At 47.1% G+C, this 288,358-nt stretch overlaps 3 protein-coding genes across 4 annotated transcripts in view; 2 read left to right on the top strand and 1 right to left on the bottom strand.

Moving 5' to 3' along the window:
* ABHD12 (abhydrolase domain containing 12, lysophospholipase) overlaps positions 1–39,625 on the top strand; it is a 110,628-nt gene extending 71,003 nt beyond the window's left edge. For both annotated transcript variants that reach the window (XM_075339422.1, XM_075339421.1), the window contains exons 2-13: positions 10,657–10,781; positions 14,999–15,104; positions 16,778–16,897; positions 19,884–19,914; positions 23,801–23,846; positions 30,008–30,137; positions 30,370–30,407; positions 31,587–31,666; positions 31,773–31,855; positions 33,147–33,225; positions 33,919–34,046; positions 37,380–39,625. In XM_075339422.1, coding sequence (XP_075195537.1) covers positions 10,657–10,781; positions 14,999–15,104; positions 16,778–16,897; positions 19,884–19,914; positions 23,801–23,846; positions 30,008–30,137; positions 30,370–30,407; positions 31,587–31,666; positions 31,773–31,855; positions 33,147–33,225; positions 33,919–34,046; positions 37,380–37,410 — 997 coding nt within the window. In that variant the 3' untranslated portion in view covers positions 37,411–39,625. The remainder of the gene's footprint in view (positions 1–10,656; positions 10,782–14,998; positions 15,105–16,777; positions 16,898–19,883; positions 19,915–23,800; positions 23,847–30,007; positions 30,138–30,369; positions 30,408–31,586; positions 31,667–31,772; positions 31,856–33,146; positions 33,226–33,918; positions 34,047–37,379) is intronic.
* A 30,862-nt stretch (positions 39,626–70,487) lies between these two features.
* On the bottom strand, positions 70,488–223,749 carry PYGB (glycogen phosphorylase B). Its single transcript, XM_075339420.1, has 20 exons — positions 223,409–223,749; positions 182,553–182,654; positions 157,388–157,466; positions 154,425–154,528; positions 149,167–149,298; positions 147,617–147,728; positions 134,895–134,977; positions 129,725–129,868; positions 128,177–128,269; positions 125,223–125,369; positions 123,608–123,771; positions 117,699–117,813; positions 117,142–117,243; positions 113,994–114,141; positions 110,310–110,368; positions 108,908–109,049; positions 85,001–85,208; positions 77,078–77,212; positions 71,742–71,808; positions 70,488–71,656 (listed from the first exon to the last, which is right to left on the bottom strand). The coding sequence occupies exons 1-20, from the start codon at positions 223,649–223,651 to the stop codon at positions 71,504–71,506; spliced, it is 2,532 nt and encodes an 843-aa protein (XP_075195535.1). The 5' UTR covers positions 223,652–223,749; the 3' UTR covers positions 70,488–71,503.
* A 40,570-nt stretch (positions 223,750–264,319) lies between these two features.
* On the top strand, positions 264,320–274,778 carry LOC142295047 (barrier-to-autointegration factor-like protein). Its single transcript, XM_075338115.1, has 3 exons — positions 264,320–264,436; positions 270,785–270,915; positions 274,431–274,778. Exons 2-3 carry the CDS (start codon positions 270,790–270,792, stop codon positions 274,578–274,580), a joined length of 276 nt encoding a protein of 91 aa, XP_075194230.1. The 5' UTR covers positions 264,320–264,436; positions 270,785–270,789; the 3' UTR covers positions 274,581–274,778.
* Positions 274,779–288,358: the final 13,580 nt, after the last annotated feature.

Below are 288,358 nucleotides of genomic sequence, written 5' to 3'. Positions count from 1 at the left end.
TCTGTTTTTTGGGGGTTAATAAAGGGTTGACAGAGGGTTTTTTTTCTTTGTCTTTTATTGTGAGCTGACATTAGCCCCTTATTACTTCTATTGCCACCGCATCAAGGCAATTAAGAAGAACCAGGTTAAGTTCTGGGATTGTCGCATCTATTGAATGCAACAATCCTGGGTGGCTGCAGGTTGCTGTTTTTAGGCTGGGGGGGGCAATAAGCAATGGGTCTTCCCGGTCTGAGAATACCAGCCCCCAGCTGTTGGGCTTTATCATAGCTGGGTATCACAATTAGGGGGGGACTGCACTCATATATATATTTTTGTATTATTATTTATTTTTATACCACGATATAGACGCACACAGTACCTCTGACTGTAAGCAGTCAGTCGCTGCCACTCAGGGTGGCGACTCTGACTGCAGCCAATCACAGATGCCGGTGGGTGGGGGAAGCAGTTCATATGCATGATGCTAGTAAGTGGCCCCAGAAGTAGAATGAACAGTTACAGCCACGCCGGAGTCTCGGTAAGTATAGCGCACTTGCTGTATTTTTATTTTTTTTTTCTTTATTACCAGGCCCAACACGCTGGTACTTTTGAACCCATGCGGGGACCGCCCTTCACTACCTATAAGTCATTGAGGAAGTGCAAAAAACCGCAGTAAACACCATAAAAACCACACCAAAAATGCAGAAAACTACCATCAGATTTCCTGCCACAAGATACGGTTTTGCTGCAGAAAAAAACGCAGCAAAATTGCCCAGTGTGAACATACCCTTACATTGTAGTAAGCGTGTTCAATACTTTTTCCCCTTTGTCTTTTCTCATTATTACACATCAATACATTTCTCTATAGCTTGATTTCTCTGTCTGCATGCATTGGATGGGTTGTTGCCAACATCTAGTGAAAAATTCATGTCAATAGCACATTTAGGCATTTATTTACTTTGAAATATTTTCACCCACTTCTTGTTCTTTTCTTGGGAGGATGTTGTGAACAAGTTTTCTTCGCCATGGAAAGGATTGTGCTGTCATCCACTCTTGTTATTGCTGAGTATTTATTGATTTTTCAACAAAAGCTTAGAGTTGGAGCACAGCAAAAATAGAATGCATAGAAACATTCAATGCAATCCATGTAACAAATGTAAGGAAAACGTGACATTGACAAGACAATGAAACGTGGAAGGGAAGAGTGGAAAGAACCTAGGGGATATATGGTACAGATTGCTGAGTAAATACCTGTATTAAACCTTCTGAGCCCAGATACATCCCACATATCTCATGTTACTGCAAAACGTTCAGACGTATTATTTATTAAAGCTGTGAGATGCTCCATAAGGCTGTGTGCCCACATAGCGTATTTTCATGCAGTTACGCTGCGATCTGCACCGCAGCGTAACTGCATCCGTCCTGCGTCCCCAGCACAGTCTATGAAGATTGTGCCTAACCCATGCCCACGTGGTGTATTAGAACGCAGCGATTCGGCTGCTGCCAAATCGCTGCGTTCTAAGAAGTGACATGTCACTTCTTTCGTGCGTTCTGCATGCTGTCTATAGGGAGAGGCAGCATTCAGAGCGCACGAATTCTGCAGGCACCAGGCGCTTCAGAACGGAGCTTTTCAGCTGCGGTCTGAAGCGGACCTTGTACGCTGCGGTGCAGAGCGCACACGTGGGCACATAGCCTTACTCAAATGTCCTGCACCTGAGGATCATTGAACTCCTTTGACCGCATGTTGTGGGTTTAAAGCAACTTCCAAATGTGATTGCCACACCTGAAATCAGCTCCAGAACTTTTACCTGCTTAGTTGATGGTGGATTGTTGATGGAATAGCCCATGCAGCCCATTAAAGGGCTTTTAAGATAATTGTCCACTTACTTTTGATCCCTTGAAAAAAGGCAGCTACAAATTAAAGAACTGTACTTCCTAAACCCTTACCATACTTCAATTCGGATGTGAATACTCTCAAATTAAAGGTGATAGTCTCCATTTTAAGCCCATATTGATTATATAACTGCATCTTGAATATGTCTTGGGAAACAGCTAATGCCAAAAATTTTCGCTGTCCAAATATTTCTTTATCTACCGTATTTTTCGGTTTATAAGACGCACCCCGAATTTAGAGGAAAAGAAAGGTAAAAAAGGGGTAAAAAGGTTCCGTCTTACAATCCGGTGGTGTTAGCGGTGGTGGAGTGGGGTCACAGGAGGCAGGGGCTGTGGTGGGATAGGGCAATCTGCGGGGGCTGTGCTGGGGCTGTGAGCGATGTGCTGGGGCTGTGAGCGATGTGCTGGGGCTGCGAGCGATGTGTTGGGGCTGCGAGCGATGTGTTGGGGCTGCGAGCGATGTGCTGGGGCTGCGAGCGATGTGCTGGGGCTGCGAGCGATGTGCTGGGGCTGCGAGCGATGTGCTGGGGCTGCAGGCCAGGGTGCTGTGCTGTGCTGGAGCTGCAGGCCAGGGTGTTGTGCTGGGGCTGCAGGTGCCATCCTGAAAATGTTGGCGGTGCGGACTTCAAAATAATGACGCCCGGAGATGGCTGAAGCTCTCATCTGTACACGCGCTGCCTTCGGCCCATTGCTCTACCAGCAGTGGATTTAAGGAAAATGGTGCCCGGAGGTGGTGCGTGTGCAAATGAGATCTTGAACAGAGAGCTCCATCTGCACACGCACCGACTTCAGGTGCCATTATTTTGAAGTCTGCACTGCTGACATTTTTAGGCTATGTGTCCACGGGAGAATGTAGCTGCGGATTTTTCTGCATCAAAATCCGCAGCTTTCCCGCAAAATCCGCACCTTTTCAAAGGTGCGGATTTGTGTGGATTTTTTTTTTTTTTTCCCCAATTTTAAAGCCAAAATCCGGATGAAAATCCGCAACAATAATTGACATGTTGCAGATTTTTCCGGACCAAAATCCGCACGAAATCCGCTGCAGAAAAATCCGCAGCGTGGGCACAGCATTTCCAAAATGCCATAGAAATGGCTGGGAAGTACCTGTGCTGCAGATTTTCGGGAAATCCGCGGCTTTTCCGCGAGAAATCCGCCGCAAAATCCGCGCATTTTCGCAGCGTGGGCACATAGCCTTAGGATGGTGCTCCCAGCCCCAGCACAGCGCCCTCGGCCTGCAACCCCAGCACAACACAGCTGCAGCACTGAGCCCGCAGCCACATCAAAGCGCCCTTGTCTCACAGCACAGCACCCTTGGCATTGCTCCTGCGACCCCTATCCACCAGCAACATTCGGGTTATAAAACACATCCCTCAGTTTCAGGAAAGTGCGTGTTATAATCCGAAAATTACGGTAACGGTCTTTCATTGTACTGTAAGGCCATGGCACCCATGATCAGATTGTGTCACCTCGGTCATATGTGTCCATGTACAGGCGACACGGGAACATCTGTCCTGGACGGCCATCGCTTCTAGCTGATCCTCTTACTGTGTTCAGCCTTCTCCGGCCTCTGCCAGCCGCGAATATTCTAGGATTTGATTATTGCAGTAAATTACAGACTTTCTGCAGAATTGCTGACTAATCACTTCTCATATCTTGTGCTCTCTCCTTTTTGCTTTAAAGGACTGTTTCAGTTCAGGATTTTGTTCTAGGCCACTGCTCATTAGATCTAGTAAGAAGAGTGGATTTTAGCTTATTATAGGGAGACTAAATATAGCAAAATACCAAACCTGTTTTAATGGCTGTGGCCACCGTTTCACCACCACTTCATACAACCTTATTACATATTGCATGTTTTAGATACTGGATGGTCGGTGTTTACTTCTGGTGATGAAATTAAGCAATGAATGATTCGGATATGGGTCTCCTTCCTGTGTCCTCTGGGGTCGGCTTGTGGCTACTATCACTCAGTATAAATGTCTCCTAAGATTGTTGCTCTTGGGTTAGAATTCGGATTAGCGAGTCCTTGTGGCAGAATTGCCTATGAAGAGAGCACTTATGTTTTGTACGTACTGTACTTAACATGTTTTCATGGCAAGTATTAATGAATTGTGTATTTATGGAGCAGTAATAGGTATCCAGAGCTGTAAGAATAAGGTCATTGCAGTTATACAATGTACTCGCAGCTACAGTAATTGTTATACAATACACAAGAACAACATCTCTGCCAAGTGGATTTGTCTCGTATCCAGCAGGCTCTAAAGCAGGGATGTCAAATTCAAATACAGAAGGCCAAAGTTAAGACCTTGAACAAAGTTGTGACCCAACCTGATTGCAGGCAACCACATAGTACTCCATACAGAATAATGGGCCCCACATAGCCCTCCATATAGAATGGGCCCCACATAGTCCTCCATATAGAATAATGGGCCCTACATAGTCCTCCATATAGAATAATGGGCGCCACATAGACCTCCATACAGAATAATGGGCCCCACGTAGCCCTCCATATAGAATAATGGGCCCCACATAGCCCTCTATACAGCATAATGGGCCACACATAATCCACCATAAGGAATAATGGGCCTCACATAGTTCTTCATACCGAATGTGCCCCACATAGTCCTCCATACAGAATAATGGGCCCCACATAGCCCTCCATATAGAATAATGGGCCCCACATAGCCCTCCATACACAATAATGAGCCCTATATAGTCCTCCATACAGAATAATGGGCCCCACACAGCCCTCCATACAGAATAATGGGCCCCACACAGCCCTCCATACAGAATAATGGGCCCCACATAGCCCTCCATACAGAATAATGGGCCCCACATAGCCCTCCATGCAGAATAATGGGCCCCACATAGCCCTCCATACAGAATAATGGGCCCCACATAGTCCTCCATACAGAATAATGGGCCCCACATAGCCCTCCATACAGAATAATGGGCCCCACATAGCCCTCCATACAGAAAAATGGGCCCCGCCTAGTCCTCCATACAGAATAATGGGCCCCACATAGCCCTCCATGCAGAATAATGGGCGCCACATAGCCCTCCATATAGAATAATGGGCCCCACATAGCCCTCCATACAGAATAATGGGCCCCACATAGCCCTCCATACAGAATAATGGGCCCCACATAGCCCTCCATACAGAAAACTGGGCCCCACCTAGTCCTCCATACAGAATAATGGGCCCCACATAGCCCTCCATACAGAATAATGGGCCCCACATAGCCCTCCATACAGAATAATGGGCCCCACATAGCCCTCCATACAGAAAAATGGGCCCCGCCTAGTCCTCCATACAGAATAATGGGCCCCACATAGCCCTCCATACAGAATAATGGGCCCCACATAGTCCTCCATACAGAATAATGGGCCCCACATAGCCCTCCATACAGAATAATGGGCCCCACATAGCCCTCCATGCAGAATAATGGGCGCCTGGCATCAAGGGCCAAATAAAATCAGCCTCCGGGCCAGAGTTTGACATGTGCTCTAAAATGTAAAGCTTGCTTGTGCCGCACACTCCTTGCTTAGCCAACTGGTTAGGCTGGAGCTGCAGGGCGCCCGGTAATCTAGGCAATGAGCTGTAAACTATAAAATTAAAAATCTCTCCATTCTTGAGACGAAAGAGGAGTTTTACTAACAAATCTTTAGATTAAATTGAATATCATGTTGAATTGTAATGAATCGCACAAGGCAACAAAATGTAACCTGCAAAAAAACAAACCCTGAACAGAAGTGAATTTTACATGAAGTAATACATATAAAGTATGGCCCAATATATAATGCAGCCCAAGCAGAGGTGGAACTGGAGAGTGCTGGTCCCCATACTACCATCCCTTCATCCAGACTAGTGTTACAATGACTCTTGAGATAGCAGGGAACGGGGGCTGTTAAACTGTCCCTCAAGCTAGGGGGCGCTATGCTATCCCTATTCTTAGAGATACCCCTAATGGTGGGGATGCTTGAGTCCCCTTGAGTCCTGGCTTTGCTCCTGACCAATCCTGATCCCTTTCCCCAGGGAGGGAATGGACAGGAGTGTAATAAAAGTCACAGATATAGACAGAATAGGTAAAGACAATAAGAGATTCAGGAGGAAACACAAGAGACTGAAGGAAGTTACAAAATAACAGGGGTAAACTCAATAACTGCACCAAGCAAATAGCACAATTATCACCAGAGAATCTGGCACACCTCACAGACCAACATAGAATCTATAGTTGGCATGGGTAGAAGATTTCATCCAGCCTACATAGAAGGGGAGCAGATGTGATTGTCCTCCCACAAATGTGATCAAAAGAACCTAACAAGCAGAGTAGCAAAGATTAACTCTTGCTAGCCTGCCTCTGAATCAGCACACAGCAGGTCGACAGCCGAGTCTACCTGTGTTGATCCCAGACACCAGAGGAACCATCGGGCAAAGTGTCAGACTCTGCAATGTGAACAGAGGCCGACGACGCTATGACAGTCGGCGAAGATTGTGCATAACTCCATGTGACAACCATACCCCAGACTCCCAAATTGAGATCAAACCCAATAACCAAAAAAACTACAGGCACTGTCCTCTCTGGTCTTTTAAAGCCTAACAATGCCAGCGAGTGCCAAAATATACATAGACTGAAGGCGATCACATACAATGTTGATATACTTTTTTCCTTCAATACTCCATGGCACAGTACCGTCTGCTGTACTCTTCTATACACAGCCTTTCAGAAAAGGCAAAAAAGTGTCTTGGAAGCCTTTGTATCAGTGACACCACCATGTGCCTACACAGTGGCCTAAAAGTACATCAGGGAAACCACCCGATTTGTACCTCAGACTATTTGGCCCCATCCTAACATTCCCAGATACATACAGCAGCTATAGCCTGAATGTACAGGTAGGTGGACTGATGGCCATTTCTCACTCCTTTGTTTGCTCACTTCCACATGGATAGGTGAGTGGAGCCGATAATGTCCGCCTGTGATCCACTTGGAACTCATTCACATTTGGTGGGTATCATGCACTTGTCCTATTCATTCCCAGTTTGGATGCGAGACATCCCCTTTTTAGCCCTGCAGAGAAAGCAAGTTATCCCCCATGGAAACAAAAGCTCAGGCATGTTAAAAAACAAATTACCTATATGCCCTTAGGCTGTGTGCACACGTTGCGTTTTTTACCGCGGAAACGCTGCGTTTAGAACCGCAGGGTTTCAGTGGCAAATTGCATGCGTTCAGCTTTCCCAGCAAAGTGTATGAGAAAGCCGAAAAATCAGTGCACACGCTGCGTTTCTAAACGCAGCGTTTTGGATGCCAAAAATAGGTGCGGAAAGAAAAGCAGCATGTCACTTCTTTTGTGCGGTGTGGCTGCGTTCTCTCCCCCATTGAATCAATGATGTGGGTCAGAACGCAGCTACACCGCAGTGAGCTGCTTTTTTGTTGCGGTCCGCGGGCTTTGTCGGCATGCCAGAACGCAGGCATTTTACCTGGAAGTGAGGTGAAGAGGTTTCCTGTTGACCTCACTTCCTGGCAAAGTCCTGGAAAGCCCCCGGTGTCGCCAAAGTGCCCGCCCCGAACCCCCTCCCGAAAATCCAAAATGGCCGCGCGCACAGTAGCGCGCCGGCCGCAACCTACTCCTATGATATCTGTCACATGTGCCTTGAGACATGCGACAGAAAAATGCCCCCCAGGCCCTGCCAGGTCACCCCCTATTCCCCCTGGTATTCCCCCTTACCTGTCCAGTCGCAGCGCTGATCCCCCGCGGCCCCCTCCTCCTTCACAGCAGACGCCGGTCAGTGCGGTCACATGAGCAGAGCAGCTGACAGCCAGCACTGTGTTCAGAGAGCTGTGCTGGCTGCTCGCACTCTGCAGCTGTGACCCGGGGAGAGTGGGTGCAGATTTTTGGCACCCACTCTCCTCAAATGGAGGGTCTGCCCTCTTAGAAAATGGGGGATACGTTCCCTGAATGTGCCCCCATATTCTAGAAGGTCCAGAGGCGACGTGGGACGTCCAAATGGATTTCTGCTGACCCATTTTTTTCAAATTTTTTGATTAAATTGGTGAACGAGGATATGATTTGGGGAGTGTTTTTTCTAATAAAAAATTTTTTGTCTTTTTTTTTGCTTTTGTTTACTGTCAATTAGTTATGTCTGGTATCTGATAGACGCTGTGACATCACTAATTGCTGGGCTTGATGCCAGGTGACATTACACATCTGGTATCAACCCCATTTATTACCCCGTTTGCCAACGCACCAGGGCGCGGGATGAGTTGGGGCGAAGCGCCAGGATTGGCGCATCTAATGGATGCACCACTTCTGGGGCGGCTGCGGCCTGCTATTTTTAGGTTTGGAAGAGTCCAATAACCATGGCTCTTCCCACCCTGAGAATACCAGACCCCAGCTTTCAGCTTCACCTTGGCTGGTGATCTAATTTGGGGGGACCCCACGTTATTTTTTTTTCAATTCTTTATTTATAAATTAAAAAAAAAAAAGCCTGGGGAGCCCTCCAAATTGATCACCAGACAAGATGAAGCTGCCAGCTGTGGTTTGCAGGCTACAGCTGTCTGCTTTACCCTGACTGGCTATCAAAAATAGGGGGGACCCCACGCCATTTTTTTCATTTTTTTTTTTTTTGGATAAATACTAAGCTAGGCACCCTTTAGTGCCACATGAAAGGTACTAAAGGTGCCAGCTTAGAATATGCAGGCGGGGGTGGGACGTTATATATATATTTGACATCCATTCATCCATTGACGCTTTTTTGGCTGTGTGCCCACAATCAGGTTTTGCAGTGGTTTGGGCGCTGAGTGTTTTCCCTGCGTCCATAACGCTGCGTTGTGCAGTAGAAGCACAGTGGAAGGATTTTTGGAGATCCCGTGCCCACTGTGCTTCTTTTCTCCGCAGCATAAACTGACCGGTGGCGTGGCTTCCCGAGCCTCAGCATGTCAATTTATGCTGTGGAGACGAGCGTGTTCTCTGCAGGTAGAATAGAGCTAATGTCCACAGCAGCCCGAACCCAAATCGTGGGCATGGGCAGCTGCGTTTTCCCGTGGACAACACTCACATCTCTGCAGGAAGGCTGACACTGTGTACTAGACGCCGTGTCGCTGGATCACGGCCACATAGCCTAGAAGTGAGAATATTGTTGCTACAGCAACATTTTGGGTGAAGTAGCTGTGGATTCAAAATGCTTAATATACTCCTGAATAAAATCCTTGCGGGGTGCAGATTCCAAAATGGGGTCACTTGTGGGGGTTTTCTGACGTATAGGTACCCAAGGGGCCCTGCTAATGTGACATGGTGCGCGAAGTTTATTTCAACTTTTCCAAAATTCAAATGGTGCTCCTTCCATTCCAAGCCCTCCCATTTATCCAAACAGAATGTGGAGAAGAAGGAAATTACATCACAGGTTTTTTTTTGGAAAGGTCTGTGTTCAACCAACTTTATTAACACTGACAAGTCTTAAAAAACGCACCTAAAAAAACGCATGTAAAACGCATGCGTTTTCGATGCGTTTTTCTCAAAAAGCATTGTTTACAATTCTCCCCTCTGCCAGAGGGTGCGTTTTTTTCTGCGCTGAAAAAAAATCAACGTGTGCACATAGCCTAAAGACGATCAAACCGGTCAATTTCCGCCTACGATCTTGTGTGTCTACTATGTATGATTGCCGTTATTATGCTCTGATTTGCTGCAAGGTGCATTTTGGATGGCTGATTTCCAAAGAGTGCCAATCAGCTATATATTGTGATTAACGCTGTTTTACTAACCTGTTTACACACTGCAAAGAGTACAGATGGCAGGACAGCAACTGTTAAAGGGGTTGTCCGGTGTTTTTCTAAGTCTGTACACTGCTCGCTGTTAAGATTGGGAGGTCATGTGCCCGCAAATATATGATCTGCATACTTCTGGTCAGATTGTGGCTAGAAGTGAATGCCTCAATCAATGTAAATTGAGCGAGGCCGAGCAGATCTAGTAAGCACGTGATCGCATATATGCAAATCACATACTTGTGGTGAGGTGACCATCTGGTCTTAGCAGGGAATCCTGACAGTGTGCGGTGCTGTGAGGATTCAAAAGTCTGCAGGTCCATAAGAGTGACTGTAATCATTTAGCAAAGCCCTGACAAGGCCGTCGCGTCGTTCCCTCTGTCCCCATACAGCATCATGTTGTCGGTAGCCCATGCCCTGTAAACCTCAGGCAATGCTCCACCAAGGGCAATGATCTTTTCACTTGCCATGTTTATACAGACCGATTTATCGGAAAGTGGCATTTTTACGAATACTCGTACAGATTCTTGTTCCTTGGACTCTTATGTTCTCCTCCTAATGAGGGTCTTGAGAACCTGGGAAGCGTGTACCCTATTAAGATGTTTGTGAGGGGAAACCGCTGAACGCCTTCTCCAGGATTTTTCTTCTTAATGATTTGTCCTATTTTTCTGCAGAGGATTAAGAGCGACAATTGTTTCTACATTAGCAAAAAAAAAGGTCAGGATCCAATTCAGCCGATTCAGCGATGTCCTTTAGATGTACCGCTGTTACTTATTCATCAGTGGCAGCATTTAAAACGGAATTAAAAATAGCAACAATAAGTAGCCGTCGCTCTTTCCAAGCGTCTGTGCTGCCATATTGGCTGCTTAAAGGGAAAATCCTCCTTGAGCTATTTATGTAAGTAGTGCCAAAGGCCTCTGTATAAAGGTTATTTAAGATTTCTGGAGGGAAAAGTGAGGGAGTTCTTTTTTTGTCCGTATTTGAATGGCTGTAATTGGATTAATTGGGTTTTTTTCTCTCTTCCTTCTAGGCGTTATGGCTTGTGGTCCAGAATACGAATGTTCATATTTGCACTAGTCGGTCTCTATATAGCCATTCCATTCCTTGTGAAGTTATGTCCTGCAATACAAGCTCAGCTGGTCTTTTTAAATTTAGGTAAGTATGGCGAAATGTCCATTACTTTACAGGCTGTTTAGTATCTGTAGGTGTAGGAGCTGATCTCGGAGACTTTAGTCAAATGGGTTTACTCTCATGGCTGTCAGTATAAATGCTTCTAGTGATGAGTTATGTGTATTGTAAAGAAGCACTAATGTAAAGTGGTGAAGCTTAGAGTCCCCTAGAATGCATGCAGACAATGTGATATGTAGTAACAGAACCAAGCTTACTACACAGAGTTAAAAAAAAAAAAAAAAGACCCACACATGCAGGAGTAAATCCAATAGTAGATATAGTAACAGAACTCCACTTACTATATCTAGTAACAAAATTAAGCTTACTACGTAGATACGGCAATAGAACTAAGCTTTCTACATAGATACCGTAACAGAGCCAAGCTTAATACATAGATATGGTAACAGAACCAATCTTAGTACATGGATACGGTAACAGAACCAAGCTTAGTACATACAGTATATATGGTAGCAGAGCAAAGCTTACTATATAGATACGGTAACAGAACCAAGCTTAATAAATAGATAGGTAACAGAACCAAGCTTAGTACATAGGTACGGTAACAGAACCAAACTTAGTACATACAGGAAATATGGTAGCAGAATAAAGCTTACTATATAGCTATAGTAACAGAACAAAACTTAATATAGAGACACGGTAACAGATTGAAAGTTACTACATTGAAACAGTAATATAAGTAAACTTGCTTCACATAAATGGTAACAGAACCAAGAATATGGCATCTAAAGGGAAATTTTCTCCTTTTGGAGAGTGACATGCCTGGATACAAGCCTCTCATCTAGCCAATCAAATTTCATGCTTTGCACTGAAGAGGAGACACTTTACAAAACATGTGTCTACAAATAGAGATTCTGCTTTGGCTTTTTACCCTAAGTCATGTGGCAGGCTTGATATTGGCTCTTAGGATACTTACATCCTATCGATGGTCCCAGAGATCAAATACTTTTCCTTTTGAAGAGGCAATTTGCATATGTAACTACTGTAAAGCTGGTGTCACACTAAGCGACAGCGACAACGACGTCGCTGTTACGTCACCATTTTCGGTGACGTAACAGCGACCTTGTAAGTCGCTGTTATGATCGCTGCTTAGCTGTCAAACACAGCAGAAGCAGCGATCATAACGTCGCTGTGCTACATGTGCAGAGAGCAGGGAGCCGCGCTTAGCGCTGGCTCCTTGCTCTCCTAGGTACAGTACACATCGGGTTAATTAACCCGATGTGTGCTGCAGCTACATGTCACAGTGCAGAGAACAGGGAGCCGCGCACACTGCTTAGCGCTGGCTCCTTGCTCTCCTTGCTACAGTATACATCGGGTTAATTACCCGATGCATACTGCAGCCACATGTCACAGTGCAGGAGCCGGCACTGGCAGCAAGGGCGGAGGCTGGTAACCAGCGTAAACATCGGGTAACCAGGGAAAGGTCTTCCCTTGGTTACCCGATGTTTACGCTGGTTACAGCTTACCGCAGCTGCCAGTGCCGGCTCCTGATCGCTTCATTTCGTCGCTCTCTCGCTGTCACACACAGCGATGTGTGTGTCACAGCGGGAGAGTGACGACCAAAAAATGAAGCTGGACATTCAGCAACGACCGGCGACCTCACAGCAGGGGCCAGGTCGTTGCTGGATGTCACACACAGCGACAGCGACGGGACGTCGCTGCAACGTCACAGAAAATGGTGACGTAGCAGCGACGTCGTCGTCGTCGTTATGTGTGACACCAGCTTAATGCAACCAAGCTTGCATACAAACAGTAACAGAACTAAGATTACTATGTAAAAATGGTAACAGCATCAACCTGTCTATCTAGATACGGTACAGAACAAATGGGTGTGGTCATCAGCAAGATTCCCAGAGATGACCTTAATAACCACACCCACTTGGCTAAAAACATACATATTCAAACAGCGGCTGGATCGACATGTGTCTCAGATGGTTTAGTGAATCCTCCTTGGAGCCGAGGGTTGAACACGATGCCCCTGGAGGTCCCTTCCAACTCGAACATTCTGATTCTATAATCTCCATAAAGGAAAGGGGGGGCCGGTCCGTGTTGGTGTAACACTGTTTCTGTGTGGCTCCTTTTTTCCCATTTTCTTTAGTCGTTACTCCTGCTGCTGCCGTTGCAGTGATGTATTGCTCCTGGTTACTCATAGTAACCCCCACATGGCCTCGCTAATAATGTGTGGTTTGCCGCAGCCTGCAGACCACTTCCAGGTGACATGGTGGATAATTTTGGCAGCCATAGAGCCTGAGGCAGACTTGGCACCTAACAGGCGTCCGGTTCTAATCAACCATTCATTCAGGGCCCCAAAAGTTAGTGGGGCCAAAATCCCTCCTGCTCCCCGGTCCAGTCTGTCCCTGGATGTTTGTGACTCTGTGTATTGTAGATTGGGTGAGCAGTGATTATAATCAATATGTCGATGTTGTAGCACATTTGAGATGATAATCTGCTGGTTTACTATGGGTTTTTGGGCAATCTGGGTGTTTTAAGTTTTAGGTTTATAGATGGATAGGTAAAGTTCTTACCTGAGATCAGGACACGGGGAAGCTGCACGGTAATGAGCCACTCTCCTCTGCACTGAGCCATGTGGACATGATGCCTTCAGCATAAAATAGAGCTGGAGGCTCGCATCTTTACTCCCATGTCCAGGCATGGAGCCCTAACGCTATGCACAGACAGTCTGGAGTCGATTACACACTCCTGGGCTGCGTGCCCATGTGGCACCATTACATATTGCATTTACATTTAGTAATATACAGGAGTCTGAGCTGTGATGGCAGTCACTGCCCATGTACTGTATAGATCAGTTATAGGGCTGTCCAGGACTTGTCATGTGTCAGATTTACCACTTGTTAATACCTTGGATTCTTGCTCCTAGTCCTGTTGATCCCGTCATTACAGACGCCACACTCCCAATGTTTGCTGTGCAGGAACTTTGCTATGGAAGTGTTTGTAAAGGTGAAGAGTGTTCATCACATAATCTTCCCGCTGTTGACTATTAGGGATGATTTAGAAATAATCTCCCATCAGCAAACACTGTTCATTCTTTACACAGTACTGTGACTACTCATCCGCCATGTGTTCAGCTGGTATCCTCTCTTTGTGAGAATGGAGTTGGAGCAGAGATCAGCTTAATAGCATTCTCCCCCAGATCACGGCTCTGCCTTTAGGCTATGTGCCCACGGAACAATGTAGCTGCGGATATTTCCACAGGTTTACCGCAGCTGCTCCCTGGAATCCGCAGTTATCCATTGCCGCGGGTTCCGAGCACTTTTGTTGCGGTAAACCTGCGGGACAAGTGCGGAAATACCTGCGGACGTCCGGCCCTGTATCTCCGTAGTGGAGGAGCGGAAATTCCACAGATATTTCCGCATGAATAATTGACATGCAGTTACGTGCGGCTGCGGGAGATCCGCATCATGTTCCGCAACCGCACATACTGCAGCATTGATACAGCACTCCCCAAATCCCATAGGATAACATGGTGAGTGCCTGTACTTGTGCAAACCTGCGGATTTATCTGGAAAATCCAGATAAATCCGCAGGTTTTCCGTGGCAAAATCCACTGGTATGTTGTCCCGTGGGCACATAGCAGTTTGTTCCATAGGAAGTGTCCTCACCATTTTCTCTCTTATAACCTAAGAAAAAGACTGATGGCACATCCTACATTTCTAATGTTCAGTTGCAAACTGAACATGAAACATAGTAGCAAAAAGGAAACAGTTGCCCTCTGTGGTGCTAAGATATGTGGAATAATGAATATGGGAATATAGACTTGCATTACTGCTATGAAAAACATGTAACAATTGAGATTCTTAGCACACACAAATGGCCAGTTTTATGTGAGCCCAACAGCAAGGTGACCTCTTGTTGTTGGGTCCACGCCTACTTTGTCATTTTCTCTCTTGGGGATGGACCGGAGGAACATTAAGAACCTCCCTACCAAATCGAAAATTTGTAGCTACGTGTCGTGTATTGTATGCGTTTTGTGGGCATACCTGGTGCCCTTCTTATGAGCAATGCAGCTGCTGTTTCTTTTGGAGCCACATATTTATCTTCCCAAAAATGTCGTCTGCAGTCTGACTTTATGAAGAGTGTGCCTAGTTCTAGACGCCTCTGTCTTCAGGTAGGACCAGCGCCCGGCTTTCCTTTAGTAATCATGCTGTACTTTTTTGCCTTTTCAGTGAGATTTCCATATTTTATTGATCTGAAGAAGCCTCAGGATCAAGGTTTAAATCACACATGTAATTTGTACTTGCAGCCGGAGGAGGATGTATCAATTGGTGTCTGGTAAGTGGAGTCTCCACTTCTGGTATATGGATTGCACCCTCATTATATCACACTGTGACCCTATGATTAATGTGTGCTCTTGGAAAAAGGTGCCAATGTAGACAAACATAACAATGTTGGCTCTATGTGCCTGATAGAAGCCAAAAGAATGACTTATTGGGCTCCCGCAGCCTAGCATACGGAAGTGTAATGCAAACAAAAAGAAAAGTATGGAATAACAGTGGACTATACTATTTAATTGACTGTGTTGCAATAAAAGAAATGTATATACTATATGGTTTATATTATGAGTCCTACACTAGGACCCTATGGGCGATCTATCCCACTGCATAGGCAGCTTTTTAACTTACCTGTTATCTATTTAACGCTTTTTAATGGCTAATTATGTCTCTAATCAACCAAGGTTAACACGTTAGGCTAGTTTCACACTTGCGTTGAACGGCATCCATTGCATTGCGTTGTGTGACGGATGCAACAGATGCGTTGTATATAATGGTGCAATGGATCGTACAAAACAACGGAAAGGTTGTGTTTTTTTTGTTTTTTTTTTTTCTTTTTTACAGTTTTACCGGCAGCAGACTATTGTGAACAATCAGCTGATCACCCGGTGGCCGGGCGCTCAGCTGATCGCTCTCAAAAGTCGGCTGCCGGGCGCTCAGCTGAGCGCTCTCACATGCCGGCGGCCGGGCGCTCAGCTGAGCGCTCTCACATGCCGGCGGCCGGTCGCTCAGCTGATCGCTCTCAAAAGCCGGCTGCCAGGCGCTCAGCTGAGCGCTCTCACATGCCGGCGGCCGGGCGCTCTCTCACATGCCGGCAGCCGGGCGCTCAGCTGATCGCTCTCAAAAGCCGGGTGCCGGGCGCTCAGCTGAGCAGCTCTCACATGCCGGCGGCCGGGCGCTCTCTCACATGCCGGCAGCCGGGCGCTCAGCTGAAGAACGTTCGGCCACCGAGAGACAAAATAAAGTTTGTGATTTTAAAAAAAGAGCATGCGCAGTGAAATCCTACGGATTGTGCTGCTCAAAAAAACGTTACATGCTGCGTTCCTTCCGCCCGACGCAGTGTCAAAATAACAACGCTGCGTCGTCCAGCAGATGCAACGCTGACACTTGCGTTACAGTGCGTCGTCCATATAAGTCTATGGAGAATAGCGCAGTGCGTTAACGGACTGCACTATTCTCCATAGTGACGGACTGTGCTGAATGCAAGTGTGAAAGTACCCTTATGTCAGTGTATAGTTCCTGCTGGTGTACCCCCCCCCCCCCTTGCACTTGTTATTGAGTGTCTTTGTCCCATTGTATATCTTTGCTGCAGGCAGACAATAGACTTGTCTAAGACCTTTCTTTGCATTATCATTATAAGCTATAAAATGCAATGAGACAACGAGCACATAATCCAAGGTTACATCATTGCCGCACTCAAACATCCCATTTTGCAGGAAGCTGAGCGTGCCCGGAGATATTCTGCGTGTATAGTACTGGTGCTCGCAGGAAAGAACTAATCGGTTTGGCAGTTTTTCGACTAAACCAGTCTATTATTGAAATTATGCATAATGTTTCTCACCCTTTTTGTTTTTCATCATTGATGTCTGTCTGTGATTAATCAGCAATCATACAATAATTGTATTATTTTTTGCATATATATGATTTGTGAGTAACAAGCTGTTGTGTTTCTAGGCACACCATTCCTGCAGTCCTATGGAAAGATGCTCAGGGAAAAGACCCGGCATGGTATGAAGAAGTGATGTCTACCAGCTATCCTGTCATCCTTTACTTACATGGGAACGCAGGCACAAGGTAAGCACTGCCATTTCCACTTGGGTAGAAAAGGAACTGGAAAGACAAATGGCTCAAATAGGGTCTTCTCCCAATTTATTGGATAAGGAAAAAATGGAATTGCTCAGCTGGAGGGGTTGTGAAATGGTCACAACAACTATAACAGAATGTAGGTAACAGCTGCCGCAGTGTACCCATAGTAGGATATTGTAACGTGGAAGTGAAAGGGTTAAAAACCACGCTGCCTGGAATGTGAGTTGTTCTGCGCGTTTCGGAGAAAAAAATCTTTTTCAGTACCATATCAGAAGTCTATCTGTAATCTGTTCCTGGAAAAAAGGAGATTTTTCTCCAAAACGCATAGAATAATAAATCCCGGTCCAGGCATCCTCAACTGTTCCATCTCTTTATGGCAGCGCGGCTTTTTAATCTTTTTACGTCAACATATCCTTTTTCACTTTGAACATTTATTCTGTTCTTATTTTCCTTTATGTAAAAAAAAAAAAAAGACAATCTCGTGTACTTACGTACAGTATTGGCAAAGCGTGGTTTCACACTCGGCAGAGTTGGAGAATTTTCTGTGACTGCCCCATTCATCTGTTGCAGAAATGTCATCAACAAATCTGCCTAGTGGAGAAATATTAATAGGGAAGACAAGCAAAAGGGTCTAAAATTCCCTGCAGGTTCATGTATAAAGCAACGTAGATGACTCACATGTCAGAAAGCGATATAGTGCTTGCCTGTTGGATTCTTTGTACAGTAGGTGCAGATTCATTACCTTGATCTGCCTTGTCGTTAGCAGACCGGCGCAAACCATTTTCTCAAACATTGTACCAAGTACCTCAGTTGTAGTTGAAAACCATTTTAATAGTGTATAGGGCTAAACTGACAATTCATTCACTATCAGAGACCCCAGTAAAAACCAGTAGATTTACATTAACAATCAATTATATTCACAATAGGTCCAAGCATAAAAAGTCAGAGAAAAACTTCAAAGCCACTTCAAGCAGAGATAACTGTAGGCGGTTATGGGTGTGACTATAGTAATCATCTCTGAGTGATCTTTACTAGATACAGACTATTAAGTGACATTCAGGACAAGTATAAAGGTGGCTTTACACACTGCAACATCGCAAACGACATCGCTGGAACGTCACCGGTTTTGTGACGTAATAGCGACCTCCCCAGCGACATTGCAGTTTGTGAAACACATCAGCGACCTGGCCCCTGCTGTGTAGTTGCTGATCGCTACAAATCGTTCAGGACCATTCTTTGGTCCTTTGTTTCCCGCTGTGCAGCATGATCGCTAGAAAGTCTCAGTGTGTAAAGGGGACTTAAATGTGCAGGCAGCAGGAGCCGGCTTCTGCGGACACTGGTAACCACGGTAAACATCGGGTAACCAAGAAGCCCTGTCCTTGGTTACCCGATATTTACCTTCGTTACCAGCCTCCGCCGCTCACTGTCCGTGCCGGCTCCTGCTCCTTGCACGTGTAGCAGAGTACACATCGGGTAATTAACCCGATGTGTGCTGTAACTAGGAGAGCAGGTAGCCAGCGCTAAGCAGTGTGCGCTGCTCCCTGCTCTCTGCACGTGTAGCTGCGTGCGCTGGTAACCAAGGTAAATATCGGGTTGGTTACCCGATATTTACCTTAGTTACCAAGCGCAGCATCGCTTCAGTGCGTCGCTGCTGGCTGGGGGCTGGTCACTGGTTGCTGGTGACAGCTCACCAGCAACCCGTGTTGCGATGCTCCAGCGATCCCTGCCAGGTCAGGTTGCTGGTGGGATCGCTGGAGCGTCTGACTGTGTGACCTCTAACCAGCAACCTCCTAGCAACTTACCAGCGATCCCTATGAGGTTGTATCGTTGTTGGGATCGCTGGTAAGTTGTTTAGTGTGACGGTACCTTAAGGGCTCGCAATAGCCTCGCCAGTAGATACAAAGTGTGGAGTAAACCAAGTATACTAGCTCCAAATATTTTATATACATTGATATACAGCATGTGCCAGATAGAAAAATGGCATGATAACGTAGCAACACTCAGAACCTATCCATGTCACGCCTATAAGAATGTGCAGATGAATGTCATTTTGTAGAGACTTAGAATAGGTCAATCATTGAAATATGCAATTTGATCTCATTTGTGGCCTGGTGATTTTTACTTTCTTATAGGCCCCTTTCACATGCCAATGAAAAACGTTCATGTTTTGCATGGCCATATTGAAGGTGCGTATGGCCCATCTGTGTGCCGTGATTTTGGCACACTAGTGTTCACTGTGGGCTTTCTGTCATAGCACATAGAGAGCAGAAACTTTTTACTCACCTGTCCCCAGCCCTGCTGTCCCCTATGCTGATGTCTCCGGTGCTGCTACTTCCGGGTCCGCAGTGCAGTGAATATTCATGAGGATAATGAGCGGACCTGGAAGCAAGTGACAACACGGATGGAGACCGGTGAATATAGAAAATCATTTTATTTCAAAGTCACGTGTTTTCTCCGGTACGTGTCACATGGATCGCATCAGTGTGTGGTCCGTGTGACATCAGTGCTGCCTGAAAAAAAACGGGCTTGTCACCGTGCAAAACACACAGACATGCGTGTTCTCCTTACGGACACACGGTTCTTGTGAAAACACTGATGTGTGTGCAGACCCCTTGATTATAATGGGTCTGTGTATATCCGTGTCTCTGGTACGTATGAAAACTGCGTCATACATACCGGAATCACTCACGTGTGAAGGAGTATTCGGGTGACATCGATAATGTCCCACTTTGTCGTCTGATCCCTATATATGTTAGGGTGCCAGTACCCGAGGACAGGAAGTACATTGTGGTTATAATAACTTAGATTGCATATCTAACAAGAACAAATGGTTTTTGTGTGGTTTTACAGTGTTTCACATTTTTCCTATGTAGACTATCCTTATAAAACGGAGGTACTTGGCACACAGTTTGATCATATTGAGAAGTTTTGCTGTGTATAATTGTTTTTTTTTACTTTTTTTTTCTCCCCACAGAGGCGGTGATCACAGAGTACAGTTATATAAGGTATTGTGGTATTTTTTTTTTTTCCTTCTGAGAATTTGCCTTAACATTTCTACAAGTCTGTGATCTAGAAAAAACCTCCGTATTGAAGATGCTGAATAATGAAATGGCTGAAGGAAGGAAGCAGCGGTGCACCTTTCTCCTACATGAAACGAGAAGCGAGGTCGGTCTGTGGAATATGACTCGCGAGTGCAGGGTGCAAGCCAAAAGTTAGGTCACTGTCGTGATCGAGTTACTCAAACTGTGTCAGAGGTCTTCTAGCAGGGTTCATTAATTAGCTGAGACCTTAGTTAATTTCTGCGTGTGGTGAGTGATTGAGAATAGTGTGGATAGATAGGTTTGCGGTTCTAATTTGAGCCGTTCTCACCTAGGTCAAAAACATGCAAAATGTTATTGTGTGTATACTATATAGTTATATTATGTCTGTGTGAGATCTAGCATGGAGGACTGAAACAAGGGCCTTACTGGCACGGCCTGTGTGGCGTGGAGGCTGGTAGAAAATGGCTGGTTATAGGACTGTATCTCATGAGGAAAACACGGATTCACAAGATGTTGTCTGAATAGTGGACAACCACTTTAGTGTGACCACCCTTAGGCTATGTGCGCACGTTGCGTAAATACATGCAGTTACGCTGCGCTTTGTAGCGCAGCGTAACTGCATGTGTCCTGCGTCCCCTGCACAGTCTATGGAGATTGTGCAGGGGCCGTGCGCACGTGGCGTCCTAGAGCGCAGCGCTTCGGCTGCTGCCCGAAGCGCTGCGTTCTAAGAAGTGACATGTCACTTCTTCCGTGCGCTTTGCCGGCAGCTCCTGCTCTGTCTATGGCAGGAGCTGCAGGCAGAGCGCATGGAATCAGCTTTTTTTTTTTTCTGTACGGACATTTTCTGCAGCGATTTGAAGCGCACGTGTGCTCTTCAGATCGCTGCAGAAATTTCTGCAGGGCTAGAACGCAACATGCGCACATAGCCTTAGCTTTCAATCAGTTCTTCCAGGTACACTTACACATAGTTTCTGAAGGAACTCAAGAAAGAGGTTGTTCCAAACATCTTCAAGAACTAACCACAGATCTTCTGTGGATGTAAGCTTTTACAAATATGTCTATTTATGTAATTCTATATTATCTGTTCCAAGGCACCTTCTTCTTTACTCTGCAGATAGTTCTCAATGACATTGGCTCTGTGTTTAGGGCCTTTGTCCTGCTGCAGAATTTGGAAGCAATCTGATGCCCCCCTGATGGTATTGCATGATGTATCTTCCTGTATTTCTTTGCATGGAGAACATCATTTATCCTGACCAAATCCCCAACTTCATATGTTAAACTGCAGACCCAAACGTGCAAGGAACGTTCACTATTCTTCACAGTTGTCTACAGACACTCAAGATTGTGCCGCTCTCCTGCCCTTTGCTAACAATCCGCCTTATGTTACAGCCAAATATTTCAAATGTTAAAGCGAATCTGTCTTCTACAACCTCACCTTTTGTATCAGAGGTTGGCTGTCCCTCACCTAGGGAGCTATAATTAGAAAATTGCCCTTGTTTATTTATTTATTTATTTTTTTTTTTTTCGTTTTTACACTGGCCACTAGGGATTTTTAAATTCCTACTTGTCATTTCCTGAAGAGTTTACAGGAGTTTTCTTATCAGTAGAGGCAGTATTACAATGACAGATAACACCACTATACACAGCTGATAACAAAGGGTCCACCAATCCATAAGCGATGTCACAGCTGACCCTGCTACCCAAACGTCTCAAAGTAACCTTTGCACACCCTCATTGGGCACTTCCAAACAAAAGAGGGTGAGAATTTGAGATCCTGAAACTTTAGAATCAAGTCTAAAAAGCTCTAATGGCCAGTGTGAAAGTTGCAAGGGGTCTACATGTACATATTATATTATATTATTTTTTTCATAATATGCAAAAAAATGAAAAAAGTAAATAAAAAAATAATAAAATATATATATATATATATATATATATTTATATATATATATTTATATATATATATATATAATATGTGTGTGTATACGTGTATATATATATATAAATACATACATATACAACATATATACACACAAAAACCTGTGTTAATCAATAGGTACATTTCTGATCATAGCTTCCGTTTAAGCCGCCTGCACAACTGTTTCAGTTGATGACTATAACCCCTATTCATGGCTTTTCTCGCTGGCCTTGGTGAGGGCCCAGAATGGGGCACAGCGCCTCCTAATGAATCAGGTGCGCCTCGCCACAAATCTTACTGCTGTCAGGGACTGGAGTAAGAAACGTCAACGCTCATCATGTGTTTTACGAGCCGGGGTCACCACACTGTCAACCACCTTGTTGGAGCTGTGTGAGGAAAAAGCCAAAGGTTCCAGAATTTTTGTTTGGTTAATTGGTTACTGATACACCTGACAATAATCCTAAAAAATCCCTGACTGTGTACAAGTACCTAGAAGAAGTGATGTTGTTTTAAAGGCAACGGCTGGTCACATCCGATAATAATTAAATTTAAATGTCTTACTTTTCATTTTGTTAATTGATAAAAATAAACAAACACTTTTTTTGCAGCATTTTTCCCACTCCAGCCTAAAACCTTTGCACAGTACTGTGTATACATAATATGTACATTTAAAGGAAATCTGTCACTGGGTTTATGCTACGGTATATGATAGCACCATGATGTGGGGCAGAGACCCAGATTCCTGTGATGTATCACTTACTGGGTTGGTTGCTTTAGTTTTGAGAAATTCACAGCTTCATCTGCTGCTCATCACTCTTTCTCTGATTGCTGAGCATTGTATAACCCCTCCGATACTACTGATTGGCAGATTATTGTGCAGAAAGCTGCCAGTGATGGGGACGGAGTTATACAGAGCTCATTGATATGGAGGACTACAGGGCAGCAGGTTTACTACTCCTCTGGTGATAACCTCCTGCTGAGTAAAACAGTGGTTTTATAAAAACTGAAGCAAGCAGTCCTGTAAACGATAAATTGCTGGAATTAGGGTCTCTTTCTCTACATTATGCTACTCTTAGGTTAGGTGACAAAAACCTAGTGACATTCCTTTAAAGGGAATCTCTCAGCAGGTTTTTGCCACTTTATCTGAGAGCAGCATGTTGTAGGCAAAGAGATTCTGAATCGAACGATGTGTCACTTAGATTACTGTGTGCAGTCTTTCTGACTTTATCTCAGAATTGAGTGTAGCAGAGCTGGGAGCTGTCCTCGCCCACACCAGACTTTCAGTAGAGGTGGGCACTGACTGTGAGGTATCAATCACAGCAGGGGGCATGTCAGTCTGCAGTGCAGAGGAGTCACACCAATGTTAACCATAGAGCAATAAACCCTTTGGTTTAGGTAAATAATAGCAATAGCTGGCACAAAGATAGGCGAGACACAGATTTTTATTTTTTTTTTCACCCTTGCAGCATGTTCTCCTCAGCTGACATTGCAAAATCTTGCTGACCGATTCCCTTTAAAGGCAATCTGCTGATACCTGCAGCCGCCACTAGTGGGTGCGTAGGGCCAGCTGCACCCTCATTACATACGGAACTGAATTGAAAACCTGAATGCTTTAGGCTTGTGAGCGCCCTCTAGTGACGGCTGCAGGTAGTCAGTAAATTCTTTTTTTAAATCTACAGTATTCAAGGGATTTAGTGATTGGTGTGTGAAGATCAGAACCTTGACCTCTTTACCCCCCCCCCCAAAAAAAGCAAGTATATTGAGAACTTGACCAGCACAGAAGTGTGGACTCCAGATGGTCAACATGTATTGTAATTGAGTGTTTGCAAGCAATGAAATTAGAAGTGGCATAAAATAGCAGCTATTAGAGAATTGTGTAATAATAACTTGTAGTTTCATATCTCCTTTTTCTGTGCTTGTTTCCCGGTTTAGGTGCTCAGCACTTTGGGCTACCATGTAATCTCCTTTGACTACAGAGGTGAGTGACTGCTCTTGTAGGTGTTAATGCTTCACCATCACTAGAAGCCCCAGAGCCTGAATTGGCTTTTTTTAGCCTTCGTGGTTGAGTTTTGACATGTGCCCTTCCGCAGTGCAGATGTAAATCACACGCTTCCTCTTCTGTATGGGACAGGGTGCAGCAACTGATTCTGATTACCAGGGCGGAAAAACTCCTGTCATGTGCTCACACAGTGCTTTTTGGAAATGACAAGTTTACCAGTGAAGCCTGTGTAATGGCTGGAGGTCGTAGAGCACACGTAAGAGTGATTTTGCCAGTGCTGTGGAGTCAAATGCAGATGAACCTGGGAGTGGGAGTGTCTGTGTAATCGGTACAGGCACCAGTGCAATTCATGGCGAAAGACTGGGGTCCAGGCTTTATTAAGCAACAAGCACTCCCCCCCCCCCCCCCCCTTCCCCAAACACTACCATTGAATAAAAGAGGGCCCGACTTTCTAATTACATACAGTTCGATTTATATCCAAGAAAAATGAGCAGAAAATTGGTGGTGACATGGAAATTTGTTGTTCCTTATTGGTCTTGTCATTTTCATTATCTATATATTATGAAACATGCTACTGAACTCAGCACAGGCATGCAACATTAATCTACCTCCATAATTGTAATACCTTGGCTATGGCTCTACATTCTGATTGATTGTTAGATGGTCATTTTAACCCCGGTCTTCCCTATGGCATACTAATATATTATGGTAAGTGGGCGATCACAACAAGCTGACTTAATAACTCATCACAGTGGTGGCACCGGAGCTGTGGCCATGCCATATATGCCACCTGTAGAATGTAAATGTGACGCCCTGGCAAAACCAGGTAGTCACACATAGACCCCCGCATAACACCTTCCCTCACTTAGGAAACACACAGCTGACCTGAAACCCTAGTCAACCCCCCCCCCCAACCTTAGGGAAAGATAGACACACCAGTGGGTGGGACCAGGCAGTTGGACACGCCCACCCAGGGGTTTAGACAGCCCAGTGTGGGAAAACAAGCAGATAGAGTTTGTAGTTCAAGTGGAGAGGAGTGTGGGCTGGAGCTAGGTGTAGTCCCAGCAGAGGAAGTTCAAGTTGAACAGTGTCAGGGTTGGAGCCCTGGTGCCTTTGGCTAGGTGGCAGATGGTGGTCTCTGTCAGCAGGAGACTGAAGACGGCTCGGCAGAACCGAGGTGGACCGGGACAGGGTTGTAGCCCGCCACTACTGACACGGAGAACTGACCCGGAAACTGTAGCACAGAGGGGGTACTCGGACCCTGAAGCCAGGACCGAGACCAGCGGCCTAGCTAATTAACCGATTGAGGCCAGGATTATAGGTCCTGTCCCACCCAAAGTCCCTAATAGAAGACAACAGCCCACCGATAGGGATAGATGGCCACCGCTAGGGCCCATAGATCCCACGGGCCAGCGTCTGCGAGCACGGCTCTTTAGGCCACATCCGGCCGGGAGCGGACTCCTGAGTTCCAGACCAGGCAGTCCACATTTCACAAAACTAGTGCAGAGGAAAAGGACAGTGACCACCAGCCTGGGTGGGGGACCTGAATGCAACCGGCCGCGGCAGCCGGCCACCAGCACCTTGGTTTACCAAAAGACTCGTGTGATTCATTTACTGTGAGTAACCAAACCTCCCCCTGCCTGCTCAGGCGCGCCGGTCCTTGCCATCGCTATACCCTGCACAAAGACACTGGGCCCCGGGGCAACCATCCCTACCCACGGAGGGGTTAACATCCAGCTGAAATGACTTTAGTGCCAGTTGTTTACCCTTCAAGATGCTGGTGCTTCCCACAGCACCTAAGTAGTTAGAGGAAGGGGAATCTCTGTCACCACATTCTTTTTGTGGTTTCTCTGACACCGTGTAAGAATGCACCCCAATGTCACCTGTGCAAAGAGAATGAGACATTATGACTATGAAGTATTGGCATCTTTAAACATAACTGGGCAGCACAGCAGATAAACACTTGGACCTTAAAGCGTCCAGTCTTATGCTAATATTCTGCAGTCACTTATGGTCATGTCACACACAACGACAGCGACGACGACGTCGCTGCTAAGTCACCATTTTCTGTGACGTAGCAGCGACCTTGCTAGTGATGTTGCTGTGTGTGACATCCAGCAACGACCTGGCCCCTGCTGTGAGGTCGCCGGTTGTTTCTAAATGTCCTGGACCATTTTTTGGTCGTTGCTCTCCCGCTGTGAAGCACACATCGCTGTGTGTGACAGCGAGAGCAACAACTCAATGTGCAGGGAGCCGGCTTCTGCGGACACTGGTAACAAAGGTAAATATCGGGTAACCAAGCAAAGGCTTGGTTACCCGATATTTACCTTCGTTACCAGCGTCCGCAGCTTCTTGAAGCCGGCTGTCTGCTCCCTGCACACGTAGCCAAGGTACGCATCGGGTAACTATAAGCAAAGTGGTTTGCTTATTAACCCGATGTGTACTCTGGCTATGAGTGAAGGGAGCCAGCGCTAAGCGGTGTGCGCTGGTAACCAAGGTAAATATCTGGTAACCAAGCAAAGCACTTTGCTTGGTTACCCGATATTTACCTTAGTTACCAAGCGCAGCATCGCTCCCACGCGTCGCTGTTGGCTGGGGGCTGGTCACTGGTCGCTGGTGAGATCTGCCTGTTTGACAGCTCACCAGCGACCATGTAACGACGCAGCAGCGATCCTGATAAGGTCAGATCGTCGTCGTGATCGCTGCTGCGTCGCTACGTGTGACCTAGGCTCTAGTGTCTGCAGATTTCTGAATCCTTACAGCATGTGCACCACACACACTGTCATAATATTACAGTGTGGCTGCTGATAGCGGGCAGTCACAGAACAAAACCTATGTGATTAGCATACATGTGATCACATGTACTCAGCCTCGCTCAATACAAGTGAATTAAGTGAGGCCGAACTCAGCTGGTCAGAATGTGGGCAGAAATATGCATGCTCCTGGCAGCAATATTCGAGAATCATGACAGTGTGCTGGGTGCGAGCTACAAGGATTCAGAAAAGAAAATGGACAAACCCTATAAGTTAGTTTTCCATTTTAATAGACCATGTGTCCAAACAAGATGGTTATAGACTGTTGTGGGATGAAACTATACCTCTATATGCGTCTGATGTTTTATGAAGGCACACAGATTTTTCTCCTGCAATCCTATAAACCTGGGAGGAAAAACCGGAGTATGTTCCATTGTATTCCTAATTATGTTATAAGGGGTAATACATTTCCCATCATTGACACCTCTATGTTGGCAGGATTGCCTCTTTGTACTATGGGCCTGTGGGTCTCCATGTGCTGCCTCTGCCCTTACCAATATAACATTGCCCAGTATAAAGAGTGCCCTCTCCTGGATTTTTGAAGAGATGCTTCTCATTAAAATGTGTTTATAGCTGTATTAAATGTATTGGCTGCATCAAAGATGGCTTAGGATAGGAAAGCAGTATCCAGCACAGCGCCCTCCATATAAGTGTGGCAGTGCCTGGTACTGCAGCGTGACCATTTGAACGGGCTGATCTGCAGCACCAGGCACTGATACAGCAGTAATGGGGTCTGTGCACTCTTTTCATTCTGCTTTGATCATTCATTCTTGGCTAATTCTAAGTATGGTCTGTAAACATTATTCCCCAAAAACCTGCAAATAAATTATGGAATCCACCCCTGTAGTTATGTAGACTGTTAGATAATGAATTAGTATTCTTGCAGTTGTCAGGACAAAAGCTGTGAAAAATTGTATGTGTATGTATGTATATATATATATATATATATATATATATATATGTATATATAACATTTTACAGAATTTTGGAGGAGATTTCGCTAATGTCCTCAGTCTGGGTACAAAGCCTTGAGAGAAGGTGAGCGGAGAAATAAGACGCCAGCAACAGAGATCCTTCACCTTGCGTTGCTATTTCTAGTCCTGAAGCCTGATCTGCAGTGACTGCGGTGCTGATGGTGCAAATTGTCATTCCCTACAGAGAATGGGATTTCTGAATAAGAGAGTGACCTCCTCTATAGACCGGGTGGAAGCTGATCAGTCGGGTCACATGGAAAATCAGAGGGAAATAAAGACGCTCCAGCATAGACATGATCCCTATTGACATTGCAGAATCCCGATACGTCTCTGCTTTTATAAAGCGTCTGTCTGGATAACACAACTTCTTTAATCTACAACTATTGAAGTCTTGACACTTGACATTTTCTACTAGTAAGGAAACTAGTGACTGATGCAAGAGGGAAAAGTCTTATTCTAATCCGGAAATTTTCACTTTATACTTTCATCTCAGAACATCATTACTAGTATAGAGCAGGAGAATACATGGAGCCAAGTAATTCACAATGGCCGTCTGTAAGAAGAGAACTGGTGTGGGCGCAGATCAGCACCACAATAACCAGGCTGGGTGCCAAAATCTGGAGAGCCATTAATCCCGCAGTGCTGCTGTTCCTGCTCCCGGCCTGGTGCACGCTGTGTACCGGGGAGACTGGATTTATACAATACTGACAGGTTACAGCACAATACTCCTCTTTTTTATTTATTAAGTCATTGACTGTTGTTGTAATAGAAAATGACATGGTAGTTTCCATGTTTGTTTGCGCAGCGTCATGGCGTGGCTGTCCGTCTCTTTTCTTGTGTATATCCATTATCACTGGTATTAATAATAGTCGATGCTTTCCAAATTATTTTACAATGAGTTACAAAATTCTGGTTGTGGATTAATTCTCCCTTCATTGTTGGTAAGCCACGGCCTCGGGAGCAGAGAATTGGTCAGACATACTAGATTCTACACCTCTGAAGTAAGGAGAGACCTCGCTCACATAACACGGTGCACTAGACCCATTCAGCAAATGTGCGATAGTCGCGTGCTTCCCCGCATGTCAAAAGGTATTACGTGCATGTATGAAGCATAAAGAGGGTCTGCTGTCTGCCAAAGAATTGGAAATATTTTTTGGGGTTCTTACACCTCTTCATTCCTGAGAAATGGCGCACCTCTTCTGTATATAAATCTTGTCTCTTTAGCCAAATGGGTGTGGTAATAAAGTATTTAATAATGGAGTCTTTTTAAAGACCATGGCAACTTGGGAGAAAAAAAAAAAGTCTAAATTTGCATCCAGAGAAGAGGAGGTCATATCTCAGGACGGTAGAGGCAGAGGAACAAAAATATAATGCCAGATTCAGGAGAACAGCGGCATTTACATTAGGTACAAAAAGTGTGTGTGTTTAATAAATAAATATATAATATGTTAATTTAAAAGGAATCTGTAAGCAGGTATTTGCTACTTAAGCTGAGAGCAGCATGATGTAGGCAAAGAGATCCTGAATCCAACGATTTATCCCTTACATTACTGGTTGCGGCTGCTCTGCGGAAATCAAAGATTTTAGTTTTAACATATAGCAGAGGTAGAAAAGCTGCCCCCCGCCCACCCCAGGCTATCGCTGTTCTATAGACAGAAGCTGCTAATCATAGAGGAGGGCAGAGTCTAACACCTCTTGAGTTCACTAATAATAAAGCTACTGAAGCTTAAAGTGAATCTGTCACCAGGTTTCTACCACCTTATGTGAAAGCAGCATAACATAGGGGCAAAGATCCTGATTCCAGTGGTGTGTCACGTACTGGGCTGCTTAGTGTACTTTTGATAAAATCAGTGTTTAATCAGCAGTAGATCATCATTAGAGGACTACTTGGCGTGCTGCCAGGTAGTCCAGCATTCTCATGAGCTCTGTATAACGGCTAGATCTGCAGCAGAGAAAACATTGATTTTACCAAAATGACAACAAACAACTCAGTAAGTTACACATCGCTGGAATCAGGATCTCTGCCTCTACATTATGCTGCTCTCAGACCTGGTGACAGATTCCCTTTAAACTGACATTGCAGGTAAACAAAATCATACTTTATAATAAGAGATTCCTGGCTGTAATCTGTATGGTAACCCTTGCAGCATGCTGTCTTCAGATTGCATATCAAAAACCTGCTGACAGATGCACTTTTTAAATGTAAAGGGGGATTCCCATCTTGCCCATTTAGTCACTTATTGCAGTCCATGGGATTTAGCATAGGCTACTTGACTGGCAGATGACTTCATAAAACTAGTAAATAAATGTATGACCTGAATGTCCTTATAGAATGCCTGTATGTTTCTTTTAGGATGGGGAGACTCTGTTGGCTCTCCTTCAGAAACTGGAATGACCTATGATGCCCTCCATGTTTTTGATTGGATAAAGGCCAGAAGTGGTGACAACCGTGTATATATTTGGGGACACTCATTAGGCACGGGGTAAGCTGAAAACCATTTGTTTTAAACAGTAGTCAAGAATGTTCCTTGTAGTAAAAGCCGCACATTGTCCTGGCAGTGGGGAGCGTTCACTGCTTGTATTGGGGGACACTGCTGCTCTATCCTAATAGGAACCTTTACTGTGTCACCAATTGTATAGAAATCTGACACTGTTATAAATCCGGCATTATATGATTTTTAGCACTAATGACTGTATTTTTTTTTTTAATTTTAGGGTTGCTACAAATTTAGTGAGGAGGCTGTGTGAGCGAGGTATGTGATGTGTACCTGTTACTGCTCTGTGCATTATACTGATGCTCTGTTGTTTTATTTTCTGTGCTTTATTTTTTTTTTTTTTTTAATTTATGGAGACTTTTAGTAATAAGTCTATAGGATTCAGTTTGTTCATCAAATAGGCCAGGAACTGATGAGTGGACCCGTGTATGTTCGGGTTCTGCCAGACTTTAGTTAAAAGTTTGGATCGAGACTTGACCTGAACTTGTTCCCGGATCCTGAATCCCATATACTATAATAGGTATCCGAACTAACGGGCTCCAGTTGAGTAACGAGTATAATGGAAGTCAATGATTGGGCAGTTTGGCTCTTCGCCCACATACAGTTAGCCATATAGAGAGCATTCCCAGCATCCGAAAGCATTATTTTTACCCCCAGTTTGAGCCATTCAAAGACTGCACGCTGCTCTCACTGGGCCGAGTACCAAGTGTACCCAAGCACAGTGATACTCAATGGAGTGGATAGCATACAAGCAGCACCTGAACTCGGACACACTTTTTTTTTTTTTTTTTTTTAAATCGGTGTTTGAGTCAGAGACCCGGGTACCCGGTGTGTGGTACGACCCCCGAGCTTTACAGGTCGTTTTCACTCATCTCTATCCAGGTCGTCTGGTAATGCAGCATTTCTAAACCAAATGTAGCCATATACTGGGCTCATGGCTATCTTCCCCAACATTGCCATAATCAGTCTGGTTATTTTTCGGGTTAGGGCTGCTGGTGTTTGGAAACTGATCCATCAGGTCAGTTATTATTTCCCATAAAAAGCAAATGTTAGGGACCGTCTCCTATAACCTGTGTGTGTCTTGGCCTTTGAATCATGGACATCTGGTTTAATGAGATCTAATTAATACGCAAAATCTGACCCTAGAATTGACACATCCTGAACTTTTTTTTTTTTTTTTAATAAGGCCTCGTGTTCTGCTGGGATCAGATTATGCAGTTTTTACATTCTGGTATTCTTTGATACAAACATCCATGTAGGCCTCTATAATTGTAAGGTGCTGAGTAGTATTTATACAAAATGTATCTTTTCTGTGGGTAATAAAATGATTTTTTGTTTGTTTTATGGCATTTTAAAAATGTAAAATTTGGCCTGAAAATGCATAACGTGTAGAAGGGTGAAGATCCTGCATACATTGACTTGTGTGGTTATTTGCAGAAACGCCTCCCGATGCTCTAATATTAGAATCCCCATTTACAAACATCCGAGAAGAAGCGAAGAGTCATCCGTTTTCAGTGGTCAGTATATTACATTATTACAAGGGATGCTTTTAGTAGCTGCTCACATGAGAATTCCTCTGTCTCCGGTTGATTCACATGTTCTCTTGCCTTGTTACTTATCCAGATATACAGGTATTTCCCCGGCTTTGACTGGTTCTTCCTGGATCCCATCACAGCAAGTGGCATCAAATTTGCAAATGATGATAAGTAAGTGTGTGGTAATAGTCGTAATTGTCAAAATGTCCTGTATGTAATTCCAACAATATGAGACACCAAGACAGATAAGGACTCCAGTAAAGACAATTGGGTCCTTCGGTGCGTTTGGTTTCCATCAAGTGATGACCAGGCACTGCCTTCCCAGGAATGTTCAGTGCATGATTTATAGACTCATATTCCCAGGACCCCCACCGCTCTGTACAACAAAAGGCCTTCCCATTACCACCTAAAGGGAGATTCCTTCTTATTAAGTAATGTCACCTTCATACCACCAATTCAGGCAGTTCTTTCCAAGCAGCACGTGAAACTGACGAAGGTCTGATATTAGACCGAAACGTCTTTTTTTTTTTTTTTTTACTTGTTCACTGAATATTGCTGCACAAATAAAATCTCTTTTCATCCATTTGGGAGTGCCCGGCTTTATTTCCTAGTTTTTGGATTTGAACCCTTCCAGTGCACCCCGACTTATACCAGGAGTGCCACGGTTTTTCACATTGATGTAGTGATCTATTCCTGAGAATGATGAGGTTGCATGCCTGTTTGTCCTGAGCACTGCTATGCAGATGGCTATTATCAGAAGAATTGGGGGTTCAAGAAGTCACCCCAATCATAAAGTGAAGTTATTTCCTAATACATTAGATAGTGGTTGTCAAGGATTGGCTACTTTTTTTTCCTCTTTTCTTAAATGTATGTATTTTGGGTTAAAGCCCTTTTGAAATTGGCTTTCATAAACCGTTGCACCATTTGCCTTTTACAGGCCCTTTTGTACATTCAACTTTGATGTGGCCATAAGGCTATCTTCACACACTGCATTATTGACCACAAAGATGCAGCGTTTTTGGCCAAAAACGCATCCAAAAAACACATGCATTTTTTATACGTTTTTACCGCATTTTGCCTAATGCATTTTTTAAGTCAAATTTATTGACTAGAAGGGCTCAAAAACAATGGAAAAGCGCAAAAATAATTGACATTCTGCATCTTCAAAAACGCAGCCTAAAAGAGATGCCCAGTGTGGACAGCAAAATAGAAGTCGCATACACTTTGCTGGGGGAAGGAAATGCATGCATCTAGGTGCAGCTCTGTGACCTCAAAAATGCACCAAAAACGCAGCAAAAGATGCCCTGTGTGATATATGAATGTTTCTTCAAGTAAATGGATACTGTCTGCACTTCTGAAGATCAGATGATCGACAATTTGAGAACCAATAATAGTTTACTTTGCACATAATAACAGTTGTAAAGATGGAGAGTGAAACCTTTTGTATTGTTTCTTGCTCTAGTGTGAAGTACATTTCATGCCCTCTGCTCATTTTACATGCGGAGGATGACCCGGTGATCCCATTCCATCTAGGAAGAAAGGTATTTATTTTATCTGCGCTCCCACGTTTGTTTCTGTTCCAGAATTAATAATCAGTAAAGCCAGGCGAGATCATCAAAACCTTCTGAGAAGTGAAGGGGCTGCAGGGTGCAGAACGGTCAAGATTGCCTGTGTATTGCTTGGCCGAGTACCATTAACACTAGACGTCCCAGAAATTTCGAGCTCCCCCTGAAGTCCCGAAAGAGGGTCAAATGACCCCTTAGTCCAAACTGAATAGAACTAACTAGAAACTAAATGGCTAAACTCAATGGAAAACAACAACCTTCTGTGGTGTGACAGTAATGGCCTTAATTACAGCACAAAAGACGGTGATTATAGGATGTAGCTAAAATCCTTCAGGTCATTCGAACCGTCTCTGGGTTCCAAAGGTAGAAATGTTAAATGACCCTTCTCTGGGACTTCTAGTGTTAATATAGGAATACACTGATTTTACACTGGTTACTCTCTGAATTGGTGATGATCCCTGTATATGCACTGGTGTGTGTGCATTGATATAGAGAGAGCGAACGAGATATCTACATGTTTGTGTATAAAGCTGACTATGCTGAAGACAAATGTAATAGTAATCTTTGGCTTAGCTCTATTATTACTTGTGATCACATTTAATCTCACTTAATCTAAATTTGCTTCCCAATAAAACTTTGTCACTCTGTATTGTTGTCTGATCTCTGTAGCTTTACACCATTGCTGCTCCAGCGCGAAGTTTACGAGACTTCAAGGTACAGTTTGTTCCTTTTAATAAAGATCTGGGATATAGACACAAGTACATATACAGGAGTCCGGAGCTAAAACAGATCCTGAGGTTAGTGTGTTGTTCAAAAGCGCTATAATTTGTCTAAAATTGTATTTTTTATTTTTTTAATTATAGTTTTAATTGTTGATTGAGTCTGTCAGCAGGTTTTTCAGGTAGGGACAGAGACCCTGATTGCAGCAACGTAACACTTACTTTGCTGGGTGCACCTGTTATGATAATTCCGTGTTCTCTGCTGCAGATTGAGCAGAGCTGTGTATAGCCCGTTCACACCACAGCTTTCTTCTTGCATTGTATAATGATGGCTGCTAATCAGTGCTGTCCTGGTTGGATTACGCGTTACAAGACCAGTTGTCCTGTAATGATGATCTTCTGTTGATAAACTGATTGTATTGAACCAGGAAAACACAGCCCTGTAAGTGACACATCCTCGTAATTGGGGTCTCTGCTCTTAATTATGGTGCTCATAGATAACATAGGAAAAACCAGATATTTAAAGAAATTATAGATTTGTGGGTGATCTGAAACATCCTGGGTCTCAGTACGGTAATGTTCCCGAGTGGGAGTGCCCCAGGACGTAATGTGCTCTTAGCATTCAGCCTAACTGGGACTTTGCTCACTTTAATATATACATGCAATGTTCAGAACCATGTTTGCTTGGGCTGCCGCATTCTAACATCTCTATTCTGCTGTAGTGAGAAAAGAAACCTAACATCTGCTCTTGGCATTTATCATGCTATACATGTACCATATTTTTCAAATTATAAGACACACTTTTCCTCCCAAAAATTTGGGAGCAAAATGAGGGGTAAGTCTTAAAATTTGAATGTAGCTTACCAAGGGTCACAGGAGGCAATGCTGTGCTGCTGCTCTGTGCGGTTCTGTAAGGTGGCCGGCGGCTGCCCTGTGTGGCTTTATGCGGTGGCCAGCTGCTGCTCTGTGCAGCTCTGAACGGTGGCTGCTCTGTGCAGTGGCCGGTGGCATTGCTCTCTGCGGCAGGCAGTGAGGTACGGGCCATTCTGACGATGTCTGTGGTGAGGACTTCAAATAATGGCGCCCAGAGTCCGCACATGCGCAGATGGAGCTCTTGGCTCAAAATATCATCTGCGCATGCGCCGCCTCCGTGTGCCATTTCTTTGAAGCCCTCATCGCCAACGTCTTCAGAATAGCCCATGCCTCACCATCCTGCCACACAGAGCAGAGCCAGCACAAGAGCCGAGCCAGACACCACCAGATTATAAAACAGATCCCATATTTATTTATTTTTTTACCTTTTCATTTTATTTATTTTATTTATTTATTTTTTTTCCCCTCGAAATTTGGGGTGCTACTTATAAAATGAAAAATACGGTATATACATGCACAGCTCTACCATACACACTTACTTGTACATACACATAGCTCTGCTATACATGTATGTATACCCACAGCCCTGCTATACACGTACACACACAGCTCTGCTACACACGTGCAACTGCTGGCACGCAGGATGAGGAGGGTATGCTCTGCTGCAGAGTGCTCTCACTTATTCGGATGGATGCAATGTCAGAGTTCTCCTTAATCATAGGAAGCTGTTTCCCGATTATAGGGTGTACATACAGTCAGGGCCAGAAATATTTGGACAGTGACACAAGTTTTGATATTTTAGCTGTTTACAAAAACATGTTCAGAAATACAATTATATATATAATATGGGCTGAAAGTGCACACTCCCAGCTGCAATATGAGAGTTTTCACATCCAAATCGGAGAAAGGGTTTATGAATCATAGCTCTGTAATGCATAGCCTCCTCTTTTTCAAGGGACCAAAAGTAATTGGACAAGGGACTCTAAGGGCTGCAATTAACTCTGAAGGCGTCTCCCTCGTTAACCTGTAATCAATGAAGTAGTTAAAAGGTCTGGGGTTGATTACAGGTGTGTGGTTTTGCATTTGGAAGCTGTTGCTGTGACCAGACAACATGCGGTCTAAGGAACTCTCAATTGAGGTGAAGCAGAACATCCTGAGGCTGAAAAAAAAAGAAAAAATCCATCAGAGAGATAGCAGACATGCTTGGAGTAGCAAAATCAACAGTCGGGTACATTCTGAGAAAAAAGGAATTGACTGGTGAGCTTGGGAACTCAAAAAGGCCTGGGCGTCCACGGATGACAACAGTGGTGGATGATCGCCGCATACTTTCTTTGGTGAAGAAGAACCCGTTCACAACATCAACTGAAGTCCAGAACACTCTCAGTGAAGTAGGTGTATCTGTCTCTAAGTCAACAGTAAAGAGAAGACTCCATGAAAGTAAATACAAAGGGTTCACATCTAGATGCAAACCATTCATCAATTCCAAAAATAGACAGGCCAGAGTTAAATTTGCTGAAAAACACCTCATGAAGCCAGCTCAGTTCTGGAAAAGTATTCTATGGACAGATGAGACAAAGATCAACCTGTACCAGAATGATGGGAAGAAAAAAGTTTGGAGAAGAAAGGGAACGGCACATGATCCAAGGCACACCACATCCTCTGTAAAACATGGTGGAGGCGACGTGATGGCATGGGCATGCATGGCTTTCAATGGCACTGGGTCACTTGTGTTTATTGATGACATAACAGCAGACAAGAGTAGCCGGATGAATTCTGAAGTGTACTGGGATATACTTTCAGCCCAGATTCAGCCAAATGCCGCAAAGTTGATCGGACGGCGCTTCATAGTACAGATGGACAATGACCCCAAGCATACAGCCAAAGCTACCCAGGAGTTCATGAGTGCAAAAAAGTGGAACGTTCTGCAATGGCCAAGTCAATCACCAGATCTTAACCCAATTGAGCATGCATTTCACTTGCTCAAATCCAGACTTAAGCCGGAAAGACCCACAAACAAGCAAGACCTGAAGGCTGCGGCTGTAAAGGCCTGGCAAAGCATTAAGAAGGAGGAAACCCAGCGTTTGGTGATGTCCATGGGTTCCAGACTTAAGGCAGTGATTGCCTCCAAAGGATTCGCAACAAAATATTGAAAATAAAAATATTTTGTTTGGGTTTGGTTTATTTGTCCAATTACTTTTGACCTCCTAAAATGTGGAGTGTTTGTAAAGAAATGTGTACACTTCCTACAATTTCTATCAGATATTTTTGTTAAAACCTTCAAATTAAACGTTACAATCTGCACTTGAATTCTGTTGTAGAGGTTTCATTTCAAATCCAATGTGGTGGCATGCAGAGCCCAACTCGCGAAAATTGTGTCACTGTCCAAATATTTCTGGACCTAACTGTATATATACTTTTTAGATTTTTTTTTTTCTTGCTAAAAATAGTGTCCTATACTCCAAAAATAATGTATACAGATGTATCTTCTTCATTTTTTTTATTTGAGGCCATAATGTTCCCCACTTTCTCTTCCTCCAGAGATTTCCTTGGCGGCACGGAGCAGCAGTAAAAGGCCTGAAGACGGCAGCCCAGATGCTTGTGTGTGATTTGGGGACCAGCAGTGCGACCACCCCTGTGTGACGTTGGCACTTAGTGTCAGTGCTTGCCTATACTTCCACATGGGATATAGTCCATTCCAGTGTATTTGGGGTACAACTACTGGATAAGAGTGTGACTTTTTGATTTCTCATTGTAATTATTTTATTCTTTTTGCCTGCGATGGAATTTTCCTTGTATGTTACCTTATCATAAAAGCAAAAGCAGGAAGAGCCCCCAGGAGAAGACGGTTATCTGTTACTTGGAAACTTGGCACTGCTGTGACTTTGAGAGATGCTGCCGATGACGAAGATTGTTGTCTTATATCGGTTATTAAGAAGGCTGCTTTATTTTTCCAGGGGGAGCTGTGTCCCATAGGCACTATCAACGCAATAACTTTAGAGGTTGTGCATGCTACTGTGATTTCCAGTGCTCCGATTTCCTATATTCTGTACTTCCTCTCTGATAGCACATAGGTGTCAGGTTATTGGTTCTACCTAACTGTATGATCTTAGATATGATCTTAGAAATGTAGAGTGTCTGCAGATTGCACAGAACCCGCTGCCCGGCCCGAGAATAATAGAAGTTTCTTTATTCTTTAACCCTTTAACCATAACAAAATTAGAAACCGAGACGTGACGGGGACAGGATCTCAGGTGGGGAAATGTGCAGGAAGGGTGACCTGTCTGACGTGCTTTCACTACCATAGGCTTGGTTATTAAAACCTTGGACAACATAGTAAAGCACGGTCATCCAAAGGGACTGTAGAATACAATAGGAAAAGCCCAGAGAAGGAGGTAAGGGGGTGTAAGACAGGTTTCGATTTAACTATTAAAATGTGACTGGTTCATTAATTTCACTGCATATTTTCAAAATAGGATTCATTAAATGGGGAATATCTGATTCTTTAGAAGAAGAAAAAAGAAACACATATAAAACTGCAGCTGATGGTGCAAAATACCAAAAAAACTATGTTAATCCTCTAGTATCCATTGCACAAACAAAAGCAAAGCCTAGGGAGCTGCCAGAGTAAGTATCTGGCACATGACCAAACCTACGGGCACCATTGCTCAGATGTGAGTGCTGCAGCCAAAGACTGGCGGGTTAGTGGGAGCTGTTCTGTCCTGTATCTGCGGTGGGGAGTGTGCAGAGGTTTTTAATAATTTTTGCTGCAGTTTTTTCTTAAAGGGGTTATTTGACTTTTTTTTTTTTTTTTTTTAAGACTTTTCTCAGCTCAAATCTCTCACACATGCTCCACAGCTTATGGTTTTCAGCTGTTGGGAAATCCTAACCTGCCTCCGATGGCGATGGCAAAACACAGAGGCTATGTGCACACGGCATCTTTTCAGCCGGATTCCACCTGGAACCACCTGAAAAAGGTGCTCAACAAACGTTAAAATTAGTTATGTTCACTGCAATGTCAAAACGGCTTACTTTATTTCTCGTTTTTTTTTTTTGTTTTTTTTTTTTTTTAATTTCTTTTAGCCGCTTCACAGCTTTTGAAGCCCTAAGCGGTAAAAAGAAGTGACCCATCTATTCTTCCGGCGCTGTCTGCTTAGAAACCGCCACTAATTTATATATGAATCTCAAGAAAAATGACGAAGAAGACGCTTCGTGAAAAACACCGCCGGCGGTTTCCTGAAGCGTCTTCTGCTCCAAAAACTTTGTGTGCATATATCCTAAACACATATTACATTCTACAGCTGGTCTGTTTAATATGTCCATGACACACTCCACATTACAACATCCTATAGAGGTAGAAGTCGCTTACACAGGAGCTTCAATCTCTATATCAGGCGCTCCAGTCGTCTTTGGATCCTGTACTGTGCATTGGCCATTTTTTCCCCCATAAGTGGCTGACTGATGATTTTCTATCGAGACAGTAGAAATGATTTGGTCCCCTGACATGGAGTTATATGTTGTATATTTCTTTTAAGGCTTACTTGAAATCCTTAATTTTGCGCCATTGGAACAAATGTCTGGATTTTAAAGTTGATTTTATTATTTGGTCCTTTGAGTTGGCATAATTGTACTAGAAACTAAATAATTTAATGTAAATCTGCAGAATGGAAAAACAAACTTGCTGCCTGTATCATTTCCAAACTACTGATCTGTTTCTTCCATGATGTGTTTTGCTAATATTATCTGCATTTTAAATGTTCTAAAAAAAAAAAAATTTGAAACAAGAATTCTCCAGATTTTTGTACAGACTGTAATATATAAGCAGTACTCTTATATCTGCTCAGAATATTCCTTCATTGCACAATAGGAGGGACCAGTAGCCCAAAAGGAAAACACTTTTCTCATTTGCTTCATTGGGGGACACAAAACCATAGGGATAGTCTTCTGCTAACATAGTATTACATAGAATTAAAAATTGCTTCCTTGCCTGCTTGCCACCGACTTCCCCAGTTTTTCCAGCGTCAATTGGAGGTTAGCTCTGTTTCAGATGCCTTATATTAGGATTGTAACTATACATTGTTTCATCCATGCAGCGATGGAATGCATTGTTCAGGTTGTATCCTCTCGCATCGGTTTGGCCCGACTGAAGTACCTGATGCCAGGATAGTCCGTTACAGGGTGGAGGTCCATATGTCAGGTGGCTTCTGCCCGCGCCAGTCAGCGTTACCACAGTTGTCTGCTTTTCTCTCGCCGGCTTCATAGCAATGATCGCTGGAGACATGGATTCTGGCCATCGGTCATCTGGGCACTTCTGCACAATCGTAGCGCTGGGTCGTGTCGCTGGGCGTTTCGGGGCCCCTATCACGGCTGTGCCCATTGTTCCGCCCCTTACTCTTCCACCAGCAGCATCAATTTTTGGGCAGGGAAGGGGCAGTTGGGAACACTGGCTACATGTGAAGATGTTCATCTTGTTTGCATGAAACCTCACGATGGATTCAGAGGCGGTCTCCTTCACTTCACTAACGTGCTCTTACATTGTACCTTGAACCAGGTAGGCTATGCCCATCTAGGAGCTGACTTTTTTGAGTTCCCTGCGACATTTGTGTCTGCTCACCGGTCTTTTTTTTTTTTGTTTTTCCCTCTATCTGGCTCTTCTGTCTTCCGAATGTCAGAGTTAAGGGAGGACCATATATGCTCTCCGGCCCTACTCACACTGGTTACCTATTATGCGTGTGATATGTATAGTAGCAAGTTTGCTATTGGCCAATCTATACCTTATTGTACTGCCTGTACTCCTCCCCCTCCTTTGCAGGTGTTGACTCAGGGGCCCTCTATGGTTGCTGAAGAGCTTGTCATCTAGCTCAGGAGGTGGTGGAGTTAAGTATTCTTCTCTGGTGGGATGTTGCCTCCTCCTTTTTCAGGAGGTGTGGTTGGGGCAGACTGTAATCTTTGGGACAGAGGCTACAGAACAGAGTTCTCCATTCCACAAGATCGACTTTTCAGGTAATACCCCCCCCCCCCTTGCTTCTCTTAGCATAATATCTGGCTTTAATTAAGCCATATCATCTTTGCTGTGGGCAGGAGTGATTGCAAGGGTCCGCCCTTTAGAGTTTTTCAGGGTTTTTACTTATATCTCTTCGTTATCCCCAAAAAGGAAGATCTGTGCTGCCTATTCCAGATCTGAAGTGTCTCAACAAGTTGCTGCAGCTCTAGTCATGTTATTGGAAACAGGAACATTTCTATTGGGCATAGATATTCAGGATGCTTACCTGCACTGCTATTTTTTCGACTCTGCCCTTCGAGTTAGCCACAGTGCCCAGGGTGTTTACAAAGGTCTTGAGCTTGGTTATGGCCCTTCTCCGCTACAGCCTCCAGAGGAATAGTAGTAATCCCCTACTTGGATGACATCCTTGTTAAGGCTCCTAACCGTTCTTCTCAGAATTGGGAGATTTTGCAGGTTGTATTAAACACCCTGAACTGCTTTGGGTGGGTTGTTAACCTGACAGAGGCCACATTGGTTCCGACTCAGCACCTATACGTTTTGGGGATGATTCTTGACACTACTCGTGGGTCGATATTTATTTATTTTCTCGAAGGAGAAGAGGCTAGCTCTTCATTCCTCCATACGAATTTTGAGCCGTCTGGGAAAACACTTTTCTGTTTTGCATGAAGGTCTTGGGTCAAATGGTAGGGGATTTCAAGTCTGTCCTGTTTGACTCAAAACGGTTGCAAAATACTCTTCTGGCTTTTTAGGATAAGTCATTACGGTCCCTGGATTGGCTGATGTGCCTTCAACTTCATTGCCATCAGTTCGTCAGGTGGTGATTAACCTCGACACTTCTCACATGGGATTGCTCCTCACAACCCATTAAGTGGCAGGTTCTGAATACAGATGCCGGCCTCAGAGGATGTGGGGCAGTCTTTCATCTTTTTTTCAGCCCAGGAGACATGGGACAGTCAGGAGCGTCTTCTCCCAAGCAATTTTCTGTAGCTTCGAGCGATTTTTCAGGCTCTTCTCTATTGGCAGCACCTACTTCTTGGATTGCCAATCCGTATTCAGTGTTCAGTCAAACAACACCACAGTGGTTGCCTATATCATCTGTCAGGGGGGAACAAGGGGTCAATCTGCCATGATTGAGGTAGTAAGGATCTTACATTGGGGAGAAGACAAGGTGCCTCTGGTGTTGGTGGTTCACGTTTCCCAGAGTAGACAATTGGGTGGCAGACTTTCTAAGTCGCCAGCGAGTAGATCCAGGAGAATGGGCTCTTAATCTGGAGGTGTTCGGTCAAATCTGTTAGCATTGGAGCACCCATGGTTTGCAGGCTAATCCGCAAGGTGCAAAAATTTGTTGCAAAATGTCGGGACCCTCAGGCTGTCAGGGCCGATGCTTTAGATCAAAACAGAGAGGATTCCTGTAATTGTAGTGGCCCCAGTGACCATTTATTGCCCAATCCAAGATGTCGGCTCTGTTCCTGTCCCAAAAAGGTAGATTTCCTTAGTCATTACTTCCATCAAAAAGGTTAAGAACTTGCGCCCTTTTCTTGCCATGTTCTGTACCTCGTTCTTCACCAGGTTAAAGAATTGACGAGACCAGGTCCAACTTTCCTTAGAATGTTGTTTTGGTTTTTCCATTTTAATGTGAGCATTGTTTTGCCTTCCTTTTTGCCCTGCTCTGTCTCACCCAATGGAAAAAAGACTGCAGAGTATGAGTATGGTGAGAGCAGTACTGTTCTACTTATTGACCACCGCCCCGTTTAGGTGATCTGATCCTTTATTTGTTCTGCCGAATGGGTATCTTAGAGGTCAAGCAGCTTTAAATGAGTGTTGCTTGCTAAATTAGAATGGTGATTGTTCAGGCTTATAAGTAAAAAAAAAAAAATATAGGGTGCCTCCGTTCTCCAACAGGGTGCTCTCTATGCAGGTGCTGAGGGCTTTCTGGGCGGTCTGTCACCGGGCTTCAGTATTGTGACTCTGCATACAGCTTCCTGGGCATCAGTTCATATGTCCACATCTTTGCTTTAGCAGATGAAAGTTTTGAACGGGAAGATTTTACAGGCAGTTATGGCTCAGGCCAGAACTTGAACCTCTCTGGGATGTTAACTGTTGCTAACCAAATATTTACTTCTCTTTTTCCCCACACTAGGGACATTTTTAGGATGTCGTATGGGTCTGTGTCCCCCAATAAAGCAACTGAGAAATGTAGATTTTTGGTACTCAACGTAAAGTCTGTTTCTCATAGTCTTCATTGGGGTGGACACAGCTCCCCCTTGGTTGGCAATTAGGCATGTATTTATAATTCTTTTTTAATTTTTTTTCTCCTCTTATGGTTTTTTCACAAAACTGAGGAGACCGGTATAGTCTGCTGGAAAGGAGCCAATTTTTTTTATTCTGTGTAGACTATCCCATGGTTGTGTTCTAAATGAAGACTAATGAGAAACAGATTTTAAGGTGAGTACCAAAAATCTACATTTCAGTTCTCTTAACTGACCAAAACCAAGCCACATACCTATACATTTCCTAACAATAACAAGTTAGAGATGTGCAGAGTTGATAAATATGCCTCTGTTCCAGTCTACTGGTAAATAAGTGATAAGTTCTCATCATCAAATCTGATATGATCGAACAGATCTGCAATCAAGATGCCAGGAAACATCTGAGTAACAAAAATGTCCAGTATTGGCCAAATGAGTGATTTAAATTCTAAATTGCTCATCTGCGCACTGAGGAAAAACTACCAAGTTTTAGCACTTCACATGTCCGATTTTACCCTTGCACAAGAAAAATTAACTGCTTATTCTGATCATAGTTTGACCAGAGTAGGGTACAAATGTCATCAGGTTTTCTCCTGAGTGGAGAAATATTTTTTTTTTCTCCAACTTCTCCATTCTGACAGTCTGTGAAAATCTGACTACACTCCATGTCATCGGAGTGCGGTTTGATTTACTTTTTTTTTTTCACAGACCTAGTGACACATTGTTGATTTTGATCTGACCCCTTGATCAAAACCGGTTGTGGCTACAATTTTCTCCGTGGACCATTTGGTCCGAGAAAATGGACTGTTATGTCCAGAATGGCCACGGTTCTTCTGACCAAAACGTAACAGACTCAGACCTATATGACGCTAAGAAGTTTAGATTTATAGTCACGCAAGTCAATCTGGGCATTGTGGTCCGAATATGGATACGAATATGGATACACAGATGTCTGAATTCGTAAGCAACAGACCGCTGTATCTCATCTTTTTAGACTTGCTTGTAACAGGGTTGGTGCCTCAGGATTGGAGGATTGCTGATGTGGTACCGATATTTAAGAAAGGTAAGAGGGTGGATCCAGGTAACTACCGTCCATTAAGTCTGACAGCAGTAGTATGCAAAGTTTTTGAGGGGATTTTAAGGGATGACATCCAAAAATATGTTGCAAAAAATAATATAATAACTGACAGACAGCATGGATTCATGAAAGATAAGTCATACCTAACCAACCTGTTGGGGTTCTATGAGGAGGTAAGTGCAAACCTGGATATTGGTAATGCAGCTGATGTGATTTATTTGGACTCTGCAAAGGCATTTGATACTGTACCACATAATAGCCTTATACTAAAGCTCCAGAAGCAAGGACTAGGGGAAACTATATGCAACTGGGTAAGGAATTGGCTAAAAGATAGGAAACAAAGAGGAGTCATAAATGGTACATTCTCTAAATGGGCTATAGTCAGCAGTGGGGTGCCGCAGGGATCTGTGCTAGGACCGATTCTTTTTAATCTCTTTATTAATGACCTTGTGGATGGGACTGATAGTAAAGTGTCAGTCTTTGCTGATGACACCAAACTATGTAGGATATTAAAAACTGACCTTGATGGTACAATATTACAAAAAGATCTGGATAAGATGTCAGAATGGGCAGATAAGATTTAATGTTGATAAATGTAAAGTAATGCACCTAGGACGGAGTAATCCTATAACTGCATATACATTAAATGGAAGTAAACTCGAGACTACAGAACAGGAGAAGGACTTGGGTATTCTCATTACAAATAAGCTGAGCAGCAGCACTCAATGTCAGGAAGCAGCTGCTAAAGCAAACAAGATTTTAGGGTGTATAAAAAGAGAGATTAGATCCTGTGATCCCAACGTATTGTTACCCCTCTATAAATCACTTGTAAGACCACATCTGGAATACGGGATCCAGTTTTGGGCTCCGCATTTTAAGAAGGACATTCAGAAGTTAGAATCAGTTCAAAGGTGGCCAATTAGACTACTACAAGGAATGGAGGCCTCCCATATGATGACAGGTTGAAAAAGGTAGATATGTTTAGCTTAGAAAAAAGACGTCTCAGAGGAGATGTCCTTTATATGTATAAATACATGTGTGGTCAATATAAAGGACTGGCACGTGACTTATTTCTTACAAAGACAATACTAAGGACCAGGGGGCACTCACTGCGAGTGGAAGAAAAGCGATTCCGACAGCTAAATAGGAAAGGGTTCTTTACAGTTAGAGCAGTCAGACTGTGGAATGCCCTACCACAAGAGGTAGTAATGGCAGATACTATAACGGCTTGTAAAAAAGAGCTGGATGATTTCCTCAGTACACAACATTATTGGTTATAAGTGACATGGGGACAAAATGTATAATTGGTGGAGGAAGGTTGAACTAGATGGACCTAGGGCTTTTTTCAACCTATGTAACTATGTATGAATACTACAGGCTCAAGGTCTCCATACTCAAACGCCATGAGAAGGAGCATTGTAACATGTCTGAATTGGATTGTGCAGAACAAAAGAAGAGGTAGATTTTAAAGCAACTCAATGTTTCTGCCTTTTTGTTTCATGTTGGGTGGGATGACTTCTTGACTTGAGGAATTTGGCTAGCCCCAGCATAGCGCGTACAGCCCAGCCTTTCTCTGTTCTGATTTAAGCCTGATGCACTGGTTATATAACTGCAGCATATTTAGTAATTTGTTATAAATGGATCCTGACTATAATACAAGCAAAAAAATGTCAAGTCACTTGTTAGGAAGCTGTGGATTTGGTACATGTGGAAATAAGGAACCCTGTGGCTGGACTAGAACAAAAAAAACAACAAGAAAACATAACCTATTACCCCACACACTCATATTTTGGAAACTAAAGGTGCACAATGCATGTTGCATCAAATTTTGCTTAAAGGGAATCTGTTATCAGGTTTTACCCTATAAACATTATGCAGCTTTAAAAATGTACTAATATCCTTACATGGTCAGTCTGTTCGTCCATTGCTGAGAAATCAGCATTTGAATTAATATGTAATTGAAGCTGAAGGACTATAGTAGATCAGAAGTAAGTACACCAGCACCACTGGATCAAATAGCTATGGTATTTAACCATTTATGCAGTACGTATTATTGGTGGAAAGAAGGCTCCAGTAACGTCAAAAATGTATGGCCCAGAGAAGGAGGATACTAATTGATCTGATGCTGTTTCTTTAGGGGGTTGCCAAGTCTGTCACGAAAGTTTGCAGTCACTCTTTGTGTCACTCTTTGTTACTGCAGACTTGTGAACTCTCACATCAAGTGCAGAGCACACTTTGAATATTCTTTGGTGTCGGCAGCGAGACCAAATCGGCATGTGACTACAAGTATGTGATATACGTTCTCCTGGCTACATTGTAACTAGACTTGCATGGCTTTGCTAAATACAAGTAAATTGAGCAAGGCTGCTAACGCCTGCTCGGAATATGGCCCAGCGTATCCATATTGTATAGCTGCGTTCCGCTTGGTCTCCTAGCCAGCACGAGAAAAATTCTCAGTGTGCTGCACCCAGTCTGACTGCAGACTTTCGTGATAATCTGGCCAACCCATTTAATTTCATCCCAGCCAATCTGCACCTTTATATATTAGTAAAACAGGTCAGTTGTTTAAAGGGAACCAATCACCAGAATTTTTGTATATAACCTAAAGTCAGTCCTGTACTGGCACTATCAGGCTGATTCTATACAATTAGAGTTGGCATAAGTATTATACAATCGACCTTGCAGGACCTGTGGTGAGGTCATACCCATGTGACCAGATGGGGCAGGGCCTCAGTCAACAGAAAAATGTTGCTTCCTGTTATCAGCTTTGTTGGCTGAGACCCCGCCCCTTCTGGTCACATGGGTATGACCTCACTACAGGTCCTGCTAGGTCGATTGTATAATACTTATGCTAATTGTAACAGAGGGAGGGGATAACTATGAATACCCTCCAGATATTATCTGCTACTGATTTTATAAACTTTACTTTCTTTTGTTTCAAAACCTAAACATCCGAGCTGATATCTAAAGGTATGTAAGGTATATATAGAATCAACCTGGTAGTGCCAGTATAGCATTGGTTTTAGGTTATATACAAAAATCATGGTGATTGATTACCTTTAATGATGAGATGCTTTAATCTGCCGCTGTATATAGTGCTTCAATACCATGGATGGCAAAAATAAATCAGTTTTGGAACAAATCAAGCCAGACATGTCACTCGATGGAAGTATCACCAACCTATGACTTGCCTACTTTGCTTTCGTTCGTATGATGTACCCAATCACTGAAGAAAGACATCATGGTTGGAAGAATGGAATGAACAAGGCGAAGAGGAAGACTAGCAACATAATGACTTGATACTATCAAGACAATGGTGAAGAACACCCTGGTGGACCTATCTAGGTTGCACAAGCTTGATCCTCCTTCAGAGCATTCATCCATCACGTCACCATGGCTCGAGATCGAGCTGAAAGTTGTTAAAAAAAAGAATATATAGTGCTTCATGGGCAGCATGTTATAGAACAGGAAGAGCTGAGCAGATAGCGGTTTAGTGGGGATATATTCAGTATAACTTATATTTTATTCATTGAGGTTTTTACCTCAATATTTGTAGCCAAAATCAGGAGTGGAACAATCGGAGGGAAAGTATAATCGAAACATGGGCACCACTACTGCATGTTTTACCCACTCCTGGTTGTGACTTACAAATACTAAGGTAAAAAAACCTAAACGTGTGCAGAAGGCCTTACAGTCCAGGGGGTGGTGCCACTGAGTGTTTGACAGCTACAGTGCCTACAAAACAACATTTGAGGAACAAAAATTGTCCACAAAAAAACAGTGATTTCAATAAGTTTTATTTCTAAAGTAATTAGTAAAAATATGCATATCTATGTTAAAATCAATAATAATAATAGTAATGATGCTTCAACACACACACGCTCCCTGAGGAAGAATACTGGAAACGTACGTCGGGGTAGAGGGACGATATAGCACATGCAGTTTTGGTAATTACTATTGCTTTTAAGCACTTTAGCACCTTATTTCCTTCAGCCAATTAATTTGTTATATACTGCTGAATAGCTGAACACGCTGCCGTATTTTGCTGTTTGTCTTTATTGGAGACCCTGTAGCTAATAGCTGGTATATGTATATATACTTGTAAGCATGTTAGCACTTTATTCCCTTCAGCCAATTAATTTGCTATATACAGCTGAATAGCTGAACACTCTGCCGTATTTTCCTGTTTGTCTTTATTGGAGACCCTGTAGCTAATAGCTTGTATATGTTTAAAGGATTCTTGGCTGATTGGTTTCTTCCTTTTCTTATAGTTTTCATGCGACTCAGTATAAAAGTTTGCATATTGCACTTTGTGTATTGAGACTCCCTGGTCATTACCGTGTCTCTATTTATAGATCCTCTTTGAATTAGGTTTTTGCCTTTCACTTTTTCATGTGACTTTATTTATAAGTAAGCACATTGCACTTTGCATTTTATTTTGGTTTATTTAGTGATTATTTCACTCCTAATTTTATATATTTTTTTTTGAGCATATAACTTAATGCACTTTGTTTATTCGTAATTTTTACACGATTCATGCACTTTTTTTTACCTTGAATATAAGTGTCATTACTTTTAAAGTCACACATATATATTTGTATGTATCCTGTCCACTGGTTTATAAAATTAAAAAAGTAGCAATTTATATTTTTTCACTTTTATATGAAATATTTTTATGTGTATACAATTTAAAACAAATTTTTTTTTTCTTTTTCCAACACATGAAAACTCTAAGAAAAATATTTACCTTTTACATGAAGTTTTGGAATATACTGTTTTATGTGATTTAAACTTAATTTTGATAAACAGTTCGGCTTTGTATATATTCTGGTGCACTTTTTATTGTTATTTTACTGCTTATATATCGTCCCTCATGTTGAAGCATCATTACTATTATTATTATTGATTTTAACATAGATATGCATATTTTTACTAATTACTTTAGAAATAAAACTTATTGAAATCACTGTTTTTTTGTGGACAATTTTTGTTCCTCAAATGTTGTTTTGAATTTTATGAACAGTGAATATTGAATTCAGACCTTTGTTGTTAATTACAGTGCCTACAAGTAGTATTCAACCCCCTGCAGATTTAGCTGGTTTGATAAGATGCAAATAAGTTAGAGCCTGCAAACTTCAAACAAGAGCAGGATTTATTAACAGATGCATAAATCTTACAAACCAACAAGTTATGTTGCTCCGTTAAATTTTAATAAATTTTCAACATAAAAGTGTGGGTCAATTATTATTCAACCCCTAGGTTTAATATTTTGTGGAATAACCCTTGTTTGCAATTACAGCTAATAATCGTCTTTTATAAGACCTGATCAGGCCGGCACAGGTCTCTGGAGTTATCTTGGCCCACTCCTCCATGCAGATCTTCTCCAAGTTATCTAGGTTCTTTGGGTGTCTCATGTGGACTTTAATCTTGAGCTCCTTCCACAAGTTTTCAATTGGGTTAAGATCAGGAGACTGACTAGGCCACTGCAACACCTTGATTTTTTTCCCTCTTGAACCATGCCTTGGTTTGCTTGGCTGTGTGCTTTGGGTCGTTGTCTTGTTGGAAGATGAAATGACGACCCATCTTAAGATCCTTGATGGAGGAGCGGAGGTTCTTGGCCAAAATCTCCAGGTAGGCCGTGCTATCCATCTTACCATGGATGCGGACCAGATGGCCAGGCCCCTTGGCTGAGAAACAGCCCCACAGCATGATGCTGCCACCACCATGCTTGACTGTAGGGATGGTATTCTTGGGGTCGTATGCAGTGCCATCCAGTCTCCAAACGTCACGTGTGTGGTTGGCACCAAAGATCTCGATCTTGGTCTCATCAGACCAGAGAACCTTGAACCAGTCTGTCTCAAAGTCCTCCAAGTGATCATGAGCAAACTGTAGACGAGCCTTGACATGACGCTTTGAAAGTAAAGGTACCTTACAGGATCGTCTGGAACGGAGACCATTGCGGTGGAGTACATTACTTATGGTATTGACTGAAACAAATGTCCCCACTGCCATGAGATCTTCCCGGAGCTCCTTCCTTGTTGTCCTTGGGTTAGCCTTGACTCTTCGGACAAGCCTGGCCTCGGCACGGGTGGAAACTTTCAAAGGCTGTCCAGGCCGTGGAAGGCTAACAGTAGTTCCATAAGCCTTCCACTTCCGGATGATGCTCCCAACAGTGGCGACAGGTAGGCCCAACTCCTTGGAAAGGGTTTTGTACCCCTTGCCAGCCTTGTGACCCTCCACGATCTTGTCTCTGATGGCCTTGGAATGCTCCTTTGTCTTTCCCATGTTGACCAAGTATGAGTGCTGTTCACAAGTTTGGGGAGGGTCTTAATTAGTCAGAAAAGGCTGGAAAAAGAGATAATTAATCCAAACATGTGAAGCTCATTGTTCTTTGTGCCTGAAATACTTCTTAATACTTTAGGGGAACCAAACAGAATTCTTGTGGATTGAGGGGTTGAATAATAAATGACCCTCTGAATAAACTTTTCACAATTTAAAAAAAAAATAAAAAAAGAAATAACATTCTTTTTTGCTGCAGTGCATTTCACACTTCCAGGCTGATCTACAGTCCAAATGTCACAATGCCAAGTTAATTCCGAATGTGTAAACCTGCTAAATCTGCAGGGGGTTGAATACTACTTGTAGGCACTGTATCTCTGTATGCACAATCGTACACTGACAGCTGTCAATCACTGCACCACATACAGAACTAAGTCTACAAAAAGCAGGATTTTATATAAATAAAACTATGTTTCCATAAAACTATATTGAACTCTATCACCTGACCCTGCAGAGAACACGTTATCAAACACCAATGTGAAACACAATGAGGCAGACAAGTAATTACATTTATATTTCTAATCTACTGGTGATCTAAAAATTCAGTTTGCATTTATAGAAGAGTTGTCAACCGCCTGCGCTTATCACTCACCAGTACATTGCAGTCTGGAACTGCTTGCTCCATTCTTGCCATAGAGTTGCTTTACTCATCATAACTTAATCTACATCTACCTGTCATTGTCATGGGGTAAGAAATAGATTACATGTGCAGTACACAACTATGGGCAGAGTCACACTTGCGTATCGCTTCTGATGTGATATGCTAATGACCCTCGGCTCAGGTTCTGCTGCGTGAGCAGAGTGTCATGCGACCGGTCCGTTCCTGAGATTTGATCACAGCTGCGGAGGAGACGGAGGTATTAATATCTTTATCTCCTCCATTGACAGCCTGTGCGTATGTTGCACTGCACTTGGATAACATCCGAGTGCAGTCCGATGTGTCTCTCGCACCCGTAGACTTGTTTGGTTGCAAGTGACAAAAAGAATTGCAGACAATCGCAGCATGCAGCAATTTTTTCCTCAGTCCGTTTAGGGCTGAGGAAAACCATGCAGGTCTGAGCTGCAGCATTGTCTTAAATTGGGCCAAGTGCAATGTGACATTTTCTCGCAAATGATTTGCATGAGTGCAATGCAAGTGTGACTCTGCCCTATGTGAGACAATGAGGTCAGACTAGTCACCCTGCGCTATCAGAGAAGCAAATGTTACACCTATACGTTTTAGAAGTCAGCTGATCAATGGATTATCCAATCATTTGGCAGCCAGCGATCTTCCCGACCTTCCCATACACAGGGTGTCTCTGGCGTTTTCTATAAAGGCCACATCTCACTAAGCAACATCGCTAGCAGCATCGCTGCTGAGGCACGACTTTTGTGACGTAACAGCGATGTTGCTAGCGATGTTGCTGTGTGTGACATCCAGCAACAACCTGGCCCCTGCTGTGAGTTCGCTGGTTGTTGCTGAATGTCCTGGACCATTTTTTAGTTGTTGCTCTCCCGCTGTGAAGCACACATCGCTGTGTGTGACAGCGAGACAGCAACAACTAAATGTGCAGTGAGCAGGAAACGGCTTCTGCGGACGCTGGTAACCAATGTAAATATCGGGTAACCAAAAAGCCCTTTCCTTGGTTACCCGATATTTACCTTCATTACCAGCGTCCGCCGCTCTCACGCATTCAGTGCTGGCTCCCTGCATACGTAGCTGGAGTACAGATCGGGTAATTAACCCGATGTGTACTGTGGCTAGGAGTGCAGGGAGCCAGCGCTAAGCGGTGTGTGCTGGTAACCAAGGTAAATATCAGGTTGGTTACCCGATATTTACCTTAGTTACCAAGCGCAGCATCGCTTCCACGCGTCGCTGCTGGCTGGGGGCTGGTTGCTGGTGAGATCTGCCTGTGTGACAGCTCACTAGCAACCCATGTAGCGACGCTCCAGCGATCCCTGCCAGGTCAGGTTGCTGGTGGGATCGCTGGAGCGTCGCTTAGGGGTACTTTGCACGCTACGACATCGCAAGCCGATGCTGCGATGCCGAGCGCAATAGTCCCCGCCCCCGTCGCAGCTGCGATATCATTGTGATAGCTGCCGTAGCAAATATTATCGCTACGGCTGCTTCACGTGCATTCACCTGTCCTGCGACGTCGCTCTGGCCGGCGAACCGCCTCCTTATTAAGGGGGCGGGTCGTGCGGCATCACTGCGACGTCACACGGCAGGCAGCCAATAGGAGCAGAGGGGCGGAGATGAGCGGGATGTAAACATCCCGCCCACCTTCCTTCTGCATAGCCGACGGGAGCCGCGGTGACGCAGGTAGATGCTCCTCGCTCCTGGGACTTCACACACAGCGATGTGTGCTGCCGCAGGAGCGAGGAACAAGATCGGACCGTCGCGTCAGCGTAATTATGGAATTCGCCGACGCTACACCGATGATACGATTACGACGATTTTGCGCTCGTTAATTGTATCATCTAGGATTTACACACTACGATGTCGAGAGCGACGCAGGAAGTGCCTCACTTTCGACATGACCCCACCGACATCACACCTGCGATGTCATAGTGTGCAAAGCCCGCCTTAGTGTGACGGTACCTTTAGAGACTTTGTGGGTTATCTCTTAGATAAAATGAAATGGCGGTCTGAGATCAGACAACGCTGACTTTTCCTGTCCAACAATAACATTTATCTGGGCTGAATTATGAGGCTTCCATCAATATTAGATCATTAGCCAAATCCGTCAATATTGGCGTTAGTCTAATGTGTCTGGGGGACTTTAGAGTGACAATTATATGGCGGTAGTCTAGTACCTTTAATTGCTTTATTAATTTTATTATTAAACCTGAATGTCATATTCTCATTAATTAAGAGATAATCGGCTGTAATATAACTGGTGATGAGCGAGCTCTACTATGCTTGGGTGCTTGGTACTGGTAACGAACAGTTGGATGCTCGGATGGGCACTACTTAAGTACCCGAGTATAATGGAAGCCAATGAGGCCTCAAGCATTTTTCCGGGAAATCTTCCAATAAAATGCTCAAGTCCCCCATTAACTTCCATTATATTGGGTACTTGAGTTGCGCCCATCCGAGCATCCAACTGTTCATTACCAGTACCAAGCACCCGAGCATAGTACAGCTTGCTCATCACTAAATATAACTTCAACTGCAAGTAATTCACTGCTCCGATAGCTTTAGATGGGCTGTCAGCTGCTACCCCTCATGGGCTTTCTGTTACTATTATGTAGGGGTCTGAAACCATTACCAAATCCTCCTCTTTTCTGGACCTTGTACATTTGTCAAGTGTGGGGAAAAAAATGGATTAAGCCGAGAGCAAAACAATACTCCGCTACTACCATATAATATAGCAAACTGAAAATGTCAGGGTCTGAGATTTTAAGCCTATTTAGCAATGCTGCAAATTCTAAAATAAGGTTCTCTACAGCAGGGCCATTTAGATATGTTACCTTATTCAAAGGCTATAACTCAACTTAAAAATGTATCCTGCTACAGGATAATTGGTCAAACGTTTCATTAACTTCCCCATAATATGATGGCTGGAACTGCTTCTCTTTGGTGAGGCATGTAATTTTAGGTAGTAGTTATGGTAATACTCGCAACTCCTATTCCAGGTTTGCTTCAGTTTGGAGTGCCCTCGATTCTTTGCACTGATGACTTCTGTAAAGAATTGCGAACTGCAGCACGTTTTTCTGTACAAAGATGTGTATTACACTGAATGGCTCATGAAAGTGCAAAATTCATCACTGCTCCCGTGACATTTATAGGACTCATGCAGTGGGAGGTCTGCTGTATATATTGTATACATCACATAGGAGACTTCATTGATAGCTCTGGCTTTGTAAGACTCATTAAGAGGAGACACAGATTAGATATTAGAAAAAACTTTTTGACCGGGTGATCACAAGTGTTACAGGCTCCCACAAGAGGTAGTGAATTCCCCTTCAATGGAAGTCTTCAGAGGCTGGACAAACATCAGTGTATGAATCCTGCAGTGGGTTGGACCAGATGACCCTGGAGGTCCCTTCCAAACCTAAGATTCTATAAAAACGAGAAGGGTGGAGAAGGAGGGAAGGTGCACTTACATTTTTTTGATGCATCAAGCACCTGTACTTATTTGACTAGTCAGAGTCCCTTTATCTTATGCGGGAGGATGGTTAGAGCAAAACTAATAACAGCTCTAACGTCTCTCAAGGTTCTCTGGGCAGATGGCACAGCCATAGATGGACAATCGGCTGGACGGCACAACTTCAGAGGAATACGAAAAAAACCCAAAACACAATCAGTGGTGTTAACAGCACACCCACCGAGTTCCGGACCTTCCCTATCAACCGCACAGGGAGTCCTGCAGGAAACTCTGTGCGTAGGGGGCACATCGGGACAGTAGGAGCAGCCTAGTTAACTTCATTGAGCTGCTATTGTATGACTTGGAATAGTAGCGGGGTAACTAGCCCTGACTGTGCCTTGCCGCGAATCTTGGCGTGACAGGCACCGGATGCCTAACCCTACCTATTACTACCAGACTCACACAGCACTGACACACACTATAGTGCTGCAGTTGCACTGAGGCTGCACTACACTGCAGAAGCCACAGAGCCAATATGATGCTCACGTAGCCATGTGCGCCATCCAGGGTCTTTTATAAACTAAGCCCTGCCCCAGGCCAAGCACCAGATGATGGACGCGACCACTCAGGGACCACACATCACCAATGACGTTATTGACGGCCAATCAGCGGCCGCCACATCACCGACATCATCGTCATTGGTGATGTCAGCGGCGGCTAATCAAGAGCCACCACGTCACTGGTGACGTCACGTGCATGCGCAGTAGTGGGAATCCCGCACTTAGAGCCTGGAGAGTCAGCGGGAACCCGCACATGCGCGATAGGACAAAACAGGGTCTTAGGGGTACTTTGCACACTACGACATTGCAAGTGCGATGTCGGTGGGGTCAAATCGAAAGTGACACACATCCAACGTCGCTGTCGATATCAGAGTGTGTAAATCATTTTTGATACGATTAACGAGCGCAAAAGCATCGAAATCGTATCATCGGTGTAGCGTCGGTCATTTCCATAATTTCGGAAGGACCGATGTTACGATGTTGTTCCTCGTTCCTGCAGCAGCACACATCGTTGTGTATGAAGCCGCAAGAGCGAGGAACATCTCCTACCTGCAGCTCACGCCGGCTATGCGGAAGGAAGGAGGTGGGCGGGATGTTTACGTCCTGCTCATCTCCGCCCCTCCGCTTCTATTGGCCGCTTGCCGTGTGACGTCGCACGACCCGCCCCCTTAGGAAGGAGGCGGGTCGCCGGCCAGAGCGACGTCGCAGAGCAGGTAAGTACATGTGAAGCTGCCGTAGCGATAATGTTCGCTACGGCAGCAATCACAAGAGATCGCAGCTGCGACGGGGGTGGGGACTATTGCGCTCGGCATTGCAAGCATCGGCTTGCGATGTTGTAGTGTGCAAAGTACCACTTAGTCTCAGAACGAACAAAGACCCTGGACAACTGACATCTAGCGGCCAAGCACCCAGAGTGGCGGACAGGTGGCGCAGGAGAGTCAGCAGACACCAGTGAAGGGGATGAGAACGGGGCAGGAGCGGTTCGAGGCTCAGGAGAACCCCGAACCATAACACTTTAACTGCAAAAATTGGGTGAGGCTGTAGGTGGTACAGAAAATCCACAGGCCCCTTCTTGTGTTTTCCCATGAATAAAGTAAATTTCAAAGTTGACTTTAATCAATTGATCTTAGAATAAGAATAATTTATATAAATTGGATGTTTAAAAAAATTGTTCCTGTGTTGAGATAATCTTATAAATGTGTCCCTGCTATGTACTGTGTAATGGCCGTGTCTGACCGTACAGGGACATGGTCTGATCATAACACATCTCCTGAGCAGAGGAGGATACAAAAAAGAGAGTATACAGATAGCTCAGTATGGGATTGTATCTTATTCTGTTTTTGAGGTAAAGCATTTCCCTGCCTGTTTTTAAAGAATATTTTACCTCATAGAAAAAATAATTTGCGATCCCAAGCTGTAATGTTTGTTTACTTTATTACTTCCTGACCAGCCCAGGAGATGTGGTATGATCACACCGTGTTCCATGTATAGGCAGACACGGCCATTACACAGTACATAACAGGGTCACATTTAGCTCTTAATGAAGGGAGCTGGGAGAGTCACTTGAACAGACAGATCTAGGTGTATTTGTAGCACATAGACTGAATAACAGCATGCAAAGTCAATGAACTGCTTCTAAGGGTACCGTCTCACTAAACGACATACCAGCGTTTCCGACCACGATTTGACCTGGTCAGGATCGCTGGTACGTCGCTACAGGGTCGCTGGTGAGCTGTCAATCAGGCAGATCTCACCAGCCACCAGCGACTCTGCGCTTGGTAACCAAGGTACACATCGGGTTACTAAGCAAAGCGCTTTGCTTAGTTACCCAATATTTACCCTGGTTACGTGTGAAGGGAGCCAGCGCTTAGCTGTTTACGCTGGTAACCAGGTTAAATATCGGATAACTAAGCAAAGCGCTTTGCTTAGTAACCCGATGTGTACCCTGGTTACGTGTGCAGGGAGCCAGCGCTGGCAGCCTGTAAGCGTGTACGCTGGTAACTAGGTGAAATATTTGGTAACCAGGCAAAGCACTTTGCTTAGTTACCTGATATTTACCCTGGTTACCAGCATACACCACTTCGCGCTGGCTCCCTGCACACGTAACAACTGTAAATATCGGGTAACTAAGCAAAGTGCTTTGCTTGGTTACCCGATATTTACCCTGGTTACCAGCGTACATGCTTACAGGCTGCCAGCCCTGGCTCCCTGCACACGTAGCCAGGGTACACATCGGGTTACTAAGCAAAGCGCTTTGCTTAGCTACCCGATATTTACCCTGGTTACGTGTGCAGGGAGCCGGCGCTTAGCGGTGTACGCTGGTAACCAGGTTAAATATCGGGTAACTAAGCAAAGCGCTTTGCTTAGTAACCCGATGTGTACCCTGGTTACGTGTGCAGGGAGCCAGCGCTGGCAGCCTGTAAGCATGTACGCTGCTAACCAGGGTAAATATCGGGTAACCAAGCAAAGCACTTTGCTTAGTTAACTGATATTTACCCTGGTTACCAGCATACACCACTAAGCGCTGGGTCCCTGCACACGTAACCAGTGTAAATATCGGGTAACTAAGCAAAGCGCTTTGCTTAGTTACCCGATATTTACCCTGGTTACCAGCGTACGCTGCTTACACAGTCGGTGCTCATTGGTCTCCTGCCGTCAAACACGCCGATGTGTGCTGTGTGCTGCACAGCGGGAGACCAATGAGCAAAAAATTAACCAGAACAGTGTGTAACGATCAGCGATTTCACAGCAGGGGCCAGGTCGCTGCTTAGTGTCACACACAGCGATATTGCTGATGAGGTCACTGGTATGTCACAAAACCTGTGACTCAGCAGCTATTTCGCTATGTGAGAAATACCCCTAGGACCAAAAAGATGTTGTATATTAATATATATGGACTTGTGGAAAATGACATCTAACTATTGCTTTATAGAGTGCAGCCTTATCTGAAAAATGCAGTTCAGTTCTGGGCACTAGTTCATAGAAAAGACGTCCTAGGGTTAGAGAAGGTACTAAAAAGAGCCAAAAACCTTATTAGGGTCTTGGGTAATCTCTGACATCTCTTTACAGACTAAAATTCAGTTCTTTCATAACTAAAGGCAGGCATGTGCATAAGAATTCAAAAAGTCTGTACAAAAAGGTTAACACCAAAAAAGGCGAAACCAATCTGGACCACACAAAACAGAAACAGACATTATAAGGGATGGGTTAGGAGCTAAAGTCGGCAACTGTGCACATAGCCCAACACTGTGAAGCTCAGTTGGCCGTTGCCAGAGAAAACCAAAATTGTCAGGTCCGCTACTTGTGCCCCATTCTCAGATGAGTGCAGGTGGACATGGAGCACATAAGATGTTAAAGTTTAATGAAGCCGTGGTAAACATGAGAATACCTGCAACAACATCCAGCATGACCAGTTTGTCGTTGTGCCAGTGATGGTTTAGAACTTTAGATAAAGATATCTTTACATGGAACAACCCACCATGTGATAGCCAGTAGTACCCGGTCTGATGTTAGCTACCAGGCTGAAATCCTCAGAACCATTGTCGGAACTTAACACTGGTGCAGGACAACTCCTGCCGAGTGTATAGGTAGTTTCTGTATGCTAACGACACAAATGTCATTGATTGGTCCTTACGTTCCTCAGAGCGTGCATCTCACCATGAATCTTACTCCATTCAGGGACTGGAATAACATTTCTGACATAAGGTACTCTGCACTTCATCATGAATTGGGAAAGTTATGGCTTCACACCCTGGCCCACTCCAGTTTCACCCATTTTGGCCGAGCTGGGCAAACCTGGGTTGAGAACAGCAAAAGACAAACCAAGTGTTGCGCAACTTTTCAAAGTGATTTTCACCAGGATTCTGGTGTAATTTGACCACAAATGCAGAGACTGGCATCTTTATCAGTATCCAAATGGTACCTGAGAAGTTTGCTTCATGTGAATGCACAAAGTTACTAAACACATTTTATTTTCAGCCACTTTTTGAGTCAAAATAAGGAGTGGATTTATTTAAAAAAAAAGAAAGAGAAGTAAAGTCATTCACATACACTTCACCTCTCTCAACAAACCACTCCCAAGATAGACTACAAAAACAGCAAGTGCTAAAGCATAAAGGGGGTGGTTTGGGGGCGAATTGTGTACATTGGGGCGGTGTCAGAAGGACTCTGTACAGCAGAAGCAAAGTTGTTGCATCTTCACAGAATAAAGAGGCACTCACCTGAGTATTGGGTGGTCCAGGGGCGGACATACAACAGGGGCCCAAGAGGTAAGGGGACCACCACCACCTCCAAAACAGCAAGCAGCTTCTTTCAAAAACATATAAATGGCTGCACTGTGATGAACTAGTAGACTGCAAAGGGACCATATACCATTCTTGCACAGGGACCTTCTTCTCTGTGGTGCCCCCTTCTTTTATCTTCTGAATAATTGGTGTGTGCTCACTTGATGGAGTGAGGTGCTAGTGAATGGGTCAGTTATGACCGGTATCATGAAATATATGACCTCTGTGGTCTTGATCACGAGTCGCATGTGGGCCCTGTGGGTTATGTACCTTGTATCTAGATGGCGCCTGTGTAGAGGCTCCAAGATGTGTGTGGCTGGCGCTCCTGTGCTGAAAATCCTGTGAGGGTCTGAAAGGCTATGTGGATTATGTGGCTTGCGATCCTGCGCTCTAGCTCCCGTCCGTCCACCCTTTACATAACCTGGAGCCTCCACACAAGCGCCATTTATAGGCACTACTCACAGGTCCCACATGCGACTCGTAATCAAGATTGCAGAGGTCGAAACGTTGTTGTATGTCGCTCACACATGTGCATCAATTCTTATTAATAAATCTATACACTTCAAGAAATGAAATAAGAGTGTGAAGTGATCACAGATTTCATTTGTGTCCCCTTCTTTGTCTGCCCCTGGAGGCCTATGAATACATTTGACATAAGTGCTGGGAGCATTTTACAGTGCATTTGCAAAAGGACAGTGGGAATGTAACATTATATTAGGTTTATTGAATGGCTACAAGTATATAGATACCCAAACATGTATGTCTAGACATCTTCAATGCTGTATGTATTCCTTTCTGGTATATTGAGTCAATAGGTATAAGGCCACACAGCACTTTGGTCCTGATTCATCAAGACTGACATTCTGTAACAGTAGCAACGAATCCAGCTCACCAGTGGATGCACTCTCTGTTCAGAGCCAGACAAAGGTCCCACCATGGCCTGATAATCGAACAAGTAAAACAAGAAAGTCCATCTCAAATGAACAGTTTCTTCTTTATTTCTTGAGAATTTCAAGTACATGAGACATCAAAATTTTCACAACCAAGCCGCTATAATGGCGTATGCATCAACGCGTTTCTGGTGTTTCCACCCTTAATCATCTCTGTTCATTTGAGCTGGACTTTCCTGTTTTACTTGACTGACATTTTGTGCCAGTCTTGATGTGGAGTGCACAGGAGAAAGAGGTGCTGATTTTATCAAGAGGTGTATGCCACTTAATTAATTAGGATTTTTTAACTGCCTTCCGCCACCTAAAGAAATGTACATCAGTGAGGCCTGTTTCACATGTCAGTGAAAAACAGACTTTTTCACTGACGAATTAAAAACGCTTATGTCCCTCCATGTTCCGTGATTCATGGCACACGTGGGTTGTCCATGTGCAATCCGTCATTGTACATGGCGATAAACTCACCTGTCCCCGCTCCTACTCTCCGTGGTGCTGAACTCCTTGGCTCTGCTGTGTTTCCACCCCTGCTGCAGCTACTTCTGGGTCGGCTATAGCTGTATACATGAATATGCATGCCAGTAATGAGCTGGCCAGGAAGCAGCAGCCAGCAGAGGCCGGAGACAGCGTCGCTGGAGAAGGTGAGTATAAAATGTTTATTTTCAATGTCTTGTGTTTTTCTGGTACGTGTTTCGCAGACCACACTATGGTGTGGTCCGTGGGACATCAGTGATGCCAGAAAAAAACAGACATGCCTCTGTGCGGCAATCAAGGACACGCGTGTACGCCGCACGGAGACACGGTCAGTGACAAATCACTGATATGTGCGCAAACCCATTGATTATAATGGGTCTGCATATGCCTGTGATTCTGGTACGTATGAAAACTGTCACATACGTACGAGAATCACTGACGTGTGAAAGGGGCCTGAGGGATGTGCATAGATGTCGATAAAATTGTTGGGCACACTCACCCAATGACCCCTCCTGGCCGAGGTCTAAACACTTTTCAAAAGACTACTGGAACTGGCAAGGACTGATGTAAAAATGCAAAATCTCAAAATTTTTGCACAAAGATTTGCAAAAATATTATGACCTTTCAAGCAGTTTTACTGCAGAAATCTGGTATAAATTGCTTTGTATTTGCACATGGAACTTTCAGACTTTAGAAAAAACAGAGTCTCACAGAGAAGAGTGAAATAAAGGAACGCGTCTTCTTTTCTTTAAAGCGGGAAAACATGGAATGGAACATTTCTGCAGTGTGTAGTGAGAGATGCGGATTTCTGTAATGACCATTGGTGGCGCAGATGAATTTTGTAACATTTCCAAAACTATAAAAATAAACATAAGAATTTTTGTAACCTTATAAGTAAAAACTGGTTGAGCAGAATCCAAGACTTCCCAGAGAAACTGTTATAGGCCATGTGCCCATATTGCATTTTTTTTGGTTTTTTTTTGCGTTTTTCTAGCATTTTCCCTTAATCAATAAAAAAATAAAAAAAGCATCCCAGCAAAGTGTATGAGAATCCTGACTTGCTGTGCACACATTGCTTCTTTTTTTCTTGCAGATTTTGTTGCTGAAAAAAGCAGCAGCATCAATTGTTTCTGTAATCCCCTGCAATGCTTTATCACTACAGGGGATTATATGGCAGCACTTTGCCTCACACAGAATGGTGTGTGAGGCTCTGCGTACCTCAGTAAGGGGTACTTCACACACAGCGAGATCGCTACTGAGATCGCTGCTGAGTCACGTTTTTTGTGACCTCATTAGCGATCTCGCTGCGTGTGACACTGAGCAGCGATCTGGCCCCTGCTGTGAGATCGCTGCTCGTTACACACAGCCCTGGTTCGTTTTTTTATTGTTGCTCTCCCGCTGATAAGCGCACATCGCTGTGTGTGACAGCGAGAGAGCAACAATCCTGAATGTGCAGGGAGCAGGAGCCGGCGTCTGACAGCCTGCGGTAAGCTGTAACCAAGGTAAACATCGGGTAACCAAGGTGGTTACCCGATATTTACCTTCGTTACCAGCCTCCGCAGCTCTCATGCTGCCAGTGCCGGCTCCTGCTCCCTGCACACGCTAAGCTAAGCGGTGTGCGCTGGTAACTAAGGTAAACATCGGGTAACCATATCCGATGTTTACCTTAGTTACCAGTGTCTGCAGCTTCCAGACGCCGGCTCCGTGCAAGCGCAGAGTCGCTTGCACGTCGCTGCTGGCTGGGGGCTGGTCACTGGTGAGATCTGCCTGTTTGACAGCTCACCAGCGACCATGTAGCGACGCAGCAGCAATCCTGACCAGGTCAGATCGCTGGTGGGATTGCTGCTGCGTCGCTAAAGTGTGACGGTACCCTAACCCTGGGTCGTCATGGTGATGACCCAGGGTTACTATGTCAGTGATAAGGTACCTGTGATCGCATTCAAGGGACCCGATCGCCAGGGACAAGTAAGAGATTACTTGCATTTAGGGTGATTAAATTGCTGGGAGCGGCACGGGCACCACTCTGAGCAGAGATAACGGGGTCCCGACTGTAATGTCAGCCGGAGACCTGACAATGAACGCGGGGGTACAGTAGAGGAACCCTCACGGTCGTCATGACTTAAAAAAGCACAAAAGCAGGGAAAAACGCATATGAAAAAACATGCAACCGAAATAGAAAATTTGTGTTTTTTTCTGCTGCGTTTTTCTTGTCAAAACATGCATTTTTATGTGCACATGAAAAGAAGGGAATTTTGTTTACTTACCGTAAATTCCTTTTCTTCTAGCTCCAATTGGGAGACCCAGACAGTGGGTGTATAGCTACTGCCTCTGGAGGCCGCACAAAGAACTACACTTAAAAGTGTAAGGCCCCTCCCCTTCTGGCTATACACCCTCCCGTAGGAGTACGGATTCCTCAGTTTTAGTACCAAAGCAAGAAGGAGGAAAGCCAATAACAGTTTCAAAAACAAATTCAATCCGATAACAAGATCGGAGAACTTAAGAAACAACATGAACAACATGTGCACCCGAAAAACGAAACCCTAAGAACAAATAGGGCGGGTGCTGGGTCTCCCAATTGGAGCTAGAAGAAAAGGAATTTACGGTAAGTAAACAAAATTCCCTTCTTCTTTTTCGCTCCTAATTGGGAGACCCAGACAGTGGGACGTCCAAAAGCAGTCCCTGGGTGGGTAAAAAGATACCACATGAACGGGCTGTCAGACAGCCTCTTCCTACAGGTGGGCCACCGCCGCCTGAAGGACCTGTCTACCTAGGCTGGCATCTGCCGAAGCGTAGGTATGCACTTGATAGTGTTTGGTAAACGTGTGCAGACTCGACCAGGTAGCCGCCTGGCACACTTGCTGAGCCGTAGCCTGATGCCGCAATGCCCAGGACGCACCCACGGCTCTGGTAGAATGGGCCTTCAGTCCAGATGGAATCGTAAGCCCAGCCGAACGGTATGTGTGAAGAATTGGTTCCTTGATCCACCGCGCCAGGGTGGATTTGGAAGCTTGCGATCCCTTATGCTGCCCAGCGACTAGGACAAAGAGCGCATCAGAACGGCGTAGAGCCGCCGTGCGAGAAATGTAAATCCTGAGTGCTCTCACCAGGTCCAACAGATGTAAACCCTTTTCAAATTGGTGAACTGGATGCGGACACAAAGATGGCAAAGTGATATCCTGATTGAGATGAAAGGAAGAAACCACCTTGGGAGAAAACTCTGGAATTGGACGCAGTACTACCTTGTCTTGGTGAAACACCAGGAAGGGAGATTTGCAAGATAACGCCGCTAGCTCGGACACTCTTCGAAGAGACGTGACCGCCACAAGAAAAACTACCTTTTGTGAAAGCCGAGAAAGGGGAACCTCTTTCAAAGGCTCGAAAGGCGGCTTCTGGAGAGCAATGAGAACCTTGTTCAGATCCCAGGGTTCCAATGGCCGTCTGTAAGGAGGAACGATATGACAAACTCCTTGGAGAAACGTGCGTACTTTAGAAAGCCGTGCCAAGCGCTTCTGAAAGAATACGGATAGCGCGGAGACTTGACCCTTAAGAGAGCTAAGCGACAAACCTTTTTCCAACCCAGACTGCAGGAAGGAAAGAAAAATTGGCAATGCAAATGGCCAGGGAGAAAACCCTTGAGCCAAGCACCACGCTAAGAAAATCTTCCACGTCCTGTGATAGATCTTAGCTGAGGATGGTTTTCTAGCCTGTCTCATTGTGGCAACAACTTCATGAGATAAACCTGAGGCCGCTAGGATCCAGGACTCAATGGCCACACAGTCAGGTTCAGGGCCGCAGAATTCAGATGGAAAAACGGCCCTTGAGACAGCAAATCTGGACGGTCTGGTAGTGTCCACGGTTGGCCTACCGTGAGGTGCCACAGATCCGGGTACCACGACCTCCTTGGCCAGTCTGGAGCGACGAGAATGGCGCGGCGGCAGTCGGACCTGATTTTGCGGAGCACTCTGGGCAACAATGCCAGAGGTGGGAACACATACGGTAGCCGGAACTGCGACCAATCTTGAACTAAGGCGTCTGCCGCCAGAGCTCGGTGATCGTGAGACCGTGCCATGAAAACCGGGACTTTGTTGTTGTGCCGTGACGCCATCAGATCGACGTCCGGCATCCCCCAGCGGCGACAGATCTCCTGAAACACGTCCGGGTGAAGGGACCATTCCCCTGCGTCCATGCCCTGGCGACTGAGAAAGTCTGCTTCCCAGTTTTCTACGCCTGGGATGTGGACTGCGGATATGGTGGATGCTGTGTCTTCCACCCACGTCAGAATCCGCCGGACTTCCTGGAAGGCTTGCCGACTGCGTGTTCCCCCTTGGTGGTTGATGTATGCCACCGCTGTGGAGTTGTCCGACTGAATTCGGATCTGCTTGCCTTCCAGCCACTGTTGGAAGGCTCGCAGGGCAAGATAGATTGCTCTGATTTCCAGAACATTGATCTGCAGGGTGGACTCTTCCTGAGTCCACGTCCCCTGAGCCCTGTGGTGGAGAAACACCGCTCCCCACCCTGATAGGCTCGCATCCGTCGTGACCACTGCCCAGGACGGAGGAAGGAACGACTTTCCCTGTGACAATGAGGTGGGGAGAAGCCACCAACGCAGAGAGTCCTTGGCAGTCTGAGAGAGGGAGACAGTCCTGTCGAGGGACGTCGATTTCCCATCCCACTGGCGTAGAATGTCCCATTGTAGAGGGCGCAGATGAAACTGCGCGAACGGGACTGCCTCCATTGCTGCTACCATCTTTCCTAGGAAATGCATGAGGCGCCTCAGCGAGTGCGACTGGCTCTGAAGGAGAGATTGCACTCCAGTCCGTAGCGAGCACTGCTTGTCCAGTGGAAGCTTCACTATCGCTGAGAGAGTATGAAACTCCATGCCAAGATAAGTCAGAGATTGGGTCGGGGTTAGATGAGACTTTGGAAAGTTGATAATCCACCCGAAACTCTGGAGAGTGTCTAGTGCCACCTTCAGACTGTGTTGGCATGCCTCTTGAGAGGGTGCCTTTATAAGCAGGTCGTCTAGATACGGGATGACCGAGTGACCCTGCGAGTGCAGAACAGCTACTACTGCTGCCATGACTTTGGTGAAGACCCGGGGGGCTGTTGCCAGACCGAAAGGTAACGCTACGAACTGCAGGTGTTCGTCGTGTATGACGAAGCGTAGGAAACGCTGATGCTCTGGTGCAATCGGCACGTGGAGATACGCATCTTTGATATCTATTGATGCTAGAAAATCTCCTTGAGACATTGAGGCTATGACGGAGCGTAGGGATTCCATCCGGAACCTCCTGACTTTTACGTGTCTGTTGAGCAACTTTAGATCCAGGACGGGTCGATACGATCCGTCCTTTTTTGGGACCACAAACAGATTGGAGTAAAAACCGTGACCTTGTTCCTGAAGAGGGACGGAGGTCACCACTCCTTCCGCCTTTAGAGCGGCCACCGCCTGCAACAGAGCATCGGCTCGGTCTGGTGGTGGAGAAGTTCTGAAGAAACGAGTTGGCGGACGAGAACTGAACTCTATCCTGTACCCGTGAGACAGAATATCCCTCACCCAACGGTCTTTGACGCGTGACAGCCAAATGTCGCCAAAGTGGGAAAGCCTCCCACCGACCGCGGGTGTGGGAATCGGGAGACCGCAAGTCAGGAGGACGCCGTCTTGGCAACGGTTCCTCCGGCTGTCCTTTTTGGGCGTGACTGAGACCTCCAAGAATCTGAGCGTCTCTGGTCTTTTTGAGTCTTTTTTGACGAGGCGAATTGGGACCTGCCCGGTCCTCGAAAGGACCGATAACCAGACTGACCCTTCCTCTGTTGGGGTTTGTTTTGTCTGTGTTGCGGTAAGGATGAGTCCTTACCCTTGGAGTGTTTGATGATTTCATCCAAACGCTCTCCAAACAATCGGTCACGAGAAAAAGGCAAATTGGTTAAGCACTTCTTGGAATGAGAATCTGCTTTCCAATGTCTCAACCACAGGGCCCTACGCAAAACAACGGAGTTGGCTGACGCCACTGCCGTGCGGCTTGTAGCGTCAAGAACAGCATTAATCGCGTACGACGCGAATGCCGCCATTTGCGAGGTCAATGGTGCTACCTGCGGGGCAAATGCACGTGTGACAGAGTCGACTTGCGCAAGCCCGGCTGAGATAGCTTGGAGTGCCCATACGGCCGCAAAAGAAGGCGCTAATGACGCTCCAATCGCTTCATAGATGGATTTCAGCCAGAGCTCCATCTGCCTGTCAGTGGCATCTTTAAGTGCCGCTCCATCTTCAACTGCAACCAAGGATCTAGCTGCAAGCCTGGAAATTGGAGGATCCACTTTTGGACACTGGGTCCAACCCTTGACCACCTCAGGGGGAAAAGGATAGCGTGTATCTTTAAGCCGTTTAGAAAAACGCCTTTCAGGATAAGCGTGGGGTTTCTGGATTGCGTCTCTAAAGTCAGCGTGGTCCAGAAAAGTGCTTAATGTACGCTTAGGGTATCTGAAATGGATTCTCTCGTGCTGCGAAGCTGACTCCTCTACAAGAGGAGCTGGTGGGGAAATATTTAACATCTTATTGATGTTAAATATAAGATCATTAACTATGGCGTCACCATCTGGTGTATCTAGATTGAGAGCGGTCCCAGGATCAGAATCCTGATCAGTTACGTCCGCCTCATCACCCATAGATTCATCTCGCTGGGATCCTGACCATTGAGATGAATGTGAAGGCCCGTCATAGCGAGCCCGCTTAGGCTGCCCTGGGCCATCGTCCGAGTCAGAGTCTTCACCCTGAGGTGTATATGCCCGTCCCGGAGCTTGGAGGTAATTCAGCTGAGGGGGACCAGGGGGCAATGATTGCACAGTGTCCGTGGCCTGAAGTACAGGCCTAGCTCGCAATGTGTCAAGAATTTGTGACATAGTGAGAGACATTCTGTCAGCAAAAGCTGCAAACTCAGTTCCTGTCACTTGGACAGCATTCACAGGTGGTACACCCTGGGTCACGTCCAGCAGAGGCCCCGGCTGTGCAAGCGCCGCAGGGGCCGAGCACTGCACACAATGGGGGTCCGTGGAGCCTGCCGGTAGAAAAGTCCCACATGCGGTGCAGGAAGCATATAATGTCTGTGCCTTGGCACCCTTGCGTTTTACGGACGACATGCTGCTGGCTCTCTGCAATGTGAGAGAGTCTATAGCCAAAGGGCGACCAGCGCTATGTAATACCAAGTATATGTAAAAACAAAATACTAAGAATACTACTGGCACAAGAGGGGGTGAGCCCTGAGGGCTGCTTACCGCCCGCTGAATAGCGGGTAAGAGGCGAAGAATTCCTTGTCTGGGTCTCCCCGGCTCCCCTCTGCAGCTCAGCGTGTCAGCAGGAATGGCTGCCGGCGTCTGTGGAGAGGGGCGGTCCGTGGGAGTTCCCAAACAAAAGTGCGGGAAACAGTGTCCCCTCTGTGCCGATTGTGAGGGCTGGAGTATGTAAAAACGACTCCAGCCCTCAGCGCTGATGCACTGACCAGCGTCCCGCCCCTCTCCTGACTGGCAGGTCTGGGGGCGGGAACGAACGGAAGCAGGCCGCAAAAGCCGGGGACTCGAGTTATCAGCGCGGCCGCCGTAAAAGCGCGGGCCGCGCTGAAGTCCGTGGCGCACCACAAGTGCCAGCCGCGCCGCAGTCCCAGCGGCCGGCGCGACCGATTCCTAGAAGTGTGCCTGCTTCAGCGAAGCTGAATGAGGCCATGGCACAAGCGCCGCAGCGCTGATGTCCCCCGGCGCACTACAACACCCAGCATGCTGCGGTGTGAGCGCCAAATGCACGGGGACACAGAGTACCTTGAGGAAGCAGGGCCATGTCCCTGATGTACTCCGCTCCATCCAGCATCTTCTCCAGGGGCTGTAGATGGAGCACGGTCTCAGTGCCTGGAGACCAGTAAATCCCACTTCACCCAGAGCCCTGTAAAAAGGGATGGGGAAGGAATCAGCATGTGGGCTCCTGCCGCCGTACCCGCAATGGGTACCTCAACCTTACAAACACCTCCGACATACAGTGGGGTGAGAAGGGAGCATGCTGGGAGCCCTGTATGGGCCCTCTTTTCTTCCATCCGACATAGTCAGCAGCTGCTGCTGACTAAAAACAATGGAGCAATGCGTGCGTGTCTGACCTCCTGCGCACAAAGCTAAAACTGAGGAATCCGTACTCCTACGGGAGGGTGTATAGCCAGAAGGGGAGGGGCCTTACACTTTTAAGTGTAGTTCTTTGTGCGGCCTCCAGAGGCAGTAGCTATACACCCACTGTCTGGGTCTCCCAATTAGGAGCGAAAAAGAAAGCAACGTGGGCACATAGCCATATGAGTCTGAAAATAAAGGGATATTGCAGGACACTTCTGCTTCTCAGGGATTTATAGTCTGATTTATTGCATAGCGAAGGTCATTATATTTATCAACGACCAATAAAATGATTGAAGATTAATTATCCCAACTTGACCTTACTAGTTTGTACAGTGAAACAATAAAGACAGTGAAATCTTAAAGGGAACCTGACACCAGATTTGTCCTGTTTAAACTGCGGCCACCACCAGTAAGCCCTGGTAATGAGCAGGCGCGAGGAAAGGTCAAAGAGCACCAGCGCATGCGCTCTACAATACTTTGCTCTGCCCACAGCCGGGCATAGAGAAGTGTGCGTGTGCACAGCAGGGCATGGAGAAGTGTGCGTGTTTGTAGGAGGGCAATGGAGGCCTCTGTGTGGATGACATGTCTCACTGGTAACGCTCCCTTTCATTTAAAATAGGCAGATGGTCAGGGAGATTTGTGCTTGGCCCAACCAGTTTAATTCATTAAGAAAATTGTGGATTTTTCGGAAACAATACATCAAGTTATCATTATATCCAGTTTTCAATGTCCTACATGCCCATATAGATGGCTTTGGTGGGTTGATCCTACCGGTATGTTCCTTTTTTAACCTTAGGTCTTATCAGTTATTACCAATGGTAGGTGATCAGAGGTTCCTATTTGTTGAGAGATTCTAAATACAAAAATGTGTTCACCAAACCATCTTTAAATGATAAAATCCTGGCTGCCTTCCGCCACGAGTATGAAAAGCTTAAGGCAAGACATCAAAGGGAGCTGCATAAATCTATTGCCACATGTCACTGACACAGATTCGATCCGCACTTTAATGAATAATTGGGGTACGTAGCTACAAGGTCACTTACAGCTTAATTCTTCAGACGACGTTGTATAGCACTGGAAATCAACACAACTTGCATGTGTCTCCATCTTGTGGAAGGAGGATGGTGGTTTTTGTTTTTTTATACATTTTTTTTGCTTCTTCATGAACCAATTGAGCTTCACATTAGTAACATTTGGGCTGGGGCTTCATTGGTGACTTAGATCGAGACATATGTCATGGAGGCAAAATGGTCTAGGTGTCGCTGCAACATTGCAAGTGAATGGGTTCACAGTGAATGCAAATCACGAAAAATCCAACACGGTTGGATTTCTTGAAGAATGCTCATGCAACCTCAAGTTAAGGTGCGATGTAGAGGCTACAACAAGCCACTTAAACCATGTGACAGGTCTGACAGATACTGTGTAGCCCAAGCCTGAATGTGTGGCTCGATGTTGTAGTGTAATAACAATAGACTATAATAAATTACATTCCATAACCTGAAATTCGGTACTAGGTTTATTGAAGGACGAGTCCCACAAGCATGAAGGTGGAGTTAACGTGCAAATCTTTAGTTAGAAATACAGTACTTTGAAATCACACACACAAATGCTAAAACAACAGCGTTTTTACAAAGACAAACACATGGAATATAATGCTTCACACAAAGCTTGCTCCTCCTCTCCCACGTAATGTGAGGTTGTGTGGAGAGCGTGGATATGACTTCCACTTACAGATGCATCATTGTGGCATCGGGACGTGTTTACTCTGTGTGTTCCTAGAACTACGCTTGGGTGCGGGGTAGTCCCTTCTATTACAGTACTTAAAACTTTGCCAGGGCTTCTGCAGTGGCGTATATCTCACAACAACAGTAGTCTATGGACCCCTACCACTGAGGGGGCTTCACCAATAACATGTAGGCTTTTCTCTGCTTTTATAGCCTAAGATATTATCTTTTCTAGAAGTCCTAATTCTAAAATGTAAGCCTCTCGATCTGCAATTCTCAAGGTGTTTATACACTAATATTAGAAAAAAGAAATAAAACAGTTGTGATAAAAACCATAAAACAATGAGAAACTTGTAAATGTGAAATGCAGGTTACGTCTGTGCTTCTGATTTGATCATACAGGGCAAATAAACTACGTAAAATGATCATGTGTAAATGGCTACCGATACATTGCATTAATATCTGTGGAGTACAGTGGTTTGTTCATAGATGGATTTGCTGCCGCGCTCCATGTTGAGCAGCAGAACACGGAGACAGTGACTGTTATCTACGCCCGTTGGGATCCGCTCCTGCTCTATGATATCCTATTATATGAAGGCAAAGCCAGTGACTTCCAATTGGAATAAATACCAGGTTATAATATTGAGAGTTGGAATAGGACAACACAATCAGTTTTGTTTCCCCCAAAGACAAGACCATGCTCTGATGGGAAAGCGATCACAACTGGTGAACACACACGAATCCTGAGCCAACCAAACTACCAGCAGAAATGGCGGCACATGCATCTCCACAGAGCTACTCCCGGGGTATGTTGGGTGGAGGAATCTTCACAGCGGAGGGTTCCACCCCCCAGATTTCAGTGGCATATTCACTAATTGTCCTGTCGCTAGAAAACTTGCCAGAGCAAGCGATGTTTTTGATTACTTTTTTGGTCCATTCCCTGAGGTTCTGCAAAAAGAAAATTTAATGTCAATGTACAGTGAATTAATGAGTAGAATACAGCAAGTGGCTATAGACTTTACCTATGTCTTACCATGTATAATTGGTCCACTTTCTCCTGGCATTTAATATAGGCCTCGTAGTCTGCAAATACCTTGAACCTAGCAAAAGAAATATATATATTTATATTATAGTATATTTATTTTTATTAGTGAATCGAAAGCGATTATGGCAACAAAATAGGAAAGGGTTCTTTTCAGTTAGAGCAGTCAGACTATGTAATGCCTATGTAACTATACAATGATCAGATCATAGTAGCCTGATGTACATAGGGCTCAGCTGTTCTTCACAATACAACTGCTGATGCCAAATGATAAGGGCACACAGAAGGCCTCTTTACACAGGTCAACAATGATCTGAATGAGTGTTTGTAGGATTGCTCGTTTCCGATCGTAGGTCATGGAAAATGTGGCAGCAGCAAAGCTCGTTAATTTAACTGCTTATTTGAACCCCCAAATCCCTAAATAGGGAATGTCCTAATGACTATATGCAAACGGTGTGCAGATCTAGTGACTATATTAATAATTGCTCATTCCCATATGTTGCTGTATAAAAGTCTTAAAGAGGTGCTAATTGACTAAGATTATATATTCCAAAAATTACCAATACTAAGGCAATGATGACCAATACCTATCCAAGTATCATTAGTGGTCATCCAGCGGTCACTGCACTGTGTTTGGAGATGTGGTGTTCCATCTCTGCACACTGCGATCCTCGGTCAGCCGGGAAACCAGGTAACAGCTGAAAGGTGCAGGGTCTGCGTGTCAGACCCCCACCAGTCTGCTACTACTATCATAGTCCTGGAGAAGCCCTTTTAGTATTACCTAAAGGTACTATACATTGAGCAGTGAGATACCGCTGAGCATGACTGCGGGTTACTACCCTCCCTTTGTAAACCAGCAGTGATGAGAGGACTTAAAGTACCTTTCTAATTTATTTCTCATTGTAATTTTTCTTCCTTGTACATTGATTTCTCCCGTCTTTTAACACAGGCCCTTCCATCCAGTAGATTTGGTGCTGCATTTCGACAGGGCCAGGTTTATTAAAGAGGTTGTCTACTACTTTAACACTGATGACCTATCCTTAGGATAGGCCATCAATGTCTGATTATGAGAAAGCCGCGGAGACACCATCACATGTTTCTCAACGCTGGCAGGAAACTAGCCAGGTCTTTCACCGGGAAGGAACAACCACGGGAAGGGCAGTCTCCAGTCAAGGAGACCACCTATACCAAACATGGTATCCATCCACAGACAGCCGTTTCGGGGTATTTGCCCCTCATCAGTGTGGAGTAGGAATCTGGCTAGGGGGGCAATGCCTAGTAAAAGACTACCATGTTTGGTATAGGTGGTCTCCTTGACTGGAGACTGCCCTTCCCGTGGTTGTTCCTTCCCGGTGAAAGACCTGGCTAGTTTCCTGCCAGCGTTGAGAAACATGTGATGGTGTCTCCGCGGCTTTCTCATTTGCATACTTCCCAGGGGGCTTTGCTCTAGAATCACTGCGTTGAGAAACACGTGATGGTGTCTCCGCAGTGGATATGTTGATCTCCCTAAGGTCAACAATGCTTGCTTAAGTAGTCTTTTACTAGGCATTGCCCCCCTAGCCAGATTCCTACTCCACACTGATGAGGGGCAAATACCCCGAAACGGCTGTCTGTGGATGGATATCATGTTTGGTATAGGTGGTCTCCTTGACTGGAGACTGCCCTTCCCGTGGTTGTTCCTTCCCGGTGAAAGACCTGGCTAGTTTCCTGCCAGCGTTGAGAAACATGTGATGGTGTCTCCGCGGCTTTCTCATTTGCATACTTCCCAGGGGGCTTTGCTCTAGAATCACTGCGTTGAGAAACACGTGATGGTGTCTCCACAGTGGATATGTTGATCTCCCGAAGGTCAACAATGCTTGATCAATGTCTGATTAGCTGACACCACTACCAATCAGTTGTTTTCAGTGCTGGACGCAGGTGGCTGGAAATGCTCAGTTCCAGAGCTGCCCGTCTTCTAATAGTGGCCACGGCTGGGTACTGCACATCCGAATCTTACTCAGTACTCTGCCGCTATCAGAAGACGGAGCAGCTCTGGCACAGAGCATTTCCGTACTGCCTACTGCCGCTGCTGGGACCGAGACCAGCTGATTGGCGGGGGTGCCAGGTGTAAGACACCGGCTGATCAGACATTGATGGCCTATCCTAAGGATAGGCCATCAATGTTAAAGTAGTGGATAACCTCTTTAATAAACCTGGCCCTGTAGATATGCAGCAGTTGTATTGTGAATACCCGCTAAAGTGACAAGTTTAAGATTTCAAAGGCACACTGCAGCTCAGATTACGCAGTGTAAGGCTTCTTTCACATGTCAGTGATTCTGGTACGTATGTTGCAGTTTTTATACGTACCAGAATCACGGACATACGCAGACCCATTAAAATCAATGGGTCTGTGCGCACATCAGTGATTTTTCACTGACCGTGTGTCTGTGCGGTGTACATGCGTGTCCATGTGCTCCACACGGGAGACATGTCCATTTTTTTCTAGCATCACTGATATCCCACGGACCACACTATGGTGTGATCTGTGAAACACGTACCAGAAAAACACGTACATTGAAAATAAAATTATTTTATACTTTCTTTCTCCAGCGACGCTGTCTCCGGCCTCTGCTGGCTGCTGCTTCGGAGCCGGCTAATTACTGTCATGCATATTCAGTTATGCACGACACCGAGACCCGGAAGAAGCTGCAGAAGTGAGAGACAGCGGCGGCCGGAGGCAGCATTGGGGAGAGTTCAGCACCACGGACAGCAGGAGCGGGGACAGGTGAGTTTATCTCCATGTGCAATCACATCAGTGAAAAATGTTTGTTTTTCACAGACGTGTGAAACAGGCCTAATATAGCAGAGTGTACATTATTTACAGTATTATATATACTAGAAGGTGGCCCGATTCTACGCATCGGGTATTCTAGAATTTACGTATTGTGTAGTTCATGTATGATTTTTGTTATATATATAGATGTTGTTGTGTGTACTTACCAAGTGTTTGTGTAGGGGCTGTACATGTACTGGGTGTTGTCTGGGTGTGGTGGGGGGTGAGAGCGGTGTTGTATGTGTGTTGCGTTGTTTGTGGAGCGTTGTGTGTCTGTAGCGTTGTGTGTGTGTGTTGCGCGGTTTGTGTGTGTGTGGTGTGTTTTGGGGGAGGTATGTTTTGTGCAATGTGTGTGTTGTGTGGTATGTGCGTATATTTATGTATGCCGCGGTGTTTGTGTGTTGGGTGTGTGTGCAGCGTTGTCTGTGTGTGTGGGTGTCTGTCTAGGGCGGTGTTTGTGGTTCCCAGTGTGTGTGTGTGTTGTGCAGTGCGCGTGTGTGTGTGTGTGTGTTGGGGGAGGTGTGCACCTCCCATCGTGCTCCATCCCCCATGCTGCGCACCCCCCATCGTGCTCCATCCCCCATGCTGCGCACTCCCAAACGTGCTCCATCCGCCATGCTGCGCACTCCCAAACGTGGTCCATCCGCCATGCTGCGCGCTCCCAAACGTGCTCCATCCGCCATACTGTGCGCTCCCCATCGTGCTGCATCCCCCATGCTGCGCGCTCCCAAACGTGCTGCATCCCCCATGCTGCGCACTCCCAAACGTGCTGCATCCCCCATGCTGCGCACTCCCAAACGTGCTCCATCCGCCATGCTGCGCACTCCCAAACGTGCTCCATCCGCCATGCTGCGCACTCCCAAACGTGCTCCATCCGCCATGCTGCGCACTCCCAAACGTGCTCCATCCCCCATGCTGCGCACTCCCAAACGTGGTCCATCCGCCATGCTGCGCACTCCCAAACGTGGTCCATCCGCCATGCTGCGCACTCCCAAACGTGCTCCATCCCTCATGCTGCACCAGCATCAGCCTCTCTGCCCGCAGCATCAGCCTCTCTGCCCGCAGCATCAGCCTCTCTGCCCGCAGCATCAGCCTCTCTGCCCGCAGCATCAGCCTCTCTGCCCGCAGCATCAGCCTCTCTGCCCGCAGCATCAGCCTCTCTGCCCGCAGCATCAGCCTCTCTGCCCGCAGCATCAGCCTCTCTCCTCCCAGCATCAGCCTCTCTCCTCCCAGCATCAGCCTCTCTCCTCCCAGCCTACCCCAGCCTCAGCCTCCCCCAGTATCAGCCTCTCTTCTCTCAGCCTCCCCCTCCCAACCTTCCCCAGGATCAACCTCTCTCCTCCCAGCCTCCTCCAGCACGCCGTGCTCCTCTGCCGACACAGATCCGATCGCACACACACACACACACACACACACACACACACACACACACACACACACCGATCGCATACATTCACACACACCCGATCGCATACACTCACGCACACACACATTGACGATATTGCACATACGCGCTCACACTCACAACATCCGGAGATACCACATGCTTCTGGCCATGTGATCCTCCGGCAGGTCCTGGAAGCTCACTGCACAGTATCGCCGCCGAGAAGCAAGCGATATCCCAGGATGTTGTGAGTGTGTGGATGCGATGTGATGTGTGTGTGAGGTGTGTGTGAGAGTGAGTGTGATCTGATGTGTGTGTGTGTGTGTGTGTGTGTGTCTGTTGTTATGTGTGTGCGTGTGTGTGTGTTGTTATGTGCATGCGTGTGTGTATGTTCCGCCGCTGCAGGACCTTGATGCGCTGGTAACTATGCTACCATGGTTACCAGCGTATCCCGTCCCCCGCTCGCACGGGAGCCCACACCAGCATACGGCGGCAACCCCAGCAATGCGAGGGTATGTGTCGGCTGGGTTGGCGGCGTACGCTCATGTGGGCTCCCGGGGGTACAGTACTCACCTGGGAGTCGTGGCTCCGTGTCGGTCGGTTCGGGGAATGCGTGCGGGGGGCGGGGCCAGAGCGAGCGTGCATTGCGTGAGGGGGGCGGGGCGTGGGCGAGTTGCCTGGGCGAGCGGCCAATCCGTGCGGGGGGGGCGGGGCCATGGCGAGCCCAGCGGCCAATCAGCTTTGTGTCACCGTAAGGACACAATTTTGGAGCAAGACAGACAGACAGACAGACAGAATAAGGCAATTATATATATATATATATATATATATATATATATATATATATATATATATATATATATATATATATATATATATATATATATATATATATATATAGACACATTATACACACACATATATCTATATCTAATATATATATATATATATATATATTATATATCCCATGCACTTTGCAGGCGCAATAAGAAACTGCGTTTTTTGCAGGGCAAAAATACACAGCATCAAAAACTCCCCTGACAAAGTATTCGGCCTGACCAATTAAACGTTTGTGCATTACTTATTCTCTTTTCTTTCTTACAAGGTTTGACTTTTCTTCTTCCTACTTACCTGTCATGGTGCATCAGCATATTCACCACATCCTTAAACAGGTCTGGTTCTCTAGGGGAAAAGCGTCCATCTCTGATCTGACTGATCACCTCTCGAAGCTCGGGAATTCTGTCATAGTAATCCTTAGCATTGTATCTACAAGAGAAAGAAAAGAAAGTTTCTTTAGTGGAATAACTAAGAATTGTCAGCATTTGACCAGGATACTGGTTAAATACAGTAAATTATGGCTGCATTCACACCGCCAGGTGGTGTACCATGCAGTAAAATCCACATGAGCTTTATCTCTAGTTGTTATATGTCTGGCAACTTGTGCAGATAAAATATATTGAAACTAATTGTAACTAGAAAGTGCAGCTGTGTGCGCTGAACTGTTACGAGGGGGACCCGGGGAAGCGTGCCAAGATGGGAAATGGACTGCTTCCGCCGGTCAAGGTCCACTGTGCAGTGTAAGGGACCGCCGCTATGGTGGGTGAAGAGTGAGCGGGTTGCTGCTAGCGATCGTCTGGAATGTCACAGACGATCTATGTACACCGATCTGCCCTAACCCGTGAGGGTTGTATGGCACAGATCTCACGTCTCGGTGTACCTGTTGCACGGGGAAGCACAGAGGTGCCCACGCACGTGTGCCAGTGGAAGTCACGAGAATATGGCACGAGGGTAGCACAGAGGTGCCCACGCACGTTTGCTTTCAATAAGCAGGTGAGTCCAATGGAGACTTGAGGAGCTCACCTGGGACAGGAACACGGCCTGTTGACGGGGGTACTGCCGGAGCAGCAAGGCAGGAACACGGCCTGCAAACAAGGTACTGCCGGAGCAGCAAGGGCCAAGCCCACAAGAGACAGTAATGCCTGAGCAGTGGCGTGGCAGCACGCTGCCAGACATCCAAACATAGAAGGACAGTCGCGCGCCGCCATGATGGCAGGGGGAGCTTTTAAGGAGGTGCAGCTCCACCCGAGGGCGGGCGCGAGGCGGAGATGACGGACTTGACCCAATCAGGGTCCACGACGTCCCAGCCTGGCCAGTCAGGATTGACCACGTCACCAGCCTTGTCATCAAGCCGTGTGACGTCAGTGAGCGAATCAGGACCCACCACGCATTGCACATGCTCACCCTCCTGCCTCTGGGAAATAGAGGCGGGATCCTCGGTCTCACAATGTGCAGAGATAACGGGAATCTCACTGCTTCCCTGAGCAGTAAACCTCTGCACATTGCGCAGCCTCGCAGACCTTCGGGGCCGCTGAGCAGGAGAGTCTGCGGCAGGCCAGGAATGGGAGACCGCTTCACTCCTTGTAACAGGAGAACCACTAGGTGTCACCCTTCTGCTGCCTCTCTGAGAAGGTATCTCCTGCACACTGCGCAGTCTGGCAGACCTTCGGCGCTGCTGAGCAGGAGTGCTCGTGGCAGGCAAGGAATGGGAGACTGCCTCAATCCTTGCCTCAGGAGAGCCACGAGATGTAACATTACCCCCCCGTCTAGGCCCCCCCCCCTGTCCGTGCTCGAAGGCCGCTATCAAACCCGGGGTGCGGATATGATCCTCCAACTCCCAGGATCTATGCTCCGGACCACGGCCGGCCCACTCCACGAGGTAGTACCTCTTGCCCTGTATGGCTTTTGTCTCCACAAGTTTTGCCACCTCAGGGTCGTCGGACGGGGAGTCGGTTTGAGCCGGCAGGGACCCCGAGAATTTATTAAGTCGTACGGGTTTCAGGAGGGACACGTGAAAGGTGTTGGCTATAGCCCAGCGTGGAGGGAGCTGGAGTCGGTATGCCACTGGGTTTACCTGCTGTAGTACTTTAAACGGACCCAGATACCTAGGGGCGAATTTGGCTGCCTGTACCCGTAGGTTAACATTCTTAGAGGACAGCCATACTAGGTCACCAGGCGCGAAGGATGGTGCAGGGCGGCGGCGAACATCAGCCGTTGTCACCATCCGGTCTTTAGCCCTTTTAAGAGCCTCTTGGGTGTCATCCCAGATCTCCCGGGCCTTGGTAGCCCAATCCTCCACTCTAGTATCGGGTGACGTAATGGGCATCGGAACCGGGATTCTGGGATGTTGTCCGTTATTGAGTAGGAACGGAGTCTGGCCAGAGGATTCATGGACCGAATTGTTAATGGCAAATTCGGCCCAAGGAAGGAGGTTAGCCCAGTTGTCGTGGTGCGCGGATATAAAATGGCGGAGGTAAGTTACCAAGGTCTGATTAGTCCTCTCCACTAGTCCATTGGTCTCGGGATGGTATGCGGAGGAGATGTTCAGCTCTATCTGCAGGAGCTTACAGAGCTCTCTCCAGAAGCGAGACGCGAACTGGGGACCCCGGTCGCTCACCACCTTGTCAGGCATGCCATGCAACCTAAATACATGCCGAATGAACAAGGTGGCGAGAGCACGTGACGTCGGGAGTCGTGGGAGAGGCACCAAGTGGACCATTTTAGAGAAGTGGTCCGTGATGACCCATACGACCCTGTGCCCTGCTGATTTGGGCAGATCTCCCAGGAAGTCCATCCCTACCACTTCCCAGGGACGATCCGGCACTGGCAGTGGGTGAAGAAGACCTGCCGGTCTCTGCCGGGACGGCTTATTCCGAGCACACGACATACAGGCTCCCACATATTCCTGTATGTCCTGGGGTAGTCTCGGCCACCAATAATGCCTAGTCACCAGGTCTCTGGTCCTTTTGACCCCGAAGTGACCCCCGACCTTGGAGGCATGGGCCCACGATAGCACCTCGTTCCGTAGTTCAGGGGGAACGAGGGTTTTGCCAGGTGGCACCTGGTCCAAAGAAGTGGGAGTGACCATCCTCAAGCTGTCCGGGGGTAGTATAAGACGAGGCTCCTCCTCGTCCTCCTCCAACACAACCATACAACGTGACAAGGCATCGGCCCGTACGTTCTTCTCACCGGCCAGGTGGCGGATAATAAAGCGGAACCGGGAGAAGAATAAAGACCAACGGGCCTGCCTTGGGTTCAGGCGTTGTGCTGTCTGGAGGTATGTGAGGTTTTTGTGGTCAGAAAAAACCTCAAATGGATGCTTCGCACCCTCCAGGAGATGCCGCCATTCCTGGAATGCTAGTTTCATCGCCAGTAACTCCCTATCCCCTATGGAGTAGTTCCTCTCGGCCGGAGAAAAGGTCTTGGAGAAAAAGAAACACGGATGTTTCCTTCCTCGTTCGTTTTTCTGGTACAGGACTGCACCTGCACCGACCGAAGAGGCGTCTACCTCCAGTAGGAAGGGTTTGGAGATGTCTGGACGATGAAGGATGGGAGCTCTGGAGAAGTGAGTTTTGAGAGTGTGAAATGCCTCTACCGTTTCCCGTGTCCATGCTTTGGGATTAGCGCCCTTGCGGGTAAGGGCAATGATGGGTGCTGCCACCGTCGAGAAGTTGGGAATGAACTGGCGATAATAATTGATAAACCCCAAGAATCGCTGGATCGCCTTCAGCGAGCGGGGCTCAGGCCAGTTCATCACTGTCTCCAACTTCCCCGGATCCATTGCTAACCCCTGACTGGACACTATGTACCCCAGGAACGGCAAGGATTCCTGTTCAAAAACGCACTTTTCCAGCTTAGCATATAACGAATGGGTGCGGAGCCTCTTAAGTACTCGGATGACATCCCTCCGATGGGTGGTAAGATCGGGGGAGAAGATAAGAATGTCATCCAGGTATGCAACCACGGAAAGATACAAATCCCGGAAAATGTCATTCACAAAGTCTTGAAATACGGCGGGGGCATTGCAGAGTCCGAAGGGCATTACTAGATACTCGTATACTCGTAGTGACCGTCCCTGGTGTTAAAGGCGGTCTTCCACTCATCGCCCTTTCGGACTCGCACTAGATTATACGCCCCGCGTAGATCCAGCTTTGTGAAGACCTTTGCCCCGCGGAATCGATCAAATAGCTCAGTAATGAGGGGCAAAGGGTATTTGTTCTTGATTGTGATTGCATTTAATCCCCTGTAATCGATACAGGGGCGCAGATCCCCTTCCTTCTTCTGCACAAAAAAGAACCCTGCACCAGCCGGTGAAATAGACTTGCGAATGAACCCCTTCGCCAGGCTGTCCTGAATATATTTGGACATAGCCTCCGTCTCTGGAGCAGAGAGTGGATACACTCTGCCCCTAGGGGGCTCGGAGCCTGGCTTCAGGTCTATTCGGCAATCATATGGCCGGTGGGGAGGAAGAGTATCTGCGGCCCTTTTGGAAAAGACATCCCTGTAGGCCTCATAAGGTGTCGGTAAACCCGGCCCCTCAGTATTCCCTGAGGACCCAACCGACCTAATGGTAGCGGGTGGTTCGGTAGTCACAAGGTGCTCTCTACAGGATCCTGCCCAGGATGAGATCTCCCCTGTTGCCCAGTTGAGTATAGGAGCATGCTGTCTCAACCAGGGAAGGCCCAGTAGGATCTCATCCGTCCCCCTGGAAGCACCAGGAAGGACACCTGCTCATGGTGTCCCGGTGGTACATCCATCCTGAGAGGGATGGTGATCTGGGTGATAGGATCGAGTAGTATGGACCCGTCGACTACCCGGACCCTGAGTGGCTTGGGCAACAGAACCAGGGGAACTGAGTATCGGGTTGCCAGGGAGGTCGAGATGAAATTGCCTTCAGCGCCTGAGTCCAAGCAAGTCAGGGCAGAGAAGAGAGTAGTGCCGAACTGCAACTGGGCGCTGATAGTCAACCTAGAGGGAGAAGTAGCGTCTAGAGTCCCCCCTCTGATAGAAACTAGACGCTGTCTTTTCCCGACGGTTTGGGACATCGGGTAGCTATGTGTCCCCTCTGCCCACAGGAAAAGCAGATGACACAAGACCGAGAACCTGGGGCAGAGGAGACCACCTTGGACACCTCCATTGACTCCACGGAGTCGCCTACAGGACTGGCTGGGGGACCTGTCTGATGGAAGACGGGAGTCAGACGCTTTTTAGGCCGAGAAGACGTGGGTGCTGAAGAGACCTCGAGCCTTCGCTCCGCCTGGCGGATGTCTATGCGAGAGGCAACCTGAATCAAGGACTCTAAAGTGGCAGGCACCTCACGTGTGGCCAGTGCGTCTTTGACAAACCCTGCCAGGCCCTCCCAAAACACAGGGACAAGGACCTTATCCGGCCAGTCCAGCTCTGCGGCCAGTGTCCTAAAGTGTACAGCAAAGTCCCCGACTGAAGCAGACCCTTGCCGAAGTCGTAGGAGGCGCAGCGCGGAATCGTGGGTGACTTGAGGCCCGAGGAACACCATTCTCATGGCCCCAAGATAAGCTGCTAAGTTATTCACCACACGATCTCCGCGCTCCCACAACGGCGTGGACCACTTCAGCGCTCTCCCTGTGAGCAGGGACTGGACGAAGGCTACCTTCGCCTTCTCGGTAGCGTAAAGAGTCGCGGACAGCTCTAAGTAGGTGGTAACCTGGTTTATAAAACCACGGCACTCAGAGCTGTTGCCGCTAAAGCGCTCTGGAAGCGCAAGGCGAGGAGACCTTCCGCCCAATAGCACAGCCTGGGTAGCCGCCTGGGTGGCGACTGTCGTCAGAGTAGTCTTATCGGAGGAAGACTGCTCCACTGCTGCCAATCGTGACTCCAACTGCTGCACATAACGCAGCAACTGCTGCTGCTCTTCAGCCATAGCCAGACCTTTGGCGCGACCGTAATGTTACGAGGGGGACCCGGGGAAGCGTGCCAAGATGGGAAATGGACTGCTTCCGCCGGTCAAGGTCCACTGTGCGGTGTAAGGGACCGCCGCTATGGTGGGTGAAGAGTGAGCGGGTTGCTGCTAGCGATCGTCTGGAATGTCACAGACGATCTATGTACACCGATCTGCCCTAACCCGTGAGGGTTGTATGGCACAGATCTCACGTCTCGGTGTACCTGTTGCACGGGGAAGCACAGAGGTGCCCACGCACGTGTGCCAGTGGAAGTCACGAGAATATGGCACGAGGGTAGCACAGAGGTGCCCACGCACGTGTGCTTTCAATAAGCAGGTGAGTCCAATGGAGACTTGAGGAGCTCACCTGGGACAGGAACACGGCCTGTTGACGGGGGTACTGCCGGAGCAGCAAGGCAGGAACACGGCCTGCAAACAAGGTACTGCCGGAGCAGCAAGGGCCAAGCCCACAAGAGACAGTAATGCCTGAGCAGTGGCGTGGCAGCACGCTGCCAGACATCCAAACATAGAAGGACGGTCGCGCGCCGCCATGATGGCAGGGGGAGCTTTTAAGGAGGTGCAGCTCCACCCGAGGGCGGGCGCGAGGCGGAGATGACGGACTTGACCCAATCAGGGTCCACGACGTCCCAGCCTGGCCAGTCAGGATTGACCACGTCACCAGCCTTGTCATCAAGCCGTGTGACGTCAGTGAGCGAATCAGGACCCACCACGCATTGCACATGCTCACCCTCCTGCCTCTGGGAAATAGAGGCGGGATCCTCGGTCTCACAATGTGCAGAGATAACGGGAATCTCACTGCTTCCCTGAGCAGTAAACCTCTGCACATTGCGCAGCCTTTCCTTGCAGTGTCCGGAGTGGTGAGCGTGGTGGCTGGCTTGGTGAGTAGGCATGACTGGCTAAGTGGGCATGGTCCAGCATCTACTGCACGTTATGGTGGAACAGCCGCTTACGCTCACCTCACATCAGCAGAATTTTGCCACAAAACCGGATCCGTCACAAATGTGTTTCAGTTCAATTCATTGCCAATGGAATCACGGCAAGATGTGGTCACATGCGGTTGCGTGCGTCATACACAACCGCATGTGACCGCATCTTGCCGCAATTCCATTGGCAATGAATTGAACTGAAACACATTTGTGACGGATCCGGTTTTGCAGCAAAATACCGCTGATGTGAGGTGAGCCTTAGTGGGGCATGCTCACTCATAGTGTTGGGGAATGGAGTGGGTTGGTGGTCAACGCAAAACGACCGGCTGAAGGGCACTCACTAACCAGGTAGAGTGCGCAACTAACCAACTAAGCCGGTCACACCCACTAACTTCTGGTCCCCAATACTGCAAGTATGCTGGACTGTTCTAGCCCTGGTGCAGGTCCTAGGCGCATGTCATGTCTTGCTGGAAGCACCTCAGTAATAATAATGAATGCTCAGTATTCCAATATAATGATTTTGTAATACTGCTAGGTATCACCAGAATAAAAATGATGTAAAATAATCATGAAATATATTTTCTGGAATAAGCATCCAGTGTTTAGGCCCTCTTCACATGTCAGAATAAAAACAAGTATGTTCATGTGGCACAGTCCGTTTTGACCATCAGTGTTCATTTTTATCACCCATCCATATGTATGTTTTGACAAACATGTGCCATCAGTGTTTTTCCAGTTTGGATATGGAGAATGAAATTAGAAAGCTTCTCCTATACTTTGCAATGTTAAACACATACAGCACATGGATGACACACGGATGCCATCCTTGTCCTGTACATGTTTACATGGACCCATAGGTTTTTTTTGGCCTATGTGATCCGTGCTGATGGAAAAAAAGACATGTCCCCGTGTGAGTCACACGGACACATGGTACATGTGAAAATATAAGACGTGAGCATTATGTGTAGCATCTGTAAAAAAAAACGGTTGCCATAGATACATGTGAAGGGAGCCTTAGACTTATTTATGTTTCACGTAAACACAACTGGAGCCGCTTTGGCCTAATGTCCGTGCCGACATCACTGATTCCTGAATATAAGAGGAATGCACTTTCCATTATGGTGGATCATGAATGTGTTTGCACAGATCGGCCTTCCCTACTGATCAGCACACGTCCAAGGCACTATTTTGCTTGTTCATTGCTAAAATAGAGTGTCACTTCTGCATCCATTTTAGTATTTATCCAAACACATAATTATGACAATCCAAGTACAGATTGCTGCATACAAGCTAAATGCAGCTTCAGCGGTGTCTCATACAATCAAGATACAGTAATATTGCTAGAATACAAACCCTTTCTTGTCCATAGCGTCTACATCCTCCACTCTCATGCCAAAGATAAACAGGTTGTCTTCCCCTGCCTCCTCTGCCATCTCCACATTGGCACCATCCATGGTACCAATGGTAAGTGCTCCGTTCAGCATGAACTTCATATTGCCAGTACCAGAAGCCTCAGTGCCTGCTGTCGAGATCTGCTGAGATAGGTCAGCGGCGGGAATCACTAGGAATAAACAAATTCTATCATTAGTCAATAGATAACGCTACATAGAGATCTCTGCAATCTGCTAAATATTTATTTATTTTAAATCTTTATAAACATCTCACACAATCCAATTCAGAAGCCTCTTTATATGACACCATCCCTTTGTATTCTCAAGTTATTAAATTTAATTAATTAGCTTGAAAATAAGCAAGTTTGCAATTGACTTGCTTTTCCTATCTTCGGTCATTCACTTGCTGTGAGCTTTTATCTTACATAGTCTACAGCTTGTTTCCATGAAACTCAGCCACTAGCTCTTGTCCAGTCCCTCGCCCAGGGTGCACAGTTGTAACATACCAGTGAGCTCTCTCCAGCCTATTGATTTCTATACAGTTGTTCTTATCAGTCTTTAGTTCCCATGGAACAAAGCATAAGGCACTCATTCTTCCTAGTCCTGTACAAATGCCAAATTTTTATGTGTAAATATAATGATAACAGTGTAGACTAAAAACAAACTATAGTTGGTAGAATGTGTTTGTCTGAACTAGTGTTGTTTTTGCAGTCTGACGCACTATAAAAACACCACAAGCAAAAGGGGGACATCTGGGACGCTAAGGGTAGGCCCTATGTCTAGGGAGAAGGGTGAGGAGACACCTCCGGAAAGCACCTCAAGTGGTTACCCGTGCTCCCTAGTGTCCCTATAAGAGGTGTTTCAACCCATTGCCGAGCCGGATACTTAATCTCTCTCTAGCCCTGCAAACACCCTGGTAGGGAAATGGCTGGCAGGTGACACTAGTCCCACCGCTGTACTAATAAACACGGATGGAAGGGAAAGACAGACAGGGGGATTAACAGAAGGACACAAACACCAAACTTCACGGAAGCAGATAGACCCCAAAGTTGCAGATGGATGGGCACAGGAAAATTCCCCACAAGGTCCTTCCACCAGGCTGGCCAGAGTAGAATGATTTCTATCAACAGCAAGGACTGCTGGGAAAACACCACTATTTAAACCTACATGGGCGTGGGCTCAAAGCAGCTAAAGCTGACCTGCACTGCTATGAGCTGCTAGCAACAAAAACTGACATTAACTCATGAGACACCAAAGGAAAGAAAACTTTGTGTAAATGAGGAGTCTAGAGATGAGTGGCTCCAGTCCTAAGGCTATCACTAGTCTCAAAACAGGAGGGAGACGACTGTGAGAGTGTTACAGTAGAACATGTGCTGAGCTTTATAGCTCTGCTAATACTACAGCTCCGCTCACCAGAACTGTCACTCAAGGAGGAGAACTCGCTGTCCCAGAAACTATGAAGTAAGGAAACTACAGAGTTGTGAGCTACTCAAGAGACAACATTAGAATACCCCTTAAAATATTTTGGAAGTATGATGTTGCCTCTTATCTACCCCGTTGTGGTCTTCTCTTTATCTCTTTCCTGTACCAATTTTATTTTCTTTTTCCCTACACGTTCTAGTTATTGTTTTACTTTTTTTTTGCTTTCTTACACCTAATGCAGCAAGCGCAGCAGCTAACATTGTCTTCTGTGCCTGAAACATAGGTATTTATTATTTTTTATAAGCAGACCAATGTTTAATTGACACCATGAAATATTTTCTACTCATTGTATTCTACAGTTACACTTTGCTAGTATTCTCATTCTAAGGCTTTTTACCTGCGTTTCTGCAGCGTTTTGTGCAGCAGCGTTTTCATGCAAAATATCCTGCGTTTTGCGTTTCCATGACAGTCAATGGAAAATGTTGATTTCTAGACCCCACTTTGCGTTTTTAAACGCTGCGTTTAATTTGCATATTTTGTGGCAAAAACCATGCGTTCAAAGAAGCACCATGTCAATTGTTTTTGCCATTTTGGGTGCGTTTTGCTAACACTGAAGTTAATAAAAAATGGCAAAAACCAGGAATCCTGCAAATTCCTGCGTTTTACCTACTTTTCCATTGCAGAAAACATGCGTTTTGGACTACAAAAACGCATGCTTTTTGGACATCAAAATAATGATTTCATATATCCCTTTACACACACATATAGTCCGACAATTAAAAATAAGAAATTTAATAAATTATTGCTATTTTTCCATAAAATATCATATTAGCGCTATAATTTCATTAATCTATTTCCATGATTTGTCCTATAAATATAGATTTGCTTCTTTTTTTCCATTTTTTTCATTCAGTTTGACTATTTAAACTTTACTTAGCAGTGTCTTGATGTTCAAAATGCATCTATCAAAACGCAGGTGGAAACGCAGGTAAAAAGCGCTGAAATTGCATCCAAAATGTGGTAAATACGCATGCGTTTTCAGCGCTAAATTTCTGAAAAAGGCAACTTTGGTCAAATCAATTAAGCCCAAAACGTGCGTTCAAAACTGCAAATAGGTGAACGCAAAATGGGGCCCTAGCCTAAAGGCCGCTTTACACGATATTGTTACCGATATCGTTAGCGTGCGTACCCGCCCCCATCATTTGTGCGTCACGGGCATATTGCTGCCCGTGGCGCACAAAATCGCGCGGACCCGTCACACATACTTATATGCATAGCAACGTCGCTGTGACCGGCGAACCGCCTCCTTTCTAAGGGGGCGGTTCGTTCAGCATCACAGCGACGTCACTAAGCAGCCGCCCAATCAAAGCGGAGGGCCGGAGATAAGCGGGACCAACATCCCACTCCCACCTCCTTCCCTCCTCATTGCCGGTGGCCGCAGGTAAGGTGAGGTTCCTCGTTCCTGCAGTGTCACACACAGCGATGTGTGCTGCCGCAGTACCGACGAACAACATCGTAACTGCAGCAGCAACCATAATTGAGATTAGGGGTGGATGTCACCGATTAGCGATTTTGAACGCTTTTGCAACGATTCAAAATCGCTAATAGGTATCACACGCAACAACATCACTAACACGGCCGGATGTGCGTCACAAAATCCGTGACCCCAACGACATCGCTTTAGCGATGTCGTAGCGTGCAAAGCGGCCTTAAGGTTGGATTAAGAAACAATGGCATCATGTAGCCCAAACTGTATGTTACAATGTAGATGACTATAATCCAGCAGTGTTTGGAAGAGAAAAAAGGAAAATAATGAAAGAAATGACTAAAATTCAAAACTTTGCAAAGAATGTAGGAAATGTCAGAATGTTTTTTTTTAACTATTTAGAAAAACAAACACTTTTCCATGCAGAGGCATAATACAAAAAATATATCATACAGTGAACATTCTTTTTTAATATGGGAACCTGAGTGTGATGTATACAAGGTGGTCCCTAATGTCTGGACACAGGAAATTTCATCAACTATAATTTTGTATGAATGGTTTTCCAATACATTGGATGAAAATATTCATTTCATTGAAGACTCTGTGCTTCTCAGTGATGAAAAAAAAAAGAGAATTTTGTTTACTTACCGTAAATTCTTTTCTTATAGTTCCGTATTGGGAGACCCAGACATTGGGTGTATAGCTTCTGCCTCCGGAGGACACACAAAGTACTACACTCAAAAGTGTAGCTCCTCCCTCTGAGCTTATACATCCCCTGGAGAACCAGATCTAGCCAGTTTAGTGCAAAAGCTGAAGGAGAATAGCCACCCACAAGTAAAAACAGAGCAAGAACCGGAACAACCGGAGCCTCTGTCTACGACAACAGCCGGTGATAACATGCGGAACAAGAAACTGCCAACAGGCAACAGGGAGGGTGCTGGGTCTCCCAATACGGAACTATAAGAAAAAGAATTTACGGTAAGTAAACAAAATTCTCTTTTTCTTTATCGTTCCTATGGGAGACCCAGACATTGGGACGTCTCAAAGCAGTCCATGGGTGGGAATAAACAGAAAAACTGAGAAGTAGGCGGAGCCTAACTTCACAAGTGGGCGACAGCCGCCTGAAGGATGCGTCTGCCCAAGCTCGCATCTGCCGAAGCATGAGCATACACTTGGTAGTGCTTTGAAAAGGTATGCAGGCTAGTCCAAGTGGCAGCCTGACAGACCTGCTGAGCCGTAGCCTGGTGCCTAAAAGCCCAAGAGGCACCGACAGCTCTGGTCGAGTGTGCCTTGATCCCCGGCGGGGGAGACACCTGAAAACACTGGTGGGCATCCGAAATGGTCGACCTAATCCAACGGGCTAAGGTCAGCTTAGAAGCAGAGAGGCCCTTACGCCGACCTGTGGTTAGCACAAAAAGAGAGGTGCACCGCCTAAGAGCAGCCGTGCGAGATACATAGATCCGGAGCGCCCGCACCAGATCCAGAGTATGCAACGCTTTCTCAAAGCGATGAACAGGAGCCGGACAAAAGGAAGGTAGGTTAGTGTCCTGGTTAAGGTGGAAAGGAGAAACCACCTTAGGGAGAAAGTCCGGAGTCGGACGGGGAACCACCTTGGCTTGATGAAAAACCAAAAAAGGTGACTCCGAAGAGAGCGCAGCCAAATCAGAGACTCTCCTGAGGGAGGATATGGCCACTAGAAAGACCACTTTCTGTGAAAGACGAAACAAAGAAACCTCCCTAAGAGGCTCAAAGGGGGGTTTCTGCAAAACCGTGAGAACCAAATTGAGGTCCCAGGGATCCAAGGGCCGCCGATAAGGCGGAATGATGTGAGACGCACCTTGCATGAAGGTGCGGACCTGAGCCAGCCGGGCGATACGCCGCTGGAACAGCACTGACAGAGCCGAGACTTGTCCCTTGAGAGAGTTGAGGGACAGTCCCAGCTGCAGACCGGACTGTAGAAAAGACAGAAGGGTCGGCAAGGAAAAAGGCCAAGGAGGATGGCCGGAAGAGCGACACCAGGACAGGAAAATTTTCCAAGTCCTGTGATAGATCTTGGCAGAGGAAGACTTACGGGCCCGAGTCATAGTGGAGATGACTTCAGGGGGGATACCAGAAGCCGTCAAGATCCAGGACTCAAGAGCCACGCCGTCAATCTGAGAGCCGCAGAATTCTGGCGGAAAAACGGACCTTGTGAGAGAAGGTCTGGACGGTCCGGAAGATGCCACGGCATCTCTACGGACAGATGGAGCAGGTCTGGATACCAAGCTCGCCTGGGCCAGTCCGGAGCAATGAGGATGACTCGACGGCCCTCCATTCTGATCTTGCGCAGAACTCTGGGCAAGAGAGCTAGAGGGGGAAACATGTAGGACAGACGAAACTGGGACCAGTCTTGAACCAGAGCGTCCGCGGCGAATGCCTGAGGATCGTGGGAGCGAGCCACGTAAACCGGAACCTTGTTGTTGTGACGGGATGCCATTAGATCCACGTCCGGAGTGCCCCACTTGCGGCATATTGACTGAAACACTGCCGGATGCAGGGACCACTCGCCACTGTCCACGGTTTGACGGCTGAGATAATCTGCCTCCCAGTTTTCCACGCCTGGGATGTGGACTGCGGATATTGTGGACTTGGAGTCCTCCGTCCATTGAAGGATGCGTTGTACCTCCAGCATTGCCAGGCGTGTCCCGCCTTGGTGATTGATGTAGGCAACCGCTGTCGCGTTGTCTGACTGGACTCGGAGGTGCTTGCCCGCCAATAGGTGGTGAAAAGCTAGGAGAGCCAGAAGCACGACTCTGGTTTCCAGCACATTGATCGAGAGGGCTGACTCGGACGGAGTCCAAGTGCCCTGTGCTCGGCGGTGGAGACATACCGCTCCCCAGCCGGATAGACTGGCATCCGTGGTGAGAATCACCCAGGACGGGGCCAGGAAGGAGCGTCCCTGAGACAGAGAGAGGGGCCGAAGCCACCACTGAAGAGAGCTCCTGGTCTGTGGCGACAGAGCCACTAACCTGTGCAAGGAGGAAGGCCGCTTGTCCCAACAGCGGAGAATGTCCAGCTGCTTTGGACGCAGATGCAACTGGGCAAAGGGAACAGCCTCCATTGACGCCACCATCTGACCCAGCACCTGCATCAGGTGCCTGATGGAATAACGGCGGGGCCTCAGCAGAGAGCGCACCGCCAGTTGGAGGGACTGCCGTTTGATTAAGGGCAACTTCACAAGTGCCGGTAGAGTCTCGAACTGCATCCCTAGGTACGTGAGCCTCTGGGTCGGAGTCAGAGTGGATTTGGGCAGATTGACAAGCCACCCGAATTGGGCTAGAGTGGCGAGAGTGAGCGAGACACTCCGCTGACAGTCTGCGCTGGATGAGGCCTTGACTAGAAGGTCGTCCAGGTAAGGAATCACTGCCAACCCCTGGAGGTGCAGAACCGCAACCACTGCTGCCATGACCTTGGTGAATACCCGAGGGGCCGTGGCTAACCCGAAGGGGAGAGCCACGAATTGGAAATGATCCTCTCCTATTGCAAAACGTAACGTAAAACGCAGATAGGCATCTCGGATGTCGATGGATGCCAGGAAATCCCCTTGGGTCATTGAGGCAATGACTGACCGCAGAGACTCCATGCGAAAATGCCGCACCTGAACATGCTTGTTGAGAAGCTTGAGATCCAGGATGGGCCGGAAGGAACTGTCCTTTTTGGGGACTAGTAAGAGATTTCAGTAGAAACCTCTGAACCGTTCCCGGGCGGGAACCGGTACAATTACTCCGTTGGCCTGCAAGGATGCCACGGCCTGAGAGAAGGCGGCGGCCTTGGAGCAGGGGGGAGTTGACAGAAAAAATCTGTTTGGCGGGCTGGAAGAGAATTCTATCCTGTAGCCGTGGGAGATGATATCCCGCACCCACTGATCGGAGACGTGTTGAAACCACACGTCGCCAAAGTGGGAGAGCCTGCCACCGACTAAGGACGTTGCTGGAGCGGGCAGATAGTGAAGAGGAGGCTGCCTTAGTGGCAGCAGCTCCTGCGGACTTCTGTGGATGCGCTTTTGTGCGCCAGCTGGATTTTTTTCCTTGGCTGAGTTAGTGGACGAGGCCGAGGGCTTAGAGGACGACCAGTTGGAGGAACGAAAGGAACGAAACCTCGACTGATTCTACCCTGGACAGGTTTCCTGGGTTTGGTTTGTGGCATGGAAGTACTCTTCCCGCCAGTAGCCTCCTTAATAATTTCATCCAGTTGTTCACCGAACAGCCTGGACCCAGCAAAAGGGAGTCCAGCAAGGAACTTCTTCGAGGAAGCATCTGCCTTCCACTCTCGAAGCCACAGGATCCTGCGGATAGCGAGGGAATTAGCCGAAGCCACCGCAGTGCGGTGAGAAGCCTCCAGCATGGCAGACATGGCATAGGACGAAAAAGCTGAAGCTTGGGAAGTTAAAACAACCATTTCGGGCATAGATTCCCTGGCGAGGGAATGCATCTCCTCTAGAGAAGCAGAGATGGCTTTGAGAGCCCACACTGCTGCAAAAGTTGGGGAGAACGAAGCCCCTGCCGCCTCATATACAGATTTGGCCAGAAGGTCGACCTGGCGGTCAGTGGAATCCTTAAGAGAGGTGCCATCAGCCACTGATACCACGGTCCGGGCTGATAGCCTAGACACCGGAGGGTCTACCTTTGGTGAATGAGCCCACTCCTTGACCACCTCAGGTGGAAATGGAAACCGGTCATCAGAACCACGCTTTGGGAAGCGTTTGTCAGGACAGGCCCTAGGCTTGGTCACAGCGGCCTGAAAACTGGAGTGGTTAAAGAACACACTCTTTGTCCTCTTAGGCGAGGTAAACTGGTGCTTTTCTGCCGGAGAGGGTTGCTCCTCTGATACTGGCGGATTGAGATCCAGTACAGAATTAATGGACGCAATCAAATCACTAACATCTGAGTCACTTTCGGACAGATCAATGGGGCACATGGAGTTAGCCTCCGAGCCCCCTGTAAAGGCATCCTCCTCGTCCCGCGAGTCAGCTGAAACAGAGCCGCGGGACAAGGAAGGAGAGGGAGCCCTGCGTCTCCTTTTAGGAGAACGGGGTCTGGGACCAGATGATGAATCCTCTGTGAGCTCCGCTGAGAGAGCCGTAGCAGCAGAGGCACCCTGTGAAGGGGGCTGATGCATACTCCGCAAAGTCCTGGACAGCTGTCCCATGGAGTCGGCAAAAGACTGGGAGATAGACCTAGATAAGGATTCTACCCAAGCCGGGGGTTCAGCCACAGGAGCCGGAGCAGCCGGAGAGACCACTGGGGATGCGACTCCAGGCTGAGGCATCGTCAGGTTAGAGCAGGTATCACAATGTGGATAGGTGCTCGGTTCAGACAGTAGGAGCTTACATAAAGTGCATACTGAATACAGCTTTGGAGCCTTGCTCCTCGTGTGAGACATGCTGCTGAAGTGGGGGCTCTGTCCAGAATGACCCCCAGAGAGTATATACAGAAGGTCCACAACCGGAGGTTGTGGCTTACCAGACCGCTGGAGCGGTTTGTGTGCCCTCCAGATCCGAAAAGCCCGGACCCCCAAGCACCTCAGCAGGGATGCTGCAGCCAGCGCTGATCGCAGGGAAGAACGCTGAGAAAATGGCGCCGGAGCGAAGAGAGGGGGCGGGACTCACTCTGAGAGCGGGATCTGGAGGGCCAAAGAGACCTACAGGGGAGGAGACGTACTCAGTGAGGAGTGTCCCTCCTCTGTGCAGAACGGCCGCTGGGCGGAGCCGCACTGTCCCTCTGCATGAATGACATGCGAGGGCAGTGAAACCGAAAGTAGGCCTCCGGCGAAGCCGGGGCCTAAATTTGAGCGGTGCGGCCGGCGCGCAGGCACCATCGGCGCGGTTCTCAGGCGACAGCCAGAGAACCCGCCGGAAATGTCACAAAAATCACTCAGCACACTCTCCCCCAACAATAAAGTACAAGGGATCCCCATACATAAACGTCTCAGGTACTTAGCTTGCTGAGACGCAGGGTTCCAAGTCCCTGGGGGCGAGTTCTCCGGTCCAGCAGGATCCTGAAGGGCTGCGGATGAAGACCGGTCTCCTGCCAAGCATGGAGAACCGTGCTGGCTCCCACTTCAAGCCAGAGCCCGGAAGGATGGTGAAGGAGCACGGCATGTAAGGCTCCAGCCTTGGAATCAACCTTAACAGCACCGCCGACACAGTGGGGTGAGACGGGACATGCCGGGGGTCCAGGCTTGGACCCGCTTTTCTTCAAACTCTTTTCAAAAATGAAAAATCAGATGAGAATGCATGTGTGGATGTATGCCTCCTGAACACAAAGCGATAAACTGGCTAGATCTGGTTCTCCAGGGGGTGTATAAGCTCAGAGGGAGGAGCTACACTTTTGAGTGTAGTACTTTGTGTGTCCTCCGGAGGCAGAAGCTATACACCCAATGTCTGGGTCTCCCATAGGAACGATAAAGGAAATCGCACTTGCAGGATATACGGAATACTAAATGGATTTCACTCGCCCCACTTTTCTGGATGAAAATCTGAGCAATTTTTTTATATGCAGATGTGAGTCAACTCTAACCTACAGAATGTCCGATCCTGGTCACAAAGCAATCCACAGCAAGGAGCGCAAAAAATAATGGTGTGGTGTGGATTGTGGAAAGCTCATGTGTTGGGACCATTCTTGTTTGATGAACATGTAACAAGCTGGGCGAGGGGGAAACGCGTTGAGGAGTCATAATGGACTTTCTTTTTATAAGGGAAGTACATGCCATTTCTTCCTTCCAATTTTTTGCCTTGCAAGAAAGTCATGTGCACCATTGAAGATTACAATTGACAAGCAGCATGGTGGCTCAGTGGTTAGCACCGCAGTCTTGTAGCACTGGGGTCCTGGGTTCACATCCCACCAAGGACACCATCTGCAAGGATGTATGTTCTCCCGGTGTTTGCGTGGGTTTCCTCCAGGTACTCTGGTTCTCCAAAGACATACTGATAGGGAATTTAGATTGTGAATGGGTACAATGTTGCTGACGTATGTAAAGCGCTGCGGAATTTGTTGGCGCTATATAAAAATAAAGATTATTATTATTACCAGCGACTGTCTATGGTAGGTATCCATTGTGACCTCATTTCTTGCTTACTTTACTATCATCGTATATGTAATTATCTTAACCTTGGCTTTGCAAGTGAGATTTGTATATATATATAAAATTTTATTTTTGTTACTTTTTTGATTAATTTTTCCCATTTTTGTATCACTACCCCTATTTGTGTCCTACAGATACAATCTGGTATTGATGGATGACTTATATAGAGAAATATAGGGGCAGTTAGGGAGTCATCATTGAGCAGGGGCACCATAACTTGCGTGGCTTTAGGCCATGTACGCACACTGCACTTTTTGCCGCGGTTTTTGCTGCAGAAAAGGTGCGGTTTTTGTTCATAACCTTTCTGCAGTCCTTCCCTAGCAAAATCTATGGGAAAACGGGGGCGGAGCCGGACATGGCCGAGTGAGGAAGCAGCTTCTCTGAGCTCCTCTCTGCAGAACTCCATAGCACTGGCCCAAGACTCCAAAATGGGCAAATTAACGGGCAAAAAGGCCACAGCACGAACCCCAAAGAAGGCCCCCAAGGCTCAAGGCAAAATCGGGGCATATCTGTCTAATCCACGGGGCTCCAGCGCTCTATCGCAGCCCGAGCTGGAAAGGCAGCAAGAATCGCGGCCTGCTGACCCGATAACTGACCTCAAGACGTCGGTGGAGAGGCGGGGGTCGACAGTGGAGTCGCGGGGACCCGGGGGAACCGCGGTGACCACCGACAGCAGTGACGGTCACGGGCCGGGGGATGTGCGGAGGAGCGGCCGACAACATGAATCACAGGCCCCACTCCAAAATGGCCGCCGCACGCTTCCAGACCAGGCCCTGCAGCGTCAGCAAGATGACCCCTCAGCGGCAGCATCACCGCCCGCTACTCCTTCATCGCAGCCCGCGATGGGAATGGAACTTCCCGGTGGCCGGCAGAACATCGACTTACCTCCGGTCGCTTCCAGATGCCTAATGCCTCTTCAGCCTGCAGCACACACGCAGACAGGCTCTGGAGCGGCGTTCGGGAAACATCCATTACAGCAGCGCTCCCAGAGTGAGGGGGCCCCGCGGTCACCAGTCTCCCGCGTTGTCAACAGCACCACCGATGGAGGTAGGAAACAAAACCCGGGCACCCCGGCCCCACCGCATACCAAAATCTCCAGCCCGCAGGCGATAACTGGACTGGGGGAGGGGGGAAGGGGCACAGTCATGGCTGGCGACAGCAGCCCCCCATCATTTGCAAAAGGCACAATTATTTACCTGACGGCCCCCCCTATAACACCGCCATATACGGGCACTAATGTGGAGCAGAGGGGATCCTACAGCATCCAAGGGCCCCAGGACCAGACTGGGGGAAACCTCCAAGGGCCCCCTCCTTATACTCCCCCTGCGAGGTGGTCCACGAGCTCCTCAAGGGAAAATAGCCCGACGGGCCCAGGAGGTAGCATGGTGGCAACCACTAAAGGTCAGTGGAACGATGGGCCCGGGGCACCAGGGACCCCTCCACAACAGATTACCACAGTAGCACACTTGGGAGGAAATATAAGCACCTCTAGAAGTTCACAAATACTATATGACCCAGCTTTGCAGGACTCTATCGGCTCTTTTTCCACAACATCTTTCTCCACTAATGTGATAAATGAAGAGCGTCCAGCATCCTTAGCAGACCTACGGTCCCTTTTCCAAGCAATGCCCACTAAAAATGATATAGCTGCTTTGGCCAACCAGGTAGTGGCAGAATGTAAGCAAGAATTTGCCCAGCTACGGATGGACCTTTCTTCACTCACCCAAAGGGTGGATGTCCTTACAGACCAACAAACAACATCTCAAGCTGACATCCAATCTGTCCAAGCCACACTGCAGGTTCAGTCCAGGCAGCTATTCTCTCTCCAACAGCACGTGGACGACTTAGAGAATAGAAATCGAAGAAATAACCTGCGTATCAGGGGTCTGCCGGAGTCAATTGCCCCTCCTGACATACCTTCAGTCCTTATTTCAATCTTTAATAATCTACTAAAAAGACCACCCGGGGCCCCCCTGGAACTTGACAGGGCCCACAGGGCATTACGCCCCCCGGACCCAGGGGACCCCCGCCCGAGAGACATTGTATGCAGGGTGCACTATTTTGCAGCAAAGGAAGCTATCCTTCAAGCAGCTCGAAAGAAGCAGTCCCTAACGTACAATGGATCTACAATACGCATCATGCCGGATCTTTCGAGACACACCTTAGCTCAGAGGGCGGTTCTCAAACCCTTGTTGGATGTCATTAGAGAAAGGGGTCTCCCGTTTCGTTGGGGTTTTCCCTTTTCTCTGTCGGTACAAAAAAATTCAAGATGGTGGGTAATGCGGTCACCAGAAGACCTCCCATCCTTTACCTCAAACCTGGGTCTACCCCCAATCTCCATCTCTCAATGGCCCACCACCTTGCTCCAACCGTGGGTCCCAAGGGAACGCCCAGCCCCTCCCCACGCAAATCCATCCCCCGTTCATGCAAGGGGACTCCCCCCGAGAGAGACTCGGGACCGGAGATTGGGCCGTCCGAGATAAAGGTCAAGATATCGGGGACTACCCAATGTATCGTAAACTTTAACTAGCTAAGTACATAGACTTTACTTTCTAACCTGCCGAGTGCCCAAGGCCCTTATTACTCAAACTTTTGATTATATGCGCCAGTGTTTATGGTAATCTCTAATGTTAACAGTATACTATGGAGCTATCAACGGTTATGTCTGATCTTTTTCTCCCCCAAGTAGGTCGGGACCCTCTGTCTTGCCCGGGTGAGGCGGACAAGCTCCCCCGGAACGTTTGTTCTCAGCTAGTGTATTGTGCGGGAGCTATACCCCTGCTGTTTTCTCTGCTTCAACTCCTATTCTTTTTACTCTTCATCTGCCTTTCACAGTTCACACTTCCTTCTCCCTCCCCAAATGGTGGCCGAGACGGGCTAGTCCGTCCTTATATCTCATGTACCTATAACACTTCAATCTTTTACAGATGGCCAACCTGACAATCGCCTCCTTCAATGCTAAGGGTCTTAACGTGCCGGAGAAGAGAGCACAGGTCCTCTACCACTTCCACAAGCGCAAGGTGAAAATAGTATGTTTTCAAGAAACGCATTTCAAACAGGGACACGCCCCTATCTTAAAGAACAAGTACTACCAAACCTGGTTATTTTCAGATAACCCAGAATCCCGCTCAAAGGGAGTGGCGATTGCCATTCACAAGTCTCTTCCACATCAAATTATAAACTGCACATCAGACGATACGGGACGGTATATTATCCTCTCACTAATAGCTGGAGACCAAACATTCACAATCATAAATGCTTACGCCCCAAACCAGAGACAAGATGACTTTCTGGCTAGCCTTGCCGACACTGCGATGCCCCTAATTAGAGGTACAGCAATTCTCTGTATTGACCTTAATGCTACTCTGGACCCTACATTAGATAACTCCAAGGGGAAGTCCAGCATTTCATACACCACCATCAAACGTATCAAAAGGGTTCTATTAAGTATCCAGTTGTTTGACACTTGGAGAATAACACATCCGTCAGATAGAGACTATAGTTTCTACTCGCACTCACAAGACTCCTACAGTCGTATAGACTACATCTTCATACAGCACAATGCTCTCCCTTGGGTCCGACAGACTGGAATAGGCAGCATATTGTGGTCAGACCACGCCCCAGTATACTGTGAGGTAGAGGTTCCTTCCCTCCCAGCCCCTGCGGGAACATGGCGGCTTAATGAATCTTTGCTCATGGATGAGCTCTGTGTTTCTGATGTGCTGACCACGATCACTCATTTTTCAGAGGATCATTTGGCAGACGACACAGCCCCCACGTTTAAGTGGGAGGCACTGAAGTGCGTCTTGAGGGGCACTTTCATCAAACATGGAGCCCGTATTAAAAAAGAAAAAGCCCAGAATCTAACAGAGGCCCTCCGCAGGGTCTCGGGGTTAGAGCTTGCTCATAAGCGAGCTTTATCAGCCACCACCTTACAGGCCCTCTTGCAGGCCAGATTACAGGTCAAGAAATTGTTGGATGCGTCATACCAGCGCCTGTTGCAAGTGGGAAGGGGGAAATTTTATGAATTCGGGGATAAGCCGGGCAGACTATTGGCAAATGCACTGAAGGAAGGGAAAGCCCACACTCTAATTCCCTGCATTAAAAATACAAGAGACGAGATGCTCTATGCTACTCCTGATATCTCTTCTGCCTTCCATGCGTACTATTCCAAATTATACAATCTGACCCCTCGGTTTCCTGAGATAGACCACGAGCCCCCTACAATGCCCTCTCCCTTTCAACCTCTTAATCAGTCCACAATTGAGGACCTCGAGAAGCCATTTCTTCTTGAGGACATTCTGTCAGTAATCCGTGACACACCCGGTAACAAAAGTCCCGGCCCGGATGGATTCCCAGCCAAATTTTATAAGACGTTTGCAGAACAGTTAGCACCCCTAATGCTCCTTTCTTTTAACGCTATATCAGATGAGACCCCATTCCCTCCCCACTCCACGACAGCTCATGTGGCTTTGCTCCGAAAACCTGGTAAAGACCCTACCGCATGTAGCAGCTTCAGACCAATATCGTTGCTCAATGTGGATTTGAAGATCTATGCTAAGCTTCTTGCAAACAGACTCAATCCCCTTTTGCCAGATCTGGTGCACTTGGACCAAGCAGGATTCGTTCCTGGTAGGGAAGCAAGGGACAACACCCTAAAAACCCTAGACCTGGTCCAACATGCTCACACCCAAAAAATCCCCGTGATGATGTTATCGTTAGACGCCGAAAAGGCATTCGATAGAATTTCCTGGCATTCTATTTCTCAGACTTTGTCCCATGTTGGTTTTGGTCCAACCTTCTCATCTAAAATTTTGGCCTTATACTGTTCCCCGACCGCGCGTCTAAAGATTAATGGCACCCTGTCGAGTCCCTTTGATATCCATAACGGGACTCGACAGGGATGCCCCCTATCCCCATTGCTCTATATCTTAGTCATGGAGCATCTGTTGTCGGCCATCCGGCTTAACCCCGACATACGGGGGATTAAAGTTGCCACTCAAGAATATAAATGCGCCGCCTTCGCGGATGACCTACTTATTTATGTGCAAAACCCACTCACTTCCCTTCCATCCTTAATGCGTGAACTCAATCGTTTTAGCAAATGGTCCAATTTTAAAATCAACCTTGACAAATCTGAAGCCCTAAACATATCACTTTCCCAAGCAACAGTAGATGCTATAAAACCAAACTTCCCCTTCAAATGGCCACCACACGGCAGTATCGGCTACCTAGGTATCACTATCCCATCTGATGTAACCAGACTTTTCCAGCTTAATTTTCAAAACTTTCTCTCCAAACTCGAGAGGGACCTGACTGTATGGCATAGAGGCACCCTCTCATGGTTCGGTAGGATCAGTGCCCTCAGGATGACAGCCCTGCCCAGACTGCTCTACTTACTCCAGACGGTCCCGGTATATGTCCCGGCGTCGTATTGGGTAAAGTTACAGCGCCTGTTTAATCAATTTGTGTGGTCCAAGGGACGGTCCCGACTCGGGAGGAATGTCCTAACTAGGACCAAGGGGGCGGGAGGGGTGGGGCTGCCTGACTGTCGGCGTTATTATCTGGCTGCTGCCCATGCAAGGGTCTTAGACCTCTTACATAACTCTGGATCGAAGCTCTGGGTCCGCCTGGCACACGACCTGTGCCCCTTATCTATTCTATCCATGCCATGGAACTGGCCACTTCTTACCAAACATAAGATAGGAATGTCCTACACCACTAAACAAACATTACAATCAGTACACTCAATGCCACGGATTAAGCGCCTGCTCCAGACTCAGGGACCCCTCATGCCACTGACGGATAACCCTGACTTTTTACCAGGGGCATCGTCTAATAACTTTTTGGGAAGCTCAAAACAGAACCCCCTGAGACTGGGACAGGTGGCACCAGAAGGGGTTCTTCTCCCACTTCCGGACATTGTGGGGCAGAGAGACTTCAAAATGCGGTTCTACTTTGAATATGCCCAACTTAAACACTTCATAACCACGCAGGGGCTAGACCTAACTTGTCCCTCATCCCCAACCCCTTTTGAACTTATCTGTACAGGGACACCCGACACTAGACATGCAATATCAAGGATTTATGGGATCTTGACAGCAGCAGCAGAAACACCACTTCCTCGCTTCTGTACTGCTTGGGAGGCAGAGCTCGGCCAGACATTCTCCAGGGATCAATGGGAACGATGCTTCCGCCTGACCCACAAGTCAGCGGTTGCAACGAGAATGCAAGAGACTTGCTACAAAATTCTCTCCAGGTGGTACAAGGTCCCGTCATCCCTTCATAAGTGGTGCCCCGAAATCCCTGACACATGCTGGCGGTGCGGAGCACAGGGAGGTACCATGGCCCATATCTGGTGGTACTGTCCGAGCTTGGCGGCCTTCTGGAGCAAGGTGCTGGTGGGCATCCAGGAGGTCACAGGGATCTTAGTCCCCAGTCGCCCCGAGGCAGCCCTATTGTTTATGTTTAAAATACCAGAAAAGGTGTATAAAAAGTCTCTTACCGGACATCTACTCCAGGCCGCCAAGACAGTAATCCCACGACATTGGAAAGACCCTACCCCCCCGTCCATAGAGGAATGGGCGACAGAAGTAAATGTAATACACCGCATGGAGATGGTAATGGCTCAATCGCGAGGCCAGCTAGTGGAAGCCTCCTCTAAATGGTATCAGTGGGAATCTTTTCTCTCTGACCCAAGGTTTCTTGCCCTCGTTGACCCTCAGTAAATAAGACTCTCAGCTAGCCACACCTTCCATAGTCATTTGCATTCTTTTCAGGTTCACGCCCAACAGACGGGACGCCAGCCTCGGCCAACATACTCCTATCCACATCTTTCCCCCTACGGTTCTCCCCCTCTTGTCTCCCCCACCCACTTCTGATCTACTCTTTTCCTTGTTCATCCTTCTTTACCTTTACTTTGGTTTCTTGTTCTCTATTAGTAAGTCATGTTGTTTGATTATTTCCTCAACGACAGTTGTAAAGATTACTGAGCCTGTGGCCTTTAGCCGCCGTGATGGCTCCTTGTTTATCAAAATTGTATTCAATGGTTTGCAATGTTGTTGTACTCTTTCCTTTGAAAACCAATAAAACTTTAAATTGGAAAAAAAAAAAAAAAAAAAAAAAAAAAAAAAAAAATCTATGGGAAAACCAAAATGCTGTGCGCACACGCCATTTTTTTTTCCTATAGGTTTTGCTGCAGAATCTCTGCAGCAAAAAAGAATGTACATGTCACTTCTTTTCCGCAGGTACCTGCGTTTTTGCCATAGATGATGGTAAAAAAGAAGGGAATTTTGTCTACTTACCGTAAATTCCTTTTCTTCTAGCTCCTATTGGGAGACCCAGACAATTGGGTGTATAGCTTCTGCCTCCGGAGGCCACACAAAGTATTACACTTTAAAAAGTGTAACCCCTCCCCTCTGCCTATACACCCTCCCGTGCATCACGGGCCCATCAGTTTTGGTGCCAAAGCAGGAAGGAGGAAACTTATAAATTGGTCTAAGGTAAACTCAATCCGAAGGATGTTCGGAGAACTGAAACCATGAACCAAAGAACAATTCAACATGAACAACATGTGTACACAAAAGAACAACAGCCCGAAGGGAACAGGGGCGGGTGCTGGGTCTCCCAATAGGAGCTAGAAGAAAAGGAATTTACGGTAAGTAAACAAAATTCCCTTCTTCTTTGTCGCTCCATTGGGAGACCCAGACAATTGGGACGTCCAAAAGCAGTCCCTGGGTGGGTAAAAGAATACCTCGATAAAAAGAGCCGTAAAACGGCCCCCTCTTACAGGTGGGCAACCGCCGCCTGAAGGACTCGCCTACCTAGGCTGGCATCTGCCGAAGCATAGGCATGCACCTGATAGTGTTTCGTGAAAGTGTGGAGACTCGACCAGGTAGCCGCCTGACACACCTGCTGAGCCGTAGCCTGGTGCCGCAATGCCCAGGACGCACCCACGGCTCTGGTAGAATGGGCTTTCAGCCCTGAAGGAATCGGAAGCCCAGACGAACGGTAGGCTTCAAGAATCGGTTCCTTGATCCACCGAGCCAAGGTTGACTTGGAAGCCTGCGACCCCTTACGCTGACCAGCGACAAGGACAAAGAGCGCATCAGAGCGGCGCAGGGGCGCCGTGCGAGAAATGTAGAGCCTGAGTGCTCTCACTAGATCTAACAAGTGCAAATCCTTTTCACATTGGTGAACTGGATGAGGGCAAAACGAAGGTAAGGAGATATCCTGATTGAGATGAAAAGGGGATACCACCTTAGGGAGAAATTCCGGAACCGGACGCAGAACCACCTTATCCTGGTGAAACACCAGGAAGGGGGCTTTGCATGACAGCGCTGCTAGCTCAGACACTCTCCGAAGTGATGTGACTGCCACTAGGAAGACCACCTTCTGTGAAAGACGTGATAGAGAGACATCCCGCATAGGCTCGAAAGGTGGTTTCTGAAGCGCCGTTAGCACCCTGTTAAGATCCCAGGGTTCTAGCGGACGCTTGTAAGGTGGGACTATGTGGCAAACCCCCTGCAGGAACGTGCGGACCTGCGGAAGCCTGGCTAGACGCTTTTGAAAAAACACTGAAAGCGCCGATACTTGTCCCTTGAGAGAGCCGAGAGACAAACCCTTGTCCATTCCGGATTGAAGGAAAGACAGAAAAGTGGGCAAGGCAAACGGCCAGGGAGTACAACCCTGATCAGAGCACCAGGATAAGAAGATCCTTCACGTCCTGTGGTAGATCTTGGTGGACGTTAGTTTCCTGGCCTGTCTCATAGTGGCAATGACCTTTTGAGATAACCCTGAGGACGCTAGGAGCCAGGACTCAATGGCCACACAGTCAGGTTGAGGGCCGCAGAATTCAGATGGAAAAATGGCCCTTGAGACAGCAAGTCTGGTCGGTCTGGTAGTGCCCACGGTTGACCCACCGTGAGATGCCACAGATCCGGGTACCACGACCTCCTCGGCCAGTCTGGGGCGATGAGGATGGCGCGGCGGCAATCGGACCTGATCTTGCGTAACACTCTGGACAGCAGTGCCAGAGGAGGAAATACATAAGGCAGTCGGAACTGCGACCAATCCTGAACTAACGCGTCTGCCGCCAGAGCTCTGATCTTGAGACCGTGCCATGAATGCCGGGACTTTGTTGTTGTGCCGAGACGCCATTAGGTCGACGTCCGGCGTTCCCCAGCGGCAACAGATCTCTTGAAACACGTCCGGGTGAAGAGACCATTCCCCTGCGTCCATTCCCTGGCGACTGAGAAAGTCTGCTTCCCAGTTTTCTACGCCCGGGATGTGAACTGCGGAAATGGTGGAGGCTGTGGCTTCCGCCCACAGCAGAATCCGCCGGACTTCTTGGAAGGCTTGACGACTGCGTGTGCCGCCTTGGTGGTTGATGTACGCAACCGCCGTGGCGTTGTCCGACTGAATTCGGATCTGCCTGCCCTCCAGCCACAGCTGGAACGCCTTTAGGGCTAGATACACTGCCCTTATCTCCAGAACATTGATCTGAAGGGAGGACTCTGTCGGAGTCCAGGTTCCCTGAGCCCTGTGGTGGAGGAAGACCGCTCCCCACTCTGATAGACTCGCGTCCATCGTGACCACAGCCCAGGATGGGGGCAGGAAGGATTTTCCCTTCGACAAAGAAGTGGGAAGAAGCCACCACTGAAGAGAGGTTTTGGCCGCCCGAGAAAGGGAGACGTTTCTGTCGAGGGACGTCGACCTCCTGTCCCATTTGCGGAGAATGTCCCATTGAAGTGGACGCAGATGAAACTGCGCAAAGGGAACTGCCTCCATTGCTGCCACCATCTTCCCTAGGAAGTGCATGAGGCGCCGCAAGGGGTGTGACTGGGCTCGAAGGAGAGATTGCACCCCTGTCTGTAGTGAACGCTGTTTGTCCAGCGGTAGCTTCACTGTCGCTGAGAGAGTGTGAAACTCCATCCCGAGGTAAGTTAGCGATTGGGACGGTGTCAATTTTTAACTTTGGGAAATTGATGATCCAACCGAACCTCTGGAGAGTCTCCAGAGCAGTGTTCAGGCTGTGTTGGCATGCCACCCGGGAGGGTGCCTTGACTAGAAGATCGTCTAGGTAAGGGATCACCGAGTGTCCCTGAGAGTGTAGGACCGCCACCACTGTTGCCATGACCTTGGTGAAGACCCGTGAGGCTGTCGCCAGGCCGAAAAGTGCCTCGGCTCGCTCGGGTGGCGGAGATGTTCTGAAGAAACGAGTCGGAGGACGAGAGCTGAGCTCTATCCTGTAACCGTGAGACAGAATGTCTCTCACCCATCGGTCTTGGACATGTGGCCACCAGGCGTCGCAAAAGCGGGAGAGCCTGCCACCGACCGAGGATGCGGTTAGGGGAGGCCGAAAGTCATGAGGAGGCCGCCTTGGGGCCGGTTCCTCCGGCGGTCTTTTTAGGACGTGACTTAGACCGCCATGAATCAGAGTTCCTCTGGCCCTTCTGTGGCCTGTCGGACGTGGAGAAATGGGACCTGGCTGAGGGCCGAAAGGACCGAAACCTCGGTTGTATCTTTCGTTGCTGAGGTCTGTTTGGTTTGGACTGGGGTAAGGACGTGTCCTTTCCCTTGGATTGTTTAATGATTTCATCCAATTGCTCGCCAAACAAACGGTCGCCAGAAAATGGCAAACCGGTTAAGAACTTCTTGGAAGCAGAATCTGCCTTCCATTCGCGTAGCCACATGGCCCTGCGGACTGCCACCGAATTGGCGGATGCTACCGCCGTACGGCTCGCAGAGTCCAGGACGGCGTTCATGGCGTAGGACGAAAAAGCCGACGCCGGAGAAGTCAAAGACACAACCTGCGGAGTAGAGGTACGTGTGACTGCATTAATCTCAGACAGACAAGCTGAGATAGCTTGGAGTGCCCATACGGCTGCGAATGCCGGAGCAAAAGACGCGCCTATGGCTTCATAGATGGATTTCATCAGGAGCTCTATTTGCCTGTCAGTGGCATCCCTGAGCGATGAACCATCTGCCACTGCTACTATGGATCTAGCCGCCAGTCTAGAGACTGGAGGATCCACCTTGGGACACTGGGCCCAACCCTTAACTACGTCAGGAGGGAAGGGGTAACGTGTGTCATTAAGGCGCTTAGTAAAGCGCTTGTCCGGAAATGCTCTGTGTTTCTGGACAGCATCTCTGAAGTTAGAGTGATCGAAAAACGCACTCCGTGTACGTTTGGGAAACCTAAACTGGTGTTTCTCCTGCTGTGAAGCCGACTCCTCTATCTGTGGAGTTGGAGGAGAAAGTTCTAGCACCTGGTTGATGGACGCTATAAGATCATTTACTATTGCGTCTCCTTCAGGTGTCTCAAGATTGAGAGCAACGTCAGGATCAGAGCCCTGATCTGCGACCTCCGCTTCACCCTCCAGAGAGTCCTCATGCTGAGACCCTGAGCAGTGTGATGAAGTCGATGGGAGGACCCAGCGAGCCCGCTTAGCCGGTCTGGGACTGCGGTCCGTGTCGGAGTCCTCACCGTGGGACCTAGGAGTCCCCCCATGAGCACTTTGCTGCGCCGACCGAGGGGGACCTGGGGGCAATGATTCAACAGTGCCCGGGGCCTGTGTTACCGGTCTGGACTGCAAAGCTTCTAGTATCTTAGCAGACCATCTGTCCATAGACTGAGCCATGTATTGTGAAAGTGACTCAGAAAGTTTCTCAGCTAACACTGCAAACTCTGTCCCTGCCACCTGGCCAGTGGAAGCCGGTGGTTCTACCTGGGCCGAGGGTCCCACCAGTGCCTGAGGCTCCGGCTGAGTGAGTGCCACGGGGGCCGAGCATTGCACACAATGAGGGTAGGTGGAACCTGCAGGTAACATAGCCGCACAAGAGGTACAGGTTGCAAAATAAGCCTGTGCCTTGGCACCCTTGCTTTTTGCGGACGACATGCTGTTGTCTCCTCTAAGAGCAATCAGTGAGGGTATATAGCCAAAAGCAAATAATGCGGCCGAACAGAGCAAATGTATACAATATATAGATATATATATATACACTTCGGCACCCAGGGGGGCCAGCACCTAGTAAACGGTGCAGCTTACCGACCGCCCAAAGCGGTTGTGTGTCCACCAGATTCCCTGCCTGGGCCTCCCAGAGCTGTGGAGCTCGTTCTGAAGTTCTCCACCGGCAGAAGTGATTATAACAATGGCTGCCGGCGTTCTCAGAGGAGGAGGGAGCCGTGGGCGTGCCTCATAAAGTGCGGGAATCTGGTGCCCCACGGTGCTTAGTGAGGGGGGAGGAGGATACCTAAGTATGCTCCAGCCCTCACCGCTGACGTCCAGTCTAGCGTCCCGCCCTTACCCCTGACTGGCAGGCCCGGGGGCGGGAGTATATGTTACTAGGCCGCAGAAGCCGGGGACTAAAGTTAGTAACCCGGCCGGCAAACAGGCGCGGACGGCGCGGTAGTCCCGACGACACAAAACACACAGCAGCCGCTGCAGCGTCTGTTACACAGGCGCTCTATGCGCCGTCCCCAAGGGGACACAGAATACCTCTGAGAAGCAGGGCCTGTCCCTGATGATACCCGGTCTCCTGTCCGTCAGATTCCCCCAGGGGCTGCGGAGGGAGCCCGGTCCCAGTGCCTGGAGACCGGTTAGGATCCCACTTCACCCAGAGCCTCTAAGGGATGGGGAAGGAAAACGGCATGTGGCTCCAGCCTGTGTACCCACAATGGGTACCTCAACCTTAACAGCACCGCCGACAAAAGTGGGGTGAGAAGGGAGCATGCCGGGAGCCCTGTTAGGGGCCCTCTTTTCTTCCATCCGATAAAGTCAGCAGCTGCTGCTGACTAAAATGTGGAGCTTGCGTGAATGTGTGCCTCCTTCAACACAAAGCATAAAACTGATGGGCCCGTGATGCACGGGAGGGTGTATAGGCAGAGGGGAGGGGTTACACTTTTTAAAGTGTAATACTTTGTGTGGCCTCCGGAGGCAGAAGCTATACACCCAATTGTCTGGGTCTCCCAATGGAGCGACAAAGAAAACAGGGACCAACCCTCGAACATACTGCGGGTGCGTTTTTACTGCGGTTTTTGCCGTGGGTGCGGAATTCTGCCAGAGGGTGCGGATTTTTCTTAAGAAAAGCAAATTTCCCAGTGCGCACAGACCCTTAGGATGCCAACTTCCGTGGCTAGGCATTGCCAGATTTCGGGCTGCTTAGTGTTTCCCATCACTCTGCCTTATTTACCCCCTGCTGCAAATTATAATTTTGTGTTGGTGGATCTTTTACCAAACGGAATTATGTGTACATGTTGTTCTGTGTTTATTTTTAATGCCTACCGAATAAAAATATTTTATCTTTATATAATGGCAATAGTTTGTATTCCAGGCAGCACTTGCAGATCAGGTAATGCTCCAACTTGGAACCATTCCAGAAGTTCTTCACCTAAACTTTCAACAGGATGGCGCCTGTGCCCATTTCCCCAGTGGTAAGAGATTGGCTGAATGGCAATTTCCATAACTGAATTGGAAGATGTGGCGATGTTGAGTGGTCTCCTCATTCACCTGACCTTATCCCCCCTTGACTTCTAAAATTGACGGCAATACGGATTTATTACATTAGGGTTCATGTGACTTTTTGCAAAGAGCATCAACTTTTTCATCACAAATGATGGAAATCATACAGAAGATGTTATTTAATATTCCAATTGAATAAAATGTTGTTAATAAATGTCATTTCTTGAAAATATATATTTTTACCTCTGTATCCAGACTTCAGGGACACCCTGTACATTGGCATTTGGCATCCATCAGTAAATCTTCTGTATGCATAACTCCAACCAAGGTGTAAATGGAGAATTAAGAATATTTCTTGAGCCAATATAAAACCTACCCTTCTCTGCCAGAGACACTCTGTAGTTCTCCAGGTATATAACCTTCAGTCTGTCCCCCACAACTGGATCATTGTTCACAATGTTTGCAACAGATGTAATTAATTTGATGATCATTTTCGCCATATGGTAGCCAGGAGCTGCCTGTAAATCATGGAGAAGTTTAATAGCATACATATAAAACGTCCAGACAGAGGAGTTTCTAATAATCATGAATGTAAATGATAATTTATCAATATGGCTGTATATAGAGTGAGATGGTGACTGGTTACATTGTATATGGCTGGTCCGTATCCCAAAGGTGGTTTTCTTCTGGGATGTAAACCTAAAATGTGGTGGTGGTACTTGTAGTGCCACAGGCTTTGTTAAGGAGCTCAAGGGCCAGGTTTACGGATAGCTGGGGAGACAAGCAGGTCTGGCTATCCACATACCCCTGCCCATGGGTCTGTCTTATGTTAATAAAATGTCTGTTTGTTTGACACATGGTCAGTCTGTCAGAAAAAGCTCAGAGAGGTGCTGGACACTGACAGGAGTCAATTTGGGGAGGCTGTGTGAAGCCCCTGGATCGAGTCATCTGAGGTAAAGGATTTGTGTGTGATGACCAGGACCATGCATAGAGGTCATGACACCTCTGGAAGAAACCCTCTGAAAGAAAGGGTTTGCTTCATCTGACTGGAGTCAATGACTGGGGGGTTGAGATTCCTCCACTCGGATACTGCAGCGAAGAAGTGGCATCCGAACCTGAGCGGCGTGTCGCCAGTCTAACGGACTTGAAAACCGCAAGTGTTATGTACCCGAAGTGCGGGTTATGTGTGTTTCAATAAACCAGCTGAAGTTTTAAATATGAAGTGTTCCTATCACTACCTTGTGGACCAAGCCAAGTGAGGGACTCCATGACACATAGTGAGGATTAGCATTCCAAATCATCTGGAATGTATTCCATATAAGCATACAGGCGTAAATTATGCGTTTCCGCTAATTACGGCTAATTCAGCTAATTACGTCGAAACGCGAAATTTACGCCTGTATGCTTATATGGAATAAATTCTTATAAATTACAGAAGATTTCGAGTCCGGTCCTTTGTTCAAGTTATATTGCGGATGCCTTCCTCAGACACGTGCACCTTGGATTGTGTGTCGCCTTGAACACTTTGTTTCTACATAGTGAGGTTTAGTTAGGATATGTCACAATAGAAAAAACGGGGTTCATAGGGCCAATTCACTCCTAATCAGAGAACGCAAACAAAATGGGTATTTCACATCAAGCAACTTTGAACTCTATTTTTGCTCTGATTTTCAAAAATAGTCTAAAATGTCTATGAATGACTAAACTTGGAATAATAGAATCGTTATAAACCAGATTATTTATTAACAGATTTATAGACTAGTTATACTATACTATACCTTTCCTCCGATCATAACTGTCCTTGGCACGAAGGTTTTGGACGGATCTTTCTTGATTCCTGGAAAATAATCAGTGTGTTATGAAAAACCGCACATTATAAAAAGTCTACACACTATCAAGTGACAGTACACAATTCCCTTGCTGGGTGATTCCTTTTCTTTTTTACAATCTATCTTTTGCTACATTCTTTATAAAGATGTGATGACTTTTAAAGGGAGACCCATGGTTTACTCTGACCGCAAAGAAAGAAATTGCAGACTATATAAAGCCAACAGATTTCCTAACATATTAAAGGAGGTTACCTAAATACAATGAAAGAAAAAAAAATATATAATTTCTAGATTAAGGTACTTTTACAACAATTTATTTTGTTGGGTTTTCAGTTATGGGTTAATTCTTTCCCTAGTCTCTTTTATGTTTGCTAACCTGAAATATGAAAAGTTAGCAAGTAGGTGGATCAGACCGAAGGAAGTAAAGGATGATGTACAGAGGCAGATTTCAGCCCAAAGTGAGTTATTACCGTATTTTTCGGACCATAAGACGCACTTTTTTCCCCCCAAATGTTGGGGGAAAGTGGGGGGTGCGTCTTATGGTCTGAATGTGGCTGCGGGGAATGTGGGTGCTGCGGTGGAGCGGGTCATCGGGGGCACGAGCAGGCTGTAGCAGCCTGCCGTGACCACGTGGACCCGCTCATTTAATATGCACGCCCATCCCCCGCCCATCATCCCTCAGCGCTGAAGCCGGAGCTGACAGGTGGGCGGGATGATGGGCGGGGGATAAACAGCCGGCTCGCATGATCACCCCTGGCAACTACGGCCTGGAGTGATCATGTGCGGCTGTATTCACTGCTCCCCGCGCGTCATCATCAGCGCGGGGAGCAGTGAATCAGTGAGTGTACAGTACTCACTGTTCCCTGCAGCATCGCTCGTCCTTCCGTCTGTGTCAGCGGCAGCGCCGCTGATTGGAGCCGTCCCCATTACCCTGCTGGATCGCGATCATCTCCTGTGTTTGTGCCGGCAGCTGAGTGGAGACAAGCGGCCGCACAGCGATGACGTCATCGCTGTGTGCACGTGTCCACACGCAGCGGCCGGGACACTGGCACAGACACAGGAGATGATCGCGATCCAGCAGGGTAATGGGGACGGCTCCAATCAGCGGCGCTGCCGCTGACACAGACGGAAGGACGAGCGATGCTGCAGGGAGTGAGGTAAAGTGAGGTGAGTATGAACGTTTATTTTTTTTATGTGCCACAGGATGCGGCCATACACCAGGATGGGGGCATATTATGAGCCGGATGGGGGCATATTATGAGCCGGATGGGGGCATATTATGAGCCAGATGGGGGCATATTATGAGCCAGATGGGGGCATATTATGAGCCAGATGGGGGCATATTATGAGCCGGATGGGGGCATATTATGAGCCGGATTGGGGCATATTATGAGCAGGATGGGGGCATATTATGAGCCGGATGGGGGCATATTATGAGCCGGATGGGGGCATATTATGAGCAGGATGGGGGCATATGATGAGCCGGATGGGGGCATATGATGAGCCGGATGGGGGCATATGATGAGCCAGATGGGGGCATATTATGAGCCGGATGGGGGCATATTATGAGCCGGATGGGGCATATTATGAGCCGGATGGGGGCATATTATGAGCAGGATGGGGGCATATTATGAGCCGGATGGGGCCATATGCCATGATGGGTTATATAGCAGAATGCGGCCACATGCCAGTATATAGCAGGATGCGGCCATATGGCAGGATTACGGTGTATAGCGGATGAGGGACATATACTGTATATACCAGGCAGGGAGGATCATTACCAGGATGCGGCACCTTAGTAGAGAATTTGGGGACATTACCCCCATAACAGTGTCAGCAGCAGATCCTCGCCCCATGACAGTGTGTCATGACCACATTTTTTGCTTAAAATTTTATTTTCCTATTTTCCTCCTCTAAAACCAGGGTGCGTCTTATAGTCCGGTGCGTCTTATAGTCCGAAAAATACGGTATATTGTTGGTCAGTGTTGAAGAAGCAGCTATTTTCCCCTGTTCTGTGTTCTGGCTCATTTCTTTCTTTTTCCACTACTATACAGCAAGAATTTAGAACCTCACTGAGGAGTATAATGGAGGTCGACCATACCTTTAGTCTATGGGTGCTCCAGACGTAGTTGACCACCCAGACCTTTAGTCTATGGGTGCGCCGGATGTAGTTGACCCCTCAGACTTTTAGTCTATGGGTGCTCGGCATGTAGTTAACCATCCAGACCTTTAATCTATGGGTGCTCCGGATGTAGTTTACCCCTCAGACCTTTAGTCTATGGGTTCTCCGGAAGTAGTTGAACGCCCAGACCTTTAGTCTATGGGTGCTTCGGATGTAGTTGACCCCTCACACCTTTAATCTATGGGTTCTTGGAAAGTAGTTTAAGGCTTTTTACAATATGAACAATCAATAACTTGATGTTTTTTCTCCATACAGTTTGCAAAATTGTTGGCTGTATATTCACTGTTTACAAAGAGCAATATGCTGACAAAAATAATATTTCTTAGGCCTGTAAAAGCCATGAGACTATCTGACATGTTTACATGGATCAATGATCTTACAACACGCATACTAACAATTATCGTTTATATATATATATATATATATATATAAAAAAAGAGTCCTAACACATTTATTTCTGCATATTACACATAGGTTTTCTTTTTCGGTGTTCATAAGAGCTGAATACCAAAAATGTTAGGATATTTTTAAAATCGAGAATATTTGCAAAGTTGATTCCTATTTTATTTCAGATGTAATAAAATGCTTACAAATTATACAGCCTCTAAAAATAATTTATTTGCAGTTTTAGACATTTTAATAATGGGAGAACAGATTTGTTTCCTCTCCCATAAAATATTAGCCCTTTTTGGTGAAAATAATGTTTCGACTAAGATTTGTCTATTGTAAAATCTAGCAGCTTTAATGAAGCTCATATTTGATGTCCGTGTTGTAAAAGTGTCAAGACATTGCTACTGCCACCTTCAATGATTTAAGGTGTCTTTTATACTTGTTAGGCGTCAGTTACACTTGTGCATAGCTTCCGATGCAAGAGCATTGGAAGTGAGATGATAATGACCCTCTGCTGCGAACATCAGCTGAGGATCATGCGACTGTGATGTGATCTTGCAATCGGATCACAGCAGCGGAGAAGAGGGAGGGAGCACTTTCTTCCTCTCCTCCCCGGCCTGTCCCTGCGTAGATCGCACTGTGGTCGGATGATATGCTAGTGCAGTGCGATGTTTCACACGCACCCATAGACTTGTATGGGTGTGACTGTCCCATAGAATAACACTGGTCCGAGTGCTAACCGATAAAACAATGGATAGCACTCAGCCCAATATTATACGCTCCTGTGAGTGTCCCCTGATGTTGTAAAGTTCATATTACCTTGTTCCTTATTTATACTCCTGTACTAAGAGTTTTAGGCCATAATTGTATTTGGACAGGCATCACAAATTCCAAAAACATCACCCTCTAAACCTAATTTCACATAGAGGCACACAGGTTTAAAACCATGTTTTAACACATCCCATCATTTGGACATATTCTTACTTTAATTGTAAAATTACCATGATGCCGCTCCTGAGAATTATAGGGCATTAAGTCACTAGTAATCTAAGGGTACTTACTGTTGTACAGGGTAATAATGTGTAAACAATTCAGTATCTGTCTTTTGTATTCATGGATTCTCTTGACTTGGACATCAAACAAGGATGACGGGTTAATTTTCACTTTGTATTCATTTTCTAGGTAGGCCGCAAACTTAAGCTTATTTTCCTGGCAATTAGAAAAACACCACAATCATTAGTGGAGACGAGCTCTGAACAAGAATACCAAAGAGGAAGATGATAGACTGTGAAAATATAAGAAAAAGATCTAGACGATGTGATGAACGCCATCTCCTCACAGCATGCCCGGCTTCTGAATTTCCACTAACTGGGGATGAGATTTTATAATGACGATTACAGATGTAATAACAATGGTGTTTTATATCAGTTTAAAAAACAAACTAATGACATAAACTGCATTAGATATATGAAAAAAACACAAACCTCTAAATAAATCTGGATTATCCTAAAGTAACAAAATTAATTGTAAGCCTGCCATGAGCAGGGGCAGCTTTTCTCCAAAAATTGTGCCACTATCTGGGTTTATGTGTAATAACTTTCTCTTAGGCCCCCTTCATACATCCGTGAAAAAAAACACGTTTTACACGGACCGTGTTGAAGGTGCATATGGCCCTCTGTGTGCCATGATTTTGGCACACGTGTGTTCTCTGTGTGCCATCTCTGATAGCACACAGAGAGCAGGAACTTTTTACTCACCTGTCCCTGGCGCTGCTGCTTCCGGGTCCGTGGTGCAGTGAATATGCAATGAGCGGGCCTGGAAGCAAGTGACAGCAGCGCTAAAGACAGCAGCGCTAAAGACAGGTGAGTATAGAAAATCATTTTATTTCAAAGACACATGTTTTCTCCGGTACGTGTGACACTGATGTCACACGAATCACATCAGTGTGTGGTCCGTGTGACATCAGTGCTGCCGGAGAAAGACAAACTTGTCTCAGTGCGGAACACACAGACACGAGTGTGCTCCATACAGACACACATCCGTGAAAAAACACTGTTGTGTGCACCATTGATTTTAATGGGTCTGCGTATGTCCATGTCTCCGGTACTTATGGAAACAGACGTCATATGTACCAGAATCCCGGACGCATGAAGGAGGCCTAAAGTTGTTAACTACAGCCCCTCTTGGTGAAGCATAGTAAGCTTTTGGTGAGCAGAGCATGATGCTGAAAGTGAAACGTTCTGTACAATTTGCAATATAGCCCATGATTATAATATTGTAAAAAGGCGCTGAACGTTACAGAATGTAATACATGAGAAAATGTTTACTACTCATGATTGTGTCCATGGAGCAGCAGGTTCAGGTAATATCAGGAAAAAAAATAGGTAAAAGAAAAGGATAAAATGTGTTTCAATTATCTAATAATGGACAGTATATCATGTATGTAGTTGGTGACTTGTGGCAACTGGGGGCCTAGTGGTCACTTATGGCCCCCAGGGTTCACTGCAGTCCCTGACTCCCTTACCATAATACACTGATATAAATGGCTCCTCTTTACAGTGAGTGGGACATATACAATACAGATGAGTGCACTCACTTAGCTTACTTTCATGCTGGACTAGGAAGCATATATGAGGCTAAAGGCTGCTTTAAACCTTACAATTACACATGCGATCTCGTATGCGATCGCACATGCCTCCATCGTATGTGCGGCACGTTCAATTTGTTGCCCGTGTCACACAAACGATTAAATCCCGTCACATGTACTTACCCTTCCGTACGACCTTGATGTGGGCGGCGAACATCCACTTCCTGGAGTGAGAGGGACGTTCGGCGTCACAGCGACGTCACACAGTGGCCGGCCAATAGAAGCGGAGGGGCGGAGATGAGCGGGACGTAAACATCCTAACCACCTCCTTCCTTCCGCATTGCCGGCGGGACGCAGGACGCAGGTAAGCTGAGTTCATCGTTCCCGGGGTGTCACACACAGCGATGTGTGCTGCCTCGGGAACATTGAACAACCGGACGATCAATTTTTAGAAATGGAACCACGTGTATGCGATCAACGGTTTTTCGTTCAGTCGCAATCGCTACAACAACACTAACGATGCCGGATGTGCGTCACTTACGACGTGACCCCATTGACACATCGTTAGATATACTGTAGTGTGTAAAGCCCGCTTAAGACTATGTTCACACACTGCATCTTTTCTTAACCACAAAGATGCAGCGTTTTTACCGTATTTTGCCCAAAGCGTTTTTCAAGTCAAATCTATTGACTGGAAGGGCTCAAAAACGCTGGAAAAAAAAAACGCAAAAAGAATTGACGTGCTGCACCTTCAAAAACGCAGCCAAAAAAAGACGCACTGTGTAGACAGCAAAACCAAAATCTCAGACTTTGCTGGAAGAAGGAAATGCATGCATTTAAGTGCATCTCTGGGACCTCAAAAATGCACCAAAAACACAATTAAAGGGGCTTTACACACTACGACATCGCTAATGCGAACTCGTTGGGGTCACGGAATTGGTGACGCACAACGCCGCATTAGCAATGCCGTTGTGTGTGACACCTATAAGCGATTTTGCATTGTCGCAAAAACGTGCAAATCGCTCATCGGTGACATGGGGGTCCATTCTCAAATATCGTTACTGCAGCAGTAACGAAGTTGTTCCTCGTTCCTGTGGCAGCACACATCGCTCCGTGTGACACCGCAGGAACGAGGACCCTCTCCTTACCTGCCTCCCGGCTGCTATACGGAAGGAAGGAGGTGGGCGGGATGTTACCTCCCGCTCATCTCCGCCCCTCCGCTTCTATTGGGCGGCGGTTCAGTGACGCAGCTGTGACGTCGCTGTGACGCTGAACGAACCGCCCCCTTAGAAAGGAGGCGGTTTGCCGGTCACAGCGACGTCGCCGGACAGGTAAGTATAGTGTGACGGGTCTGGGCGATGTTGTGCGGCACGGGCAGCGATTTGCCTGTGTCGCACAACAGATGGGGGCGGGTACCCACGCTAGCGATATCGGTACCGATATTGCAGAGTGTAAAGTAGCCTTAAAAGATGCCCTTTGTGAACATAGCCTAAACCTCTGCTATGAACTGGGCAATACAGGATGGTAAATGTAATGCATGGTCCTGGAGTCCTAATATATCTTATATGTTGTGATTTAAAGGTGTGCATAAATAATAAACCCCACAACCCTACACCACGTACCTGCTTCACTTTGGCTATATCATGAACAAAACTCTCGTCACCAACGAAATCCAACAATTTTCTCAGCTGACTTAAGTCGGTCACAAAATCTTCCCCAATTTTCTGTACAGGCAGAAAAGAAAAAAAAAAACATTTTAGCTCTGCACCCATAGGGTAGAATGAAATCCACCCTTAATTAAAGTGTGGCACAAATAAGTTGCCATTATATGTAGAATTAAGACACAAAAAATTAATTAAAAGGGTTTTCACATCTTGCAAGAACAGGCGTCCCACATTGCTTGGTGTCTCTGTAATTTCCATAAACAAAGAGACTCACTAGTCATATTCTTGAGGTGCAAAGTCCCCCAAAAATTGGATCCGCCCAACACCAGCAGTCAGGCTTCACAAAACAAAACCATAAGACCCCATTAGTTAATAGAACATGCTACAAATTCAAATGAAATAAATGTGTTGAAAATGAAAAAAGATAAGATACACGTGGGTTTTTAGGGAATTTGGTTTGGTTTTCAATTGTCCTCTTGCTGCCACCACTAGGGGGCTCTAGGGTGACACGTTACCTCCGCAATGATGTCTGCTAGGCCGGGGTTGCACAACATTAGCCATCTCCTTGGAGTGATGCCATTTGTCTTGTTCTGAAATTTATGTGGCTCAATGTCATAGAAATCCTTGAAGCTAAAATATAAAAAACAGATCAGGATGTATTAGCTGCTGTTTCATCAATGAACGAGCTGTACGATGTGCGGCACAATGACATGTGCTACCAAATTAAAGGGAACCTGTCAAGTGCAATATGTACCCAGAACCACGAGCAGTCCTGGGTGCATATTGCTAATCCCTGCCTAACCATCCCTGTATACACTAGCATAGATAAAGAGATCTTTAGAAAAAGTATATCTAAAGATCCTTTACGATATGCTAATGATGCAGGGATAAGTCGCAAAGGTGTTACTTCCCTCGACTAGTCCGCCCTCTTAGCATGTTAGCACGTTCACAGAGGAATGTTAACATGCTATTCAATGCCCAGCGTCATCGGCGGTGATGCATGTACCTATGTCTGTTGTCACTACCTCAGATATCGGGTTTAGGGTCAGTGCGCATAAAAGTAAAGATGTGTCGTTGCTTACCAAATAGTCAATAACCAGCAAAGCAAAGGTACTAAACAATTGTGGTCACAATTAAAATGTAACTTTTAATATCCAAGTTAAAATTCTTATATACCACACAACATAAATGGTTGTAAAACCAACGAAAGATTGGAGCTAATGTTAGGCTCCTGTCATTACCCAGTTACAACTCTACCGAAATAACACTAGTTGAGACAAGAGAGAAAGCTGTCCCATATATAATGTATACAGTTAGTGATCCACAGCAAAAATGTACATTCGGTAGGAGTCACCCCACCGAAATAACAATAATTGAGACCAGAGTGTAAAACTGTCTCATAAATAGTGTGTACAATTTATAATCCACAGCGATAAATAACCATGACAAAGGTCTCACTGTAAAGAATGAAGCAAAAATAGTTGTCCAGTAACAGGGGGGGGCACCAATCAGCCTCACAATACCCCTTAAGGCCCCGTCACACTAAGCAACATCGCTAGCAACATCGCTGGTAACGAACAACTTTTGTGACGTTGCTAGCGATGTTGCTGTGTGTGACATCCAGCAACAACCTGGCCCCTGCTGTGAGGTCCTTGGTTGTTGCTGAATGTCCTGGGCCATTTTTTAGTTGTTGCTCTCCCGCTGTGAAGCACAGATCGCTGTGTGTGACAGCGAGACAGCAACAACTAAATGTGCAGGCAGCAGGAGCCGGCTTCTGTGGAGGCTGGTAACCAATGTAAACATCGGGTAACCAAGAAGCCCTGTCCTTGGTTACCCGATATTTACCTTTGTTACCAGCCTCCGCCTCTCTCACTGTCAGTGCCGGCTCCTGCTCTGTGCACATTTAGCTGCAGCACACATCAGGTAATTAACCCGATGTGTGCTGTAACTAGGAGAGCAGGGAGCCAGCGCTAAGCATTGTGCGCTGCTCCCTGCTCTGTGCACATTTAGCTGCAGCACACATCGGGTTAATTAACCCGATGTGTGCTGTAACTAGGAGACTGGGGGCTTGTCACTGGTTGCTGGTGAGCTCACCAGCAACTTGTGTAGCCACGCTCCAGCGATCCCTGCCAGGTCAGGTTGCTGGTGGGATCGCTGGAGCGTCGCAGTGTGACATCTCACCAGCAACCTCCTAGCAACTTACCAGCGATCCCTATCGTTGTTGGGATCGCTGGTAAGTTGCTTAGTGTGACTGGACCTTTAGCTGGCAACAATCTGACCTGATACTTTCTTAGACCTCCCGACGCATTTCTTAATTTAGCTTAATCCTCAGGGGACTGTGGTCAAGAAATTACAGCTTCATTTAGAAGACGGACATCCAGCATACTGTATCCGGGCTGGCATAAAGCCAGTGCGCATAATCAGCAGTCCCAGCACTTCCGGACATGCACAGTATGAAGCTGGGTGTACGCGTCCCGGCTTCAGAGAGGTCTAGTGCGCAAGACCGGAAGTGCTGGGACTTCTTATCATGCGCACTGAGCCAAACCTGGCATCTGATGTGGTGACAATGGACATAGGTACGCGCGTCACTGCTGAAGACGCCGGGCATTGAATAGCATGTTAGCACTCCCCTGTGGGCGTACTAACATGCTAAGAGAGCAAACTAGTTGGGGTTATAAGCCTTGCAACTAGTCCCTGGCCTCATTAGTATATCATAAAGAATCTTTAGAAATACCTTTTCTAAAGATCTGTTTATCTATGCTAGTGTATACAGGGACAGTTAGAGGTACTTTGCACACTACGACATCGCAGGTGCGATGTCGGTGGGGTCAAATTAAAAGTGACGCACTTCCGGCATCGCATGCGACATCGTAGTGTGTAAAGGCTCGATGATACGATTAACGAGCGCAAAAGCGTCGTAATCGTATCATCGCTGCAGCGTCAGCGTAATCCATAATTACGCTGACGCGATAGTCCGATGTTGTTCCTCGCTCCTGCGGCAGCACACATCGCTGTGTGTGAAGCCGCAGGAGCGAGGAACATCTCCTACCGGCGTCACTGCGGCTTCCGTAGAATATGCGGATGGAAGGAGATGGGCGGGATGTTTACATCCCACTCATCTCCGCCCCTCCGCTCCGATTGGCCGCCTGGCGTGTGACGTCGCTATGACGCCGCACGACCCGCCCCCTTAACAAGGAGGCGGGTCGCCAGCCAGAGCGACGGTCGCAGGACAGGTGAGTCCATGTGAAGCTGCCGTAGCGATAATGTTCGCTACGCCAGCTATCACAAGGATATCGCTGCTGCGACGGGGGCGGGTACTATCGCGCTCGGCATCGCAGCATCGGCCTGCGATGTCGCAGCGTGCAAAGTACCCCTTAGGCAGGGATTAGATTAGCAATATGCACCCAGAACTGCTTGTGGCTCTGGGTGCTATTGGACCTGACAGGTTCCCTTTAACTTAGGTTGGAAAAGCAAATTTTATTAAAAGACTAAAGGCTACTTTACATGCTGCGACATCGCTAGCGATCTCATTAGCGATGTGAAATTCTAGAGCGCAAGTGCGATCTTTCGAGATCGTACATAGGTCATTTTACGCATGTGCGATCTCGACAGGTCGCACTTGCGATCTAGAATTTCACATCGCTAATGAGATCGCTAGCGATGTCGCAGAATGTAAAGTAGCCTTTACTCAATTTACACATCTCTGAGCATAGATATATCATGCAGGAAATGTTTATCATTCAAATACATGGTTCATTCACTAGAGAACAACAAGTAGCGCACCTTTGTGATAAATGTTATTATTTTGTAATTCGTTACTCTGCGTTAACCCCTTAAGAACCGAGCCACTTTGTACACTAAAGAGTGAACCTCATTTCTCAATTGTATCCAACGTCACTGTACGAGGTTATAACTCTGGAACGATTCAACATATCCCAGTGATTCTGAGACTGTTATTTCAGGATACGTACTTCATATCAGTGGTAAATTTTGGTTGATATAATTTGGGTTTACTTATGAAAATATTGAACATTTGGCAAAAAAAATTTGAAAATGTTACAATTTTCAAACTTTGAAATTTTATGGGCTTAAACCAGAGTTATGTCACACAAAAATAACATTTCTCACATGTCTACTTTTTATCAGCAACAGTTTTTGAAACATATTTTTTTGGTTAGGAAGTTTTTGCTTTTGCAGGAGCTCGGTTGTCAGCTAAGCCAAGCTCCTGCGGTGATCGTGTGGGGAAGCGCTCATATTTCAGCACCTCCCGCCGATCACGTGCTGGGATCTGACCAATCACATCGATCAGAGAGCGGGGACAGCTGTAATTGGACCTTGTGTCTCTTCCAGAGCTGGTCAGCTGTCGGTGACTGTGAGTTTTAACATAGTGACAGTTCAATTGCTAATTTATACAGAGGCCTTCAATAAAAAAAACATATGGCAAAGTATGCCATTCTAATGCCCACCCACTTCAATACATTGTAAGTGCCCACTGGAGGTGTATGTTGGAAAATGACACTTAGGCCCCTTTCACACATCAGTTTTTTGCCATCAGTCACAATCCGTCAAATTTTCAAAAAAAAAAGGATCCAACGACTGATGCCGCTGGATCCGTTTTTTCCTCATCACTTGTATTAGCGACGGATTGCAACGGATGGCCTCACATTTTATCCGTCGTCAGATCCGTCGAAAAATGTTTGTCCGTTGGAGAAAATATCCGTAATAACCTTTTTTTGTGTACATTGAAAAAACGGATCCGTCGCCATCCATCAATTGGTAGAATGGAAGCCTATGGGTGCAGAATTCGTCGTCATCCATCAAATGACGAAATCCGGCAATGGATTTCGTTTTTTTAACTGAGCATGCTCCAATTATTATTTAGCCCCCAGCTAGTCGGATCCGTCGCATCAGTTTTGCCACAATCTGCAACGGATCCGTTGATCCGTCGAGAAAATGGATTGTGACTGATGTCAAAAAACTGATGTGTGAAAGAGGCCTTAAAGGGTAACTGTATTTTCAAGTAATGTTTCAAAATAAGGTGTCCAGAGTTTACATAAAGACAATACTACATGTGGCCATTATATGATTTGTATCCTGCATTTTCACAAGTTTTCCCATCTGTATCCCCTTAATTTGCAATCCACTGAGCTGTTGTGAGGCGACTAGTTCCCATATAAAGCACAGCACACAAAGAAGGATTCCTGCTCCATTCTATCTATTGAGAGAAGCAGCAACATGGAGGAAATTATATAGCTGTACTGAGCAGTGTAGATGTGAATCCTGTTTTGGGGGTGAGAGAAAAAAAACTTCTTATACAACACAGTACAATCTTTCAGTGTCTCCCTCTGCTGGTTTTCTCACTCCTCTCCATAGTGTATAAAGGCCCTGTCACACACAGAGATAAATCTTTGGCAGATCTGTGGTTGCAGTGAAATCATGGACATATTGTTCCATTTGTACACAGCCACAAACCTGGCACTGATTGTCCACAATTTCACTGCAACCACAGATCTGCCAAAGATTTATCTCTGTGTGTGACAGGGCCTTAAGAGGTGTACCATAACTCCTCACTGTACTGGCAGTCCATCTTCTCTTAAGCAAGATGGATTGGACTGGGGAGGGGGGCAGGAGGGGAAGAAGTGGCTGATAAGTGGAGAAAAATGGATATTTCTTTGATAAGATACATTACAAAGTTTCTTCTAATCACATGTACTATTGATTTATATAAAGTTTGTTAAAAGTATGATTCTCACAGAGGCTGGGTAGCCTCCAATGTTCATTTGGTTATAACTTGAAAAAACTTTAATAAAAACATTTAATTTAAAAAAAAAGTATGATTCTCGTTTAAAGCCTGTGAATTTTGGCAGGACCATCTGACCCTCTAATGTGTATTGGGACGTCTGAGTCCTCACAGACAGATGATGTTGGAAAATAGAAAATAGGTTGGATTATATACACTAGATTGTTTTACTTCATGAAGATACGGTTCTGCCTATTTCACCAGCATTGAAAACATATTAATTATTTGTAAAAAGGAATTGGGAGATAGCCGTCACATGAACAGACATTCAACTAATAGCTATAACAGGTATATCGCCCCCATACACATTAGGGTAACATAGGCTGATCCCACCGTCATCTATGGGGAAGATATGGCTTTTCAGATTTCGGGCTGACAATTTTTTGTTGAGTTGGAAATGTCTCTCATAGAGAACACCGGACAGGAGCGCTCCTGTGTATGGGAGGATCTTGCGAAAGCTATCAGCAGAACGATCAGCCGAACCATTGCTTTAGACTTTTAAACATTACATGTCAAGAAGTGTTAGCAATAAAAACCTAAAAAACAAAACCACCAAATTTGGAACTAGGACAGCCGACGTCTACAGAAACCTTTTCTAATGGAGCGAGTGTGCCGAGTACTTACACCGAGTTCTTTACGATTTCAGAGTGGATCCTGGCCACTCCATTGACAGCATGAGATCCGATCACACACAAATGAGCCATGTTTATCCTCTTACAGTCGCCTTCTTCGATAATGGACATCCTACGCAGACGTTCCATATCCCCAGGATACAAGGCCAGCACTTCCTGTAAATGGATAAGAAGAAACATTTTTTCTTAAGACATCCCTGGTATAGTACAGCCATGAATAATGGTCATTACTAAATTCAAGGTAACGCAAGGTCCTGTGTTCCAGCAGTGCAGAGCTTAAGATCGGCCCATCCTGAAAATTTTCTGCCATTTGCCTGTGGTTTTCAATTTTATCACAAATGATATTTCCAGTCTTATTCTGGAGTTGATCCTAAACCCAACTATTAGAGACATCAATGTCTTGTGCATCATATAAGGATTAGGGATGATTGAATACCTCAAATATTCGGCTTCGCAAATATCCGACGAATAGGTCGCCGCTATGCGAATATTCAATGCGCAATGTAAATCTATGGGAAGCTCGAATAGTTCTGAATAGTTCTTATTCGGGTTTCCCATAGACTTACATTGCGCATCGAATATTCGCAAATAGTCGAATAGCAGCTACCTATTCGGCAAATATTCGCAAAGCCACATATTTGAGGTATTCGATCATCCCTAATAATGATCCTAACCGTGAAGTAATATTCTCAATTGTTCATTCTATTATGTATCCCAGGGTGAATTAGGCTAAGTTCACACTTCAGTTGTTTTGCATCAGTCACATGCGTTGCTTGACGCATGTGACTGATGCGTTGTACAACGGATGACAACGGTGACAAAGAAAAGAATTTCTTTGTCGGACTCCGTTGTGTGCTGGGGGCGGAGTTTGGGGGGCGGAGCTCGGGGGGCGGAGTTCGGGGGCGGAGCTGAGGACGTCAGTGCCGCAGTCTGCATGGCTGGGGACAGGTGAGTGAGTGAGTGTGTGAGTGTGAGAGTGTGTGTGTGTGTGTGTGTGTGTGTGTGTGTGTGTGTGTGTGTCTACATGCGTGTGTACAGGCGGAGTGCGGGAGGGGCGGAGCCGAGAGGTGAAGTGTCGGCCTCCTTGCACAGTGTATCCAGGGTAAATATCGGGTAACTAAAAGCAAAGCACTTTTTGCTTGGTTACCCGATATTTATCTTGGATACCAGCTTAGCGCGGGCTCCGTGCACCTGTAACCAATGTAAATATCAAGTAACTAACCAAAGCGCATTGCTTGGTTACCCGATGTTTATCCTGGTTACGGGGGCGGGGAGCCAGAGAGCGCGTGCGTAGCAAAATCCTACGGATCGCGCTGCTCAAAAAACGTTACATGCTGCGTTGCTCCCGCCCGGCGGTTAGTTAAAAAACAACTGACCGCGACGCAGCGGATGCAACGCAGCATCATCAGTCACAATCCGTCACTAATAGAAGCCTATGGGGGAAAACAGGATTCCTGCAAAATATTTTGCAGGATACCGTAATTCCTCAAGGCTACGGATTGTGACTGATGCAAAACAACTGAAGTGTGAACTTAGCCTTAATCAATTTATGACAGAATAGGCCGAACTAGTGATATGTGACCCACAGACAAGTCCGCAGCCCTTACATCTAGGTGCTTCTGATTGATTGCATAGATGATCTCCAGGTGGCGGGGCAGCAGCTTCTCAAACAAGTGCACCGGCCAACGCTCCAGAGCCTCGGGCAGCACGGTGTGGTTGGTATATGCACAAGTCCTCTTTGTTACGTCCCAGGCCTGGAGGAAGGAACACACATCATCACGGTAAATACACCAGAGGAGAGTACACCGGGTGCAACCAACAGTCAACATTAATAAGGAATTTTCTTTTTTTATTGCTTAAAATATTGAAGAGATTAACATGCTCTATTATTTTTATAAAAAAAAATAAAATCAACTATAGACTTACCATATTTTTTTTGTTTTATAAGACGCACCGAATTATAAGACGCACCCCAAATTTAGAGATAAAAGAGGTAAAAAATGGGGTCCGTCTTATACTCTGGTGTTGTCTGGTGTTGCGGCAGCGGTGGTAGAGAGGAGTCACAGGAGGCAGGGGCGGTGCTGGTGGGGTCTGTGCTGTCAGAGGTGGGTTCTGTGCTGGCAGGGTTAGGGTCTGCGCTGGCAGCGGTCGGGCTGGCTGTGCTAGTAATGTGGAACAGGCCGGTGCGGCGGTGTTCCAGATGTTCTGTCGGCGGTGCGGGCTTCAAGGAAATGACGGCAGGAGTGGCGCGTGTGCAGATTGAGGGCTCAGCTCAAGGATAAGATCTTGAGCTGATACCTCCATCTGCGCACCTGCCGACTCCAGTCGCCATCATAAATCAGAGGATTTATTTTGGATTGGGTCTCATTACTATTGTCTTTGGTGTTTTTTTAATATGTCTGCACTGTGTTGTAGTTTGTATGTGTGTTTTTAAACTTTTTGATACACAAATAAAAATCGTATTATATTATACTAATTCTGGAGTGAGTGCCTTGTGGTCAAGCGCTTTTCTTGTGATTGATATAGTTGGTGTTGCTTGACAGGTGCACCCCCCTATTCCTGATAAATTTACCGTATAAACTATGGCTGTGCACTTCTAATTGTTTTTTCCGGGCGCCATCATTTGAAGCCGGAGCATCTAGAACACCCACTGTACCGCCCTGCTTCACACAGCCACCAAAGCCTGCACAGACAGCCAACCGCACAGCCGCCCGCACAAAGAGGCAGCCAGCCGGCCGTACGCACAGAGAGGCAGCCAGCCGGCCGCCCGCACAGACAGGCAGCCAGTCAGCCGCACTCACAGAGGCAGACAGGTGGCTAGCCGCCCACACAGACAGCTGGCCGCACAGAGAGACAGTCGCTCGCCCGCCTGCACAGAGATCCGCCCGCACGGAGAGGTAGCCAGCCACCCGCACAGACAGCCGACCGTACAGCCCCCACGCCAATTCTCCACCTCCCGGTAAGCTATATTCAGATTTTAAGACGCACCCCTCATTTTCCTCCCAAAGTTTTTTGGGAGGAAAAGTGCATTTTATAATCCGAAAAATAAGGTATATCTTTTTTTTTTCAGGTGTTTATGGCCAACTTGGGTGTAAAAAAGTCAGAAAGTTGACAGGTCCATAAGGAGATGTATAATAATCATAATTATATGTTACTGCACAATTATTCATTTGTAGAAATAACTCTGAAAAGTGAATGCTGTCCCTTTTAACCATAAAATTATTAGGTCCAACATTGCTTTTCATAGTCGTGTAGGTTCTAATTTTCTTTCAAAGAGCAGAAAATCCTCTACGCAGGCAGAGGTAAATAATTAGTACATGCTGCCTGTGACTGCCACTAGGGGGCGCTTAAGAATGCTCTGCATATATTTTTTAATCCCGTATGTATAAATAGGAGCTGCGTGTTCTATGCTCCCTCTAGTGGTATCTGCATTAAAAATTGAAAGGAATTTATCAGGCCTGGCTACAGTAGGGTTAGTTAGTAGATGAATTTGTGTGCCAGGGTTTCTGAAATGTCATCTGTAATTTTTAAGTTATTCGGGCCAACTACCCTTTAAATAGGGGTTGTATTCATTGCAAATTTGGTTGTGTTAAAATGTTTGCACCGTTTTGCTTTTACAGGTTTCCCTACACATTCAACTTTGATGTGGTCTGTGGTCATAAACCAGCTAAGAGTCCAAAAAAGACTCAAAACAGTTACAAACTCTCCATAAGACCATCAGAATGAACTCACTGACTGAATCGCAGTTAACTCATTCTGCAGCCAGTAACAGCCAGTGTAACACCGAGGCTATAGAAGGCAAACAGTGTACACATTTTTAATAAAACCAAATTACACAAATTATTTTTAACCAAGAATAGAAGCATTTAAGGCCTCCTTCACACGTCCTTGTCTCCGGTACATGTTTGGTCCTTTTCCTCACGTAGCGGAGACACGGGCACACGTAGACCCATTAAAATCAATGGGTCTGACCTCACGTGCGTGTTCTGCCATGGACCGTGTGGAGCATAAGTGTGTCCGTGTGCTCCACACGTCAACATGTCCGTTTTTCTCCGGCATCATGGGTGTCACACGGAACGCAAACGGACCACATGGAGGTGTTCTGTGTGACACGCGCCGGAGAAAACACACGTGTTTGAGAGAAAAAAAAAACACTTTACTCACCTTCTCCAGCCCTCCTGTCTCTGCCGCTGCTGTCACTTGCTTCCGACCGCCGCTCATTATGCTCATTGAATATTCACTTCACTGCAGCCGGAAGCAGCAGCAGCAGCGGGGAGTCGGCAGGACCGGAGACCGAAAATCAGCACCACGGACAGCGACGCCAGGGACAGGTGAACAGAAAGTTCCCGTTCTCCGTGTGTTATCATGGATAACACACGGAGAACACACGTGTGCCATAAACACGGCTCACGGAGGGCAAAACGCACCTCTGACACGTCCGTGAAAAACGTGCGTGATTTTTCACGAATGTGTGAAAGAGGCCTAAGACAGCATGTGGACTAGTCTTTAAATAAGTTATATTTATGGTAGGAGTCTGCAGTAATGAGATGTGTTGCCTCACCCGATCCCACTCCATCTCCTCCACGTCTACCAGGATCCTCATGAGCTCAGGAATGGCGAGTGCAGGGTGGGTGTCATTCAGCTGTATAGCGACCTGCGGAACAAAAGTGAGGTCAGACCGGCTCAGCTCTGAAACCTAGAAATATATTGTTTCTACACCACCCGTTAGAATATCACTGGTACAATACTGGACTGATCTGTACATAGGATAATTATTACCATTTATACACTATGGAAACACTTCAGCTCACAGATTCAGATTTTTATATTCTACTTTTCTTCTCCGTTTATTGTTATTCTCTTTCTACTGTATATTATGTAAACCAAATACCTAAGCCAAAGATCCCCATGTTTAATAAAATGACAAATGTACTAAGAATGCATAAAATATAAATGCAACATATGGAATAGCAAAGAAAAAAATGAGACATATAGTAAACAGGAAAAGGTATAACAGAAATAGGAATAAAAAGGATTAAAAATGATAATGAAGTATATACTGACATGGACAAGAGCTGATAGTCCCAAACTGTATATAGATAAGTCATAGGTATATTAAACCCACAGTGTAAGGCTAAGTTCACATTTCCGTTGTTTTGTATCAGTCACATGCGTCGCTTGACGCATGTGACTGATGCGCTGTTCAACGCTGTACAACGGATGACAAAGAACAGAATTCTTTGTCGGATTCCGTTGTGTGCGGGGGGCGGAGTTCGGGGGGGGGAGGAGCCAAGCGGGGACGTGGCACTGAGGACGTCAGTGCCGCAGGGACTGCAGGACAGGTGAGTGTGTGTGTGAGTGTGTGAGAGTGTGTGAGTGTGTGTGTATACACATGCTGAATGCGGGAGGGGGCGGAGCCGAGCGGGGGGCGGGGCCAGGCGCTGAGGATGTCAGTGGCAGTGCTGCGGTCTGCATGGCTGGGGACAGGTGAGTGTATGTGTGAGAGTGTGTGTGTGTGTGTGTGTGTACACACATGTGCGGAGTGCGGGAGGGGGCGGGGCCGAGCGGGGAAGTGTGTTGGCCTCCCTGCACACGTAACCAGACTAAATATCGGGTAGCAAAGCACCCGATGTTTACCTTGGTTACCCGATATTTACCTTGGTTACGGGCCTACACCGCTTAGCGCTGGCTCCTTGCACCGTAGCCAGGGTAAATATCGGGTAACCAACCAAAGCTGGTGACGTGTGCAGGGAGCCAGAGAGCATGCGCAGCGAAATCCGACGGATTGCGCTGCTCAAAAAAGTTACATGCTGTGTTCCTCCCGCCCGGCGGTCAGTCGTTCCACGACTGATCTATCGGGCGGAGGGTGCAACGCAGCATCATCAGTCACAATCCGCTGCTCATACAAGTCTATGGGAGCAACGGAATCCGCTAAACGGATTCCGTTGTTTACAAGAGCAGCGGATTGTGACTGATACATTTTAGCGGAAATGTGAACTTAGCCTTAGTGGGGACATCCATAAGTAATTACAGGCCAGATATACATCGTACACTAGTGATATATACCAACTTACTGAACAATCAGTTTATACATGTAGTCGTCATTTACCTTATCAGGGAAAGTATCAAAGCAGGTTCTCACTGGGTCCCGACATCCAAACTTGGAAGACTTGAAGCGCCTAATGATATCCTGCAGGGTAGCGGCCACCACAAAGTACTCCTGCTTCAGGCGCAACTCCTTACCTTCAAAGAACTGAAGAAGGGCGGCACAGATTAGTCTCTTATTTCAGACACATTAAACTGAGAATTCACCAAAAAGAGGTCCCAGAGATAAAAAAAAAAAAAAAAAAAAATTTACAAAACACCTTTAGGGTAAGTTCACACAGTGCGTTTTTCGCAACGTTTTTGCATATTTTTCCTCAGAAAACTGCATGAATTTGCTTCCCCAGCAAAGTCTATGAGTTTTCATTGTTGCTGTCTGCACACAGCGTTTTTTTTAGCTGCGTTTTTGTGGGCACCACAAAAACGCAGCATGTCAATTATTTTTGCGTTTTTCACCCATTGAGTTCAATGAGATGTTCAAAAACGCAATGAAAACCACAAATTGCAAATATAGCTGCGCTATAGTGCGTTTTTATGACTAAAAACGCAGCCATAAACGCAAGGGGTGGGTAGTAAAGTGTCATGTACAGGAAGAGGATTCCTTCTGTCAGTAAACACAGAAGCGTGAATCCTCCCGGTACCGCCAGCGCTACTTCCATTTCCCGCCCGCTGCCTCCACCTCCCGCCCGGTGCCATGTCCGCTCCTGTGCAGTAGGTGGAAGCGGCTGCTAAATCAAAAGTGAACAGTAGAAAAATCTCATACTCACCTGTCTGCAGACTCCCGGTACATGTCCGCTCCCAGCTCCTCTGCCGGTACCGCCACCCCCGCTCCGGCTGTGTGCCGGCTCCCAGGCACGTACGATAGCTGCAAGACGTGGCGGTGATCACCTGATGTGGTGACCTGACGCATCAGCTTATCGTAAGTCTCGCGGTAACGCCGGATTTTACCGCCGGGCCGGCTATCAGCTGATGCCGTCGGGAGACTTCATCAGCTGATTACCGGCAGCACCTGCAGCGGTCGGACAGGAGTCTTCACGGATGTGTGTAGTTTTTTTTTTTTTTTTTCACTGATGCATCAGCCCTAGACTGTACAGCGAGCGCCGAGTGATTGATTCCCCGGCGCTTGCAGTCAGTTAATGACAGCTGCAGACAGGCCGGGGTGATCTCCGGACTTCAGGTGAGAGCATCGGAGATTAGTCCCGGATGTCTGCAGCTGTCATGAACTGAACCGCAAGTGCTGGGGAATCAGTCACTCGGCGCTCGCGGTATAATCCAGGCTGCAGTCTGGAGCTCAGGTGAGAGCTCCGGAGTGCAATGCAGGTACCTGAATCCAGGCCTGGCATTACTGGAGTTTCCTCCGGTAGCCAGTCCGACGCTGCACGGAAGTGTGTAGTTTTTGGGGGGTTTTTAGCACTGATGCATCAGCTGATTGTATAACCGGCTCTTATACAATCAGCTGATGTGTCATGTGATTCAGGCCTTGAACCTGACACATCATCTGATCGCTTTTGCCTTCCAGCAAACCGATCAGATGATATTGGATCCGGATTGGACGGCGTGGGACCCTTGACCCAAGATTACTGCGGAGTGGGGTTCTTTATTTCAATAAAGATGGAGTCACTAATTGTGTTGTGTTTTATTTCTAATAAAAATATTTTTCTGTGTGTTTTTTTTTTTTTTTATCTTTACTAGAAATTCATGGTGGCCATGTCTAATATTGGCGTGACACCATGAATTTTGGGCTTAGGGCCAGCTGATAATACACAGCTAGCCCTAATCCCATTATTACCCGGCGAGCCACCCGGCATCAGGGCAGCTGGGAGAGTTGGATACAGCGCCAGAAGATGGCGCTTCTATGAAAGCGCCATTTTCTGGGATGGCTGCGGACTGCAATTGGCAGCGGGGGTGCCCAGAAAGCTTGGGCACCCTGCATTGCGGATTCCAGTCCCCAGCTGCCTAGTTGTACCTGGCTGGACACGAAAATTGGGCGAAGCCCACGTAATTTTTTTTTTAATTATTTCATGAAATTCATGAAATAATAAAAAAAAAAAGGGCTTACCTATATTTTTGGTTCCCAGCCGGGTACAAATAGGCAGCTGGGGGTTGGGGGCAGCCCGTACCTGCCTGCTGTACCCGGCTAGCATACAAAAATATGGCGAAGCCCACGTCATTTTTTTGGGGGGCAAAGAAATCCAGCATACAGTCCTGGAAGGAGGATGCTGAGCCTTGTAGTTCGGCAGCTGCTGTCTGCTCTCCTGCATACACTATTGGATGGAGGATGCTGAGCCTTGTAGTTCTGCAGCTGCTGTCTGGTCTCCTGCATCCACTAGTGGATGGAGTATGCTGAGCCTTGTAGATCTGCTCCCCCTGACTCTCCCTCCAGCATACAGTCCTGGATGCAGCATGCTGAGCCTTGTAGTTCTGCAGCTGTCTGCTCTCCTGCATACACTAGTGGAGAATGAAGAACATATTGAAGAAGGAAATGACATCAGACCTTTTTTCTTTTTTTTTTTTCAACAATCTTTAATGGCAATGTTCACTGATAAAAAACGCGTAAAAATGCAGTGAGCAAAAATGCAGCAAAAAACGCACCAAAACGCAGTAAAAACGCATGCAATTTTGCTGCGTTTTTTTTTGCCGCGGGTGCATTTTTGTGCGTTTTTTTGCGGCAAAAAAACGCACAAAAACGCAGTGTCAAAAAAACGCAGTGTGTGAACTTAGGCTTAAGGGAATATTATCAAGCCTGTTTTTCGGTACTCCCACAAGAATAAGTGGAGCAGCATGACGCATTATCTGCCTGCAATCCATTTCACTCGGGATCAGTGAAGGTTTAAGGCCCCGTTACACATAACGATGTCGTTAGCGAGATCGCTGAAACGTCACAGGTTTTGTGACGCAAAAGTGATCTCGCTACATGTGACACCCCGCTGCGATATTGACGATCGTACCTGAACGTCCTGGTTAATTTTTTGATCATTGGTGTCCTGCTGGGCTGCATGCATCGCTGTGTTTGACGCCATAACAACGACGAGTGACCTAATTGGCACGCCTGGGTGACAGGGTCCCAACGACCGCCGAGGTCGTTATACGGATCACCGTATTGTTGCTGCGTCTTTAATTAGATCTGCCTGTTTGCCAGCTCACTAGCGACCATGTAGCAACGTACCAGCGATGCTGACCAGGAAGTATCGTTGTCAAGATCGCTAGAACGTCGCTACATGTAACGGAACCCTTAGCCTGCCGTGAGACGTCGCTGTGACGCCGCACGACCCGCCCCCTTAGGAAGGAGGCGGGTCGCAGGCCAGGTAAGTGCGTGTGAAGCTGCCGTAGCGATAATGTTCGCTACGGCAGCTATCACAAGATATCGCATGTGCGACGGGGGCGGGTACTATCGCGCTCGGCATCGCTAGCATCGGCTAGCGATGTCGCAGCGTGCAAAGTACCCCTTAAGGCTATGTGCCCACGCTACAGGATTTACCGCGGATTTACCGCGGATTTTGCCGCGGATTTACCGCGGATTTGCCGAAAATCTGCAGCAGCAGCACTTCCAAGCCATTTCAATGGCATTTTGGAAATGCTGTGCCCATGCTGCGGATTTTTCCGCGGCGGATTTGCCGCGGATTTTGATGCGGAACAATCTGCAGCATGTCAATTGTTTGGTGCAGATTTGGTGCGGATTTTTGGCTTTGAATGGGGAAAAAAAAAAAAAAATCCGCATCAAAATCCGCGGCAAATCCGCGGTAAATCCGCGGCAAATCCGCGGGTGCGGATTTGCCGTGAAAGTCGCGGATTTTCAGGCAAAAAAATCCGCAGGGACATTCTAGCGTGGGCACATAGCCTAAGAGTTCAGACCCTCAGCAATCAGGTTGTTATCCCCTATCCAATAGATAGGTGATAACTTTGAAACTTGAGAATGCCCCTTTAAAATATATGAAGAGTACGCACAGGCCAGGGGACAGTAGACACTTCACGTGCGCTGTATAGTTCCTCTATGACACACCACATTCTGTCTCAAGAGAAATGCTTCTAGTTACATTCTCTTTGCAATATAGCAGTAGATGCTACTAGAGAGACAGCGCGCTTCATGCTGGAGGAGTTTTCTTGAATTCCCTTTTGCCAGAGAGCACTACACAACCTATAGGTTTCCTTTTGCAAACTGGTGGTCTCTACAGGTTGGCGAAGCAGTATATGCTAGATTTCCCTCAATATCTTCTCCACCAGTTAGTGAACCAATACTTTGCTTTATACTGACGGGGTTGCACTATTACCTATAGCTGTGTTTCCCCGAAAATAAGCCCTACCCCGAAAAGGCCAAAAATTCCTGCTAGAGCTTATTTTCGGGGTAGGGCTTATTTTCTTTTAAATATAAGCCCTACACCGAAAATAAGCCCAATTTGTGGTTCAATAATGAAGTGTCCATGCAGCTAAAAATGTTAAAGAATACTTTAAGACACTTCATTAACAAAAGCAGACACCCCCAAAAGAGAGAAGACAGATCCTGCAATCATACTCACCATACCCCAACCGGGACGCTGTGGAATGCGAGGACCTGTGGTGAAACGCATTGAGGACCTGTGGTGGAGCGCATCAATGTGTTCCACTGCAGGTCCTTGATGTGTTCCACTGCAGGTCCTCTCACTCCACAGTGCTGCCAGTAAGAAGCAGTACGGTATCACCGGATGTGTGTGTATGTGTGTATGATGTTAGTGTGATCTGATGTGTGTGCGCGCGCGTGTTTGTGCTGTCCAGAGGCAGGGGACGACCGCTGTGGAGCACAGGAGGACCTGGGAGCGACACAGATGTCAGACATCTAGTAAGTATAATTCTCTTGGGGGGGTTCTGCCTTTTCCCCAAAAATAAGCGCCTTAGCGCATTTTTGGGGGGCAAAATAAAATATGAGAGTCTTATTTTCAGAGAAACTCAATACCTGTAATAGGTAGCATTGCAGAGACAGGTTTCTATTTGGTGTAGAGATAACAGATAGCATAGCATACGCTGTAGTGAAAATCCTCTTTGCGCATATATAAATCACCAGATGCGCAGAAGTACAGTATGAGGAACTTCACAGGCCACAGGCATCGTACTTTGGGACTGTACAAGACAGTTGGGTAGAATAATCACGTGTATGCCCTCAATAAAGACCAATGACTTTGGATTCAAAGAAAAATGTAACTTACATTATCGTTGGGGTACAACACTCGGGAGATATTTTCAGCCAGATTTCTATCCAAAACAGCTTGAATATAGTCACCAACATTAACTATAATAGAAAGAGACCGGAGTGTTACTGCGCTGAACAGCCTGGACTCTATTTGGAGACACATTTTAGCTAAACTGATACCTACAGCAAACTAAATGACCAAAGCAGGACAATGTGATGGTCCTAGGAGAATAAACTGTAATCCAGTCTTTGACATAAGCACCAAAACGTTTTTGTTTCGCACTGCTCACTAGAAGAAATTGTGAAACTAGGAGATACGTCCCAAACGTCACCTATTTGTCACGGAGACAGAAACTGTCATCCAGAAAGACAAGTGTGCGGTATCTAGCCTACACTTTACCCTGCAGCATATCCGTGTGCTAGCAGGAATCTGGACCGAAGCGCAGAGGTCACGGCTAATATCACCGGGTAAACTTTACCACATTTTGACCAGTTGGAATCTCATCTCAGTTAAAAAAATGGAGAAGACATGCTTATATATCAAGACCTACAGGAATTTTAATTTGTACATGTGCAAAACATCATCCCCAGTGATGCCTGCTTTTTATAAACTGGATCTTCAATGAGAATCAGATTGAGGAAAGTCCAATTAGGACTGAAAGTGCCGGGTTCTGTTCTATAATTGTCTGCAGGATCCTATCCGTGAAGCACGGACCGTAGGAGTGCCGTGTCCAATAGTCACACCTACTGGTGCTGGGACTTGTCATATCGAGAAAGTCCTTCATTATATGACCTGCTGTGCCAACTGTTCACACCCATGTTAGATGCTTTATTTAGTGCCTCCATTGTAAGTCGCTAGAGACTGTTGGGCGCCACTAGGACCCATTGTGACAGATTCAGCCCTGCACTGTGGTCTCTACTATAAATGAATGTCATCACCACCTCTTCCTACAAGCCTACAACCTGCCGTAACCCTCAGTCTGATACAGCGCCTCACAATCAACTCTACCCTAACCTACTGTATCCTCACCCATCCCTTGTAGACTGTGAGCCCTCGCGGGCAGGGACCTCTCTCCTCCTGTACCTGTCTTTGTCTTGTATTGTTTATGATTATTGTACTTGTCCCTATTATGTACACCCCTTTCACATGTAAAGCGCCATGGAATTGATGGCGCCATAATAATAATAAATAATAATAATAATCATGTAGATGAAAAGGAACAAATCAGGTCCCATTCTGTGCCTGTATTAAAAAATCCCCACTCTTGTGGATGGAATGGAAGTATTTGTGGTATATCCTTGAAGGAAATCTGACAGCAGGTTTTTGCTATGTAAGCTGAAAACAGCCTGCTGCAAGGGTTAACACAGAGAATTCAGGGATGCCCGTTTTGTCACAGTCCCATCTGTTTATTTGATATTTTTGTTAATCCAGCAGGACCCTTATCATTGCTCGGACTACAATGTCACAGGCTTGGCAATACAGCACTGTGCTCTCCTCTGATTGACACCTCACTGCCAATGTACAATGTCTACAGAGAGCCTGGTGTGGGAGGGACAGTTCTCTCAGCTCTGCTACATGGCTAAATCTAAAAATTCTCATTCTGTCAGAACGGCTGCACCCAGTAATCTAAGTGATGCATTGTTGGATTCAGGAGTTCTTTGCCTACATCATGCTGCTGTCAGAAAAGGTAGGAAAAACCTGATTCCCTTCAAGGTATCCAGGAAAAACAAAAAGCAAATGTGTCTATGTCTGCATGAGATTTCCAAAACCTCATAACTTTTGCTGACACTGTAAAAAGCAGCTTTTAATTTGCATAAAACTCTTGGAAAAAACATGCAAAGCTGCAGCAAAAATGCAACGTGTGAACATAGCCTTATAAGATGTGTTGTTTTAAATGGAGAAAAAAAAACCAGTTCCTATGGTTGCATTTTTTTTCACACACCCGATTTAATAAGTGACAACACTAATGTGGTATCTGGGCCACTAAATGGGATAATCTGAGTGCAGAACTGTGGCAGTTGAAACACATGAAATCATTGCAGAAATCTCAGATTTTTTCCTGTTACCATACCCTTATAATGTGAGACGCCAGATCTCCTTACAAATGTAAGAAAAGAGCTAAATCTCCAGCTCCAGGCGATGTCTGCTCCCAAGCAACAGCAGGACTAACATATACAGGACATTTTTCTATATGAAGGTGCCGTATATAATGTGCACGGAAATGGATCACATACCAAGAGCACAAAGCAGGGAAACTTTTCCTTAAAGGGTTTTTCTACTTCTGGAAATATAACATATTTTTTAAATTAAATGCAAGTGTTTGGGGCTGAAATAATTTTTGCTATTTAGTTTCATTAAAAATGTTGTACCGTTTGGCTTTTACGGGATCTTTATGTCTGTGCACATACAAGTTTGATGTTGTCTGTGGTCATAAATAGCTGAGAAGAGGTCAGAAAAAAAGACAGAAAAAAGTCGCACACTCACGACAAGCTCACTGACAGATGCTAAGTGAACTCATTCTACCGCCAGCAATAAACAGTGCAACACAGAAGTTATAGAAGGCAAACGGTGCAAAATATTTGATGAAACCCAATTATACAATTTAATTTTAGCAAACATTTTCTGGGCGAAACGTGTCGGGTGGAGGAGCACATCACCTGCACTTCTACTCTTTGGATGTTTTCATTAGGGTAAAAATTTCATTTCTACTTGGTATCCTTATTGGGGGGATTTCCTTGTACCCGCATGCACCAGGACACATATAGTAAGGCCAGTGTCACACTTGCGTATGACTCGCGCGAGTCTCGCATCGGGATCAGCCGGGGTGGCCGCACACACTATGGACAGGAGCTTCTCGGCTGCATGTATTTCTGCATGTCCGATAGTGTGCGGCTGTGTCGGGTGATCCCGATGCGAGACTCGCGCAAGTCATACACAAGTGTGACACTGGCCTTAGGCATACTATTTATCATCCAGAACGCTTAATTTCATACAATTGTGTATAGTGTTATTAAAGTGTTGTCATTTAATTACATTCCCCTTTTACAACTATATATTCGCTACGGTGGCATCTTTTTTTTTTTTTAACATTTTTTATATTTTTTTATTTAATAAAGATTTACTATATTATTTGTGATTACATATACTTCTTTTTGGATTTTGCTCCTTTTTTTGCTTTATATGATGTTAGCGGCAATATCAGTACAATTAATCTACTTTAGGACATGTTGAATATAATATTACTACTACATTAGCTTTGTCTGAACAAGCAAATTTCAATTAAAAGTGATATAATCCCCTGACGACCTTGTCAGAGGTCACCCTTACATAGCGATGGCCTCGGGGGTGACATATTTGCCTTTTATAGCCATCTGGAGCTGCAACCAGGCCAGTAGAGATAATCAGAAGAGCTCAAAGCCGTCACAGCCCTTGTAGTGTTCTCTAATAGGGAAACCTGTTGATGGAGGCCTCAATCTGCGGCAGTAAATGGGCAGAACCAACATCAGGAATATGTATTACCGAAATAGAAGGGCGCTGATAGATGTGATTACTGAGGGGCTGGAATGCAGAGCCGGCATATTAATATAAATCAATTGCTTCATGTAGCTTGTGTGCAATAGTGGAAGCAAATAAAGCTGGAAAAAATATTGCACTTACGTATTTATCTGACATTTTTTAGTTCATCATCAGTTGAACGTATATTATAGAATATCAGATTCCATGCATAGGTATGGGGTATCTTATAGAATAGGTATGATGTCTGCTGAAGAGTTATATTGCAGTCACATAAACCGAGAATTGAGATGTCTGGATATTGAGAGGACTCCGCATACTGGAACAATGAGCCCCATATATAAAGCTGTGCCATGCATTATCTGGTGACAAATCATCTTTATAATTGTAATGTGAGGGTCATCTATTATTGACTTAGAAATGTGCTTCTATGGAACCTACTTTAAAATTCGATTACAAGTAAAGAAAAAAGAGAATTTTGTTACTTACCGTAAATTCTTTTTCTTATAGTTCCGTATTGGGAGACCCATACCATGGGTGTTTAGCTTCTGCCTCCGGAGGACACACAAAGTACTACACTTAAAAGTGTAGCTCCTCCCTCTGAGCTTATACACCCCCTGGTAGCCAGTCCTAGCCAGTTTAGTGCAAAAGCTGAAGGAGAATAGCCACCCACAAGTAGAACCGAGTAAGAACCGGAACAACCGGAGACTCTGTCCATGACAACAGCCGGTGATAACACACGGAACAAGAAAATTGCCAACAGGCAACAGGGAGGGTGCTGGGTCTCCCAATACGGAACTATAAGAAAAAGAATTTACAGTAAGTAACAAAATTCTCTTTTTCTTTATCGTTCCTTTGGGAGACCCATACCATGGGACGTTCCAAAGCTGTCCCTGGGTGGGAATAAACAGAAAAACTAAGAAGTAGGCGGAGCCTAACTTCACAAGTGGGCGACAGCCGCCTGAAGGATGCGTCTGCCCAAGCTCGCATCTGCCGAAGCATGAGCATGCACTTGGTAGTGCTTCGAAAAGGTATGCAGGCTAGTCCAAGTGGCAGCCTGACAGACTTGTTGAGCCGTAGCCTGGTGCCTAAAAGCCCAAGAGGCACCGACAGCTCTGGTCGAGTGTGCTTTGATCCCCGGCGGGGGAGGCACCTGAGTACTCTGGTAGGCGTCCGAAATGGTCGATCTAATCCAACGGGCCAAGGTCGGCTTAGAAGCAGAGAGACCCTTGCGCCGCCCTGTGGTTAGCACAAAAAGAGAGGTGCACCGCCTAAGCGCAGCGGTGCGAGACACATAAATCCGGAGAGCACGCACCAGATCTAGAGTATGCAGCGCTTTCTCAAAGCGATGAACAGGGGCCGGACAGAAGGAAGGCAAGGAAATATCCTGGTTAAGGTGGAAGGGAGAGACCACCTTAGGAAGAAAGTCCGGGGTCGGACGGAGAACTACCTTGTCTTGGTGAAAAACCAAAAAAGGTGACTCCGAGGAGAGCGCAGCCAAATCAGAGACTCTCCTGAGAGAAGTTATGGCAACTAGAAAGGCCACCTTTTGAGAAAGACGATACAAAGAAACCTCCCTAAGGGGCTCGAAAGGGGGTTTCTGCAATACCGTGAGGACCAAGTTAAGGTCCCAGGGATCCAAGGGCCGCCGATAAGGCGGAATGATGTGAGACGCACCTTGCATGAAGGTGCGGACCTGAGCCAGCCGGGCGAGACGCCGCTGGAACAGCACTGATAGAGCTGAGACTTGTCCCTTGAGAGAGTTGAGGGACAGTCCTAGCTGCAGACCGGACTGTAAAAAAAGACAGAAGGGTCGGCAACTGGAATGGCCAAGGAGAATGGCCGGAAGAGCGACACCAGGACAGGAAAATTTTCCAAGTCCTGTGATAGATCTTGACGGAGGAAGACTTACGGGCCCGAGTCATAGTGGAGATGACTTCAGGAGGAATACCAGAAGCCGTCAAAATCCAGGACTCAAGAGCCACGCCGTCAATTTGAGTGCCGCAGAATTCGGGCGGAAAAACGGACCTTGCGAGAGCAGGTCTGGACGGTCCGGAAGATGCCACGGCATCTCCATGGACAGTTGGAGCAGGTCCGGATACCAAGCTCGCCTGGGCCAGTCCGGTGCAATGAGGATGACTCGACGGCCCTCCATTCTGATCTTGCGCAGGACTCTGGGCAAGAGAGCTAGAGGGGGAAACACGTAGGACAGACGAAACTGGGACCAGTCTTGAACCAGAGCGTCCGCGGCGAAGGCCTGAGGATCGTGGGAGCGAGCCACGTAAACCAGAACCTTGTTGTTGTGACGGGATGCCATTAGGTCCACGTCCGGAGTGCCCCACTTGTGGCAGATTGACTGAAACACTGCCGGGTGCAGGGACCACTCGCCACCGTCCACGGATTGACGGGTGAAATAATCTGCCTCCCAGTTTTCTACGCCAGGGATGTGGACTGCGGATATGGTGGACTTTGAGTCCTCCGCCCATTGAAGAATGCGTTGGACCTCCAACATTGCGAGGCGGCTGCGTGTCCCGCCTTGGTGATTGATGTAGGCAACCGCTGTCGCGCTGTCTGACTGGACTCGAATGTGCCTGCCCGCCAACAGGTCGTGAAAGGCTAGGAGAGCTAGAAGCACAGCTCTGGTTTCCAGCACATTGATTGAAAGTCTGACTCGGACGGAGTCCAAGTGCCCTGTGCTCTGTGGTGGAGATGTACCGCTCCCCAGCCGGATAGGCTGGCATCCGTGGTGAGAATCACCCAGGACGGAGTCAGGAAGTAGCGCCCTTGGGACAGGGAGAGGGGTCGAAGCCACCACTGAAGAGAGCTCCTGGTCCGTGGCGACAGAGCCACTAACCTCTGTAAGGAGAAAGGCCGCTTGTCCCAACAGCGGAGAATGTCCAGATGCAGAGGACGCAGATGGAACTGGGCAAAGGGAACCGCCTCCATGGAGGCCACCATTTGACCCAGCACCTGCATCAGGCGCCTGAGGGAATAACGGCGGGGCCTCAGGAGAGAGCGCATCGCTAGCCGGAGAGACTGCTGTTTGATTAAGGGCAACTTCACAAGTGCCGGCAAAGTCTCGAACTGCATCCCTAGGTACGTGAGACTCTGGGTCGGAGTCAGAGTGGATTTGGGAAGATTGACAATCCACCCGAATTGGGCTAGGGTGGCGAGAGTGAGCGAAACACTCCGCTGACAGTCTGTGCTGGATGTACCCTTGACCAGAAGGTCGTCCAGATAAGGAAGCACTGCTAACCCCTGGAGGTGCAGGACCGCAATCACTGCCGACATGACCTTGGTGAATACCCGAGGGGCCGTGGCTAACCCGAAGGGGAGAGCCACGAATTGGAAATGATCCTCTCCTATCGCAAAACGTAACCAACGCTGATGTGACACTGCGATTGGCACATGTAGATAGGCATCTCTGATGTCGATGGACGCCAGGAACTCCCCTTGGGTCATAGAGGCAATGACTGATCGCAGAGACTCCATGCGAAAATGCCGCACCCGGACATGCTTGTTGAGAAGCTTGAGATCCAGGATGGGCCGGAAGGTACCGTCCTTTTTTGGAACTAGGAAGAGATTTGAGTAAAAACCTCTGAACCGTTCCTGAGCGGGAACTGGGACAATCACTCCGTTTGCCTGCAAGGACGCCACGGCCTGCGAGAAGGTGGCGGCCTTGGAGCAGGGGGGAGTTGAGAGAAAAAAATCTGTTTGGAGGGCTGGAAGAGAATTCTATCCTGTAGCCGTGAGATATGATGTCTCTCACCCACTGATCGGAGACTTGCTTTAACCAAGCGTCGCCAAAGTGGGAGAGCCTGCCACCGACTAAGGACGTGGCTGGAGCGGGCCGAGAGTCATGAGGAAGTTGCCTTAGTGGCAGAACCTCCTGCGGTCTTCTGCGGACGCGCTTTTGGGCGCCAGTTGGATTTCTGATCCTTGGCTGAGTTAGCGGACGAGGCGGAAGGCTTAGAGGATGACCAGTTGGAGGAACGAAACCTCGATTGATTCCTACCCTGGGCGGGTTTCCTGGTCTTGGTTTGTGGCATGGAAGTACTCTTCCCGCCAGTAGCTTCTTTAATGATTTCATCCAGCTGTTCACCAAACAGCCGTGAACCAGCAAAAGGGAGCCCAGCAAGAAACTTCTTGGAAGAAGCATCTGCCTTCCACTCTCGAAGCCACAAAATCCTGTGGATAACAAGAGAATTAGCTGAAGCCACCGCAGTGCGGTGAGCAGCCTCTAGCATGGCAGACATGGCATAAGATGAAAAGGCTGAAGCCTGAGCAGTTAAGGTAACCATCTCAGGCATAGATTCCTTGGTGAGGGAATGCATCTCCTCTAGAGAAGCATAGATGGCTTTGAGAGCCCACACTGCTGCAAAAGACGGGGAAAACGCGGCCCCCGCAGCTTCATACACAGATTTGGCCAGAAGGTCAATCTGACAGTCAGTGGAATCCTTAAGTGAGGTGCCGTCAGCCACCGACACAACGGTCCGGGCTGATAGCCTAGACACCGGAGGGTCTACCTTTGGGGAGTGAGACCACTCCTTGACCACCTCAGGTGGAAATGGAAACCGGTCATCAGAACCACGCTTTGGAAAGCGTTTGTCAGGGCATGCCCTGGGTTTGGTCACAGCGGTCTGAAAACTGGAGTGGTTAAAGAACACACTCTTAACTCTCTTAGGCGAGGTAAACTGATGTTTTTCTGCCAAAGAGAGTTGCTCCTCTGACACTGGCGGATTGAGATCCAGCACAGAATTAATAGAAGCAATCAAATCACTAAGATCTGAGTCACCCTCAGAGAAATTGATGGGATACATAGCCTCCGAGCCCCCAGTGAGGGCATCCTCCTAATCTTGAGAGTCAGCTCTTGAGACAGAGCCGTGGGATGGGGAGGGGGAGGAAACCTTGCGCCTTCTCTTAGAAGGACGAGGTCTGGGATCAGATGATGAATCCTCCGTGAGCTCTGATGGACGGAGGTCAGAGGATAGGAGTCTTCTGTCAAGAGTATTAGAGGCACCCTGTGAGGGGGGCTGATGCATATTCATCAAAGTCCTGGACAAAAGTCCCATGGACTCAGCAAATGACTGGGATATGGACCTAGAAAAAGACTCTACCCAGGCCGGGGGTTCAATCACAGGTGCAGCAGCAGCCTGAGAGACCACTGGAGGTGAGACTCCAGGCTGTGGCACCGCCAAGTTAGAGCAACCATCACAGTGTGGATAAATGCTCGGCTCAGGCAGCAGGAGCTTACATGCAGTGCATGCAGAATAAAGCTTTGGACCCTTGCTCCTTGTGTGAGACATGCTGCTGGTATACAGAGGTCCACAACCGGAGACCAGCTGTGGCTTACCAGACCGCTGAGCGCGGTGTTGTGTGCCCTCCAGATCCCGAAGCCCGGTCCCCCAGTCGCAGCACCTCAGCAGAGATGCAGAATGCAGGATGTCCCAGAGCAGAGTGAACTCTGCCTGAGAAATGACTAGGGGGCGTTCCTATAAAAGAGCGGGAACTGGAGGGCTATAGAGACCTGCAGGGAAGGAGGGACGACCCAGCAGTGGGGAGTGTCCCTCCTCTGTGTAGAACGGCCGCCGGGAGGAGCCGAACCTGTCCCTCTGCATGAGTGACATGCGAGGGCAGGAAAATGAAACTAGGCCTCCGGCGAAGCCGGGGCCTAAATTTAAGCGGCGAGGCCGACAAGCAGGCACCATCGGCGCGGTTCTCAGGCAAAAGCTAGAGAATCCGCCGGAAAAGTTAAAACAATCACATACAGCATACTCTCCCCTTACAATAAAGAACCGGGACCCCCAACATAAACGTCTCAGGTACTTAGCTGCTGAGACGCAGGGCCATGTCCCTGGGGATGAGTGCTCCAGTCCAACAGAATCCTCAAGGGGCTGTGGATGGAGACCGGACTCCTGCCAGGCATGGAGACCGTGCTGGCTCCCACTTCAAGCCAGAGCCCAGAAGGGATGGTGAAGGAGCGCGGCATGTAAGGCTGCAGCCTTGTAAATCAACCTTAACAACACCGCCGACACAGTGGGGTGAGAAGGGACATGCCGGGAGTCCAGACATGGACCCGCTTTTCTTCAAACTCTTTCCAAAAGTCAAACAAATCAGATGAGAATGCATGTGTGGATGTATGCCTCCTGACACAAAGCAATAAACTGGCTAGGACTGGCTACCAGGGGGTGTATAAGCTCAGAGGGAGGAGCTACACTTTTAAGTGTAGTACTTTGTGTGTCCTCCGGAGGCAGAAGCTAAACACCCATGGTATGGGTCTCCCAAAGGAACGATAAAGAAATATAGAGTGATATCACTTTCCGGGACCTAATCCAGTAAAAATGTCACTTGTAAACTGAACAATGCGATTGTGCCACTGGAGAGCCTCAATTGTAGGAACTTACAGGGCTATTATTCCTGGATTTATCCTGGGAAACACATTTCAGACATACTGCAGAACTTTTCTTCACTTGATATAATGCATAAAGTCCATTTCCAATTGCAGCTGAAGCAGTTTGACATTTCCAAAGGCTCCTTATCCAGATTGTATCTCCCTTCACTCTGTCAGACGGCCCCGCTCTCCTTCTCTTATTTTAGTAAATGTTTCTTACTTCTGTTCTTTGTAACCTCGAACAAACTGAACTTGTAAAATCAGTCAAAAAGTTGACTGCCGGGAGACTTGGCTTGGCTGGCCATGGAGGAGTGAGAACATGTGTCACTGGAGCTCCTCGGCCCGCTGTGCTAATTAGCTCTCCTGCTGGAATTGTCACCCAGTGATGCCAGGGAGAAAAAGGATCCTCGGTACCTACCTTATGTAAACCAAAAAGTAGAGGTGGCTTTGGCCTTCCAAATTTAAAATGTATTAATTGGCTGCTCATATGGCTACAGTTCTAGATTGGTGTAGACATGCCTCGGTGAAGCCATGGGTACAAATTGAGTTTTTTCAGAGGTCTCTTTATCTGCCCACCCCTGGCTACCCTCCACTTCCCATTCTTCATTGAAATCTCATCCCACAATTAGTACTACTCTCTTTTATTGCTGCCGACCAGAGAGACGTAAACTTCTCCTTCCCTTTCCATGTCATATTATTGGTTCTTCGGACAGGTTTGTCAAGCCCTGTTTTCCGACTTTGGATCTCCCAGGGAAGGTTTAGAAATTTCCAGATTGGTACAGTCAATGACTGGCCTTCATTAGAGGCGCTTCAAGATACTGCGGATCCCCTGCCACTGGGTACATTGTGTTCTCTTCAACGCCGACATTTTCTTTGCTCCCTCCCAAATTATGATAGATATAATCGAATCTCTACAGCGTTTGACAATCTTTGTATGGTGAGAGGGGGCTTTGTTATACACTTTCTTCCGTACACACAATGCCAGCCAACCCAATACATCAGCCTCCTCCTAGGTTTCTATCACAATGGGAAGAGGATTTGGGCATCACTCTATCCTTGAAACACAGGGACAAGGCATATATCCTCTATAATTTCTCGGCTTCAGGAACCCAATTACGAACTCCTTTCAAGGTGGTATGGGGTTCCGGTTAGATTAGACAAAATGTTTCTTTCCTTGGATTCCAAGAGTTGGAGATGTTGATGGGGGGGAAAGGGGGGGGATTTCCTTCACATTTTTATCTCCTGCCCTGTATTACAACCGTTCTGGACTAAAGTGAAGAACATATCAGGTTGGTTACAGGCATTACATACAATTGGTCCTGAACTATTGCTCCCACAGCTTTGTGAGACCTCTCTTTCCTCCTATAAAATGTTCTTTGCTAAGATTTTTGGTGATGTTGCCTGAGCCTGCTTTCCGCTGTATTGGAAGAAAGCCAATCCTCCCACTGTGTCCTTCTGGATTTCCAAGGTCAATGACTTAACTTGAATCCTCTCTACAATAGATACGAGTCTTTTTATAAAACTTGGTTCTATTGGATTGAGTTCAATCATGCTAGTGAATAAGGTGGCCTTTTGCAGGATTGAGCGTCACATGGAATGGTTTGGTTTCTTTTATTTTATCCCCATTTCCCTCTCCGTCCATGTCCACCCCTTTTTTCTTTGTCTTATCCATTCTTTTCCTTATTACTGTATATTGAAAATTGGACGCAATTAAAAACCACAATGTGGATTCTGGTTCGTGTCAAGGATACTTTTCTCGGTTACCAAACAGATTGATTGTTATATGATACTTTTGTTCTCCACGGTTTCACTTTTCCTATGTCAAGTATGTGGTTTTATCTATATACTGGCTTTATTATTTAATCACTAAATAAAAAATAAAAATAAAAAGTTGGGTGTCACACATAGCGCAGAGTTGTCCTCTATAGGCACTCAAAGAAATTCTTTGGGAAGTCCAATATATGGCATCTAATGCAGAATGTGCAACAGTGTGATTGGTATATAAGGATCCAGAATATTACTATGGTCCAGATATAAAATATATTATTTTTCGATTCCACCTGTTTTTAATTTGGTTCTATTTAAACCGCAGTGGTCAGATGCCATTGCCAGATTGCTTTGGACAGTGGGGACGTGTCAAATATAATGAGTAGAAATGAGCAAATCGAATCCCATTCATTGTGAATTCCCTAAAAATAATGGATTTTGCTGAGGGCTGGGAAGATTAAAAAAAACAAAAAAAAACAAAACATACTGTCCTCACCTGTCCTAGGCCCTGACTTTACATCTTACGCCACCTCCACCCCGTGAGTCAGCTCCTGGTCCTCCATGAGGACTTTCAAGCATTTTTTTTATTTAATAACTTCAGTCCCCTGCATGTATTATGCTTTTTGGGGTCTGGAGAGACCTCAGTTGAAAATATGTGTATTTTCATGACAATCACGACCCTTTCGATTTGGACACAAATTTATTTGGACCAAATCGAATCTGCCAGCCAATTCGAGAATTTCAGGAGATTAGCTAATCTCAAATAATGACTTCAACGATTGAAACATAGGTGCATTGTGTAGTCAAATTTTAAAGGGGTTGTCTCACGAATGACACTAATGGCTTACCTGCCATAAATGTCTAATAAATACAAGTCCTACTCGGTGTTCAGAGCACCCAAAGTAGCAAATGGAGATAGTGGCGCAATCTCTCCGAACACTGCGGTCAGGACACAGATTGGAGGACCACACTTTGGAGACCTCAACTGCTCGTCACGAAACAAACTCTTTAATTGCTTGAGGAGCAACTTGTGTGACACACAGAAATCAATCACAAAACATCTTACACTCTTTCAGGTCAAACTCGTTTGGGGCCTTTGCTGACCAAAGCCTCATGGTGTTCACAGTGTTGTTCTTATAGCCAGGAACTGGAGTGTCGTATGGCATCGCAAGAACCATCTGCCGAGATAAAAAAGTGCCAGTTTGTGACAGAGCGGGTGGATTATATACTAGTTAGCTATACATACTGGAGACAATGACACAGTAATGAGACAATGATGGAAAAAATAATTTGCACAATTTTGCCACATTTCTGCGCTGTTTTTCTGCTCAGTTCACCATCACTTTTTGCTGATGGTCTCAGGGGTGATTTGTCACCCACAGTGGCAATAAATAATATTTGCCAATAAATGCCTCCCACCGTGACATAATAGTGAAGTTTATGTAATTTTGAATGTTCGGAGTAAATTCCTGTGATCAGGTGACATGTTATTAAATACAACACTATCACATATGATTGTCACCAGAGTCCCATTGACAGGAGGTGCAGGAAAGGTAGAAAACCCATATGGGAGTGCAATAAAATGAGTGCACTCTGGGCCCATACTCTGAAGCCCCCCATACATCTTTGATAGCTGTGGGCAAAAAGATGTTTCACTCAATCATACACCACAGCTCGGCCAATTGCTCCTCTGTTATTGTTATGAGAGAGTCACTGCCAGAAATGTGTAGTGGAGTCTTACTTCAGGGAAAACAGAAGGATCAGCAGTCCGAAATTGGACATCGCAAATCTAAATCTCCCCTGACAATCAAATGTCCGGGGCAACTCACACATCAGACATGTGCCGAGTTTGGAGCAGTCTTCTTCAGTGGCAGCGCCCGGGATCCACCGCTTCTCCCATTTCTCCAGTTTCACACATCTGACATTTGTGGGTTGCGTACAAATGGCAATGTATGTACTGGCCACGGATCTCCTGACCCAAAATCAACAGCCCCATAGGCATAGATGAGTCTGTCAAATTCAGGACAGGAGACCCAAGGCCAGTCTGTACATCAGACCAGTAATGTCAGATGTGTGACGCCAGTCAAAGAGTAATTTGTCATATATTTTTAGCTCAATCTAAGGCCACATTTATATTCTTCACTACTGCATACAATAGCATAGGCATGCCTATCTCTAGTGGCGGATATGGACATGAGTGTGCTAGACCCTAAAGCAGTGGTCCCAAATTCCAGTCTTTAAGGCATTATCACATGTGCAACACTAAGAAAATCCTGCACACATAACCTGTTGGTGCGCTCTGAGGACTGGAGTTGGGGAACATTGTTTCATTGGTTGATTTTGACTTTTAGGATTGCAACTTCCTATAGGTGGCACTAGAGTTCCTGTCGTTTTCATTTGTGAAGAGAGGCATGGCCTAAAAGTCTCTTCATGCTCAATTGGCATTCGTCACAAGGAGAAACTATATTCCTTAGACACCAGAAACTCGCGCTCATTCGTGGTCACAGGTGGAAGATGTTGGCTCATGTGGCACCTGCCCCGTCAGATCCCACCCTGCCGCACTGTGATTATATGCACTGACTGCACTTGTTGACATGGTTTAGTCTGAATACAAACCTGAGTTCCAACCCATTTAGCTCCTTCAGGTGTGTGCTCTACTCTGCCATAGAAATGTACAGGCAGCATGTACTCCGGACGGGCCTTCTCCCAGGGATTACCATACCGGAGCCAGTCATCAGCTTCCTCAACCTGTTACAACAAAAAATAAAAATGTTTTTGGCTTTTTTTACTTGCATCAGATCATCTACTATTATTATGTCCCTATAAAACAACCAGTTTATACCAACTGTGGAACACAACTTTACCTGTGCTTGTAAAATAGGGACGTGAATTACTAATACAGAATTGATTTTACTGTAAGAACAGATGTCCCTTAACGGCTGGCAGCCCTGCAAGTCCTCTATCTGATGATGGGCTGCAGGGAAGCAATAGGGAATCTGGTTCTGTGCTTTAATTTCAGGATATTTCCAGATTATTATAAATACATTAGTGTCTGTATTATGTGTAAACACAGGGCTTTCATGATCTGCTGGCCTAAAGTGGTTGTCCATCACAATTTTATTTTAATAAGAGCCCATACCTCAGTACTACCTCCAATGTCACAAGACTCTTCTCTTCCAGAGCATATAGCGCATAACCTCTGCAGCCAATCAGTGTCCACACCAGTGATGGTGATTGACTGCAGCGGTGATGTGCTAACCACACAAAGATAGACAGGCAGGACACCTGGGCAACGGTATAGAGGAGTAGCTGGAGATTGGTAAGCAAGTATGTGATTTTTTTATCTTTAGAGCACACTTGGGTCCTTGGTAAGCTAAAATTAAAGGGGTGGACAACCCCTTTAAAAGAAAATGTCACCCCATATACAAAGTACATGTTAGTTTAAACTTGTTTTGTCTCACATATAGGTTATTGACACCAACCTCACTTGTGTATTCAGGACCATTCAGGTCGTGTATTTGTATTTCAGGGATTGTTTATATTGTTTCCTTCTATTGATTGTCCATTGATGTTTGCAGTGAATAATGGTGTCATCTTGGTGGTTCCCCAGCTACATGATGGACCCTTTATTGTGGTTTTAAGCGGTTTTAATGTTACACTTTCAATAAAATTTATATTTTTTTTTTATACATTTTGGTGGGTTGAGTGCTTCTTCATGCCTACGCTTTTTCTCTATTTATTGACTTCTGTTACTCTGTAGGCATTATGCACCCTCCCTTTATTTATTTGTTTTATTTATTATCCATATATTTGCTGTGCATTCCTACCATGTTTATTTATTAGAAACCATGAACAAGGCATAGCCGAAACGCGTCAGTTTTCTGTTGTATTCTTCCATGGTGTTATTACATACTTTTCTCTGATTCCTTGCAATTTTATTTTATTGGTGAAAATGAATGCGAAGTTTTATCTTATCTATCTCTAAATAGGCTTTAGGATTTGTGACTTTAGGTGCTACAAGGTCGCCAAAAATTATAATTAATGACAAAAATAAAGAACACTTTTGATTTTGTGCCAAATTCATGAACAGTGTGCATCTTTTCTTACAATACAGTGTGGAGAATTATTAGGCAAGTTGTATTTTAGAGGATTTTTTTTCTTATTGATCAAGAACTATGTTCTCAATCAACCCAAAAGACTCATAAATATCAAAGCTTAATATTTTTGGAAGTTGGAGTGTTTTTTTAGATTTGGCTATCTTAGGAGGATATCTGTTTGTGCAGGTAACTATTACTGTGCAGCATTATTAGGTCAACTTAATAAAAACCAAATATATTCCCATCTCACTTGTTTATTTTCACCAGGTAAACCAATATTACTGCACAAAATTTAGAAATAAACATTTATGACATGCAAAACAAAACCCCAAAAAATTAGTGACCAATATAGCCACCTTTCTTTATGATGACACTCAACAGCCTACCATCCATAGATTCTGTCAGTTGCTTGATCTGTTTACGATCAACATTGCGTGCAGCAGCCACCACAGCCTCCCAGACACTGTTCCGAGAGGTGTCCTGTTTTCCCTCCCTGTAGATCTCACATTTTATGAGGGACCACAGGTTCTCTATGGGGTTCAGATCAGGTGAACAAGGGGGCCATGTCATTATTTTTTCATCTTTTAGACCTTTACTGGCCAGCCACACTGTGGAGTAGTTGGATGCATGTGATGGGGCATTGTCCTGCATGAAAATCATGTTTTCCTTGAACGATAACGACTTCTTCCTGCATCACTGCTTGCAGAAGTTGTCTTCCAGAAACTGGAAGAAGGTCTGGGAGTTGAGCTTTACTCCATCCTCAACCCGAAAAGGTCCCACAAGTTCATCTTTGATGACACCAGCTCATACCAGTACCCCACCTCCACCTTGCTGGTGTCTGAGTCGGAGTGGAGCTCTCTGCTCTTTACTGATCCAGCCTCTGGCCCATCCATCTGGCCCATCAAGAGTCACTCTTATTTCATCAGTCCATAAAACCTTTGAAAAATCAGTCTTAAGATATTTCTTGGCCCAGTCTTGACGTTTTATCTTATGTTTCTTGTTCAAAGGTGGTCGTTTTTCAGCTTTCCTTACCTTGGCCATGTCCCTGAGTATGGCACACCTTGTGCTTTTTCATACTCCAGTAACGTTGCAGCTCTGAAATATGGCCAAACTGGTGGCAAATGGCATCTTGGCAGCTTCACGCTTGATTTTCCTCAATTCATGGGCAGTTATTTTGCACCTTTTTTGCCCAACACGCTTCTTGCGACCCTGTTGGCTATTTGCTATGAAACGCTTGATTGTTTGGTGATCACGCTTCAAAAGTTTGGCAAATTCAAGACTGCTGCATCCCTCTGCAAGACATCTCACAATTTTGGACTTTTCAGAGCCTGTTAAATCTCTCTTCTGACCCATTTTGCCAAAGGAAAGGAAGTTGCCTAATAAGTATGCACCCCTTATGTAGGGTGTTGATGTCATTACACCCCACCCCTCCTCATTACAGATGCACATCACCTGATTTACTTAATTGGTAGTTGGCTCTCAAGCCTATACAGCTTGGAGTAGGTCAACACTGTGGAGACACGGGGCTCAGTGGGTGCTCTCGTCCACTAAAACCCGCCGCCTTTAGAAAGGCAGCGTGGCTCAGGGCTCATCCCAACTGAACGCCGGCCTCCTTAACCGTGGTCGTAACACTACTCAGACAACACAGGGTGAGGGAACCACAATAATTAGACTTTATTGGATCCCCAAACAATTAACGGCACATAACACATAACCAGCAAAACACACAAATATAACAGGCAACAGAGTCTCACCCTTCCGCTGGCTCACCAGGGATTTAGAATGTCCATGCCTCAGAGCTTCCAGGGCCGCTTACTCCAGTCCAGCAGCACCCCGCTTTTGGCGGGCACCCACCGAGAAAGGAATAATGCTAGATTCAGGAAGCTGTGTGAGGTCTGCAAAGTCTGTAACAGGTGACTGAACTGTCCCAACCTGAGTGTCCTCCTTAGGTAGTCCTGGTATGACGTTACAATCCTGGCAGCCGGAGTCGAAATCCCTAGGCTGTGGATATGGTCTCCAACCGGAACCGGAGTCCCTAGATTGAAGCCATAAGATATCCTGATCCTCTAGTCAGCTCCAAAGAGCTTAGACTGGATCCATCAGCATCCATCAACCTTCATCATCCTCTGCATCATTCTGGGCATCCCAACAGACTAATTTCCGGATCAAGTCTGACCGAGTGTCAGTGTTCCTGTAGTCAATCTTTCGCATCTGGCACAGATCCTGTAGCATCCATTTACTGCTGCGGTCGTAACTCCTCTCTGGTCCTTGTCCCATGGCTGAGCTGGTGGGGTTGGACATGGCAGCGTCCGAAACCTGAATGCCTCCCCTATGGCCTGCTGGGTATGCTTATGTGCCTCCCTGGTTGTTGAGCCCTGGACGGTGTCCGAAAACACCAGTCCACTGCAGCTCCCCTGGGTAAACCAGGCTGAGTAGTATCCCACTGCTGCCACCAATTGTGGAGACACGGGGCTCAGTGGGTGCTCTCGTCCACTAAAACCCGCCGCCTTTAGAAAGACAGCGTGGCTCAGGGCTCATCCCAACTGAACGCCGGCCTCCTTAACCGTGGGCGTAACACTACTCAGACAACACAGGGTGAGGGAACCACAAAAATTAGACTTTATTGGATCCCCAAACAATTAACGGCACATAACACATAACCAGCAAAACACACAAATGTAACAGGCAACAGAGTCTCACCCTTCCGCTGGCTCACCAGGGATTTAGAATGTCCATGCCTCAGAGCTTCCAGGGCCGCTTACTCCAGTCCAGCAGCACCACGCTTTTGGCGGGCACCCACCGAGAAAGGAACAATGCCAGATTCAGGAAGCTGTGTGAGGTCTGCAAAGTCTGTAACAGGTGACTGAACTGTCCCAACCTGAGTGTCCTCCTTAGGTAGTCCTGGTATGACGTTACAATCCTGGCAGCCAGAGTCGAAATCCCTAGGCTGTGGATATGGTCTCCAACCGGAACCGGAGTCCCTAGATTGAAGCCATAAGATATCCTGATCCTCTAGTCAGCTCCAAAGAACTTAGACTGGATCCATCAGCATCCATCAACCTTCATCAACCCTGGTGGCTTAAAGAAGTCCCTTTTATAGCCATAACTTTCCCTTAGGATACACTGCGTCCTCATCGATTGGTTGGACAAGATTGCTTCTCCCATTGGATGAATTTCAAGCTGCATGGATAATGTTCATTTAAATGATGTGCATAGAAAGACTCAGTATATCTACATGGAGTCGGCAAGTCACCGACTAGACAATGGCTACTAAGGTAATTACATTATCAATACACAACTACAATACAATGATTACTGGAAAAGTCTGGAGAGCAATATCTAAGCAAACATGACTTAGCACACATAAGAACAATAGTCTGGCTGAATGTTAAGAAACTTTAACCCATGAGAGTCCATGTCGTCACAAACATGTATAAAAATTATCCTGTGATCAAAATACTCATTTGCCTAATAATTTTGCATACAGTGTATAGCATGAAAAATGCTAGGGATTACTTCAAGACGAAAAAAGGAAAGCGACTTCTATAAAACGGATGAATCAGGCGCCATTTGTGTAGTTCATGAGGAAAAATGTTGTTTTAGGTTCTCTATAAGAGAGAGGTCATTTTTAATGTTCTTTCCTTGAACTAAATCCTTTTTACTTGCAATTATACTACATACATTTTTCAATGCCCTATATTTTATACAGAGATGATTAAATGATTATATTGTTGAGGTCAAGGTCAGTATGTTCTGTACATAAATAAAGTGATTTACCTGCCAGCCATTTATAATCCTTTGGTTAAATATCCCAAACTCATATCGAATGCCGTAGCCATATGCGGCTAGTCCCAGAGTAGCCATAGAGTCGAGGAAACAAGCTAGAAAGAAAAAAAGGAGACGCCATTGTGAGACATTTTCTTCTGAACCTACATCGCAATAAAATGCAGAAATTGTTATACAAAGAGTCAATTCACTAAGAAGGAACGTAATGGGAGATTCACAGTGCTGACGAGTGTCTCTATGGTAGTGAAGCTGGAAGCCCAGAAATGCTTCAGGGACAATCTCTTCATCTCTCCAAAAAGGAATCAGTCATTAGTGCACAACATGAACCCGGCCAAGCTGGAAAACGAAGGCCAACAAACTGCACATTAGCAAAAGCAACGCAAACTAGAACTGGGCATTGACAAAGGCCTGTGGGATTTAGATTTAAAGCTTTATTCAGATCTGCAATCTTCATTTCTTTTGTTCTCTACCCTCATAGGGGCAAAACAATGAAAATGGCAGCAGCACTGGATCTCTCTCATGATAGACAGAAATATAATGGATACAGTTGGGTTTCTGCCAGACTTTCATGCTGCACTATTTTTGTCTAGTATAAAAGTATAAAAGGGAATATGTCAGCAGGTTTTTTCTATGTAACCTGAAGACAGCATGCTGTAAGGGTTTGTTTAAGCAGCGGGACTTATCATTGCAGGACTACAATGTCATGTACACAGCAATCCGGCACTCCCCCTCCTCCTCTGACAACTCACTGTCATTGTACAATCTCTATAGAAAACAAGAACGCGATCAACCATTATCTTTAATCTTTATAATGCTTTATTGTAATTAGGTGCAAGGTAGAAACAAGAGGAGCATACAAAAAGGGTGCACAACCCCAGTGGTGCATAAACAGTTAATATTATAGGAGGGAAATTGGCAGTAAATATAGATCAATATATAGTATATGATTTCATGACCACAATACAGTTATTGCATTGAAGGTAAAATCCCATATAGTGAAAATTCAAGATTAATCACCTAAATTAAATTCACTGACAATATCCCTCAAGGTGAATATAATAGTCACTACTTCAGTACATGCTTCCCCACATAGTGAGGTGCATAGTGAAATCAGACAACATTGTAAGGCTTACCAATAGTAGGCAAACCGCACACACCAGGATGGCGTCCAAAGGAATTGGTGACTTGCATTCATCTTAATGCCCCTTATATATCTGCATTGATACTATAAGGTACGGTAGGATTATGTTTGGTTGTGGTCTTGTTGTGTAATAAGATATATTTAGGTACTCACCTGGATGGATGTCTGCCGTAATGTGGATACAAGATTCTATGTGTCTAAATGGTGCTAGCACGCATGCGCGTCCGCAGCGTACATCCCTGCATCGGCCTGCCGTATCTCTATGGGCTACATCATTGCATGGGTCATGTGATATTCACGTGATCCGGTGGGCATGACGTGGCGCTTGATGCGGCTGCCGATGGGAGGATCTATTGCTAAGGACGCTCATGCGTCACATATGGCAAGCATTGTATGATTGGTTCCAGGGCATTTTTAAACAATGGAGTTTGTCTGCATGACGCCACCCCTGACGCAGGCGGTCGCCGAAACGAACATCCGTCGGGTGGGCACCATCCCGGTGTGTGCAGTGTGCCTGCTATTGGTAAGCCTTACAATGTTGTCTGATTTCACTATGCACCTCACTATGTGGGGAAGCATGTACTGAAGTATTGACTATTATATTCACCTTGAGGGATATTGTCAGTGAATTTAATTTAGGTGATTAATCTTGAATTTTCACTATATAGGATTTTACCTTCAATGCAATAACTGTATATTTGACATGAAATCATATAATATTTATTGATCTATATTTACTGCCAATTTCCCTCCTATAATATTAACTGTTTATGCACCACCGGTGTTGTGCACCTTTTTTGTATTCTCCTCGTTTCTACCTTGCACCTAATTACAATAAAGCATTATAAAGATAAGGATGATGGTTGATCGCTTTCTTTTCTTGTTGTGCATGTTCTATGCGATTTGTCTGGTGTCCTTACACATCCCACACCTTTCCTTAGCTGGATTGTTAATAACATCACAAATAACATGGTGGTGTGGTTGTTAAAAAGTATTACAATCTCTATAGAAAGCCTGGTGTGGGTCGGGGCAGCTTTCTCAGAGGAATAAAGTGGTCACATTTTTCTAATCCAGGAAAATTCCTTTAAGGCTTCTGCCACACTCACGTGAAATTCACGCACGTGCCGAGAGACACGTATTTTCCCTGCGTGTTGCGTGCAGGTAAGTACGTGTCTCTGGTACGTGCGGACACGTGTGTTCTACGTGTGCTATCCGCGATAGCACACGTAGAACCGGTAATTATTATACTCACCTGGTCCTTCCTGCTGTCCGCGCTGCTGTCCGTGGTGCTGATCCTCGGTCTCCAGCCCTCCCGTCTCCCCGCTGCTGCTGCTGCCAGGCAGTGAAGTGAATATTCAATGAGAATAATGAGCGGCGGTCGGCAGCAAGAGGCAGCAGCGGCAGAGACAGGAGGGCAGGAGAAGGTGAGTTAATGTTTTTTTATTTTTCACTGACATGTGTGGTTTCTCCGGCGCGTGTCACACGGGACCGCATCCACACTACACCCGTGTGGTGCAGGTGCGGGCCGTGTGACACCCGTGCTGCGGGAGAAAACACTGACATGTCAGCGCTTTCAAAAAAGCACACACGTACAAACGCACACGGACACACGTTCCGTGTGGTTTTACGTGTGTGTGCCTGCTACAATAGGGTAGCATTGGTTAAAGTGTCTCCGAGCCGCCGGTACGTGTAAAAAATGACAAACACGTGCCGGCAGCACGGATGTGTGGCGCTAGCCTAAGACAAACAATTTTATCCTGTGATGATTTACAAGGTGAGACTTTTGTTATATAAAATATGTTATAATAATTACCTGCCAGACGTCCAAGACCACCATTTCCAAGACCTGCATCTTCCTCGATTTCCTCCAGTTCCTCCAAATCAAGGCCAAGCTGTGGGAAGATGAAAGAGTTAAAATCATACATTATTTACAAACTATGCTCACTACATTAAAGGGAACCTGTCAGGTGCAATATACATCCAGGACCACGAGCAGTTCTGGGTGCATATTACTAATCCCTGCCTAACGGTCCCTGTATACACTAGCATAGATAAAGAGATCTGTAGAAAAAGTATTTCTAAAGATCTTTTATCTTATGCTAATGAGCGCAGGGACTAGTCGCAAGGGTGTTGTATCCCCCGACTAGCCGCTATCTTAGCATGGTAGCATGCCAACAGGGGTGTACTAACATGCTATTCAATGCAGCATTACCAGCGGTGCCGTGTGTACCTGTGTTCGCTGTGGCCGCGCCTCTGAATGCCGACACTTCCGGTCTTGCGCACTAGACCTTTCTGAAGCCGGGACGTGTATACCCGGCTTCATACTATGCATGACTGGAAGTGCCCAGCATTCAGAAGCGCAGTCACAGCGAACACAGGTACACACGGCACCGCTGGTAATGCTGCATTGAATAGCATGTTAGTACACCCCTTTGAGCGTGCTACCATGCTAAAAGGGCGGCTAGTCGGGGGATACAACACCCTTGGGACTAGTCGCTGGCCTCATTAGCATAAGATAAAAAATCTTTCCAAATACTTTTTCTAATGATGTCTTTATCTATGCTAGTGTATACAGGGACAGTAAGGGCTCGTGCGCACGTTGCGTCGTGTCACTGGAGAAAATTCTGCAGGGATTTGACAGCACATGTGTGATTCAAATCGCTGCAGAAACACTGCATAATGGATGCAGTGTTTCTGCATAAAAAAATGCCGATTTCATGTGCTCTGGATGCAGCCTCTCCCATAGACAGAGCGGGAGCTGCATCCAAAGCGCACGGAAGAAGTGACATGCTGCATTTTTAAACGCAGTGATTTTGTCAAATTTTTGACACTCAAATCGCTGTGTTCAAAAAAGCATTGTGTGCACGGATTATGCACAATCTTCATAGATTGTGCAGGGGATGCAGGACGCATGCGCTTACGCTGCAGTGCTAAACGCAACAGAAATGCATGGAATTACGCAACGTGTGCATGAGCCCTTAGGCTGTGTCCGCACTTTGCGTCGAGGTAGTTGCAGTTCTAAACGCATTATCTGGCAGAAATGTTTTTTGCCAAAGTTGCTGTTGACCACAAAAACGCTATAAATACGGGTGCGTTTTTACCGCGTTTTGGCCGTGTTTTTACCACGTTTTACATGCTTTTCCATTGCTTAAAGTCAGGATGCGTTTTGATGACAAATACACTGCTAAATAAAGTTTTAACATTCAAGCACTATAAAAAAAAAAAAGAAAAAAATGATAACAAATATCAAGATTATTATCAATGAAAAAATGGCTTATTTAATTAAAATGACAACTTTGTGTTAATTATGCATAAAATTACATTTATTAATTGTCGGACTATGTGTGTGTGTGTGTCTGTGTAAAGGGACATATCATGCCATTAATATTTTGCCAAAAACGCATGCAATTAATTGGTCCAAAACGCATGTTTTCTGAATCAAAAAAGCATGTAAAACGCTAGAATTTTGATTTCGATTGCGTTTTGCAACTTCTCATTGACTCTAATGTTATCAAAACACAGCCCAAATGGCAAAAACAATTGACATGCTGCTTCTTTGAACGCTGAGTTTTTGCCCAAAAATATGCAAATTAAACGCAGCGTTTTTAACAGCATAGTGCGCACAAAAATCCCCATTTCCCATAGACTTTGCTTGAAAATCAAAACGTACAGTATGCCTTTTGGCATTAAAACACTGCAGTTCGAAATGCAGGTAAAAACGCAAAGTGCACACATGGCCTAAGGCCCTGTGCGCACTTACCAGTTTTTGACGCAGATTTTTTGCGGATTTGCTGCATGTTTCGCTGCAGAAAATGTTCATAACATCTCTGCAATGATTCACCAGCAAATCCTATGGGAAAAAAAAAATCCTGTGCGCACTAAGCGGAATTTGACAGCTGCATGTTTTGCTGCGGGATTCCCGCAGCAAAAACAATTGCATGTCCCTTCTTTTCCGCACATCGCTGCGGGATTTCACTCCATTGACTGCAATGTAATCGTGAAATCCCGCAGAGAATAACGCAGGCAGCAAATTCTGTGCGGTTCATTGCGTTTTCCTGCGTTATTCCCTCCGGTATTTCGCTGTTTACCTCCGGTAATGTACATCGCTGCCTGCGGTTTGCAGGGAAGTGATGTCATTATGACAGGAAGAGGAAGCGGAGCAGAGAGTAAACACACACAGATCACACACACACACAGACATAGATCACAGACACACACAGACATCACAGACACACACAGACATCACAGACACAGACATATAGAATACACATAGAAAGCAAACGGAAATATAGAAAACAAAACACGTGGGCTCCGCCGGATTTTTACCGTCCAGCCGAGGTAAACACACAGCGGCGGTCCGGTATTCTCAGGCTGGGGAGAGCGAGGGGCAGGGTTAATGTCCCCCGCCTCCCTCCCACCTCCTGCAGCCGAGAATATCAGCCGCAGCTGCCCCGGGACTGTTGCATCCATTATGCGGCAGTACCAGAGTGTCCCCGGCTCTTCTTGTTGCCGTGATGCAGTGGCGATCAAGGTAATGTAAGGAGTTAATGGTGGTGGATCGCCGCCACTAAGTCCAGGCTTGATCATGGCAGCGTCTATGTGACAGCTGACATGATCAACCTGTAAGCAAAGTGAAAAAACACACACACCGAAAAATCCTTTATTTTAAATAAAACACAAAAAAGCTCCTGGTTCACAGTTTTATTAACCCCTCCAAAAACAAAGCTCTGACGTAATCCATGTCCTCCGGATGCTTGCATCCAGCCGCGACTGACACTGACACAGCGCTGAATGCAGCCTCGCAGCGAGCCTGCAGAGGTAACCACAGGGCATTTCCCATGGCCGATAATGTGAACTCACTGCCGACCGTGAGAAATGCAGCATGTGCTCACAGGGACTCTGTCTATCTATTCTTCTATCTGTCTATTTCTCTATCTATCTATCTCAGAATGAAATGACTTTTTTTTTTCAATGTGCTTTATTGCATTGAATGCAATAAAGCACATGTACCAACCCGCACGCGGCAAAACCACGGCAATACCGCGAACAATACCGCGGTAAAACCGCAGCAAACCGCATGCGGTTTTCTGGTGCGGTTTGCCGCTTTTTTTTTAACCGCGGGTGCGGTAATCTTTCAATGCCTGCGGAATTTTCTTGAGAAAATTCGATTTTCCAGTGCGCACAGGGCCTAAGGCAGGAATTAGCAATATGCACCTAGAACTGCTTGTGGCTCTGGGTGCATATTGCACCTGACAGGTTCACTTTAACCTATAGCTCTCCAGCTGTTAAAAAACTACAACTCCCATCATGCCTTACCAAGTCACAAACTGCTGGAGAGACATAGGTTGGAGACCATTGGTCTATGTGTTCAAAGGGGGTAATCCAAAAATCTCAGATTGCTCATGATGTAATAGACCAATGTACATGTTTACACCTTACAGTCGCAAAGCAGAACACAGACCGGCACCAGCCAAAGCTACTCCCTTCCATTCCCTTAAATTCTGCTACTCCAATATTTATTTTAATTTATTTATGCTTTTTTCTGTTTCTATTTAGTGAGCTAGTTTTTACTATATATTTGTTGCAATTCTTTATGGTATTGCCCATGTGTATGTGTACAATTGTATATTTTCGAGGGAGACCATATCTATACATTTGTATTTCACTTTGAAGATTGTGTATTTCTTGTATGAAACCTTGTGTTCTTGCTTTTTAATTGAATGTAAATTTTGTCTACTTTTTGTTATCTAATAAAGCTTTATATTTGCAGTTTTCAGTATTCTAACAGCTTTTTCTTGTTTACAGATACTGCTGCTTTTTTAATACAAAGATTTTTTGTTTTTTGTCTCCTTATGGTGTCCAAACCATTTTTCATCATAAAAAAAAAAAATAGGTGACTAAAGAAATGCAAGGGTGGTGTGTACATACTAGATGGGTTTTCTAATTCTGGCAGCAAGTAAAATCAAAAGTACACAGCAATGTCCTTCTATAAGGACTCGGTACTCGTAACAAGCAGTTCATGCTCGGATGGGCGCAACTGGGGACGCGAGCGTTTTTCTCAACTCCAGTCCTTAACGCCCACCATCAGATCATGTTTTCAGATTTTCCACAGTATTACACAGGTGATGAGTTTTCAGGATTTCTTCACTAGTACAAAGGGAATAATTCCATAACCTGGGCAATATTAAGGAAATCCTGAAAACCTGATGTGTTGGTGGGCATTGAAGACTGGAGTTAAGGAACACAGTTCTTGAAAATTTCCAGGAAAAATGCTAGAGTTCCTCATTAAGGCCAGAGTCACACTTGCGAGTCCTCGCGTGTAACTCGCGCGAGTCTCTCATTGCATCACCCGGCACGGCTGCACACTCTCCTGACAAGAGCGGGTCGGTTGCATGTATCTCTATGCAGCTGAGATGCTCCTGTCCGGTGAGCATACGGCCATGACGGGTGATGCAATGAGAGACTCGCGCGAGTTACACGCGAGGCACTCGCAAGTGTGACTCTGGCCTGACTTCCAATATACTCGTTACTCGAGTAGCGCCCATCCAAGCATTAAATATTTGTTACGAGTACCGAGTACCCAAGCATGGTAGAGCTCGCTCATCACTACTGACAAGTAAAACTAAAGAACTAACAGAAACTGAGCTACAAATAATCTATTTTATTATCTGCATTTTCACCTAAGGAATAACTTATATCTCTGGTAGGCTTCTGGTTTCTGAACTTAGAAAATATCATGCTATTTTCTAGTTTGGTGCCAAGAAAGCCATATTATCAGTATTTCTGGACTATTTGAGGTCAGGTTAATTAAATTTTACTGCAGTTAATTTCTAGACATATTTTAGCGTTTGCCCTTTGGAGGGTCTCGCTTCTTTACCGATTTGACCCCGGTTTAAAGAGAACCTGTCAGGTGCAATATGCACCCAGAACTACGAGCAGTTCTGGGTGCATATTGCTAATCCCTGCCCCTCCCTGTATACACTAGCATAAATAAATAGATCTTTAGAAAAAGTATTTCTAAAAATCGTATATTATATGTTAATGAGGCCTGTGACTAGTCCCAAGGGCATTTGTTCCCTGGGCTACCCGGCCCACAGTCTTGATGGGTGCCGGCAGAGGATAGGTGCAGACTGGACATGATCCGGAGTCCCCTGGACTTCCAGTCATGCACACTATACCTCACTGAAGCTTACACCCGACATCAATTTAGTGCGCATGATCGGAAGTCCTGGGGACTTCGGATCATGCCCAGTGCGCACCTATCCGCCTCCGGCCGCCATCAAACGTGAGGCATGTGCAGTGAAGCTGCACATTCATTAGCATGCTAGAACGCCCCCAGGATTGTGGTAACATGCTATGTGGGTTGGCTAACCAAGGAAACTCATGCCCTTGCGACTACTCCCTGGCTTCATTAGCATATAATATACGATCTTTAGAAACACTTTTTCTAAAGATCTCTTTATCTATGCTAGTGTATACAGGGACGGTTAGGCAGGGATTAGTAATATACACCTAGGACTGCTCGTGGTTCTGGGTTCATATTGCACCTGACAGGTTCACTTTAATATAATGACACAACAACAATACGTGTCTTAAAACTGGAAATAAACTATAACCATCGCCAATTCAACTAACATCAATCAGACTTCAAGATAGAAGATGGGATTCAGCTTTATTTTACTGCCAAAATAACTCCCTCTTGATGAGATTCAAGAGCAGTAGAGGGGACGGGGTCACATTGGACATCCCAGGGGGTTGTGCAGCTGTATCCTTTGGAAAAAAGTTATCACTGTGATGTGATATCCCTCCCCCATGTATACAATTCCCAAACTACAGATCACAGCATCACACAAGTAGCAGGACAAACCAACTCTGCTTTTTTTTTTTGCCATCCCGCAGTCCTACAAAATAAGATATCACATTAAATACCATTATGGCAAACGCCACGTGCATACACACAGCAAGTGCTCTAAAAGGTGCTTTACACACTGCGACATCGCTAACGATATATCGTCGGGGTCACGTCGTTAGTGATACACATCCGGCACCATTAGCGACATCGCAGCGTGTGACACCTAGGAGCAACGATCAACGAGCACAAAAACGTCAAAAGTCTTTGATCGTTGACACGTCGCTCCTTTCATAATATTGCTGGTGGTGCATGCCGCTGGTTGTTTGTCGTTCCTGCGGCATCACACATCGCTATGTGTGACACCGCAGGAGCGGCGAACATCTTACCTGCGTCCACCGGCAATGAGGAAGGAAGGAGGTGGGCGGGATATTCCGCCCGCTCATCTCCGCTTCTATTGGACGGCTGCCGTGTGACGGCTCTGTGACGCCGCATGAACCGCCCCCTTAGAAAGGAGGCGGTTCGCCGGCCACAGCAACATCGCAGGGAAGGTAAGTCCGTGTGACGAGTGTAAGTGATGTTGTGCGCCACGGGCAGCGATTTGCCCGTGACGCACAACCGATGGGGGCGGGTACGCTCGCTAGCGAGATCGCAGCATGTAAAGTTCCCTTAACTTTCAAATAGTACAGCTGTAGACAAACCAACTATGGATAATGGCTGACAAATTAAGTTATTAGACAAACCCATTCTTTCCAGTGCCACATAATCCAACTATCAACAGTTGTAGGGTGTTCTGTATGTGACATACTTCTTAATTTCTTAGGTTATCATAGTGAGTCTATTCTTTTTTATTCTCCCAAAATAAAAATAATATAAAGTGCAACTAAACTTATTAAAATGTTTCAATACATTGCAACTACTGTTGAAGTGGTTTTCCCACAAAGTTCATTTTGAAGTTGATTTTAATCAATAGATCTTGCATTAATAAGTTCCACAATTGGATGTGTTTTAAAAAAAAAAAAAAGTTCCTGTCCTGAGATAATCCAATGTACCCCAGCTGTGTACTGTGTAATGGCCGTGTCTGACTGTACAGAGACATGGTCTGATCATACCACAGCAGTAAAAATGTTTTACCTCAAAGAAAGTATAATTTGCCATTGTAAAGCTGCGTGCCTCCTATCCTGCCACTCACCGCTGCAGCCAGCTCCTTCCACGCTGCCCGGCGTCCCTGCCTCTCCTCCACATAGGCTTCTCTTCCTCCTGCCTCCCAGGGTCTCTGCACACCGCATAGGGCCTCTGTGAGTGCTCCTGGGGCTTGCACTCGTGCGCCGTTGCCCTCTTCTTAAAGAGCCAGCGTACCACTCCTAGCCTGAGAGGCACTGCCTATCGCTTTAAGGTACTTAAGGCAAGCTCCCACTAGGGGAGTGGCCTATTTAATACCCTCTGTCCTGTTAGGCTATGTCCGCACGTTGCTTTTTACCTGCTTTTTACCTGCTTTTTTGCTGCTTTTTCAACTGCAGCGTTTAATGCCAAAATGGTTGTGTTCTGCTTTTCAAGCAAAGTCTATGGGAATTTGGGTTTCTTGTCCGCACTATGCAGTTCAAACTGCAGCCTTTTTGTTGCAGAACTTTGGTCAAAAACTCAGCTTTGCAATTCAAAACCCAAATGGCAAAAACAACTGACATGTCAATTGTTTTTGCCATTTGGGTTTTGCCCTGCAAAGCTGAGTTTTTGACCAAAGTTCTGCAACAAAAAGGCAGCAGTTTGAACTGCATAGTGCGGACAAGAAACCCAAATTCCCATAGACTTTGCTTGAAAAGCAGAACACAACCATTTTGGCATTAAACGCTGCAGTTGAAAAAGCAGCAAAAAAGCAGGTAAAAAGCAGGTAAAAAGCAACGTGCGGACATAGCCTTAGTCAGTTGAATCTGTCAGGCCACCCTGTCCATCCCGTCCTGTTCCTGCCTGTACCTGGTCCCGTTCTGTCCTGTACCTAGTTCCAACCCGTCCTGCCTGTTGGTACCTGGTTCCATTCCTGTCCTGCCTGTATCTGGCGACCAGCCTGTCCTGCCTGTTGGCACCTGGTTCCAGCCATGTCCTACCTGTACCTGCTGCCTGTCTGTCCTGCTGCTGCTAGAGACTCTGCTGTCCATCCTGGCCATGCCATCTGCCTTGATAGTGACTCTGCCTGTCCATCCTACCCTGCTGGTGCTAGAGACTCTGCTGTCTGTCCTGCCTGTGCTGTCTGTCTTGAGTCACCCTGGTGGTCCCCTTTCTGCACTTGAGACTCTGCTCTGTGTACTCCTCCTGTAAATCTTGCATTGCACTCGGACCTAAGTGAATGAGGGAGAGCAGTTGGTCAGCTTTTCTCACATCCAGATTCTGGATGCGAGAAAAGTAGCAGCGTGCTGCGATTGTCTGCGAGAGCCGTATCTACCGCACCCATTCAAGTGAATAGGTGCGAGAGACAAATTGGACTGCACTTGGATGATATCCCAGTGCAGTGCAATATACGCACTGGCTGACAATTGGAGGAGATGGGGAGGATTAACCCCTTCCTCTCCTCCGCAGCGCCCGCCCTCAGCTTCGCAGCTGTGACCTGATTGCAGGATCGGGTCACAGTCGCATGACACTCGGCTCACTCTCGGGGCAGAGCCTGAGCCAGGGGTCATTAGCATATCGCATCTGATGCCATACGCTCGTGTGAGTCCAGCCTTACGCATACAAACCACTCGCACAAAAATCGCTGTGCTCGGGTATGCACGGTGCTCAGCCCAGTAGAAGCTGATTACAGTGTTTGAATGGCTTGGACTAAAGGTAATAACTGCGTGATCGGCTGTAGTGTGCACCAAACAAAACAAAAAAAAAAAAATCCCGCCCACAGAAGTGATCAATTTAAGGCTGGTTCAGATTTGAACACACACTGATCAAAACTACTACACAGTCATTACATGTCATGTTGATAATGGAGTTAGGGGCACTTTGCACACTACGACATCGCAGGTGCGATGTCGGTGGGGTCATGACGAAAGTGACGCACTTCCTGCATCGCTCTCGACATCGTAGTGTGTAAAGCCTAGATGATACGATTAACGAGCGCAAAAGCGTCGTAATCGTATCATCGGTGCAGCGTCGGTGAAAACCATAATTACCTTGCTGCGACGGTCCGATGTTGTTCCTCGTTCCTGCGGCAGCACACATCGCTGTGTGTGAAGCAGTTGGAGCGAGGAACATCTCCTACCTGCGTCCCAGCCGGCAATGCAGAAGGAAGGAGGTGGGCGGGATGTTTACATCCTGCTCATCTCCGCCCCTCCGCTGCTATTGGCCGCCTATCGCGTGACGTCGCTATGACGCCGCACGACCCGCCCCCTTAATAAGGAGGGGGATTGCCGGCCAGACCGACGTCGCAGGACAGGTGAGTGCATGTGATGCAGCCTTAGCGATAATGTTCGCTACGCCAGCTATCACCATGATATCCCATCTGCGACGGGGGCGGGGACTATCGCACTCGGCATCGCAGCATCGGCTTGCAATGTCGCAGCGTGCAAAGTGCCCCTTAGGATGTGTCACAAGAAATGTACCTACAGTTTAAATCAGATGTTTATGCTAAACATACATACATATCTATCTATCTATCTATCTATCTATCTATCTATCTATCTATCTATCTATCTATCTATCTATCTATCTATCTATCTATCTATCTATATATATATATATATATATATATATATACAGTGCCTACAAGTAGTATTCAACCCCCTGCAGATTTAGCAGGTTTACACATTCGGAATTAACTTGGCATTGTGACATTTGGACTGTAGATCAGCCTGGAAGTGTGAAATGCACTGCAGCAAAAAAGAATGTTATTTCTTTTTTTATTTTTTTTTTAAATTGTGAAAAGTTTATTCAGAGGGTCATTTATTATTCAACCCCTCAAACCACCAGAATTCTGTTTGGTTCCCCTAAAATATTAAGAAGTATTTCAGGCACAAAGAACAATGAGCTTCACATGTTTGGATTAATTATCTCTTTTTCCAGCCTTTTCTGACTAATTAAGACCCTCCCCAAACTTGTGAACAGCACTCATACTTGGTCAACATGGGAAAGACAAAGGAGCATTCCAAGGCCATCAGAGACAAGATCGTTGAGGGTCACAAGGCTGGCAAGGGGTACAAAACCCTTTCTAAGGAGTTGGGCCTACCTGTCTCCACTGTTGGGAGCATCATCCGGAAGTGGAAGGCTTATGGAACTACTGTTAGCCTTCCACGGCTTGGACAGCCTTTGAATGTTTCCACCTGTGCCGAGGCCAGGCTTGTCCGAAGAGTCAAGGCTAACCCAAGGACAAGGAAGGAGCTCCGGGAAGATCTCATGGCAGTGGGGACATTGGTTTCAGTCAATACCATAAGTAACGTACTCCACCGCAATGGTCTCCGTTCCAGATGAGCCCGTAAGGTACCTTTACTTTCAAAGCGTCATGTCAAGGCTCGTCTACAGTTTGCTCATGATCACTTGGAGGACTCTGAGACAGACTGGTTCAAGGTTCTCTGGTCTGATGAGACCAAGATCGAGATCTTTGGTGCCAACCACACACGAGATGTTTGGAGACTGGATGGCACTGCATACGACCCCAAGAATACCATCTCTACAGTCAAGCATGGTGGTGGCAGCATCATGCTGTGGGGCTGTTTCTCAGCCAAGGGGCCTGGCCATCTGGTCCGCATCCATGGGAAGATGGATAGCACGGCCTACCTGGAGATTTTGGCCAAGAACCTCCGCTCCTCCATCAAGGATCTTAAGATGGGTCGTCATTTCATCTTCTAACAAGACAACGACCCAAAGCACACAGCCAAGAAAACCAAGGCCAGGTTCAAGAGGGAAAAAATCAAGGTGTTGCAGTGGCCTAGTCAGTCTCCTGACCTTAACCCAATTGAAAACTTGTGGAAGGAGCTCAAGATTAAAGTCCACATGAGACACCCAAAGAACCTAGATAACTTGGAGAAGATCTGCATGGAGGAGTGGGCCAAGATAACTCCAGAGACCTGTGCCGGCCTGATCAGGTCTTATAAAAGACGATTATTAGCTGTAATTGCAAACAAGGGTTATTCCACAAAATATTAAACCTAGGGGTTGAATAATAATTGACCCACACTTTTATGTTGAAAATTTATTAAAATTTAACTGAGCAACATAACTTGTTGGTTTGTAAGATTTATGCATCTGTTAATAAATCCTGCTCTTGTTTGAAGTTTGCAGGCTCTAACTTATTTGCATCTTATCAAACCAGCTAAATCTGCAGGGGGTTGAATACTACTTGTAGGCACTGTATATCTATATATGTGTGTGTGTATTGTATTGAAGAAAAAAAAAATAGGGAGTGTTTGCAAATTATTATACTGACCCTTGGACTATTCCTTATCTTTCAGGGAAATTCACACTACCAGCATTAGTCTTTCTCTGACTGAATATTTTGTATTGAGGCATTTAATGACAATGTACAAAGATCATTGTGAAAGGAGGGGAAACCGTGTTATCAGCTGTGTATAAATTGTTCATAAGTCATTGTAATCCTGCCTCTGATGATAATGAGCCTGCTGAAAACTCTTCCTGAAAGGACAGGAAAGTTATGTCTAAAGTAGCCTCCAGTTGCCAGGGTGAAAAGATTTTTTTTTTTTTTTTTTTAAATACATATTGTAACATAAGAGAAAAATAAAAAAAAAATATATAGTAATTTTTTAACTTTTTTTTTTTTAAGAACCTGATTTAAAGGAAACCGATTATGTAAAAAAAAAACACTTATACTGCAGATATAGGTTTAATATGGAGGTTAATGGCGTTCTGAACCTGCCAGTTGCCCGCACTGACAGCCCCGCTACTGGGAGGAAATGAAATTTACGCCCCCCGGCAGCCTTTGGCTTTTAGTCATAGGTATGTGTATGGGGGGCGCAGGTTGACTGATTGTTGGGGAAGATTACGCATGTCTAATTTTGCACTTTAGATTAAATTGTTTTCCCGGGATGTTTCAGCCCGCGACTTTCTCATTGCAAACACAGGAGTTCTCAGCCAAGCAAACACTTCTCAAAGCATCGTTCGGCTTACAGCCATCTATTGTATATGGCCACTCTACTATTGGATTGTATTACAGAATTTTTAAGATCTGTTTACAGCATTAATGACCTGACTAAAGGTGCGACCTACACTCATGTCCGAAAGTGTTGGCCCCATTGATATTGTTCCAAAAAATAAGTATTTCTCCTGAAAAATGTTTGAAATTACAAATTATGTCATACACTTGTTTATTTTGTTTGTGTGTATTGAAACAACACAAAAAAAAAAGAAAAAAAAGGCAAATTAGACATCATTTGAAACAAAAACCCAGATATGGACTGGACAAAATTGTTGGGACTTTTCCAAAATTAGGGGTAAAGAACTTTATTTCAAGCATGTGATGCTCGTTCAAACTCCCCTGTGGCAAGTAACAGGTGTGGGCAATATGAAAATCACACCTGAAACCAGATAAAAAGGGGAGAAGTTCACAAAATCTTTACATTGTGTGTCTGTGTGTACCACACTAAGCATTGAACAGAAATAGGAGAGGAGAACTATATGAAGACTTGAGAACCAAGATTGTTGAAAAATATCAACAATCTCAAGACCAGAGGCAGAAAGAGGGGCCAGGGAATCTGAGACAAAGAAGCGAAGACTCAGTATACAATTCAGCCCCTTTTGCCATGCACGGTGACGATCCGCATTTACAGATCACTACTACACAACCTACCATGCGTCACCTGGATTGACACCCACAGTTTGCTATTACTTGTTTGGACTCCGTACACATTTCCAACAAGCAACCTGGTTTCTGCGAGTAGCTCTGTTCTGTCGGGAGTCGGTTGTTTTATTTACCACTGCTTCTTGCACTTTAGGAGTTAATGTCTCCTGGGGCAGTGGCTGGATTCTTAGTGAATCAGGTTTGCTAATCACCATTTTCAGCTGGCCCCCTCTTACTTAAGTCTGGGCAGCTTTCTGTACCATCGCCAAAGATAGTTTCTGCTTGCAGTTGCGAAATCCCAGCGTCCGTGGCATCCCTCTTTTTGGTAACCAGCTATTTGTTCTATGAGAGTTCCCTGGTGTGAATTAAGCCTATTTCACACATCAGTTTTTTGCCGTCAGTCACAATCCGTTTTCTCAACAGATCCGTCGCAGATTGTGGCTAAACTGATGCGACGGATCTGTTTTTCGACAGATCCGACTAGCTAGGGCTAAATAATAATTGGAGCATGCGCAATTAAATTAAAAAAAACAGAATCTGTCGCCTGATTCCGTCATTTGATGGATGACAACGGTTCCTGCACCCATAGGCTTCCATTCTACCAAATGACGGACGTTTTTCCGACGAACACAAAAAACGTCACTGTAGAAGTCGTCTCTGTCCGACGGACAAACATTTTTTGACGGATCCGTTGAACTACAGATGAAACGTGAGGTCATCCGTCGCTAATACAAGTCGATGAGAAAAAAAACGTATCCAGCAGCATCAGTCGCCGGATCAAAATTTGACGGATTGTGACTGATGGCAAAAACTGATGTGTGAAGGGGTCCTTACTCCTTCCCCTTTTGGTTTATTCTCTTTGGTGTCGTTTTGTCTCTCCTCTGTGGTTATTTGCGGTGTGTGTTTCAGTTTTATCCCCTTGTCTGTGTCTTGGGTAGGTTGTTACTTTGTGTCCATCCCATCCCAAGATTGGGGTACGGGGGGAGGTATTAGGACAGGGCCGAACAGGAGACAGGGACAGGGTGGGGACCTGGACCTCCTACAATCAAGGGTATCTCCAGGGTCAGGGTGAGCGCAGGGCCCACAGTCTTAGGGTCCGCTTAACACTCCTTGACACCTGTGCACCGAAACCTAATTATTAGAAAACGTCAAATGATAATTAAAAGAGAACAACAGAGTGGATTTCTTCACCAAAGTCGTCAATCTAATCAGTATGACAGCGCTATTACAGCCATGTCTTTACTTTGTAAGGCCCCTTTCACACGTCAGTGATTCTGGGACGTTTGTGCTTTTTTTAAAACGTACCAGAATCACTGACATATGCAGACCCATTATAATGAATGGGTCTGCTCACACGTCAGTGATTTTTCACTGCACGTGTCTCCGTGCGGAGTACCCGCGTGTGCGTGATTGCCGCACGGAGACATGTCCATTTTTTTCTGGCATCACTGATGTCCCACGGACCACGCAGTGGTGTGGTCCGTGAAACATGTGCCAGAAAAAACGTGCTTTTAAAATAAAAAACATTTTAACTCACCCGGCGTCCAGCGATGTCCTCTGCAGCCCGTTCTCCCTGCTGCTTCTGAGCCGGCCCATTATTGTCGCGCATATTCATTATGCGCGACACAGCCGACCCGGAAGCAGCTGCTGCGGGGGTCACCGCCGGCCAGATGCTGCACCGCGGGAGCGATCAGCACCATGGACAGCGGGAGCGGGCACAGGTGAGTTGTTTTCTAAGTGCAATCACGGGCCACGGAGACCGGAGCCCGGATTGCACTTAGACAACCCACGTGTGCCGTGAATCACGGCACACGCAGGGACATGTGCGTGTTTTACACGCCAGTGAAAAACGTCACTGTTTTTCACTGACGTGTGAAACGGGCCTTACTAACGGGTTCTCTTTAAATAAGACTATAATTTCGGTGCAAATTTTGCCAAATTTTAATAGAACATGCAAATTTTTGCACTAAAATGTCACAAATAAAAAAAAAGTCAGCAATTCCCACAAAAAAAAGAAGTGCCTTTTAAAAATTAAATGATGAATCGGGTCCCAAATGTAGCAAACCTTATTGCAGATAATGCCTGGTATCCCTGATTTTAAAGGACTATGTTGCTGAAGGATTAAAGACAGCAAACCTGTATGTAATATGATCTGTGCAGGACACAATGGCAGGACTGTGAACGTGCAGCTCCACGCGACCTCACAGGAAACCGGAGAGCGGCAGATCCCTGACAGATTCCCCAGCTCTGTGCTGTCCTCTGCACACACAGTATTGATAATATCACCTATATGTCAACTTTCTATATTAACCCTTCATTGGGTACACGAGAAATCTTCATGAAAAAAGGAAAAATAGGAAACAAAATGCTGAAAATGCGGCTTAAGCCAATTCTTAATATGCCATTCCTGCTGCCAGCTGTGGGATTAGGAGTCTTTACAAATATATTGTGGTCTACTAAATATTTATATCTATTGCAGACAACAGAGACAATAGCACAAGAGAGAGAGACAGTCCTGACATCACACCCCTGGACGGATACAAGGGTACCCAGAGGGGTAACAGAAGCCTAAGGGCGGCGTCACACGGTACGATCTATCGTACCCGACCCCGTCGTTTGTGTGTCACGGGCAATTTGTTATCCGTGTCGCACACAGTCGGTCACCCCTGTCGCACGTACTTACCTCCCGAACGACCTCGCTGTGGGCGGCGAACATCCTCTTCCTGAAGGGGGAGGGACTTTCGGCGTCACAGCGACGTCACACAGCGGCCACCGAATAGAAGTGGAGGGGCGGAGATGAGCGGGACGTAACATCCCACCCACTTCCTTCATTCCTCATTGCCGGCGGGACGCAGGTAAGCTGTGTTCGTCGTTCCCGGGGTGTCACACGGAGCGGTGTGTGCTGCCTCAGGAACGACAAACAACCTGCATCCAGGAATGTGACCGATATTTTGAAAATGAACGACGTGTCAACGAGCAACGATAAGGTGAGTACTTTTGCTCATTAACAGTCGCTCGGAGCTGTCCCACGCTACGATATGTCAAACAATGCCGGATGTGCGTCACGGAATCCGTGACGCCCGATATATCGTAGCGTGTAACAGGGCCTTTAGGCTGGGTTTACACACCCACAGTGGCAGACCACAGTCTTGTCCATATCTGAAAAATATGAACACTTTTAGGATGGAGGCCACATAGTGCCCAATATGACTTCGTCGGCTTCATAGAAGTGAATGTCTGTCGGGAATCAATTGGGGTTTCCGTTAAAATCATGTTTTTAGGGATTCTGATAGAAACCTCCAGGTAGTGCTCAGCGGACAGCACTGTATGTGTGTGGATCTATAGTACTGGATCCTATACTGAAGAGCGTGGCTAGGAGCAGGAACAGGACTCTGAGGCAATTATGGCAAATCCAAAAGATTTAATGATTTATTTTTCTACAAAAAAACCCTCAAACTTAAATAATTATTCTTGCACTAAAAGTGTATTTCTTGTATAACGAGGGGTATACTTTATTGGACTATGCCAATTTAAAAGGGTTGACCACTACTTGGACAATCCATTCTTAAACACTGTATTAAACCATAAAGTAAAAATAAGGCTATGCTCACACAGGGCGTTTTTGCTGTGTTATTTTTGTTATTTTCCTGCAACAAAACCTTATCTTGTTGCAGGAAGCCTCCTGGTAATTTTTATGCGTTTTTTGGTGCAGTTTTTATGGCGTTTTTGCAGCATTTTTTACACAACCTCAGGTAGTGATGGCCGAACCAAGTCCAGACCCACGGGGCTTCAAAAGTACCAGAGTGTCGGGCCCGAGATTGATCTGGATCTGGCACTCAGATAATAAAAAAATAAATATAGTAAAAATAAAGAAAAAATAAAAAAAAAAGCAAACACGCTATACTTACTAGTCTCCAGCGCAGCTGTACCTGCTCCAGTAGGTCCTACTCCTCCTTGTACTTCCAAGCTGGATTCGTTGTGGGACCTCATGTGGATTACGTCGGACATGCAGGGGTGTTTTGGGGGCTAATAAAGGGGTGAAAGAGGGTGTGTTTTGGTATTTTATTTTAAATAAACTTTTTTTGTGTTTCTGTTTATTTACTTTCCCTTACAGATTAGTAATGGGGGTCTCATAGATACCTCTCATTACTAATCTAGGGCGCTGTGAGCTGCGATCAACCCCTTGATAGTTCAATTGGTACAGCAACAGGGCAATCGGGAAGAGTCGGGGTAAAGTTCTGTGCTGGGATTGTTGTATCTAATGGGTGCGACAATCCTGGGCAGCTGCAAGATGCTATTTTTAGGCTAGGGGGCCCAATAAGCATGGGTCTCTCTAATCTGAGAACTCCAGCCCCCAGCTGTCAGGGCTTTATCTAGGCTGGTTATCAAAATTGGGGAAACCGCATGCCGATTTAAAATTATTTATTTAAATAATTTAAAAAAAAAAAGCCGCATGCGGTTCCTCTTATTTGAATACACAGCCAAGATACGGTAAGCACACAGCTGAGGGCTGCAGCCTGTAGCCGTAGGCTTTATCTGTGCTGGGTATCATAATATGGGGGGATCCTATGCCAATTTTTTAAATTTATTTATTTTTATACCACGATTAGACAAGCATTGCATCTGTGATTGGAAGCCGTCAGCCACTCTGTCACTCAGGGTGGGGGCACATCTGACTGCAACCAATCACAGACGCCGGTGGGCGGGGAAAGCGGTAAATATGCATGAGTAATGAGCATCCCCGGAAGTGAGATGCCAGGAGTACAGACACTTCGGAACAGAAAAATAAATTAAGTCCTGGATTACCCCTTTAAATTAATGAAGTATCTTGGATTAAAAGAAACATTAAAAATAGCAAACTCCTAAAAGGCTTCCTTGTTTTCCCATGATGGCACAAAGCAAACAACTCTCGCTTGGTGCGGTTATATCTTGTGTGAATGAAGGCTTGCTATAATGCTGCGGATGTTCACAATCTGTATTTCCAAATAGATTTCCAAATGTTTTTAAGACAGGGTTAAAGCTGTTGGATGGCAAATAAAGAGAACCAGTTAGGTGGAAATACACTGGGAAACAATAAGCAACTTCAGTCTGTGCTGTTTAGAAAGTCAAGTCACAGCCGCAGAGCAAGAAACTTGGCAGCAAAAAGCAATTTCCTTCCAGGCACTAAAATATCATAACAAAAAAGAGCAAACCCCAAACCTGTGTCTCGACAGAGACAAACAACAGAGCAAATGTATAGAAAAGTCCTGTCTTTACCTAACGTTTCAATATAATTTTTATAGTCCTACATAATACGCAGACAGCACGGAGTGGCCGCCGCTGTATAAAGCCACGAGTACTCTGCCGTTTAGTTTACCGTAACGGTCACAGCTTTAACAATGTCCAATCTTCTTGGCAGGGTCAAACAATCATCAGGAAAGAGATGCTCAAGATGAAAATTAAGTATTAATACTCCTACTTTTTCCACCTACACGTCAATTTTCCTCTAAAGGACGCTTTACACACTGCGATATCGGTACCGATATCTCCAGCATGCGTACCCGACCCCATCGGTTGTGCGACACGGGCAAATCTCTGCCCGTGTCGCACAACATCGCCCGGACCCGTCACACTACTTACCTTCCCTGCGACGTCACTGTGACCGGCGAACCGCCTCCTTTCTAAGGGGGCAGTTCAGTCAGCGTCACAGCGACATCACAGCAGCGTCACTGAACCGCCGCCCAATAGAAGCGGAGGGACGGAGATGAGTGGGATGAACATCCCGCACACCTCCTTCCTTCCGCATTGTGGCCGGGAGGCAGGTAAGGTGACGTCCCTCGTTCCTGCGGTGTCACACGGAGCGATGTGTGCTGCCGCAGGAACGAGGAACAACTTCGTTACTACTGCAGTAACGATATTTGAGAATGGACCCCCATGTCACCGATGAGCGATTTTGCACGTTTTTGCGACGATGCAAAATCGCTCATAGGTGTCACACGCAACGGCATCGCTAATGCGGCCGGATGTGCGTCACCAATTCCGTGGCGTGTAAAGCCCGCTTAAGGCCTAAGACACACGGCATGAAAATAGGAGCGAGTGGAATGCGATAAAACATCGCATTCCACTTCGACCAATATTACTCGATGTGCCAGCACCCATGAGCGATTATTTTCTCAGCCCTAATATGACCGAGAAAACAGTTGCAGCATGCTGCAGGTGCAATGCGATCCTTGTTTCTCTCGCACCCATTCAAGTATATTGAGCGACATAAAAAAAAAATCGCACTGCACTTGCAGTACACCAGTGTACCGCGAGTGCAGGGCTAGAATGGCAATAGCTGTGCTGCCAGCATGAGCCGAGTATCGTGCGAGGATCGCAGTAGTCCCCCGTGTGGCCACGGCCTAAACGAGAAACATTGTCTACCCCAGAAAAAGAGTATCAATTTTGCCTAGTTTTCTTCTTTCATGTTTCTCTTATTTTCCATCAATGCCCGATACTTGTACAAAACACAATCCATACCTGGTCATGGTTGTTATGTGTCACTTCTAATGATTTCACAATGAATAGTTAAAACAAAAAAATGAATTTGTCTATTGCATCTGCCCCATATCAAATAATGAGGACTCGAGTCATCAAGCTGTTTTCTTCAGAAATCTGGAATAAGACTCCTTGAAATGTTGCAAAACTTTTGGGACTTTTGCCATTTTTACACCATCCCCAGCCAGCTCTTTCCTATGGAAATGGGGTGGAATGGGGTGGAATGGGGTGTTGTGAACGCCCCACATGACAAATTCATCATAATTTACACCACAAAAGTGGAGTAAATTACACAGGGACATACTCCAGCCTCTGGCGGGGAGCATGCCATGTTTAAGATGTGCCACAGTTATTTTAGAGGTTTAAGTCTCTTAAAGAATTTGGTACACCTTACTTTGGCACTGCTTTCATTAAGATGGATGTATTAAAAAAAAAAAAAAAATCGGTCTAAGGCTGAGTTGACATGTCCTGTATTCATCCATAAGAACGGATCCTGCAGAGATCCGTTGGTATCCGTTTTTTTAACATTGGAGTCTATGGAGGACGGATCCGTTAATATGTTGCTATTTATTCTCCATTTGTAATGGATACTCTAAGAAAAAAACTGATCCGTTACAAAAGCAAGGAAAACGGATGAATAACTAGCAATCCATTCTCCAGAGACTCCAGTGTTAAAAAAAACTGATCCGTCAGACATCAGTTATTTAAAAACGGTTAAAAAGTTGTGTTTGCGGAACTTTTTCCCAACTGAGCTCTGCAGGATCCATCCTAACGGATGATTACAGGACATGTGATCTCAACCTTAATATATCAGGGCCTCAGGGTGTGATGCACCAAGCACCAGAAACCTAGTGCTATGTAGTTACACAAACGTTTTGCAATGTTGGCAGATTTTACAGCAGTTTCACCAACTTTTGGAAAAGAGAGAGAGCTTAGTGTTGGGGGAATGATTTAGCTAATCTTCAAAGATTCAATGCTACAACATTTTTCCAACAATAGTGTCGGAGGCCTAAAACACACGTCCTTGATAACCACGCACATGTAATACGGGCCGTTTTTCATGTCCATAATCCCTTTTTTTTGGTCCGTAAATAACACACGTGTGGTGGCTGTGTGTCCGGCGTATGGTAACCACGTGTGCGTGTGGCATGGCCGTGTGTGCGTGTGAAACTTAACTGACGTGTGTGTGTGTTGTCCATCCAGCGGTGGCCGCGAGTAACCTCAGTGACAGCTCAGCTCAGCTGATCACGCGGCTCTCTTCATTTGCTGTGTGGAGCTGACCGGAGCGGCGGTGTCTTCTGCAGCTCCGGTCACCTCCATGCAGGAGAGCTGGAAGCGACGCTGGACCATCCTGGATTACGACGGACATGGAGGGCTTTTTCAGGCTTATTAAAGTGGTGAACCAGGGTATATGTTAGTGTTTTTTATTTCTAATAAAGGATTTTTCGTGTGTGTGTGTGTTTATTTACTGTAATTTACAGATCAATCATGGAAGGTATCTCGGGGAGACGCATTACATGATTAATCTAGGATTTAGTGGCAGCTATGGGCTGCCAATAACTCCTTATTACCCCGATTTGCCAACGCACCAGAGCAAATCAGGAAGAGCCGGGTACAGTCCCAGAACTGTCGCATCTAATGTATGCGGCCATTCTGGGCGGCTGCTGCCTGATATTGTTAGGCTGGGGGGCTCCCCATAACGTGGAGCTCCCCATCCTGAGAATACCAGCCTTGTGTCCAAACTTTAGGTCTGTACTGTATATACTGGCTGGGTCATTCCTCCTATGCCAGCTATAGCTTATTTTATTTGGTCTGGTGTCCTAGACTTTCTGGTACTTTTAGTTATATTCGCTTTGTGTGATTGTGGAGTTTACCCCATTTGTTTTTTGTAGTTTCCTTCCTGCTCTTGTTTTTCTCCTGATTTTCTTATTGTCCTATCCTGAGTATGTGTGTGTGTGTGTGTGTGTGTGTGTGTGTGTCTGTAGTGTGTCAAGAGTTTGTTTTCCCTTCTCTGTCTACATCTGTGCTTAACCCCTTCACAACCAAAGATGTTCTGGTACGTCCTTGGTCGTGTCTGTCCAGTTACTGCAAGCTCCCATGGCAGACATGTGAGGCTAACAGGCACAGGGTGGATCTCAGATCCACTTGTGCCTTTAACCCCTTAGATCACCCTGTCAAACTCAACAGCGTGATCTACTGCGCTCCCCGCCGCCATTGGTGGCCCTATGACACAATCACGGGACGCCAATGGGTTGTCATAGCAGTGCAGGATCAGATGACGACCCCTGTCGCTGCCTTAACTGACTTCCTGAGAATGCTGACAGAGTGCCGGCACTCGGGAACACAGCATTTCTGCTGATCAGAGTGATGCTTCAGCTCTGATGATCGCTCTGATGCTTCAGTCCTAGGGGAACTAGTTAAAGCAATTAAAAAAGTTGAGAAAAAAAAAAGTTTTAGAAAAAATATTAAAAAATAAAAAAGGTCCTAAAAGTTCAAATCAACCCCCTTTTGCCCCATTGAAAATAAAGCAAAAAATATACACATATTTGGTATCACTGTGTTCAGAAATGCTCGATCTATCAAAATATGAACTCAATCTGATTGGTACATGGCGAAGCGAGAAAAAAAAAATCCAAATGCCTAAATTATGTTTTATTGGTCGCTGCAACATTCCACTAAAATGCAATAACAGGTAACCAAAAGGTTGCACCTACACAAATGTGGTATGATATAATTATAAACGTCATCTCAAGACACAAAAAAAGAAGCGTCACTGAGCCCCAGACTCAAACTATACATGTTTGGTACCTACAAACCCGTACTCACTTGGGGTATTATAATGTCAGGTCAGTTTTTTGAAATAATGAACATGATAAATATAACACCCAAGAAACCATGTTTTTTTTTTTGCAATTTTACCTCACTTGGAAATTTCCAGTTTTCAGGTACAATATGACGCAGAATGAATGGTGTCGTGCAAAAGGCAAACCATCCCGCAAAAAACAAGCCCCCGTATGACCATAGTGACAGAAAAATAAAATTTATGGTTCTTGAAAGAAGGGGAGGAAAAAACAAAAAAAAACAAAACAGAAAGTCGCACGGGGTGAAGGAATTAACATCACACTCAGGCCCCGTCCTTCCTTGGTGGAAGGGGGAGGGGGAAATAAGACTAGATCCGGTCAGGAGCAGGGCAAGGAACGTGACTCAGGCGTCTCCACCATTAGCAGTATCCCCAAGATTAGGGATAGCAGTGGGCCAACTAGTGTGAGGGACAGCATAGGGGCCCCTATCCCTTGCAATCCATCAAGTCACATAGTGACACAAAGAGAAACATCCTCTAAAAGATAATAAACCATGCAGTGCTTTTTTGTTTGTTTTGGGTGGTAGAATGCCAATACATTAGAATCTGTCTTGAGACTTGTACTGAGGGAAATCTTCCTAAAGTATACCTCTGATGAGAGGCTAAATGAGTGTGAACACAGCCCAGGACGCATCATCTCTTTTAGCATAACCTCTAAAACGCATTACCAGCTTCACAATGCCCGATGATGCTTTTGTTTTCTGTAACGATCAGTATACTTAAAATACACAAGTCAATCTTGATGAATTTTTACAGCTTTCTACTAAATAATTCAGAGAGCTGGCAGGTCCTAAAACGCCATTATACAGTATATTACATGCGGCAGGACTGGCAGGAGAAATGCATTGTGTTTTAGGATACGGACCAATGCTGGAGGCAGCTTTATACAAAAGATTGACAACCTGCTTTTATTTAGATAAGAACATATTCTTCTGAAACAATGTATACGGGTTTTCTTAAAAAATGTAACCAAAGCTTCTGTTTGATATAACAACATACGCAGTACTTACCTACCTTTGCCCCTGCTGCTGCACCACCGACTCCGCTGCTCCCAACCGGTATTTTTTGACAGGGATCCAGCTGTGACGTCTCATACCCAACACCCGCGCAATCAATCACTGGGCTCAGGGTTCTTGTACTCTCTACCTTAACATCACCCTTGGCCACTATGGGTACATGTTGTAGATGTCAAAACTGCACCCATATAAACAAACAGTTGGGAGCCACGGAAAAGTGGCACTGGAGCCGTAAGGGCACTGGGAGTAATGCTTCTTTTGTTATGCTTAAGTAAAAGCAGGCCTGGCCACCTTGTGTTAATGAAAATGGACAAGCCTTTCAATAATATTGATATAGCCGTCTTCCAATAACCATAAAAACCTCTGTGCCCCCCCCCGATTGAGTAAGCCATAGTGACTTTTAAATCAGTGAGAGTAAAAATGCCCCCAATGTCAGCAATGGCTCCGATACTTCCTAAATACCAGCCTACAGTTAGTGCTAATCGATTTGCATGGCCGGGTCCATCTGCCATGACAGTGTTCTGTGGCCGGTGAATGTGACGTGTGAGAGCATCCTTTTACCTGATGGCATTCCTGGCTCTTCTTTTGACTAACCGGCGTGGCATGAAGTCACTTCAGCATCACGCTGCAACAAGATTCTTGCAGCTCCAGTCCAACAGCCACAGAGTGCCGACGCAGCCGATGGACTGGGCTGTGAGAATCGATTCACACAAACTTCCTTCAATCTTTAACATTACAAAGTGAAGTTTTTATTGAAAGAATTAGTGTAGAAATACCAAGATGTCAGAATGTGGACCTGGCAAATCAACCTATGTGTGCGGCAGCAATCCACAATCCCACTCTCCCCAGTCCCTGCCCTCCTGAGCCTCTGCCACCCCACACGTGGAATGGTGCCAAGTCAGGAAAGATGAAGACAATATCTGTCATTACATATCCAACAAGTGGGGTCAATCTGCTTTCCTGGTATCTCCATATGGGCTAAATGGACATTTTAGTCATCCTCATGGTCCAGGGCCTCCCCTTAATGTAAGCACCAAACTGCACTATCATTGTGTGAGGATGACTGGGCAGAGTGTGAAGAGTGGAAACACCACTGATATACAAGTCATGTCAGACTCTCCATGTATGAATATGGCAGAGTACATCCAGCTTATCATGTGGTAATGTTTGCCCTTCACATGTTCCTAATGGAGCGCATGAAAGGCAAAAACTCTACAGGGACCAGTCTATAAAAAGACTACATCACAACCACTGACAAAAAGCATGAAACAATTAGCGATTCCATTTCTTTTCATGGTGACTGGTATGAGGCTGTGTGCGAACTAAAACAACACAAGCATTGTGTGACAGTCCAGGCATTAAAAAGGATTTCAAGGGCAAGAGAATCTGTCAGCACGACTCTGTAATATAAAGACATGGTGCTGTAATACTGATTAAATTGATACCTTTGGTGAATAAATCCAATTTCTTGTTCTTCAATCACCATTTCAAGTTTCTTGCTAGTTAGATTTTGGTTTAGTGGGGCCGGACTGTACACTGGGTTTTCTCCTCCCTGTCTGTGATTCCCCGACCCTCTACCAGCTTCCATCATGGAGTGTGAAGGTGTAAAAATCTAAGCTTTCTCCTATCTGATGTATATTGCTAATGTAGGGGGTGTCCTCTCTGAGTACTTCTATTGATTAAAACTATTAAAATAGGTTACTACTAGCTACATAGTAAGATAGCTTGCTCACATCCACATTTGTTTCAGTTGAGCACGCATGTTTCTTGAATGGAGATAAGAGAATAAGCCGCTGTCAGACATGTCTGGTGGTGGCTTTTCCCCTGAGCAATAAGAGGCATGCATGGTTGAGATGCCGCATATGTATATTGGATGGGACGCTTCGATATTGGTGGGGTTGTCCAACATTAGCTTAATGTGTACACTAACCTTTTAGGCCAACCAAAAGGAAGTGGATCAGTACATACCTGATAGATAGCTTCATCACAAGCGTGCTGGAGGCCTAAATTCAGCATGGTGTTCTGCAGAGTGCGCCCCATGTAGAATTCCAGAGAGAGGTAATAAATACGCTGCAGGGATAGAAACAAATGCGGTTTACAACATATACACTACTAATTAATGCGTACATATGCCAAGCATCCATAATGTGAGAGAACGTTTGCAATGCTTTAGAAGCTCAGATTTCATTTAGGTGATAGTGCTCCAAATACTTAGTACATAAATTAAAATTAAGTCCTTAATATCTTCGAGCACTTCCTGACCTTGAGGACAGTTGTCGGGGATGGGGGGTACAATCATTACATCCAACTTTATGTTTGTGTCTCAAGGTTGTATGTCTATTCTACCCAATAGAAAGTAGGCAGAGAACCTTTATATAAATGACAATGACCAACAACAAGAGCTAAGTGTAAAACGTGCCGGAAATATGAAAACAAAGACACAGAGCTGACTGCAGGTCTATTGTAAGAACCTTTGGAAAAGCGTTCGGAGCTGAGGAGGACAATTAGGGACAATTGTCTGTCAGATGCCATGTTCAAGTTCTATTTCTTAAACCTGAAGTACGTGAGATACCATAGGGTACAACTAAAGTTCTGCAACCGATGTAGTTTGGACGGACCACCTGTACCTCAAGGAAAACACTGCTATCCGGTCATGGAGATCACATGTAACAACAGAAAAAGGAGGGGAAAGCCAGGATGTAAGTTTATCTTATGACTGGATGATGGAGGTGGCACATTTTCATGGCAAAGGGCTAGTTCAGATGAACATATTATATCGACATGTGGGCAATGAACTGAACAGAGAACACATGCACCCATTGTAGCCGATGTGCCAGTGCACATGGCTGATTTTCCACATGGATAAGGCCAATTTCACACTGCGTTTTGCCTTACGTTTAGTGGTCCCATCGGGGCATCCGTCCGAACTGCCCCTCCCCCACCCCGCAAAGCATGTTTCGGACGCATGCGCCGACAAGGCCATTGACCATAATGGAGCAGGCTCCGTTAGCGTGTGCTCTGTTTTGTACCATTTTCGGGCACATACGTTTTCTGCAGTCGTACACCAAAACGTAGTCATCTACATTTTGGTGTACGCCTACAGAAAACGTGGGGGAGGGGCAGTTCGGACAGATGTCCTGACGGGACCACTAAACGTAAGGCAAAACGCAGTGTGAAAGTAGCCTAAATAGTCTGCATGGAAAACCATCAGGTCTGCGTGTGCACTCGTCCGATGAGCCCACGAAGCCACAATTTACAGATGTGACTACCTCAAGTTTCTGTAGGACCGTCTGAACCTGGCCAAAAGCTGCATATTGTGGCTGGGAATTAAACAACCGTCAATTGGTAATATGTACCACGCAGCAGTCTGTATAAATGGACCTTTAGCCGTTGTTGTTCCGACAAAACTATATTAGACAGGAAAAATTGTAATATTTTTTCTCTTTCCCGTTGGAAAGTTATTGTTCTGTGTACAGGCTAGCATGAGCTGGTGACGTTTTCTCATTTGGACCACGTAAACATTTCCTTTTTCATCCCGCAAACATCATGTTTCATTGTTGAATTCTATTTGAGGTTCTAATTAAGTAAAACCAACGACAGAAAAAATACATGACTTTCTGCCGGCTCAGCAAACCAAAAATAGCTCAAGATTTTATTTTTATTAGTGGGGACACGGTCGGTATTTTAAAACAGAATTGAGTCCAATTTACTGAAGACGTACAAATCTTTCCATCCTACTATTTCTCACCTTACAGATACTGGTCCAAAATACTAACCATAATACCCACGTGCAAACTAGGCCCAATAGTCAGTAACCCAGGAAGAAAATGACATGTTTAACTGCTGATCACTCAAAACAACCTTTATCACAATCAGCTTAGATATTATCTAACAAGTTCACGATCAGCCATACACATCACATATCTGATCTCTGTGCTCACACAGGGCATACAATTTTAATTCTATAAAGCAAATATTCCTATGGCCAAGGCTTATCCCTAGGGCCCAAGGTTTGGAGATTTGAAAATCCAACCTGGCTGATCCTGCTTTGTCATCAGATGTCAGGGTACTGTACAAATTATCTTTTTTTCTAATGAGGCTGGGGCACGTGACACTCGGCTCTTGCTGGCAGTACAGCAGAGCCGAGTGTCATGCAAGTGTCCCTGCGACTGGGGTCCGACTGTGCGAGCGGACCTCAGCTGCGTGGGGTGGGGGTGGGGCGACACTGAGGAGGGGCGGGCCGGTACTGCGGGGGACGGGCCAGCACGGAGGAGGGGAGGGAGGGATTAATCTCCCTCTCTCCTCCGTAGCCGGCTATTGCCATTCTCGCCATGCACTCGCGGTACACCGGTGTACCGTGAGTGCAGTGCGATTTTTCTCTAGCCCCATTGACTTGAATGGGTGCGAGAGAAACGATGAGCACTTTACAGTCGCAGCATGCTGCGATTGTTTTCTTGGTCCGATTAGGGCTGAGAGAAAAATCGCTCATGGGCGCTGACACACAGGCTAATATTGGTCTGAGTGGAACGCAATCTTTTATCGGACTCCACTCGCACCGTTTTTCTTAGGCCTTATAGTGGGAGTTTCTCAACAATCATAAATACAAACTGCTAGTAAAAATAAAATGCCTGCAGTATCAGCACCCAGTTTGGGCAAGTGGCTTAACCTCATTACTGGTCTGAACGGTCAATTATTCAGGAGCACACCACTCCCTGGCAAACATGAGGCAAGAGAGCAATATGCTTCTGAAGAATGATCTTGAGACAACACCTTTAACTACAGCAGATATATGCTGCTCTATCCATGGCCAGTATAGATCAGACTTTGTTGCATGATTTCAGCCATATTATTATAATAATAATATTTATTCACTTATATAGCACTATTAATTCCACAGCACTTTACATAAATCAGCAACACTGTCCTCATCAGGGCTCACAATCTAAAGTCCCTCTCAGAATGTGTTTGGAGTGTGGGAGGAAACCAGAGAACCCAGAGGAAACCCAAGTAAACATGGTGAGAACATACAGACTACTTACAGATGTTGTCCTTGGTGGGATTTGAACCCGGGACCCCCAAGACTGCAGTGCTAACCACTGAGCCACCGTGCCATAAAAATTTAACGCCTAAATGCTGCAACATTTCAGAAAAAAACATATTTTGAACTAGTCAGAAAAGGCGGGCCTCCGGCGGCTTCTCCTAGCACACTCTCCTGGAGTGACAGGTCTCCCTGTGTGCGTGTATAGAGAGAGACCTATTAGTCACTGGTAATGGGCAGGGAGAAGTCAACATGGCGGCTTTAAAAGTATGATTTTTTTTTCTGAAATGCTGCAGAATATCAAACTCGAACATACATGAGTGAAATCATATACCCAATTTCTGATACATGCTGTCTGATCTACGACCAACGTGTATCAGCTGTCAGGTTCCCTTTAAGCACCATTTAATGTGGTATTCAGGTGCTCGGTAACGACTAGGGATGATCGAATATCACAAATATTCAGCAATATTCGGCTTCGCGAATATTCGACGAATAGGTCGCCGCTATGCGAATATTCGATGCGCAATGTAAGTCTATGGGAAGTCCGAATAGTTGCTATTCAGCAACTATACGGGTTTCCCATAGACTTACATTGCGCATCGAATATTCACAAATAGTCGAATAGCGTCGACCTGTTCGTCGAATATGGACGTAGCCGAATATTTGAGGTATTCGATCATCCCTAGTAACGACGTAACGATCAGTTGGACGCTCGGATAGGCACAACTTGAGCATTTGAGTATAATCAAAGTCAATGGGGACTTGAGCATTTTCTATGAACTTTTCTGGAAAAATGCTTGAGTTTCCCATTGACTTTGATTGTACTCGGGAACCCGAGTCGCACCCATCCACTGCTCAATACGAGTACCAAGTACCCAAGCATGGTAGTGCTAACTCATCACTAGTGCTCATTAGCGATGGGCTAGTAATAAGATGCTTGAATGCTCGTTACTCCATTCGAGCTGGTCAGATGCTCGGACGAGCTGAACACGAGTAACGAGCATTATCGAAAGTCAATGACTGGCCTGTTCGAGGCTCTACCTACATACAGTCAGCCATAAAGAAAGCATTTCCAGTGGGAGGAAGGAGTTGTGTGGTTTTCTTTTCCTTTTGGTCACGCTATGTCCAAGAACGTTCTTTTATCCCCTGGGAGAGCCATTCAGCCATTCAGAGTGTGTCTGGCCCTCCCTGGGAGGGCCTGCATACATCATGCAGTGAAGCAAGCCTGTGTGTAGCGGTGGTTGGCTCACGGACGGACATATCTGAGCACTTGTGATACTCGGCCGAGCTCTGCGAGTACCTGAGCACCCGGATACTCGATCAAATAACGAGCAGTGTCAAGCACGCTCGCTCAGCACCAGTGCTCATCTGTTTCTGTAGCTTCCACGGGGCACAATGAATAGGGGCAGATTCTAATTATGTTCTGGCGCCCAGTAATTGTAATAATAATATTACATTAGGGATTAGTCTTTATGCAGCTCCCCTCTATGGCTTTTATAGTGGGTTTTGGCTCCGAAGACAGAGCTCGACTTTAATATTACTTTACGATTCAATGGTCTCTGTCTTGTATTTTCTTTGTACTCTCTTTGATTATATTGATACAGTCATAATAAACATAAATTATCTTGGCTTTGCAATACGTTCTTACTATTAAAAGTAGTAGTGTTGTTTATATACTAACAAAGAAAATGGTCCTATGACCAAGTCCTACAAGAAAGGATTTCAGCTGAAAAATATATTTACTGCTTAGTTTCCTATAATTTTATATTTAGAGTTTATACAAATGAGGAGACATCAACAGCTTCATTACAAAGCCACTATTCTGTGATGCAATCCTTCTGTTCATTAGGATTCTGCTGCACTCAACAACTCTATAAAGAGACACACAATCTTTTTGCCGTCAGGCAAAATCCGTTGAAATGCGGATAAAACGGATCCGGCGCCGGATTCGTTTAATTTCTCATTGACTTGTATTAGCGCCGGATGGCCTGCGTCGGATCCATCGAAATATCGTTGTCCAGCGGCCGGAAAGGACGCAGCATGCAGCATTTTTTGGCTGCGGCAAAAAAAAAAAAAAAAACGGATCACGCCGAATGCGACGCCATACAGCATGTTGTATAATGGAAGCCTATGGGCGCCGGATTCTGTGTCATCCGGCCTCCCTCCTTTTTACTCACCGATCAAGGGTGCGGCGCTGCACAGCTGTCACATTGATCTGGCGGCTTCTCCAGCTTTTAAAAATGCCGGCCGCTCATTATTCCATCTCATATTCACTGCTTCCCCCACCCACCAGCGCCTTTGATTGGTTGCAGTTAGACGAGCCCCCACGCTGAGTGAGAGCTGTCTCACTGCAACCAATCACAGCCGCCGGTGGGCAGGTCTACATCTTGCAGTAAAATAAATTAATAATTTTTTAAAAAAAAAACGACGTGCAGTCCCCCCCATTTTGATACCAGGCAAGATAAAGCCACACAGTTGGAGGCTGGTATTCTCAGGATAGAGAGCCCCACATTATGGGGAGCACCCCGGCCTTAACATATCACCCAACAGCCGCCCGGAATTGCCGCATCCATTACATACGAGAGTCCCGGGACTTTTACCTGGCTCTTCCAGATTAACCCTGGTGGCAATCGGGGTAATAAGGAGTTAATGGCAGCCCATAGCTGCCACTAAGTCCTAGTTTAGTGATTGCAGGCGTCTATGAGACACCTCCCCATCACTAAACTGTAGTGAAAGTATATAAACACAAACAGCGGAAAATCCTTTATTTGAAATGAAAGACAAAAAACACCCTCTTTCCCCACTTTATTAATCCCCAAATACCCCTCCAGGTCCGACGTAATCAACACAAGGTCCCACGACGCTTTCAGGTCTGCTACATCGGAAGCTGACAGGAGCGGCCGTAGAGCACTGCCACTCGTGGTGAGCTCTATGCAGCAACTGAAGTGAATCGCGCTGTCAGCGGAGACGTCACTCAGGTAGTGCCTGTGTGTGTGCAGTGATGATGGGGGCAATAGCACCTGCATGTGTGCGGTGATGATGTAGGCGGTAGTGTCAGCATGTGTGCGGTGATGATAGAGGCCGTAGTGACTGCGTGTGTGCGGTGATGATAGGGGCGGTATTGCCTGCGTGTGTGCGGTGATGATGGGGGCGGTAGTGCCTGCATGTGTGCGGTGATGATAGGGGCAGTAGTACCTGCGTGTGTGCGGTGATGATGGGGGCGGTAGTGCCTGCGTGTGTGCGGTGATGATGGGAGTGGTAATGCCTGCGTGTGTGCGGTGATGATGGAAGTGGTAGTGCCTGTGTGTGTGCGGTGATGATGGGAGCAGTAGTACCTGCGTGTGTGGTGATGATAGGGGCGGTAGTGCCTGCGTCTGCGTGTGCGGTGATGATGGGAGCGGTAGTGCCTGCGTGTGTGCGGTGATGATGGGGGCGGTAGTGCCTGCGTGTGTGCGGTGATGATAGGGGCGGCAGTGCCTGCATGTGTGCGGTGATGATGGGAGCAGTAGTGCCAGTGTGACGCCCTGGCAAAAGCAGGTAGTCACAAAAGAGTCAATCCTCTTTGCTACCACCAAAAACCCACACTTAGACATAACACACAGCCATTAAATCCTAGCCACCCCCTCATGATAATAAGGACACACCAGTGGGCGGGATCAGGCGGTTGTGAATGCCCACCTAGGGGTTCTGAGGTGTCAGAGGCGGGAAGACCAGAGTCAAGTTGGAGTTTGAGTCAGAACATTCTGAGTCAAGTAGAGTGAAGTTGGAGTGTGGAGAGCTGACAGCAGTGTAGTCAGGGGTCGTAGCCCTTGGACTACCCAGCTAGGTGGCAGATGGTGAACAGGGCCACAGGCGACGGAGATCCTTAAGTGGACCGGGGCAGGGTTGTAGCCCGCCGGTGCCGACAGCGGGAATCCGGTCCGGAGGCCGTGCACAGTCGGGGTGCCTGGACCCTAGGACGAGGATGGTTGCAAGCCCCCTCGTTAATTGACCAGCCAGGGACAAGGTTCCAGACGTTGTCCCATAAACTGCCCAGATAGAGCAAAACTGAAGCCCAACGCGGGGATAGGGTGTCCGCCAGAACTCACTAAAATCTCAAGGGTCAGTTTGTGGGCCACAGCTCCCAACACACATAGAACCAAGAGTGGACTTCTCCGTTCCAAGCAAAGTCGTCCAAAAAGAAAAGGAAAACACAAAGTGCAGGACGAAGGGAAACCTGTTCATCAATCTGGGTGCGGGACCCGAATGCAGCCAGCCACTGACAACTTGGTTTACTACTGGACTTGTGTGAAGTTACTGAACTGTGAGTACACCATTGTCCCCCGGTCCAGCCCGGCGCGCAACCTCCAGCAGCCATCACTCCCATGTACTGACACAGGGCCCCGGGACTACACCTCCCCTACCCGTGGAGGGGATCCCATCTTGCTGCCCCGCTCCATCAGCCCCGGGCGCCCCCATCATCAGGCAGCGGCGGTGTCACCATCCCTCATCGCCATCCACGGGTGGCGTCACAGACACAGCATCTCCCTTGTAAATATCTCCCCTTTCTGATGGTTGTGAGGACGGGCGGCCGTGCGAGCCCGAGTCCGGTCACCACTCGAGCCGCAGCAGCGAACCCGGATTTGAGCAGGCCCCCGAGAGAGAAGCGGCCCCCGCTCGCAACAACCCAAACCTGGCGTCACGAACAGGATTCTTACCCCATCAGTAGATGACGTGCGCCTGGCTTCAAATTCCTTGAACTGTTTTAAAATTTTGAACTGCCGCCATCTGGCCCGCCATCTTTGGCACCAAAAACGACAACAGTGTCATCTTCTTCCCCGAAAAAGGCGCGAAACCGAAATCCCGCCCCCTGGGAATGCGGGCAGAAACTGGTGACTCCCAAGACAGGAAGCGAAAAGGACAGTGGGTCCCGCGAGACTGCTGTCGAAAAACCAAGGGGGAAAAAGACCGAAAGAATGTCAGCACCTGATGGCGACGGTGGAGCGGTGGCTCCCGCAGCGGTGCAGGATGACGGAGAAGCGGCAGGCCCCGCTCCGGTCGCAGGAGCGGTGGGGCCTGCGGTCCCGGCAGTTACCCAGGTTATGCCGATCACCTTACCTTATGTGCCCGGCGCTGCCTGGCTACCCCAGTATGATGGCCGACCCGATGCTCTGCAAGTATTCAAGAAGAAGATATGTACCGTTCTTGATATGTACACCATGACTGGCAAGCAGCGCGCGTCAGTGGTGCTTGGACAGCTGACCGGCGCCGCCGAGCAGGAGGTAGAAACTTAAGGTTGCTTTACACCAGACAATCTATTGTGCGATAGATCGTCGGGGTCACGGTTTTTGTGACGCACATCCGGCATCGCCGGCGATGCCGGCCTGTGTGACACCTCCTAGCGACGCAGTATCGCTCACAAATCGTGAGTCGTGTACTGGTCGCTAGGTTCCATAATATCAGTCCTGAACTCGGGCAACGGTTGTTCATCGTTCCCGTGGCATCACACGTCGCTCCGTGTGACACCACGGGAGCGATTAACATCGCCTACCTGCCTCCCGCGTCAGCCGCCGGCTCTATGTGGAAGGAAGGAGGTGGGCGGGATGTTTACATCCTGCTCATCTCCGCCCCTCCGCTTCTATTGGCCGGCGGCCGTGTGACGTCGCTGTGACGCCGAACGTCCCTCCCACTCCAGGAAGTGGACGTTCGCCGCCCACAGCGTGGTCGCACGAGAGGTAAGTATGTGTGACGGGGGTTACCGACTTTGTGCGCCACGCGATTTGCCCGTGACGCAAAAAGGACGGGGGCGGGTACGATCGATTGTGAAATTCCACAATCGGTCGTACCGTGTAGAGCAGCCTTTAGACTGACGAGGACCGGGCCTCGGTAGCCGCCATCTTTGACAAGCTGCAAGTAGCCTTTGAGACCCGCACGGAGGCGGAATTAAGGATGCAGTTTTATAAATTGCCGGCAGCGTTCATAGGAAATTATCCGGGACTACGCGTTGAGGTTACCAACCGCTTTGTGCGCCCTGAGGAAGATAGACTCTATAAATGAGCCCGAGAGTAACAAGATGCTGGTGGAAGAGTTCTTGCAGGGGCTGGGGTCAGCGGAGGACCGTAAGCAGCTGCGGCTGTGGGCCCTGGAGCATCTGGACTTAAATTTCGCAGTCCTAAAGGACCGGGCCATAAAGGCTTTGCAAACCCCGGAAGCTAGTGACTCTGTACGATCACCCTGGCCGGCTGATACTTCTCACTTACTGGTGAAACCTTCTCTGCAACCAAAACGCACAAAAGATGTCAAATATTTGGCATCCAAAACGCTGCGTTTAAAAAAGCAACGTGAGTATAGAATTTTCTGACTTCTCATAAGACTTTGCTGGGGAAGCACAACCCACGCATTTTGACAATGACACTGCAGTTTTAAATGCAACCAAAATGCAGGAAAAACGCAACGTGCGCACATAGCCTTACAGCTGCGCCGGAGACTTGGTAAGTTTAGCGCGCTTGCTTTGTTTTTCCTTTATTTCCTGAGTTGCTGGACCACGATCATTAGCCGGGAGTTCCCTGAAAGGTTCGGGCCTGGCATCCGGATACTTTTGAAACCGCACAGATCTAGACTTTTACAGTCCGGGTCTGCCCATCACTACTGGTGAGCTGATATTACCTTTCCTCATTTCTATACACTTTGCATTGGGCCTTTATTGTGGCTGGAAGTGGAGCCTTGGTCACGAGAAAATTAATGTAACATTTATTGGATGTGCTTTATCGTGGGAACTGCCAAATTACACTTTTTAAGTAAGCAAAATAATAGTCACTTTCATTAATTAATTTGATTTTTATTAATATATCTTAGCTATTTGTTATACCACCGTTCACAAACATGATAACACTTGGCAGCCGGATTTTCTAGTATGCAGCTTTACGTCATCTAGAAGGTCCTACAAACAAAGATTCCGTCAGATGTTGTGGTCTACAACACTATCTGACCAGGATCCATACAATGAAAAATAGATAAGTGGAGCGTAAAGCCTGGACAATTACTGTGATGAGGTCAGCTTGTCAAGGTCACTTTGTTATTGTCCAGAATCTCATACTGTGAAAAACATAAGAGCCATTAATCCAATAAAGAACTAAGCACTCACCATAAAATGGGTAACCCTATAGTAATGTGGCCACTTAATCTGACGTGAAGGGCTCCTAAACCAAATTGGCCTTACTAGTAAAATACTATACGAGTATGGCACGGGTAGAAAAAAAAAATAATCCTCATCAGACCGCCTTTACCAGCTTTGCAGTTGCTTAGTTATCTCTGATGTAAGAAGGATGTCACTTATCCTCCTGAGAGGTATTTAAAAATACACTCGCCTATAGGGAATGTACCATGTCCTCTATCCAGGCATTCTGCTTCCTGGAGGGTTTGCAGCCATCCTCTACTCGTAAAATATATTAGCTGATACGCCATATGAGCACTATAAAATATTATCACACCATTTCCAATTGTTGGGGTGCTTTTTTTCTGCCTCTTTTACCCTTTTAGCCCTTCCACCCACTGACTTCATTAAAAAAAAAATGCGAGGCACAAAAACGCAGCAAAATGCATGCCTCTTTTGGTGCGTTTTTCTGCCAGAGGGTGCAGATTTCATCAGAAAGATTCTGCACCAAATCTGCAACATGTGAACATAGCCTAAAGGAGTATTCTACCCCTTACTTTTACTTTATACACCTAGAATATACGTCAATCTGTATACACATATGGAGCCTGGATAGGATAACACTCCATGTATAAAAGTAAAGAAAGGAATCCGGCACTCTTTGCAAGGCTCGTTTCACACGTCAGTGAAAAACACTGACGTTCTTCACTGACGTGTAAAACACGCACATGTCCCTCCGTGTTCCGTGATTGCATATGGACATTACTCACCTGCCTTCACTGCTTCTGTCCATGGTGCTGATCTCCTCAGGTCTGCAGCGTCCGCCCACCGCTCTCAGCACCTACTTCCTGGTCGGCATTTCCTGCTCTCATGAATATTCATGAGCCAGGCAGGAGCTGCCGAGAGCGGAGCAGGCACAGCGAATCGCAGGCAAGGTAAGTTGAAAATTTTGAATATTTAATATGTCCGTGATTTTCTTGTACGTGTGTCACTGATCACACACGGATCACACCATAGTGTGGTCCGTGGGTCATCAGTGATGCCAGACAAAAACTGACATGTCTCCGTGCAGAATCACGGCCAAGGGTGTACGCTGCATGGAGACACGTTCAGTGAAAAATCACTGGTGTGTGAGCAGACCCATTGATTATAATGGGTCTGCGTATGTCAGTGATCCTGGTACGTATAAAAAAAAGCACAAACGTACCAGAATCACTGACGTGTGAAAGGGGCCTAAGTTATATACAGGGCCTTGCAAAAGTATTCGGCCCCCTTGAATTTTTCAACCTTTTCCCACATTTCAGGCTTCAAACATAAAGATAAAAAAAAAATGTAATGTTATGGTGAAGAATCAACATGTGGGACACAATTGTGAAGGTGAACAAAATGTATTGCTTATTTTAAACTTTTGTAATAAATAATAAAGTTCCAGAGCCTCACTGCTCTTACCGTGAAGAACCCGCTTCTATGCTGATGGAGGAATTTTCTTTCCTCCAATCGAAAAGAATGCCCCCTTGTTCTTGTCATAGTCCTTGGTACAAACAGATCATGGGAGAGATCTCTATATGGCCCTCTGATATATTTGTACATATTTATTAGGTCTCCCCTAAGTCTTCTCTTTTCTAGAGTAAATAGACCTAATTTTGATAACCTTTCCGTGTATTGTAATGCACCCATTCCATTTATTATTGGCTTGAAGCCTGAAATGTGAGAAAAGGTTGAAAAATTCAAGGGGGCCGAATACTTTCGCAAGGCACTGTAGGTTTTAACGGAAACTGTAATCCAGAAACAAAATTAGTGTTGTTTCGGTCAACAAGACTTTCTTCAGACAGATGGCAGACAGGATACTATATGGATAAGCGCTGTTTTGTGAAGGTATAGATGCCAAGGTAAGTCCCTTCACCAAACAGCGCTTATCCATATAATATCCTGTCTGCCTCAGTCTGAAGAGGTCTTCTTGACCGAAAAGTCACTTGTTTTCTTTCTAGATTGCAATTTCCATTAAAGCCCATATTTCTTGCAAAGAGTACCGGATTGCTTTCTTTACTTTTATTTTACTTATGGTCCCAATGTTATTAAATAAAAATATAAATAAGTGACTACTATCCATCTGTAGATCCCCCGCTGGTCTCTTCTTCATAAATGTGCCATTCCTTCAGCCACCGATTGGTTGCATCGGTCAGCTGCCAACCAGTAAGGAAGAGAAGAGACCGGCTGGGGAGATCTATGGGTATGTGCTTTTTTATTTATACACACTAAAGCTGTATGTACATTTAAAAAAGGGGTAAACCCCTATAAAGAGTCTGTCAGCTCTGAAGTCTTCAAAATGGAGTAGAGAAGAGGTACCAGCATCTGATGCTTTGTTGATGTCCTGGTCCTGAGGAAGAGGTTTCGACCTCGAAACGCGTAGACCGTTGAAATAACAAAATGATATTATTCATCAGCATCTCTACACCTTCATTTGGCTGATGCGCGGTGTTAACCCCTTCTCTACTCCATTTTGAATGCTCATCTACGTGGGGCTGCAGCAGACCATTATCTTATGCTTATCAGTGGTTGTGACTCTCACAACCAAAATAGGTGAGTGCATATCTCCTGTATATACTGCACTTGTCATCTGGTGGTACACTATCAGCGCTTCTTATTTTAGATTTACAGCTCTGAAGAAACTGCAGGTCTTTATATGGGATCTTGTGCTAAGATTTAGTTTAAACAATATTCAACGAGACTGTGGGAAAAAGGTTTCTTCAGGCTGTACAGCGACTCACTGTATGGCTCCTCTTAGGCACAAGGTCATCTACAAAGTCCCGTTATTAATTTCATACAGATTTCAGAAAGAATAGACTTTAATTAACCCTTGTCCGGTAACATGAAAACAAAATCACTAGTTGTACTAATCTGCATGGGGTCATTATTGACCCCATGGTACCAGACAAGGGTTAAATCAAATACCTTAAAAAGTGTTAGAATAATAAAATAACTAGGATAAGGCCAGGGTTACACTTGCGAGTGACTCGCGCGTGAATCGAGTCGCATCACCCGGCACAGCTTGCACGCTCCTATCCATAGAGCAGCGGGCTGTGCCGGGTGATGCGACTGATTCTTGTGCAAGTCACTCACTAGTATGAAATCAGCCTAAAACAGGACTTTTTTTTTTCTTTTTTTGCTGGGACTTGATCTGATAAATGAAGATGACATCTGGGCTTCACTATATGGATACTCTCCAGTGTATGCCAAACTTTAAAAAAACTCTTTCAATTTTTCTCTCTTGTCTTCTCAACCCAATATAACATAATTGGAAGTACAAAATTGGTCATTTAGGTTGCTAAAGATGTCTGCAGCCATAGGGAGGTCTGAGCAGTGTATGATCACGTCTAACTGCTTCCCCAGCTGCCCCTCTCAGTTTTAGAAGCAGCGAGACAAAGGATAAAGCATCTATGGAAACCGAAATGATGGAATCAACAACACATGCACTGAATAGAAAATGTGTCTAATGAGCTTATGTATAAAGCAGATGAACCAATTACCAGAAAGTGTGCATACTTGTAACCGTAAGTAAGAATGCCATGCTCACAGCTGAATCATCACCCCAAATATAGACCAAATATCAACATATAGCAAGTGCAGTGCAGGTGTGAAACGCGCAGGTACAACGTGTCACCACAGGGTGCTGCGTATGAATGACCATCCCTCGCTACAGCAGGCAGCTGACAGCACCCATCCACAGGATTACACTTTTACCCTCAGTGTGACCTAGAGAACAGGCACAATTCTTAAAATCATACGTACAGTAAGAACAGAGGACACTTAAAGGAAATCGTTCAGAAACTTTAACTTGCCCACACCATTAAGATGACTATGTAGCCCTTTAAATGATAATCCAGTTGATCCCTTTATGACCGGTCTCTTCTTCCTGATATTTCCTGGAAGGCTAGAAAATATTGCACAGCCAATGGTGGTGGTGGGAACCTGCCTAATCATTGATTGGCTGAGCAGCATTTCATTTCCTGGCAAACAACAGACCCGGGTATGTTGGTATTGTGGGATCAGTGAGATGAGTATGGGTTCTTTTATTCTCTTAAAGGAATTGTTCAGGACTAAAGGGGGCTTTATGCGCTACGATATCGCTAGCAATTTCTAGCGATATCGAGTGTGTAAGTACCCGCCCCCGTCGCACATGCTATATCGTGTGATCGCTGCCACAGCGAACATTATCGCTACGGCAGCGTCACACGCACTTACCTGGTCGGCGTCGTCGCTGTGACTGTCGAACAATCCCTCCCTCAAGGGGGAGGGACGTTCGGCGTCACCACGACGTCACTAAGCGGCCGGCCAATCAAAGCGGAGGGGCGGAGATGAGCAGGACGTAACATCCCGCCCTCCTCCTTCCTTCCGCATAGCGGCAGGCCGCAGGTAAGTAGACGGTCCTCGCTCCTGCGGTGTCACACATAGCGATGTATGCTGCCGCATGAGCGATGAACAACATGGATAAACAACCCTTACCGATTTTTGAGTTTGGGACGACCTCTCCATGGTGAACGATTTTCACTATTTTTGAGATCGTTTAAGGTCGCTGGTAAGTGTCACACGCTGCGATATCATTAATGACGCCGGATGTGCGTCACTAACAATGTGACCCCGACGATAAAACATTAACGATATCGTAGCGTGTAAAGACCCCTTTAAACATTGATGAACTATCAGTGAGGGTACGCCACCAGGTAGCCCCGACGATCAGCCATTCCCAGTGCCACCGCCGGATGGAACTGCTCAGTTGCGGAGCCGCACAGCTCTTGTCAACTATATAGTGCCGTGGCTGTGTACTGTATATACGCCCCTATTCTAACCAATAAAGGCAGATGTGCAGTACCTGACCAAGGCCACTGATCAGCTGATTTACAATTTAAGAAAAAGGTGGATTTCTCTGGAATAAGACATCAGATATCAAGGTATTGTTTTATTCACATGCATGGCAATATAAGGCTATGTGCCCACGTAGCGTATTTTCATGCAGTTACGCTGCGTTCTGCACCACAGTGTAACTGCATGCGTCCTGCGTCCCCAGCGCAATCTATGAAGTTCGTGCCTAATCCATGCCCACGTGGTGTATTAGAATGCAGCGCTAGCAAATAAATTCTAGCAATTGCCAGCTATGTCGTACCATGTAAAGCACCCTTGTCACTCCGACCTGCGATATGTATTATGATTTTGTATCGACATACGTGCGCGGGTATATATGTTTGCATGAGTGTCCATACGTCGTTATCACATTATAAAAATTGTTTATTCCCATTTTTATATCCATATATACATACATATATATTTTTTCATTATACTAAATTTAACAGCTTCAATTTTGATATCCATGCGCATGTGGACACATACAGTTAGGTCCAGAAATATTTGGACAGTGACACAAGTTTTCTTATTTTAGCTGTTTACAAAAACATGTTCAGAAATACAATTATATATATAATATGGGCTGAAAGTGCACACTCCCAGCTGCAATATGAGAGTTTTCACATCCAAATCGGAGAAAGGGTTTAGGAATCATAGCTCTGTAATGCATAGCCTCCTCTTTTTAAAGGGACCAAAAGTAATTGGACAAGGGACTCTAAGGGCTGCAATTAACTCTGAAGGCATCTCCCTCGTTAACCTGTAATCAATGAAGTAGTTAAAAGGTCTTGGGTTGATTACAGGTATGTGGTTTTGCATTTGGAAGCTGTTGCTGTGACCAGACAACATGCGGTCTAAGGAACTCTCAATTGAGGTGAAGCAGAACATCCTGAGGCTGAAAAAAAAGAAAAAATCCATCAGAGATAGCAGACGTGCTTGGAGTAGCAAAATCAACAGTCGGGTACATTCTGAGAAAAAAGGAATTGACTGGTGAGCTTGGGAACTCAAAAAGGCCTGGGCGTCCACGGATGACAACAGTGGTGGATGATCGCCGCATACTTTCTTTGATGAAGAAGAACCCGTTCACAACATCAACTGAAGTCCAGAACACTCTCAGTGAAGTAGGTGTATCTGTCTCTAAGTCAACAGTAAAGAGAAAACTCCATGAAAGTAAATACAAAGGGTTCACATCTAGAAGCAAACCATTCATCAATTCCAAAAATAGACAGGCCAGATTTAAATTTGCTGAAAAACACCTCATGAAGCCAGCTCAGTTCTGGAAAAGTATTCTATGGACAGATGAGACAAAGATCAACCTGTACCAGAATGATGGGAAGAAAAAAGTTTGGAGAAGAAAGGGAATGGCACATGATCCAAGGCACACCACATCCTCTGTAAAACATGGTGGAGGCAACGTGATGGCATGGGCATGCATGGCTTTCAATGGCACTGGGTCACTTGTGTTTATTGATGACATAACAGCAGACAAGAGTACCCTGATGAATTCTGAAGTGTACCGGGATATACTTTCAGCCCAGATTCAGCCAAATGCCGCAAAGTTGATCGGACGGCGCTTCATAGTACAGATGGACAATGACCCCAAGCATACAGCCAAAGCTACCCAGGAGTTCATGAGTGCAAAAAAGTGGAACATTCTGCAATGGCCAAGTCAATCACCAGATCTTAACCCAATTGAGCATGCATTTCACTTGCTCAAATCCAGACTTAAGACGGAAAGACCCACAAACAAGCAAGACCTGAAGGCTGCGGCTGTAAAGGCCTGGCAAAGCATTAAGAAGGAGGAAACCCAGCGTTTGGTGATGTCCATGGGTTCCAGACTTAAGGCAGTGATTGCCTCCAAAGGATTCGCAACAAAATATTGAAAATAAAAATATTTTGTTTGGGTTTGGTTTATTTGTCCAATTACTTTTGACCTCCTAAAATGTGGAGTGTTTGTAAAGAAATGTGTACAATTCCTACAATTTCTATCAGATATTTTTCTTCAAACCTTCAAATTAAACGTTACAATCTGCACTTGAATTCTGTTGTAGAGGTTTCATTTCAAATCCAATGTGGTGGCATGCAGAGCCCAACTCGCGAAAATTGTGTCACTGTCCAAATATTTCTGGACCTAACTGTATGTATACATGCGCACATATGTAAATGTATGTTTTTTGCTAGCCGTCAGTATTTGATTAACAACATTTTGAGCTGATTTCTAAAAAGCAACATGTCACTTCTTCCGTGCGCTTTGCATGCAGCCCCCGCTCTGTCTATGGGAGAGGCTGCATTCAGAGCGCATGAAATCGACTTTTCCTTACGGACTGTTTCTGCAGCGATTTGAAGCGCACGTGTGCTGTTCAAATCGCTGCAGATATTTCTGCACTGACAGTATGCAACGTGGGCACATAGCCTAAGGCGGGCTTTGCACGTTGCGACATCGCAAGCCGATGCTGCGATGTCGCACGCGATAGTCCCCGCCCCCGTTGCAGGTACAATATCTTGTGATAGCTGGCATAGCGAACATTATCGCTACACCAGCTTCACATGCACTCACCTGCCCTGCGACCGTCGCTCTGGCCGGCGACCCGTCTCCTTCCTAAGGGGGCGGGCCGTGCGGCGTCATAGCGACGTCACACGGCAGGCGGCCAATAGCTGCGGAGGGGCGGAGATGAGCAGGATGTAAACATCCCGCCCACCTCCTTCCTTCCGTAGAGCCGCCGGCGGCAGATAAGGTGAAGTTCCTTGCTACTGCGGCGTAACACACAGCGATGTGTGCTGCCGCAGGAACGAGGAACAGCATCGTACCTGTCAAGGCAGCGTAATTATAGAAAAGTCGTAGCCTGCACCGATGATACGATAACGACGCTTTTGCGCTCGTTAATCCTATCATCTAGAATTTACACACAACGATGTCGAAAGTGACGCCGGATGTGCGTCACTTTCGATTTGACCCCACCGACATCGCACGTGTGATGTTGCAACGTGCAAAGCCGCCCTAAAGGTCCAGTCACACTAAACAACTTACCAGCGATCCCAACAACGATAGGGATCGCTGGTAAGTTGCTAGGAGGTTGCTGGTGAGATGTCACACTGCGACGCTCCAGCGATCCCACCAGCAACCTGACCTGGCAGGGATCGCTGGAGCGTCGCTACACGAGTTACTGGTGAGCTCACCAGCAACCAGTAACCAACCCCCAGCGCCGCGTGGAAGATGCTGCACTTGGTAACTAAGGTAAATATCGGGTAACCAACCCGATATTTATCTTGGTTACCAGCTCATGCAGCTACACGTGCAGAGAGCAGGGAGCAGCGCACACTGAGCACTGGCTCCTGCTCTCCTACGGTAGCTACAGCACACATCGGGTTAATTAACCCGATGTGTCCTGCAGCTACATGTGCACAGAGCAGGAGCCGGCACTGACAGTGAGAGAGGAGGAGGCTGGTAACAAAGGTAAATATCGGGTAACCAAGGACAGGGCTTCTTGGTTACCCGATGTTTACATTGGTTACCAGCCTCCGCAGAAGCCGGCTCCTGCTGCCTGCACATTTAGTTGTTGCTGTCTCGCTGTCACACACAGCGATCTGTGCTTCACAGCGGGACAGCAACAACTAAAAAATGGCCCAGGACATTCAGCAACAACCAACGACCTCACAGCAGGGGCCAGGTTGTTGCTGGATGTCACACACAGCAACATCGCTAGCAACATCGCTGCTACGTCACAAAAGTTGTTCGTTAGCAGCGATGTTGCTAGCGCTGTTGCTTAGTGTGACGGGGCCTTAAGGCCCCGTCACACTAAGCAACATCGCTAGCAACATCGCTGGTAACGAACAACTTTTGTGAAGTTGCTAGCGATGTTGCTGTGTGTGACATCCAGCAACAACCTGGCCCCTGCTGTGAGGTCGTTGGTTGTTGCTGAATGTCCTGGGCCATTTTTTAGTTGTTGCTGTCCTGCTGTGAAGCACAGATCGCTGTGTGTGACAGCGAGACAGCAACAACTAAATGTGCTTGCAGCAGGAGCCGGCTTCTGCAGAGGCTGGTAACCAATGTAAACATCGGGTAACCAAGAAGCCCTGTCCTTGGTTACCCGATATTTACCTTTGATACCAGCCTCCCCCGCTCTCACTGCCTGTGCTGCCGGCTCCTGCTCTGTGCACATGTAGCTGCAGCACACATCGGGTAATTAACCCCATGTGTGCTGTACTAGGAGAGCAGGGAGCAGCGCACAGTGTGCGCTGCTCCCTGCTCTCTGCACGTATGGCTGGTCACTGGTTGCTGGTGAGCTCACCAGCAACTCGTGTAGCGACGCTCCAGCAATCCCTGCCAGGTCAGGTTGCTGGTGGGATCGCTGGAGCGTCGCAGTGTGACATCTCACCAGCAACCTCCTAGCAACTTACCAGCGATCCCTATCGTTGTTGGGATCGCTGGTAAGTTGCTTAGTGTGACTGGACCTTTAAGACGGCCCATGAGAGTTGGTGCTACTGATAAGATTCCCTTTAACATCGCATATCACAGTGTAAATTAACCCTTACGATGACAATAAAACAGAACAAATCACCTAAAGCCCAAATCAAGTCGCTAATTGTGCTTCCTCAATAAATGATCTCACAAAAAATGAGTAGTAGAAATTTCCTTATTGTAGTCAACAAGCATTGTATATTTTATCTTATGTTCCAATAATAAGTCTTTTTAGTTTATTTGATATGCAATACTAATGGTGAGGGCACATCTGGTGTACTGTGAACTGGTTGAGTAGATATAATATGGTGTCATTGGATGCTTCAGGATAGAACAGTAAATGTGATTTATGGTCAATCAATGGAATGACCTTCAAGCTACAGGGCTGGGAAGTGAATGAGGTTTCACACAGATTATGTACTAGATACCATATTCAACTCACTTTACAAGAATCACTTTGGTGATTGCCTTGGTGGGCAGTCAATAGCTTATTTTAAATCAAAGGGGTCATCATCAGTGCGAGATAAGTAGATCAGGAGAGCAAACAGTCTCACATTACATTACATTACATGTCTCACACTGGTAGGCTATGTGCACACAGTGCGTCTTTTTGACGCTGCGTTTTTGGCCGCTAAAAACGCACAAAAACGCACCTGCGTCGAAAAAACGCGGCAAAAAACGCACGCGTTTTGCCGCGATTTGGTGCGTTTTGCTGCGTTTTTGCTCAATGCGTCTTTATGCGTTTTTTTATCAGTGAACAAAAAAAAAAGGTCTGATGTCATTTCCTTCTTCAATGTGTTCTTCATTCTCCACTAGTGTATGCAGAAGAGCAGACAGCTGCAGAACTACAAGGCTCAGCATATTCCATCCAATAGTGTTTGGAGGAGAGCAGACAGCAGCTGTCGAACTACAAGGCTCAGCATGCTCCATCCAGGACTATATGCTTGAGGGAGAGTCAGGGGGAGCAGACCTACAAGGCTCAGCATCCTCCTTCCAGGACTGTATGCAGGATTTCTTTGCCCCCAAACAAAAAAAATGACGTGGGCTTCGCCATATTTTTGTATGCTAGCCGGGTACAGCAGGCAGGTACGGGCTGTCCCCAACCCCCAGCTGCCTATTTGTACCCGGCTGGGAACCAAAAATATAGGGCAGCCCTTTATTAAAATCCGGGACCGGCGGATCACTGCCTGATTGAAAAAAAAATCTGGAACCAATCCGGATTCCGGTGCCCATATAAAGGTACCGTCACACTAAGCAACATCGCTAGCAACATCGCTGCTGAGGCACAACTTGCTAGCGATCTTGCTGTGTGAGACATCCAGCAACAACCTGGCCCCTGCTGTGAGGTCGCTGGTTGTTGCTGAATGTCCTGGACCATTTTTTAGTTGTTGCTCTCCCGCTGTGAAGCACAGATCGCTGTGTGTGACAGCGAGAGAGCAACAACTGAATGTGCACGCAGCAGGAGCCGGCTTCTGCGGACGCTGGTAACCAATGTAAATATCGGGTAACCAAGAAGCCCTTCCCTTGGTTACCCGATATTTACCTTTGTTACCAGCGTCCGCCGCTCTCACGCTGTCAGTGCCGGCTCCCTGCTCCCTGCACACACCTGTAATTAACCCCATGTGTACTCTGGCTAGGAGAGCAGGGAGCCAGCGCTAAGCGGTGTGCGCTGGTAATGAAGGTAAATATCGGGTTGGTTACCCGATATTTACCTTAGTTACCAAGCGCAGCATCGCTTCCACGCGTCGCTGCTGGCTGGGGGCTGGTCACTGGTTGCTGGTGAGATCTGCCTGTGTGACAGCTCACCAGCAACCCGTGTAGCGACGCTCCAGCGATCCCTGCCAGGTCAGGTTGCTGGATCGCTGGAGCGTCGCTTAGTGTGACATCTCACCAGCGACCTTCTAGCAACTTACCAGCGATCCCTATCAGGTTGTATCGTTGTTGGGATCGCTGGTAAGTTGTTTAGTGTGACTGGGCCTTAAGTCTATGGGGACCAGAATCCTGAGATTAAAACCGTTTGTGGAGGGAGTAGGGGAGAAGGAACGTGCGCAGTGTACTCACCCGCGGCTGTGCGACAATTCAATATTCATTGTTTTGCCCGCCCACCGGAGCATGTAATTGGTTGCAGTTAGACGCGCCCACACCCTGAGTGTCAGCGTGTCAGATAACTGCAACCAATCACAGGCGGCAGGACAGCTGATGGGCGGGGAAAGCAGTGCAAGTGTCTGCGGGTCAGTATGGTGAATGTGTATGTGTTTCAGAAACACATGCATGCTCCTGTCAGAACTGTGCGCGGCTGTGACGGTGATGTGGCTTTTTTTTTTTATTATTTAAATAAATTTTAAAAAAAAACAAAAAAAAAAAACGACATGCGGTCCCCCCTAATTTTCACAACCAGCCAAGATAAAGCTGGCTGGGGGCTGGTATTCTCAGCCCGCAGCCGCGCGGATCCTGACTTTTACAGTTCGGATCCGCTCAGCCCTATCGCAGATATCAAGGTATCATTTTATTCAGCTTCCTATGACCTACATGTCCATATAGACGGCTTGGGTGGGTTGATGCTACTGACAGATTCCCTTTAAATGAGAGCTTATGTGCAGTGCGCCACGGCATATACCGTACATCTGATGGAGCTCTGCTGTTCAGCTCTGTGTATGTTTACATCCCGTTGTCAAATCAGTTATCTGATTAGTAGGGGTGCCGGATGTCGGACCGCCAGTGATCTGATATTGATGACCTATCCAAAGAATAAGTCATCAATATCATATGCCCAGAAAACCGCTTTAATAATTTATTTAGCTGTATAGCACATTTACTACAAATGAAGTGGCAATGTGATGGAGCTATTTCTGCATGATTTACCGTATGTGCAGCCTCATTCATCCCCAGCCCTGCAGTTTGAAGGTTATTCAATTGATCGACCATTAGTAACATCAGCACTGAACTTGAAACATCCAATAGAGAAAATATTACACAATTTACACCACCAGCTCCCACCAGATGTGCCCCCACCAGATGTGCCCCCACCAGATGTGCCCCCACCAGATGTGCCCCCACCAGATGTGCCCCCACCAGATGTGCCCTCACCAGATGTGCCCTCACCAGATGTGCCCTCACCAGATGTGCTCCCACCAGATGTACCCCCACCAGACGTGCCCTCACCAGATGTGCCCCCACCAGATGTGCCCCCACCAGACGTGCCCCCACCAGATGTGCCCTCACCAGATGTGCCCTCACCAGAACATCAATAGATAAACGACATCAAATAAAGACTAATTACTGCCGCATAAAATAACAAATAGTAGCAATGCTTTTTCTATTTGGCTTCAATAAGGAAGCTTTTATTCCAGGTCACATCCTGCACATTCTGTGACCAATGTCAGTAATTTACACACATGGTACAGCACGTATTGTCGGGATTTCCCACTATACTATATGACTCTTACCCTGAAATGCCTATAATTGTAATTCTGAACATCAAGACTCCTAAGGTGCACGTACACTTTAAACTAATGTCAGCTGAACCCTCTGATGTCAAAGGGTTCGTCCTAATGTGAATGGGGGCGCCGGCCGACTGATTGTCGGGAGCGATGTTGATCGTGCATGTTGGTGTCACAGACCTCTCTCTGCTATTATAGTTTAGTGACAGGTTCTGGTTCTGAATCTCAATTTGCCATGTGAGACTCTGCTATTTAAATGTATTTCCTTTCCTTTGTGGAAGAGAGGGTTAATGTCAGTATTCCCTGCCAGCAAACAGTCTCACTACGATCTCAGGTGTTTCCGGTTTGGGCCACTCCCAGTCCCTTTAAATACTCTCTGCTTCCAGCAAAGGGTGCCGGTTATTCTCTTTGCCATTTGGATGCTGATCCTGGAGGTGGAAGGAGTTGTTGTAACCCTCTGTTAAAGTTGCGGTGGTGGCTGCAGTCTTGAATCTGACTGCATCACTTTGTTGTCGTTTTCCCCCTGTCTGTCTTTCTTCTCTAGTGTGTTTCAGTGCAGCGGTGAGACTAGTGATCCTTACCACCCACTCCCTAGCCTAGACTATTGTAAGGTCACTTAGGGTTTCCGGTTCCTGCTCGGCGACAGGCGAGGAACCTCTATAGGAGCTGGCTAGGTGTGCAGGGTAAAGGGGTAGGTAATAGAAGGAGGTGTCGATGTTCCTCGCAATAGCATTAAGGCTCATCGTTGTTAAAATGTACTCCTTGTTTGTCGTGGTGTTGTTAACCCTGGTAAGTTGTATGTTTGGCCTTCGATCACATTGTGTTCAGTGTCAGTCAACTTCTTTCTCATAGAGAACACAGGAGGAATTGGCCAAGTGAGCTCTCCTGTGTTGGCTGAGAGGCCTGGACACCGAATGATTGTCCGACAGCCATCTAATGCATATGGAAAATCTTAGGCCAATCTCTATATTTAGGTAGTACGGACCATTGGAAGACATAGTTGCAATATCGTTGAAAGGCAAACAAATTCCTTAAAAATGTATATTGAAAAAGATCCTTGCATTGGTAGGTTTTTCCTATATCCAAATCAAATAGAGCCCTATTTTCTGTATGGAAGGGATTTCTGCTAACACAATCGGCAGTGTTGTGTATGCATTGTACTTCCCAATGTATACATGTCTGTGCCGCTTTCTAAGGAGCCTTTTGATCATACCTTTCCTTTACTAAAACACTCTGTTAGGTCATAAACTACTGGTATGGCCTTACAAGCATGGGAAAACCATGGCTCTCCATGAATATGTTACCCTGGAGAAATATAAAGGGCTCTCCCACTTCAGACTCATATTCATGTGTGCCCGATTGCTTCCATTTCCGCAGCTCTCATAGACTTTTATAGAGCCACAAGCAGCTCACCATTTGCCCCCTTCTGCATGTGCGTCCGAATATAGGTGCCACATATGTATAAATGAGTGACATAATCTTCAGACACAACCACCGTCACTTTTCAGTAGAATTAATTAAATCATTTTATGGAACATGTTCTATTTTCTTGAAATTTAGAAAGGACACATAGTTAAATAAATCTGTAACTATGCACAGAAGACAGGTTTATAGCATGATCAAGCGACACTGTGCAGAATCCGGTGCACCGAGTGACAACACGAGGACAGCCAAGACCATGATTAGATTTGTACTATTTGCACCAGGTATGGGCACCAGGAACCACTGAGATTAATGGCTAGGTACTTCAGAGGTCCCACTATCGCAGAGTGATCCCAATCAATAATAATTGTATTTTTATAATATATATATATATATATATATATATATATATATATATATATATATATATATATATATATATATATATATATATATATATATATATATATATATATATATATATATTATATATATAAAAATATATATACGAAAAAAAAAAAAAAATATATATATATATATATATATATATATATATATATAAAACAATCATTATTTGAGCAACTGCTATCTCTCCCTAGTCTTGCCTTGACACAGCAGTGCTCCTGTGTTCTCTATGAGAGTAAGGGTACCGTCACACTTTAGCGACGCACCAGCGATCTGACCTGGTCAGGATCGCTGGTGCTTCGCTACATGGTCGCTGGTGAGCTGTCAATCAGGCAGATCTCACCAGCGACCAGCCCCCAGCCAGCAGCGACGCGTGGAAGCGACGCTGCACTTGGTAATTAAGGTAAATATCGGGTAACCAAGGGCTTGGTTACCCGATATTTACGTTGGTTACCAGCGCACACCGCTTAGCGCTGGCTCCCTGCACTCCTAGCCAGAGTACACATCGAGTTAATAAGCAAAAATTTGCTTATTTACCTGATGTGTAACTCCGGCTACGTGTGCAGGGAGCAGGAGCCAGCACTGGCAGCCTGAGAGCGGCGGACGCTGGTAACGAAGGTAAATATCGGGGAACCAAGGAAAGGGCGTCCCTTGGATACCCGATATTTACGTTGGTTACAGCTTACCGCAGGCTGCCAGACGCTTGCTCCCTGCACATTCAGTTGTTGCTCTCTCGCTGTCACACACAGCGATGTGTGCTTCACAGTGAGAGAGCGACAACTAAAAAATGGCCCAGCACTGTGTGTAACGAGCAGCGATTTCACAGCAGGGGCCAGGTCGCTGCTCGGTGTCACACACAGCGAGATCGCTAATGAGGTAGAGGCGGGGTCACAAAAACCGTGACTCAGCAGCGATCTCGCTATGTGTGAAGCACCCCTTAGGCTATGTGCCCACGGGACTCTGTATCTGCGGATTTTTCTGAATCAAAATCCGCAGCTTTCCCCCGGAATCCGCACCTTTTCATAGGTGCAGATTTGACGCGGATTTTGCGATATTTTTTTTTTAATTCAATTGAATAGGCAAAATCCGCACGAAAATCCGCAACAATAATTGACATGCTGCAGATTTTTTCGCACGAAAATCCGCACGATTTCCGCTGCGGAAAAATCCGCAGCGTGGGCACAGCATGTCCCAAATGCCATAGAAATGGCTGTGGAGTAGCTGTGCTGCAGATTTCTGGAAAATCCGCGGCTTTTCCGCGAGAAATCCGCGCATTTTCCGCAGCGTGGGCACATAGCCTTACTGCCCCGCTCCTCTTGCGGCTTATCTCCTAGAAAACCAAAGGATCAGCCACTGGAAATCCGACATACTGGATCCTACCAATGATGCCAAATTACATAGACCACATCAGCAGAGAGTTAGGGGCCCCCATAGACATTAGTGTTGGCTGATCCCGCCTATATCACTGGGTTCGGTTAATATTAGTCTAAGGTTTATGGGAGCCTTAGGGGTGCTTCACACACAGCGAGATCGCTACTGAGATCGCTGCTGAGTCACGTTTTTTGTGACCTCATTAGCGATCTCGCTGTGTGTGACACTGAGCAGCGATCTGGCCCCTGCTGTGAGATCGCTGCTCGTTACACACAGCCCTGGTTCATTTTTTTATTGTTGCTCTCCCGCTGATAAGCACACATCGCTGTGTGTGACAGCGAGAGAGCAACAATCCTGAATGTGCAGGGAGCAGGAGCCGGCGTCTGACAGCCTGCGGTAAGCTGTAACCAAGGTAAACTTTGGGTAACCAAGGTGGTACCCGATATTTACCTTCGTTACCAGCTTCCGCAGCTCTCAGGCTGCCAGTGCCGGCTCCTGCTCCATGCACACACAGTTAAGCGGTGTGCGCTGGTAACTAATGTAAACATCGGGTAACCATACCCGATGTTTACCTTAGTTACCAGTGTCCGCAGCTTCCAGACGCCGGCTCCGTGCAAGCGCAGCGTCGCTTGCACGTCGCTGCTGGCTGGGGGCTGGTCACTGGTGAGATCTGCCTGTTTGACAGCTCACCAGTGACCATGTAGCGATGCAGCAGCGATCCTGACCAGGTCAGATCGCTGGTCGGATCGCTGCTGCATCACTAAAGTGTGAAGGTACCCTTAATCCTATAGTCTGCCACTCCCTTGCAGTACATTTACATTGGCTGATAATCTGGAACAAATGCTCATTCCCAATAATCGTCCTGTCCAAGCTATCTGCCAATCACTAAAGAATGAGCAAAACACTCAATCACTGGGTGAAATGATTGCTCAAGGCAGCACATTGTCCTGTGTGACATACTGTCGAAAAAACAATGATATTATATTTGCACAAAACAATGAAATTGGCTACTAAACGACCGCTGATCGGCTTCTAGGTAGCCAATCAGAGGACATTTAAAAGCTGTGTGGGGGCCAAATGTAAGGGTACCTTCACACTTAGCGATGCAGCAGCGATCCGACCAGCGATCTGACCTGGTCAGGATCGCTGCTGCATCGCTACATGGTCGCTGGTGAGCTGTCAAACAGGCAGATCTCACCAGCGACCAGTGAACAGCCCCCAGCCAGCAGCGACGTGCAAGCGACGCTGCGCTTGCACGGAGCCGCCGTCTGGAAGCTGCGTAGACTGGTAACTAAGGTAAACATCGGGTATGGTTACCCGATGTTTACATTAGTTACCAGCGCACACCGCTTAGCTGTGTGTGCAGGGAGCAGGGAGCCGCGCACACTGAGCGCTGGCTCCTTGCTCTCCTAGCTGCTGTACACATCGGGTTAATTAACCCGATGTGTACAGCACCTACATGTGCAGAGAGCCGGAGCCGGCAGCACAGGCAGCGTGAGAGCTGCAGAGGCTGGTAACTAAGGTAAATATCGGGTAACCACCTTGGTTACCCGATATTTATCTTGGTTACAAGCTTACCTCAGCTGTCAGATGCCGGCTCCTGCTCCCTGCTCGCTTCATTTGTCGCTCTCTCGCTGTCACACACAGCGATCTGTGTGTCACAGCGGGAGAGCGCCTTTGAAGAAAATGAACCAGGGCTGTGTGTAACGAGCAGCGATCTCGCAGCAGGGGCCAGATCGCTGCTCAGTGTCACACACAGCGAGATCGCTAATGAGGTCACTGCTGCGTCACAAAAAGCGTGACTCAGCAGCGATCTCGGCAGCGAGCTCGCTGTGTGTGAAGCACCCCTAACTGCATGCTTACCTGCTCAGAAATCTCGTGATAACTCCAGATCAAACAATTTAATCACTTTGATGCAGAACTGACCCCCAAGCCACCTGGCCACATTCTTATCCTTCCCGCAGATATAGTATATGCCTTCCTGGCGTAGATCACCTGCTTGGAAGCAGATTTAGATTCTAATATCAACCTCATGTTGGAGACTTTCTATAGGGAATTGCTCAGAGGGCTGAAGTTGCATTTACACTTCAGCACAATTAATACGTGTCCCTAGGAACGTTTGCAATAATTGTGCAGTGTAAGGCCGGTTTCACACTTGCGTTCAGCGCAATCCGCCGTTATGGAGAATAGCGCAGTCCGTTAACGCACTGCGCTATTCTCCATAGACTTGTATGGACGACGCACTGTAACACAAGTGTCTGCGTTGCATCCGCTGCACGATGCAGTGTCGTTATTTTGACGCTGCGTCGGGCGGAAGGAACGCTACATGTAGCGTTTTTTGTGTTGTTAAAATAGTGCACCCTGACGGATTCCGTTGGAATCCACCGCGGTGTCTAATGATGGTCTATGGTGGCGGATTTCGCCGCTAAGCGGCGGAATCCGCTGACGGATTCCATCACAGTCTACTGCATATACTCAGCATGTCCAGCAGAACGATTCAAATAGTTTAAAATCACTCCTGGTCTCTCTCCCCCCTCTCTCATGCTCACCGATCACGGGCGCTTCGCTGCACAGTTGTCACAAAGCTCTGGCGGCTTTTCCTCTTTTGAAAAAGCCGGCCGCTCATTATTCCATCTAGTATTCACTGCGTCCACCGGCGCCTATGATTGGTTACAGTCAGACCCCGCCCCCACGCTGAGTGACAACTGTCTCACTGCAACCAATCACAGCCGTCGGTGGGCGTGTCTATATAGTGCAGTACAATAAATAAATAATTTTAAAAAAAAAACGGCGTGCAGTCCCCGTACCCCCCCAATTTTGATACCATCCAAGGTAAAGCCACATGGCTAAAGGCTGGTATTCTCAGGATGGGGAGCCCCACGTTCTGCAACTGAAGTGAATCGCACTGTCAGCGGGGATGTCACTGAGGTAATGCCTGTGTGTGTGTGTGTGTGTGGTGATGATGAGTGCGGTAGTGCCTGCGTGTGCGGTGATGATGGGTGAGGTAGTGCCGGTGTGTGCGCAGTGATGATGAGTGCGGTAGTGCCTGCGTGTGCGGTGATGAGTGCAGCAGTGTCGGGATGTGTACGGTAATGATGTGGGCGGTAGTGTCGGGATGTGTGCGGTGATGATGTGGGTGGTAGTGTCGGGATGTGTGCGGTGATGATGTGGGTGGTAGTGTCGGGATGTGTGCGGTGATGATGTGGGTGGCAGTGTCGGGATGTGTGCTGTGATGATGCGGGTGGTAGTGTCGGGATGTGTGCGGTGATGATGGGGGCGGTAGTGCCGGGATGTGTGCGGTGATGATAAAGGCTCTCTCTCGGCTAAAGAAAACTTAACGCAACGCGTTATTTCACTGGAATCCGTTGCCTTTATTATCATACTATTTGCAAGGCATCCGTCACATGCGTCACACAACGCATTGTGACGGATGCCGTTTAACGCAAGTCAAGTGTGAAACCGGCCTAAAACTGCCAATCACCTGACATACAAGCTGATGATCATCAGTTGGCTCAAATTAATTTTTGTTTTGCTTAAAATATCATCCTTCTCTGCAGGACATTGTCAAGTGTAAACATGTGTCGACCAGAAAAATGGCTGCCCATTCGCACAGAGTGATCTATTCCTGACTGTTCTGCGCATGACCGCTGAACAGCAAACGAGAAGCTGATCACTGGTTGTTTAAAACCACAAGACAGGAGCTGTAAAGCCACTTTTAGGCCAAACACACAGTCCTTTTTTGTGTTTTGATGGTGTAAACAGAGGTGGCATGCAACAATGTAACATACATGGTGGACCTGTATCTAAAGGGCGCTTTACACGTTACAATAAATCTTACGATGTGTTGGCGGGGTCATGTCGTAAGTTATGCACATCCAGCATCGTAAGTATGATTGTAGCGTGTGAAACCTCCGTGCAATTGCGATTGAACGAAAATCCGTTCATCGCATGCACGTCGTTCATTTCTCAAAGATTGAACGTGCGGTTGTGCAATGTTTCTGAGGCAGCACACATCGCAGTGTGTGACACCCCGGGAACATTGAACGACAGCTTACCTCCGTCCGCGGCTCCCGCCAACAATGCGGAAGGAAGGAGGTGGGCGGGATCTTTTCGACCCGCTCATCTCCGCCCCTCCGCTTCTATTGGCCGGCTGCCGCGTGACGTCGCTGTGACGCCGAACGTCCCTCCCACTCCAGGAAGTGGACGTTCGCCGCCCACAGCGAGGTCGTATGGACGGGTAAGTACGTGTGACAGCTTTTAATCGATTGTGCGGCACGGTCAAAAAATTGAACGTGCCGCACATACGACGGGGGCGGGTCACATCGCATATGACATCGTATGCAAAATTAAAAGGTGTAAAGCAGGCTAAAGTCTACGTCTACAGAGAGTGGAACCAATCCACCATCTCACTCACACTGTTAAAAGAACTATTGGGACGCACTACTTTAAAAGGAGTTCCGTGGCCTAAGTGAAAACTTCTATTTTTTTCTTAACTCGTGTCATACCAAAAAATTGCCAGTGCCTGGAACCAATCCATGCTTGAATTCTCAAGAACTAATAGAAAGGTAAAAGGGAACCTGTCAGATGCAATATGCACGCAGAACCATGAGCAGTTCTGGGTGCATATTGCTAATCCCTGCCTAACCCTCCCTGTATACACTGGCATAGATAAAGAGATCTTTAGAAAAAGTACAGTGGTACCTCGGTTTTCGTTGACATCGGTTATCGTTGGTTTCGGTTTTCATTGATTTTTTTCCACCAAATATTTGCCTCGGTTTTCGTTTGTTTTTGTCAGCATGCCCACGTGACTATGCTGCTATTTTTGCAACAACAAGGGGTGATCCATGCACTCTCCTGCTCTGTGTGGCATTGTGTGAGTATCACCCTGCTCGTCAGTTTCACAATGTAAGAAATGTAAGCTAAAATGTACTTACATTAGTGTTTTATATTCATTTACTATTCCTTTAAATATTCATTTCTTATTGTTTTTAGCATTAAACACTATCTTTATTCCCTATAAAATGTGATTTTTTTTTTGTATGTATTTTAGAATGTCTAAAACAAATTAATTGGATTTACTTTGATTACTATGGAAATAATTGCTTCGGCTTTAGTTGGTTTCGGTTCTCATTGATTGTATTCAGACGGCTTATCAACGAAAACCGAGGTATCACTGTATTTTTAAAGATCATTTCTAATATACTAATGAGATCAGGGACTAGTCACAAGGGCATTTCTCCCCTTAGCTAGGCGGCCCACATAGCATGCTAGCATGTCCATGCGGGTGTACTAAAATGCACCGCACATACAGTGCCTACAAGTAGTATTCAACCCCCTGCAGATTTAGCAGGTTTGATAACATGCAAATAAGTTAGAGCCTGCAAACTTCAAACAAGAGCAGGATTTATTAACAGATGCATAAATCTTACAACCCAACAAGTTATGTTGCTCAGTTAAATTTTAATAAATTTTCAACATAAAAGTGTGGGTCAATTATTATTCAACCCCTATGTTTAATATTTTGTGGAATAACCCTTGTTTGCAATCACAGCTAATAATCGTCTTTTATAAGACCTGATCAGGCCGGCACAGGTCTCTGGAGTTATCTTGGCCCACTCCTCCATACAGATCTTCTCCAAGTTATCTAGGTTCTTTGGGTGTCTCATGTGGACTTTAATCTTGAGCTCCTTCCACAAGTTTTCAATTGGGTTAAGGTCAGGAGACTGACTAGGCCACTGCAACACCTTGATTTTTTCCCTCTTGAACCAGGCCTTGGTTTTCTTCGCTGTGTGCTTTGGGTCGTTGTCTTGTTGGAAGATGAAATGACGACCCATCTTAAGATCCTTGATGGAGGAGCGGAGGTTCTTGGCCAAAATCTCCAGGTAGGCCGTGCTATCCATCTTCCCATGGATGCGGACCAGATGGCCAGGCCCCTTGGCTGAGAAACAGCCCCACAGCATGATGCTGCCACCACCATGCTTGACTGTAGGGATGGTATTCTTGGGGTCGTATGCAGTGCCATCCAGTCTCCAAACGTCACGTGTGTGGTTGGCACCAAAGATCTCGATCTTGGTCCCATCAGACCAGAGAACCTTGAACCAGTCTGTCTCAGAGTCCTCCAAGTGATCATGAGCAAACTGTAGACGAGCCTTGACATGACGCTTTGAAAGTAAAGGTACCTTACGGGCTCGTCTGGAGCGGAGACCATTGCGGTGGAGTATGTTACTTATGGTATTGACTGAAACCAATGTCCCCACTGCCATAAGATCTTCCCGGAGCTCCTTCCTTGTTGTCCTTGGGTTAGCCTTGACTCTTCGGACAAGCCTGGCCTCGGCACGGGTGGAAACTTTCAAAGGCTGTCCAGGCCATGGAAGGCTAACAGTAGTTCCATAAGCCTTCCACTTCCGGATGATGCTCCCAACAGTGGAGACAGGTAGGCCCAACTCCTTGGAAAGGGTTTTGTACCCCTTGCCAGCCTTGTGACCCTCCACGATCTTGTCTCTGATGGCCTTGGAATGCTCCTTTGTCTTTCCCATGTTGACCAAGTATGAGTGCTGTTCACAAGTTTGGGGAGGGTCTTAATTAGTCAGAAAAGGCTGGAAAAAGAGATAATTAATCCAAACATGTGAAGCTCATTGTTCTTTGTGCCTGAAATACTTCTTAATACTTTAGGGGAACCAAACAGATTGAGGGGTTGAATAATAAATGACCCTCTGAATAAACTTTTCACAATTTAAAAAAAAAATAAAAAAAGAAATAACATTCTTTTTTGCTGCAGTGCATTTCACACTTCCAGGCTGATCTACAGTCCAAATGTCACAATGCCAAGTTAATTCCGAATGTGTAAACCTGTTAAATCTGCAGGGGGTTGAATACTACTTGTAGGCACTGTACCTCAGTCTTGCAGGCGGACGGCGGAGGATGGATGCGCCCTGGGCATGATCCAGAGTCCCCTGATTTCCGATCATGCGCACTAAATTGATGCCGGGTGTAAGTTTCCCAGCTTCAGTGAGGTAGATATAATGCACATGACTGGAAGTCCCGGGGACTCCGGATCATGCCCAGTGCGCATGCATCCTCCGACAGCCGCCATCAAGACTGAGGTATGTGCGGCATCACTGAGCATTCATTAGCATGTTAGTACACCCACAGGGGTGGGCTAACATGCTATGTGGGTCGGCTAGCCAAGGGAACTCACGCCCTTGCGACTAGTCATTGGCATCATTAGCATATAAGAAACAATCTTTAGAAATACTTTTTCTAAAGATCTGTTTATTTATGCAAGAATACACAGGGACAGTTAGGCGTGGATTAGCAATATGTACCCAGAACTGCTCGTGGTTCTGGGTGCATATTGCACCTGACAGGTTCCCTTTAATGTCATGCAGTCACTACCAGGGATCTGTCAGGTATAATGGAACTCCCAGAGAGTGCTGCAACACACTGAATACACCGGGAACACGATACAAAATTGGGCCCTGGCACTAGGGAGAGGGGAGCACCTCCTGCTACTCACCTGAGGCTAGTCCTTGCACTCCTCAACGTCCCTATACGAATCTTTTCCACCATTGCCGATCACGTGACTAAGCCCTCGCTTACTATGAACTCACCCTGGTTAGTGAGAAGGCCAGCGACAGCATTAGTTTCACCACTGCAATAATACACCACAAGGGAAAAGGAGACAGACATGAGGAAAATAGACAAGAACGGAAATATTCCAAGCTTCTCCAATGCAGCCAAACATCACCGATGCAATTGTCATGACTCCTCAGCTTCTTCCAAAGACTGGTTCCTTCCAAAGTGGTCAGCATAACAATGAAGATTCTATAACTGGCATCAGCTGGTAAGACACGTGACTTTTTAAATGAAGGGAAGTGGTCACAATTGGCTATACCTGAAAATAAGGCTACAAGGGATAGACAGATAGGATGGATAGGAAAGAGTCCTTAACTCTTTAGGCACCAAAAGAACGATTTCCTTAAACATAAGCTGCAGACTTGTGCATAGTATGGCTTTGTGATCTTCTGGTCCCAAACTCACCAGATGTCTCCCCAGAGCGGAACTCACCCATGAATATCAATTCCTGAATGGTTAATGAAAGCTACATAACTTTACAAGAGTAACCCTAAAGCTGGGTTTACACACTGCAACATCGCAAAGGAAATCGCTGTAACGTCACCGGTTTTGTGACGTAACAGCGACCTCCCTAAGTCTCTGCTAAGTCTCTGGTGAGCGTTCAAACCGGCAAACCTGGCCAACAACTTACCAGCGATCCGGACCTGCAGAGCGACCTAGCTGGTTGTTGGGGACGTTGATAAGCAGCCTTTTGAAAGGGAAGTTGCTAACAAAGTCGCTGAAAAGGATTCACACACTGAAACTTCATGCTGCACAGCGGGAAACAAAGGACCTAGGAATGGTCCTGAACGACTTGTAGTGATCAGCAACTTCCAGCAACTATAGGTTTCACACACTGCAACATCGCAAACAACATCGCTATTGCGTCACAAAACCGGTGACGTTACAGCGATGTCGTTTGAGATGTTGCAGTGTGTAAACCCAGCTTAAGGGTAAGTTCACACAGTGCGTTTTTCGCGGCGTTTTTGCGCGTTTTTCGGGTGCGTTTTTGGCCTCAAAACTGCATGACTTTGCTTCCCCAGCAAAGTCTATGAGTTTTCATTTTTGCTGTCCGCACACAACTGTTTTTTTAAACTGCGTTTTTGAGCTTAAAAAAAAAATGGACATGTCAATTCTTTCCTGCGTTTTTCTGCATTTTCCCCCCATGCAATGCATTGGAAAAACGCAGCAAAACGCAGAGATCAAAAACGCAGCAAAACGCAGCCAAAAATGCACCAAATTGCGGTAAAAACGCATGCGTTTTTTTTCCGCGGGTGCGTTTTTAGCGGCCAAAAACCCAGCGTAAAAAAAACGCAGCGTGTGCACATAGCCTTAAAGGGAATCTGTCATGGGGTTTTTGCTACCTCATCTGAGAGCAACCTTATGCATGAAAAGAGCCCCCAAACCCAATGATGTATCACTTAGTTTACTGAGTGCGGCAGTAGTGACAGAATCAAGAGATCTTAAGGCCCCGTTACACACTACGATTTATATGACGATCTCAGTAGCAATGTGACTCGCCCAGATCGTAGTTACGATTTGCCGAGATCGCTCATAGGTCGTTTTGTAGCGGTCACACGTAAGGATCTCACAAACTACGCAACATCGTTCAGCGATATATTGTTTGACCAAGGCAGTCGTGTGGATGTTGTTCGTCGTTGGCAGGGTGTCAAACGTAGCAATATGTCTGCTGCGTTCCAAACGATGAACAATATTTTGAAACTGAACAATGTGTCAACGATCAAGGATTTTCAACCTATTTGCGATCGTTCGGAGTCGCACGTAGGTGTCACATGCAACGGCGTCGCTAACGATGCCGGTTGTGCGTCACGGAAACCGTGACCCCGACGACATATCGTCAGATAAATCGTAGCATGTAACGGGGCCTTTAGTTATAGGATGAAGCACAGCTGAGAAAGCTGCCCTCGCCCACACCAGGCTCTGTATGTACATAGTCTATTGACAGTGAGCTGCTAATCACAAGAAAGGGCTTGGTCAAATTAGCTCATGCAATGTAGTCAGCAATAAGGTCCTGGTGATAAAACCTTCATTTTAAGTGAATAACAGCACAGGAGCTTGATAAGTGACACATTGCTGTGTTTTAACCCCTACTACATGCTGTCCTCTGATTACATAGGAAATATCTGTTGACAGATTTCCTTTAAATAGCTAGTCTCATCCTTATTAATGGGTAAAATTGCAAAGTGCTAGTAAAAACAAGCAACTTTGCAATTTATCTTTTATTAAAGGGAACCTGTCACTAGATCTGTCCCCTATTAGCTGCGGCCACCACCAGTAAGCCCTTATATACAGCATTGTTGAATGCTGTATATAAGAGCCCAGGCCGCTCTGTAGAACGTAAAAAACATCTTTTATTATACTCACCTGAGGGTGGTTCGGTTCGATGGGCGGCGCTTATCTCAGTTCGGCTCATCCTGTCTTCTTGTGATTGCCATCCTCCTTTCCAGCTCTGTGTGGATGACACATCCACGCAGTGTCCTCCACTGTGCTCCTGCGCATGCGCACTTCTCTCTGCCCTGATGAGTGCAGATCAAAATATTTTAGAGCGCATGCAGTCTTTGACCTATCCCTACACCTACGAATTACTGTACTTTGCTCTGCCCTCATTGGGGCAGAGCAAAGTGTGCGTGTGCAGGAGCGCAATGGAGGCCTTTGTGTGGATGATGAAGGTTGCATCAGCCACACAGAGCTTAGAAGGAGGACGCTGATGGAAAGAAGAGAGGAGGAGCTGGACCGAGACCTGCGACGCCCATCGGATCTGAGTGCTCTGCAAGTGAGTATAATAAAAGCTGTTTTTTACGTTATACAGGTCGGCTTGGCCTCTTATATACAGTATTCTGGAATGCAGTATATAAGCGCTTACTGGTGGTGGCTGCAGCTTATAGGGGACAAATCTGGTGACAAATATATATTTATAGTGCATTTTTTGAGCAGCTTCACATACCGGTAATTAATTTTCAGATAATCTTATGATTACTAAAGTATTTATATATATATGTGAGATATTTATTATATTTATTCTATAAATGCTTGTATCAATTATTTTCCTGTATCCCCCTTTTGAGTACTTCTGTGTAAACATCTGGGTAATTATTTGGGTCCCTCTCAGGAGCATTACATCTCTGTTTTTTAACTTAATTTTTTTTTTTAATTAATAAAGTATATAAATTTTAGCATGAATCGTTTTTTTTCTCCTTTAATTTTGGGACATTTTCTTGGTTGATTTATGTCTACGTGAATGTTGCACAGACACACAATCGGTGAAAAAAAAAAGACAATTATGTCAATAGCGCCATAGATTAAAAAACAGATAAAACGTACATGCAACACGGACATCAGAATGAGGCCTAATGGAGGGATTTTTAAATCTATTGTGTACAACTTGTTGCCTAGGTTACCAGCCACCCTTCAGTGGCCGGTCACCCTTGCTGTTTTAGACTGTAAAGCATAACGCCTGCAGCGCCTCCCTGACGCTGGCGAGGTAGCAGCGTCCTCTTAGCTTCAGTGCCCATTCTGCAGAGACAAAACTCCCCTGCTAGTGCAGTCTGAATGGAGTGCGCTCCGTTCACACCAGCGTCGCAATCATGCTGCTGGTCCGGACTATCAATATTCAAGAGTGCACCGTGCCCCAACAAGCAAGAAGCTGCAAGGCAGGAGAGTAGTGTGCTAATGAAGAAACGTGAGACAACCCCTTTAAGAAGCTTCAGAAAATCTTCTGTTCTTCCCCTCCCCAATCAAGCTAAATGCCTTTCTAATGGGTCAAACGAACCTTTAAGGCCCCGTCACACACAACGAGATCACTAACGAGATTGTTGCTGCGTTTTCGTGACGCAGCAGCGATCTCGTTATGTGACACCTACCAGCGATCAGGCCCCTGCTGTGAGATCACTAGTCGTTGCTGAATGGTTGGGACCATTTTCTTGAAAGGTGATGTCCTGTTGGGCAGGACGCGTCGCTGTGTTTGACGCCTACCAACGACCTCCTAACACAGTCCCAACGCCCGCCGAGATCGTTATACAGGTCGCTGATCGTTACTGCGTCGTTGGTAATATCTGACTGTGTGACATCTCACCAGCGACCTCCCAGCGACTTACCAGCGATCCCTATCAGATCACATCGTTTTCGGGATCGCTAGTAAGGGGTACTTCACACACAGCAAGATCGCTAACAAGATCGCTGCTGAGTCACGGTTTTTGTGACGCAGCAGTGACCTCATTAGCGATCTCGCTGTGTGTGACACTGAGCAGCGATCTGGCCCCTGCTGTGAGATCGCTGCTCGTTACACACAGTGCTGGGTCATTTTTTGGTCTTTGCTCTCCCGCTGATAAGCACACATCGCTGTGTGTGACAGCGAGAGAGCAAAGATCTGAATGTGCAGGGAGCAGGAGCTGGCGTCTTACAGCCTGCGGTAAGCTGTAACCAAGGTAAACATCGGGTAACCAAGGTGGTTACCCGATATTCACCTTCGTTACCAGCGTCTGCAGCTCTCACGCTGCCAGTGCCGGCTCCCTGCACACATAGCCAGACTACACATCGGGTAAATAAGCAAAGGTTTGCTTATTAACCCAATGTGTACTGTGGCTACGAGTGCAGGGAGCCAGCGCTAAGCGGTGTGCACTGGTAACCAAGGTAAATATCAGGTAACCATACCCGATGTTTACAGTGGTTACCAGTGTCCGCAGCTTCCAGACGCCGGCTCCCTGCAAGCGCAGCATCGCTTGCACGTCGCTGCTGGCTGGGGGCTGGTCACTGGTGAGATCTGCCTGTGTGTGACAGCGAGAGAGCAACAATCCTGAATGTGCAGGGAGCAGGAGCCGGCGTCTGACAGCCTGCGGTAAGCTGTAACCAAGGTAAACATTGGGTAACCAAGGTGGTTACCCGATATTTACCTTCGTTACCAGCCTCCGCAGCTCTCATGCTGCCAGTGCCGGCTCCTGCTCCCTGCACACACTAAGCTAAGCGGTGTGCGCTGGTAACTAAGGTAAACATCGGGTAACCATACCCGATGTTTACCTTAGTTACCAGTGTCCGCAGCTTCCAGACGCCGGCTCTGTGCAAGCGCAGCGTCGCTTGCACGTCGCTGCTGGCTGGGGGCTGGTCACTGGTCGCTGGTGAGATCTGCCTGTTTGACAGCTCACCAGCGACCATGTAGCGACGCAGCAGCGATCCTGACCAGGTCAGATCACTGGTGGGATGCTGCTGCATCACTAAAGTGTGACGGTACCCTAAGTCATTAAATGTGGGTGGCACAGTGGCTCAGTGGTTAGCACTGCAGTCTTGCAGCGCTGAGGTCCTGGGTTCAATTCCCACCAAGGACACCATCTGCAAGGAGTTTGTATGCTCTCCCCGTGTTTGCGTGGGTTTCCTCCGGTTTCCTCCCACACTCCAAAGACATACAGATAGGGAATTTAGATTGTGAGCCCCAATGGGGACAGTGTTCCCAATGTATGTAAAGCGCTATGGAATTAATAGCGCTATATAAATTATTATTATTATTATTATTATTATTAAATATGACGGAGGCTTAAAACTTGACTGTATGCCCACAAACCCCCTTTTTGTAACCCCTCCCTCACCAGGGTCTGCCCATCACCCCATTCATGCTCTTCTAATAATCTTGCTGGCTAACTTAATCCCCGATAACCCATCACAGATTAGCCACCACTGGTGTTTTTCTCTTTTATTCTTTTCTTTTTCTTGTCTCACATTCTACATTAGTTATCTATTGTAATTCAGGACTGTACTGAGAAAAACAATGAACACAATATAAAAACAGATACAAAAATTAACATATCTAAGACCCTGGTTTACACAATCTTCGCTTCATTTTGTTCTTCAGAGAAGCTAATTTACACACAATATTCACTAACAGATGATACATAGCCTTGATGTCTCCCAGATCTGGAGGTGATCCCTGCCCCTGACACAGCAATCACACAACATGAACTGTGATGACAAATCCTTTATATAAATCATCTTGTATAGGAGGATGTGCAGGAAAACAGAGGATGTACAGATGATCCCCTCAAGGTCAACAGATGAGGGGACATGGAGGCTTCTCCTGGAGGAGGCCTCAGCAGCTCATCTATAAATGGAAGCAGAGGAGGCATCTCTCAGGGCAGGGATACAGACATGTCAGCCATGGCTCCCTCCAGATCAGCTGCAGGGACTGGGGGGAATGTGAGGTCAGACAGCCCTGCAGCCCCCATTCAGTGTTATCCTGCCACCCCCTGCACTGTTATCCCCCAAAAATTACCCCATTATCCCTTGCAGTGTTACCGCCACCTTCTGGAGTGATAGGTCCCCATCACCTGCACTGTTACCCCACCATCCACTACAGTGCTACCCCCAACCCCCTGCAGTGCTACCCCAACCCCCTGCAGTGCTACCCCAACCCCCTGCAGTGCTACCCCAACCCCCTGTAATGCTACCCCCCAACCCCCTGCAGTGTTACCCCCCAACCCCCTGCAGTGCTAGCCCCCATCCTCGGCAGTGTTACTCCCCCCACCCCCTGCACTGTTACCCCCAACCCCCTGCAGTGCTAACCCCCCACCCTCTGCAGTGTTACTCCCCCTACCCCTGCATGGTTACCCCGTCACGCCCTGTAATGTTACCCCCACCCTGCAGTGCTACCCCGTCACCCCCTGCAATGTTACCCCCACCCTGCAGTGCTACCCCGTCACCCCCTGCAATGTTACCCCACCCTGCAGTGTTAACCCCCTGCAGTGTTACCCCCCTCTACACTGTTACCCACCCCCTGCAGTGTTACCTTCACCACCCCTTAAAGTGTCACCCCACCACCCCCTACACACTGGCCAGTGAGGACACATACACTGCAAATAAACAACACATACGCTGCACATACACAACATACTGGAGGCCGGATTAACCCGTTGTGTGCCAGCACTGGCGCTGTGATCAGCTACAGAGATGCTGCAGTCATTCTGCAAAACAAGCAAAGATGGCAGAGGTGGTGCCACTGGCGCTGCCCTTTCAGGGTGGCACACAGCACCTGTCCCTTACCTTGGGGTCTTTCTCGTAGTAATACTGCTGGGTCCTGATCCATCTCCCCACCAGGTGGTCCCGGACAGTGTGTGCCAGGGCAAAGTAATAGTCTCTGGGGGTGGACACGTTCCTGTCTTTCACCAGGGTGAAGTGCAGATGCCTGTTGAAGCTCTTCCTGACCTCGGACACATCCCCGAGCCCCGCGATGCCCCTGACACTGATCTGCTTCCTCTTGTCGCTATCAGACAGCGGTGCGGCCATGGTCAGTCAGCAGCGAGCGGCGGTGATGAGTGCAGAGCTGTGCGGGCGGCAGGCTCTGAGCTGCAGAGTGAGGAGGAGGGATGCGCATGCGCGGAGAGCTCTGCAGACCGGCCTCCTGTACCCAAGATCATAAATAACAGGGATGTGCCAGAATCACCTCGTCCTCACCGATCTGCGCTGCTCCACCCCCACCTGATCATGGCCTCCTGTTACTGGCAGGGTCAGGTTACTGTATGGCCACAGAGACCGCGATCAGAGGAGCAGTACTGCATCAGAGCTCTCAAAAATGATCTTCTGACGTCAGACTCCTGCAAGAAGATGACGTCATACCACTGATGATTTCCAAGACGATAAAGCCAGGGTGGGCAAAAAGCCAGGGTGGGCAGCCTGGGCCATGATAATAACATCCTCCCTAATACACACAATGATGTGTAGGGTTCTGGGTCCTGGCACAGGGGAGCCCCGATCTGTGACCCTTATGTGATCTCTGACTGCTAAATCTGCCCAGAAGAGATGATGCCACACAGGCTGCTGACCAATCACATCACAAGGTCCTGCACAGAACAGATGGCGGCAGACTGCCAGGACCCAAACACCACTTTTTCCCCCCTAGAAAGACACCACACCGTTCTTTATAAGTTAAATTGCTTTTATTTTCACTTATTCAATTTTGGAGAGGCATAGGGAAAAAACACTCATCTTTTCCTTTGGCATAAATTTTTGGTCGCAGCATTTAAATTAGGCATTACCAGCCAACACCACGGAGTTTTGGGAAATTTTCCGCCACCGGCCGTCCGGCGCGGGTATTTCACCACCACTTTTCCTACCCCTTCCGCCAAGGAGCAGCACAGCGCTAGCAAGCTGCGACCCCCCCACAAACCACCGTACCTGAGCCATCTCCTCGCACATTCCCACTACCAACATATCCGAAACCGCATCATTTAAGATGTACCCGCTTCCTCATAAGGAAGGCCAAGTTAATACCTTCCAGCTGGCGGTACCCCACCAACAACTTTTTTTTTTTTTTTTAATATTTTACAGAATCAACTTAGGTAGGCACTGGTTGCCCGTGTGCCACGGACAGCTCCATAACACATCCTTCCTTAACATACGTTCCCATATGAGCTGAAAATCACCTCTGGCTGGCCCCTCTTAACTTCGGAAAATAACAGGGAAAATTGTACATTTCTGACCGCATGAGGGTACGGGGTGGAGCGCTGCTAGATGGCAGGAGACCAGATCTGTGATGCTTACTTGGGTTGCCAAGTCAACTGTGGAAGGCGGCTCACCACTCCTGAACACCTCAGGTAGCGCCCTCAGCTAAACCAGCCCCCGGCAACTTCTCCAATTACCATCCAGGTCAATGGAAACAAAGCACCGACCGCCAGGGCGAGGATCACCTTTTAACGCTGCCCGAGAAGTATGGGCATGACCTAAGCTCGGACACTAGGCCAACTTACATCTGAAAAGAAAAACATTGTCAGAAAGGAAAAGAAAAACATTGTCAGAAAGGAAAATTCTCGTAACCAGCAAAATTCTCATAACCAGCAGACCCTCTTCTCTCTGGGGTGGATTTGGCAAAACCCCACGTACTTTTTTTTTTTATTTTTATTATTATTAATAAAATACACAAATCTGGAACATATGTAATGTTACGCAAGCCTATATGACAGTCAGTAGCCTCTTGCGCGTCTACTGGTGGACTGTTTTTAAAACAAACTCTGTACAAACGTCCCTCAAAAATGCATTTGCATTGCCAACCCCCATCCCATTGAAAACACGCTCATACACACTTGCACCCAACGCCTCAGGAGCTCCCTGGTTCTGGGGGGGGTGGGGGTGGGGATAACAACCCAGATCCTGCAGCTGGAGAACCCAAAATAAACAGCCACCACCGAATTACCGCCAAAACTGTCCGCTAAATATGGGAAAAAATCTTTGTGGTTAAAAAATGCTCCCCGTCGCCCCTCGTCTAAGGGCCATCACTAACACCCTCGAGCATACCCACCAGGGGTTGGGGAAAAAGGTCCCCAAAACTGCGAGGGAAGAAAACGCTTGACTAGATAGACCTAAGTCTTTCTTCAACCTATGTGACTATGCTTTAAGAGTAAGTCCGCAATGGGCATAACCCCCCAGCCCGGTACCTTTTATTAGGTCGGCAAACAGCTAGGAAGTATTAGGCCTCCTAACATCCACCCACTTGCCGCTAATCCTCTAACCCTTCCATACCGTGGGTCCCACTAAGCCTTGGTCACGCAAGTCCAGTTCCGCAATTGAAAAAATGGCAATGCAAAACCCAGTACCAGTTTGCTCGCAACAGGAAAAAACGGTGCCCGTTGGTGATGTAGAATCTCTAAATACTGCCGGTTGTATATTAACAAGGGATTGCTTGAAAATCATCGTGCTCTTCACCCACCTGGTAAACCCCACTCGCTGCATACCTTACCATAGGCCCGTCATGTCTGTGTTGTAACGGGAGGTCGGGTCATCGGCCTCCTTTTACTGGGCATCCCACTACGAATTTAAGAAATCAAACCCTTGATCCTGCCAGCAGATGGAGTTAACGGGAATACCTGGAATTGGAAATGCAATAAGGTGTAAAACAATGCTATCACGACAACCGGATACCTGTTATGACTTTAACCTTTCGTTGACTGATGTGCATTCTAAACACCAAAAAGCCTAATCAGCCCGCTTACTGATGAGGGAAGTTGTAGACAGGTGGTTAGATGGTTTTTCCCCCAGGCTTGGTAAACCAACTGGTCATACCACTTTTTTGGAGTCTTCAACCACCCCCTTTTCCAACTGCAACATACTTGGGGGAAAGTTGCAGCCAGGGGGTAGGTTTCTCGAAACATGGCCCCTAGGCCAAGCCTACTTTTTTTTTTTTGTGTGTGTGAAAACCCTGTTGTATTGAAAACCATCCCGAAACAGCTGGACCTGCTGCTGTTAAATACTCCACACACCAATTTGTCCGTTCCTGCACTTGAAGTGAATGTAGCCGTTGAAACTTAAAGTAAAATTCAGCTACATCATCAGGTCATCCTTTTCAGGTGCCTAATTCCATGTAGCGGAAAAATAACGTTTAATCTTTCCCCACCTAGGGTTGGACCAGTGTGCCAATTCCGGGTAACGTGACACTGCCGCTTAGTCATGCACTGGGCAGCCTAGCAAATGCGCCTTGGGAAAAAATGACCGCAATGGAACTGACCTTACACGCAAAGTTGAGGTTCATACCTGTGGATCCACAGGGCCGAAAGCTGATAAACCTCCATACAATGAGTAATAGCAGAAAAAGCCTATTTCCATGCGGCAAAACCTTCCAAAACGAAAGACAAACCCAAAGGGTGGGGGGCTTTTTTTTTTTTTTAAATTCATAATAGGTGCTTCAAATAATGAAGCTACTTGGCACCCTCTATAGTATTAGAATGATTGCTGTCTGATAAAACATTGGAGAGCACTTGCCAGTTATACGCACCCAAGATCAAAAACTAAAATTGTGTATATTTTTTTTTTTTTAGAGAATATTTAGGTGGACATAATTGGCAACTAGATTATTGTAAGGAAAAGAGGAGGAGATCTCATTTATATGAATAAATACATGTGTGGTCAATATAAAGGACTGGAACATGACTTCCTCCTCCGCAGCTAAATAGGAAAGGGTTCTTTACAGTTAGAGCAGTCAGACTGTGGAATGCCGACCACAAGAGGTATTAATGGCAGATACTATAGCAGCTTTTACAACGGGTGTATGATTTCCTCAGTACACCCACGGTGTTGGTCATACCTAACTTAGTTACAGAATGTTGAATTGGGAGGAAAACCTGTTGCCTGGTGACATCACGTGACCCCTTCCCCGGGGCACTTATTCCACCCCACACTTCCACATAATGGTACTTGCCGGATTATGCAGGAAAAAGGTGGCCCGACTCTGGATGTTCCTTGCCCAATTCCAACAGCAACTCCGCTGTCCAGGCCAATGTACGCTAAGATGCGCTTCATCCCGCCGCGGGACCGCACCGGAGCTTAGTCTGAAGAAAAGGGGGATCTAGCTCTACACATGTGACCCTGCTACTATGACGCTCATGACGCCCGGACGAGTTGTACTTTTAAATGAAACCATAGGTTTTACCATATAGTTTACTGGAAAACGGCAAAAAAAAAAATTCAATACTTTTTGGGATATTTTATTCACGGTGTTCACTATATGGTAAAACTGATGTATCTATGTGATGGTCAAAAAAAAGGTGGCGCACGTTTTGCGCCATTTTCCAAAACCCATAGCGTTCTCATTTTTCGTTTTTGGATCTATGGCTCAGTGACTGCTTATTTTTTGCGTCTCGACCTGACGTTTTTAACGGTACCATTTTTTGCAGAGATGCTACGTTTTGATCGCCTGTTATTGCATTTTGCGCAAAGTTTGCGGCGACCAAAAAACACCCCGTAATTTTGGCGTTTGGAATTTTTTTGCTGCTACGCCATTTACTGATCAGATCAATTGATTTTATATTTTGATAGATCGGGCATTTTTGAACGCGGCGATACCAAATATGTGTATATTTTTATTTATTTATTTTTTTCTTCTAACCCTTTAATTTTCAATGGGGTGAAAGGGGGGTGATTTGAACTTTTTTTTTTTTTTTTTTTTTTTTTTTTTTTATATTTTACTAGTCCCCCTAGGGGGCTATAGCGATCAGCAATCCGATCGCTCTGCACTATCTGCAGATCACAGCTACAGAGCTGAGAACTGCAGATTTGGTGCTTTACTTTCAATGCCGGCTGTATTCCGGCATTGAGAGGAAGTAAGTCATGTTAGCTACAGGCGTCATCACATGACCCTGTGCTACCATGGCAACTGCCGAAAGTCACGTGGTCATGTCACGTGACTTCCGGTCGGGGCTGGGTAAGTAACTGTCATGGCGGCGCACATATACATCTTGCTGCCAGATTTTGGCAGCGAGATGTAAGCGGTTAATAGCCGCGGGTGGAAGTGATTCCACCCGCGGCTAGTAGACACACGTCAGCTGTTAAAAACAGCTGATATGTGCGCGGATCGCCTCCTGCCCGCGGCAGGGGGCGAGGCTTAACGGCACACGATCCATGACGTACCCACTACGTCATGGATGGGTCGTTAAGGGGTTAAACTTAGCGGCGGGCTCAAGCCGACCGGCGGGCGGGCAGTTCCCTCAGAACGCCGCCCGCCGGCACCAGCCTGAGCCCCCTGCTGATGGGGGTTTTGTGATGGACGGCGAGCACAAGCTGACCGGCGGGCGGGTAATTCCCAGAGAACCCCGCTCGCCGGCACATGTCGCCTGTGCCTCAGCAGGGAGGGAAACCGCTCACAGCTAACAGCGCCGTGGGCAGAACGCTTCCCTCCCTGCTGATTCTAGGGGAGGGTAGGGGAGGGGGTTAGTGAATGACAGCGAGCACAAGCTGACCGGCGGGCGGGTAGTTCCCTCAGAACACCGCTCGCCGGCACACGTCGCTTGTGCCTCAGCAGGGAGGGAGCCGCTCACAGCTAAAGCGCCGTGGGCAGAACGCTTCCCTCCCTGCTGATACCTCTCTCACCGTCTCCCGGAGCGGGTACACGACACCGGCCGTCCAAACAGGTCCGGGTCCTTGAACAGAGAGACCGGAAGCTGGCCAGCGCGGTGACCTATATCCGGGAGGCGGGGCAAGAGCAGGTCAAACCACAGGAGCGGGGGTAGCTGAACAGTGTCTTTCCAGGGGGGGGACACCTCATAATCTAGCATAGGGGGCCAGCAGTCAGGGGGCAGCATCTCAAATTTGGCTGCAGTGCCCCTCACTGTGACTTTTGTATGGGCAATTCTCCTTCCGGCTCCATACCTGCTTTCCAACCTTTTTGGCCTTGGGCATGTAATGCAAAAAAACCCTTTGGGCAGGTTCGCAACAGGGCATTATTGCCATTATTGATGTATGGGGCCCTGAAATTCCTCATGGAAGCCCTGTCTTTGGGCACCTAACAAATCATTTTACACCAATACCCCAAAGAACATACGCTGAGCCCCCTAGATATAAAATGACATACCCTGTGGCCTCCGTATGTAAAAAAAAATATATACTGCTCCCTAAATATAAAGGAAAAAAATGCTATTTGCTACTGAATAGGTTAAATATAGGGACCCCCATACAGCAGTAAAAAAATACATGCTGGGCAACAATTAGCCCAGATTGGTCAGTAAAACCATTTCCCAGTCTCGAACTAGCATATATACATAGGAGAGCGAGAGTCCAAAAGTGCCAAAAAAGTGAATATATTTTTTATTATTGTAATACAATCATGAACGTGCAACCAGCAAAAAAAAGGGGGTTAAAAATCACAGAGGGGTGTGAAAACACATAGTCAGTACCGTCAAACAGAATAGTATATATGAATGACACATACAAGGGAAGAAATCAGAGCAAATATTATAAAGGCATTACATATAAAGTGCAAGTGCATAAATACATGTAGATAGCCAGCTCAGACACCCCCAAGGTGAAAATTGAAATCTGGTTCAAACATGCGAATAGAGCAATATGTCCAAATTAAAGTGGCCAGTGCATATCAAAGTGGCCAGTGCATGATCCTGAGTATGCAAAAGAAGAGCTCCCCCATATCCCACCAACGTACGTTTCGCCTGATTGAACCTGAGCACGCTGTTGTTTGACAGAAGGCAGTGAACAACGCGCACTGAGTGGTCTGTGCCAGGTTTGCACTAGATCCCTCAGTGCACATGGGCTGCAATAGTCCTCCGCAGAGTGGGTCATGCTTACACAGTTAGGGGTACTTTACACAACGCGACATCGCATCGTCGGGGTCACGTCGTTAGTGATGCACATCCGTTGCCGGTAACGACATCGCAACGTGTAAATCCTAGATGCGCCAATAAACGAGCACAGAAGCGTATAATCTCGCTGATCTGTGTAGCGTTGGACATTTTCATAATGTCGGGTCGACCGCAGGTACGATGTTCTTTGTCGTTCCTGCAGCTCCACACATCGCTGTGTGTAGACCCGCAGGAGCAACAAACATCTCCTTACCTGTGTCCTGCCGGCAATGCGGAAGGGAGAAGGTGGGCGGGATGTTATGTCCCGCTCATCTCCGCCCTTCCACTTCTATTGGCCGGCCGATTAGTGACATCGCTGTGACGCCGAACGCATCTCCCCCTTGAAGGAGGGTATTTCGGCAGTCACAGAGACATTGCCGAGCAGGTATGTGCGTGTGAAGCTGCCGTAGCGATAATGTTCGCTACGGCAGCAATCACAACATATCGCATGTGCGACGGGGGTGGGTACTATCGCGCTCAGCATCGCCGATGCTAGCGATGTTGCAACATGCAAAGTACCCCTTAGGCCTCCGACACACATCCGTTAAAAACGTGCGTGTTTTGTCCGTTTCCGTATATGCCAGAGACACGGACAAACGTGCACCAATGTTAATCTATGTTTGTGGTCAAACTTGCGTTTTTCATCATGTCCGTGTGTCCGTGTCCGTGATCCATATGTGTTTCCGTTTTTCACGGCAGCATGTCCGTTTCCTGCACGGAACACGCACACACGGATACCATGAAAGTCAATGGTTTGGTGCGCACAAGTACGTGACACAGATGCATCTCTGTATGCTCCGTGTACGTTTTGTGTTTTTTTCTAGCGATGTCGGTCCTTCTTTCTTTTCCTGTGTATGTCGGTCAATCTCCCTCAGTCTGCCGGTCGGTCTCACTCTGTCTGTCTGTCTCTCTCTCTTGTCTGTCCCTCTCTCTGTCTGTCGGTCAGTCTCCCCCCTCTCTCATACTTACCGGTCCCCGATCACCGGAGCGGCGCTGCACTGCTGTTCACTAAACTCCGGCGGCTTTTCCTCTTTTGAAAAAGCCGGCCGTTCATTAATCAATCTAGTATTCCCTGCTTTCCCCACCCACCGGCGCCTATGATTGGTTGCAGTGAGGCACGCCCTGACGCTGAGTGACAGCTGTCTCACTGCAACCACTCACAGCTGCCGGTGGGCGGGTCTATACTGTGCAGTAAAAAAAATAAATAAATAATTAAAAAAAAAACGACGTGCGGTCCCCCCCATTTTGATACTAGTCAGGGTAAAGCCACATGGCTGAAGGCTGGTATTCTCAGGATGGGGAGCCCCACGTTATGGGGAGCCCCCCAGCCTAACAATATCAGCAGGCAGCCGCCCAGAAATGCCGCAACCATTAGATGCGACAGTTCTGGGACTCTACCCGGCTCTTCCCGATTTGTCCTTGTGCGTTGACAATCGGGGTAATAAGGAGTTAATGGTAGCCCATAGCTGCCAATAAGTCCTTGATTAATCATGTCAGGTGTCTCCCTGAGATACCTTCCATGATTAATCTGTAAGTTACAGTAAATAAACACACACACACAACGAAAAATCCTTTATTTACAATAATAAACACGAACAAATACCCTCGTTCACCAATTTATTAAGCCCCAAAAAGCCATCCATGTCCGGCGTAATCCACGGAGGTCCCGTGTCGCTTCCAGCTCTGCTACATGAAGGTGACAGGAGCGGCAGAAGAACACCGCCGCTCCTGCCAGATCCACACAGCAACTGAGGTGAGCCGCGCGATCAGTTGTGCTGTCAGTCAGGTAACTCGCGGCCACCACTGGATCCTCCAGCTGTGACTGCAAGTTGCCCGAGTGACAGCGATGAAGTCACAGGTGAGTTGCGGTCTCGGGTGGAGGATCCAGCTAGTCGCGGGTAACCTGAGTGACGGCAGCGCTAATCGCGCTGCTCACTTCAGTCACTTAGGGGATTAGCGGTCACCGGTGAGTCCTGACGTGTGAGTGTGTTTTCCGTGTGAAATGACCGTGTGTGATGTAACATGTCGTTGCTACATACTCGCTAACAGCAGACAGAGTCGCGCGCTGAGAATGAACTCGGGTGAACTTCACCCAACTTCATCCTCATCCTGCGGCTCTGTCTGCGTCGTGTACTGATTAGCGGTCACCGGTGAGTCCTTCACCGGTGACCGCTAATCAGTACGCGACGCAGACAGAGCCGCAGGATGAGGATGAAGTTGGGTGAAGTTCACCCGAGTTCATTCTCAGCGCGCGACTCTGTCTGCTGTTAGCGGGTATGTAGCAACGACATGTTACATCACACACGGACATTTCACACGGAAAACACACTCACACGTCAGTTACATTTCACACGCACACACGGACATTCCACACGCACACACGGCTAGCATACGCAGTTCATACAGATGCCACACGGACCATAAAAACGGACACAAAAACGGGACACGGACCCGAAAAACGGACCGTAACACACGTGCGTGATTTTAACGGATGTGTGTCGTAGGCCTTAGTGATGAGCGAACAATAAATAAGCGGGTTCGGATTATTTGTAAAGAATCCCAAAGTACTATTCCAGTATTCGTCACGAATAATGAACCTGCAAGTTTATGGGGAACCCAAGCATTTTTCTGGAAAATTTTCAAGAAAAATTAAATTTTCAAGAAAAATGCTCAAGCTCCCCATTGACTTGCATTAGGTTCCTTATTTGTGATGAATACTGGAATAATACTAGGTATTTGGTACGAATAACCCGAACCCAAATATAATTAATAAATAGTATTCGCTTATCACTACAGACAGGATGATGAGCTGCCAAGAACAATGATGTTTTGTGCTGCACAACAGATCTCTCCATCGGTGACTGACATTTGTCGGGTGATGGGCAGCTTGATTACACTGAAAAGATTATCGTAAAATGAGCGTTCTTACACCTGTACACCTCTTTCACACATCCATATAAAACACGTGAATAAAAAAATGCTATTAGTGTCACCAGTTTTTTGGATTAGTGTGTCATCCATGTGTCCGTTTTTACCATCAGTGTGTCATCAGCATTTTTCCAGTATGGTTAATAAAAAAGAATAAGGGCGGCTTTGCACGTTGCAACATCGCACGTGCGATGTCGATGGGGTCAAATCGAAAGTGATGCACATCCGGCTTCGCAGTCGATATCGCAACGTGTAAAACCTTTTTGATACGATGATCGAGCGCAAAAGCGTCGTTATCGTATCATCGCTGCAGCCTCCAACATTTCCATAATGCCGGTGCAGCGACAGGTGCGATGTTGTTCCTCGCTCCTGCGGCAGCACACATCGCTGTGTGTGAAGCCGCAGGAGCGAGGATCATCACCTACCTGCCTCCCGGCTGCAATGAGGAGGACGGAGGTGGGCGGGATGTTTACATCCTGCTCATCTCCGCCCCTCCGCTTCAATTGGCCGCCTGCCGTGTGACGTCGCTGTGACGCCACACGACCCGCCCCCTTAGGAAGGAGGCGGGTCGCTGGCCAGAGGGACGTCGCACGGCAGGTATGTGCGTGTGAAGCTGCCGTAGCGATAATAATCGCTACGGCAGCTTTCACTAGATATCGCACGTGCGATGGGGGCGGGACTATCGCTGCAGCATCGGTAACACATTGTTACCGATGTCGCAGCGTGCAAAGCCCGCCTAACATTACAAAGTTTCTCCTATAGTTTGCAATGTTAGACATGTTCAGCACATAAATGGCACAAGGATGCCATCCGTGTGCTGTATGTTGTTTTCACAGACCCATAAGCGGGCTTTACACGATACGATATCGTTAATGAATTATCGTCGGGGTCACGGTGTTTGTGACGCACATCCAGTGTCATTAACGATATCGCAGTGTGTGACACTTATATGCGACCTAAAACGATCGCAAAAATTGTTTGCCGCGGAGAGGTCGTCCTAAAACAAAAAATCGTTTTCTTTTAATTAGCGATGTTGTTCCTCGTTCCTGCGGCAGCATACATCGCTATGTGTGACACCGCAGGAGCGACGAACATCTCCTTACCTGCCTCCACCAGCAATGTGGAAGGAAGGAGGTGGGCGGGATGTTACGTCCCGCTCATCTCCGCCCCTCCGCTTCTATTGGACGGCTGCCGTGTGACGTCGCTGTGATGCCGCACGACCCGCCCCCCTTAGAAAGGAGGCGGTTTGCCGACCAGAGCGACGTTGCAGGACAGGTAAGTCCGTGTGACGGGGGTAAGCGAGGTTGTGCGCGACGGGCAGCGATTTGCCCGTGTCGCACAACCGATGGAGGCGGATACGATCGCTTGCGATCTCGCTAGCGAGATCGCAGCGTGTAAAGCCCACTATAGACTTTGTATTGGCCCCGATCATCTGTGCTGCCAAAATATAAGACACGTCTCTGTGTGTGTTTTGTTGGGACACACAGTCTGTGTAAAAAATTGGATATATACATAGCAGCACAAGTTATAATGGGTACATCTGTGAGAAAAATGCAGGGCCGCCATGAGGGCATTACAACCATTACTGCTGGATGGGGCCCGGTGAAGAGGAGGGGCCTGGGCACCAGGATAATTACTTTACATGTATAATTAATATTCGGCCCTGCCCCTCACCTCTTCACAAGGCCCCACTATGCCCAACTCCACCTCCCCGCCCCCCCCCTCTTCTCCGGGCCCCACTCCATTTACCGCCGTGGCTGCCGAAGCAGTGGCCTCTTTACCCCATGAGGTTTGTACTGTGCATGCGCTAAATAGGCTGCCATGTGCAGTACAAACAAGAGCTCACCGGAAGAAGAGGGTCCTCCAATCACCACCGAGCGCGCCAGGATGGTGAATATAATCTATACGTCCCTCTTCCTGTTCCCGGCTCACATACACATCACCATACTGTATCCTGTATTACAGGGTGTCTGTATATACACTACAGTTGAAAAGTTTAGGGTCACTTAGATATTTCCTTACTTTTGAAAGAAAAGCACATTTTTTTTCCAATGAAGCTAACATTAAATGAAACAGAAATACATTCTATACATTGTGTTTAATCTATTTTTTATTAAACTTTCATGAGATTACAAAATATTGCAAAACAGTATTAACATTATGTATAGTCTTCTTAGATCAACCACTAGGGCACCGATATCCTCACATGTCGAGAAAGCAATTGTTACAATAGATGGTTTAATACAATAAAGATCTCTACGTGTATCAGGTGTATTCTCTTATAAATTGTAGTGTCTATGTGGTTGTAACCAAAAGTACAGGAACCAAGAATAAGAATAAGGCATGTCACTTGGAAACAGGAAAGAATAAAAAAACTGATATTGTTACGCTCACCGAGGAGCGGTGAGCGTCCGGAGGTGGACCCACTGGACCGTGCACCGGACTCCCCTGAGAAGGCGACCAGCAGCGAACCCCTATACAGGGACTGTGCGGCGCCTCCCCAGAAGGCCTAAATGCACGGCAGCCAGGAACCGGTAGTAGGAGTCTCTGTAGGGCCAGGTGTAGCAAGGTTGTGGCGTCCACAGCCGGCAGAACACGGAAACGGCACCGGAAATGCTCACAGCAGATAATGTTCACGGCAGGTAGGGCCCGGTGACGTCCACTGTCGGTATGAGCGGTGACGTCCACAGCCGGAATGGTACGGATGGCACCACGGTGAGACAAAGGATTAGAACCAGGTATAAATGCACAGAAAACAGATAACAGCACAAGGGGGTCTGGACACTGGCAAGGCTCTAATGGAAGCGTTGCTCGGGCGCCTGCTGCTGGGGGAGGTGAATCTAAATACCCATTAGGCAACAGGTGACCTCTGAGGTCACTTCCAGAAAACGGGGTACACCGCTTTAAGAAAGGGGGCGTGGCCTCGCGCGCAGCCTAGAGTCACTTACTGCAGTTCTGTGTAAGGACGGGAGACAGGAAGAGGCTGCAGCATGCCTGGGAGCAGGACGTACAGCAGGACCCGGAGCAGGGGCAGCGCCTGCAGAGCCATGGGACCGGTAAGAGGAAGGCCGTCGCTGCCTGGGGCTATGACTGGGAGTGCAAGTGGGAGCCATGCTGGGACTGGGCAAATGTGAGGGAGCGCGCCCCCCACGGGGTCTGGTGGGACCAGGCGTTACAGTACCCCCCCCCGAAACCCCCACCCTCCTCAGGAAGCTCCGGAGGAGACGAGGAGCATCCACGTCCTCCGCAGGTACCCACATCCTCTCCTCAGGACCGAACCCCTTCCAGTCTACCAGATAGTAGGTTTTACCTTGGACCTCCTTAGCTGCAAGGATGGCTTTTACCTCATAGACGTCGTCATCACCAACAGGAGGAGGCGAAGCCCCAGGATCACTGTGGAAACGTCTCAGAACCACCGGCTTGAGGAGGGACACATGGAAGGAGTTCGGGATGTGAAGTGTAGACGGCAGCTTCAACTTGTAGGACACCTCATTGATCCGTCGGAGCACTTCAAAGGGACCAATAAAGCGGGGACCCAGTTTGTAGGACGGCATCTTCAGGCGGACATACTTGGATGAGAGCCAGACTTTATCTCCGGGTTGAAAGAAAGGAACATCCAGACGTTTCTTGTCAGCGTGTTTCTTCATGCGGAGATTTAGCAGAGGACTCACTGTCATGATTGTTGTAGGAGAACTCGGCCCATGGAAGCAGGTTGACCCAGTTGCCATGGTGTTCGTCCATGAAGTGGCGGAGATAGTTAGTCAAGACTTGGTTAATGCGCTCCACTTGCCCATTGGACTGAGGGTGGTATGCAGAAGAAAAGTCCAATTGAACATCCATCATTTTGCAGACTGCTCTCCAAAACCGAGCGGTGAACTAGACCCCTCTGTCGGATACGATATGGAGAGGCAAGCCGTGAAGCCGGAAGATATGTTGAATGAATAATGCAGCAAGAATCGGAGCGGACGGTAGCCCGGAGAGTGGTGTGAAGTGGGCCATCTTGGAGAACCGGTCCACCATCACCCAGATGGGGAGATAAGGTATGCACACCAGTGACTATGGAAGGGGAATACATGGAATAGCAGAAACTGCTGTGTGAATACTGACATGAAAAATTCAATAGCTATTTGTAAGAATGAAATGTGAAAAATGGAACCTGCATTACTGCCATGAATATATGAATAAAGAGAAATTTAGCTACTGAATTGATCAATGCAGAAGAGCCCCAACAATCCACAAGCTTGCCAATCCACATCGTATATATAGCCTAGTTGCCAATCCACATCGTATATATAGCCTTGCCAATCCACATCGTATATATAGCCTGTTGCCAATCCACATCGTATATATAGCCTCTTGCCAATCCACATCGTATATATAGCCTATTGCCAATCCACATCGTATATATAGCCTGTTGCCAATCCACATCGTATATATAGCCTGGGTCTCAGCGTCCCATACACGGTAAGTTTTTTAACTGCATGAGAGGACACACACAAGCTAGGGACCCCAACGTAGAGAAATACTTTGGCGTAGTGTTGGGGCTCTTCTGCATTGATCAATTCAGTAGCTAAATTTCTCTTTATTCATATATTCATGGCAGTAATGCAGGTTCCATTTTTCACATTTCATTCTTACAAATAGCTATTGAATTTTTCATGTCAGTATTCACACAGCAGTTTCTGCTATTCCATGTATTCCCCTTCCATAGTCACTGGTGTGCATACCTTATCTCCCCATAGTGATGTTTTTTAGGTTTTTTGCACCCAGTTCAGACATAGAATGGAGTTCCAAACGTTATTCCTTAATAACACCATCACCCAGATGACTGTGCAGCCAGACGATTTTGGCAGGTCCGTGATGAAATCCATGCCGATATGTTGCCATGGAGCGGATGGTACGGGTAAAGGAAGCAAAGGGCCTGAAGAGTCTTCGGGACCTTGTTCCGGGCACAGGAGAAACAGGATGAAACAATGTCCTGGACGTCTTGACGCAGCCCTGGCCACCAGTAATATCGGGATATCAATTGCAGAGATTTCTTTTGACCCACGTGACCTGCTATTCGGGAAGAGTGTCCCCACCGGAGTACACGTTCTCTATCGACCTCAGCAACAAACGTCTTACCGGGAGGAAGGTGGTGCATGTCAACTGGTGCCGCCATTAGCTTGGAAGGTTCAATGATGTGCCAAGGTTCATCTTCCTGATCCTCTAACAGGAATGATCGAGACAGCGCATCGGCCTTCAGGTTCTTCTCGGCTGGACGGAAATGCAGACAAAAATCAAATCGGGCGAAGAATAATCACCATCGGGCCTGTCGGGGGTTTAGCCTGTGGGCTGTCTGGAGATATGCCAGATTCTTGTGGTCAGTATAGATGGTAACTGGATGCAATGACCCTTCCAGCAGGTATCGCCATTCTTCCAGGGCCAGTTTGATTGCCAGCAACTCACGGTCTCCGATTGAGTAGTTTCGTTCTGCTGGGGAGAAAGCCTTAGAAAAGAAGCCACAGGTTACTGTCTTACCCTCGGACGTTTCCTGTGTAAGGACCGCACCGGCTCCGGATGAGGAGGCATCTACCTCAAGGATAAACGGCTTGTTAGTGTCGGGTCTGTGTAAGGCTGGAGCAGAAGCGAAGGCTCGTTTAAGGGACAGGAACGATTCTTCAGCTTCCAGGGTCCATTTCTTTGGGTTCTCCCCTTTGCGAGTGAGAGAGGATATGGGACGCACCAAAGACGAGAAGTGTGGAATGAATTGCCGGTAATAGTTGGCGAATCCCAGGAATCGCTGGATAGCCTTCAACCCTTCCGGACGGGACCAATTCAGTACGGCTGATACCTTATCGGGGTCCATCTTCAGGCCGGTATCAGAGACTATGTGGCCAAGGAAGGGTAACGAGGTCTGCTCGAACAAGCATTTCTCGAGTTTGGCGTAAAGGCGATTCTCCCTCAATCTCCGCAGGACAAGACGGACATGTCTTCGATGGGTATGCAAGTCCGGAGAGAAGATAAGGATGTCGTCTAAATACACAACCACACAGGTGTAGAGAAGATCACGGAAGACGTCGTTCACGAACTCCTGGAAGACCGCCGGAGCGTTACTGAGCCCGAAGGGCATCACTCGATATTCATAGTGCCCATCCCGAGTGTTGAACGCAGTCTTCCATTCGGCCCCTGACTGAATGCGGACCAGATTGTACGCACCCCGGAGATCTAATTTGGAGAAGATCTTGGCACCTTGAAAGCGATCAAACAGTTCCGGTATCAGGGGTAGCGGGTATCTGTTCTTCACCGTGATCTTATTCAATCCGCGGTAGTCAATGCAAGGCCGTAGACCTCCGTCCTTTTTCCCCACAAAGAAGAAGCCCGCTCCGGCAGGAGAGGAGGATTTTTGGATGAAGCCTCGTGCTAGATTCTCCTTTATGTAGTCAGACATGGCTTGGGTCTCTTCTCGGGACAGAGGGTAGATGCGCCCACGCGGAGGGGTTGTCTCGGGGAGCAGGTCGATGGGACAATCGTAGGGTCTGTGTGGCGGCAACGTCTCAGCACCCTTCTTGTCACATCGGCATAGGTCCAATAGGCAGGGGGTAACCCGGGAAGGGTGACCGGTTCAACGGGTCGGTGCGGAGGATGCACTGGTTTCAGGCAGTTGCTGTGGCAAGACGCACCCCATTGCAGGATGTCTCCAGAATCCCAGTCCAGTACTGGCTTGTGCGACCGAAGCCAGGGTATTCCCAGTAGTAGGGCATGCGTCATGCCAGGGAGTACGTGGAAGGCGATGGTCTCAGAGTGTAGCAACCCCACTTGCATAGTACAGTTCTCCGTGATGTACCGGATGGGTTCGGAAGCCGGTTTTCCATCCATGGAAGAAAGACTGATGGGGGTAGCAAGACATCGGACGGGAATCTGGTGTAGGTCCACCACGGATTGTTGGATAAAGTTCCCGGCAGAGCCTGAATCCAGGAACGCATGCTCTGACAACCGGATGGAACCACAGGACAGGGATACAGGTACATGGAGAAAAGGAGAGGACTTGGCATGACCTAGGGTGGCCTCTCCGATGGACCCTAGGCTCTGTAGTTTCCCGGCTTTACTGGACAGTCCTGAATCAGATGTTTGGCACTTCCGCAGTAGAAGCACTCTCCTGCCATTCTCCAATTCCTCTGTCGCAGTCTGGACTCACTGACACGATCGACCTCCATGGGCTCGTGCGGAGCAGTAGGCCGGGTGGAGGGAGGTGACATCGGCCTTTGGAAGGTGGGCGCAAGGCGCGGGGTTCTTCTCGCCCGGGTGACTTCTCTGGCACGCTCTTGGAAGCGGAGATCAATACAGGTAGCCAGAGAGATCAGCTCTTCCAGGGTGGTAGGTACATCCCGGCCGGCCAGTTCATCCTTAATTTTACCGGATAACCCTTCCCAGAAGGCAGCTACCAAGGCATCACTGTTCCACTTGAGTTTGGAGGACAGAGTGCGGAATTCGATTGCATACTGTCCCACGGTCAGATTCCCCTGGTGGATTCTCATGAGCGAAGAGGCAGTAGACGAGAGACGGCCTGGCTCATTGAACACCTTACGGAAGGTGGTCAGAAAGACGGACAGGACTTGAACGGTCGGGTCATTCCTCTCCCAGAGCGGATTCATCCAAGCCAGAGCCTGACCAGTCAAATGAGACATGATAAATGCGATTTTCGAGCGATCAGTCGCTTGCTGCAGCGACAGCTCAAAGTGCAGGGAGCACTGGTTTAAGAAACCGCGACACAAACGGGGATCCCCTCCATACATGCGTGGGGAGGCCAGCCGGGAAGGAGACATGCATGTCGATAATCCCGCAGAGTCGGGGGTCGTTGAGGAGGCTAGATTCTGCAGGGCGTATAGACGGGAATCCACGGACGCCATATATTCGGCCATGCGTCTCTGGGCCTCATGTTGGCGGGACAGTTCCTTCTGTAGTTCAACTAGTTGGGAGCCGTCGGAGGATCCGGAGGTTTGCATGGATGCCAGATGGGATTCCACAGACTTCATGTGAGCCACTAATCTTGCTTGGGTCTCGCGTTGGCGGGAGAGCTCCTGTTGCAGGTCAGTCAGCGGGTTAACCTTGATCCCGGCGGAGTCCATGGCCCGAGCAAACTGTTACGCTCACCGAGGAGCGGCAAGCGTCCGGAGGTTGACCCACTGGACCGTGCACCGGACTCCCCTGAGAAGGCGACCAGCAGCGAACCCCTATACAGGGACTGTGCGGCACCTCCCCAGAAGGCCTAAATGCACGGCAGCCAGGAACCGGTAGTAGGAGTGTCTGTAGGGCCAGGTGTAGCAAGGTTGTGGCGTCCACAGCCGGCAGAACACGGAAACGGCACCGGAGATGCTCACAGCAGGTCACGTCCACAGCAGGTACGGTACAGATAATGTCCACAGCAGGTAGGGCATGGTGACGTCCACTGTCGGTATGAGCGGTGACGTCCACAGCCGGAATGGTACGGATGGCACTACGGTGAGACAAAGGATTAGAACCAGGTATAAATGCACAGAAAACAGATAACAGCACAAGGGGATCTGGACACTGGCAAGGCTCTAAAGGAAGCGTTGCTCGGGCGCCTGCTGCTGGGGGAGGTGAACCTAAATACCCATTAGGTAACAGGTGACCTCTGAGGTCACTTCCAGAAAACGGGGTATACTGCTTTAAGAAAGGGGGCGTGGCCTCGCACACAGCCTAGAGTCACTTACTGCAGTTCTGTGTAAGGACGGGAGACAGGAAGAGGGAGCAGGACGTACAGCAGGACCCGGAGCAGGGGCAGCGCCTGCAGAGCCATGGGACCGGTAAGAGGAAGGCCGTCACTGCCTGGGGCTATGACTGGGAGTGCAAGTGGGAGCCATGCTGGGACTGGGCAAATGTGAGGGAGCGCGCCCCCCCACGGGGTCTGGTGGGACCAGGCGTTACAGATATAAGGAACACAAAAAGAAAAAAAAAGACATAACAGAAGAGAAGAGAGGGCTATCCAAAGAAGTAAAAAGAAAGAGGAAGAAGAAAGGAGAGAGGAAAAGATAGGCAGGGAATGGAGGAATGTGGGCCAGAGCTTGTCTAATGCTAGCCCACTCTATACATTGTTAATGTGGTACATGACTATTCTAGATGCAAACGTCTGGTTTTGAATGCAATATCTACATAGGTGTATAGAGACCCATTTCCAACAACCACCACTCCAGTGTTCTAATGGTACATTGTGTTTGCTAACTGTGTTAGAAAGCTAATGGATGTTTAGAAATCCCTTGAAAACCCTTGTGCAAGTATGTTAGAACAGCTGAAAACAGTTTTGCTGATTAGAGAAGCTATAAAACATACCTTCCTTTGAGCTAGTTGAGAATCTGGAGCATTACATTTGTTGGTTCCATTAAACTCTAAAAATGGCCAGAAAAAATGAGAACTTTCATGTGAAACTCGACAGTCTATTCTTGTTCTTAGAAATGAAGGATATTCCATGCGAGAAATTGCCAAGAAACTGAAGATTTCCTAAAACGGTGTGTATTACTCCCTTCAGAGGAGAGCACAAACAGGCTCTAACCAGAGTAGAAAGAGAAGTGGGAGGCCCCGCTGCACAACTGAGCAACAAGACAAGTACATTAGAGTCTCTAGTTTGAGAATTCAAAGCCTCACAGGTCCTCAACTGGCAGCTTCATTAGATAGTATCCGCAAAACGCCAGTGTCAACGACTACAGTGAAGAGGCGACATCGGGATGCTGGCCTTCAGGGAAGAGTGTAAAAGAAAAAGCCATATCTAAGACTGGCTAATAAAAGGAAAGGCTTAATATGGGCATAAGAATACAGACATTGGACAGAGGAAGACTTGAAAAAAGTGTTATGGAAAGAAGAATTGAATTTTGAGGTGTTTGGATCACAGAAGAACATTTGTGAGACGCAGAAAAGCTGAAAAGATGCTGGAAGAGTGCCTGACACCATCTGACAAGCATGGTGGAGGTAATGTGATGGTGTGGGGTTTCTTTGGTGCTGGTAAAGTTTGAGATTTGTACAAGGTAAAATGGATTTTGAATAAGGAAAGCTATCACTCCATTTTGTAATGCCATGCCATACCCTGTGGACTGCGCTTGATTGGAGCCAATTTCATCCTACAACAGGACCCAAAGCACACTACAAATTATGCATGAACTATTTAGAGAAGAAGCAGGCAGCTGGTATCCTATCTGTAATGGAGTGGCCAACCCAGTCACCAGATTTCAACCCTATTGAGCTGTTGTGGGAGCAGATTGACCGTATGGTATGCAAAGTGCCCATGAAGCCAGCACCTCCGCCTTCTGCTTCTCATGGGCCGCAATCTCTCGGCCCAGCAGGTGCTGCTGCCGCTCCCAATACGGAGCGTCTGCCTGCTCCCTTTGCGCGGGGGTCGGGCCCAGCCGAAGCTCCCCCGTGCCGGTTACGACCGGCACCTTCTGCACTGGGGGACTCCGCTGTGACGTGGTCTGCCATGCTGCCTTGCAGCGGCAACCCTGCAACACCTCAGCCGAGGCCTGGTTTGTGGGAGCGGCCAGCTTTGCCTGCTGGACCTCCTTCCGGTCACCGGGTACTTCCATCTTGGCCGGGCGGACTGCCGGGGCCTGGATTAGCTGGGGCGCGGCTGCTCCCGGGACCAACGGGCTCGCTCCGGGGCCAGACACCTGCCGGCGGTCGATCTTCCACGGGAGCGGGATGGGCGTTGGTTGGGTGACTGGCCGTCCGCGGGCTGCTTCCACAGGCGTGTTCTCACGAGTGGATAGGATGGGCTCCGCTGGGGAGCGAGGGAGGCGAAATATAGGGCAGGGGCAGACCGGGTCTCTTATCCGCATCGGCCGGTCAAGGACACATCTGGGTGGTCCGGGCTTCCACCCACGCTGCTGTTCCGGGCGCGGGCTCCGATGCTGCGGAATTGCGGGACAGATCGGCCATGTCACACTTGCGGGGTCCAGGAACCAGAAGTGTGGCAGGGTCCTGGAGTCCCCGCCCTTTATCAGCTTGGTCACATGTCGCTGAATCTTCACCCGACCCCCCCTTGGTTTTTTCGCGGCACTCTCTTCGGCTGGTAAGTTTCGTTTTGCGACTTCCGGCTTTGCTGTACGGCCGTTTTCCCAGGGGGCGGGGCTTCAACTTTCGCGCATTTTCTGCGGGGAAGACTTTGGCGGGAATCTTCGCGCCAAAAGATGGCAGCAAGATGGCGGATTTCAGAAATTTTGTTTCATACAAGGCGCATTTCACCAGGTGAGTGAATGGGTAAGTATCCTGTTCGTGACGCCAGAAGAGTCAATGTGTACCGCACCGGGCTCGGCTGCGACTGAGCCGCTCGGATCCGGGCTCGCTGGTGGGTGGCTCGAGCGTCTCCGGACCCGGGGGCCCCGTGGTCACTTCGATCTGAAAGGGGCTGGCGGTTTAGGGGACGTAGGTATACGGCCGGAGCCGTGTTTGAGTTTGTGACTGCCACCCATGGGTTGTGGTGAAGGTGGACACCACCGCTGCTATTGCGGGACACCCGGGGGAGATGTTATGCAGCAAGTTGTCAACCCCTCCGTGTGCAGGGATGGTGGCCCTGGGACCCATTGGGAGTTGTAGTTTGGTTGGACAGTGCAGGGAGGTGCACGGCTGGAGGGCACTGTTGTACTCACGATTAGAAACACACAAGTCTCTGGTAAACCAAGTTGATGGTGGTCGGTGCCCGCAGCCGGCTGCGTCTAGTCCCCCACCCGGTTGGTGGTCTCTGCCTTTCTCCTGCACCGTGTAGTGTAGCTGTGGACTGCCTGCACTTCAGCGACGGGAGTCCGCTCCCCGGCTTTGTGAATGTTGGGAGAGCCCTTTTGCCCGCAGATGCTGGCCCGTGGGATCTCTCTGCCTGTGCGGTGGCTTTCTACCCCCCTCGTTGGGCTGTTGTCTTCAGTCGGGACTTTGGGTGGGAAAGGACCTGTAGTCCAGAACGCAATCAGTTAATTAACTCGGTCCAGTGGCTTCTGGACCTCGTTTCAGGGTCTGAGTACCCCCCTTTTGTGCTCCGGTTTCCGATTCGTTTCCCCGGGTCGGTACCGGCGGGTCAGTACCCTGTCCCGGTCCACCACGGTTCCACGGAGCCGTCTTCCCGGCTCCTGCAGGCTGAGGCCACCGCTTGCCTCCTAGCCAGAGGTACCAGGGCTCCTACCCTGGCACCTGTCAGTCCGTTACAGACCTGTCACACAGACCTCTCCTTCTCACTGCGCTCTCCAACTCAACTCCAAACTGAACTGCCTGTTGTTTTCCTGCCTCAGGCTCTCTGAACTCCTTGGTGGGCGTGCCAACTGCCTGGCTCCGCCCGGTGGTGTGTCCATCCAGCCCTGAGGGAGGTGACTACGGTTTAATGTTGTTGGCTGATGTTACCTTATTAGGGGGCAGGTGTTGTGCGGGGGGCTATCTGTGACTACCTGGCTAGTCCAGGGCATCACATGGGTAATGAGACATGAAATCCCCCTTCCCTGCAGATTCTGATGGCGCAACGTGGAGTGTAGGACACTCTGTCTGTAACCTAACTGCGCCGTTCCCGAAGGGGCTGTTAGGCTCACCCCTCTACCGTGTTGCTCCTCTGTCTCTCCAGCTCACCCGATAAACTTCTGCTTCTTCCAGTCTGTCCGGTCCTAACTAAGGAAGCTCTGGAGCACTCTTCTCAGCGGCCGTGTTTCTGCGAGTCCCTAAATGTTATGGTTCTCTTGTCCTTCTCCCTCCAAGGAAGCTCTAAAGCATGCTCCTTGGCTGGTCTTTCAGGGGAAGCTCCAAAGCACTCTCCTCAGTGACCGACTTTTTCCAGTTCCCAGACTATTCTCAGGTAAAAACTGTGTGTTCGCTCACTTCCCTCATACTGCCCCCACCTTCCTGATGGATTACTGGTGGCTGGGAAAAATCCGTTGTTATGGGTGACCACCTTTAGCCCAGTTCCAGTGGGTAAGCACCTGAGCTGTGTGTGTATGTAAGTGAAAACCAGTGGTTAAACTCTTCCTTACCTGGGATGAATATTTCACCTTAAATCAGATGCAATACCCTGTGGCGACTGAAGCCTCAGGGGCGCCACATATACACTATATACACCCTGCAGCCTCTATTATGTATACAGCCTTAATTGGGTAATACAGCCCGCAGTAGCCTCTATAATATACAGTTAGGTCCAGAAATATTTGGACAGTGACACAAGTTTTGTTATTTTAGCTGTTTACAAAAACATGTTCAGAAATACAATTATATATATAATATGGGCTGAAAGTGCACACTCCCAGCTGCAATATGAGAGTTTTCACATCCAAATCGGAGAAAGGGTTTAGGAATCATAGCTCTGTAATGCATAGCCTCCTCTTTTTCAAGGGACCAAAAGTAATTGGACAAGGGACTCTAAGGGCTGCAATTAACTCTGAAGGCGTCTCCCTCGTTAACCTGTAATCAATGAAGTAGTTAAAAGGTCTGGGGTTGATTACAGGTGTGTGGTTTTGCATTTGGAAGCTGTTGCTGTGACCAGACAACATGCGGTGTAAGGAACTCTCAATTGAGGTGAAGCAGAACATCCTGAGGCTGAAAAAAAAGAAAAAAATCCATCAGAGAGATAGCAGACATGCTTGGAGTAGCAAAATCAACAGTCGGGTACATTCTGAGAAAAAAGGAATTGGCTGGTGAGCTTGGGAACTCAAAAAGGCCTGGGCGTCCACGGATGACAACAGTGGTGGATGATCGCCGCATACTTTCTTTGGTGAAGACGAACCCGTTCACAACATCAACTGAAGTCCAGAACACTCTCAGTGAAGTAGGTGTATCTGTCTCTAAGTCAACAGTAAAGAAAAGACTCCATGAAAGTAAATACAAAGGGTTCACATCTAGATGCAAACCATTCATCAATTCCAAAAATTGACAGGCCAGAGTTAAATTTGCTGAAAAACACCTCATGAAGCCAGCTCAGTTCTGGAAAAGTATTCTATGGACAGATGAGACCAAGATCAACCTGTACCAGAATGATGGGTAGAAAAAAGTTTGGAGAAGAAAGGGAACGGCACATGATCCAAGGCACACCACATCCTCTGTAAAACATGGTGGAGGCAATGTGATGGCATGGGCATGCATGGCTTTCAATGGCACTGGGTCACTTGTGTTTATTGATGACATAACAGCAGACAAGAGTAGCCGGATGAATTCTGAAGTGTACCGGGATATACTTTCAGCCCAGATTCAGCCAAATGCCGCAAAGTTGATCGGACGGCGCTTCATAGTACAGATGGACAATGACCCCAAGCATACAGCCAAAGCTACCCAGGAGTTCATGAGTGCAAAAAAGTGGAACATTCTGCAATGGCCAAGTCAATCACCAGATCTTAACCCAATTGAGCATGCATTTCACTTGCTCAAATCCAGACTTAAGACGGAAAGACCCACAAACAAGCAAGACCTGAAGGCTGTGGCTGTAAAGGCCTGGCAAAGCATTAAGAAGGAGGAAACCCAGCGTTTGGTGATGTCCATGGGTTCCAGACTTAAGGCAGTGATTGCCTCCAAAGGATTCGCAACAAAATATTGAACATAAAAATTTTTTTTTGGGGTTTGGTTTATTTGTCCAATTACTTTTGACCTCCTAAAATGTGGAGTGTTTGTAAAGAAATGTGTACAATTCCTACAATTTCTATCAGATATTTTTGTTCAAACCTTCAAATTAAACGTTACAATCTGCACTTGAATTCTGTTGTAGAGGTTTCATTTCAAATCCAATGTGGTGGCATGCAGAGCCCAACTCGCGAAAATTGTGTCACTGTCCAAATATTTCTGGACCTAACTGTATACAGCCTGTGTGTTCATATATGCAGGAGTTTTTCCAGAAGTGGTGGTGGAACTGTGAATGCTCGAGGGATGGAGATGAAGCTGGGGAGGAGGCGGAGCTCGGGTGAAGCCTGGGTGGAGTCTCAAGGGGGCCCAAAAATTTTGCCAAGTATGGGGCCCTGAAATTTTTAGTTGCGGCCCTGGAAATATGTATTGGAAGCACGGACGTGTGAAGGAGGCCTTAGAAAAGACGTGGGAATGCATTGTAGGAAGAGGAATATGGCTTTGAGTGCCTCTAATTTATTACATTTTTTTTACAGAGGCAATAGGATCAGTTAGTTGCCCTATAGGGCCATGAGCAGCTCCCACATGCCAGCTTTAATTGGTGTCCCATAGCACCCCTGGCTGTGATTTTCAACGACACTCCATGGTACCGTAGTAGCTTATTTGGGAAACACAGGTAGGGGTAAACACAAGTGTGTCCTTCCTGACTTTTCTTATTTTTCTTGGGATGCGTGGTGCGAGATGACTATCTATAAAAAAAATTGAGCTGGTGACTAAAGGCCCTGTTACACGCAACGACATCGCTAACGAGATGTCGTTGGGGTCACGAAATTCGTGATGCACATCCGCGACGTCATTGCGTGTGACACGTACGGGCGACCGTTAACGATGCAAAATACTCACCAAATCGTTGATTGTTGACACGTCATCCATTTCCCAAATATCGTTGCTGTTGCTGAACGCAGGTTGTTCGTCGTTCCTGAGGCAGCACACATCGCTACGTGTGACACCCTAGGAACGACGAACAACACCGTACCTGCGTCCTCCAGCAACAAGGTGGGCGTGACTTTCATGTGGCTGCTCTCCGGCCCTCCGCTTCTATTGGGTGCCTGCCGTGTGACGTCGCTGTAACGCCGCATGAACTGCCCCCTTAGAAAAGAAGCTGTTCGCCGCCCACAGTGACGTCGTAGGAAGGTATGTGTGACGGATACTAGCGATTTTGTCCGCCACAGGCAGCGATTTGCCTGTGACGCCCAAACGACGGGGACGGGTGCTTTCACGAGCGACATCGCTAGCGATGTCACTGCATGTAAAGCGGCCTTTAGAAAGCCATATCTGTAGCAGCAAGATGATGTTTAGGCACTTTATAGCTATAGTTTGCTCATTATGGCTTGTAATTTAGTGTCATTTCAGAAAGAATAATTCCATTTTTGGAAATTATTATTTTGGCACCATAGATGCTTTAATCATTAGTGATGAATTATTACACATGTATGACCACATATTACAATAGTAAGGGCTGCGCTATGAAAAATCCATTACATGATTACATGTTTCTAATATATTGAAGCTGTGGTAAACTAGAAGAACTACAACAGTGACTCCAGAGCAGAGGGGAGGATCTGTGCAGCTTTTAATGCAAAAAACCGAGAGCATTTCAGTGCTAGAAACCATTGCCGAAGTGGCGGACACTGAAATACAGCTTCTTATCATTAGTCATGTGATGGAAACACTACAGAAAGGAATGTCTCCTATGTAACTGTCAGCAGGTCACATAGTCAAAACCGCTGACAGACCCCCCTTTAGATCCAATTGTATAAAAACACGTTAGGTGGGCTGCACTGCTGGAGTAAACAATTGTTCAACAATGATGATAAAAATGTTTTGTATTCACAACGCGTTTCAAAGCCATATCAACATTATCATGTAGTATAATATTACACAAAGATCTGGATAAGATGTCAGAATGGGCAGATACTTGGCAAATGAGATTTAATGTTGATAAATGTAAAGTAATGCACCTAGGACGGAGTAATCCTATAGCTGCGTATACATTAAATGGAAGTAAACTCGGGACTACAGAACAGGAGAAGGACTTGGGTATTCTCATTACAAATAAGCTGAGCAGCAGCACTCAAAGTCAGGCAGCAGCTGCTAAAGCAAACAAGATTTTAGGGTGTAATAAAAAGAGAGATTAGATCTCGTGATCCCAACGTATTGGTACCCCTCTATAAATCACTTGTAAGGCCACATCTGGAATATGGGATTCAGTTTTGGGCTCCGCATTTTAAAAAGGACATTCAGAAGTTAGAGTCAGTTCAAAGACGGGCAACTAGACTACTACAAGGAATGGAGGCCTCCCATATGATGACAGGTTGAAAAAGTTAGATATGTTTAGCTTAGAAAAAAGACGTCTCAGAGGAGATCTCATTTATATGTATAAATACATGTGTGGTCAATATAAAGGACTGGCACATGACTTATTTCTTCCGAAGACAATACTAAGGACCAGGGGGCATTCACTGCGAGTGGAAGAAAAGCGATTCCGACAGCTAAATAGGAAAGGGTTCTTTACAGTTAGAGCGGTCAGACTGTGGAATGTCCTACCACAAGAGATAGTAATGGCAGATACTATAACAGCTTTCAAAAAAGGGCTGGATGATTTCCTCACTACACACAACATTGTTGGTTATAAATGACTTTGTGAGCAAATGTAGAAATGGGGGAGGAAGGTTGAACTAGATGGACCTAGGTCTTTTTTCAACCTTAGTAACTATGTAACTATCAACGCTTTTATCAAGTGAGAAAACCAAATGTTTGAGGATTTTTTTCACTTGATAAAGGCACCAGTGCTGTTGAAGCGTGTGTTGAAGAATCGGTTTACTCCAGCATTGCAGCCTAAGGTTGCTTTCACACTTCTGTCTTTTTCCATCAGTCACAATCCGTTTTGTAACTGATGTGACGGATGCGTTGGAGATTGTGGTACAACTGATGGGACGGATCCGTTAAAAAAACGGATCCATTGTAGCAGATTGTACCTGGCAAAGAGAATCCAGCTGTGGCTGCGGGTAACCTGAGTGATGTCACCGCTGACAGCGCAACTCACTTCAGTTGCTCCTTGGAGCTCACAGCAAGCGGCGGTGCTCTACAGCCGCTCCTGTCAGCTTCCAATGTAGCAGAGCTGAAAGCGTTGTGGGACCTTATGTGGATTACGTTGGACCTGGAGGGGTATTTGGGGATTAATAAAGTGATGGAAGAGGGTGTTTTTTTGTCTTTTATTTCAAATAAAGGATTTTTCCGTGTTTGTGTTTATTTACTTTCACTACAGTTTAGGGATGAGGGGGTGTCTCATAGACACCTGCCATCACTAAGCTAGGACTTGGCTAAGCGGCAGCTATAGGCTGCCATTAACTCCTTATTAACCTGATTGCCACCGCATCAGGGTAATCGGGTAGAGTTCTGGGACTGTCGCATCTAATAGATGCGGCATTTCCAGGCGGCTGCTGGCTGATATTTTTAGGCTGGGGGGCTCCCTATAACGTGGGGCTCCCCATTCTGAGAATACCAGCCCTCAGCCAAGTGGCTTTACCTTGGCTGGTATCAAAATTGGGGGGAACGTACGCCGTTTTTTTAAATTATTTATTTTACTCCAGCGGCTGTGATTGGTTGCAGTGAGACAGCTGTCACTCAGCGTGGGGGCTCGTCTGACTGCAACCAATCATATTCGCCAGTGGGCGGGGGAAGCAGTGAATACGAGATGGAATAATGAGCGTCCGGCATTTTCAAAAGCAGGAGAAGCCGCCGGAGCCGTGTGACAGGTGTGCAGCGCCGCGCCCGTGATCGGTCAGTGATCGGTGAGTATGAGAAAGGGTGTGAGAGGGAGAGACCAACAGCCAGAGAAAGAGCATGCTCTGTTGCTAAAAGACGGAACCGTCGCCGGAATACGTCATTTGACGGATTGGACGTATTTAGGCGCTCATAGGCTTCCATTATAACCAACGACGGATGCCGATGGAATCCTGCGCACTGCGTTTTTTTGACGCTACAAAAAACGTTACATTCTGAGTTGCTTCTGCCCGGCGGTCAGTCATTCTATGACTGATCAGTCGCATAGCGGATGCAACGCAGGGCCATCAGTCACAATCCGTCGTTAATACAAGTCTATGGGAAAAAACTGAATCCTGCAAATTATTATCTAAGCGACGTATTGTGACTGATGGAAAAAGAAGGAAGTGTGAAAGCAGCCTGACCTGTTTTTATAAACTGGATCCAATATTTTCTGGAGGATTTATCTACCAGCAGCTATTTTTCTTTTTGCCTGCATAAGAGTTGTCATATAGCTACCAGTATTAAAAAATGTGAAAAAAATTAAAAAACATAACTATAAAATAGAATAAGAGTCAAAGGTGAAAACCTGGGTTTAACATCTGTTAGTTTCACGCAGGGAGTAATGGGTAAGGAGCACTGTTTTCTCAATATTTATGGTGGTTTAATATTTGTCTCAAGTACTATACTATGAAATCTGACCACAATTGATGTGATACATCTGGCATTGAAGGGGTGGTTCACTATTCTGCAATAGTGGCCATATGGGCTCTTGTCCACTTGCGTACCGCTTCCAATGCGACAGCATCAGAAGCGATATGCTAATGACCCTCTGTTGCGGTGTCAGCCGAGGGTCATGCGACTGTGATGCGATCTTGCAATCGCATCACAGGAGCGAAGATGGAGAAAGTGTACCGCCCCAGCGTCAGCAGCCGAGACTGCTCGGATCCGGATCCGCGTTGGCTCGAGGGGTCTCCAGACCCAGGAGGGGTCGCGCGGACGCTCGAAATAAAAGGGGGCTATTTACAAGGGATTTTTTGTGTTTAGAGTTCGTGATGCCACCCATGGTGTGTGGTAAGGTGGAGTACCACCACTGCTGTTGGGAGCACCCAGTGGCGATGGAATGGCAGTTGGGTGTTTAACCCCTCCGTGGGTAGGGGGATAATGCCCCGGTGCTCGGTGATGGTGAGAGGGGGATGCTGTTGGGGAGGAAAGGGTCACTGCGTACTCACTCAGTCCAATAACGCTGACACCGACAACTGGTAAACCGAAATTCTGAGCACCGCTGTAGCAGGGAGGGAGCACACTGGGATCCCATGCCCGATGGTGTTGCTTGTTAGCCTGTGACCTTTTCCTTGGCACTTTCTTTACTGCTTGGCCCCTGTAGTATAGAACTAGTCGGGTCCCGCTCACCCGTATGGCTAACGGAGTGAGCTTGCTCTCAGGGTTCACACTTGGGATTTTCTGGACGGTGTATTGGGAAAGTCCTATCCCCCTCGTTGCGCTAGTACCCCGATCTTGGAGCGGGTGGTGGACGAATCTTGAAGTCTTCGCTCTCGTTGGGTAAATTACCAGGACGCTTGAAGCTACTTCCCGGCCTAGGGTCCACGTACCCCGCTGTGCCCTGGCCCCTGCCCGGAGATGGCTCAAGGCTGCAGGCTGCCCTGCTCGGCAGTTCCGTGCCCCTTGACACGATTCCCTGCGACCGGGGTTCCAGCTCCTACCAGGCCCAGACCAGCGTCTGCCACCTAGTAACTGAGGAGTCCAGCTCCTAACCTCCTCCAACTGACTTGTGACCTCTCCTCACAAGAGTCACCACACAACTGACTACTCCTTACACTCCTGACCCTCCCTGACCAACCCCCCAAGTGGGTGGCCCTATTCCCTTCAGGCTACCTATTGGTGTGTCTGGTGCAGAGTGTTTCTAGGATTTTTGATTGGCTTGTTCTTAGCAACACCAAAGGCCAGGGACCCGTAACCAAGGAGGAGATGGACATCATGCAGAAGGGCAGATTGCACAATGTCCTGTGACGACCTGATAGGCCAGGGCGTCACATTAGCACTTTCTCCCCATCTCCTCCACTGTCTGTTTCTGAATGCACCGCACTGTAGTCACATAACATGCGAGTGCAGTGCGATTTTACACACGCGTGAGCCGAAACTCGGTGCAAAACGCAGCATGCTGCAATTGCACCGAGAGCACGATTTGTGTGGAGAAATAAAAGTACAGAGGATACTGCCTCATTGATTAACACTGGTGCGAGTGCAATCAGATTTTTTGTCGGATCGCACTCGCACATGAAAATCGCAAGTGGACAAGAGCCCTATCCCTGTAAAACTGATAGGGAAGGATTTTTCTAAATACCTTGTTCAGCCAATTCTGCCTCTGAGTGGCACTATCACAGTTCACTCATCCCCATGGAGTGACCCCCACAGGCAGGGCCGGTGTCAGCACCCGGCAAACCGGTCAAATGCCGGGGCCCTGGGCTGCCGGGGGGGCCCACTCGCAGTGGCAGGGGCCCTGGTGCCCGCGCTGTCACCGCCCCCCCCCCCGCCGAGGATCACACTTTCACTTGTATCGGCATCGCAGTTGCAATAAAAAATATTATTATATGCTGTATATTGATATCATCATACATCTGTGATCATCTTTTTTGACCACTAGAGGGCAGCAAAAGACGTGACATTATTGGGCTAGTGGATTCTTTCATACTCTTTAGGCCCCCTTCACACGTCCGTGATACACGTGCGTGTTTAGTCCGTTTCCGTATATGCCGGAGACACGGCCAAACGTGCACCAATGTTAATCTATGATTGTGGTCACACGTGCGTTATTTCATTATGTCCGTGTGTGCGTGTCCGTGATCCGTATGTCTTTGCGTTTTGCACGGATGCATGTCCGTTATCTGCACGGAGCACACACACGTGGACACAATGAAAGTCTATGGGTATGTGCACACACGTTAGTAAACACGTATGCATATACCTATAGTCCGTGTCCGTTTGGTGTTTTTATTTCTAGTGATGTCGGCTATTCTTTCTATTTCTGTGTATGTCGGTCAATCTCCCTGAGTCCGTCAGTCCGTCTCTCTGTTGGTCTCTCTGTCCCTCTCTCACAGTCTGTCAGTCAGTTTCCCCCCCTCTCTCATACTTACCGTTCCCCGATCTCTGGCGCAGCGCTGCACGACCTTCACACTGCTGCGGCGGCTTTTACTATTTTGAAAAAGCCGGCCGCTCATTAAACAATCTCCTATTCCCTGCTTTCCCCGCCCACCGGCGCCTATGATTGGTTGCAGTGAGACACGCCCCCACGCTGAGTGACAGGTGTCACACTGCACCCAATCACAGCAGCCGGTGGGCGTGTCTATACTGTGCAGTAAAATAAATAAATAAATAATTAAAAAAAAACGGCGTGCGGTTCCCCCCAATTTTAATGCCAGCCAGATAAAGCCATACGGCTGAAGGCTGGTATTCTCAGGATGGGGAGCTCCACGTTATGGGGAGCCCCCCACCCTAACAATATCAGTCAGCAGCCGCCCAGAATTGCCGCATACATTATATGCGACAGTTCTGGGGCTGTACCCGGCTCTTCCCGATTTGCCCTGGTGCTTTGCGGGTAACCTCTGTGACAGCTCAGCTGATCGCACGGCTGTCTTCATTAGCTGCGTGGAGGTGACCGGAGCGGCGGTGTCTTCTGCAGCTCCTGTCACCTCCATGCAGCAGCGCTGGATGCGACGCTGGACCATCCTGGAGTACGCCGGACATGGAGGGCTTTTTGGGGCTGATTAAAGTGGTGAACCAGGGTATATGTGTGTGTTTTTTATTTCTAATAAAGGATTTTTTCTGGTGTGTGTGTGTTTATTTACTATAATTTACAGATTAATCATGGAGGGTGTCTCATAGACGCTTAACATGATTAATCTAGGACTTATTGGCAGCTATGGGCTGCCAATAACTCCTTATTACCCCGATTTGCCAAAGCACCAGGGCAAATCGGGAAGAGCCGGGTACAGCCCCAGAACTGTCGCATATAATGTATGCGGCAATTCTGGGCGGCTGCTGACTGATATTGTTAGGGTGGGGGGCTCCCCATAACGTGGAGCTCCCCATCCTGAGAATACCAGCCTTCAGCCGTATGGCTTTATCTGGCTGGCATTAAAATTGGGGGGAACCGCACGCCGTTTTTTTTAATTATTTATTTATTTTACTGCACAGTATAGACACGCCCACCGGCTGCTGTGATTGGGTGCAGTGTGACACCTGTCACTCAGCGTGGGGGCGTGTCTCACTGCAACCAATCATAGGCGCCGGTGGGCGGGGAAAGCAGGGAATAGGAGATTGTTTAATGAGTGGCCGGCTTTTTCAAAATAGTAAAAGCCGCCGCAGCAGTGTGAATGCCGTGCAGCGCTGCGACGGAGATCGGGGAACGGTGAGTATGAGAGAGGGGGGGAAACTTCAGTCACTCGGGGGATTAGCGGTCACCGGTGAATCCTTCACAGGTGACCGCTAATCAGTACTCGACACAGACAGAGCCGCGGTATGAGGATGAAGTCGGGTGAAGTTCACCCGAGTTCATTCTCATCGCGCAACTCTGTCGGCTGTCAGCCGACATTTATAAACGACATTGTGCATCACACACACGGACATTCCACACGGACATTCCACGTACACATACACGTTAATTCCACACGCACACACGGACGTTCTGCACACAAACACGGCTAGCATACGCAATTCACACAGGTGCCACACGGACCATAAAAACGGACACAAAAACGGGACACGGACCCGAAAAACGGCCCGTAACACACGTGCGTGTTTTTCACGGACGTGTGAAGGGGGCCTTAGGCTGGGTTCACAGTGCGTTTTTTAGCGTTTTTCGGGTGCGTTTTTGCTCAGAAAACTGCATGACTTTGCTTCCCCAGCAACATCTATGAGTTTTCATTTTTGCTGTCTGCACACAGCGTTTTTATTTAGCCGCGTTTTTGTGGTGCCCACAAAAACGCAGCAGGTCAATTATTTTTGCGTTTTTCACTGCGTTTTCCACCCATTGAGTTAAATGAAATGTTCAAAAACGCAATGAAAAACGCAAATTGCAAATATAGCTGCGTTTCTATGACTAAAAACACAGCTATAAATGCAAGGTGGGTAGTACAGTGACATGTACAGGAAGAGGATTCCTTCTGTCAGTAAACACAGAAACGTGAATCCTCCCGATACCGCCACCGCTGCTTCCACCTCCCGCCCGGTGCCATGTCCACTCCCGTGCGGCGCCATGTCTTGACGGGAGGTGGAAGCAGCTGCGAAATCAAAAGTGAACAGTAGAAAAAAAAAATCTCATACTCACCTGTCAGCAGACTTCCGGTGCCATGTCCGCTCCCAGCTCCTTTTCCCGGTACCGCCGCTCTGGCTGTGTGCAGATTCCCGGGCACGTCCGATGGCTGCAGGACCTGGCGGTGATCACCTGATGCGGCACCTGACGCATCAGCTGATCGTAAGTCTCAGCTGATACTTTAACCCCTTCACCCCCGGCCACTAAAACACCCTAATGACCGGGCCATTTTTTGCAATTCTGACCAGTGTCACTTTGACAGGTTATAACTCTGGAACGCTTCAACGGATCCTGGCGATTCTGAGATTGTTTTTTCGTGACATATTGTGCTTCATGTCAGTGGTAAATTTAGGCCGATATTTTTTGCGTTTATTTGTGAAAATTTAGGAAATTTGGCGAAAATTTTGAAAATTTCGCAATTTTCAAACTTTGAAAATTTATGCCCATAAATCTGTGAGATATGTCACACAAAATAGTTACTAAATAACATTTCCCACTTGTGTACTTTACATCAGCGCAATTTTCGAAACAAATTTTTTTTCCGTTAGGAAGTTAGAAGGGGTCAAAGGTCATCAGCAAATTCTCATTTTTCCAACAAAATTTACAAAATAATTTTTTTAGGGACCACATTACATTTGAGGTGACTTTGAGAGGCCTAGGTGACAGAAAATACCCAAAAGTGACCCCATTCTAAAAACTACACCCCTCACACTGCTCAAAACCACATCCAATAAGTTTATTAACCCTTTAGGTGCTTCACAGGAACCAAAGCAATGTGGAAGGAAAAAATGAAAATTTTACTTTTTAACACAAAAATGTTACTTTAGCCATAAAATTTTCATTTTTACAAGGGAGAAAAGAGAAAGTACACAATACAATTTATTGTGCATGTTCTCCTGAGTACGCTGATACCCCATATGTGGTAAAAATCAATTGTTTGGGCGCACGGCAGAGCTCGGAAGGGAAGGAGCGCCATTTGAATTTTTGAACGCAAAATTAGCTGCACTCATTAGCAGACGCCATGTCGGGTTTGAAGACCCCCTGAGGTGCCTAACCAATGGAGCTCCCCCACAAGTGACCCCATTTTGGAAACTAGAGCCCTCAAATAATTTTTCTAGATGTTTGGTGAGCACTTTGAACCCCTGGGGGCTTCACATAAGTTTATAGCGTTGAGCCGTGAAAAGAAAAAAAATTTTTTTTACCACAAAACGGTTGCTTCAACTAGGTAGCTTTTTTTTTCACAAGGGTAACAGGAAAAAATGCACCATAAAATGTATTGTGCATTTTCTCCTGAGTACGCAGATACCTCATATGTGGTGGAAATCAAATGTTTGGACACACAGCAGTTCTCGGAAGGCAAGGAGCGCCATTTGAATTTTTGAGTGCAAAATTAGCTGCACCTGTTAGCGGACGCCATGTCGGGTTTGAAGACCCCCTGAGGTGCCTAAACAATGGAGCTCCCCCACAAGTGACCCCATTTTGGAAACTAGAGCCCTCAAATAATTGTTCTAGATGTTTGGTGAGCACTTTGAACACCTGGGGGCTTCACAGAAGTTTATAGCGTTGAGCCGTGAAAAGAAAAAAAATTTTTTTTACAACAAAACGGTTGCTTCAACTAGGTAGCTTTTTTTTTCACAAGGGTAACAGGAAAAAATGCACCATAAAATGTATTGTGCATTTTCTCCTGAATACGCAGATACCTCATATGTGGTGGAAATCAAATCTTTGGACACACGGCAGTGCTCGGAAGGCAAGGAGCGCCATTTGAATTTTTGAATGCAAAATTAGCTGCACTCATTAGCGGACGCCATGTGGGGTATGAAGACCCCCTGAGGTGCCTAAACAATGGAGCTCCCCCACAAGTCACCCCATTTTGGAAACTAGAGCCCTCAAATAATTTTTCTAGATGTTTGGTGAGCACTTTGAATACTTGGGGGCTTCACAGAAGTTTATAGCGTTGAGCCGTGAAAAGAAAAAAAATTTTTTTTACCACAAAACGGTTGCTTCAATTAGGTAGCTTTTTTTTTCACAAGGCTATCAGGAAAAAATGCACCATAAAATGTATTGTGCATTTTCTCCTGAGTACGCAGATACCTCATATGTGGTGGAAAGTAATTGTTTGGGCGCATGGCGGGGCTCAGAAGAGAAGGAGCGCCATTTGACAGCAAAATTGGTTGGAATCATTAGCGGACGCCATGTCACGTTTGGAGACCCCCTATGGTGCCTAAACAGTGGAGCTCCCCCACAAGTGACACCATTTTGGAAACTAGAGCCCTCAAATAATTTTTCTAGATGTTTGATGTGCACTTTGAACACCTGGGGGCTTCACAGAAGTTTATAGCGTTGAGCCGTGAAAAGAAAAATTTTTTTTTTTACCACAAAACAGTTGCTTCAACTAGGTAGCTTTTTTTTTCACAAGGGTAACAGGAAAAAATGCACCATAAAATGTATTGTGCAATTTCTCCTGAGTACGCAGATACCTCATATGTGGTGGAAAGTAATTGTTTGGGCGCATGGCGGGGCTCAGAAGAGAAGGAGCGCCATTTGACAGCAAAATTGGTTTGAATCATTAGCGGACGCCATGTCACGTTTGGAGACCCCCTATGGTGCCTAAACAGTGGAGCTCCCCCACAAGTGACACCATTTTGGAAACTAGAGCCCTCAAATAATTTTTCTAGATGTTTGATGTGCACTTTGAAAACCTGGGGGCTTCACAGAAGTTTATAGCGTTGAGCCGTGAAAAGAAAAATTTTTTTTTTTACCACAAAACGGTTGCTTCAACTAGGTAGCTTTTTTTTTCACAAGGGTAACAGGAAAAAATGCACCATAAAATGTATTGTGCATTTTCTCCTGAGTACGCAGATACCTCATATGTGGTGGAAATAAATTGTTTGAGCGCATGGCGGGGCTCAGAAGAGAAGGAGCGCCATTTGACTTTTCAAACGCACAGACGCAGTGCACTGATCGGCCGCTGCAGGACGCACGGTCGGATGCGATAAAAAAAAGCGTCGGGGATACGTAAAAAAAAAAAAAGTCACGCCAAAAATTGACCATGGATGCAGATCCGTTATGTGCATCCCTGATCAGCGCTTGGTGGGACGCACGGACGGATGCGATACAAAAAGCGTCGCAAATATGGAAAAAAGTCACGCCAAAAATTGACCATGGATGCCGATCCGTTATGTGCATCCCTGATCAGCGCTTGGCGGGACGCACGGATGGATGTGATACAAAAAGCGTCGGGGATACGGAAAAAAAAAAGTCACGCCAAAAATTGAGCAGGGATGCCGATCCGTTATCTGCATCCCTGATCAGCGCTTGGCGGGACGCACAGACGGATGCGATACAAAAAGCGTCGGGGATACGGAAAAAAAAGTCACGCCAAAAATTGAGCAGGGATGCCGATCCGTTATCTGCATCCCTGTTCAGCGCTTGGCGGGACGCACGGACGGATGCGATACAAAAAGCGTCGGGGATACGGAAAAAAAAAAGTCACGCCAAAAATTGAGCAGGGATGCCGATCCGTTATCTGCATCCCTGATCAGCGCTTGGCGGGACGCACAGACGGATGCGATACAAAAAGCGTCGGGGATACGGAAAAAAAAGTCACGCCAAAAATTGAGCAGGGATGCCGATCCGTTATCTGCATCCCTGATCAGCGCTTGGCGGGACACACGGACAGATGAGGTGTAAAAATGGACAGGGGATACGGAAAAAAAAGTTATACTCACAGTACCCAGAGGACTAGCAGGAGGAACACTGACCAGAAGAGCTGCAGAGGAATAGATGGCAGAGAGATGGACAGCTTTACAGGAGCAGCAGGCAGATCAGCAGAATGCCCAGGAAGGACCCAGCGATGGACGCAGATGTGATCAGGCCGGTGAAGACAGGTAAGAGGACGTCGGGGGAGAGCAGAGGGGGAGAGGGGGGGGGGAGTGAGAGCAGAGAGGGGGGGGGGAAGCAGAGGGGGAGGGGGTAGAGCAGAGGGGGAGACCGGAGAGGGAGCTGCAGAACAGAGATAATGGGGGAGGCAGTCAGATCGCGGGGGGAGCAGATCGGGATGTCGGGGGGGGGGGGGGGGTTGGGGGGAGCAGATCGCGGGGGGGGGCACGGCAGGGGCTACCATGGCAGCGCGCAGGGGCACCACGGGAGCGCGCAGGGGCACCACGGGAGCGCGCACGGGCTGGCTGCAAAGTGAGCACAGTACTCACGTGCAGCAGCGGTGACAGCCAGGGCGGCGGCGGCGGCAGCAGCGGCGGTGGCGTGGTACCACAAGTACCAGCCACTGCACGCTGCAGACATGTTGTGGGAGGGTCCCCAGACCAGGACAGGCCTGGGGAGGGCGGCCACCGGCAAATCACACCGCCCCACTGCACACTGATTGGAGCGATTGCGCGTCATAGCACGATCGCTCCAATCAGTGCTGCAGGGGCTGGGGGAGACATGTTTGAGGTCCACCTATGATATGCTGCAGCAGCTGCGGCATCTCATAGCTGGATCTCACAGGATCGCACTAATTCGGGCATTATTTTTGCCGAAATTAGTGCGATCGATGTGGTTGGCGGTTCAGATTTGAACAGCCAATCACATCGATCGTCGATAGGGGGTGGCGATGCCGCCCCCCCTAGGGTCAAGCAAAGGTCCCCTGCTGTAAGAAACAGCAGGGGACATCATTTGAAAGCCGTTGCTATGGCCACGGCAATCAAATGAAGTTTAGGCAGTAAAATTACGTCCCTGGTCGTTAAGTCACGTTAAAATAGGACGTAATTTTACTGCCCGCGGTCGTGAAGGGGTTAAGCTGGCTTTTTACCACCCGGCCGGCTTAAACTATCAGCTGATGCCGTCAGGAGACCGCATCACTGATTACCGGCACCTCCTGCAGCGATCGGACGGGAGTCAGCACAGACATGTGTATTTTTTTTTTTTCTTCACAGATTCATCAGCTGATTGTATAAACGGCTTTTATACAATCAGCTGCTGTGTCATGTGATTCAGACCCTTGAACCTGACACATCATCTGATCGCTTTGCCTTCTAGCAAACCGATCAGATGATATTGGATCCGGATTGGACGGCGCGGGACCCTTGACCCAGGATTACTGCGGGGGGGGGGGGATTCTTTATTTCAATAAAGATGGAGTCACTAATTGTGTTGTGTTTTATTTCTAATAAAAATATTTTTCTGTGTTGTGTTTTTTTTATCTTTACTAGAAATTCATGGTGGCCATGTCTAATATTGGCGTGACACAATGAATTTCGGGCTTAGGGCCAGCTGATATTATACAGCTAGCTCTAACCCCATTATTATCCAGCGAGCCACCCGGCATCAGGGCCGCTGGAAGGGTTGGATACAGCGCCAGAAGATGGCGCTTCTATGAAAGCGCCATTTTCTGGGGTGGCTGCGGACTGCAATTCGCAGCGGGGGTGCCCAGAAAGCTTGGACACCCTGTACTGCAGATTCCAATCCCCAGCTGTCTAGTTGTACCTGGCTGGACTCAAAAATTGGGCGAAGCCCACATCATTTTTTTAATTATTTCATGAAATTCATGAAATAATTAAAAAAAAAAAAAAAAGGGTTTCCCTATATTTTTGGTTCCCAGCCGGGTACAAATAGGCAGCTGGGGGTTCGGGGCAGCCCGTACCTGCCTGCTGTACCTGGCTAGCATACAAAAATATGGCGAAGCCCACATCATTTTTTGGGGGGGGCAAAAAACTCCTGCATACAGTCCTGCATGGAGGATGCTGAGCCTTGTAGTTCTGCAGCTGCTGTCTGCTCTCCTGCATACACTAGTGGATGGAGTATGTTGGGCCTTGTAGTTCTGCCCCCCCTGCTTCTCCCTCCAGCATACAGTCCTGGATGGAGGATGCTGAGCCTTGTAGTTCTGCAACTGTCTGCTCTCCTGCATACACTAGTGGATGGAGTATGCTGAGCCTTGTAGTTCTGCTCCCCCTGCCTCTCCCTCCAGCATACAGTCCTGGATGGAGGATGCTGAGCCTTGTAGTTCTGCAGCTGCTGTCTGCTCTCCTGCATACACTATTGGATGGAGCATGCTGAGCCTTGTAGTACTGCAACTGTCTGCTCTCCTGCATACACTAGTGGAGAATGAAGAACATATTGAAGAAGGAAATGACATCAGACCTTTTTTTTTTCTTTTCAACAATCTTTCATGGCATTGTTCAGATAAAAAAACACATAAAAACGCAGTGAGCAAAAACGCAGTAAAACGCAGCAGAAAACGCACCAAAACGCGGTAAAAACACGTGCGTTTTTTGCAGCGTTTTCTTAACGTGGGTGCATTTTTGTGGGGTTTTTTTGCCGCAAAAAACGCACAAAAACACAGCGTCAAAAAAACTAAGTGTTTGAACTTACCCTTAAATGGGAGATTTTGTGGGTGTTTTGGGTGGATCAGGGAAAATGGTTGGTCCCATGTCTTTCAGGAGTACATCACTTCCCGGCTGCCTGCTTGTGGCTGCTCCTGCTTCATTGATAGTTTGGACTGGTGGCATGGCTGCACTTATGGCCCAAAATGTGCGCACTCCGATGCTGAAATATGAAGCAATATCGGAGGAGGGTAGAAGGACTGAAGCTAATAGCATCTCCAGTCAGCCAATAAGCTCAATAGAAAGGACATATAAGCGCTACGCAGGTTCGGTCGCCCCTGACAGATCGCAGCCGTGGCCGGTAACCTCGGCGATGAGCGGTAAACAATGAAACATACAATAGTATTTATCATAGAATGGGGCATTAGTTTAATATGGAAATGTAAAAGTTGATTGTTTTTACAAGATCGAATGTGAATTTACATAAAAAGAGAAAACTGAAGATACAGGACACAAAGTAGCACCCTATGGGAAAGTGAGCAGGAAATAGAATGTATAGAAGCTATGTATAATGATACACTACATTATTGCTTTGCCTCCCATAGCGTGAATAAACGTAGTGAGAATATCTGCGCTCATAGACTGTTGGTGACTTTCCTGTTACCACATCTCCTATCTATAGACCTATAATGTGCAGCGCTCCACACAGGGGCCTATGGCAACGCTTCATGTGTGGAGGAGCAGCTGACCGACTGACTGATTTCCCGCGCAAATGTAAAGGTCGCTTGCTATTGGTTCGCTATTTCGTGACGTCACGAGGTGGCTATAAATAATAGCAGCAGGAGGCGTGGCGTAGAGGCTGCTCCCCGTGTGTTGTATTGGCAGGTGCAGAGCCCGGGCAGGCGCCGCTCCGCGCTATCGGTGTCGGGTACCGTACGGCTCTGACTTTCTGCCCCCAGAGCTCGGTCTAGTTCTGTCTCCACATTCGGTATGGCGCGCTGCAGAGATTGTCTTATAAAGGATGCGGTCACGGGGGACACTGCACTGCCCCCTGCTGGACATTGTGCCAGACTGATGCTGGGGACACTGCACTGCCCCCTGCTGGACATTGTGCCAGACTGATGCTGGGGACACTGCACTGCCCCCTGCTGGACATTGTGCCAGACTGATGCTGGAGACACTGCACTGCCCCCTGCTGGACATTGTGCCAGACTGATGCTGGAGACACTGCAGTGCCCCCTGCTGGACATTGTGCCAGACTGATGCTGGAGACACTGCACTGCCCCCTGCTGGACATTGTGCCAGACTGATGCTGGAGACACTGCACTGCCCCCTGCTGGACATTGTGCCAGACTGATGCTGGGGACACTGCACTGCCCCTGCTGGACATTGTGCCAGACTGATGCTGGAGACACTGCACTGCCCCCTGCTGGACATTGTGCCAGACTGATGCTGGGGACACTGCACTGCCCCCTGCTGGACATTGTGCCAGACTGATGCTGGAGACACTGCACTGCCCCCTGCTGGACATTGTGCCAGACTGATGCTGGAGACACTGCACTGCCCCCTGCTGGACATTGTGCCAGACTGATGCTGGAGACACTGCACTGCCCCCTGCTGGACATTGTGCCAGACTGATGCTGGGGACACTGCACTGCCCCCTGCTGGACATTGTGCCAGACTGATGCTGGAGACACTGCACTGCCCCCTGCTGGACATTGTGCCAGACTGATGCTGGAGACACTGCACTGCCCCCTGCTGGACATTGGGCCAGACTGATGCTGGGGACACTGCACTGCCCCCTGCTGGACAGTGTGCCAGACTGATGCTGGAGACACTGCACTGCCCCCTGCTGGACAGTGTGCCAGACTGATGCTGGGGATATTACACTGCCCCCTGCTGGACAGTGTGCCAGACTGATGCTGGAGACACTGCACTGCCCCCTGCTGGACAGTGTGCCAGACTGATGCTGGGGATATTACACTGCCCCCTGCTGGACATTGTGCCAGACTGATGCTGGGGACACTGCACTGCCTCCTGCTGGACATTGTGCCAGACTGATGCTGGGGACACTGCACTGCCCCCTGCTGGACATTGTGCCAGACTGATGCTGGAGACACTGCACTGCCCCCTGCTGGACATTGTGCCAGACTGATGCTGGGGACACTGCACTGCCCCCTGCTGGACATTGTGCCAGACTGATGCTGGAGACACTGCACTGCCCCCTGCTGGACATTGGGCCAGACTGATGCTGGGGACACTGCACTGCCCCCTGCTGGACATTGGGCCAGACTGATGCTGGGGACACTGCACTGCCCCCTGCTGGACATTGGGCCAGACTGATGCTGGAGACACTGCACTGCCCCCTGCTGGACATTGGGCCAGACTGATGCTGGGGACACTGCACTGCCCCCTGCTGGACAGTGTGCCAGACTGATGCTGGGGATATTACACTGCCCCCTGCTGGACATTGTGCCAGACTGATGCTGGGGACACTGCACTGCCCCCTGCTGGACATTGTGCCAGACTGATGCTGGAGACACTGCACTGCCCCCTGCTGGACATTGTGCCAGACTGATGCTGGGGACACTGCACTGCCCCCTGCTGGACATTGTGCCAGACTGATGCTGGAGACACTGCACTGCCCCCTGCTGGACATTGTGCCAGACTGATGCTGGGGACACTGCACTGCCCCCTGCTGGACAGTGTGCCAGACTGATGCTGGAGACACTGCACTGCCCCCTGCTGGACATTGTGCCAGACTGATGCTGGAGACACTGCACTGCCCCCTGCTGGACATTGTGCCAGACTGATGCTGGAGACACTGCACTGCCCCCTGCTGGACATTGTGCCAGACTGATGCTGGAGACACTGCACTGCCCCCTGCTGGACATTGTGCCAGACTGATGCTGGAGACACTGCACTGCCCCCTGCTGGACATTGTGCCAGACTGATGCTGGAGACACTGCACTGCCCCCTGCTGGACATTGTGCCAGACTGATGCTGGAGACACTGCACTGCCCCCTGCTGGACATTGTGCCAGACTGATGCTGGGGACACTGCACTGCTCCCTGCTGGACATTGTGCCAGACTGATGCTGGGGACACTGCACTGCCCCCTGCTGGACATTGTGCCAGACTGATGCTGGAGACACTGCACTGCCCCCTGCTGGACATTGTGCCAGACTGATGCTGGAGACACTGCACTGCCCCCTGCTGGACATTGTGCCAGACTGATGCTGGAGACACTGCACTGCCCCCTGCTGGACATTGTGCCAGACTGATGCTGGAGACACTGCACTGCCCCCTGCTGGACATTGTGCCAGACTGATGCTGGAGACACTGCACTGCCCCCTGCTGGACATTGTGCCAGACTGATGCTGGAGACACTGCACTGCCCCCTGCTGGACAGTGTGCCAGACTGATGCTGGAGACACTGCACTGCCCCCTGCTGGACATTGTGCCAGACTGATGCTGGAGACACTGCACTGCCCCCTGCTGGACAGTGTGCCAGACTGATGCTGGGGACACTGCACTGCCCCCTGCTGGACAGTGTGCCAGACTGATGCTGGAGACACTGCACTGCCCCCTGCTGGACAGTGTGCCAGACTGATGCTGGAGACACTGCACTGCCCCCTGCTGGACATTGTGCCAGACTGATGCTGGAGACACTGCACTGCCCCCTGCTGGACATTGTGCCAGACTGATGCTGGAGACACTGCACTGCCCCCTGCTGGACAGTGTGCCAGACTGATGCTGGAGACACTGCACTGCCCCCTGCTGGACAGTGTGCCAGACTGATGCTGGAGACACTGCACTGCCCCCTGCTGGACATTGTGCCAGACTGATGCTGGAGACACTGCACTGCCCCCTGCTGGACATTGTGCCAGACTGATGCTGGAGACACTGCACTGCCCCCTGCTGGACATTGTGCCAGACTGATGCTGGAGACACTGCACTGCCCCCTGCTGGACAGTGTGCCAGACTGATGCTGGAGACACTGCACTGCCCCCTGCTGGACATTGTGCCAGACTGATGCTGGAGACACTGCACTGCCCCCTGCTGGACATTGTGCCAGACTGATGCTGGAGACACTGCACTGCCCCCTGCTGGACATTGTGCCAGACTGATGCTGGAGACACTGCACTGCCCCCTGCTGGACATTGTGCCAGACTGATGCTGGAGACACTGCACTGCCCCCTGCTGGACATTGTGCCAGACTGATGCTGGAGACACTGCACTGCCCCCTGCTGGACAGTGTGCCAGACTGATGCTGGAGACACTGCACTGCCCCCTGCTGGACATTGTGCCAGACTGATGCTGGAGACACTGCACTGCCCCCTGCTGGACATTGGGCCAGACTGATGCTGGAGACACTGCACTGCCCCCTGCTGGACATTGTGCCAGACTGATGCTGGAGACACTGCACTGCCCCCTGCTGGACATTGTGCCAGACTGATGCTGGAGACACTGCACTGCCCCCTGCTGTACATTGTGCCAGACTGATGCTGGAGACACTGCACTGCCCCCTGCTGGACATTGGGCCAGACTGATGCTGGAGACACTGCACTGCCCCCTGCTGGACATTGGGCCAGACTGATGCTGGAGACACTGCACTGCCCCCTGCTGGACATTGGGCCAGACTGATGCTGGAGACACTGCACTGCCCCCTGCTGGACATTGTGCCAGACTGATGCTGGGGACACTGCACTGCCCCCTGCTAGACATTGTGCCAGACTGATGCTGGGGACACTGCACTGCCCCCTGCTGGACATTGGGCCAGACTGATGCTGGGGACACTGCACTGCCCCCTGCTGGACATTGTGCCAGACTGATGCTGGGGACACTGCACTGCCCCCTGCTGGACATTGTGCCAGACTGATGCTGGGGACACTGCACTGCCCCCTGCTGGACATTGGGCCAGACTGATGCTGGGGACACTGCACTGCCCCCTGCTGGACATTGGGCCAGACTGATGTGGGGATATTTCACTGCCCCCTGCTGGACATTGTGCCAGACTGATGCTGGAGACACTGCACTGCCCCCTGCTGGACATTGTGCCAGACTGATGCTGGGGACATTGCACTGCCTCCTGCTGGACATTGTGCCAGACTGATGTGGGGATATTACACTGCCCCCTGCTGGACATTGGGCCAGACTGATGTGGGGATATTTCACTGCCCCCTGCTGGACATTGTGCCAGACTGATGCTGGAGACACTGCACTGCCCCCTGCTGGACATTGTGCCAGACTGATGCTGGGGACATTGCACTGCCTCCTGCTGGACATTGTGCCAGACTGATGTGGGGATATTACACTGCTCCCTGCTGGAGATTGTGCCAGACTGATGCTGGGGACATTGCACTGCCCCCTGCTGGACATTGTGCCAGACTGATGCTGGGGACATTGCACTGCCTCCTGCTGGACATTGTGCCAGACTGATGTGGGGATATTACACTGCCCCCTGCTGGACATTGTGCCAGACTGATGCTGGGGACATTGCACTGCCTCCTGCTGGACATTGTGCCAGACTGATGCTGGAGACATTGCACTGCCTCCTGCTGGACATTGTACCAGACTGATGTGGGGATATTACACTGCCCCCTGCTGGACATTGTGCCAGACTGATGTGGGGATATTACACTGCCCCCTGCTGGACATTGTGCCAGACTGATGCTGGGGACACTGCACTGCCCCCTGCTGGACATTGTGCCAGACTGATGCTGGAGACATTGCACTGCCCCCTGCTGGACATTGTACCAGACTGATGTGGGGATATTACACTGCCCCCTGCTGGACATTGTGCCAGACTGATGCTGGAGACATTGCACTGCCCCCTGCTGGACATTGTACCAGACTGATGTGGGGATATTACACTGCCCCCTGCTGGACATTGTGCCAGACTGATGCTGAGGACACTGCACTGCCCCCTGCTGGACATTGTACCAGTCTGATGCTGAGGACACTGCACTGCCCCCTGCTGGACATTGTACCAGACTGATGTGGGGATATTACACTGCCCCCTGCTGGACATTGTGCCAGACTGATGCTGAGGACACTGCACTGCCCCCTGCTGGACATTGTGCCAGACTGATGTGGGGATATTACACTGCCCCCTGCTGGACATTGTGCCAGTCTGATGCTGAGGACACTGCACTGCCCCCTGCTGGACATTGTACCAGACTGATGTGGGGATATTACACTGCCCCCTGCTGGACATTGTGCCAGACTGATGCTGAGGACACTGCACTGCCCCCTGCTGGACATTGTACCAGACTGATGTGGGGATATTACACTGCCCCCTGCTGGACATTGTGCCAGACTGATGCTGAGGACACTGCACTGCCCCCTGCTGGACATTGTACCAGACTGATGTGGGGATATTACACTGCCCCCTGCTGGACATTGTGCCAGACTGATGCTGAGGACACTGCACTGCCCCCTGCTGGACAGCGTGCCAGACTGATTAGGTTGTCTCTAATGATTGTTTACAGTTGGTTTGTGGGATTTGCAATTGTGAGTGATGCTTTCCCGTTGTCCAGGCCTATTAGCTTCTGGTGTGTGAAAGTTTTCCAAAAAAAGCCTTCTGTTTATCAGATTCATCCACTGCCCAAATCACTGTCTTAAAAGGGGTGTCCTCCTGCAGACACAATCTCCATGGTTGGTGCCTGCGTGTCAGCAGTGTCTGCTGGTCATATGGGCCAGGCTGCCGGCTCTTGCAGGAGCTGCTCCCATCAGTCCCTTCTCTACACTTGATATCAGACTATTAATCTAAGTTCACACGTTGCGATCTTAGTGCAGAAGACCCATAGCATAATTCAGTACCAGCTATGTGCATGAGATTCCAACAAATCTGTTTTCTGCGCACACATTGACCTGCAGTGCAGATTTCTAGATCTGCAGTATGTCTTTGTACATATTGAGTGCGGATGTCACCTTTTGCAATGGAAATTGTAAAATCTTTACGAAATATAATCCTTGGCAAAATCTTCATGTGACAGGATGAACAATCTGCACCAACTATATGCAATGTGTGAACTTAGCCTATAGTCATTGAATACGTGCAGTGCCCAGAGGAGTGGTTCAGCCAGTTATAGGGATGTGTCCTAGAGTGCAGTTTGTGTATTTAAAGAAAAAAATAAAAAATTGCTGACCTCAATCTCTGCGGGTCCACCAGTATGTCCTATGCTGGGAAGTGGTGAATACATGCTTCACAAAGAGAGAATTTGCCTATTCACCACCAGCACAGCCATTGTTTGTGAAAGTCTAGTTTAAGCTCTGGTAATCTGAGTAATAATTGTCACTTGCCCGTTTTTTTTTTTTTCTGTTTTTTTCAGAAAAGATGTCTCACACGTCACAGAAGCACCGAGATTTTGTCTCTGAGCCCATGGGCGAAAAGCCAATTACTGCTTTGGCTGGGATCGGTGAAGTGCTTGGTTGCAGATTAGAAGAATTTGGCTTTGATAAGGTGATAAAAATGTGTATTGGAGTAATTTGTGTCAACATTACCGAACAGTAGTTATATCTACTACTTTCCTCAGACATGTAGACATAAGGATTAGGCTAGGTTCACAAATCCGTTGTTTTAAATCAGTCAGCGACGGATCAGTTGTTTTTTAGGCTAGTTTCACACTTGCGTTGAACGGTATCCGTTGCATTGCGTTGTGTAACGGATGCAACGGATGTGTTGCATATAGTGGCACAACGGATGCAACGGATGCTGCAAAACAACGCAATTCGTTTTTGTTTTTTTTAATTTTTTTACAGTTTTACCAGCGGCAGACTATTGTGAACGATCAGCTGATCGCTCCCTGCAGCCGGCCGCCGGATGATCAGCTGATCGCTCCCTGCAGCCGGCCGCCGGATGATCAGCTGATCGCTCCCTGCAGCCGGCCGCCGGGTGATCAGCTGATCGCTCCCTGCAGCCGGCCGCCGGGTGATCAGATGATCGCTCTCTGCAGCCGACCGCCGGTGATCAGCTGAGCGCTGTCACTTGCCGGCCGCCGGATGATCAGCTGATCGCTCCCTGCAGCCGGCCGCCGGGTGATCAGCTGAGCGCTGTCACTTGCCGGCGCCCGGGCATGCCGGCGGGCGGGCGCTCAGCTGAGCGCTGTCACTTGCCGGCCGCCGGATGATCAGCTGATCGCTCCCTGCAGCCGGCCGCCGGGTGACCAGCTGAGCGCTGTGACTTGCCGGCGGCCGGGCATGCTGGCGGCCGGTCGTTCAGCTGAGCGCTGTCGCTTGCCGACGGCCGGGCGCTCAGCTGAACGTTCGGCCACCGCGAGCCAAATAAAGTTTGATTTAAAAAAAAAAAGAGCATGCGCAGTGAAAACCAGAGGATTCCGCTGCTCAAAACAACGTTACATGCTGCGTTCCTCCCGCTGGGCGGAAGCAACGGAGCGTCGCCCAGCGGAAGCAACGCAGGTCCTTTTGGTACAATCCGTCACCCATACAAGTCTATGGGAAACAGCGGAATCCGTTAACGGATTCTGCTGTTTTCCAAAAGGGCGGATTGTAACGGAAGGAAATAAACGCAAGTGTGAAAGTACCCTTAGATGTCAACTGACGCAACGGATGTGTTTTTCACAGGATTGCTTTCACAGGAATCCTGTGAAAAAACTGATCCGTCGCGTCTGTTACATCCGCTATGTGTCAGTTTTTTGACGGATCCGTCGTGATCAGTTTGTGTTTGGGACAGCCCAGTGGGTGTGCCAAACATGCTGGGCATGCTCAGTAGAGCATGACTGAATCCAGTTCTGGATTCCGTTGTAAGACGGATTACGATGGAATCCAGCACCATAGACATCCATTACAATCTTGACGGATGGCAACGGATTCCTGCGCGGCGCGTTCATTTTGATGGCCAGAAAAACGTTACATTCTGCGTTGCTCCCGGCCGGCGGTCAGTCAAAAAACGAATGACCATGGCGCAGCGGATGCAACGCAAGGTCATCAGTCGCAATCCGCAACTAATACAAGTCTATGGGAAACAACGGCATCCGCCGAACGGATGCCGTGGTTTACCAGAGCCGCGGATTGTGACTGATACATTTTAACAGAAATATGAACCTATCCTTAGTGGTGAGCGAGCACTACCATGCTATGGGGCTTGTTACCGGTACTGAGCACCCGAGCATGGCCCTGCTCGCTCACCACTAATAAAGATGCATTTACACGGAAAGTTTGTGAATGGGCGTTCACAGGAATGTTCGTTTCCCAATTATCTTGTGGTCTAAACAAAAAACAATCATTTGATAATTGAGTAAAACATTCCTTCCTTGGGTGAAATAATGTTTTGTGCTGCACAAAGAAAATCATCGTTCTCGGCAGCACGTTGTCCTATGTACACAGTATTTGTGCTGCGAACAATGGCTTGTTATGCTCACTGACCAATCTAGTACCGATAGTTTTGTGAATGTTGTTAAACGGTCACCAGGTTTTTGATCCCTCATCTGAGAGCAGCATAATGTAGAGACAGAGACCCTGATTCCAGCGATGTGTCACTTACTGAGCTGTTTGCTGTCATTTTGATAAAATGTTTTCTCTGCTGCAGGTTTAACGGTTATACAGCGCTCATGAATATGCTGGACTACTTGGCAGCACGGCAAGTAGTCTAATGATGATCTACTGCTGATTAAACAGTGATTTTATCAAAACTACGCTAAGCAGCCCAGTAAGGGACACATCGCTGGAATCGGGATCTTTCCACATTATGGTGCTCTCAGATTAGGTGTCAAAAACCTGATGACAGATTCCCTTTTAAGTGCAGTCTGTTTATTGTATAAATAGGCTAATTGATCTGTGGTTATTTCATGTTGCAAATTGACTAAAGTGGACTCAAATCCTGGCATTCTGTTGTGCCAAATTTATCACCATGACACATGGCTTTGTGATAGATTTAGCCCATGTTTCTAGAAGTTCGCCACTTTTCTTGCGCCAACTCTGAGCTTAATTCTTACTATTAATGGGTTATTTTGGTGAGGCGCTGTTATTTCTCATCCTCAGTGTAAGGCCCGTTTCACATGTCAGTGAAAAACACTGACGTTTTTCACTGGCGTGTAAAACACGCACATGTCCCTCCGTGTGCCGTGAATTACGGCACACGTGGGTTGTCTAAGTGCAATCCGGGCTCCGTTCTCCGTGGCCCGTGATTGCATTTAGAAATCAACTCTCCTATGCGCGCTCCCGCTGTCCTTGGTGCTGATCGCTCCCGCGGTGCAGCATCCGGCCGGCGCTGACCCCCGCAGCAGCTGCTTCCGGGTCGGCTGTGTCGTGCATCATGAATATGCGCGACAGTAATGAGCCGGCTCTGAAGCAGCAGGCTGCACGGGCTGCAGAGAGCGCCGCTGAAGCCGGGTGAGTAAAAATGTTTTTTATTTTAAAAGCACATTTTTTTTCTGGCACGTGTTTCACGGACCACACCACTGCGTGGTCCGTGGGACATCAGTGATGCCAGAAAAAAATGGACATGTCTCCGTGCAGCAATCACGCACACGCGGGTACGCCGCACGGAGACACGAGCAGTGACAAATCACTGACGTGTGAGCAGACCCATTCATTATAATGGGTCTGCGTATGTCAGTGATTCTGGTACGTTTAAAAAAAAGCACAAACGTACCAGAATCACTGACGTGTGAAACAGGCCTTAATTGCGTCTGTGGAATTGACATCCTCAGCATATCTGTGTATGCTGCAGATTTAATCTGTTGCAATTCAACATTATTGCTGCTACAGAGCCAATATTTTTGTCTACAAAGGGCTAAAAGAAGGGAGATTCCAATAGGGAAAACCCATTGTATAATACGTCAGGCCTCATAGCTGCCTAGAATTTGTTCTTATTTACATACCGGTGCTGATGCCAGATGATTGGTGGGGGTCTGACCCTTCACCCCCCCCCCCCCAATCTATCAAGTATTTTAAGGATAGATATTATACACCTACACCGCTTTAGAAATATACTAGAATTATATTTTTCTTTTTCAGGCCTATGTGCTCCTGGGACAATTTCTTATCCTAAAGAAAGATGCAGATGATCTCTTTAAAGACTGGCTAAAGGATTTCTGTGGGGCCAATTCTCGGCAAGCGGACTTGTGTGCATCCTGCCTACAGGAATGGTGTTCTTCTTTCCTGTGATGCTTTATTGTATGCATTTTTGTCTTGAGTCTTCTGTTCATGTTGAACTTTTTACCTGCAAGTTAATCAATTTCATAAACTGTTTCTAGTTTTCTAAGGAATAAAATGTAAAACGATTTGCCATAATGACTAAAGTAACTGGAAAACACAATCATACTTCCTTTATTAGGGTGGAAACACATCTATGCGAGTAAAATCGGTCCGACTGGGCTGAAAAAAACTCGGCTGATTTTAGTTCACGTTAGGTCCGAGTGCAACGCAAGTGCGATGCTTTTTCTGAATAAATTAATGATTTTACTAGCGTGTGTAATGCGTGTGTAATGCGTGTGTAATGCGGACACAGACAGCCATGTAGCAGAGCTGAATGGCAGATGACAACAGACACAGACAGAGCTGCACTGTCAGAATGAACTCGGGTGAACTTCACCCGACTTCATTGTCATGCTGCGTCTCTGTCTGTGCCGCGTCCTGATTAGCGGTCACCTGTGAAGGACTCACCGGTGACCGCTAAACTCCTGAGTGACTGAAGTTAGCAGCCCTTTCTCATACTCACCGATCCCCCGATCCGGCTCTGCACGGCGTTCACACTGCTCCGGCGGCTTTTACTATTTTGAAAAAGCCGGCCGCTCATTAAACAATCTCGTATTCCCTGCTTTCCCCGCCCACAGGCGCCTATGATTGGTTGCAGTGAGACACGCCTCCACATTGAGTGACAGGTGTCTCACTGCAACCAATCACAGCAGCCGGTGGGCGTGTCTATACTGTGCAGTGAAATAAATAAATAATTAAAAAAAATGGCGTGCGGTCCCCCCCAATTTTAATACCAGCCAGATAAAGCCATATGGCTGAAGGCTGGTATTCTCAGGATGGGGAGCTCCACGTTATGGGGAGCCCCCCAGCCTAACAATATCAGTCAGCAGCCGCCCAGAATTGCCGCATACATTATATGCGACAGTTCTGGGACTGTACCCGGCTCTTCCCGATTTGCCCTGGTGCGTTGGCAAATCGGGGTAATAAGGAGTTATTGGCAGCTCATAGCTGCCAATAAGTCCTAGATTAATCATGTCAGGCGTCTCCCCGAGATACCTTCCATGATTAATCTGTAAATTACAGTAAATAAACACACACATACCCGGCTCTTCCCGATTTGCCCTGGTGCGTTGGCAAATCGGGGTAATAAGGAGTTAATGGCAGCCCATAGCTGCCACTAAATCCTAGATTAATCATGTCAGGCGTCTGAGACACCCTCCATGATTAATCTGTGACAGACAGACAGACAGACAGACAGACAGACAGACAGACAGACAGACAGACAGACAGACAGACAGACAGACAGACAGACAGACAGACAGACAGACAGACAGACAGACAGACAGACAGACAGACAGACAGACAGACAGACAGACAGACAGACAATTTATTAGAAATAAAAAACACAAACAAATTCCCTCATTACCAATTTAATAAGCCCCAAAAAGCCCTCCATGTCCGGTGTAATCCACGGACCTCCAGCGTCGCTTCCAGCTTTGCTGCATGGAGGTGACCGGAGCTGCAGCAGACACCGCCACTCCTGTCACCTCCACGCAGCAACTGAGGTGAGTAGCGCGATCAGCTGAGCTGCCACGGAGGTTACCCGGTGGCCGCCACTGGATCCAGCAGTGGCCGCGATTAACCTCAGTGACACCTCAGCAGATCGCGCTACTCACCTCAGTTGCTGCGTGGAGGTGACAGGAGCGGCGGTGTCTGCTGCAGCTCCTGTCACCTCCATGCAGCAAAGCTGGAAACGACGCTAGAGGTCCATGGATTACGCCGGACATGGAGGGCTTTTTGGGGCTTATTAAATTGGTAATGAAGGAATTTGTTTGTTTTTTATTTCTAATAAATGATTTTTTCATGTGTGTGTGTTTTACTGTAACTTACAGATTAATCATGGAGGGTGTCTCATAGACGCCTGACATGATTAATCTAGGATTTAGTGGCAGCTATGGGCTGCCATTAAGTCCTTTTTACCCCGATTTGCCAACGCACCAGGGTAAATCTGGAAGAGCCGGGTACAGTCCCAGAACTGTCGCATATAATGTATGCGGCAATTCTGGGCGGCTGCTGACTGATATTGTTAGGCTGGGGGGCTCCCCATAACGTGAGGTTCCCCATCCTGAGAATACCAGCCTTCAGCCGTATGGCTTTATCTGGCTGGTATTAAAATTGGGGGGGACCGCACGCCATTTTTTTTTTGAATTATTTATTTCACTGCACAGTATAGACCCGTCCACCGGCTGCTGTGATTGGGTGCAGTGACACCTGTCACTCAGCGTGGGGGCGTGTCTCACTGCAACCAATCATAAGCGCCTGTGGGCGGGGAAAGCAGGGAATGTGAGATTGTTTAATGAGCGGCCGGCTTTTTCACAATAGTGAAAGCCGCCGCAGCAGTGAGAAAGCCGTGCAGCGCCGGGGAACGGTGAGTATGAGAGAGGAGGGGAAAATGACCGACAGACTGTGAGAGAGGGACAGAGATAGTGACGGACCGACAGAGGGAGAGACCGACTGACAGAGAATAGTGATTGACAGACATTGTGAGACATCGCTCGTTTCCAGTGTTTTAGGAAACATGCAAGAAATGTATTTAGAAAATCTGATGTCACTAGGATGGTGTGAGTGCTGTCCCGTGACATCCGATTATTTACACGCTTCCATAGACTTGCATTGGAGAGACTCGCAGTAGAAACTCGCAAAAAAGCAGCATGCTGCGATTTTTTTTCTCAGTTCGATCTGGACTGAGAAAAAAATCTCAGATGAGCTGAATCATTCACTAACACGTGTCTGATTCCAATGCGAGATTTTCTCTCATTGCTCTACTGCGAGAAACTCGCAAGTGAGAAGTAGCCCTTAGGCTGAGGCCACACGGGGATTAGTGCGATTCCTTGCATGACACTCGGCTCCCGCCGTGCTGCGAGCGTGAGCAAAGTGTCACGCGACTGTGGTCCGATCATGCGATCAGACCACAGCTGCAGAGGGGAGGGACTTATAGTCTATATAATAGACTAATAATAGGGACTCCGGCGGTGCGGAGAGGAGGGAGGGACTTATATTCCCATCGCCTCCGTTGCTGGCTGATGCTAGAATTGCATTGCACTCCACTGTAATGCGAGTGCAATGTGATGTCACCCCATAGACTTGAATGGGTGCGAGTGAAACGGCATCGCATTGCACCCGCAGCATGCTGCGACTGTTTTCTCGGAGCGGTTAGGGCTGAAAAAAAATCGCTCGTGGGAGCTGCCCCATAGAGTACTATTGTTCCAAGTGGAATGCCATGTGTGCTGACCCTTAAGCGGGCTTTACATGCAACGACATCGCTAAAGAGATGTCGTTGGGGTCACGGAATTCGTGACGCACATCTGGCCTCGTTAGCGACGTTGTTGCGTGTGAAACACACGAACGACCATTAACAATCAAAATTGCTCACCATATCGTTGTCCGGTCGTTCTAATCCTGATTATCGTTGCTGTTGCAGTACTCAGATTGTTCGTCGTTCCTGCGGCAGCACACATCGCTACGTGTGACACCGCAGGGACGAGGAACATCATCGTACCTGCGGCCGCCCGCAATGAGGAAGAAAGGAGGTGGGTGGGATGTTCGTCCCGCTCATCTCCGCCCCTCCGCTTAGTGACGTCGCTGTGATGCAGAACGAACCGCCCACCTTAGAAAGGCGGTTCGCCGGCCACAGCGACGTGGCTAGGCATGTAAGTATGTGTGACGGGTCCTAGCGATGTTGTGCGCCACGGGCAGCGATTTGCACGTGACGCACAACTGACAGGGGCGGGTGCTTTTACCAGCGACTACTTCGCTAGCGATGCCGTTGTGTGTAAAGCCCACTTTAGGCTCATAAAGCACTTCTGGGTGTTGTAAAGGAAGAAATATTCTTGGTGAGAAAGGCAATGTAAATACTTTTATGACCAAAAAAAAAGTGTTCTAGGAGTGATACCTTATTGGCTAACCATACTATTTGCATGCTTGCAGAGCTCAGGGGCTTCTTCAGGCTAGTTTAAAAATGAATGACTGAGACAAGAGCACAACGTTTAACCTCTGCGCGACCGCCAACTGTAGAACATCAGTGCTTGCTGGGCTTTGTGCAGCGTCAGTGTTTTTCTACAGTCAGTGGCCAGGAGGACATCACGACTCACAAAGTCCTACAGGCACAGATTCCGGTGCAGAACGCTCATTCTGACCGGAAAGCTCATTAGGACCTGATCCAAAACACTTTGCTGTCTTCTGTATGCCATAATCAATGACAATTGCAGCATATACAAGGTTGTGAGAGAGAGAGCTGTCCTTCTCACTTCCCTCTGACACCCCCGTGACATGATCATGGTAAGGGAGCGGTTGCATGAGCGTATGAATTGGATGAGTGCAATGCGAGAAAATCTCGCATTGCACTCGGACCAATGTTAGTTAATAAGGCAGAGTAGTTGGTCAGCTTTTTTTCCCTCATCCAGATTCTGGATACGAGAAAAGTCACAACTTGCTGCTAAAAACATCTGAGACGCACCAATACAAGTCAATGGGTGTGAGGGGAAAAAAAACGGACGTCATACGGACCATCCTAGTGACATTCGTCTTTATGGATACATTACTATCGTAGCACAGAACACTGTAAATGGTCCTGTAAATGACTAATAGCTGCTGAGAAAATAACGGATTGCACACTGACAGCACACGGATGACAAGTGAGAAAAACTCGTCCTCTCCTGGATGAGAATGGGACCGGTTTTTCATACATTCGTGTGACTCCAGCCTAAAGTAGAGGGTTCTAACTAAAGAATGTATGTCTGGAACACCAATGGTGTGAACATGGTGCAAGACTCAAAAAACATAACTACACAATAGGATAAAGAGTTGCACACAAGTCACAATGTATATGGGAATGATGAAAAGCAAAACTGCTATGGGAATACTAGACTGAAAAATACAATGAACTATCTGAAAAAGGGAAAAAACATGAAAAATGGAATATGCATAACTGCTATGAATAATAGGAATATAAGAGATGTTTAGCCATTGTATTGATCAATGCAAAAGAGCCCCAAACAACACCTAGGTAATCTCTATTTTTGGGGTCCCTAGCCTATATGTAACCTTACCTGCAGTTAAAAAACTTGCTCTGTATGGGAAGCAAAGGACCAAGCTATATATGTGAAGTGAAACAAGTGGCTGTGGGTGGGGCAGGGTTCTCAGACAAAAAGTGCATACTAACTAAAGAATGTATGTCTGGAACACCAATGGTGTGAACATGGTGCAAGACTCAAAATATTGCTGAAAATGTCATCTTATCCCACAAAAAAACCTCGCCACACAGCTCCATCAGTAGATACAATAAGTTATAGGTCTGAGAATAAGGTGATGCAAAAACAAATATTTTCTAAAAAAAAAATAAAAATTGTGTAAAAGCTGCAAAACATAAAAATAATATAAATGTTGTATCGCTATAATTGTACTGACCCAAATAATTAAACCTGCGTTACTTTTACCAAACAGTGAATGGCACGTCTGTGTGGAAAAAACCCTAATTCCCGAATTGTTTAACCCTTGCATCACTGTCAGCAGAAATCTAGAAAAATTATAGAACTCAATATATATGGTGATGCAAAAACTTTTTTTTTGTAACAAAAAGTGTTTTTAGTGTGATAGTAGCCAAACATAAAAAAAATGATATCACTAATTGTACAGACCTGCAAAATAAAATTGACATTACTTATACTGCATGGTGGATGGCGTAAAAAATAGATTCTTGATCTGCTGTTGATTTATTCATTCTTCCTCCTGAAGATCGCAGTAAGGCTGGTTTCAGACATCCGTGTTTTAGGTAAGTGTGACATCCGTTTTTAACACGAATGTCACACATACCCATGTTACCCTATTGTGTACTCACACGGCCGTGTTTTCACACGGACTGCGTGGCCCCGCTATTTCACACGGAGACGTGCCCGTTTTTTCTCCAGCAGCATGGGTGTCACATGGACTGCACACTGATGTGATCTGTGTGACATCAGTGTGACACGTACCGGAGAAAACACTGGTTTTTAAATAAAAAGATTTTCTATATTTACCTGTATCCAGCAATGCGGTCTCCGGTTCTGCTGCCCCCGCTCATTATTTTCATTGATTATTCACCGCAGTGAGCAGCTGGGAGCAGAGGCATTGCGGTAACAGAGACAGCACTACCGAGGACAGCATCGCCGAGGACATAGCTAGTGACAGGTGAGCATCCTGCCAGCAGTGTGTGCAGGGACGTCCAGGAGGTCATTGGATTTCCCAATGAACTCTGATGACCTCCTGATGACACCCCTGCAACAACTGCGCTACAGTGAGTGTAACAATGATTCATTGGGAACTCCGATGACCCCCTGAATGTCACTGCACAAACTGCTGTATACTCGCCTGCCACCAGCGATGTTCCCGACAGTGCTGTCCCCGCAATGCTTCAACTTCCAAATCCTCTGGCAGTGAGTAATCAATGAAAATAATGAGCGGGGGTTAGGAGCGGGAGGTAGCAGAGCCGGAGACAGCATCGCTGGATACAGGTAAATATAGAACATCTTTTCATTGCAGAGACACGTGTTTTACCCGGTACGTGTAATACACGTGTGACACACTTGTGAGACACGTGTGACCATAACCATGCGTGTTACTGGTACCTGATTAAACACGGACGTCTGAAACCAGCCTAAGGCCCCCTTCATGTGTCTCCGGTACGTGTTAGGTCCGTTCCTGCTTGTACCGGAGACACGGACACACGTAGACCCATTAAAATCAATGGGTCTGCGCACACGTGCGTGTGTTGCCATGGAACGTGTGTACGTGTGGCGCATATATATGTCCGTGTGTTCCACACGTAGACATGTCCACGTTTTCTCCGGCATCACGGGTGTCACACAGCCCGCATACGGAGCACACTGATGTAGTGTGGATGCGGTCCCGTGTGACACGCGCCGGAGAAAACTCATGTGTCAAAGAAAAAAAAAATAGCAAATCTTTACTCACCTTCTCCAGCCCTGCTGTCTCTGCCGCTGCTGTCACTTGCTGCCGACCGCCGCTCATTTAATATTCACTTCACTGCGGTCGGAAGCAGTAGCGGGGAGTCGGCAGTGCTGGAGACCGAAGATCGGCACCATGGACAGCGACGCCAGGGACAGGTGAGCAGAAAGTTCCCGTTCTCCGTGTGTTATCACGTAGAACACACTGAGAACACACGTAGTGCCATAAACACTGCTCACGGAGGGGGAAACGCACCTTTGACACGGACGTGTGAAGGGGGCCTAAGGCTCAGCTCACACTTATCCTGCACTATATGCTGTGCGCTTACATCAGGGTTTACGTTTAAATCTCTGAAATACGTGATTCAGACAGAATCCCTGACAGAAGATTCCCTATAAAGAGGCAGGTGGAGTCATTTTGCATTGTCTGCCTATGATCTGGTGGTGTTAGTCTTTTTAGAGGTGCATAAAAGTGCGATCAACCAGTTTTGTGCACTTCTGAAATGGACACTGCTGAACAGAGGCTACATGGAGTCCAGAGTAAAGCCTGCTTTACACGTTACAATGTATCGTGTTATCGCACAGTCCCCCATCGTTTTAGTGCGGCACGGGCAATTTCTTGCCCGTGTCGCACAATGCTGTAACCCCTCCGTCACATGCACTTACCTTCCAAATGACCTCATTGTGGGCGGCGAACATCCACTTCCTGAAGGGGGAGGGACGTTCGGCGTCACAGCGATGTCACACATCGGCCGCCCAATAGAAGCGGAGGGGCGGAGATGAGCGGGACATAAACATCCCGCTCACCTCCTTCCTTCAGTATTGCCGGCGGGACGCAGGTAAGCTGCAGTTCATCGTTCCCGGGGTGTCACACGGAGTGATGTGTGCTGCCCCGGGAACAATGAACAGGACGTTCGATTTTTAGAAAATAAGCGACGTGTCAACTATGAACGAGAAGGTGAGTATTTCTGCTCGTTCATAGCGATCACACGCTACGATATCACTAACGATGCCGGATGTGTGTCACTTACGACGTGACTCCGCTGACATCTCGTTAGATATATCGTCGCGTGTAAAGCTTTACTCTGCTGCCTCATGATCGTGAATGGATCCCTCGGGGGTATCATCTGAATCCCGTTATTGGGCGATTTATATGGAAACCATGGTGCAAGTGCTTAAAGTAGAGTACAGGAGAAATGTGATCCTAAATGTTTCAACTCAGTCCACAAAAAATGTCTCCGCTCAGTTCTGTCAATGGAAATATAAGGGTTTTCAAATTTTTGGTAACACAAAGGTGCTATGGGCTCCCCCAAAAGAAATCCAGCAAAACCTGTGCTTCCAAATGCCTCCCTCCTTCTGATCCCCACAGTGTGCCTAAATCAAATTTAGTGTCCACGTTTGGCATTACTGTAGTGAGAAGAGCGCACTTAATTTACAGGGTGCATGTCTCAAGCACCACATGATGGACACATTGTACTAGACCTACAATGGCAGATTTTCAATTTTTCACTTCGCAACTTCCACTGCGTGTTTTTGTTTCTGGGAAAACATCCATGGAGTCAAAATTATGACACCTGAATAAAAATTCTCAGGAAGGTGTAGTTTCTAAAATGGGCTCACATGAGGGGAATTCTGCTCTTCTAGCACTTAAGGATTCTGTATATGGAATCTGAAATCTATTCTAGAAAAATCTCTGCTCCTTCCCTCTTGAGTGTCACCATGTGGATAAGTGGTACTGTATTGCCACGTTTAGCACAAATTGTGACAAATTTTGGTGCCACTTTTACCCATTACCCCATGTTAAGATGTAAAATTTGGGGCTAAAACATCTTTTTTTTTTTTTTTGTAGTAATGTAATTGTGAAAATTCTCTGATGTACCTGTGGTGTCAATATGCTCACTGTACCCCTAGATCAATTCATTGAGAGGTGTAGTTTGTAAAATGGGGTCACTTGTGGGGGTCCTGCTATTCTGGAACCTCAGGAGCTCTGTCAATGTGACATGGCACCTGCTAATGATAATAGTAAAATCTGCGCTATAATATAGTGCTTCTTACCTTTTGAGCTTTGCACTGTACTGGAAAAGTATTTTTTGACCACATATGAGGTACTGGTGTACTCAGGAGAAATTGCACAACAAACTGCATGGTCCATTTATTTCCTATTCACCATTTTAAAAATTAAAAACTTAGCACTAAAACAACATTTTAGTGAGAAAAAATGTAATGGTTTTTTTCTTCACCACCAAGTGGTATAAAATTCTGTGAAGCACATGTGGTGTTTGGTTACTGCAGCACTATTTGAATTAATTGAGGGATGTAGTTTGTAAAATGGCATGCCTTATTGGGGGGCTCCGCCAATGTGACCTGGGCCCCCCCAAGCCATTCCAACAAAATCTGAACTCCAATATGGCCTTCCTTCCCTTATGTACCTGAAAAGTAGTTTTCAACCACATATGGGGTAATGATCTACTTTTTTGTGGGAAAACTTCATTGTTTTTTTCATTTTCACAGTTGAATGTTAGAAGATTTTGTGAAATACCTGTGGGTTCAAGGTGCTCACCATACTGCTAAATATATTCTATGAGGGGTGTAGTTTCCGAAATGGGGTCACTTGTAGTAGGATTCTACTATTTGGCATGTCCGCTATCTATGCCAGCCAATTTTGCGCTCTAAAGGCCCCGTTACACGCAACGACGTATCTAACGATCTATATCATCGGGGACACTGATTCCGTGACGCACATCCGGCATTGTTAGCGACGTCGTTGCGTGTGACACCAACGAATGGCCGTTAACTATCAAAAAATACTCACCTTATCGTTGATGGTTGACACGTCGTTCATTTTCATAAAATCGTTGATTGTTGAGGACGCAGGTTGTTTGTCGTTCCCGAGGCAGCACACGTTGCTACGTGTGACACCTCGGGAATGACTAACTGCAGCTTACCTGCGGCCGCCGGCAATGAAGGAAGGAGGTGGGCGGCATGTTACGGCCGCTCCTCTCCGCCCCTCCGCTTCTATTGGGTGGCCGCTTAGTGACGCCGCACGAACCGCCCCCTTAGAAAGGAGGCGGTTCGCTGGCCGCAGCGACGTCGCCAGGCAGGTAAGTATGTGTGACGGCTCCTAACGATATTGTGCGCCACGGGCAGCAATTTTGCCCTTGACGCTCAAACGACGGGGGGTGGGTGCTTTCACCAGCGATATCGCTGCATGCAAAGCCCCCTTTAGGCTATGTGCCCACGGGAGATTAAACCTGCAGATTTATCTGCGGAAAATCCACGGATTTTCTGGATTTTCCAGATAAATCCGCAGGTTTCAGCATGCATAGACACTCCCCATGTTATCCTATGGGACATGGGGAGTGCTGTGTCCATGCTGCGGATGTAATTGCATGTCAATTCTTTCTGCGGAATTACCGGCCCTGCACTATGGAGATAGGGCCGGGACTTCCACAGGTAATCCGCATGAATGTCCGCAGGTTTACCGCAGCTATTTCGCTGTACTACAGCAGCTAAAAATAGCTGCGGATTCCGGCGAGCAGCTGCAGGAAACCTGCGGATGTACCTGCGGATATACCTGCAGGTACAAACTCCCGTGGGCACATTGCCTAAAAGTCAAATGGTGCTCCTTCCCTTCTGAGCTTTGCCGTGCGCCCAAAGAGCGGTTTACCACCACATATTGTGTAGTGAGAGAAATTGCTTAACAAATTTTATGGTCCATTTTTTCCATTTACTCTTGTTAGAAAAAAGTCTATTTTTGTGGGGAAAAAAAAAAAATTGTTTCCTTTTTCACTGTTCAAAGTTATAAAATTTTGTGAAGAACCTGTGAGTTAAAGGTGCTCACGACACCTCTAGATAAGTTCCTTGTGGGGTATAGTTTCTGAAATGGGGTTACTTGTAGGGGGTTTCCACTGTTTAGGGGCTCTGCAAATGTGACATGGCATCTGCTATCTATTCCAGCCAAATTTGGGTTTTAAAAGTGAAATGGCGGTCCTTCCCTTCCGAGACCTACCATGCCCCTAAGCAGTTTTCCACCACATATGGGGTATTGGCGTACTCAGGAGTAATTGCACAACAAATTTTACAGTCCATTTTTTCCGGGTACTCTTGTGAAAACAAACTATCTGGCTAAAGTAAAATTTTTGTTGTAAAAAGTAAAATTTTTTTCCTTCTACATTGCATTAGTTCCTGTTAAGGACCTAATGGGTTAATAAACGTCTTGCATGTGGTTTTGAGCAGTTTGAGATGTTCAGTTTTTAGAATAGTGTCACTTTGGTATTTCCTGTTACATAGCCCCTCAAAGTCAGTTCACATGTGATGTCCCTAAAAAATGGTTTTGTAAATTTTGTTGGGGGGAAAAAAAGTGTATTGCTGTAAAACTTTTTACCCTTCTCATTTCCTAAAAAAAAAAAATGTTACTGATATAAGGTAGACATGTGGGAAATGTTGTTTATGAATAATTTTGTGTGATAGAACAATCTGGTTTAAGGGCATAAAAATTAAAAGTTTGAAAATTGTGAAATTTTGAAATTATTTATCTTCCATTTGAAACTGACCCAGTAAGAAAAAACCCCAGATCCTGAGCAAATGCAAGAAAAGGGGATAGTTAAATAGCAATCAGTTAGCGGATCTGTTTTTCATAAACTCCCACGTTAAAACGGATCCTGTGAAAATCAACTTTTTGCAATACTGACAAAGTTTTGCTGCTGGATCAGTTCTAATGGATGATTACTGGACATGTGAACTCCCTGCAGGTGACTTAGGCTGCTTTCTCACATCTGGTTTTTCCTGTGCGGCACAATCTGGCGCTTTGCAGAAAAACCGCAACCGTTTTTTTTGCATAGACTTACATTAGTGCCGTATTGTGCCGCATGGGCTTGCGTTCGGTCCGGTTTTTGCCGCATGCGGCAGATTTAGCCGATGCGGCGGCCGGATGGAACGTTGCCTGGAACGTTTTTTTTGTCCGGCAAAAAAAAACTGCATTGCTCCACATCCGGCCGATGCGGCGCGATTTGCAATGCATGCCTATGGACGCTGCATGCGGCGTCCTGCGGCATCCGGCCGCCGCATGCGTTTTTTTCAACTGCGCATGCTCAATAGCCTGCCGCAAGCGGCAAAAACCGGACGTCATGTCAAAAACTTATGCAAAGCATGCGGTATTGTCGCCGCATCCTAAAACCGGAGGTGTGAAAGCAGCCTTAAGGCTACTTTACACACTGCGACATCGCTAGCGATCTCGTTAGTGATGTGAAATTCTAGATCGCAAGTGCGATCTTTTGAGAGCGCACATAGGTCATTTCCCGCATGTGCGATCTCGAAAGATCGCACTTGCTATCTAGAATTTCACATTGCTAATGAGATCGCTAGCGATGTCGCAGTGTGTAAAGTACCCTTTAGACAATTGTTTTTAATTGGGCGTTGAAAGGAGTAAACCTTATGTCTTATGTAAATAGCTTTTTACAAACATAGGACAGTGATTGCTGTGGAGAGGTCCCTGCCATTCCATCTGACACATACTCTACTTCATGGACTAAAGGGTGCTTTACACGCTGCGACATCGCTAGCGATAGCACCCACCCCTGTCATTCGTGCGACATTTGGTGATTGCTGCCGTAGCGAACATTATCGCTACGGCAGCGTCACACGCACATACCTCATCAGCGACGTCGCTGTGACCGCCGAACAATCCCACCTTCAAGGGGGAGGTGCGTTCGGCATCATAGCGACGTCACTGCTGCGTCACTAAGCGGCCGCCCAATAGCAGAGGAGGGCGGAGATGAGCGGCCGGAACATGCCGCCCACCTCCTTCCTTCCTCATTGCCGGTGGACGCAGGTAAGCAGATGTTCGTCGTTCCTGCGGCATCCCACATAGCGATATGTGACGCCACAGGAGCAACGAACAACCAGCGACTTGCACCACCAACGATATTTGGAAAAGGAGTTGTGGCGCCCTGGACAAGCCAGGGGCCACAGAGCACAACACCAGCACACCCCACACTCCCAGCAGGCACACCGAAGTCAGACACAAAACCCTTGTTACCTTCCTCCAGGGGCTGATGTCCACACCAGGGGGTGGGCCAGGTGGTTGGTCCCGCCCACCGAGGAGTTCACAGTCCTGGAGGCAGGAAACTGTAGTCAGTTTTAGCTCAGGCAGAGCTTGAGTGCAGAGCAGAGATAAGTTGTGGAGGTTGAAGTAGAAGGAGGAAAGTGGTAAAAGAGCAGCCTGAAGTTGGTCCGGGTGTGTGGCCCGGACAGATCAGCAAGGTTGGCAGACGGTGGTGACCGTCTGCAGGAGTGGCCTATCCGAGTTACCGTAAGGCCCGTGGACGGGCGGTGGCCCGGCGGTACCGGACCGGTACACAAAGAGAGGCCAGCACCATCTGGCAGGGGCTTTTCGGACCCCGGCAAGGCTAGGAGTCGCCGTGAATTTGCCGAATCCGTTAGTGAAGGTGACCTCCTGGGTTTCCAAACAGTCAAGTCCCGACAGAAGGCAACAGTCCAACCAACAGAGGGAGACACCGCCACCGCCAAGGCAACCGTTTCTCAGGGCCAGCGCCTGCGGGCAAAGAGGGGCTCCTCCAGCCCATATCCAAGCTGGGGAGCGGGTTACTGGTGGGAACCCATCGGAACCATCAACCGTACTTAGGTGCAGGGAAAGGCAGTCACCATTCATCTGCCGGGAGAAACAACACCGCAGCCGTCTGTGGGACCCGTCCATCCAGCCGAGTGTTTTACCGAGAACTGTGTCTT

The sequence above is a fragment of the Anomaloglossus baeobatrachus genome, chromosome 3 (genome assembly GCF_048569485.1).
Source record: "Anomaloglossus baeobatrachus isolate aAnoBae1 chromosome 3, aAnoBae1.hap1, whole genome shotgun sequence".
NCBI lineage: Eukaryota > Metazoa > Chordata > Amphibia > Anura > Aromobatidae > Anomaloglossus > Anomaloglossus baeobatrachus.
This window is presented reverse-complemented; position numbering and strand designations above follow the sequence as displayed.

Bases quoted from the DNA above. Each gene is read 5' to 3' on its own strand.
- PYGB (XM_075339420.1), bottom strand. From the start codon at position 223,651: ATGGCCGCACCGCTGTCTGATAGCGACAAGAGGAAGCAGATCAGTGTC. The intron at 110,369-113,993 runs GTAAGTACCCTT...ATTATTTTCCAG, and splicing joins CATTATTACCCTGTACAACA to GAATCAAGAAAGATCCGTCC. The intron at 109,050-110,309 runs GTATAGTATAGT...CATGATTTACAG, and splicing joins CAGTTATGATCGGAGGAAAG to GCAGCTCCTGGCTACCATAT.
- LOC142295047 (XM_075338115.1), top strand. From the start codon at position 270,790: ATGTCTCACACGTCACAGAAGCACCGAGATTTTGTCTCTGAGCCCATG. The intron at 270,916-274,430 runs GTGATAAAAATG...TTTCTTTTTCAG, and splicing joins AAGAATTTGGCTTTGATAAG to GCCTATGTGCTCCTGGGACA.